Source organism: Urocitellus parryii, chromosome 8, assembly GCF_045843805.1.
Source record: "Urocitellus parryii isolate mUroPar1 chromosome 8, mUroPar1.hap1, whole genome shotgun sequence".
Classification (NCBI taxonomy): domain Eukaryota; kingdom Metazoa; phylum Chordata; class Mammalia; order Rodentia; family Sciuridae; genus Urocitellus; species Urocitellus parryii.
This window is the reverse complement of record NC_135538.1, coordinates 38,528,076-38,816,433: the sequence shown is the minus strand read 5'-3', so window position 1 is coordinate 38,816,433 and position 288,358 is coordinate 38,528,076. Positions and strand designations below refer to the sequence as shown.

The 288,358-nt window shown below is 35.8% G+C and overlaps 1 protein-coding gene and 1 pseudogene across 1 annotated transcript; both read left to right on the top strand.

Moving 5' to 3' along the window:
• Nucleotides 1-99,418: 99,418 nt before the first annotated feature.
• On the top strand, nt 99,419-262,385 carry Nkain2 (sodium/potassium transporting ATPase interacting 2). The gene is made up of 3 exons (XM_026381349.2): nt 99,419-99,586; nt 238,564-238,624; nt 262,300-262,385. The coding sequence occupies exons 1-3, from the start codon at nt 99,419-99,421 to the stop codon at nt 262,383-262,385; spliced, it is 315 nt and encodes a 104-aa protein (XP_026237134.2).
• Nucleotides 262,386-275,160: 12,775 nt separating this feature from the next.
• LOC113176576 (mitochondrial fission regulator 1-like) lies at nt 275,161-276,163 on the top strand (annotated as a pseudogene).
• The last annotated feature ends 12,195 nt before the right edge of the window (nt 276,164-288,358 follow it).

The following is a 288,358-nucleotide window of genomic DNA, read 5'->3' as shown; positions in this document are numbered from 1 at the left end:
GGGGGAAAGAATTAGTGGGGAAATGTAAAATGTTAATCCAAATGGACAAAATTTCAGTTAGACCAAAGGAATAAATTCTATTGAACTGAAAGGTGACCACAGTTTGTAATAATGTATATATAATTCAAAATGGCTAAAAGAATAGATTTTTAACATTCTCAACACACACACAAAATAATTTGGTGAGGTAATAAGTTTCAATTTGCTTGATAGACTCTTTGTATCACATATACAAAATATCACATTGTACATCCTAAATATGCACAATTATTATTTGTTAATTAAAATAAATTACCTCTTCAATGACCTGTCTTTAAGTTTGCCAATCTTTTCTTCTGCTCCACTTTGCTAATGCTTTCTTCTGCCTGACCTAGTTTTTGGTTGAACCCCTCGGTTCGATTTTTTAGTCCAATTGTTGGTCCCACTGCTCATTGATATTTTCTGTCTCTTTGCTGAAGTTCTCACTTTTCTCATGGGTCACACCTCTTACCTCAGGGAACACCTTTATGCCTATCTTTTTGAATCCTGGGTCAGATAAATTATCTTTTCCTTTTCATTAGGCTTGGTTTTTGGAGATTTATTATGTTTGCTTATTTTGAATGTATTTTTTCTGTTTTGTTTTTTTTTTTAATTTCCCTTGACTTTCTCTGTTTTTCCGTGCATTGGATGAAAGAACCCCCTCTTCCAGTTTGATTGATTTCCTGTATGAAATATTCCTCCTCAATTAGTCTGGCCACAGATGCTAGGAGCCACTGAATGCCATGCTTGTCTATTTGACCATCTTTGTTTATACTGCCCCCTGCAAAAGTAGACAGTATCAAGTCATGCTATCACCAAGAAAGAAGAAAGATAGAAGTCAGTCCCTTTGGGGTATACTTAGGGAGAGGTTGGTGTATTAGGGGTGTGTTCTAGCTTCTTTCCTTACAAAGAAACTGAAAGCCATAGTTATTACCCACATAGTCTCCTGTACTGGAAGGTAAAGGTCTGAAGAAGTTGCCTGCATTCTTGATCCAATCTGCACACTTTGAATCTGGGGACAGAGGTACTGAATGTTTGCAAGTTTAAAAGTTACCTTTCTATTCTTTGTGTTCTTAGAGGTTTACAAAAGTAAATCTCCATCCACTCCCACAACTTGGAGATTCAGGAGCCAGTTCCACGTGTGAAAACCTGCAAAACCTGTGACGCTGGCTATGTGCAAAAACAACTTCAAAGGAGAGACTGGACATCTGGAGTTATTAATTGCTGGGGCAAGCCAGGAACAAAGTTGAGGGGTGTATCCAGTTTCCTGCTGGGCAAGGGTCTAGCAGTTTTCTGCTAGAGAGACTGTGCTCTGGAGTTGTGGCTAAAGCAAGCCAGGGAGAAAAGCACAGGAGTGCCCACTTCCACTTCCAAGCATATTGCTTCCTTCCAATGAAGTCCTTTCCTAGGACTTCATGCCTAGGAAAGCTGTGGAAGAGGGTGCAGGGAATGTTGTCTCTTCTGACTTTGATGGCAGAGGCTTGGAACCTCTTTCCATGGACAGATTGCAATGCTGGGACTATGGCTGTAACAAGGTGGGAAGGAGCCACAGAAGTGCCCACTCTCCTGTTCAAGCCAGGAGAAGTCTTGGACCCTCTTTGCTGGGGGAGCCTTCTGGTCTGTAGTTCCACCTAGAACAAACCAGAGAAGGAGGTACAGGAGTGTCTGTTTTGCCCTTCAAGCACAGAGAGGGTGCTAGCCTCCCTCTAAAGAGGAATTGCAGAAATTTATCTCTGAAAAAAAGATGGGGGAGAGGTCTGAAGAGTCCCATTCCTCCCATTCTTGCTGACAAAGACTTCCAACCCCTTCTCTCAGAGAAAATATAGAGCTGGAATTGTGGCCCAAGCAAGCCAGAGAAAAAAGAAAGCAGGTGGAATGCTTCCCATGAGCTTCAGGGAGGTTATTCGTTATTTACTAAATAGGATCCCAGATACTCACTTGTTGGAGGTCAGAAGTCAAGGAGCTACTGGGAAAGCTAGTGGCCAAACTGCTTCCAGAGTGTTGGAAGGTAGGCTGGCCCCTGGCCTGCAGCTGCTGCAGTTGGGATTTCCTTTCTGATAATAAGCTGCTGTGCTCAGGGTGGGATTAGTGCATGAGCTTATCTCACTTCCCCTGTTTTTTGTTTGTTTGTTTGATTTTTTTTTTTTTTTTTTGTGTGTGTGTGTGTGTACTGGGGATTTAGTCCAGGAGCACTCATCCCCACCCCACCCCTTTTTTAAAATTTTTATTTAGAGACAAGGTCTTGCTAAATTGCTTAGTGCCTTGCTAAATTGCTGAGGCTGGCTTTGAACTGGCTCCTGCCTAGCCTCCAGACCCATTGAGATTACATTCTCCACCATGCCTGGATCTCTATCTGTTTTGGTATTGGTGTTTTCTCAGTTGCTGGATGAGTTGGTGTCTTTTTACTGAATTAAAGTTCTCTCTTGGAGAGAACTGATCCACGTGTTTACTCCAGGTGTCTGAGGGAGGAGGATGCTTGGGGGCCTCCTATCTCACCGTGTGGCTCATGTCACCCCAAAAAAATCAGCTTAAAAGCTCCTGCTAATTAATTGATATTCCTTCAGGGAGCTGAGAGGTGGCTAAGATTTATATCCTTTTCCATTTCTCAGTGTCTGTGTGATACCAATTGGCACCTCAGGATTTTTGTCTGTACGTGAAACTAATAAGAGTGCCTAACTCAGGGTGTAAAATACAGATAATGGATATGAAGTACTTAGCCCAGCATTCACATAGATGCCCAGTATTTATTTACGGATTGTCTTATCTGTTCAGGCTGCCCTAACAAACTGCAATAGACGGGGTGGTTCAAATCATCAACTCCTGTTATTCATGGTTCTGAAGGCTAAAAAGCCAGAGATCAGGGTACAGGCAGATTCAGTGCCAGGTGAAGGCCCTCTTCTGGTTCATAGTAAGCCATCTTCTGTGTCCTCACATGGAGGAAGGGATGAGGAAACTCTCTGGGTTATCTTTCAAAGATTTTAATCCCCCACTACCTAATTACCTCTCAAAGACTCCTCTTCCTAAGACTAGCATCACAAGGGCTAGGATTTCAACACATGCATTGGGGGAGGTGCAAACATTTCAGTCCTTTGCAGGAGTCATTATAATTACCCTTGCATAAATAACTGTCAGTGCTCCCGGGGTGCATGCATGGTTTTGATTTCTCTAGTACTTTGACAAGTTGAAATTAGTCCAATGCTTTGTGGGTATCAATATGGTTTACTAGGTGCCTGTGATGTCAAATGTTGATAGATGTGTCTGAGAATGACAGTTGGTTTCGATTTCAGGACACCTTAGTATTTTGTCCAAGGATGTAAACTTTGGAATACATAAGACACATTCTTGGAGATCATTGACATTATCACTTCAGCAGAGTCTCCTGCTTTCTCCCTTTGTCTCGTTCCTTCCAATTGCTCCTTTATGGTCACCTTCCTCATGGAACTTTCTCTTTTTGCCAAGCCCGGATAGATAGCTTTCAGGAAATGTTACCGTGACATTTGGCTTATTTTTTCTCTAAGACTTTACCTGTACTAATTATCTCTTTCCAAATAGATTTTAAGCTGTCTTAGGGCAAGGGATCACATCCAAACCATTCTTTATCTAGGACAGCAGTTAGCATACTGCTGGGTTTATAAGAGGCTCTGACAAAAGACTGGGTGGGTTGGTTCCCTAATGAAATCACATTGAAATTCTACATTTGTAGTTCAATTTACTTGTTTACTTGTAGTTCAGTACCCAAGTCAGTAGTTTTCTTTTTCAACTATACCACTGGCCTTTAAAACCTGACAATTATGTTTCAGAATGTCAGTTGCAGTGTGGAGTCTCTGAAACATTCCTTTAGTGGGATGAAAGACTAAACAAAGCCAATGACTTCCTTTAATTAGAAATCGTTTGAAATTACAGTACATGAATCACCAGGTTGCCCTTAAGAAATACTGGATTTTTTGCGGTTTAAATGCTCTAATACCAATACTTCATTAGCCTGACTGTCACTTCCATGTGTCTGTTTACACTGAAGAGTACAATGATAACACCAGTGACCTGAAATAATTGCCATGTAAGTTTGCTTCTGATGAAAGTTCAATTTTTGCTGGGAGCCGCCTGGAGCTCAACCCACTTCACTGACAGCAGCCTACAAGTTTCTCTTTTTCTGGCCTAGTAAAGAGGAATCGGGAGCAGTTCAGGCAGACAGCACTGTGAATTCCCTCCCTTCCTTCTGACTGCTTCCCTCAGGCATGAAGCAACGGTTCTGATTTAAGGAAAAAATAAATCATGATTTTACTTTCCTGGTAAGGCATAAGATGCTGATGAGAAACTGCTGATGGGCTGCGCTGGTCGCTGGTCATAGCTGGTCATGGCAGGTCAGGGAGCAGAACTGGGGAGAGATGCAGCAAGAGGGCAACACAGGACTTCACAAGCAGAAGAGAGCCACTGAACTAGAAATCGCTCAATAAAAAATTCAAACTCCCAAGTAATGACTATTGAACACAAGAAACACATGGGAAACAGGGAAACAAAAAAGAATTGCAAAAATATACATATGACATATTTTCTCTTGAGGGAGGCTTCTTCTTTCTGTTCTGAAATTCTTTGTAACTGAGTCTTTCTCATGTGTGGCTTATTTGTTTGCACCTTCAGCAGGCCAGCCCTGGGCAAAATTCCTAAAGTAGAAATCACAGCCTCCAGTGTCCTTCCCAGCTCCCTTATCCGGGTTCATGTTAGGCTTCCTCAGTGACCTCCTGCTGCTAGCTGGACACCCAAGTGCTGCTGTGTCAGGATGCTTCTAGATGTGCTAGGTGTCTTGTGCCTTTGCCCTTGGCTACCTCCTGACCCTTTCCAACCACGTCTGCCCCATTCACTTTTGTTCCTTTTGAGCCTATCTAAATTAGTTAGAACTCTCCCAATTGCTACTATCAGAAAAATACATGAACTAGCTAACCCAAAAGGAGAATTCGTCATAAGGATGCAAGGCTGTTTCATGCACTTAAAGGGCTTAATGCTGCTTGGCTTCAAACACAGGCTGGAATTGCATATGATCACATCTCTTGCAGCTTTCTTTGCTGCTTTTCAGGATATTTGGTTCCTGCTCCTCCTCCTCCTCCTCTTCTTCTTTCTCTGTTTCTATGAAATGTCTTCCTCTGTGGGGGTCCATGTGGCAAAGAAACAAACAGAAAAAACAAAAGCAACTAAGCATGACTCAAAGCAAAGTCCACATTACACAGACAGAAATCTGGGGTGATATTTGTTGACTTGAAACTTCAACTTTATGAGAGAAATTGTGGCTTGGACAAGCCACCTCTGCTTCAACAACTGTTAACAGAGCTGCTACCTTGTGACAAGGCGGAAGGACCAAGCAGTTCCTTCAGAGTGAGAAAAAAAAAAAAAAAAACAGCAAGGTTTCCACTTTTCAACCCTGTGCTATGCTCCCCATTCATGAACTGGCTGAGTGGACTGGGGCTTCCTTCCTGTCAATACATTATGTCTCAGAAGGTACTCAATGGTTTTGTCATTTTTTAGTGCAGAAAATACTTCATTGTGTACAGATGCCACATTTTTTTTTTATCCACTCATTTATTGAAGGGCATCTGGGTTGGTTCCACAGTCTAGCTATTGTGAATTGTGCTGCTATGAATATCGTTGTAGCAGTATCCCTATAATACGCTCTTTTTAGGTCTTTAGGGAATAGTCCAAGAAGGGGAATAGCTGGGTCAAATGGCGGTTCCATTCCCAGCTTTCCAAGGAATCTCCATACTGCTTTCCAAATTGGCCGCACCAATTTGCAGCCCCACCAGCAATGTACAAGTGTACCCTTTTCCCCCATCCTTGCCAGCACTTGTTGTTTGACTTCATAATGGCTGCCAATCTTACTGGAGTGAGATGGTATCTTAGGGTGGTTTTGATTTGCATTTCTCTGACTGCTAGAGATGGTGAGCACTTTTTCATGTTTTTGTTGATTGATTGTATGTCCTCCTCTGAGAAGTGTCTGTTCAGGTCCTTGGCCCTTTTGTTGATTGGGTTATTTGTTATCTTATTGTTTAATTTTTGAGTTCTTTGTATATTCTGGATATTAGGGCTCTATCTGACGAGTGAGGAGTAAAAATTTGTTCCCAGGATGTAAGTTCCCTATTTACCTCTCTTATTGTTTGTCTTGCTGAGAAAAAACTTTTTAGTTTAAGTAAGTCCCATTTGTTGATTCTTGTTGTTAACTTTTGTGCTATGGGTGTCCTATTAAGGAATTTGGAGCCCGACCCCACAATATGTAGATCGGAGCCAACTTTTTCTTCTATCAGACACAGAGTCTCTGATTTGATATCAAGCTCCTTGATCCATTTTGAGTTAACTTTTGTGCATGTCGAGAGAAGGGGATTCAGTTTCATTTTGTTGCATATGGATTTCCAGTTTTCCCAGCACCATTTGTTGAAAATGCTATCCTTCCTCCATTGCATGTTTTTAGCCCCTTTATCAAATATAAGATAGTTGATCATGGAATTTGCAGGGAAATGGATGGCATTAGAGCAGATTATGCTAAGTGAAGCCAGCCAATCCCTAAAAAACAAATGCCAAATGTCATCTTTGATATAAGGAGAGTAACTAAGAACAGAATAGGGAGGAAAAGCATGAGAAGAAGATCACCATTAAACAGGGACAAGAGGGGGGAGGGAAAGAGAGAGAGAAGGGAAATTTCATGGTAAAGAAAGGAGACCTTCATTGTTATACAAAATTACATATAAGAGGAAGTGAGGGGAAAGGGGAAAAAAACAAGAGAGAGAAATGAATTACAGTAGATGGGGTAGAGAGAGAAGATGGGAGTGGAGGGGAAGGGAGGGGAGGGGGGATAGTAGAGGATAGGAAGGGCAGCAGAATACAACATACACTAGTATGGCAATATGTAAAAAAGTGGATGTGTAACCAATGTGAATCTGCAATATGTATACGGGATAAAAATGGGAGTTCATAATCCGTTTGAATCAAATGTATGACATATGATATGTCAAGAGCTTTGTAATGTTTTGAACAACTAATTTAAAAAAAGAAAATCTTACAATACAAAAAAAAATAAAAAAAAGATAATCATATGGTTAAAAAAAAAAAAAAAAAAGGTACTCAATGGAGATCAGAGCTGGTGGAGGAGGAAACCCAGGTCATGGAAATCATAACAAGTACTAGAGAGTTTGTCTGATGACCTGGATTTAACTTGTTCTGCATATAATATGGATGATTTTAAGGAATTAATAGCCGCAAGCGCATCGTAGTCCTCCCCTTGGTCAAATCTGATTACTGGTGCCTCCAGTTATATAACCCCATAAGTGTTTCTTTTCTCCATGAACTGTGTTGCTATCTATTCATAATCTCTAATTTCAAATGTGAGGCCTTAGTGAATGTTTTCTTTATACTTGTAAAAATATATTTTTTTACTTGGCAGGGCACAGTGCACCTACAATATGTATATGTCTACCTCCCTAGGTATTAACCAAGTTTGTTATTCAAATCCATATGTTTTTCCTCTGTTGTGTGTGCTTAATTTATCAGTTTCTGACATTCTCACCATGAAATTAGCCAATTGGTTTGTCAAAACTGCTGGACTGTTCCCTCCTACTTTTTCTCTCCAACCCTCAGCCTCTCTCTTTCTCATCAATTTGTAAAGTTATATGCAAACTCTTTTATTATCATATGTACCTGGTGAATATTTCCTTTTATTTCTGTATGGTGTGTCTTTTTATCTCCATTGGTACTTTTTGCTGAAATTCTGTATTAGCTGAGAATAACATGGCTTCATCTGGTCATTATATATTGTTGTTACTCTTAAGTATTTCTCTGGTAAATCTTTTTAGTTACTTTTGGTATTTTCATATAACTATTTTTATATATGTATCTTCTAAACAGTATATGCAGAATAATATCTCTCTTATTTATCTATTCATAATCTCTGCTTTCAAATGTGAGCCTAATCTGATCTTAATTTTTGTCTTTATAGCTATAGATTCACCTACTTCAAAAACTTATCTACTGTCATCTGTTTCCCATCACTTTACAGACAATAATTAATTTAATTTAGCAAATTGAGCTTGTATGTTCATCTTTTTATTAATATTTTTGTTTTTAGAAAGCATCTGTAAGATAGTACTGCCTTTCTAAGGTTTCCTTTATTTTGACTTTGTCTTAAGCAGAGTTTATATGGGTTACAAACATGTATATTTACTTAAAGAATGCAGCTATTGCTGTTTTCTTCTAGCATCAGTTGTTGCATATGAAAAAAAAATTCTGTTCTCAGTCTAATTATGGTCTCTGCAAACACTTTGTCCTTTCTATGTTAGAACTTTTTTTTTTTTATTTAGTTAGTGATTTATTTATTTGTTTGTTTCAATCCAAAAGCCATTATACCATGTTTAGGTATAGCATCCACCTAATGCTTAAAAAACAACTGGCCATACCCATTTGGAAGATTTTAAATTCCAACTCTTCAGATATTATTTTCTCTGCTGTGGCCTTTGTTATCTTCATGGGGAACTCACTTTTTGTCTTTGAAAAAACTGTTTCCCTTAATTGCTTTTTAGTGCAATGTTAATGATAGTATCTTTAGGCACTGCCTTCTGAATTAGTTCTTCAGTATGAGGTTTTGATATATTAATTTTCTCACCAGCTCAGTTAAACTAGACTTAATCCAAAATTAGTTCCCTTTTATTCAGTGAGCATATTTTTCTCTTTCAAAAATATTTAATTGCATATTTTCATACTCAATTGTTCATATTTTATTTCTGCTTTTTTATAGTATTTCCATTTTTTAAGGGAAGTCATTTCTTGTTTTATGGCATCAAGCTTAATAAAAATACTTTTACATAATCTGTGTCAGGCTTTTCCAGGAAATTAATTTCCCCTGGAATGAATGGTAAGGCAAGGATCATATCTTATGTTTCTACATTTTTTATTACGTAGCACATGTTGGGCACTTAGTAGAGATTCAGAAAAAAAAAGTATAATAATTTAATATGTCATTGCTCAATTTTTGTCCAGTTAGAGATGTTAAATATTCATTCAGAGTTTAAAGATTATGATGTTCAGTACTACTCTTGTGCAATGATGGGAGTACTGAGACTCAGAAAAACTGGTATCACTTCTCCCAAGTTAAACAAGGACTCCATGACCAAGCTATCACTGGCTCTCAGATTACACAGTGTCTTCCTTGTTGCCTTTATTCTATTCTGCTTCAAAATACCCATTTTTTTTACATCCATTCATTTTATCCCTGAACATAAGTATCTCTCATTCATTTTTAGAATTTTTCTTTTACTTATGCTCAAATTAATCAAATTCATCATCTAGAATAAATTTATAACCTGAATTAAATCTAGATAATGTGTTTATTACCTTAAAATAAATATCTTGTTAAAATTCAGCAAGGATAATTTTAGTTATGTTTTAATTAATCCACTCTATTATTTTAATAAATGTTTAATAGTGATTAAAGAAAGAAAATAGCAAGATCTATCATAGATTTTCAAGCTGTATCCTAGTCAACCTTAAAGATGTTATTTAAACACCAAGGTTTTAAAATATTTATGCATTAAATATGCTCAGTGTCTTCTGTAACAGAAAGGATGTGGATTTTACATTTGATTTCTAAGCAAATTAATGATGCAGCCAGAAAGCATAGCAGGATATAGTAGGCTATAAAAAAACCAATTTAAGTAATTTGTGCAAATACTTAAAAGTTTTATGAATTAAATTTCAGACAAATTCCCCATGACAAGGCAACTTCCTCACAGAGCACAGCTCCAGTAATTTTGATGTACAGATAGGCAATTAAAAAAATCAAATTAAGAAATTAAGTCTCATGGGCCTAAATCAGCTGATTTTGTAATTTACTTTTTTCTATTTAAAACCAGTTTCCTGAATTAAATATGCCAGCAGTTATAAAGCTTTTTTGCTCCCTGTCCTCCACAGCACATCTGTAATGATCCATGTTCTTCTCCTTTTAAGGAAATACAGTTGACTAGGCTAGTTGAGAATGAAAGTACTGCAGACAAACATACCCAGGTTTTAATGCTAGAATAGCTCGTAAAAGCTATGCCAAAGTATGTGACACCACCCTTTAAGCCTTGGATTTCATATCTGTCAATCAGGCTAAGAATATATACTCGATAGTGTTATTATGAAGAGAAAAGGATATGATGTGTTGTAAAGCATTTATTTAGTACTCACCGAATGTTACTTAGCTCTTTCCAGCATTATTTCTTCTTTTAAACACACACACACACACACACACACACACACACGCACAGGTACACACACATACCTTTTATATTTCTAAAATATTTTTACTGTTAGTAATGATTATTTATAATCTTTCATCTTATTGGCTCCTTATAAACTTATCCATAGAAGAATAATGCAGTGTTTTGACCTGGCGGTTTATATATGATAGAGTTTATAGACTTGAGTGTTTCAGTTAGATACACAGGATGAGATATAGAATATCATGAGTAATTAACTTCTCTAAGCCCCAATTTGTTCATTCTTACATGGAAAAGGATAATGGAACCATATAAGTTGCTGAGTGAATGAAATGATATAAACAGTCATTCCAGTGTATGCAACATAGTCAATACTCACTTAATATGACCTTCTATAATTGTGACCATTATTATAAAACGTACTTTGGAAAAATGTATACAGAAAGATGCATTTGAGAAAAGTGTATGCTTTCCTTGGTGTTAGAGTTAATACTTTGGCAAACGTCTTTAATGCTGTGACATTCAACTGTGAAAACCAATTATTACACAATTAGAAACCTCCTCAATTAGAGAAAGACTGGGTCATGTTTTTAAAATACCCACCAATATTTTCTGCCAATCCCATCTGTGACACAAATTAAAGAGACCCCAGTTAGCAGTTGTTGAAGTTGTTTTCTTAACACTGGTATCCGTCTCCCTGGAGACAACCATCAGAGACTTGTGTTAACATCTTTCAAGTTGCATCTGGATATGACCAATATGTGATCATCCGTTTATTGGTATATTTCATTTCTAGTCACTATGGCATTTACATTCCATTCTATCTTTAAACCTGTTTGTAATATATAAATGCTTTTTGAGGTCTATGTCCATTTTTTAATGATATAACCACAAGGACAGAGTATGTTGGAAGGAAGTGAATAAAAAGAGGCTATTATATATTTGGCAATTTATATTCAGTAAATTATTTTTTGATTTAAAAATTGATCTAAAATTTAAATTTTAGGTATAAATAAAAGTGGCTATGGTTTTAAAAAAATAAATATATAACTACTGTGATGTAAATTTTAGGTCAAAGGAAAATGAGAAGACATAAAAGTTTTGTTATCTGTCTTTAAGGGACTGCTTTGCTTTCATACTTTAAAGATGAAGCAAGTTATAGCTACAGCATTCATTTTGAGTGAAATAAAACTGAGATTTAAAAAGACCAAATGCTCTAAGTTATCTTGTTATCTCTTAAAATATATTTATTAGAGTATTATAGTTACAAATAATAATGGGATTTATTTGGATGTATTCATAAATGCATCTGATATAACTTTCAATTTCAATCCCTAGTACTTGCCCTCTTCCTCTCCTCCTCCCTCCCCTGATCCCCTTGCTTGAATCCCCTTGTATTTATTTGCCATTTTATAGTTATACATAAAAGTGGGGTTCAAGGAAGATAGTATGGTGCTATGTGTTTGAGAGAAACAATACATAACCTTGGTATACAATGGAGTTTTCTCAAAAATCTCTTTATTTCTCTGAATATTTGCTTTTTAGCCTCACACAAAGAAACAGATATTCAGGTGTCAGCCAACTTGCAAATGTCAGAGTGGAAACACAAACTTGGGTCACTTGATTGTATGTACTATTTGAAGACCTTCACAGCTACCTAAATAAAATGGAAAACAACATAGAAACTTGGCTTAGATTAGTTAAAAGCGCTCTCTGTCTTACAATCCTCAGAGCAATAACAGAATTGCTTATGTATAGTGCTAAAAGCAGGAGACAATTTTGCATGACATTAAAATGGTCTTTACAGGGCTGAAGCTTGGTGGTGGAGCACTTGGCTATAGCATCTGAGTTCAGCCCCAGTACTATAAAACAGATCTTTACAAGCCTAAAATCCAATATGATGCCTTTGGCTTTAGAATTGTTCATCATGAATTCATGATCATTACTATAATATAATCAATATTAAAATTCTTATCATGAATAATCAATGAACTAAAGAAAAAGCTAATGGATGATATTCATAATATTTCAAACTTTTAAAAGAATAAAAAAGCTGGTTACAGTGGTGCAGGCCCATAATCCCAGTGGCTTGGGAGACTGAGGCAGGAGGATTGTAAGTTCTAAATCAACCTCAGCAACAGGGAGGTGCTAAGCAACTCAGTGAGATCCTGTCTCTAAATAGGGCTGAGGATGTGGCCCAGTGTCTGAGTGCACCTGAGTTCAATCCCTGGTAGTCCTCTACCAAAAAAAAAAAAAAAAAAAGAATAAAAAATTAACATAAAAACAAAGCTCAGTGTTCAGCAAACATTTTGCTGAATAGTATCCTGAATTTCTAAATACAATATTACTAGATTGGTCCCTTTAAACACTTTAAAACACTTGATAAACATTAAAATAGAGCTGTGCTCAGCATGGCTGCTTGGTGAATATTAAATAATAATAAAAACAATCAAAGCACCACTGTGAAGTCAAAGGAATATTTCTTTTTACTAGATATTTCCCTATGTTTACAAAGTTAATAGAATTTAAATGGTATATATACTTAATATGAACAATTTAAAAATTAAGTAATGTGATTGATGTTTTGTCATCTTAATCAAAGTTAGTGCTAAATTTTCATTGGGAAATTCTACAAGCTGTTACTACAACTAATCCTTTCACTACCTAGCCAAATAATTAATACCTTTACAAGCACATCATAAAATATAGATTAGTAAGTAACTCATTATACACTTAATTTAAATACTAATTACTCACAGGCTTAATAAGTTCTTCATTATAATAAGAAAACTAATGTTTACTTTATTAGATATAACTTCAAAATAAAACACATTCTATGAATCTATGAACCAATTTGATGTTTAATAAAAATTCTTAGGGGGAAAATGTTGCCATTGACCAGTGTTACATGATTTAAATTAATATTGTTGTAATGGGGTGTTAAATTAGAAATGTTGCCTCATGCATCGATACATAAATTCTAGAATGGTGGGAGATTATGTGCTGAATTTATAAAGAAACTATGAAAAGCCTCTCATCTGCCCAAAGTGGATAATAAGGACATAAAATGATGCAAGTTGAGAGAAGAGATTGAAGGTGATTTGGGTATCGACCTACTATCAGGAGTGAAGTCCTTGAGGGAGGGTGTGGCACTCCCAAAGACTAGAAGGACCTTCAACTGGGCTGCTTGGAGATTTTGAGCCCTGAACTCAGCAATGAGGGAGCACACTGAGCTCCAGCTGACTCCTAAATGAAATTGAAAGGCAGAGAGATAAGCAAGATGGTGCAGAGGAAAGAGTGAGGAGATTTGCCTGACACTAAAATCAGCTTGTTTCCCCAGTATGTGTGGAAGCAAAATCCCTAGGAGCAGCTGCAGGCAAGCCACCAGAGAAAGCCAACTGAGGAGAAGTTAGAACCTTATCACATAAGGCCTCCTAGTGGTTTGCAGTTCTTGATAGAAAATGAACTGCACATGGGTCATTAGATTCCTGCAATGGGATAGGATCCATTTACACTGATCAAGTAAAACTCATAGAGACTCCCACCAGAAAGCCAGGCATCTCCAAGTACCAGTCTGGCCCACAATTCAGGAAGCCAGCCAGATTATAGCCTCCCTGCTTCTCTCCCACCCCTCCACCACCTCCCAACCAGATGTCTGGCCATAGAGCAGCAGAACTCCCTGCAGGATGGCTGAGGACCTGTGAAACAAGGACTATCCCGCCCCATGCCTCCACCTAACCAACCCCAGGTTCTATCCTGCAGCAGGAACCACTGTTGCAAGTGGAAACTACAGCAATTCTGAATAAAATATGAGGATTTTGAAATTTATATGGAATTAGGCATTCTGATCATGGAATTGAGTTTGTGTTTTACCACTTAGAGTGAGCTTTTTAGTAATTAACAGAGAGCAGAAATGTCACAGAATAGCCTGTGCTCTAATGCAGGGGCAGGGAATGGTTTCCCATCTCGATAAATGTTAAGTCAAAGTTAAGAGGAAAAAATAAATAAATAAGTAGATGGTATCTAATTAAATACAGTATTTAATACTATTCAACATTTTAGGGGCAATTGTTATGTTTATATTTTTAAATAATAGATGCTGGTGATTTCAAGCTCCCTGAAACTCACTATTTCCTTTAAATTAAGGACAGTGAGGAAATAGAAACCGAACTTTAAAACTCTGTACCCTTCCAAAGTTCTTTTGTGTATCTCTAGATGGAGATAAAAATAATCTGATGACAAAGAGTTGCTTGAGTAGATCCCTTTACATTTGTAAATGGTAAATCAAGCAAAACCTAAAGGAGTCAATACTATTCCTTCTCCAGGCAGTGACTTAAAACACTTCTATTACGAAACTATAAGGTTTCACTTCATTTAAAGGGAGAAGGAAAGTATTCAAATTTTACATCAACTGAATTGCCTCCAGTGGTCTGGGACTGAACGCAATTCACTCAAAGCACATTCTGTGTAAGCAGAATTGCTCCAGTGCCTGCCCTGCAAACCACTTAAATTTGAAGCACTTGCTCTTTAAGTGAAAGCTGAAAGCGGACTTGAAAATAATCTTACTAATGAAGGAAATTTAGGTTCCATTCATAAGAAACAATGAAAAACTAGTTTCAGAATGTCATCCTTTTCTGCTAAAATATACAAGTCCTTTGCCCATAAGACAAGCGGTAGATTAAATTCAGACAAGAGCTAAGATCATTGGTAGGTTAGCAATAAATATATTTCACCAAGTTGGAGATTTATATTAATGAAATTTATGGTGAGGTTCTGTGGATAACTAAGACAATTCATAGCATGGTTTATTTTTGTTTTTTCTAAGTGTTTATTATTTGACCAATATGATGTTGTATCAACTCATATAACATACTTCTCTCAGTTTCTCAAATATAAAGTAAATCATGTAAAATGAGTGTATCTCTAGGATACACACACACACACACACACACACACATATATATACATATATACACACACAAATATAAAGATGTGTATTTATATAATGTATTATTGTTATATTCGATTCTCTACCTTCATGTGTATGCACCCATCAAATGCTAACTACTTTACTTGATGACACTGATATAGTTGTTTATGTGCAATGTACTAAATGATGGCAATATAATTGGTAAAATTGGCTTTCACTTACCCGCAATACAGCTACAAAATGAAATGACACAAACATTAGTCTCAGGAATTCTGCCATGAAATTTGATTATTTGATTCCATGTTAGTGACAGATACTGTATACTCTAATGACACATTAGAAGTAAATAGCAACATTTAGAGACTGCTCTCTATTCTTCAATTTTTTTAATGTTCTATTTTTTACAAGAACTCCCGGGGGTGGGGGGGGAGTAAGAGTACAGAAATCACCAATTTCTTGATTCCTGATTGCTTTTTAATCCTTATTTCTGGTTAAAGTTTTGATGTTGTGTAGAAAAAGAAAGAATGGCATAAAGAATAAAGTACCATCAAGGTGCAACTTATACCATTAGTCTAACATTCACATCAAATTTCTGATTTTTTGAGCCAGAGACTATAGAACTTAGTACAAGCAAGGTTAATAGAATGGGAGCAGAAGACCACGACACTGGTGTGGCTTTCTCAATTCCATTAGTTTGGTCCTTAAGTTCCCAAACATGGCAAGCAGTTACTGATGATATGTTCTATGCAGACAATATTCACCAAGAATTAAGAAAATTTCTGAATATTTACTTGATGAGTAACTACTGTTTACATCACAATAAGGCTATGTCTTGAAGTTCTGCTCAAAGGTCCTTAAAGAAGGATCCCAAGTTCTCCAGGATCTAGAAAAAAAGAGATATCTCCCTCCCCATTCACCTCAGAGAATCTTAGCATGAAACATGAACTAATAGCTACATCTTACATTACCTGATAAAATCTGGAGGAAGAGTGTGGCAGAGGGAAGCAGCTAGCACGATGATCAGGAAGGAGAGAGAGAGAGAGATACAAAATATATACCCCATAGCCACACTCTCAATGAACCACTTCTACCTGCCTCCAGTTCCCATCCAGTTAATCCCATCAGGAATCAATTCTCCGATTGGCTCAAGGCTATAATCCAATCATTTCTCCTCAAAACCTTCTTGTGTTGTCTTACACGTGAGTTTTGGAGGGACATCATATCTAAACCATAGCACCATGTAACATTTCTTCTTTCTTATGGAAGCAGGAGATGCTTTCTAAAGGGTTGGTTCCAGTACAGTCTATATTATATCTATCAATGATCACTTGGGTAATAAAATAAAAATGATCTCATCCTTAAAATACATCCTCAATTATATACAACTTTTTACAAATTTGTGCTTTTAGTAGGTTTGGATTCTAAATATATTAAGAAAGAATATATTTCTTTGAATTATAAATGCAGTGACAGGAAGAAATAATAGGATTTAGTGTGTGAAAGATCTATTGGATTTGGCAGATACTGTAATTAAGATTTCACAGTGGCTATGTACTCTAGAAAATACTGAGATAATCAGGTCAATCTTTCCTCTTCAACTAAAAGGCAACATGGTGCATATTAAAGAAATATAGTCACAAATATCACGTCCTCCTCTGTCCTTTTCCTATCCTCATTGTTGAAGAAAAGCAGAATCCTCCCAGCAATCAGATTGTCTCTGTCAGGTATAAAGAGGAAAGCTCAGAGCTGTCTATATAAACACCTGTATAGCTTTTAAAGTCCCAGGAATGGATATGGGAACAGTGGGAGCACGTACAGAGAGAACCAAAGACAAGACTTTTTGGAAACTCAAATTTTACTGAGGAGAATGCATCACAGGAGAAGAAGAAGGGGCACAGAGTAGATCACATACAAAACCAGGAATGTGTTTTGCAGGGAAACCGAGATAAGATAATGTTTCAAGGAGAAGGGAGCTACCAACTTTGCAAACTACTGAAAGATGGAGGTAGATTAGGATAAGGAAGGAACCATCAGCATTGCCAACTTGGAACTGATGGTGACAGTTTTAGGGAAAGAGTGTATCCACAGCCAGACCAAAGTGCTAAGGAAAATGTAAGGTGAGGAGCGAGAGGGAGAAGCCACAGACAATATTCTCAAGAAGCTTTGCTACATAATAGCTAGAAGTAGAAAGGAGTTCAAGTGTTTTTGTTTGTTTGTTTTGTTTTGTTTTGTTTTTTCACATTTTGAGGTAATCTTTGATGTGCAGAAGAATTACAAAAATAGCTCACAGATTTTCTGTATTTCTCCTCCCATATTCTCCCTATGCTAATACCTTATATAACCATAGAACATTTATCAAAAGAAAAAAAAATTGATTTGGGTACAAGACTACTAACTAACTTATTTAAACATAGTAATTAACTTATTTTGTAGTTTCCACTCATTTTTTTTTCTTTTTCTGTTCCAGGAATGAATTTAGGATCCCACATTTTATTTAGTTGTCATGAATCCTAATCTCCTCAAGTCTGTGACAGTTCTTCAGTCTTTCCTTGCCTTTCATAACTTTCACACTTTTGAAAATACAAAAAGAGTTATTTGGTGGAGTAGCTCTCAGGTTTGGTTTGTCTGATGATTTTTCTTAATTATACACAGGATATGTATTAACAAAAAGGGTACTGTAAAGATGATCTGCCCTTCTCGGTGCTTCCTGTCAGGGGTCCATGATTAATGATGCTGACCATGATTGCTGTCATGATTCTCCACTGTAAAATTATTATGGCTTCTATTGTAATTAATGTATGCTTTGAAGTCTATACTTTGAGACCATGTGAGGATAACTGTTTCTCCTTATATTTTTGGCCATAAATTTTAGCTTCCTTGGTAGACCTTGACTGGGAGAAAATATTCATCTAGTATTCTAATGCTCATTTTCATTTCCCTCATTCATTCCACTTTTATTATTGACAATTCTTCTGTAAAGAAAAAGTGTCACTTCTCCCTCATTTTTTTAGTTAAATTATTTTTTTCCTTTTTTCACTTATTTTTATCAGAATAAATTTTGGGTTTCTCTTGTATTCTTTTGTTTATAATCTATAGTATCATTGCTTATTCTCTTGCATAGTGTGTTTTAAGTTTGGCATTGGAAGCTCTTTCAGTTGCCTCCTCTGACCTTGCAATTTTTCATTTATTTTTTCTGTGCATGTATGTGGGTACATTTTCTTACTTTTCAGCACCGTACAGTTCTCAACATATAATTTTCCTAACTCAACCCTGGAATCAATCTATTCTCTAAGGGGTCCCCTTTCTTTTAGTTGAAAAACAGTATTTAGGAACTTATATCTGGCGTTAGCTATGCCCATTACTATTGTGGTATAGTTGCTTCTAGCCACAAGAGGGGATTTTCTGATGAAAAATAAGAATTCATGTATGTTAGTAGTAATGATTTAAAAGCAGGCAAAATTTTTATACATAAATAGTAATTTTTTTAAACAAAGTGCTAGAGAAAGAGGTGGTGGTGGACTCTAGAACACAAGTAGAAGTGTCAACCTTTGATAAAAACTGGAACACAACTCACTGTAAGAAAAAATAAAGATCCCAGTCCATATGAAAATAGACTTTGATTTTGGTAGAAAATTACAAAGTTCCTATTTGTTTTGTTTGTGTTATTAATGAAGCATGTTAGCTGAGATCACTAGTTAAGAGTGAAGGGAAGGAGAGTGATGGAAGTTTGAGGAGAGAGAAGGTTTTAGAGAGATGAAACTAATATATTAGAGAATGAATTGTATCATGAATTGTCATTTGGGGATTTTAAGTCATCAATATGAATTATGACAGTGTAGTTTTCTGGAACAGTCATGGAATAGGCAGATAAGTTTGACTAATCAAGAACTCAGATTTTAGCTGGTAAATACATTTGAGAAGGAAGATAAAGGTATTTCTAAGTCAATATTCCAAGATCATAATATTGTAATGGTTTTGATTCATGTAATTTAGCAGACTAACGGCAGAAATGTTGTTAATACTGTTTAGTGTCAAGAAAATAACTGGGTTTTGTTTATAGTAATGGATTCATTTCTATAATATAATTGAGTACAGTGAAACTAAGACTAGAAAATTGAGAAGAGTAGATCATTTGTAAGGGGTTCTTTCATTTTCCCTTAAATTGAGTCAATACCAGCAGTGTTGCCATATTCTCTGGTTTTCCATCTCTTGACTTTGTCAGTTGACCTCCTATCTCATGTAAGTGGTGACCTCTAACATTCACCTTTCTTTTCTACCAATCCCAATAGCCATTTTTCAAGTGGAAATACAATCATTTCCTCAGTCTTTGAAGCAAGCAAAAGATACAAAATTCCTGCTTTCTAAATCATAGACATCTCGTCTTGTCCAGGAAACAGTGATCTAAAAGCTTTCGAGATCATGGTGAACTTTCACAAGGTCACTAGAATAACAAATTTGAGACTCACTGATGGCATCATTGCCAATCTTTCAGCTGTAAATATTTCCTCTATCCCAGTAAAGGTCAGATAAATGGAGCCAGAAAAGTAAAAATAAAACCTATTCTGTAGAAGACTCCATTAATTTATTTGAAAACAAATTGATGACGGGATGTGGTTTAATTTTTCACTGGTCGGAGTCATTACTTTGTGAGACATGTTTGGTCACCTTTGATGTGTCAGCTAAATGGCTGTTTCTAAAATTACCATGACCATTATTCATGAGAGTGTTAGTAATTACTCAGTGGTTAATGAAGTTGGTTTCCAGTTGATGATCATTAGAAACTGAGCGTGACCCATTACACAACAGCATATTGAACAGAAGCCTCAGATTTATCTACCCTCTGTTCACTGGAAGTGGGTCTAACCTGAAAACACTATTATCAGCTCTGAAAAGAGAATGCTCCCTTCCAGAAACACTCCTTGACATGCAGAAACTCTAACTTTATTTACCTCCTGGTGAAAACCCTAATATGATTCTCAACTTCTTTCTGTGCTTTAACCAAATAATATACATACCTTAGGGTATTTATTAGTTTCATATCTGCCTCTCTCAACTATACAGCAAAGCCCACGAGGGTGAAGACTGCCTTGGATTCCTAGAGTTTGGCAAATGTTTGACACACATCACACATTTAAATCAGAGCAAGTAAGGCAAGCACTGCTCTGGTATTCAAAGTTTAGCCAAGTTGGAGCCATCTTCAATTCATGTCCTTTTTGATCTATGTTGGTTGCCAACTTAGACCACTTCTTTCAATACACAAGTCTATGGAGATTCATAAAATTTTAGATGTGGAAGAGACATTGAAGCCTTTGTAATCTGGCATTTTGTTTTCTATAAAGGAATAAAAAAATGATCCAAAAAGGCTAAATGAATTTGCCAATATCCACAGCTAGTGTAGCCAAGATAGTGAAGTTACTGAGTTAAATATGTAAGTGGAAAAAATTTCTTGATGCCTGTTGTCAAAGAGGAGAAAAGAAGCCCAGATAATCAGAGTATCAGGGTTGAGCCATAAGCTTATAGAAAAAGAAAGAAAATGCATCACTCATTTCCTAGTCTACAGAGCAGAGCCTATACATCGTGCTGGTTAAATGAAGGCATAAGAGTTAGCCCCCAAACATATTTATCTGACTAATAATCATATTAATTTAAAAGAAATGCTACTCTGATACCATTATCTGAATTCTTTTATTGTTTTGTTGTCATTACTCCAAGCTGCTCAAATAAAGACTGGACTTCAGAGGGTAAACAGGATTAAGACAAAAATAAAATTGTTTTTCTGCTCTCCATTGAAAGAAAAAATAAAAATGCCCTCTTTAATTTTTTAAGGAAACATAAATGTCTATTATATGCAGAACTTAGCCCCCCTACACACACACATTTTGTGCTCAATAATGTTTAATAATAAGTAGAGGAGAATTTTTGAAATTAAAAGCTCTTTGGAAAATGTTTTTAATTTCAGCAATAAATCGTTGGTGGGCAGAAACTCAAAAAATTTCATATATGTTGTTAGAATTTTGACCAAGACAGAATAGTATTTATTGATCATGTACTTCATGCCAAACACATAGCCATTTTATATATTTTTTTCTGGCTTGATCTTTGCAAAACCCAATGAGGTATATGATATTGGACCATTAACCCCATTTCATAGCTGTATTTACATCAGAGAAATAAATTGACCAATGTCATGTGCAGGACTTAATTCAATTCCTAATCTTTCCAACTGTAAAGCTTTGTATGCATATTACAGAAAGAATTTGTTTCTAAATATTGTTTGCTTGTGACAGGTGTGGGGAAATGAGTATATCTTGACAGACACTTCCTAAAACATTATTCCATTAAATCAAAATGAGTCCATCTTCTCTTTATCATACACTCATAACACTGAATGCTATAAGTCTAGTGTGATGTCTTACAACAGAAAAATGGGAAGAAAAGTGTTCTCCTTTACACCAGTGACAAAATTATGCTGCCATAAATCAAGTGCATCCCCCAGAGGTAGTTGGTCTTAGTGTATAGTTATAGACAGAAATAATACCTCAACTTTAATTAATGCAAAACTAAGATGATTATCTTTGCTAAACTGTCTTCCAAAAGTAATTGGTCCATTCCAAATAACTCTTATCAATTGAGCGGACTCAATCTCTTTCCCAGGGAGATAGATGTTTCACAGCTACCTGATCCTGGCAAGCACTCAGAGAATCAATGCTGCTCTAAATCTGACATTTGTAGAAACTCTCCTGCAGCATTTCTACTGCCAATGTGGGGGACTGTTCTCCCAGAGTGAAGTGTTTTTAAGCCAAAACCATTTCTACTGGGTTCTCTGCTGTAAATTTAGAGCTGCAATCAAATATGTATCTGAAAGCCTAAACTGAGCTGAACTTTCTCCTGGAGAAGGACCCTAAGCTGCCTGTAAATGACTTGGTTAAATGTCTCAGCTGAGAGGATGAAGAGGCCTGCCTGCCACTGGAATCCAGAGGCTGCTACTAGTCTTCTTTTGTTTTCTGACTCTAAATATTATTTATACAACCCAGACATTGTAAGAAAAATGCAAGTTTATTTTTATCCATAACTGATGCAAGCTTTCCTCCTGAGCCCCAGAACATAGTCCACCTGTTTCCACAGTAGGGTAAAATTCTTAATTTAAAATTGCCAATAAATGGTATCTTCTTTTGGTTAAAAGCAATTTAGATTCCGTCAAACTTTTGCCAATTCAAAGCTTGAGTTAGTGTCAGCCCTATTTCCCTTCGTCTTTTTTTTCCTGTCCTCAAGCAGGCTGTCCTCAAGCATCAGGGAGGCAAAATACAAGGGGGTCAGGTGTGCTGTTGGCAGCGGGGACTATGATTTCGTACTGGTCCTTGTGCTGGTCTCACTTACAAGGTGATGGTGAGGTCTTTCTCTGCATTCTACCAGCATCTGTTCAATCTTGGCCTGATAGAACTCAGAGCCTTTAAGGACATCAGCCATTGGCCATCACCTCTTGTTGCCTGCACTGCACGTGCCCCTGGGCCTGGCTTCCATGAGTGCCATATACAGACACAGTGAATCCTCCAGTGACACCACTCAGATTCTTTCTAGACCCATCTGGGGCTACATAGGAACTTCCATATCACTCAATCCCATTCACAGTCTTTTGGTGTAGAACTATGCCAGGTGGAATGGTAATGAATCCCTAGATGCCGAGCACAGAATATGACAAAAGTTCCCTGTCACTTAGTTTTCCTTTGGGTCTATGAAATACTTATCTCCTCTAGGACTTTGGACATGACTGACAGCCTCTCTCTGCTATGTCTTACAATCTCTAGTGCTGAATAAGTGGACTTTAATCCCTCTAAGTTTCTCTGTGACAAGACTTAATGATGTTCTTTCTACCTTTGCCATATAGTAAAACTCTATGATATATTTGACAAGAACTGGCTTTTAATATGGAGACAAACAACTAGAACAATTCGGAAAATCATGTCTTCTTTGTGTAAATCAAGTAGTTTAAAACGATGTATTTCTGTGATCCACAGGTTCCTCTTTCATATATACAAATCTTACAACTGACTTCTTGTTTCTCTTTGCATTTCTGCTTCAAGTTCCCTAATTTTCCAAAAGATAAATAAAAAATATTGACTACTTAGGAGGAAATAAAGTTCAAAACAACAACAACAAAAAAAACCTCAAATATATATGGAGGCATTACAAAATTATTACATTTACATTATCAAGACATCTAGTTTAATTTCCAAAGTATACAGACCAACGTGTTCTCACTAAAGAACAAAAATTACCCTCTATTTAGCTCCTGTCAAAATCAGGCAGAGAAAGGACTCTTTGTTAAGTCAAGCAAATGTCTGTGTCACCATAGCCTTGATGCTGTGTCTGATGTGTTAAGTCAAAAGCAAGTTGAATCACACTCAGTTTGACCTTTACTGAGTTTTTTAAATGGAATCCTTGGCTTTTATCAATAGAAAAGTCATCTAAAAACTACTTCCCGTTTTGCCTCAATTATTTTTTCTATTCTACTATTCAATTTGTTATGTAAAAATGTAGACTCTGCTAATAGGAAACATCTGTATGTTTCAAGAAATTGGCTTATGTTTAGCTTACTTCCATCTCACACTGTTATTATTCTATATGCTACTTAATTTTTCTTCCTAATACCATATGTATCCTGATTTGCAGAAAACTTAAAGACCAATGGGATTCCTAATCATTTACACCTTTCTTTGGAAAACCTATTAATGTTACTCCATGTATGTCTCTCAGCCACTGCAAACTCTTAAGGTATAAGTAGGGTATATTTAATGTAAAATTAAACTCCTTGAGTTTGCTATTATATATTTTACAGATTAAAAACTGAAATTCATGATATATTAGGGTCATATATCTGGTAATTGGCAAGGCTGGAGTAAGAATCTAGCTTTCAGGCTACATCAAGTGTTCCTTCAGCTCCACCAAAAATGATTTCATTTTAAAGTAAATTAAATCTCAATGTAATCAATCAAAAGTTAGCTGTCTAATTTTTAATTTAAAACTTTGGACAAAGAATTACAGATTAAGCATTTTATATGTTGTAAACCTGTAGAAGGCAATGCTTTAGTACTAATAAATACTTGAAAAAAAAATCTCATCTCTGCTGCTTCAGACATTAATACCACTCACATATCACTGTACATGAGGTGCAGAAGATTTCCATATAACATTAACAGTGGCAAATATCGATGACTTTTCTTGTACTATTAAGCATTGTTTCTAGTAACTAATGGTGAGAACATCTCATTGTGAGGAAATACCTCCACTCCTTGTTTAATCAAATAGCACATAGTAGAAATATAACTTAGTGTTGAAAATTTTTATATTCAGGGCTCAAAGAATTATAGATTTTTCTAAAGATGGCTTTTCTTTCCCTAGGAAAAAATTCTGAGTTATGGATTTCTTTGAACCCCAAGCTAAAAAGGCACACTTCTTCTCTTTCAAGTTAATCTAACTTTTCTGACTGTGTTTAAGGAAGAAGGCTCCCTTCTGGTTCAAGTGATTCTGCTGATTAAGAAAAACAAAACAAAGCCTCTAAGCGACTATAACTGAGTTTTTAACAAATTAGTACTCTTTCTTTAAACAATTCAGACTCTGATAGAAAAAGAAGGCAGAATTAAGCAGCATTATCAATGAGTTTTTTTTTCCCAATCTTGGAAAGTTTTGCAGTCGTCTGTGTAATCTGTTTCTACTGTTTACTTTGCTTCTCCTCTGAGATAATCCTGCTTTATTTTGGATCAGACATGAAGCATACTTATGATGCCTGACTGCTGCTTTAAGGAAACTAGAAGCTTCCTACATTATTCTTTTGTGTGTGATTCATCTAAAGAAGAGGCTTCCTTATTAGAAAGTCTTCCCCCTCCTTATTAACTTTGACTTAGTACTATTAGACTTCTAAAGTAACTCATTCTAATGAAAAATGAAGGTGCTATGATTTAATATTATCCTAAAAATGTGATTTTAAATATTAGTAATTATCCTAAATTTGCATGTAAGATAGTAACCCATGTTATAGAATGCATTGCTTTTTAGATCAAACAAAAGAGACAGTGTATTGTGCTTTTTGCCTCAAAATTCATTAACTCTTTTCTCCCAGGAGAACATAGTCTGAATCTGAACCTTTCTTTCTACAGTTTATGGTGGTGGTAGGGATTGTATGGTGGGGGCAGAGATGGGAGGGAATAACAGGTGATAAAGCTATTTAAAGAAGGCCAGATATAATGCTTTTGTTTCCTTGTATTAGGTTTAAATCATGATATATGTTTAGTGCCCATGGTTCCCATGCAGGTATTAAGGATATTACGGGCAGAAAATAAATAATCAAGACATAATGGGAGAACTTTGGTTGAATAGAATGATACATGCTGAGGCTTCCGGCAACATTTGTAGGTTCCAGATTAGTCATCCCACCTCCAACCTCATTTTTCTACTTCATGTTTTCTTTCATTGGTCTCCTCTTCCCTGTAAAAGGGCTACCTTTGACTTTCTAAGTCTTTATCCCTGTCCATCTAGAAAAGATTTACTTTGATTGCAATTCATGGTGATAAGTTAATTCTCCCAGATATTTGCATGCCTTTAAGATCTATTTGCAGAATGATAAATTTGATCTGTCTTTCAAGATGCCTTAAGAGTTTATAAACAGGGAGAAGGAACCTTCTCTTTGCCTCAGAAATTATTCTAGACTTAAGAATGACTGACCAAGAGGATGGGTCTGTTAATCTTTTAAGATACTAACAAGAAACTGGCTCAAAATATTCCCTAGCTTAGGGAGTATTTACTGGGTTAATAAGACTTTGTTGGACTTATTTGAATCTTGAAGTATCAGGATGAGGTGAAGGATGTTTGAATGTAGCAATGGCCAATAAAACTTCATTCTCTGCCACCACAGAGCAGAGAATGAAGCCTTTGAAGGAAATTATAACCACACATATAATGGATGAAATGAAAGAGGAAGCATGTGATTTGAGAATGTATATCAGAGCTGCTAACATAGTTTCAAGTGGTATTAAAAATTGTCCCAATGAAGTTGAAGATATGAGACTCAGATGTCTTAGATCAATATATACATCCTTTGGTACACAACAGTCATTTGCCATCTCTTAGTCAAATTTCTACCACTGTGAGACACATAATATTAATCAACTTAAAAAGAGAAAAGGTTTACTTGGACTCACAGTTTTAAAGGTTTTAGTCCATGGTTTCTTTACTCCATTGCTTTGGGCCTGTGGTATCACAGTATATCATGGTGAGAGTACATGGCAGAAGAAGCGTTTTTGCCTCATGGCAAGTAGGAAGCAGAGAGAGGGAGAGAGAAAGAGGGGCAGGGGGAAGGGAGGAAGAGGAAGAAAGAAAGAGAAAGAAAGGTTCCAGGGTCCAATATTCCTTTATAGGCGTATCCCCAATGACCTAACTCCTCTAACTCAGTTCTAATCCAAAAGGTTCTAACAACTCCCAACAGCATCACAGGCTAAGGGCCAATTCTTCAACACATGGACCTTTGGGGACACTTAATATCCAGACTGTTTCCACTACCATCTCCTCAACCTTGTGACTCAGCTGTGATAGTCCTTAGGACTATTAACCTAGATCCTAACTTTCTTTTCATTCTGGGCACAGAAGATAGAAATGCTATGCCCCCTCAAAGGTAGGTGGGATAATGTGATTGTCTTTGGCCATAAGAATGTGAAGGGAAATCACATATATCAGCTTAACACAGAAGCTTTTGTAATTGCCAAGTGTTTTATCAAATTCTTTCTTTCTTCAATCACGTTACATGGAGCAAGTGCCAAGACATAATCGATCCTGGGTTCTAATATCAGGACAATGGCAATTTGGAGCAAAGTCTCAGCTAGCCTTTGTTAGACATAGACCATGAGTGTAAAATCAAACTTTTTTATTTATTTTAAGCCATCGAGATAATTGAATTTTGCATAACCTATCCCATTCTGTTACCTCTGATCACATTTCAGTTTGTACTAATCTCACATCCTTCAGTACAACATTATCATCCATTCAAACTTTTAGTTGAAAAAAATGAGTGGTGGCTGTATGTGATATTACAAATATGAGCATATATTAATGTTATATTATTTATTGGCAAGGAAGTACAGCATTATAATTAAAAGCATGCATTCTGCCAACGTGAGTGTGAATCCTGGATCTTGTACTTGTTAGTGTGTGGCATTGGTAAACTTACTTAACTTGTATGTTTCTCAGTTTCTTGATCTTTAAAATAAATATAATTATGAGGCTATCCTGAGCATATAAAGGTTAAATGGTAGCAATATCTGGTACATAGTAAGCATGATATAAGAATTAACAATTATTGTCGTAATATTAAATTCTGTATGAAAGTGTTCCACTTTCTTAGTTTGGTAAAATGTAGTGATTTTTGTTACCAATTACTTTCTCAGATGTAAAATTGAAATAATTTATTTTGATTATTATCCTTTAAGTCAAAAACTGGAAAATGAAAGAGATCGAGTGTATAATGTAGGGCCACAATCACTTGACACTTTCACATCCTGATTGTGTCTTCTCTGCTTCTTGGAAGATGGTTTAGTAGTCAGCAGATGATTAAGGCATCAGATTTCTGGCCAAGTCCAGCAATCTTCTAGACCCAGAGGCAATAGGAAAGGAAGAATTTCTGAGCAGGTCACCTAGAAGAAAAGGCCAAGTTCTCAGCAGTGCCCTCATCTGCCCTGATGTGAGTCTTGGTCTTGCTTCAGGGCACACAGCAGCAGTGATGCAAACAGAATGATTATGGGGCAGAGGCAGGGGGTCAGGAGACCTGGCACAGGAGAAATGATGCCACCTCAGGAGACCTTAGGATCCCAGATGCCTTCATTACAAAAAGTCATTTTTGATCCAAATCTGTTAACTGAAATAATCAGTTTTAACAGATTTCCTTCAAGCAGTTTAGCCAACATATCTATACAGAGTATATAAATATCCCACAGCCATTCATCATCTCTTTCCCATGACATTTGCAATCTCACGTTTTACGCAGCCAGCTATTATGTTAAACCTGGCCAATTTTGCATTTAGGCTGCTTTGTGAAGTGTCATAGCATTTGATGGAATGGCAAGATTGTAAATTGCAATCTGGTCTATGGGAAAAAATATTTTAAAAACATTAAATTCGTTTTAGTTGTTCTCTCTCTCTCTCTCTCTCTCTCTCTCTCTCTCTCTCTCTCCCTCCCTCCCTCCCTCCCTCCCTCCCCCCTTCCTTTTTTTACATATTAAAACTTAATGAAGGAAAGATCATTTAGGTGTAATGTTTTCTATTTTTCTTTATCTTAAACAGTTGGGGCAGGTTAGGGCAGGTGGGAAGCAATTTTTTGTGTAATTCTACTGTGTCATTTTAATGGTAAATGTATCCTAAGAGGAGACAAGCTTTATACTATTTTCTGCTGAAATAGCCCATGTTTAAATAAAATGGGTAGCTCTTTTGCACTTGTGGGCTATTAAGAGCAGGGAGATCCATCCGGCTGTCAGCTCTCTGGATGGCAGTCAACAAATGCATGGCCATGAAATCTCCACATAAGTCAGAGCAGGGAGTCCTGTGCCTTACATTCAGTGAACTGACTTCAATCTGGGCAGATCTCATATTTTATATCTGTGCTGTTTTACCGTCTGTCATTGTGGAGAAATTTACCATTAAGATTTAAGACCCAGGGATCTGGAGCCTTGGGGCGTTTTCTGAAAGCTCAGTTCTTAGTCATGTAAATGTGTGGTGACTTTTCAAGTTACTTCTGAGTCACAATCAACATAAGTCCCTTCACATTTCAGCAGTTGGAATGTGGAATAGATGTTGGACATGCTAAGTCCTCAGAAAGAGAAATTTACCACTGTAGAAAGAATACAAAGACTTTCTTCCCACCGACACTAGTGACATTAAGACACCATCTCATTCAAATAAAATAAAGTATAAATTCCTTAATATTTTCTGACCCTCTTAGATCAACTGCTGGCCTGGAAGAGCTAAGGCACACACGTGAAACTGATTTTTCCCCCTATGGTTTAATTTATATTAGGTAGAAGAAAATAAATGGATAGTGTCAAATAATGAAATCCCTATTTGACTGGGTCAGAAGTTCTCATCCTCTTTGTTCTCAAAACCTCTTAACTTCTTAGAAATTACTGAAGACGTCAAAGAGCTTTGGTTTATGTGGGTTATGCCTATTGATTACCATATTAAAAATTAAAACTAAAAATGTTTATAATTTCTATTTATCACTTCACCTAAGAACAGAAACACACCCATTACAGGTTACTATAGGCAACATGTTTTTATGGAAAAATGACTATTTTTCTAAAACAAAAAACATTCATGAAAAGAAGAGCATTTGTATTACCTTTTTCGAATCTCTTTACTATCTGGTTTAATAGAAAATAGCTCATTTTATTATCTGCTTCTGCATTCACTCTATTGCAATATCATGCATCATAGAGTTTCTGGAAAATTCTTCTTTATACTCGGGAGGGAACAAAAAAGGCAAATGATATCTTAGTATTATTACGAAAATAGTTCTACGTAAAGAGACTTGGGCTTACACTTTGTGCCTTCTGCACTAGACTGTATAAATTTCTAAAATTTCTATTAAATTTGCTTCAATTGGTTAGCTGACACTTCTTTCTCTCCTTCTTCCTTACCCTTATTTATATATTAAGGTTTAATCAGAGAAAGATTATTATGATGTACTGTTTTGTTATTCCTCATCTCTAATTACTAAGAAATTACTCCACAAGCTGGGACAGGTGTGAGAGATAAATTTTGACATTATTATAAAAATAGTTTTGCATAAAAGACCTTGGCTCACACTCTGAGTCCATGAACAATTTGTGAACATTAGTAGTATTTTGATTAATTATCAAATCAGATCTAGAATAATAGTAGTGCTAACAAGTCCTCTGAAACATTTTACTTCAATTCATTTTTTTTAATCAATATAGATTTAAATGTTCTTTGCTACCCTTAGTTTACTTTTGTTTCTCTGAACTTTTCTCAGATTCTTTTTTCTCTAGTTCCTTTGGCCTTTTCCAGGATAACTCTGAGATTCCTTGGTGTTCATGAGATTTTTCCCAACTAAATGAAAGGAAGGTTGGTGTGTTTATAATTGACCAAAAATTGCAAAACAGTAAAACATGAATCTTTTTAGGCAACAGTTCTGCACTTTAAATATATGTAAAGAAAATAGGACTCAAATACTTTCATACAAATATTTCACTCACATATTTTCCTCCTCAATGTTCTCAGACTGAGTTTTATTGTTTAACAAACGACAGAAACTTCTCACACTTCACCAACCAAATCCCCTAGTCTATGTAAAAGCTCCTACATTTCCCACTGTTTAAGGGTTGAGGGTGAGCAGAGGGATGTCCCTGAACTCAAGCAGAGTCTCACAGGGCAATGCAGGTTACATAAGCAAGGTTCTGACCCTCAGCTTCACATGTTCATAAACTTTTTTTTTTTTTTTTGCAGGCTGAATGAACTAGAATAATTGAAATTTTTCATACTAACCACCCCAAAGAGATTGGACATAAACCTGAATGTCAATACGTCACATTTTATTGAGTAATATGACCTCCAAAGTGACTTTAATCATTGTTAACTGTGGAGGACATTTGCTCACCTCAATACAATTCATATGAGAATCCAAAATACAAATCAAAGGAAGTCACAAGATAGTCTAAATGAATTTTTTATCAGACTTTTATAACTTGATGTGTCTTTTGCCTTTCTAAAAACATATTATATGTCCAAATATCAACAAGACCAAACTTGACATAGATAGTACTAGAGCCTTCATGGCTTCCTGTTTCCATTCACTTCCACCTCTATTCTGTGTGAAACCACTAGAGTTCCCTGATTTTATAGTGCTGATTTATAATGCTCTTAAAGATGCCACTGCAGTTTTACAGTTTATTACACACTGAGACCCTGTGATTTGCCTAGTATAGGCTCTTGGAGGTAGACCAAGAAAGAAGTAAGAGGTGAGTGAGATAAGACACAGGGTTTCTATAGGAAAGTATCAGAAATTTGACTCCAAAGTGTAAACATTTCTGTTCCCATGGAGAAAAATTGGGGAAATGTCTTTAACATGTTTCAGCCAAACTTGAATAGATTAATTTCACTGAGAGCCTCTTTCTCATATTCCTCCTGATAAATAGGAATCACTAAATTCAGTAATAAATATATTTGCTATGCTAAGCAGTAGGGCTTATGACCTTGATAAAAACATAGGTAACAGAAAACTTAGGAGCTACCTCTGAATTGTACTCTTTTTAAGAAAATAACCATCTCTAAAATGAGGATGCTTACCAAGGCTTATTCATACAAAATTGAAACTTACACCCATCATCTATTAGTATCACCCTGTGTGTATCCAGGCATTTTTAAACTAAATTATAGATATGCAACCCAGTTGATGTGTTATCACCCCTGCAAAGTGTTTTCTTACATTTCATTTAGTCCCACCCTGTGCCAATCACCAAGTCTGATAGAGACTTAGTTCTCCTTGCTTGCAGAGAACTTTGCCTAGGCCCCTCCATGTAACTCTCCATTCTCTGTAGTAATTTTTTATTTTGTTTACTTCTGCCTCTGTCTCTTTAATAAGCCTGTGGATCCAAGCAATACTGTATTTTATCTTGTGTTCTATAGTGAAGGACATATAGCAAGGGGCTCAGAAAACGTTGAATACATGAACCAGTGAACAAATTGCTCCAAAGATCCTCTTTTTGACTCCATGAGAAACCTTTTCCTCCTGTTGACACAGTTTCCTCTGATACTTTAATACAATTGATTAGCTATCATAATTGTATACTAAAATATTTGCCTCTTTAGGATATTAGTTGGCATTAAACAATAAAAGATTTTGATAATCATACTGAGTTAAATTATGTTTTTGTCAGACTTTTTAGGCAGGACTTAAAAATTTTAATATGTTAATTTACATTGTAAAGTAGAAAGAACTCCTAGGGTGACAAAATTGAATATGAAGAAAGACATTATTTAGGGTGACAAAATTGAATATGAAGAAAGACATTATTTAGCCTTTCACCAACCCCCCAAAGTAAAGATCTTCCAAGAAATATATGTCCTCTAATGTTCAAAAAGGAAGGAGGTGGGGGGACGGAAACAGGGAATAGGAGAGAAAAGGAGTGAAGGATAGAGGGAGAGAGGGGAGAGTGTCCATGAATAAGTTTCTAAAACGTATATCCCACAAGTCATCAATTTCAAACGTGCTTTGACAAACTCATATTCTTTTGGCTTCATTGCAAGCCACACTTATTCATACTGTGTTCAAACTCTTTAGTATTTTTAAGTCACTGACGTTTTCACATATTCCCAACCCCTCTGTGCTTCACTTGGGACAAAGATTCCATTCTCATACCTGTAACTCTTGACAATATATTTAATTCCTGTACCTGCTGGTTCTGTTATCAGACCTTTGTTGTAAAACTCAGTCCTGGATGAAACCCATGATGCACTTCCATTCACCTACCCTCCCAGACCTTCCCATCCCCAGCTGACCACTATGGAGGAAGTAGGGCATGAAAGCAGGGGGGCTCTCTAAATTCACCATCACCAATGATTGGGCCTTCAATGCTGTCAAACAGTCCTACTGTACATTCTCATCATTTCCCTTTCCATTCACTTCAGCAAATGTTTAAAAAAAAAATCCCATTTTCAACCTCAAATCTCCCATGTCTCTGTTAACAGCATTTATCAAAATTTTAAATTTATATATTTGTATTTAGTAGCTCTTCATCTCCCCAACAGAAACATGAGCTCCATCAGGGTAGGGACCATATCTGTTTTCATACCGTATCCCTGGAACTTAGCTTTTGCCACAATAATGCAGCAAAACCATGAATTGTAGTGATGTACAACAACAGGCATTTACTCTTCTCATGACTTGAAGCTGACCCAAACAGCTCTGCTGATCTCAGGGGTCACTTACTGGTTTGTGGGTACTGGTGATTTAGACCAGGGCTTAGAGTACGTGTGAGGCTATGTAAGACATCTATGGTCTATATCACACCGTCTTCTTTTTATAAATGACCCTTTAAAAATGTGAAAGCCATTCTTAAATAGTGAGCCATACACAAACAATCCCTAGGCTGGATTTGATCTGTGGGCCATAGTTTACTATTCCCTGGTCTAGACTGTGTTGAACTGGCACCTCTGCCTCAAGCAGTGGGTCTAATTCAACTTGACTGCTGTGGGGCAGTGTGGGGTGGGGGGAGGTAGGGATCTCAGATCTGCCTTATGGAAATGTATCCTGGGGTCCAGGGCATCCTCATCTTATGACTATATTAAAAGCAGAAAAGAGCAGGTAAGAACATATGATGCTCTACAGGTCTAGGATTGGAATTGGATCACAGACACTTCAGCCCACATTGTTAGCCAAAGCAAATCAATTGAATCCAATGTCTGTATGGGGTGGTTCACTTTGTCTTTAGCAGAAAACACAGTAAAACAGAAAGCAAAAAGATGAATAAAGAACATGGAAATGAATTGGAATCAATCATTCATTCTACCACATCGTTGTATATTAAGTATTAGAAGAGTAATTCTCATATAATAGGTCCCTGAGTATTTAACAAATGAAGAAAGTAGTTCTACAATAACTACAAAATTAACAATGGGCATGATATAGAGAATGTGTACTCAGTTCCAGAAGCCAGGCTAAATATTTACATATATTATCTTTTTCTGATTCTTAACAGTAGCCACTTAGGATCGTTCATATTATTCCCACTTACAACTGAGAAAATTGAGTCTCATAGAGGTTAAGTAACTTGCCTTGGGTCAATTATTATTAAGTTGTACCTCTATCAATTTTCAAAATCTGTGTTCAGATTATTCTAGTCCCTGACATACTGAATTTTTCAGTGTCATTACATGTCAGTTTCATTATTTCTAGCTGGCCACTATGAAGTCAATCAATACAGCACATTACAAATGCAGTGTGGTCATCTAGTGGTGAAAGAAGAATTCTGTAGGCTATTCACTAAAGAAAAAGTCAACAAAAACAGAGAAAATTAGTCTTTGTTCAGTTTTTGTTTTCTATCATTCTTGCTAGAAAAGAAGGAGAAAGAAGGAGAAATACCTTGGGAAATCTTTATTAAAATAAACCCTTACATTTTTAAGCACTTTTAAATGGGCACATGAACAGTGAGCTCTTTTTTTTTTTTTTTTTTTTTTTTTTTTTTTTGGTACCAGGGATTGAACCCAGGGGCGCTTAACCACTTAGCCACATCTTGGGTATTTTGCTTAGAGACAGGGTCTCACTAAGTTGCATAGTGCCTCACTTTTTGCTGAGGCTGGCTTTTAAACTCAGAATCCTCCTGCCATAGTCTCCCAAGCCACTGGGATTACATTCATGCACCACTGCACCTGGCAGAGCACTCATTTCTGCTCACAAGATGATAATCTTTTCACATCTTCCATTTCCTACCATTTATACAATTTCCCATTTTGGCATTGCTCCCATCTCTACATGGTCTGGAATCCAGGCATGGCCCTGTCAACCCACCTTCACTTGCAGTCTAGATTCTCACATACATTTGATCACCCACCAGTTCTTACCATATTATCCAGAATAACAACAACGTTGAATAATATCAAGAAATCATATCTGTGAGCACAAATAATTCACAAAACACCCAATCCCATCCCCCAAAGTCCAAACTAGACTTTGACTTCATTGGTAATTTATTGATATAAATGCCTTCTGATGCCAGGTCTCATAGATTTTCTCCTATCTAACAACCAAAAGAAAGTTTCTATTTTCCTATTTGCCTTAATTTTAGCTTTTTAAAAAAATCTAATGTTCTTTCCTACCACAATTATAATGTGCTATAATCCCATCATCTATGCACTCTCCCTGCACATTTGTTTAATCTTTTCTCCTCTTCTCCAGAGCTTCCCATCAACTATCCATTCCTTACACCCAGTCTCTCACTTTTGGCTCATTTTGTCTAAAAATATACAAAGGTTTTCTTAACTTAGAAGAAAATCATTCTCAACCTCATAATTCCCACAAGGTACTGGCTCAGTATGACTTCTTGCCAATGCACTTTTCAAAGGGAGATAATTTGTTTCCTATTCCTCTTCCTATTTCTATTCCTCTCTTCTGCTCATTCTGCCTTTGCAATTTGGTCTTTCTTTTGTGTTGAAAGTGATCATTGATTCCCTCATCATCAGATCTAGTGACATCTTCTGATTCTTCCAGCTAATGATGTTTTCACATATGCCCTTTCTGCAGGTGGATGATCCCCTTCTACTTCACCACATTGTGACATCATATTGTTTGGAAACTCTGTCCACAAGAATTGTGAGAAAAAAATGAACATTTTTCATTTAAAGTACCCAGCCTCAAGCGTTTTGTTAAAGTAACGGGAATGCACTTAGACCCCTATCAAGTGTAATCCAATTACATTAAAAATTATTCATTTATGACTATATATGATTTACCCTAGGAACAAAAGAATAGGTGATCCATTTAAGAAAATTTATAAAATATAATTAGATAATTTCATCAATTAATTATGCAAAATATTTGATAACGTTTAGTACTAGGTCTTTGAAACATTCTATATTCTTTAACACTACTAGTAAAAGGCATATGTGTTTTAGTGGTACAGATTTGGAAAGGAATTGCTGCAAAGATGTGATGCAATATATTTGTGTATAGTTTCAAATGTATTTATATTATTTGGGATGCTCTGGATGTAGCATATACATTCCCTTCATTATTTCCTATGGTGTGGTGGAACCAAGAGCTGGAGACCAAGAATTCTTACTCAGTTTTATCTTCTGTATTCCATGCACCAAGATCTGCTTATTATCTTTCTCCTGACTTTCTCCTGGTCACTCCCCTCTTCTGCACCCTGGTTGAATGGTTGAAAGTAACACCTCATATTTTGTCTCTTTTTTGTGGGGGGGGGATTCTGAAGTGGTCTTCTGACCTCTAGTCTTATGTCCATCTAACTATGAAATCCTTGAAAATTCATCCTTGTAATATGCAAATTTGCTCATATTTGTCTTCCTGTTTTTAATAGTTTTATAGATATGTGTTTAGAAAAAAAAAACTTTAAGATGCATAGTAAGGTGAAATAACCTAATTCAACCCCCCGCCTTTCAGATTGGAAGCTGAAGCCTGGCATAAGTGCAGAGCACTCGGCATAATATATAGGATAACATATGTTACATATGTGGGTGATAATATAGGGAGCGTGCTGCACTAGTGCTAGATTCTCTCTCTGAGTAAAATGCTCCACTGAAATCCTTTTGACAGTGCAACTAATTTTATTCAGAGTCAGGCTGGGTAGAAAAGCCACTTGTGTAACCCAGTTTGGATAACAACGGAGAAGAGGCTTATATGCTAGGCTAATGCAGGCTTTGCCACTCGTGCGTAGTTAAAGCTACAAAAGATAGATATAACCAGAAGCAGTCCCTTCAGCCTGGGTATGATTTGGAAAAGCATCATGCATTGGCTCAAACAGTCTTAGACATCAGGGGCAATTTGAAAGAAAAGAAGCAAAACAAGAAAGTAGCAGATGTTGGGCTGGGGTAGCACATGGTGGAGGCAGCTGCAGGGCAGCTGTTTTCTATCTAAGGAGTCCTGTGGAAGTGCTTTTGTGGTTCTTCAAATAGTTGATTAGAATTTCATGGATGTTGCTGCTATATGAGGAATTTTAGCAACATTTTAGTGTTCTGCTTAAAGTTTTCTTGAAAAAAAAATTCACTAAAACAAACCAAAAAATGTTTTAAAATACTGGCGAAAATCGAGAATCTGTGGCCTTTAGAGTCACAGACAAACGGGTTTGATTCCAAGCTCCAATTGCAAGTACCATCTTGAGCTACTTAACTTCTCTAAGACTGAATTTCCTCATCTATGAAATTTAGAACTTATCTCATAGGATTATTGAAGTTAGTGAATTCTTTGAAATATAGTAGTGCCCCTGCTAATCTATGCTCTCACTTTTGTGGCTTTGTTTACCCACAATCAACTGCACCCTGAAAATATTAAATGGAAAAATTTCAGAAATAAATAATTTAAAAGTTTTAATGCATACACCATTCTGAGTTGTGTGATGAAATCTCACTAAGTCCTCCTACGGACATAGTTTTTGAGTGACATAAGTTACTGTGTTCTCTCAAGGACATAAAACACCCCTTTGTCCAGAGTATCCATGCTGTATACACTATCCACCTGCTAGTCAATTAGTAGAAATCTGAGTACCAGATCAACAGTCACAGTGTTTATGTTCAAGTAACACTTATAATGCTTAATAATAGCTCCAGAGTGTGAAAGTAATCATGCTGACAATTCAGATTTACCCATGAGAATCCAAAAAGCAGAACGTTAAGTGAAAAGGTGAAAGCTCTATACTTAGTTTGGAAATTAAAAAAAAAATATATTTAATGAGATTTCTAAGGGTTCAGTTCAGTACAACCTATAGTTTTTGGCATCCTCTAATGATCTTAGAAGATATCGCTCATGGATGGGATGGGGAACAACTGTACATAAAATGCCCAGTACATAATGAACAGTGATTGATGTCAGTCTGTCCACTACTCCCTAACTTGTCACAATTGAAAGTCATACAGAGTCACACATTTATTTAGAATATCTCTCAAGGGAAAAAGGACTAGAATATCTTCTGTGACCACATTAAATTAGAATGCTCTGATATCAATGGATACAAATCTGCCATAGGTTTATGTTTACAAGATTTAAATGCCAAAATATTTCTGCACTTAAATCACCTAGAGTTAAACTGAAAAGTTCCTTGATTCTGAAAAGAATGAAGGAAAACCACTTCCCACTATAATCTTTTTGTTTAAAATCAAACTCAAAAATCTTAGGGATCATAATTCCATTTAATTTGTCCTGGCCTCCCTATCCCTTCCATTACAGATTTTCTTAACAGTGTTAAAATTCTGTATTCTGTATGTTATTTCAAATGTATATAATAATCATACTCTGTATAAAATAATAAATTTATCCAAGCAGAGTATCTTTTTTTTCTTAGAGTAACATTTGCAGAATTGCTGCTCTGTTGCAACATTTAAAACCAGTAAGGATGGGAGCTGAATCATTGGGTCATTTCTAAGATCTTTACCTTCCTTTCTGAAAACTGCACTTATGGTTTAGATTATCAGTGTCCCCCCAAAAGCTTATCTGTTGAAGCATGAACTCAATGGAGCAAGGTTTGGAGGTGGAGCTTTTAGACAGTGATTAGGGCTCTGATCTCATTAGGGCTCTGATCTCATTGGTGGATTAACCAGTTTACTATATTAATCCAATGATAGCTGAATGAACTACTGGTAATTAAAGATAGGGTGTGGCTGAAGGAAGAAGGTCACTGGGAATATGGCCTTGACTATATCTGTCCCTTACCCTTCCCTTTACTGTTTTTCTCTGTCTCCTGGCTGCCATGGGCTGAGCATCTTTTCTCTGCCATGCCCTTCTGCCTCACCTTCTGCCATGATGTTGTGCCTCACCTCAAGCACAGAGCAATAGATTCTGCTGACCATGGGATGAGACCTCTGAAAATATGAGCCAAAACAGGTGTTTCTTCTTCCATGTTGTTCTTGTCATACATTTGCGTCATAGCAACAAAAAACTTACTAACACACTTGCCTACTTTCACTTTTCCCTTTAAGTCATGACTTCTAGCATTATGCTTTTCTGTTAAGTGTGTCACTCTGTCTAGTAACAACTCTGCCATCTCTTATGCACAAAGACATTTTCAGTTGGTGCCACCAGACCTGCCCCTGCTGGGGAATTGCTTGAACCAGTGAAACTTGACTTCTAAAAAAGCTTCTTGCTTTGGCTATATGTGATTCAGTGGACTCCTGAAATGAAGCTTCAGTTGATGTTTCTAAAGTTGATGTGGATTCTCTCATTTTTTTTCTCTCTTTTTCAATATCCTAAGCCTGTACTTCTCAAAGTGTGGTTCATGAGCACCAGCCATCTCTAAGGATCTTTGTGGAGGTCCATGAGACAAAAAATATATTCTCTTTAAAGCTAAAACATATTTGTCTTTTTCATGGTGTTGACATGTGTAGTGAAGGTGTGAAAGCAATGGAAAACTAAACTCACACCCTCGTGCAAATCAACACAGAGACACTAAACTATAGCAGCAGAGTCCCTATTCTTTACCATCATGCATTCACAGAAAAGAAAAATAAAGGCAGTTTCCCTAAGAATGTCCTTACTACACTGTAAAATGTATTAATTTCTTTAAATAGCAACCCTCTGATGATGCATTTTTTTAAAAAAGATAAACCATTGGGAAACACAAAGTACTTCTATTCCATACTTAATTGTAACAGTTGTCTGAATAGAAAAGCTGTTGTGTGACTGAATTGTGAACTAAGCTAGCTACTTTTTCCATAGAACATGATATTTATTTGAAAAAACAACTGACAAACTATGGTTGTGTGAACTTAGATATTTGACAGATATTTTTGTGTGAATGAACAAGAGCATGTGTCATGTCAAGGTGAAAAACTCAAGTTTAATGCCAATGATAACTTTGAAACTTTCAAGCTAAAAAATAGAATTTTGGAAAACTTATATCAACCACAGTGAGCTTGGCAGCCACTAAATATATAAAAATGCATTTTTCCAATTAAAATATGGTTTTTGATAATGTGTAATGCTATATATAACATTTGGAAAATCTGCTAGCTCAATGAACTAGTATTTTTCCAAATGAGCAATATATGATTTCAAAAAATCATGCATGGGTTAAAAGATCCATGCAAAGTACAACATAGATCAAAATATTTTAATGAGACAATGAGAAATTCATTAAAATTGAAAATACTTGCCTATCATAAATAATCTTTAACAAATTAGCACTTTTTGAATTTTGTGTAATTTCAAATAAGATGCATGTTTCAAACCATACATAAAAACAATCCAAAATGTCTTATAGACATAAATGTAAAATATAATGTCATCAAATTTCTAGAAGAAAACATAGGAGAAAATCTTCACAACCTTTAGATAAAGATTTCTTTAATAAGACATCCTTACAAAACATGATAAATTGAACTTTGTCAAAACTTAAATGTCTGCTGTTCTCCAAACATGGGTAAGTGAACAAATGAGAAATATTTTCAAATTAGCCAGACTATATCATGAATTCTCAAAACTCAAAAATAATAAAACAAATGCCAAGATAAAAAGTGAACAAAAGATTTTATCAGATGCTTCATCAAAGAAAATATACATGGAACAAATAAGCATATGAAAGGTATACAAAATTATTAATCATTAGGTAAATAAAAATTAAAACATGAGTTAAAACAGCACCCTTATTAAATGGTTAAAGTTTTTCTAAAAAAAGAAAAGTCAAGAATGCTAAGTACCAGCAAATATGAAAAGGAAATGAAACTCAAACATCAGAATGTAAATTAATATGTTCACTTTGAAACAATTTGGCAGTTTCTTATAAAGTTTAATATACTGTCACCATATGACCCAGCAATCCTATTTATAGGGTATTTACTTTAGTAAAACTAAAAGCTTATGGTCACACAAAAGTCTATATGTAAATGTTTATAAGAGCTTTTTTCGTAATCACCAAAAGCTGGAAACAACCCAAATTTACTTTGACTGATGACTGGATGAGCTGTAATACTTCCTTTCAATTGAATGTAACTCAGCAATAAAAAGGGACAAACTGCAACAATACAGTTGACTCTCAAATGTATTATGCTTAGTGAAAGAAGCCATACTAAACATTCTGTGGTTCCATTTTTATGATTTCACTTCTGAGAAATTCTGGAAAAGGCAAAACCACAGGGATGGAAAGCAGATCTATGATTTCCAGGAGGTAGAGGGGAAAGAAGAGTTGAAAGGGGAAGAGAGGAATTTTAGGGGTAAATGGTACTTGTCTTTTTACTAACTTGAGTACTTCATGCACTTGTCAAAACTTACAGAAGTATACAATAAAAAAGAAAAAAATTGGGGCTGGGGTTGTAGCTCAGTGGTAGAGTGATTGTCTTGCATGCATAAGGCACTAGGTTCAATACTCAGTGCCCCACAAAAATAGATTAGTAATAAAGGTATTGGGTCCATTTACAAACTGAAAATATTTTTAAAAAGAAAACAAAAAAATTGCTGCATGTAAATTATGCCTTAAGAATAATTTTGGAAAGAACAAAATATTTTGAAAGGAATGGATAAGACCCAAATTCTTCTTTTATTACTGGTAAACCAGGTACCAGAGAGTTAAGTGTCAATCTGTGAGCAAGTTATTAAAGTCACAGGTTGTGCCCAGCCAGAGCAGGCCTCATGCTCAGGGCCAGGTCTCCCTCGGTGCCTAAACTCCTAGCATAATTGAGACCAGTCAGAACACATGCCCTCTGCAGGTAGGCTACAAAGAGAAACTAGCTGCATGTTCTTGATCTTCTCCTATCCTCCAATAAGACAGCTTATTTCACCTCTATTAGAGGCATAGAGGTGAGGAAAGAGGATGGGTTGGTTTGGGGGATGGGGGAAACTCTCATGCAGAAAACAGAAATGGGAAGAAAACTCTGCTCCCATTGCCAATCAACTTTTCTTTTAGGAAAAAGAAAAGTTAAGCATATTGGAACCTGATAAGCATAGGTAGCAGGACCTTTAAAACAAAGTGCATTTTTGCAGCAAGTGACTAATCCTTATAATAACACCACCTTTAGAAAACTCCTTTTCCTTTAAGAAATCACTAATAGAGCATGCTCCACTGCCTATAAATGTTCCAAATAAATTATGTAGGTTCTATTGCAGTACCCACTTGACTACATGTCATTTAAATTCCTATAATTTCTCATAGGTACAAATTATATAGCAGCCAAGCTGGATCAAGTCTGTTTAATTATTGATGCATGCTGTTTAACATAGCATCATGGAAAGATAATCAGTTAAAAATTACCTCTGATTAAAATGATGATGTGTACATATAGCTATAAGTATGAATTTCCTGTAACTTAGTTTTCTTACCCATCACTTCTCTCTGCTCTCAAGAATTTGCCTTTTCAAAGATTTTCATAATTTAAGAAAAACTCTTATTTAAAAAAATATTCATGGACAATTAGAACCTGGAGATATTAATATACGAATGTAAAAATCTGAGGCTAATATTAATAATTTGTTTAGTGATTACATTGACTTATTTGCTGAACATATTTATGTTTTCTTTGAATTCACTATTTTTGAACTTGGGCCACCATTTTAAATGATATGTCAGGTTCTATAAATGATCCTGTAGGACAGGTCAGGTTGATAAATGAAATTCACTTTCAATTACATATACTAATAATTGGGTGAGCTATGGTAAGTTATTTGTGACTTTAGGCCCATATATTCTTCTCAAGAAAGTGAGCCCAGAGATACTCAGAGGTGCTACCAATTTGGGTTTGTAATGGAGCTCTTGATTCTATTACATGCATCACAGAGTTTCTGGTGTACCCCCAACTGAAAGCTCCTTTGAAATAAGCCTCAGGGACCATAGAGAGATTGATCATTTATCTGAAATAATGTTATTTCTGTGGTTTAGTCTGTTTGTGCAACCTCTGGAAAATATTTCCTGTCTTAACTTAGAATAAAAAAAATATTGTTCACAATTGGGAGAATCTACATCAGGGACCTATTTTGGATACTTTCCCATTATGACAAATAATGTATTATACTTTTTAATATACTCTTTATAATGATGTTATTCTTTATTCATCTGTAATACAGAATAAATACATGTCTCTAGTATATTATCATTTAAAGCCAAAGGGCAAAATATAAACTCATGAGCCAGAGAAATATATATTTATGTAGTTAAATATAGCATGCTAATCTTTTTAAAGTCAATTTGAAAGGAACAGAAACTGTTGGTGCAAAAGACATACATGCATTATTAACAGAATATAGGTCATTTTGCAGAGTGTTTCCTTTTCACTTGTTAAGGTTCAAACACAGAAGCACTAGGTTTTATTCAGAATCAAATTTCATTTTTCTGCTGCTGTTTGAGAATTCAATAAGTGAATTTTCCAGATAACTGAACTATAATTTCAACATTTTTCAAAGCCACTCGTTTGCCTCCTCCTCCCATAAGAAGTATTCTAATGTGTATTAAATATTGTATGATCTTCCTAAGTAAAAACTTTCAATACAATTTAGGCTTTTCTTGATTATCTGAGGTCATTGTTAATACCATATTTTCTCAATTATAAGATTTCATAGTAGGAGGCACCACTGTTCCAAAAACAATTCTTCCAGAAAAAACAAATATGGCAATTTTCAATATGCTAATTGATAAGATATGTACATCTCAACTGCAGAACTGTAAAGGTGGGTAGGGGGAATTATAGTGGAGAATGTAGAAACCATGTTGATAAGTTCCTCAGGTGCAGCAATATGCCTTTGGGCCCTCTCCTTACTGCTTTCAGATTTTCAGTTGTCACTTTCACCCACATTACCTACAGTGTAAACTTCTGTCTATTCCCTTCCATTTTGCTGCTGCCCTGAGCTGCTAGCTGTGAGATGGGAAACCCAAATTGCAAACTAGTCAATAATTATGTGCTAAATAATAGCAGTCAGATTCCTCCCTGAGGCTCTAAGGCCATACCTCTGTGCTGAAGTTTTTTGACAACTGCTTCTGTGCTTAGAGGTTTTGCTTTACATCTAGTGTCAGAACTGTGTTCCCACAAACTAGAATTGCTAGGAACTTGCATTTTGGGTGAATGCTGTGCTACCTGCATTAGGAATGTTGAAACGTATTTCATGTATAGACAACTACCTGAAATTTCTACAATTCTGCATTCTTATAGCAGGAAAGAAATACATGAAATATTGATACTTCTATGGCCTTGTTTCAGAATTGAGTCCATCAGGAAACACATTGGGATCTCAGGGACAAGAGCAGATAGGCAACAGGGCCTTAGGAGCAGGATGGATACTACCCTCATCTTGCCATCAAAGCCAGTGGTCTTGAGGCACCTGGCAATATGAGTGCCCCATGTCTGCAGCAAATGTTAATGGTGGTATTTCTGGAGGGATACGGAAGAGTGAGAAATTAAGTCAGAGGAAAAATTCATGTCTTGGGTGATTCTTAGTCATAAAGAGACCACTGGCGTGGAGTCAGGACTTCAGTCAGTGAAGAAAGAAAGACACAACACTTGGCAGTCCAAGGAAAGTCCATAACAACGATGACCAGGATCTTAATACTCCAGAAAAGAAACTGAGTTTCAGAAGTGCCTGAAGGGAAACTTCTGAAGGGCCCAGGATTTCTAGGTGGATCTACAGGATAGGAGTAGAGACTAAAGTCACTCAAGAGGTATACAGTGCTGAGTTTCTCCCTTGTATCTCCCAACAACCATGATCAATTCCAGCCTTCACCAACAGGTGGGGCTTAGAAACCCTGATTTACTTTTCTGAGGAACTTGATAGAGATGAGTCTGATGATGAAGGACATTGAAGGCCATCTTCCCTTGTGGGAATGTAGGAAATTCTAGAGAAGTCAAACAGAGACAAACACATCTTGTTTTCAAAGTCCATCATGTCCCCCATTGGACTGTACCATCATTATAAGGAAAACCATGGATATAGACAAAGGTCTGTTTTATAAGTCAATTTTTTTGTAGCAGTAGATTCTTCTGGCCTGGACTAAGGAACTCAGAGAGGAAGGAAGACAGAAATATATATGTGATAGGAAAAGAACCCATCTGACCAAGTGCAAGGAGTATAGAAAAAAAAATTCTGAAGCATATAAAATATAATGTGGAAAAGATAACAAGAAGATGAAAGAGGGAGAATCTCTGACAGCAGCCCATCTGCTCTTCAGGGTAGACACCAGGTCCACCAACCCCAGGCCTTTTCTCTCCCTGAGATTGATTTATCTGCTCCGTTTCCATCTCAGTGCTTGTCACTGACAGCTGCTCATTGCTCCTACAATTGTCACCTTCTTTCTGTTACCAAATCCATTTAAAAGAGATTTTTTGATTCTGTTGGTTTTGATGCAGTTGTTGAAGAAAGGAATGGAGGAAGGGAAGAAAAAAATAGAAAACCAGATAGGTGATATATATTTCCCTCTTTTTTCCTATTCTCTATTATCATTGTATATCCCATAGTTATTTCACATATTCTATAAGGCATTCTGCCAAGCTCAGAGGCAAAAAAAAAAAAGGAAAATGATTGCAGTGTTCTCATAGAATTTACAATGTAGGAGAGACATGCATAGAATCAGGATGAGCACACAATAGTTGTTACCATTGAAGTACATTCCTGGTATGAGAGAAATCTAAAGAAAAAGCATTGGTCAGAGTTGGGAAATCAGTCATATGTTCTTCACAAAAAAGGAAGATCTTGGGTGAAAACCAAACCTTCAGACCCCACCACCATCACCATAACTACCCCAGCAAGCAACAGCAGGAGTCGCAATGTATCTTAGGTCAAGTTCCTTGAGAGTAGAGTCTATGAGAAGGATAGAATTCTGGGATTTGGAAGAAGGAGGGTACTTCAAGAAATACCTGTCCTTGAGGGAACAAAGTAGAAGGATGAGACAAGTACTAAGCAAGGATGGGGTCTCTGGTAAGGTTCTAATCACTGAGAAATTGCAGCTTAGAATTTTAGTGAACTCCCTGAGGTTGCATTGTTAGTAAAGATTAAAACTAAGGTTAGGCCATGATGAATCAAAAATCCATACACTTTCCACCACACCAACCTTTATGCTACAGAAAATAGATGCAGGAAAAAAGACTGTCCTTCTCAACTTTGATGAGGATGGAAAAAGGCTACACTAATGAGAATGTCCTTGAATATAGAGTTAAACTAAACTTAGAGTCTGGTAGAGGTTATAGTCATTAGCCTCAAGGACAAAAGAAATAGCAGCAATAATATTTTAGGAGCTAGCCAATTTTCAGAATTTTAGGTAATTGTTTTTATATGATCATGTACTCATACACATAATATTTTCTTCACTAGTATCTTTTACAAGAAAGAAAATGTTTCAGTGAAGGTTTTCATTAAAACTTGACTTTGTGTCATTGGGAAAATGCAGGAATTGAGGAACTTTTAACCCTAGAAATATATAAGCTACTACTTAAACCATGGTAGAGTCAGTTTTGCATAATTATTTTGATTTCCTAACAATGAACCCTTGCAAGGGCATACACTAACTCTGAGGAAAACCAGAGTTTGTCAGAGCTGTAAAGCTTTGAGGACCTCTACTTTACAGAATTTAAAAGAGATCTTTCTGACTGTCTTTGTTCACTCAGAGCTGAGAACAACAGAGACAATGAAAATTCATCAATAATTGGACATAAATGATGCCACCCATATCCTCCCTTCACAATACGGTTCTCTTATGATGCAGTGGTTTTAAGTGTATACCTGGAACTTCCATATTACAGCTGTGTATATTGTGGTGTGTTGCTCTCCCTTGTAAAATGGGAGCATAATATTACAGGTAAAAGTGTTTGTCAAAGACACTTTAAGGTCATGAGAGTAGTGAGAACTCAGAAACTGCTGATGTCACTTGCTCTGAAGTTTTGGTGAGGTATTTCTCTACCAAAGACCAAAAGGCAAGTCCCTCTAAAGATCTTCAATTCTTAAAAGCCTATCAGCAAACCATTAGAATTTTCCTTCTGCTAACATCCTCCCACTGTTGTGCATTTTCCACATCTGTGGCCTGTTGGATGCCCAGTTAGGTATCAATACACAAGAGGCAGCAGCAAAATACTTTAACCTGGAGCTATGGATTGAAAGGTCTCCTGCAGTGAAAGTCATGAATTTAAGTTACAAAATCTATTTAAATGTAAATAGAGGTAAAATAATGTTAAGAACAAAACCCAGAGTAAATTGGCATTTAGAAAGGAGAAAGAGAAGGGTGGGGAGGATCTTAAGAATGGCAAATATAGGTAGACCAAAATTCAGATTGCAACCATAGACATAAAGAGGAAAGACCTGAAAAGGGGAGGGAATATCAGCATTGTAAAATGGTGCAGAAAGTTCAATTAGAATGGAGATATGGATTAGGTCATACAGAGAATGCCGGTTAATGTATCTAGAAATAGTTCCATGTCCTAATAGGGTTTCATACCTGATGTAGCTATTGGGATCTGTGGAAAAGAGAAAATGAGAGCTCACTTTTTCCAAAGTTTGGTTGGAAAAGGGATGAGAGAGAGAGGAGTATACCTAGAGGAAAATGTGGATTTGAGTTTGTTGTTATTACTAATAGTAATGATATTTTAATGAGTGGAGGAACTCAAGTAAGTATACTTACGCAGAGATGAGGAAAAAGAGGAGCAAGAAAGAGGAGATGGAGTGGGCATAGGGATAGAGGAGAGGAGAGAGGGGACTGAATCTGAGGACCTTTCAGAGGTGCTGCATGGTGGGCTTCAGAGAAAGAGGGAGGGGTTACATTAGGAAGGTGAGCAATTCCTCCCCAGGAGGGAGGGAAGGTGAACAGACAGGCACAAGGAATGATGTGAAGTTGTGGCTGGGAGAAAATTGAAGTCATTTCTCCTAAAGGGCTCACTGACTGGAGTCAGGATTATCTACTGAGTGCAGGGGAAAGGTGGTTGTGCAGTTCGTTTGAAGAATAATCTAATAGTTTCAAGTTAAAGCAGAATAAAAGAGCTGTGTAGGTTTGTGTAAGATTATTTGCCTTCCATAAGGACTCTAGTAGGATTAGAAATTTGTGGTGGCTTCTTTAACAAAGTTGGTTCATGTACACTATGAATCTTTCTACTGCAGATGCCCTGGGGTGATTATTCAGATACCCTTCCTAGATTCTGACCTGGGGCTTTGCCACTTTGCCTGGACCTTTGATTAATCCCAGAAACATAGGTCTGCCTGCTCTTTAATAGTGCTTCAATGGAACTCTAGACCCGTTCTCTGGCTATATACACAGAATCTGGACGTTCTGTCTTCATTAGGCTCATATCACAGGACCTGAGGTATAATGCACTTGACATTCTGATAACTGCTGAGTCCAGTCCAAAGTCAGGAGAACACTGATGTCCCAGATTGAAGATAGTCAGAGAGAGAGTCAACTTTCCTTCACATAGCCATTTGTCCTATCAGGCCTTCAACAGATTGGATGTGGCCTACCCTCATTGGGATAGGCAATGTACTTTTATTCAGTCTTCTGATCCAAATATCAATCTCATCTGGAAACAACCTCAAAGACACATCCAGAAATGTTTTATCTGGGTACCCTGTGACCTGGTCAAGTTGGCACATAAAATTAACCATCAAACCATCCCAAAATGAGAAGGTAAAAATGAAAATAATTTATCTTCCTAATTAAATATTTTTGTAGCTGGTGACGATTGAAGCCTCATTTAATCAGGCCAAGTGATTAAACTGCATGTTAAGGAAGCCCTGTGTTATTTGGGATATACCTACCATAAAATGCTATTTATTTTCTGAGATTCAAATATAAATGGGCATCTTCTATTTTGTTTCAAAAATCTTTTGTCCTCTGCTATACTAGAATAAGTTATAATTTGAGCTAGGAAATCAGACATATTGATTTCATTCTTTTGACAACTCATAGATGAAAAATATACTGTTTATTTGTTTCAAAGGAAATAAATTGGGAAAAACCACCAATAATGAATGTGTTAATGTATTAATATTTAAAAATGAGAGTATAAGATGATTTAATTCTCTACCTCTAAGCCGCCCCCAAAATTATAACGGATTTTGATAACCAGACTTATAGTTCAGAGTGAAATCACAGAACTCAAATTCCAGCTTCCTCTAACCCTGAACAAATGGTTCAAGCTCATAAAATCATAGGTTTTAGAGCTGTAAAGGATATTAGGGATCATCATTTGATTAAAACTCCTCTCTGCTTTTAAATGAAAAATTGCTGGTTTTAAAGAAGAGAAGTTATTTGGAGGATCTTTCAGTTCTGCTGCCTGACATTCAATAAAGCAGAACATCTAAGTCTTACTCTCAAACAGCCATAACCGTGCTGTCAAGTACGACTTTTTAAACCTGTCAAGCAGTCATTAGTTCTCCCTTCTTAAAACATCTAACTTTGAAGCTGTCTAACCTTTTCCTGAGAAAATTCAAAGCATGCATTCATTTCATGAAAAATTACCTAGATAGAGTGATTTCTTTTTAAACTGTACATCTGAGCAACCACAGTTGAAACCATTTTAATTATTACATTTCTAAGAAAAACTAGTTGTGAATCTGGCATATTAGAATGTCTGTTTATTAGTTAGAGTCCCCCAAATGAAGAATATTTAAAATTATAATCATCAGCTTTCTCTTTCATAAAGGATTAAGAACATAAAGGTTTTTGGTTTTATCCTGAAGCATCAAAGTATCAGCTCTACATCACTTTCTGAATTAGTAAATGACCAAAGTGCCTATAAGTTTAAAAGTCAAGAGGCTAATTAATAGGCTTGATTGACATCTCTCTTCTTCTTGATTAGTACCCCCTTTTTGGGATATGAGGTTCTTGATGCAGTGGGAAAGGAGTAATGGCTGAAGGATGCAATGGGTCCTAAAGCTTCTGCTTGCATAAAAAAAAAAAAGCACATATCACTTCCTTCACATTCCATTTCCCATAGCAATTCACAGGGAGGGCTTACATCATGGGATTGGAAACATACTTCTTCCATGGGGAGTGCACTGAAAAGGAGGCTACAGGGAGAAGTCCAATAGAGAAGTCCAGTTCACATTTTGGAGGGAAAAAAAATACACTATTTAACAAAGAAAACTAAAACCCTAAGCAATTAACATGTTAAACCTATGAACAACTTAACAAAACTGCTAACAAAGCCATGCTTAGCACACAGCCTCCTAACTATGCATTCACTGAATTTCTATTTCTTATGAGTGTCCTCTTATGGATATGCCCTATGTATATATGTTCCTAAACACCATAACTTCTCAAATCCCTTTTCTGAATTTCTTCCAACCTGGTTTATTAGTATAGGAGAAAATGAATCAAATATTTCTAGAACCACTTTAAGGGGACTAATATTCAAATTCATGGATCATTAAAGGAAATGAGTTGCATTAATCCATTTTTACATACAATCCAATATTCCACTCTAGTTTTTTAAGGACCTAAAAATCTCATCACAGGGAGTGCAAACAACTTCTTGTCAAGTGATCTTGGCTTGGAAAATCTAAGGATTGATTTATGTCTTTGGCTCCTCACCCAAACCCCTACAGTCATAGAAGTTTCATCTTTTTTTTTTTCTAATATCAGTGATGAAAAGAAAAAAAAATTGAGAGAAGGAAAGGAGATGATGAAGAATGAGAAAAACTAAGGGTAAATCAAGTAAAATAGGTTTGTATGTGAATGATCTCTGATTTTGAACCATGGAGATTATGAAAACAAAAATCCGTTTACAACTGAAGTGATTGTGGATTTTGCAGAACATTTTACATTGGAGCAAGACATCATCATTGCATTAGTCTCTTCCCTGAGCCTCACTATGAGAAGCCACAGAAATCCCCTGCTGAAAAAGAGCACTTGGTACTGCAACTCTAAATAGAAAGTAGTTTCAAACTCTGTGTGTAGAGGGGAGAGACACCGCCATGAACTTTGGACCTGTGGTACCTTTCAAGACTGAGCAACTATTAAGATGGTGGCTACTTCTTTGGGTGAGAGCTTAGAATAAGATAGAATATTTGAAGTGCCGTTTGTTATAAAAAGTGCTCCTTGCTCTTCTTTGAATATCATTGAATTGCTAAGAAATGGCCCCCAATGTGGCAAGGAACTTTCTTTTATAACCCAAAGGAAGCCTTGTTGTGAATGGCAGAGCACATCTACCTCCCCTGTTCTTTTAGTCCTGCAGAACCAAGAATGGTGATAAGTGACATCCTTAGGGTATGAGGAAATAGAACAAAAGGCTCTGGAACTCTGAGGTGTGCTCTGTTTGTTTCAGAAGCTCTTTTTTTTTTTTTTTTTTTTTTAAGAGAGAGAGAGGGAGAGAGAATTTTAATATTTATTTATTTTAGTTTTTGGCAAACACAACATCTTTTGTTAGAGTCTGTAAACAAGTCAGGATGGCGCCTGGCATTTTGCCAGAGGGAGTGGTTTGTGAAGTAACTCCAGGGAGCCACTGAGTGTGGAGATTCCTTATTGGTTGACTGCTGTATCTAGTTTATGTTAATTAAGAGAAGCTGTGTGGAATGTATATATACCCCTCCTGTCCTACAATAAATGGCTCCCACTCCTGCTGTATCAAAGTACACAAGTTGTTCATCACCCCCCAGGCTATTTTTGTTTATATGTTGTGCTGAGGATCAAAGCTGGGCCGCATGCATGCAAAGAGAGCACGCCACGGCTTGAGCCACATCCCCAGCCCCTCAGAAGCTCTTTCTAAATCAAAAGTTAGTCAGAGCATCACATAGCCTGTCAAAGGGTTTAGCAGCCCAGTTTCTCCAATCTCTGCTGGTTAAGGCTTGCAGGGTTCACAAATGTACTTCATTATCTTTGGGAACTTATGCAAAACTGGCCTGGATGACTGCATAAGAACCATGTTACAGAGAACAGAAAAGAGAGTTAACATTGACTTCAGAAAACCAATAGCTGGTACACCACCACTTTGATTATGGTTGTTGTAATAAGTGATTGCTTATGGACATTCATAAATATATTGAGCATTAAGAGATAAACATCCAACTATGGTTAGGGTTAGACCTATATGCAGCTTTTTCAAGTGGAAATAACTATTTCCAGGGCAGCTCATAAAACCATCTGATACCAACAGCATATCCATGTGCACTTGTAAGCAGTTGATTTGATTAAACCAAATTTTATTTTTGCAAAAAAATCTATTTTTTGATCAAAATTTATACCATATTAAACATTGTGTGACAGTAAGCTGTCCCAGAACCCTACTAAAAACATGAATAGTCAGGAATCTCTATTTATGATTTATTATTTATATTTTCATTTTTGTGTTTTCCTTTGAAAGAAGATCCTTTGCTTTGAAGGTATTTCAGTATTTAAGGAATCTATGAACAGCAACAGAGATAACTCAAAGGGTTAACTGTATCTGAAACATATTTGGATTTTTTAATTGCAGAACATTTTGATTAACTCTATTATTATTTATCACAGAAAAAAATGTCATGTAATCCTCCTGTAGATTATAAGTCAATTATACTTTTTTGGAAAGCAAATGTTTTCATGGTTAAAATTGCCTTAGGGTGGAAGAGTAGGAGGTATTATCTCTATTGTGACTGGAAATATTTAGTGTACAACAGCATAACGCACTTTAACAGGACTTTTGTATTTTTTTCTTAAATGAATCAATCAAGGAGAACCATCAGACAAAGTAATGATCTAAATAAAATATTCCAAATGCCATTACTACTGGTATATGAATCACACATTGAAAGCATTGACTTCCTACTGCAGATATTTTTGAAATCCCCACTGAGTTCCATTTTGAAGGACCAAGTCATTATCATATAGGTAGGAAGGATAATAGGTACTCAGTTTACATTAGAGGGAAGAGAAGAAATTTAAGTCGCTCTGATCAATTCAAGCTCTTTACAGAATACTCTGTCAATAGACACACCATGAGGCAGCTCTAGTTGCATGTTAATCCTTCCATTTTTAAAAGGTTACCTGGCATGTTAGCTTCATGACTTCCATTACAGCCCTTAGGAGTTGTACCATTACCATGCTTTGGAAAGAATGCCCTCTAATGCTATTGATTTTGATCTTTTGAACTCAAGCTCTGTTGCCCCTGTCCATGGACAACTACCCTGCCAAGTTCTTACAGGATTCTGTGTTACTGAAGTGCAGGATTAGTGTGTAAGCTTCTTTTTCAAATTAATCAGCTTGTCTGAGACAAATGTTTTATCTTAATACTGTTAGGAATGTCCCATGTCAAGCTTATTTCCCATAATTAGTGTACATAGTTCAGAAATGCCAACCATAGGTTTTGCTAAAGTAAATGGAAAGCCAAGCCCCCAAACAAAGGGGGCCATTGGGACATGGTCAAGTTTATTGCAGGAAGTGCAGTGTATCTGAACAGTGGTGACTTGACTAGGACATGGGAGTGGCAGGGCAAGTCAGGAAGCCAAGGGACCACAAAGAACGTTGCTGCACAGTCTAGGATATAGGCAACAGATATGTAGGAAAAATTAAGGAGTTCAACTGATGCCTAGTTTGTAGAAATGTCATAGAACAAGCCTATAAAGCAAATAAGGGGAAACTGTGTCATTAACTCTCATATGACGGGCATTGATGGGCTATATAGCAAACTGGAGAACCCACCTAATGAGAACAGCAGTGACTTGAGTCCAGATACATGTTCCTAAGCTGTGAGTCTTTCTAATTTTAAAAATGTACACTGGGGTATTTATATGAACTCTTCATTTTTAGGTACTAGTATCATTGTGTAGGCATGTGATATATCAGGACATATCAAGGCTAACTCTGTCCTTAAATGACCCTTTGGAGTCCTCTACCTTGGAAACTAGCACATGATTGTGGCTTGAATGAATGTATGTATGCTGGATGGATGAAGAGAATAAATGAGTGAATTAAGTAGAGAGGCTCTAAGGTGTTATGTGGCCTCAATTATTTATAATTGTAAGTTGAGCTAATATCAGTACATGCTTCATGATAACTACATTTGAGGAAAAAATTCCTATTTGATAGTATGAAGACTTGAATAGTCTTGAAGCTTTATTTACATAAAAAATCATGCTTTTTTTTAAAAAAAATTATTTCTGGTCCATTTACTCAATTTTCTATTTGCAACCTGTATAAATGACGATTATTTAGCAGCTAACACCAAGGTTCTCGTAGAAATATATTTTTTTAATTCACAAGTTATTTTAGAAGGACTTTGTGCATTGAAACAAAAGAATACTTAAATGAGTGCTCTGTATAAAAATAAACATGAATTAGGGATGGAAGGTCAAAAAAAAAAGAGAGAAAGGAAAACAAGATAGTACAAGGTAGAAGGAAAGAAAGGCTAACAAAGAGGCCAATTACTGTACCTGCAATAGAAAAGTTTTTGTTGTTTTGGTTTTTAGGTGTTTTTTATTTATTTTTTGTTTTTATTTTCTTCTTTAATTATTTGTTTTGCTTTTAATCTCCTGTTTTGGAAACTTCTTATTGATCCAGATTTCTTTTTCTAATACACCAGTTTAAGGTTAAAAATGTCCTTGTGTGCATTTCTTTATATACCTCACCCATGCATGTAGAACTTTTATTCTCTACAAGCTCCATGAAAACATACTTCCCCACTTTACATGGCCTCCTCATGTATAATTTTACTGCTTAATTGCCTGATCCAAAATCAGTAAAACTAAAAAGAATCTCCAACTGCCGTCATACTTCATTGAAGCATCTCATCTAGTGACAAAAAAACAACCTGAACAATTAATATAATAGATCATGGATGTCTGTCATATGATGGGCATCGATTGGCTATATAGCTCAGGCTTTGAAATTGAAATGCATAGATTATTTATAATAGTGCCACTTTATTTTACAGTCATAATTTAGTCAATACATTGAACTTGTTAAGAGATGTTTCCCCATACACCTCGGAAGAAAAGGAGAGTCACAAAATTAAATAAGGAATACAAAACCACATAGGTTTTGTTCCATAAGAATTAATAACCTCATGCATACTGGTATTTTTCCTCCTTCTTTATACTGAAAATCAGTCTATATGGTGACAAGTCATGTCTGTCTTTACAGCCAAATAAAACTCTTATCAAAATATGAATATGCTCATATTAATACTGTCATTTGAAACCATGTTGTTGATAGTCAACTTTAATATTAATATTCCTTAAATTTCTGTATCTCTATTTTCATCATATTAAATTAATAATTTTTAATTCTCTTCAGAAAAATAAATTGAGAATTACTTGCTTCAACTGTCAGGATCTCATGTATGTAAAATTAAGGAATTACCTCATTCCTTTAACTCATATTCTGTATCTATATAGCAGCTCAAAAATATTAAAGTTATAAAATGATAGAACATTGGAATAATTAAACTACATTGCACTTTACTCTTCTTCATTGAACTGTGCTACAAACTAGAATTTTCCATTTCTCTTCCTCTCTGTTATGTTTAAATAGAGTAACCATTTAATTTAGTGTCCAAACTGATGCACTTTGAGAATGTAAAGAACAAGAAAATGGGACTACAGAGCTCACCAGGTTGTCCTGGGAAAACTCAGATTTCAGTCAGATTAGACCACATGAGTGTGGTCCTTTCCTGTAACCTATGCTGAAAAGGATCAAGTTAGTTCTCAGTGATGCTGGTCTTGGGAGGTGAACTGTCACAAAACTGTAACATCACAGCTTAGTACTTTCTCAAAAATATCTCATCTATTTGGGTTTTGTTGCCATTGGAGAACAGCAATGTCACTATTATATCTCTGAGATACAGCAAGTATGAAAGGACACATTTTTTCTTTGAGCATCAAAATGAAAACATCTCTCTGAGGCTAGAACAGAGCAAAGAGTTAAGCAGTACTTCCCATCATTCTCTCTAGCCAAAAACTGTTGTCTGATTCCCCAAATCCACTCCATAACCACTGAATGCAAAACTCCATGATAAGTCCTATGAACATGAAGTTTCAACCAAATATATAAATGGTTCATGTACATACTATATTTTGAGAGTCAGTGATTTACATTAAGTATAAATACTAACGTAATGTAATTTTTAACTGCTACTTTCTTAGCCCTTTCCTTGGCTCATTTGCTATTTTAACAGGTGCAAAAACCCTCTACTAATTTGCATTTTATTTACAAGTTTAGGCTAAATTGAAGCACTTTCAAGGCTTTAAAAAGTATTTTCTTGGGCTGGGGTTGTGGCTCAGTCGTAGAGCACTTGCCCGCCATATGTGAGGCAACAGGTTCAATCCTCAGCACCACATAAAAATAAAGTATTGTGTCCATCTACAACTAAATACATTATATTTAAAAAATTATTTCTCTCTCAGCATCATTGGCTCTGTCTCTCCCTCCCTTCTGTTCTATCCCCCTTCTGTTTATTTTTCTTTCTCCTCTTAAGAAAAGATAAATTTACTAGCACTTTCCTTACATGCTTGATCATTTTTTCTCATTATCTCCACTAGAAAAATATAAAATGTGTTTTCAATAAATTGAACAGTGACAATACATACTCCTTTCACCAATTAAAACCTTTTCCTCCAAGCATTTTATCTGAATTGAACATGCAAAATCCACACTCCCTCACTTACTTTATTCTTTGCATGCTGTGCTGTAAGAAATCTGTCGGTTACAGATTTCAGGGCTTCAGGCTCAATGGCCTTACCACCTGGCTTTTTTTTTTTTTTTTTGCTTCAACTCTTTTTTTTTTTTATTGTTGGTTGTTCAAAACATTACATAGTTCTTGATATATCATATTTCACACTTTGATTCAAGTGGGTTATGAACTCCCATTTTTACCCCATAGTAACTAAGAACAGACTAGGGAAGAAGAACACGAGAAGAAGACTAACATTAAACAAGGATGAGAGGTGGGAGGGAAAGGGAGAGAGAAGGGAAATTGCATGGAAATGGAAGGAGACCCACAGGGTTATACAAAATTACCACCTGGCTTTGACAGAATTCCTTACAACAAAGCATCATAAGACTTGAGGGCAAGATCTCTGCTGATTCATCACTGTATTCCAAATAGCTCCTAGCAAAATGTCTCACATGGGGAAGACACCCATTAATATTTGTCAAATGAATGAACACAAAAAAAGAAAAACCTGAGCTTCTGATTGTCACACTGGCTCATCAGTGAATCAAACAGATGAAGAAACCCTTTCATGGCATAAATGAGAAAAACAGTTTTGCTCTGTATAGCAATATAACAATGTATTTAGGAACTAAGTTGGATTCTTGTAAGTGTTATGATTTTGAAAGTGAAAAAGAATGTTTTGTGGAAATCAATCATTTGAAATACTGCCAGGAAACTTTCTGAACTAGTTATTGTTACTTTTATTACCCAAATCCATGAGAAGTTAGGTGGTATACCTAGAGATATCTGAGGGACATGATTAGCAAGCATTTGTTGAAGTTTTACTGTTTACATGGTGCTATTTGAAAATGGCATAACAAATTTAAAAGATATAAAATGCATAAGCATTTCCTTCCCCTGTAGCATACTACCTTGATGGAAGGCAAGATTCAGAGCACAATTAGAGAACAATTTAAGACTCTGTACAACAAAGTGCTAAATTGAATGTAATTAAGCACATTTTCCATTAAAATTCCAAACAATGAGAAATCAGAGGGGAAAAGATTGATGTTGGCTGCCAGCAAAATGAAGCATGCCAAAATTAATTGAAGATGGAATACATAGGATTTCAAATTCTATTATGAGTGATATCATGGGGTATGTCCCCAGTAGATTTTCAGCTTGAATTTTCCCTTGTAAAATGGTCATAATATATGATTTTATATCAGAATTTTTTTTTGTAGGCCATTTTGAAGAACTCTTACTTTATAAATTTAAGACAGACAACCACAGTTACTTCAAAAAGGAAAACAAAACAAAACAAAAATAACAATTTCTATTGTGCAGCATGATTTCCTTGAAAAATATTTGTTTGCTGACAATGTTTACATAGTATAGAAATTCAGTTTACAGACATTGGTTAATGAGGGTTAATTTACAGCTATTAGAAAACAGGGACACAGTCTTTTTAAGGGAGTTGCTTCAGAAAGGAGCACAGGGCCACCCTTGACTCCAGTGGTTTTATTGCTGTGTTGTGTTTGTAATGTCAGTGTCTTTTCCTGAGAGGAACTCTTAGGAAATGAAGACTTTTGAAAGCTCAGGTTTTGTTCAAAGGTTAGGATCATACATTTTCTTTCATATGCTGAAGCTACAGAGGAAAAAAAAACAGGAGAAGAAAGGAAGAGAGATCTCATGAAAGTCTGAGGGAGATCAGTAGAGGAAAGTGAACAAAGGTGAGAGGTGGGAAGGGAGGAGGGGAGTGCTGGGGAGTGACATTAGCCAAATTACATTATTATATTGTGTGCACATACAAATATGTAACACAAATCCCATCAGTATCTACAGCTATCATGCACCAATAGAAAAATGTGGAGAAAAAAAGGAAAAAAAAAACAAAAAGATGAAACATGTTCTATATTTCTGAGGAAATAAATTCATGCTATCTTAAAGTTAAAAAACAAAATTAAAAAAAAAGATTAGTGTTTGGACTTTAGCAAAGAATTTTTTGAAGGAAGATCTCATGTTTAGGTAATTGCTACTTTTCATTTAGCTTATGTACATATTTAAATTTTCAATTTGGCCTCTATTTTAAATCCTCACAAAGTGATAATACCTCTTTGCACCTCCCAAAACTTTATATTCATAAATACTTCTTGGAAATACCTTGATCTCAGAGCAAAGGAAAGCTTTTCATGTCTGTCTTTTCCCAAAAGTCTTCAGTTTTGTTGGTTTGTTTGTTTGTTTTTGTTTTTTTAATGTGGATCACATTATCTGCCCAAAGGAGAGTTGAATTGTACAGGTGAAAAGAGCAGAAGTGAAAGTTTGAGTAAGTTGAGAATCACCCCTCTATTTGTGTTTGCCTTTAGTTACTAGAATGTCAGTGCCATAGTCCCTGGCACTGCATATTTTTTAAAATGCAACTTTTGCTAGAGTTTTTCATGAAGTATTAAACAGCTTCATAAAATTGATCAACATCCTCTTTTATTGTACATTCATTAGTGATATCCAGAGGGAAGAGAACTTTTCACTAAAGGAAACAAAGTCCACAATCTCTAACATTTAACCTAGGTGATAGTGCTTAATGATAATAACAGAAATCATATTGACTTTTTAAAAAATGCTTCTTTAAAAAGCAGACCTTAGAGACATGGAGAAGTAAAATGAAAAATAACTTGATAATTTCATCTTCACTGAGTAACATCCATGCTCACACAAAGATTTGGCAAATCAGTGAGCCTATCATGAAGCGCTCTGCTCACATCACCAGCCCCATTCTTGCTCTTTCCAAAGAAGGAGTTAGAATCCATGTTTATGATTTTGTACTACATTTCAAGGAAAGACCATAATCAATCAGTTAATGATTAAATATTTATGTAATTGTACCACACAAATAGGAAATTAATAATTTCTAATGGTATTTTGAGGTCATTCATAAATGTAAATTTGAACTCTCAGCAACAGAGAGAAGTGATGTCATGGAATGGAAAATTTAGGGTTTCTTGGAGTTAGAGTTGATACTAGAAAACAAATTAAGTGGTATATAGAAGGAGAAATTGGAATTCTATAAAAACCTGTCATCAAGATTATCATTTATATTGGTTTTGGAATAATTCAATTAGTCTATGTGAAGGCACCAGACTTAATGCTCATTTGAAATACTGATGCAGTGTGATTTAACTATATATTATTGAAAATTAGACAAATTTAACAGAGTTGATTTGAGCAAAGAAAAATTTATGAATCAAAAATAAGGGGGATATTTTTGAAAATAGGTTCAGAGAACTTTTATAGGCTAAAAACAAAATCAAGTAGCAAAATCACTTGATTGGCTACAACTAGCATCTGCCTTGATTTGGGAATAGTGTTGTATGATGATTTAGTTACCAGTGATTGGCTAAAACCCAGCTACTTGTGATTGGCTGAAATTTGTTAGAATCTTAAGTGTTTGTTCACATATAGTTAGGCTATAATTTCTCAAGTGGAAACTGAGAGCAAAGACACAGTCTCAGGCTAATGGATTCTTATTTAAAAATACTTATGATCTTTGGCTTAATACTACCCACTGTATTGAAGAAAAAAATCTTTCTAATACATACACATGCATATATACATGTACATGTGCATATGTGTGCACATATGAAATATGCCTGTCTGTTTATATGTTTCTATTGGTATATATAAAGATAGATCTATTAATAGATACAGATCTCTTGCTAACAAACATAAATTAAAAAGAGCTAGTTGTGATATTTCCTTTTCCATATCAGATGAATCAACTTTGGGCTTTCTTGGATCTCTTTCAATGCTGCAGATTTTCTTCTACAATTAGTCTTTAAGAGATTTTATGTTTTGGATATGAGATGTGCCCCTGAAGCTCAGGTGTGAGACAATGCAGGAATTTCAGAGGTGAAATAATTAGATTATGAGATCTGCAACCTAATCAGTAGATGAGATTAACCCATTTGATGGATTAATAATTATAAAGGATTACTGAACTGGGTGAAAACTGTAGGCAGATAGAGAATGGTTGGAGGAAGCAGATCACTGGGGGCATGCTCAGAGGCTCATATGCTGTCCCCTGGCTCCCCCTCCTCTCTCTCAGCTTCCCATCCTTAGTGAGTTGAGTCACTTGCTACATCCTTCCTCCATCATGTTCTGCCCCACCTCAGGCTCTGAAATATTAAACCAAAATAAATGTTTTCTCTTCTAGTTTGTCCTTGTCAGGTATTTTGGTCACAGTCATGAAAAGCTGTGCCTTGTTACACACATAAGGGTAAAGATTGCTATTTATTCCTGGTAACTTCTACCCCCAGCACTTAATATGTAATTGGCATAATCAGGGACTTCATAACTGGTTCATAAATTGAAAGATACTGTCTTCCACATCATTCTCTTTATGAAGATGGAGATGATGGGTGTTAATGTATGTGCAGAGGATGGAGTATGTATGGAGTAGAAAAAGCCCCTGAAGACAATAATTCAAATATCTGCTAAAACTAGACAAGCAGTGTGGTCATGAAGGGGGATAGTGGTGAAAGCAGGAGTGTGCCGTCCCACAAAGCACACAAATTATTACAACAATTTACTATGGAACATGGGCTCGCTCTTCTTAAATCTTCCATTTCCAAAGCAAGAAATACAAATATTTATGAGGAAACTTCCAATTTTTAAATACCGGCAAACAATTTGAAATATGTTTTAAAACACTGTACCTGACATTCACCCTACCACTCCCCCCCCCCCCAAAAAAAAAGTTTTCCTGTAAATCACATTCAGCCCAGGGCTGACAGATTTTTAGACCTCACTCAGAGAAATGGAAAAGCTGAGGAAGAGGGTCAAAATGTTAATTAGGCAGTACTGTTGGCCACAGGCAGGTTCCTATAGGGTTTAATTCTTCACCTCACTGTCACCTCGATTCTGAGTGGTAGTTTTAATGACATTTGAGTGAGAAAATATGTGTCCATGCAGTCTTGTCAATCTGTGGTAAATGATAACAATCTGCTGCATCTAATCTGTTGTGGTTCTTTGGTTAAAACAATGGGCTTGGGAGTATTTGTTAGTGGTTTAAGAGCTTGGAAACCTCAATGTAAGTGAACATAGGAATTGTTCAGGAAAGGGATATACGGGTGAGGCAGGAAACCAAAATGCCACCTCTGATTTCAGTTATTGTCTGGGATGCGAACTGTGCTCCTAGTTACCTGACCAATATTTCCTCTCAATTTAAATGATCTGATGAAAAAATAAATAAACACTGTTTCTAACAGCTCTAAACCAACACAAAAATCCTCTTATAGCCATATTTGGAGAGTAAAATGAAAAAGAAAAGGGAAAGGAAGTCAGCCAAGATGCTCATTACAAAGCTTGAGGCTAAAGTCAGTTTTACTTTATTTTTTCATCACTCACTCTTGAATAGTTTTATAGGATGGTTTGAAAGAATCTGGGAGGAAGAGAAACCAAAGCTTCTCCAGATGTTAGAAATTGTATAATAGAATATCTGTAAACTCATTCAGTTGTAGAATCCCTAGAAGTCATGATACGTGGGAAATTTTAAAAGGCGTCTGGAAGCTGTAGCATGGAGGAGTGGGTGGGATGCACGGAGATGATGAACATGTCCCCTGCTTGGTCCCCCACCTCTGCCCACCACCTCCTTTGTGCTTCTCACTAACATGCGCACAGTATTCAAGAGGCTCACATTCTTTCTTTGCTTTTCTTTTTGTTTTGTTTTTTTAATAAACATACCACTCATCGTTTGAACTCACAGATTTTACATCCATGTTTATGAGGTCATTTTCCACCTGGAGAGTCTTTTATTCATCTTTAAAAATTCTTCTTCAAAATGAACTTAAAAGAGCCAGATATGGGGGTGGCCTAGAGCTTAGACGCTGAGACCAAGCCTCCTGTGTATGTCTCTATTTCCCATCTCTCACTACATGCATGACTCTGGGTCTCATTTTCCTTATCTCGGATTAAGGTAGAAATCTACCTTAAAGTAAGTAATCTACTTTAAAGATAGATTTGAATTTTGAAATAATCAGTAGATACAGAGTGCATGGAAGGGTTCTAGTCATACAGTAACACAGTGTAATATTAACTGTTGTTATTATACCTCATGTTTTAACCGTTCCTCTGTGAATCTAGACATGAGCCCTAGAAAAATCCTAGCATTTTTTTTCATTTTAAAATATTTGTTCTAAACAGTTATACATGACAATAGTCTAAATTTTGACATATAATACATAATGGAGTATAATTTCTTGTTCTTCTGGTTGTGTATGATGTAGGATTTCACTGGCCGTGTAATCCTATATGCACATAGGATCATATCTGATTAATTCTATTATCCTTCTTCCCCCCACATTCCCACCCCTCCCTTCACTCCCCTCTGTCTAATCCAAAATACCTCTATTCTTCCCTAGCACCCCCAACATGAATTAGCATCCACATATCACAGAAAATTTGGGGCCTTAGTTTCTTTGGAATTGGTTTATTTCACTTAGCATATTTTCTAGTTCCATCCATTTACTGGAAAATGCCATAATCTGATTCTTCCTTAAGGTGGAGTAACATTATATTGTGTATTTATACCACATTTTCTTAATCATTCATCTGTTGAAGGGCATCTAGGTTGGTTCCACAGTTTAGCTATTGTGAATTGAGCTGCTAGATACATTGATGTGTACAGTTTAGGAGTATGTGATCTGGATCATAGCATCTTTAGGCACCTGTTCTTTAAAACAAATTTCTATATTTGACTTTTTACTCACAAATGCCTGATCACTGTATTATGATATATATTTACATATACTCATAAGCTCTAGGCTACTCAATGGTTCAAACAAGATCATACTCTTTTCTTGTATTTTCTAGAACTTACTCTAGTGCCATGCATTATGCTCAAAATATATCAATCTAATGGTTGAATGAACAAAAGTTCCATCTGCAGCACTGGAAAAATAAGAATAAAAAAATAAAGTAAAAATTTAAAAGTTAATAGGATTAAAACAAAGTGAGAGTTAAACAGTTAAACACTTACTTTAAATTGTAGACACATATAAGTAACATATAGATTTACCTGGGTCTTTATAACATATGTACTCATTTCCAGATTGCTTGAATATGACTGTCCATTGAGGTAGGCATACAGGTGAGACCACACCTGCCATTCTCTCCTAACTAGGAAACTAGACTCATAATGTGACTAAGACTAAAGATGTAGATAATTTTGAACACTTTGCTGTCAGTACTATTTAGAAGATGAATTATTTCTTTTATCAACTTTAAATTCTACAGTGTGTGTAGGCATCCACTGAATTTCAATCTCACTTGTAGCTGGAGAAACAAATAGTGAAATTTCCCCAGGGATTCCAATTTCCTTCACTTCTTAGAATTACCATTCATTCTTAAACTTCATATGAAGGTCATGTCATTTATATTTTTAAATATCCAACTGCTCCACATAGTGTGTATATATTTGGGTTTGATTATACAAATTGTGGTAAGTTTCACTTGAATTCCTGTATCTGCAGTAGAAGGGGGTCTTAGTTATATAATCAGAGTTTTCATGTCACAATTGCTAGAGAAAAAAATCTAGAATCAGATAACACAGATTACTTTGTAATAATTAAAAGAGAATTTCTCCCTTTTTAGTATTTGTGATACAGTGGTAATTTATTTTAGATAAATTAAATTCACATATAAGTCATACTGACTAGCATTCACTTATTTCTTTTTATATGCTTGCCTGATGGTAGAAGTAATAAAAACAGAAATATTCAAACAATGAAGTTACCAGCCTGAAAATTACAAAAGAATTCCATGTGAAGATTGAATTCTTGAAGTCTTGTACCCCTAAGGCAGCAGAGAATAGAGGAGGCTGAAAGTCAGTGGGCCCTGACTTTAGTTACCACTATGTATAAGTTACATATTGTATGGTTTAAAAATCTCTGGAGCAGCACTTTCTTCCCCTATGATATGAAGCTTTTGAGTCAGATGATCTTTAAGGTCACTTTTAAGCTTTATGAATATATGGATTCAAAATTTAAAATACAAAGCCCAGGAAAGATAAAATGACAATACCTAAAAGTAAGTAGAAATCTTAAAGAGAGTAGAGCTTCGAATCATTTCCAACCACGTTTCTCTAATGATGATTACTGATGTGATTATTATCTGTTATTTGCATGGGAGAGTCTGGATGAACATTTGACTTTTGGGCACTCCAACTATGAAAGTGAGGGTCATAAGATCACTGATGGGAATTACACTGTCAAACTGACATGTTCAAGAGCCAAGAACTGCAAAGACACCTAAAAAAAAAAAAAAAGCAGGTGGCTCTTATATCAGCAGGATGACAATGTACCTCTTTGAATGTTTCAACATATCCAAAGCATGAATGTGTTGAAAAGTAGTGGAATTCATCAATCTCAGAAGAATAGAAAAATGAGAGTTAGTTTCAGAATGGGGGCAGGACCCATGCAAGTATAGTCCAGTGGGAAGTGAGGCTGAGTGCTTTTGGTATTTCCATGTCAATAACAAGACCATTGTGAGATGAATACATCACAGTATCTTAACTGAGGCTATTAGACCTTTCATTCATCCAACTCCCCTTGTTCTGGCTTCCTGCTTACCAAGCTACCTTCTTATCATAATCTCGAATTTCATGCATGTCTGCCTACTGGGGGAAAGTGAACTTCAGCTATGCACTTTGAATATTTTCTGTCCTATCACACTGATTTCTTATAGAAAATTAAAATAGGTTTCTGATTATGAATTGGCTTCCCATAAGCCTGATCACAGGGAGATCATGCCAGTGTGACTATTCTAGTCCATAAAGGTATTATTTTTATTATAAATTAATAAATAAATAACCTGATCTCATAGCCATTTTGTTAACATAAAACCACACTCAGGACATGAAAAGTCAAGGATGCCAAGAAATGCCTGTTCTTCAAAGCAGAGGGTTGAGGTGGTTAAGGCACTACCTCGTGAGGTCTTACCTTGACCCATCCGGCTTGTCTTCAAATGACATTGTGTTCCTCAACCTCTTTCAAAATATGGAGAGAAATACGACCAAGTGAATCTTCTTTTGTAGGTTGGAGACAGTTAATTTGGGGGTAGACAAATATCCAAATATGAAAGTACCTTAAATATCTTTCCATTATGATCCAGCATGTATAAGGTCTTCAAGAAGAATTACTAAATAATGAATATTTAACTTCTGGTTCTTTTTCATTCCCCACAAATATGGAAGATTCAAAAAAAACAAAGACTTGATTTTGTTCATTATTCTTTGTCCAGTGCTTAGTACACTGCCTTAAAAAGAAGATGCCACTAAGTACATGTTAAATAAATGGGCTTATTCATACTTACTATCACCTCAATCATTCATCATTGTAATTTTAAGCAGGTAACCACAATTTGTATTCTATTAAAAAGATCAGGGGGGCTGGGGATGTGGCTCAAGCGGTGGCGCGCTCACCTGGCATGCGTGCGGCCCGGGTTCGATCCTCAGCACCACATACCAACAAGGATGTTGTGTCCGCCGAGAATTAAAAAATAAATATTAAAAATTCTCTCTCTCTCTCTCTCTCTCTCTCTCTCCTCTCTCACTCTCTCTTTAAAAAAAAAAAAAAAAAAAAAAGATCAGGGATATTTCAGCTTGAGAAAATTTCTTTTTTTTTTTTTTTTATTGGTCGTTCATAACATTACATAGTTCTTAATACATCATATTACATGGTTTGATTCAAGTGGATTATGAACTCCCGCTTTTACCCCGTATACAAATTGCTGTATCACATCAGTTACCCTTCCATTGATTGACATATTGCCTTTCTAGTGTCTGATGTATTCTGCTGTCTGTCCTATTGTCTACTATCCCCCCTCCCCTCCCCTCCCCTCCCCTCCCCTTTTCTCTCTCTACCCCTTCTACTGTAAATCATGTCTTCCATTTGTATTCTCTTGACTTACCCCTCCTTACCTCTTATATGACATTTTGTATAACCCTGAGGATCGCCTTCCATTTCCATGCGATTTCCCTTCTCACTCCCTTTCCCTCCCACCTCTCATCCCTGTTTACTGTAAATATTCTTCTCAAGCTCTTCGTCCCTACCCTGTCCTTGTTTACACCCCTTATATCAAAGGAGTCATTTGGTATTTGTTTTTTAAAGACTGACTAGCTTCACTTAGCATAATCTGCTCTAATGCCATCCATTTCCCTCCAAATTCTATAATTTTGTCATTTTTTAATGCAGAGTAATACTCCATAGTGTATAAATGCCACATTTTTTTTATCCATTCATCTATTGAAGGGCATCTAGGCTGGTTCCACAGTCTTGCTATCGTGAATTGAGCTGCTATGAACATCGATGTAGCAGTGTCCCTGTAGCATGCTCTTGTTAGGGCTTTAGGGAATAGACCGAGAAGGGGAATAGCTGGGTCAAATGGTGGTTCCATTCCCAGCTTTCCGAGAAATCTCCATACTGCTTTCCAAATTGGCTGCACCAATTTGCAGTCCCACCAGCAATGAACAAGAGTGCCCTTTTCCCCGCATCCTCTCCAGCACTTATTGTTGTTTGACTTCCTAATGGCTGCCAGTCTTACTGGAGTGAGATGGTATCTTAGGGTAGTTTTGATTTGCATTTCTCTGACTGCTAGCGATGGTGAGCATTTTTTCATGTACTTGTTGATTGATTGTATGTCCTCCTCTGAGAAGTGTCTGTTCAGGTCCTTGGCCCATTTATTGATTGGGTTATTTGTTATCTTATTGTCTAATTTTTTGAGTTCTTTGTATATTCTGGTTATTAGGGCTCTATCTGAAGTGTGTGGAGTAAAGATTTGTTCCCAGGATGTAGGCTCCCTATTTATCTCTCTTATTGTTTCTTTTGCTGAGAAAAAACTTTTTAGTTTGAGTAAGTCCCATTTGTTGATTCTATTTGTTAACTCTAGCGCTATGGGTGTCCTATTGAGGAATTTGGAGCCCGATCCCACAGCGTGTAGATCATAACCAACTTTTTCTTCTATCAGATGCCGTGTCTCTGATTTAATATCAAGCTCCTTGATCCATTTTGAGTTAACTTTTGTGCACGGCGAGAGATAGGGATTCAGATTCATTTTGGTGCAAATGGATTTCCAGTTTTCCCAGCACCATTTGTTGAAGATGCTATCCTTCCTCCATTGCATGCTTTTAGCCCCTTTATCAAAAATAAGATAGTTGTAGTTTTGTGGATTGGTTACTGTGTCCTCTATTCTGTACCATTGGTCCACCCGCCTGTTTTGGTACCAGTACCATGCTGTTTTTGTTACTATTGCTCTGTAGTATAGTTTGAAGTCTGGTATCGCTATACCGCCTGATTCACACTTCCTGCTTAGTATTGTTTTTGCTATTCTGGGTCTTTTATTATTCCATATGAATTTCATGATTCTTTTATCTATTTCTACAAGAAATGCTGTTGGGATTTTGATTGGCATTGCATTGAACTTATAGAGAACTTTTGGTAATATCGCCATTTTGATGATGTTAGTTCTGCCTATCCATGAGCAGGGTATGTTTTTCCATCTTCTAAGGTCTTCTTCTATGTCTTTCTTTAGGGTTCTGTAATTTTCATTGTATAAATCTTTCACCTCTTTTGTTAGGTTGATTCCCAAGTATTTTATTTTTTTGGGGGATATTGTGAATGGAGTAGTTGTCCTCATTTCCGTTTCAGAGGATTTGTCGCTGATATACAGGAATGCCTTTGATTTATGCGTGTTGATCTTATATCCTGCCACTTTGCTGAATTCATTTATTAGCTCTAATAGCTTCTTTGTAGACCCTTTTGGGTCTGCTAGGTATAGAATCATATCATCTGCAAATAGTGATAATTTAAGTTCTTCTTTTCCTATTTTTATGCCTTTAATTTCTTTTGACTGTCTAATTGCTCTGGCCAGTGTTTCGAGGACTATGTTGAACAGAAGTGGTGAGAGAGGGCATCCCTGTCTTGTACCAGATCTTAGAGGGAATGCCTTCAATTTTTCTCCATTCAGAATGATGCTGGCCTGTGGCTTATCATAGATTGCTTTTACAATGTTGAGGTATGATCCTGTTATCCCTAATTTTTCTAGCGTTTTGAACATAAAGGGATGCTGTACTTTGTCGAATGCTTTTTCTGCATCTATTGAGATGATCATATGGTTCTTATTTTTAAATCTATTGATGTGGTGAATAACGTTTATTGATTTCCGTATATTAAACCAGCCTTGCATCCCAGGAATGAATCCTACTTGATCATGATGTATAATTTTTTTGATATGTATTTGAATCCGATTCGCCAGAATTTTATTGAGGATTTTTGCGTCAAGGTTCATTAGAGATATTGGTCTGTAGTTTTCCTTCTTTGATGTGTCTTTGTCTGGTTTCGGAATCAGGGTGATGTTGGCCTCGTAGAATGAATTTGGAAGTTCTCCCTCTTTTTCTATTTCCTGAAATAGCTTGAAAAGTATTGGTGTTAGTTCCTCTTTAAAGGTTTTGTAAAACTCTGCTGTATACCCATCCGGTCCTGGGCTTTTCTTAGTTGGTAGTCTTTTGATGGTTTCTTCTATTTCCTCTATTGTTATTGGTCTGTTTAGGTTGTCTATATCCTCCTGGCTCAATCTGGGCAGATCATAGGACTCAAGGAATTTATCAATGCCTTCACTATCTTCTATTTTATTGGAGTATAAGGATTCAAAGTAATTTCTGATTATCTTCTGTATTTCTGAAGTGTCTGTTGTGATATTGCCTTTTTCATCCCGTATGCTAGTAATTTGGGTTCTCTCTCTTCTTCTCTTCGTTAGCATGGCTAAGGGTCTGTCAATTTTATTTATTTTTTCAAAGAACCAGCTTTTAGTTTTGTCAATTTTTTCAATTGTTTCTTTTGTTTCAATTTCATTAATTTCAGCTCTGATTTTAATTATTTCTTGCCTTCTACTTCTTTTGCTGTTGTTTTGCTCTTCTTTTTCTAGGATTTTGAGATGAAGTATGAGATCATTTATTTGTTGGTTTTTTCTTTTTTTGAGGAATGAACTCCAAGCAATGAATTTTCCTCTTAGAACTGCTTTCAATGTGTCCCATAGATTCTGATATGTTGTGTCTGTGTTTTCATTTAACTCTAGGAATTTTTTAATTTCCTCCTTGATGTCTTCTAAAACCCATTGATCACTCAGCAACCTATTGTTCATTCTCCAGGTGATGCTTGATTTTTCCTTTCTTCTTTTATCATTGATTTTCAGTTTCATTCCATTATGATCAGATAAGATGCATGGTATTATCTCTACCCCTTTGTATTGTCTAAGAGTTGCCCTGTGACATAGTATATGGTCTATTTTTGAGAAGGTTCCATGTGCTGCTGAGAAAAAAGTGTAGCTACTTGATGTTGGGTGGTATAGTCTATATATGTCAATTAAGTCTAGGTTGTTAATTGTGTTATTGAGTTCTATAGTTTCCTTATTTAACTTTTGTTTGGAAGATCTGTCCAGTGGTGAGAGAGGTGTGTTGAAGTCTCCCATGATTATTGTATGTTGGTCTATTAGACTCTTGAACTTGAGAAGAGTTTGCTTGATGAATACAGCTGCACCATTATTTGGGGCATATATATTTATGATTGTTATGTCTTGTTGGTGTATGGTTCCCTTGAGCAGTATGAAGTGTCCTTCTATATCCCTTTTGATTAGCTTTGGCTTGAAATCTATTTTATTAGATATGAGTATGGACACTCCTGCTTGTTTCCACGGTCCATATGAGTGATATGATTTTTCCCAACCTTTCACCTTCAGTCTATGTATATCTTTTCCTATCAAATGCGTCTCCTGTAGACAGCATATTGTTGGGTCTTGTTTTTTGATCCATTCTACTAGCCTGTGTCTCTTAATTGGTGAGTTTAAGCCATTAACATTTAGGGTTATTATTGAGATATGGTTTGTTCTTCTATCCATATTTGTTTATTGATGTTACTAAACCTGATTTGTTATCCTCTTTGACTACTTTCCCCCCTTTACTGTCCTACCTCCCATTGTTGGTTTTCAATGTTGTTTTCCATTTCCTCTTCCTGTAATGTTTTGCCAAGGATTTTTTGAAGAGATGGTTTTCTAGCTGCGAATTCTTTTAACTTTTGTTTATTGTGGAAGGTTTTAATTTCATCTTCTAACCTGAAGCTTAATTTCGCCGGATACACGATTCTTGGTTGGAGCCCATTGTCTTTCAGTGTTTGAAATATGTTATTCCAGGATCTTCTAGCTTTCAGAGTCTGTGTTGAGAGATCAGCTGTTATCCTGATTGGTTTACCCCTAAATGTAATCTGCTTTCTTTCTCTTGCAGCTTTTAAAAATCTCTCCTTATTCTGTATGTTGGACATCTTCATTATAATGTGTCTAGGTGTGGATCTCTTATGATTTTGCACATTCGGCGTCCTGTAGGCTTCTAGGATTTGGGATTCTGTCTCAATCTTCAATTCTGGGAAGTTTTCTCGTATTATTTCACTGAATAGACTGTTTATTCCTTTGGAATGGAGCTCTGTGCCTTCCTGTATCCCAATGACTCTTAAATTTGGTCTTTTGATATTGTCCCATAATTCTTGGATGTTCTGCTCATGGTTTCTTAGCAGACTTGCTGAGCTGTCTATGTTCTTTTCCAGTTGAAATACTTTGTCTTCATTGTCTGATGTTCTCTCTTCTAAGTGATCTACTCTGCTGGTAGTATTCTCAATTGAGTTTTTAAGTTGGTTTATTGTTTCCTGCATTTCTAGAATTTCAATTTGTTTGTTTTTTATTACCTCTATCTCCCTGTGAAATTGATCTTTTACTTCCTGGATTTGTTTGTCAATGTGATCTTTCATTGTCTGATTTTGCTGTCTCATGTCTTCCTTGAGACTCCAGATCATCTGAAGCATATATATCCTGAACTCTTTATCTGATATTCCATCTGTTGCAGCTATTACCTCTTCTAAAGTTGAGTTGACCTGCATTGCTTGTGGTCCTTTCTTTCCTTGTCTTTTCATACTGCTCGCGTTTCTTTCTGCTTGGTGCAACTGTTGTGTTTTGAAATTTACCCCCTATTTATTTATGTTGCTCTTGTATACTTGAAAAGTCTCCCTTGCAGGTGCGGGCGGCGGCTGTGCCCCTACTCCAATTGGGGTGACGTGTCTACCACGCTGGCGGCTCTCTGGGCCTGTTCCGGGAGTGGAAGGCGGCTCTGCTCTGTCCCTATTCCAATTGGGGTGTCGTGACTACAATGCTGGCAGGTCGCTGGGCCTGTTCCGGGCGTGGGCGGTGGGCTTGGCTGGCGGGATTCCACCTAATGGCAGTCCCTAACCTCCCTGCTTGCTAATTAATGGCTTCTCTGAGGCGCCACGCCTTCTGTAGCTGCGGGGCAGGCCGCGCGAATCAGTTGGCCTGGATCTCCGGGGTCCTGCTGCTGGCTGTTTTGATGTTGCAAGCTGTTGGAGAGTGGTGGTGTATTCTTCAGCTTTCCCGGATGGTGGCCGCTGACTGCCTGGATGGAGTGTCCGCTGTTTTGATGTTGCACTCTGAAGGAGAGTGGCGGTGTATCCTTCAGCTTTCCCGGATGGTGGCCGCTGACTGCCTCGGTGGAGTGTCCGCTGTGGGGGATGGGACTATACCGCTTCCTTCCCCTTCTGAGAACCCGTGCTCGGCCCAAGAGTCCGTGTGGGCTTGGCTGGTGGGATTCCACCTAATGGCCTTCCCTAACCTCCCTGCTTGCCAATTAATGGCTTCACTGAGGCGCCACGCCTTCTGTCGCCGCAGGGCAGGCCACGCGAATCCGTTGGCCTGGATCTCCGGGGCCCTGCTGCAGGCTGCTGGGATCCCTGGCACTCTATCACTTTGATTTTTTCTGCTTGCCCCTCCCCCAGCGCTGGCTAGCCAGGTTTCCTTTTGGCTGCTACTGGGAGGAGGGGTTGGAGGTCAGGTGACTCTGGTTTCCCCCTAGTCTGTATGGAGGCTCAGCTTGATACTCCCTCTCCCGGCAAGCCTAGGAGAGATTTTATGCGAATTCCCGCTGTCTGGGGGGTGAGCTGAATGACACCGACCTGTTTTGATGTCGCACTCTGAAGGAGAGTGGCGGTGTATCCTTCAGCTTTCCCGGATGGTGGCCGCTGACTGCCTCGGCGGAGTGTATTATTGGTTGTTCAAAACATTACAAAGCTCTTGACATATCATATTTCATACATTTGATTCAAGTGGGTTATGAACTCTCACTTTTACCCCTTATACAGATTGCAGAATCACATTGGTTACACATCCACGTTTTTACATATTGCCATACTAGTGACTGTTGTATTCTGCTACCTTTCCTATCCTCTACTATCCCCTTTCCCCTCCCCTCCCATCTTCTCTGTCTACCCCATTGACTATAATTCATTTCTCTTCCTTGTTTTTTTCCCCTTTCCCCTCACATCCTCTTATATGTAATTTTGTACAACAATGAGGATCTCCTTCCATTTCCATGCAATTTCCCTTCTCTCTCCCTTTCCCTCCCACCTCTCCTCCCTGTTTAATGTTAATCTTTTTCTCATGCTCTTCCTCCCTGCTCTGTTCTTGTTTGCTCTCCTTTTATCAAAGAAGACAAAAATAATGATCTAACCATTTGCTTTATCATAGCTTCAGGACATACTTCATTACTCAACTATTTAACTTAACACCTTAAATTTCTCCATCTCTGCGTCTTGTCTCCTCTGATTCATATGCTCAAGTATCTTCCAAATTCGCAATGCAATTCCTTGCATATGGATATTAGTCTTTCTCTCTCTTCCAAACAAACTTTAGTTTCTCAAACACAGCCACTCCCCAGACTGGACTGCTGACCTTATTCACATTACACTCTCCTTTTTACTTACTGTTTTGATAAAAGGCCTGAGTTCATCTTCGCCCCTTCATTTCCACTGAAGTCAGACCTACATTTCTATTAGCTTCCTGGAAATCAGATGATACCATGCAGACAACTCCTGTACAACTAACTTGTCTATAACAGGTAGTAGAACTTTTTTTTTTGTAATCTTCTGTTTGTTACATTTCCCACTTTAGTAAAGAATAACAACATTTAATCATTTGCTTGGTTTAGAAAACTTGAATATTCCTCCTCCCTAAAGCACCTTGAAGGCAAGCATAGCCACTGTTACATATACCATGGTATTAAAAAGCACTTCTTCAATCTGTCTTCAAAGGATTGAACTGAGCAGGTGAACTTTCTTTAGAATTCCATTTTAATTATCTATTGAATATTTACTTTTACCCCTTTACTAATTTTTTTAAAGTTTTCATTGTCTATATAAATGAATTTGGCAATTTACAGTGTAATACTTCACATAAAATCTTGGTATCTCACCACCATGTAGATCTATTACCTATACATCATGTTTTATGAAACGGTTATCATATATATTTTAATTACTTACATTATAAAGTCCAAGGCACAATGGTTACATTTTAACATTAAAGTCATAAACAAATTAAAGAAATTAGGAGGAAAATATAGTACTTTACATTTACCCAGGTATTCATCATTTGAATGTTCTTAATTCCTTGCTAAAGATCTGAATTTCCATTTTTCTGTACTTAATTTCATCTTTAAAATCTTCCTATGCTATTCCACATAGGACATGTCTTCACTTCCCCTCTATTCTAGAAGAATGTTTTCACTGAATACAGAATTCTGAATTATGGCTCTTTTCCTCTTAGTACTTTAAAAACATGATTCCAGTGCCTGCTGTCTCCACTGTTCTTGATACAGTATGCCAGAGAAATGTCTTTAGGTTCACATTTTAGTTGCTTGTCTGTAATGTCCTTTGGTTTGATTTTCCTCATATTTATCCTACTCAAATTTGTAAATTTATACCTTTCCTCGGATTTGGGGAAATTTTAGCCATTATTTCTGCAAATATTTTATCTGATCCAATCTCTCTTTTCTCTCATTTTATGAGTATAATTACATAGATATTAGACCTTTTGATATTGATTCCCAAGATTCTGGGCATTTTCTATTTTAATTCTTTCTATTTTAATTCTTTCTATTCTTCAGATTGAATAAGTTGTCCTCTCTTCATGTGTACTGATTCATCTCTCTGTCACCTTCAATCTGCTATTGAGAATATCCAGTGATAATTTTTAGTACTAGAATTCTGATTTTGTTCTTTTTTATAGTTTTTACCTCTTTGTAAAAATATGCTATCTTTTCACTCATTAAGAGAATGAGTGTGTTTGTGTTTGTGTGTGTGTGTGTTCATCCCCATGCTTTAATATGATATGAGATGCTTTAAAATCCTATTAGTTCGAAAATCTGTTAACACACGGTTGATTGTTTTTCACTTGAGAGTATTCAAGTTTTCTTGACTCTTAATATATGGATTTATTAAGAGCTGTACCTGAACATCATCATTTTTATGTTGTGACAACAGGATTCTGTTATCTTTCTCTGAAGAGTGTTTGCTTTTTATTTTTTTATCTGTTAGTTTTAGTAAGCATTGAATTTGGTTGAATTCAAACTACAAAACAAACTCTTAAAGGGTTGTTGAAATCATCATTTGATTCTTTAATTTTTGTTTGGAGTCTTTCATATGTGTGTGTGGTTCAGGGGACATCCAGAGATTTAGGAAGATTCATAAAGACAATTTGAGTTTCTTCCTCTCTATCTTCTTTGCTGCATTTGTGCTTACTTCCCAATACTTGTTGTTGCCCTGAACTTTGTGCTCTTGTTCTTCTGGCCAGGAGCCTATGGGGTTTAATTAGAACAATATACACTACAAACAGTATGCTACTTCCTCTAGTTGTTAACTCCTCTCCACTTCCTGCCTATGCTCCACTTCTTGCCTGTGCTCCTCTACCTTTGATTCTGCATTTCGCTTAGATATAAGGTAAGTCATTATGTGCAGGAACATTAGTCTGACACTAGCTTACTTGATCATATAAGAAACTGGAATGTAGGTCATTATGTGCAGGAACATTAGTCTGACACTAGCTTACTTGATCATATAAGAAACTGGAATGTGCTTTCATTAATTGAATGTATTAAATACAGATGTCCTATTTTTTGGAGTACATACTCATTACTTCAATAATCTAGTCTCTGCTGTCACTTTCTGGGTAAAACTCTTCTTTTTTATGTATTTATTTAGGCATCTTCCTTCTCCTCCTGAAAAGAACTGACCAGGATGTATTTAGTTGAGTATATTTGTTTACAGATCTGATTATGCTACTTCTTAAAGAGAATGGCTTTACATAGATATGCTTTTCCTCACTAGAGTTCAACAGCTCTCCCTTTCTCAAAGAACAAAGTTCCAGAGTGTGGTGTCATGAAAGGACATGATCTTGGGAGCCAGATAAATCTGAGTTTGAGCTCAAGATATGTCATGGACCACCTTTATAGCCTTAGTCAAGATGTTTATGGATACTAGGTTTGTCACTTATTAAATAGGGAGAATAATATTTGTCTCAAAGAATAATTGGGGGAATTGATAAGTTATAAATGAAGTAGCTCTCCAGTACCTGGTAATTAATTAGTTAATGCTCAATAACTGGTTGTTATTTTAAAATATAAAATCAAAATCTTTTCCTCCCTTATTCAAGATCTTCCTTGATCTGGTTTCAAATTAATTTCTCATCTATTCTCAGGTTTTTCCTATTCATCCACACTATTCAAGTCACTTGGTTTCATAAAAAAACATGTCTCATATTTGCCCAGTATGAAGGTGTTGTTTAAGCCATTCTCTCCTTCTCTCATTTCTGCTTGATGAATTTCTAAGTATCCCTCAAGGACGTCTTAAATATCATATCTGCACTGAATCTTTCCAAGACCTTCTCACCGTATAAGTCTCTTTAGCATAATTTGACCTAATCAAGTTCTAGTCCATATTACATTACTTCATAGGCTTATGTTAACTTACTTATTTGCTGAATTATCAACTTCTTCAGAAAAAGTAATCATTCATACCCAAGATATTTGCTACATTGAAAGAATAGGATATATACTATAAAAATCATAACTGGAATTATGAGTCTAAAACCTTAGTGTGGTCATACAGATAGTTACTGTGATAGCACTCTACAATTCAAGTATCATAAATTAGAAAATTGATTAGAAGTGGCATACTAATAAAAATGGATTTGACAAAAGATTAATTTTTGGCACATTTACAATTATCTGTGGATGATTTAAATAATAAGTTGAATCAGACATCCAACTTGTGGAATTCTGGAGATACTAAGGCACGCATAAGGAACAGTTAAAGACAACTTCACAGTGTAGGAGGCAGAGGGTGAAATATATTTCTCAGAGTTGCACAGTTGAATACAAAAGTGGTATTTTATTAAAATAATGAATGTAGTGAATAATAGAGCACAATTCTGTGCAAATTTATATCAGCAATAGCATCAATTTTAAAATTACTAATTTCTCCCTAATTTTTATTTAAAGGTTCTGGTACTAAGGTCATTAATATCTTATTTTAGATTGTTTAAGTAAAGAACATATTCTTTTTTAAAAATGTCCTATAAATTCCTCTCTCATAACCATATTTAAATACTTAGAGATTTATGCCTATTTATTTTGCTTTATTAGGTTGTTTTTCAATAAAAGAGACAAGGCATTAAATCCAAAATCCTTTTAGTAATGTATCTAAATCTAGAAAAAAAAAAAAAAATATATATATATATATATATATATATATATATATATATATATATATCCAAAAGACAAATATATTCATCAGGAAAAATGTGGTGGCTATAAAGAACAAATTCATAAATTATTTTAATGTCTTGATGGATAGGGAAAAGAAACCATTAATGGAAACCATGTTTTGAGACAGTGGCATGTAGATTCACTAAATATGGCAACAGAGATAAAAGTGGTTCATGTGTTACCTTCATAAACCACTTCTTCTCTATAGTGTGCCTTGATATAGTTGATATCTTAATCATGTTCTAGACCAGGTATTTCTATGAAAATGAGTTTTTGAAACAAGATACTGGTTTATTTTCAATGAATTTAATAGAAAGACAACCTATCTAAGTTCTTTTTACAAAATTTTTCTTTTAAAAAAGAAAAACTATTCTCCTAAAAGTTCCTGGAAAGGTTTTCACTTTAATCATCACATTTAAGAAAGAGAATTACATAACATAATTAGAACATGTCATGAAAACCAAATTATTTTTAATTTTGATTCATTATTGGAGAATCAAAGAGACATACTTGTGCACAGAGGAAAATACACACTTGAACAGTGCACACCCACATTGCCTGAGTTTTGCAAGGATCCTCAGCCTGAGCCATGTTAGCATTATAATTCCATTTCTGTTAAAAAGGAAGAGGGAGTTTTCTACCAATATTTTTTTTTTCTTCTTTAGATGTAGGTAAAGAAATGTTGATATTTAAAGACTGTGGGTAAAGAAATGGTTTTAACTACTTCTGAAAAATAATTGCTGCAAATGAGGTATCATATTCTTAAAGCTTCAAGTATCATTGTCATAAAACTGTGAAATAATTTTAGCAGATGTTTTCTAAATAAAATTTGATAGATATGAAAATCATTCAGTTCTTCCAAATAGTAATTGCACTTCAATTGCGGAGGGAAAAATCCAAAATTCTTAAAGTAAGTAATTGTATGCTGAAACTGGAATGCATCTATGTTTGGAAAATCCTGTCCTTTTTCTGAGGCCAGTTCTCGAAAAAGTGCTACTGCTTTGGTGATGAAAGCATCAGAGGTTCTAAGATGACAAACTAAAATCTGACAAATGGCCTGGCTAGGGAAACAGTCTGTACCAGCACTTTTTCTGCATTGAATTGTACCTTCCAAACTTACAGTGTGAAAAATAATTGGTATGGAAAATGTGTGATGATTGTCAGTGTTACATATTCTTTTTTACAAGAAAAAAAAAATTGTCTTTCTGCTAGAACTAGGAATCAGTGTGACGTCATTGAGAACACATAGCTATAGAGGTAGACTTTACTTAAAATTCTACTTGTGCCATTTATTTGTAACATAGTTTTACATTTCTTAAAAACACTGGGCCCAGGATCCTAACTGGCTTATTGTGAGGGTTAATAAGACAGTGCCTGCTTCCAATCAGGCACTCAAATAATGTTAAATTAGAAAATGTTATTTTAAGGCTGTGTGGTTCGTTATAGATGCCTACAAATATTGGAATTCTTTTCCTCTGATGTGACTTTGTGGAAAAGAATACATAATACTAGAGAACCAGATGATTCTCCAGGTTTCTTGTTTTTCTGTGATACATGAGAGACACCTTTTGGATAAGTGTTACTTTAGAGTTTGTTGAATTATCTTTCTTCTTCAGATCATTCATGCAAAACTCATGTATATATAATCCTTTTTTTAAAAAATCTAACGTTTCATCTTTATTTTTGGTTTATAAACCTCATCTAGGCTAAAATTATTTATTTATCCTCTAAGTTTTACAGCTGAAACATTACTATTCTCATTTATAAATGAGAAAAAAACTGAAACTTTCAATGATGAACTCATCTCTTAAGTGATAGAAATGCTTGATTTATGTCTCTAAATCCAGTGTTTCTTTTTCTACAACCTACTGACACCAAATTCCCAGTATTCTAGGAATTTTTATGGATCACTACTGTATGCTCATAGAGGCTGGGAAGCAGAAGTTGGAAACTAATAAATCCATAATTTGTACACAATTTCACATTGGCTATTGCTGTTAATGTAACACTAATTCCTTTCATAAACTAAGCTGGAGGTTTTGAAGATACCACTGCCTATAGCCTGCCTCATATGGAACACTAAGTCTTTTAGCAGTTGTGTATGATCAAGTTAAATTTATTAGTCCCTAATAAAATAACAAGCTCAAATGCTTGGAGGGGTTTTCACAGAATAAAAATAAATCAGCATAGCCTACTGAGCCTAGAAAGATATTCTCTTAACTCCTGCTAAAGAAAACTAGCAACAATTTGCCAGAGGGAACAAAAACAAGATTAGAAGCTGTCTCCACAGAGGTAGTGAACTTCAAAATCTTGACACAATAAATAGGCAATACTTAGGGTTGCTATTTAAAGTAAAAGCCATCTTTATTTTCTCTCTCTCTAGAAATTCTGTTTGTGAGCTAGCCGTAAAACAGTGGTTCTCACCTTTGGCTGCACATTGGAATAAACAAGGGGAGCTCTAAGAACATAGTAAATCCCAAGTCTTTCTTACTCCCAGAGACTGTGATTTAATTGGTATGGAGTGCCACTGGACAGAGGAAGGTTTCAAAAGCTATTGCTGTGCAGGTGATTATAATATGCAGCCAAGGTTGAAAACCCACTGATCTAAGGCAATTTCTTCAGCATACATTGATAGAATTTTAGCCTAACAGGATACTAATGTTTATAAAGTATACACTACGTTTCAGGAATTATGCTGTTGCTGTACACAGTATATCAGCAGTCGGTGGATTAAGTACCTTGGACAAAATGAAATTTATTGACTCTTACAAGTAAAAAAATTTGGGATATACAACACTGCTAAATTCAAAACTTTAAATCATGTAATTAATGTCTCACTTTTCTACTACTCTCAGCTTGAATTTTTCTGTTGGACTCTATCTAAGATATACATCAGACCTGGAGGTGAAGCTCAGTGGGAGAGCACTTACCTAGCATGTGAAAGACCTGGTTTGGCCACCCACTACTCAGCATTGCGAGCAAACAAAAAAAAAATAAATAAATAAATAAATAAATAATAAAAAGATGGTTCCTTTAGAGTCAGAAGATAAACTGTAAACTCTAGTCTAATGTTCTTCTCACATTCAAATCCATAAAAGGAGAGCAAGGGTTTCTCTTTTAAACTCAGATTAGAAATCTCTATTATGTCAAAGACGGTTCCACATCCCTGAGCTAGGGCTGAAGCTATAATTTGCACTCAAGTCTTTCTAATTACAGGTTTCTTGCACCTTTTACTATCTATCTCTGTCTCTAAGATCCCTAACTTTACTCAAATAAAATTTATGTCTCTCAATGAAGAATTTGAGAAATAAAGACTTTTAGATAAGACTTTGCTTGCCTTTTAAGACCTCTCCCAACTCAATTTGCCCTTCCCCCTTTCTTGCTACAGACTCAGATCTGTCCAAGGCATCCCAAGGGCTGTGTCCCAGGCTGGAGATCACAGCAATGGAAATAACAATTTGAACATTCCTTGATTCTGAATGTGAATAATTGATGTTCACATTTTTGTTTTATAATATCTGCATTAGTTTCACGTAGCTGCTGTAACAAATTACCATGAACTTTGTTGTTCCCAATAACATAAACTTGTTCTCTCACAGTTACAAAGGCCAGAGTTCAAAAACAAAATATGAGCAGGGACAAGCTCCCTCTTGGTGTTCTAGGGAAGAATCCTTCCTTGCTTCTTCCATCTATGGTGACTGGAGGCATCTCTTGTTTTTGCATAACCCCAACATTGGAAAATTCCAATTTCTGCTTTCATCTTTGTATGGATTATTCATTTGGCTCCTATAAGAACATTAAAGACTGGATATAGAGCCTCCTCAAATACTCCAGCATGATCTCATCTCTATATCCTTCATTAAATCTACAAAGCTTTTTTTTTTCAAAATTAAGTCATATTCACAGGTTCCTACAATTCAGTCAGTGGTATATTGGGGCAGCGTGGAGACTTTAAACCCATGAAAAATGCTCATTGTCTTTTAGCTTCTGGCCATTTTATCCTAAACATATTTTAAATGGTATTAATTACTTCTAGAACTGTTGTTGGCATGATTAGACTGTAAGGGAAGAACTACCAGAGACATTTCATCTATAATGAAAGGGAACACTCAGCTTTTAAGATAGGAAGCTCCTCAGCATTTATGACGTATCAGTAGAAGACTAAAATTAGCTCTTCAGAGCACAACACATATCATTGAACTTAAAAATATAAGTTGAAAATGAAACAAGAGAAAAGGCAGAGTACCTTAGATCTTCTGGTCACAGAGAAGGATGTACAGGTAATAAAACAAGTACAACTGGCTGTGGAAAATTTGAGGATCCAAGTTAAGGATAAATTTTATTGAACTTTTTAAATTCAAGTGATAGAAACACAACTTAATCAATGATAAGAACTCAGTGTGGTCCATATACTAGGCATCTAATGAGGGGCTGTTAAATTTAGGATCAGTAAAATTTGAAGATGTAAATAATATATTATTTACATATATATATATATATATATATATATATATATATATATATATATATCCATCTGGAATTTCTTTAGAACTTCTATCAGAAGGATTTTCCCAGACATGCTCCCTGGTGTGGTGGAAGAGCTGACACTACGCTTTTTCAGGTTTTTCTCAGTCTGTTACTATCAATCTCAAAAAGAGGAACCTTCTCTCTTCTGAGCCTCATTTTCATCTCTAGAAGTGGACTCTGATGGACACAGGGTCTTTCCCTTTTACAAGTATATGTTTAAGAGGTTGATATACTATGATTGGTCAATTTGATAATCATGTGAAAAGATAGATCCTAAAACAGAGATAATATTCTTGTTATGGTTGGGTGGGTGGGGGCAGGGTCAAAGGGCTAATAGTAAGCTGTGCCCAATTACAATCTCTGAAGAAGGGGAAACGTTCAGGACCCTATGTTAAGTAAAGAAAAGATTCTATGTGTTCCATAGAAGTAGTTAGTGAGCAGGTTCACAGTAGCAAATTCCACATGTAGAAGAAAGAAGAGAAAAGAGGCAGGACATTTTCCTTGGATAAGATTGTCTTCTGAGATCCACAGGATAATAATGCATAATTTGTTCACTCTAGAAGAATAAGAGCTAAAATGAAACATTGGAATTGAGATTTTGGAGACTGAGGGACTCCATATGGTTCTGCGACTTATGGCAGATATTCTAATTTCTGAGGTCTAAGGATTATATAAGTTGGAGAGATAAAAAGTCAGCTCACTTGTACTGCCGAAATACCAATTTCCTTATGCCATCATGAAGTGGTAGGACATGAAATGAAGTGGAATTAGCAGGAGATCTTTGCATAGATGTTTCATAGACACCTTTTACTTTATTTCATCAAAAATTTACAAACTGAATATGGTTTATTTTCTGCACCTTTCCAAAAGCAGGAAACAGAACTGTAACTTCTTAAGATAGGACTTTTCATTTTGGCAACAGGTTGTCCTCAAGGTCTTTGACTCTATTTGTGATATGTGTCTATTTGTCTTGATTCAGGGTATGTACCTATTAAAATTAGAGGTTTGATTCTGAAAATATCCTTTGAGCAAATGGTTATATGATGTAAATAAAAAATAATATGCATCACTGAATTTTCTCACAGTTTTTTTTTTTTAGATTCCAGAGGCTCATTTGTGTTGTTTCATTTCTTAAAATTTCCAATCTCAACTTCTATCTCAAATCTAGTTTATATAGGTTTCTTCTGTTTTACAGTAAGATAATTAAATCTCTGAGAAGCATCATTCATGGAACAAAAATACCAAGTAAGAAGGGAAACTCATCTCCTTGAGCATCCTCAATATCGATCTCTTTGCCCGTCCATCTGCCTGACACTTGTGTTGCTTTTGCTTCTCTTCAGCTCTAAGTACAATCATCAAAGAGTCTAAACATGAATCATGAATCGAGAGTCGACCATAATTTCTTTCTTTCCCTGGTACCTATTTTCTCTTGGAAATCTAATTTTTAAACCACACAGACAGCAACCGAGTGGGAGACTTCCCTATACATGTTTCTTAAACAAGGTTTTGCTCACTGACATTGCAGAGCAGTCAGGAGTCTTGGTAGATAATGCTCTTCACTCAACCTGTGACCTTACTAACCAAAGGAAGAAAATGCTGGCTCTTGTGATTTAGTAATGGCAGATGATAGTCCTTTGCTTCATTTTCATTTTGGGAGAAATGATTGCTTACAATGCTGGCGAGCAGGACATACCAGTTTCATTTGATAATACTAAATAGCTGGATAAAAACCCACAGTGCATTGAAACCATATTTCAAATTCTTGAATAGCTAATCTCACTTCACCCTTTATAATTTAAATTTATGTTGAAAGGGAGGGAGAAATGCTCTTCATGAGAACTGACTTGTGTTGCAGATGCTTTATATATTTTTGTCCCATAGAAAAATGTACAAGTATTATCCACATTTTAAACAGGAAGATAATAAGGTTAATTAACTCAGCTAAGGCCACACAGTGAGATATTATTAAATGCCAAATTCAAATAGGGTATCTCTTTCCAAAACCATTGCTCTTTCTCCTGTAACACATTGCAGTTTTTTTTTTAAAGTATACTTATAACCAAGTTGAATTTATTTGTGTTACTCTTTAAAATAGAAAAATGAGACTTTGTTTCTTGTGTCAATATCCAAAGAGGAAGTAATCGCCAGGGTCTGAACTATGGGAATACAGTAAATGAGATAAAAGCAGAGGTGAAAGGGCCAGATTCCAAAGGTTCCATTCAAAGGCCGCTCACCTAAGTTTGTAGGAGTGTTGAGATCAGCTTTGAATTAGTGAAATCCTGGAACTTCTGACAAAATATGGAGTAAATAAATCACAGAGACATAGAACAATCTTGTCAAGGGGAAGGTCCTATGATACCTGAGCTTTTATCACCAATTCAGATTCATGAACTGAAGAAGCAGCATTTACATACCCAAGTGTATAAATCCATCTATTTAATGCACATTTAAAGATGCATTAAACATCCAGGAAATCTATTCTGTGAAATGACTCATGCCTCATTAAATGCTTCCCATACGCAAGCAATAGTCTAAAAGGGAAAATTTTACAGACATCAAGATGGCTGATGGACCCTATTATTCTGTGAAATGCAGCATTTCCAAAACTGTGCTAGGTGATGTCAGGAGGTACATTGGCAGATTTTTGTTGTTGTTGTTTCAATTTGATAGCTATATTTAGGGTGACTACACACACATATGCAGGTTGTACTCTGCCTCAAAGCAGGATACTAAAGGATTAAATGGAGGCTGAAATACAGTTTAACTCACGAAATTCTTCTTCATTCAGAGCTAAGGCAAGCCAGAGCACTTCCAGAGGGGTAGAGGCCCCTTTTCTTCCATGTAATATGAGGATTTTTAATATGTATTAGAAAAACATAACCAGCATATTAAATAATGATGTGAACTTCCTCTCTTGAAATAAATTATTTTAATTATAACTGAGAGTTAATTACCAAAAAAAAAAGTTTAAAAAAGCTAGTACAAGTGGTGATAAAGCAAATCCAGAAAGAAAATATGCAAACAAATTAAATTTTAAAATTACTGGTGTTGCAGAAAGACCATACGCTTTGGAGTAAGACAGATGATTTTGATCTGATTCTTAGTTGTTCCTTAGCAAACCACTCACTTGGTCAGCCTCCTTTTTCTTTCATTCTACTTAAGAATGTTCTTTTCAAAGAACTATAATGAAGATGAAATGAGACAAAGTCTGTAAAAGTCAACAGATCTTAAGTTTTCATCCTTTACCATCTTTATGCAATCCAACTCTAAATTATGAGCCATCCAAAATGGTTCCCAAATTGTGTAAACTCACAGTCCTGAGGACTTGTCGGTATCATAGTCAATGATGCCACATCTATCCCAAGGCACTTCATAAACACAATTGTTTTGTTTTGTTACTCCATGATTCTCACCTTTCCAATAGCATACCCCACTCACAGCCTCACTGCCTTCACTGTATCCCAGCCTTTATATTGCATCAGGTATTATTGTAGAGATGATTTAAAGTATATGGGAGGATGTACTTAGGTATATGCAAACACTATGCCATTTTATATAAGAAACTTGAGCATCCTTTAATGTTGGTATCAACATTAAAAGGATCCTGGAACCAATCTCCCATAGATGCCCTGGAAAAAACTTATCAGCATGTCTTATTTATCATTCACCCTTCACATTAATTACTTTTATTATAGTAGAGAACTATAACCTTAACTAATTTCCGTGAACTAAACTTGCAAGTTTGAAGGAATATAGATGTATTTAGAATACCTTAAATAACTTGAGGATGGATACTTCAATATTATACAGTTTCTTTTATCTGAATTTACATTATTCTTGGGTAAAAGACAGCATCTAACAAAATTCATTGATTTCTCTAATGTAAGTTTTACATTCATAATTGAATTATCTGTTATTTGGAGGCCCAAATTTACCTTTCTTCACAAATAGACATGGCAGATCTTTTGACTATCACAAGCTCTGTGATACTTTCCATGAAATTCTTGTTTCTGTGCATTATGTTCAGTTCAATATTGCTCCGCTTCCAGGCATAAGTTCAGTTGAGCTGCATATTTTGTAAAGGATAGCAATAAAAATTATGAACATATGTTATAAACCATCCATATAAACATTAGTATAAAAAACATAAACCATGTTGTTCTGTCCCTCTCCCCTTGGTATGTGTGCATTGTACTGATTAGCTGGCTCTAAGGGCAAAGGCATGACCCTGCTGAACATGCACAGTCCCTTTTCCAAACTTGTCTATCAGAGAAGTCAATCATTCTGCTGGCAGTGGTGCTAAGTGGTAGAAAAGTGAGAAACAGGTATGTTTCTACCATCTTTTTTTCCCTGAGGAGGAAGGAAATTAAATTCTTTCTCATCTCTGAAAATCTGATGTATGGGAAATAAGTACTTTTTAAAAATTTTCTCCTCATCTATTGAGTTGAAGAATTGGGCCCCAGGGATATAAAAATCCCTCAGAAGGGAGAAGAGCAAACTTCAACCCCAATAGTCCTTCTTCCACTTTCAGGGGATTGTTGCCCCAAAACTAACTTTTGCAATTCTAGGTATTTTCTCCAGACCCTGATAAGCAAGTTGCTCTTGCCTCTTGAATCCTCAGAAATTATTTATATGAGATTCTACCAGCCCCCAAATTTATACTCAATTATATTTCTCATCCCTATTCCTTTTGGCCTCTGAGGAATAAGAATTTACTTGTGTGTACATTTATATTAAGGAAGAAAATAAGTTCCCTAGAGCTTAAGAGAAATAAAACTACACTTACTTATAGTCATTAATCGAATACAAGTCACTTATTCAATTCTGTTTGCACGTATGTTTGTAGTTTAAATATAATAGATTCCAAATCATTATCCAACATGAAGATATTGTTTAAAATAATAGATATACAGACTTCTCTTAGTATCCAAGGAGAATTGGTTCCACAATTCTCTGTGGATACCACAATCTGCTAATAGTCAACTCCCTCATAAAAATGGCACAGTATTTGCATGTATCCTGCGTACATACCCTGAAATATTTTAAACCACCTTATAATACCTAATACAATGTAAATGCTATGTAAATAATTATTATATTACTTAAGGAATAATGACAAGGGAAAATGTTTATGCATTTTCAGTACAGATGCAACTTTCATTCTTTTGTATATTTTTGATCCATTGATTGTTGTATCTGTGAATTGGGATCCCTGGATATTGAGGATATTGTAGTTAAAAAGAAATGTTAAACCAAATTATGAAGAGACAAAACTCATACGACAATATTTTCATAATATATACATGAAAACTTTGTCAATAAGTGTTAATTAAGAAACCATGCTAGACATTTGTCATATCCAGGAGATACTTAAGCCAGTATTTAGTTGTTGAGCATACGTAGACTCTGGGTTCTATATTAGTATGCATTGGACCATAGAAACTGGTTGAGTAGAGAAGGACTGGAGGGCTGAGGATCTAAAGACATAGCATGAAGAAAAGAAGTTGCAGGAACACAGCTAGCATAGGAAAGGGTACCAACTCCATGCATAGTATGAGGTGTTTCGTTGGAGTGGAAAGAAGGCTTAGAGTAGAGTAGATGAGCCACTATGGGCATTTAGAAACACAGGCAAATGCAGACTCTTTGCACTTGGGTGGAGATCAAGCTTGAGGGGTGAGAAGGAAACTCAGTGCAAAGTGACATGGTAAGATGGCCAGGAGAGAGAATCTGAGCAGTAATGCTAGTAAGAGTGTGCCAGTACTGTCCCTTGCTGTAGAGTTCTCAGCTGTGTGCTTATCCTTAGTCAAAGGGGAGATTCTTCAGATGAAAATGGTTAATTATTATAAATTGTAAGAAATCTCATTATTTTAAGGTCCTTCAGAGCTTCCCCTCAAAGACCAAATTTATCCTTATTAAAGGTAACAATTCCCATTTTACTTTTCTGGTACTCAATTACTGGAAAGAAGATGGTCATTATCCCCTCTATGTTACAGAATGAGAAAGCAGGATAGTGAATGATGCCCAGGGTCATGTGCTCAAGTCTTCTCACTCACAGTCCTTTACCTTTATCACCACCCTTTTCTTAATGCCAAACAGAGCAGAAAAATTATATAATTACCTGGATAATTTGGACAAGGTGGAAAAAGTAATTGCTAGGCATTACACAAGCTCTTTTAAAATTTCCCAAACATAAAATATTTTTATTCTTTTCTTATTCTCAGTGAACTCAGATGGACTCATACATCTCTCTTTATGGAGAATGATTAACAGACTCAACTAGAGAGAAATCAAATTATACAGTTAATAAAAACTAAAGCTTCAATCCATGCTAAGTGACAATGTAGCACCAGGGAAAATTAATTACCGCATTTTACAGTGAAAGGAGTAAGATATGTTAGGTTTGAATTTAGCCTTAGGATCTACAATAAATTCCAGTTCTTTTGTGACTGAATTTCTTAAAATGCAAAATTCCTCAAAATCATGTAGCCATGTTCTATAATAGTAAGTAACCTTTTTATTAAATTCTTAAACTGCTTGAATTGTTCGTAGGAATCTGGTGTCATTTGGATCTTGAATGTCCCCCAAAGGCCCACAGGTTAAAAGCTTGGTAACACTGTTGGTGGAACCTTTAAGAGGGGTGACATTTTGGGTGGACTCTAGGTAATTGGGAACATGCCCTATAGGGAGACTGTGACACCCTGGACTACCCTCTCTTTTTCACTTTGTTGGCCATGAAGCAAGCAGTCTCCTTCACCAAACATACCCTATCATTGCCATCAGCACCTTCAGTGGCCAAAAAAAAAAAAATGGGTCCACCTCTTCTTGGACTGGCACCTATAAAACCAAGACTAGCCCTTCCTTTTTATAAGGTAAATATCTCAGACATTTGGCCATAGTAATGGAAAGCTGATGACTGAATCTTTTCATTGTGCAAATTTGAATTTTTCCTTTGGTTATAGCTGTGAATAATCACTGATTGATGGAAAAATTATTAAAATTTCTCCTTTTTCACTAGAGTGTTTAAGTAAATGTAATATTCCTAAAGAGATTCTCAAAGGGCCAAAATTTATATGTAATCATTGTTAAATACAGCATCATGAAGTATTTAAGAACAAATAGTGAGTAGTTGCCAATGAAGGCATATCACTAACAACTAGGAATAAATACTCATTTTATAAGACTTGAAATTATAGAACATTTTTCTAAATTAATTTGTATAAACTAGATTGACTGATATCCCCAGTAGTTCATATTTCTCTGTTCAGTTAAGTGGAAAGAAATAAACCCAGACAACAGAAAATAATATACTGTAACACTGGATCATTAGTCCCTCTCTACTCTTATAATCACAGAACCCTCTTGCAGGAAGAGATTATACCTGTCTTTGAGCACAGTTTTCCATCTTATAGGACCAGCCAAACTTTGCCACAGGCATTAATTATTCAGCACACTACCCATTCCATCAGGAGCACATCGAATACCTGGGAGTGGCCTGCCTTCCCTTCTAGACATATTCATCAGCTTGACTCTTTGCTAACTTCCTGGAGTTAACTATTAAAAAGTGAGGTGTGGTCGTGCACACCTGTAATCTAGCTACTCAAAAGGACCATCACAAGTCTGAGTCATCCTGGTCAACCTAATAAGACCCTGTCTCAAAATAAAATTAAGGGTTGGGGATGTAGCTTAGAGAGGTGGAGCACTTGCCTAGCATGTGCAGGACTCTGGGATCAGTTCCCAGTATTACAAAAGAAAAACCCCAACAGTCTAATCAGAGAATTATATAATATATTAAATGTATGATACAGAATTCCTTATTTCTATTGCAGGAAAATAAGTGGTTACTTCATATTCCTTCATTGAGGTAACTTAAATGAATACATATGTAAATTTAAAATCATACCACTATATTTTTCTATATGTGATTTTCCATTTCATACTTTACATGCTAGCATGTAAATTTAAATGGCTGCCTTACTCACACCTGTGAACAATAATTTTGATAGGGAATTATCAGGCTCCAGTATTTTCTACAATTTCTCAAGTTACTTTTGGTAGTCAAAGCAAGAATTATCAAAACACAGGGGGGGAAAGTTGATAATCATACTTTTTGTGTGTGTTAGCTTTCTATCACCAAAAAACAAAAATAAAAAATAAAAATAAAGGAGAAAACATTTATGTTGGCTCTTGGTTTCAGGGCTTCAGTTCACGATCATTTGCATCCATTCTTTTGGTGCCTGTGATGAGGCAGACATCATGGTGCAAGGGTTTGGTAGAGGAAAGTTGCTCACCTCATGACAAGCTAAGCAACAGAGAATGAGAAGAAGAGGCCAGGTACAAAATATACTCTTCAGGTATAGACCCCTAAGTGAATCTTTCCCCTGAACTAGTCTCCACCTTCTGAAGTTTCATCACCTCCCAGTTCTATCACAAGCTAGCAACCGAGTCTTTAGACATTTTAGATCCAAACCATCACATTTTGCAAAAATGAAGAAAGAAAGAGTTGGAAGGAAGTGTATCTTTTAAATGTAAAATACCAATTGTAACTAATGCTGTTGAAATGTTAGCACTCTTACAAGAAAAAAACTATCATGTCCATCAGTCCCATTCCTATCCTCTTTCTACTATTGAAAAACAAAAAATGACTGAATTGTTTGTTTTATTACACAGATTTGTGCCACCAATTTCTATGTCTCTCCTCTTGGCAGAATACCCCTTCTCACTAAAGGAGGTTAAGAAATTAAGTGCTCCTTTAAATGGATGATGAGTAGTATTTTTTTTTTAAAAAAAAGATTTTTTAACATTTTCTTTTGGATAGTGACCTTTCCACCAGTAGCCTCTTGGCTTTATGTGGTACAAAAGCTGCAAAGAGCTCTTTGGAAGTAATCCAAATGAAATAAGTACATGTGCTTAAAGGTGTTTTATTTAGACTTAGAGGTTTATTTATATTTGTCTCCACGAATTCTAAGCAGTATTGATCTATGTACTTGCCAGGATAAAACAAGACAAGATACAAATCTTACCACTTAAAAAATTCTCTCATGAGAATAAAGTACAACTAAAATATCTTTAAAAGCTTCTTCATCCAAATGCATGACAAATATAACTCTACTCTAAATGGAGGGTGCAATAAATTGCAGATTAGAGTTGGCCAACTACCTAAGAGGACATTTCAAGGTTGCTTATAGTACTGGGGTGGGTTTCTGAAGAGCATTTAGAAAATTTTAAAATTATTTGTGTGTATATTTTCACCATTTTAAAAAATTTTGATGTATCCACTTAAAAAAGAAAAACCTGCAGGATAATGAAACTGGTTTGCTAATGACTAGTAGGGTGACCAAGAAAATTTCCTCGAGAGGTAAACAGGGTATAGTTGGGAGACATGAAGTGAGACAAAAAGTGGTTTGCAATTTAGTTCCATCCTTAAGAAAGAGAACTTGATGCAGGTTTATATGCACTCTCAGCCTCATTTACTTCTTCCGGTAAGTGAAGGCAGTAATCCTTACCTCTAAATGCTGTTGTAGAACAGGACAAGGTTATTAATGCATAAATTTTATTTCATTTCTTTTCTGTAGTATACATTGCCTGAAATTTAACAAGTTACATAATTTATAAAGAACCAGGAGATCACCTGTCATCTTCAAAATTAAAAGATTCATAGAGAATGTACGGAGATATTTTGTGTTAATGTTTCATTTCACCTGCAGTTATTTTTGTTCTTAATAACTGGAAAATGAACTATGAAGTTCATCATCAAAAACGTCAACACTTGGTTTATCTCTAGCTTCCTACCATTTATTGTTGATTTTTCCATGAATCGTTCTCTTCCAGAGAATGAAATCAACAAAGAAAATGACATAAAACTTTAGCAGCCTCTATGGTAACAAATTTAACAAGGGAACAACCTGAACTATGGAACAAAATGAGTTCAGACTCCTAATCCAAGTCTGCTGATGACTTAAAATCCTTGAAGTCAAGCACAGATGCTATGGAAATCAGAGTTTTAGGCTTTAGGCAAATGACAGAGACAACACTGGTTCCTTTGGGTGAGAAATAATTGGAGTCATGGTAGGGAGCTATTTTTTAAAAAAAAATGAATTGTAGATGTAAAAAATATCTTTCTTTTTATTTATGTCTTTTCTTATGTGGTGCTGAGGATGGAACCCAGAGCCTCACCTGTGCAAGGCAAGTGCTCTGCCACTGAGCTACAACCCCAGCCCAGTGAGGAGCTATTGAGAAGGAGATTTAGTATTCCTTAAATGTCTCTAAGTTTTTCAATATCGTCAGCACCTCTGTGCCTCCATGCTCGTTAAAAAATCCACATAAATGTGCTTTAAAAACTGACAAAAGGGTAGCCTTCAGGTGAGTACTTGGATGGCAGGAACATCTCTGGAATTAGCTCACCTGTTCTTTGCCTAACCAAGCCTCTAGAGTGAGGGAAGATCATGTTTCAAAGCTTCTGGATAGGGAAAGGAACACTCACAAAATGGGAAAAGATACTTGTGGGGAAGGAAAAAAACTGGAATGTGAGAAAACAGCGGAAAGCTACCTTAAAGGGGTTTATTTAGTACATTGAAAACCATAATGTCAAGGAGAAAGTGGATCTTTCATTCTTGTAACCAGCTGAGGAAATTCTGCCTCTAAGCCTCTGCTAGTTTTAAGTTTAGGAAAGAGGAAAGACTTATTTTGCCAAACGGGGATCCCATTCATAGCTGATGACTTATAACTTTAGAGGTTAAAAAACCACTGAGTCCTTTGAGCCTGGGGGTTCTTTTGAAATTAGCATGGAGTGGACACTTCCTGATTGAATTATTTTATTTTGCTCCATTTGTAATCCCCCTTGATTTCTCCTTTATCCCTGCCTTCTTTCCTTCTTTCCTTTCTTGCCTTGCTTCTCTAGATAAGAGTTAATTTGTATTTCTTGAGCAAGAACCGTGCCCATATTGGACTTACCATATTCCTTTACCCCTAAGAAAAAAATAAAAGACCAAGATACATCACTACTGACTTATATATAGAAATACCAGGTATAACCATGTGAGGTTGAAAAAAAAATAATAGAACTATCAGGTCATTTTGGAAGGGGTAAACTGAAGAATTAATTCAAGTGAAGAGAGACACACAGGATATTAATAAGAGGTAGTGAGAAGAATTTCATAAAAATGCAATTTTTACAGCAATGCTTAAGATACTGAAGATTTAGACCAGTTGTGGGATAGCATAAAACATGTGGGGGAAAAGGCACACTCATACATTGCTGGTGAGACTGCAAATTGGTGCAACCACTATGGAAAGAAGTATGGAGATTTCTCAGAAAACTTGTAATAGAACTACCATTTGACTGGCTTTCCCACTCCTCAGTTTATACTCAAAGGACTTACAATCAGCATACTACAGTGACTCAGCCACATCAATTTTTATAGCAGTTCAATTCACAATAACTAAACTATAACCTAGATACCTTTCAAAAGACGAATTTATAAAGAAAGTGTGGTGTATGTACATAATGGAATATTACTCAACCTTAAAGAAGAATGAAATTATGGCATTTGCTGGTAGATGGATGGAACTGGAGAATATCATGCTAAGTGAAATATACCAATCCCAAAAACCTAAGGCCAAAAATTTTAAGGAAAATTTTTAGGAATTTGCAGATGCTAATTCATGATAAGGGTGGAGTAGGGAAGAATTGAGGTGCTTTGGATTAAACATAGGGGAGTAAAGGGGGGGGGTGTTTGAGGTTATGAAGGATAGTAGAATGAATTAGACATTACCCTATGTGCCTATATGATTGCATGACCAGTGTCACTCTACATCAGTTACAACCAAAAGAATGAGAAGTTATACCCCATTTATGTATGATGTGTCAAATGCATCCTACTATCATGTATAACTAATTAGAACACAAATTTTAATTAATTTAAAAAAATTTTAGAGACTAAGAAAGAGTTGAGATATGATTTAAAAAAGAGAAGTAACTATCTTTGTTGGAACATGGATACAAGATCCCTGTTTTCTGGCAAAAAAAAAAAATCATGAAAACTTAACAGCATTGATCTTTAAATATTTTATATTAAATCTTTAGTGAATCTTTCCACACAGTGAAGAATCACATTTTGTTTGTTAAAACTCTAGGTTTTAGAAGTCCAAAGAACATTGGACTTTCCTCATGTGTTTTTAGAGCAATGTTTTTTAATGTTTTCACCACTCACAGACATGTTTTTTAAAATCACTTCTGGAATAAGTCATGAGAGGAAGTGGGAGCTGCAGTTAGCATTAGCTATGGTGTCATAATGAATTATGGTCCCTAATCAGTCAATCTTCAGGTTATGCATGGTTAAAGAGTCTAGAACCAAGTAAGAGAATAAATATATAAGTGATGTTTCCTTACCTTTTCTTCAGATCATCATATAGAAAAATGATTCCCATCTTTGGATTTGGGAGTTGGTAGGCATGCACGTCCTTGTACTCTGGATTGCATTCTTTCATAAGTAAAATTCATTCAATTTGTTAAAGAAAGTATACTTGTAATTTTATTTATCTTCTCAATCTTAATTTTTCAGTTTTTTTCTTCCTGGCATGTTTTGCAATGTGATTTGTTTTTACTGATTTTCCTGTTACCAAAATAACCTGCACATTGGGGTTTTTATATATAGAAGCAGGTTTGCATATATCTACACAAGTATTACCAGAAAAAAAAATCTATATTTAGAGTTAAAATAAATTCACCAGCAGGAAATGATCCATGAATAATAATAATTTTAAGGAAAATTTTTAGGACTTCCTAAAATTAGTATCCATATGTTGGTGTTGGCTATGAGATACAGTACACATCCTTCTGATGATGCTTTTAATATCTTATTTAAGAGTTTATGGGGGAAAAAGTGATTCTTGGTTTCAAATATAGCCTCTGTTTCTATTCCAATTTTTTCATTCTCAGCTAGTGAAAAATTGTATTCATCATAGGCTTTCCTGAACTACTTCTCACAATCCTAAAGATTAAATGTACATATTTTTATTAATAAAAACACTTTAACCTCCCAGGGTATTTCTTATTTGTTAAAATACGCTACAGTACATTAAATGCAAGTGCTTGGATTCCTTTAATATCATTACCAGAATGATGTTTTAAGGTGAGAATACAGACCTGTCCCACTTTCACCCTAGGAGTGCAAAAAGCCATTTAGTCCTGGTCCTTTCCAGGAGACTCTTTTGTTACCCAAGACAATGTTTCATGGCAGTGGAGGTCAAACACTCAGAATTCAAAGCATCCCTGTAATCACCTGCATCATGCTTTTCATTTGTGCGGGTCTCCCTGTGTCTTCTACAGGGTCCACCCCAGACTTCGTGATTTTTTTACTGTAATACCTGTGGTTTCATGTTTGATAGTGCCCATGGCCTGTCACTGATCAAAAATCTTTTAAAAACTCATGGCCTTTTGAACTCGCCTCTAAATCCTCCCCATTCTAAGCCCATCTCATCTTTCCAAAGCTATTTTACTCTTAGAAACTCCCCTCTCACAATTAAAAAAACACCTATTAGTACTTAAACATACAAGTTATTGTAGGTCTATAATTTTGAATCCTTGATCTCTGCTTAAAATTGCCCAGGAGCCTATCTAAGCCTTGCCATTCCTCCAGACCCCAAGTACAGTATCCTGGCACCATAGTCTGAATTCATAGTATGGATTGTCCACTTACCACTTATTAGGTACTTACCAAATGTTTTCTTATATTGTTACATTTTAGCTTATATCTAATCTCCCAAAAGAGACAATAAACCTCACAATGTGATGTTCTACAAGATAATACCATTTTGCATAACTTCACATCATTATGGCCTGGTAGAATGTTTTTTGCATATGGTTTATGAATCATTTCTATGTTTAATAACTATGATGATAACTATAAACCATTGCAATTTAGTACTAAAAGCAGTTCCAAGCCTTTCTAATAGTAATCAAATAGTCTAGAAATGGGAAAATATAAATTTTCAATACTATTCCAAAAGAAGGTAATAGAAAACTCCAGAAATCTAAGACAATTATTTCATGTTTTTAAATTATAAATCAAAACTTCTCTTCTCACTCTCTCCACTTTCTCATCTCAGCAATGTAGCCTTTGTTGCTTACTAGTGCAATAGTCATGTGTGCTCTTCTTCAAATGCCAGAAACTGGGAAAGTAAATGTTCCCTTTCTATTGAAATTCTGAAATGTCACTAGTATCATTTTCTCATTTACTTGTCAACTTTTTTTATCAAATGCTTATTATTTGTTGGACAATTAGGCTTCTTTCATTGACCTGAATACACACAAGCCCTGTCAGAAACAAATTTTTAGCGCTAATCATAGCTTTCATGTAACACATCAGACCCTGTTATTTTGAAAATGACATGACCAATAATGGGGTCCTTTAATCTGAACTTTTTAAAGACTACTTAGAGAGATAAATAAATATATTGATACAAAGATTTTTTTGTCACTATACGGATCTGAATATATAATTATTATACTGTTCTTTAAATTTAAAAGTTTTAGTATCTTACAATTCTGAGCTGATTTTCTTTTAAGTTTTTTTTTTGTGTGTGTGTGTGTGTGAATCCACCAAGAATATAAAAGATTAGTTGTGATTTTGATGTATTTTGTGCTCTCAGGTCATGTTCATTATATCAAAAGTTATGATTTTGAGCTCAAAATTTACAAAATATACAGGAATTAAATAACCTATTGATTATGCTTGGAGTAGATAAAGCTCAGGAATTCCTATTGCTTTTAAAATATATTTAAGTCAAGCCATAGACAGTTGAAAATATTTGTGAGAGTCTTAACTGATAAAGGACTATTATTCAAAATATACCGAGAGCCTATACAGCTCAATAATAAGTAGCAAACTACTGGATAGTAAGTGTCTCAAACACCTTAACAGACACCTCACCAATACATGCACATGGCATGTAAATATGGGAAAGGAGGCTCAATGTCAATATCACCGAGGAAATGTGAGTTAGACAACAATGAACTATCACCATGCACCTATTACAATGGCCAAAATCCAGAACATGACACCACCAAATTCTGTCAAGGATGCCAAGTCACAGGAATCCCTACTCACTACTGGTGGAAATGCAAAATGGCATAACCAATAGGGAGAGAGTTTGGGAGTTTCTTATAGAACTATACATACCCTTACATACAATCCAGACATTGTAATCCTCATTATACACCCAAATGAATTGAAAACTTATGTCCACACAAAACCTGCACATGGATATTTATAACAGCTTTTTTTGTCATTGCCCAAACTTGGACACAACCAAGTTGTCCTTGGGTAGGTGAATGGGTCAAAGACTGATTTAGCCAGACAAAGGAATACTATTTAGTGCTAAAAACAAGCTATTGAGAATGAAAAGACACTAAAGGAACTTAAAAGAAGTCAATCTAAAAAGCCTACACACTGTGTCATTCCAACTACATGGAATTCTGGGAAAGAAAAACTGTGATGACAGCCAGAGGAACATGGTAGCCAATGTTTTGGAGGTGAAAGGAATGAATACGTAGAGCACAGAAGGATTTTTAAGGCAGTGAAATGATTCTGAATGATATGATAATGTGGGCACATGTCATATATTTGCCAAAACCCACAGAATGTATATTACAAAGAGCAAACACTAATGTGAACTGTGGACTTCAGGTGATAATGATTCTCTATAGAGGCCTCTATAACCTCATCAACAGAAGTAAGGAAAATACCAACTTGGTATTTCAGATTACTGAAAGCAATGGTCATAGTCCTGCCTCCTTGAACTTACGCCACTCAGGAGAAGTACATGCTGAAGATCAAGCACTCTAAAGCGCTTCAGTGTCATGTCCAGTTTTTGGGTAGCAAAACATTAAATGGCTAAGATTGTAAGAAAAAAAGAGAAAGCATTGGTCTGTTCTCATAATTGCCCCTGCAAATCTACCTATGGACCTAGTTTTTCTGCCCCTGGAAAAAAATAAACAGCATACCTATTCCTGTGGTGACCCTCAAATAGTAAAAGCTATCTGTTGTCACTATTGTTCCCCAAATAGTTTCTGTTCAGAAAGGATTATGTCCTTCTGAATAAAAAGTCCAAATTTTTTTCAAAATTAAGCTTTTCCCTTTCTACATGGAAAAGTTGTAGGCTCAGTGTTTTACTTTAGTAATGGCCCCTGGGTTTTTTTCTGTTTTTTTTTTTTTTTTTTTTTTCCCAGAGACACTTGACTTCATTAATTTCTCCTGTATGTATGACTTAGTGGGTGTATCTTCTCTGTTCACTGTATTACAATTCTTCCCTCAGACCATGGGAATGTGTGTCAGTACTCTCAGCCATTATCCCCCACCAATAGTTCTTCTGGGAAAGCACTAATAAAAAGGACATTTAGCTCTCTATTTTGATGGCCTACTTCTGCTCTTAGAACCATCAAATGTAGCAATTCAGTTTGCTTCCAAACATTGCCTACTTTTTGTTTGGCCACTAAGCAGGTAGCTCCAACACCAGACTTTATTTTGAGACTTATTAAACCTGAATCAGATACTAGTTGCTGTTTCTCCCAGGTTCCAAGGGATGCTTAAAGCCTTTCTCAATGGTCTCAAAAAGAAGCAAAAATATCCCCTCTCTCCCCCAGTCACCACTGTAAAATTGGTGACACTTAGCACCTCAAACAGAGTCCTCCTTATAGTCTCCAAGTTCCTTGGCCATTCCAGCTCAACCTTTACATATTCTCAATGTCAGTAAGAGTCTCTAGGTCACTAATCATGATTTAAGACATTTTTCTATCTAGAGTCTACCTAGTCACACTAGCGCTTCACTCTCAGTTTTGAGTGAGAGTAGTTGGCTCCTATTATCATGTGACCTCAACTGTCATTGAGGCTAAAAGAGTTCAAGTTCCACCATTGGCTCACTCTTAGGATTTGTGAATAAAAATCATAACTTGCAGAGTAATAGAACATGTTTCCTTTTAACCATTATCTTCCCAGAATATGACATTTTTCCATATTCTATTGATAGTTTCTTGGTGTATGTGACTATAAGCTCTCTGAGTTCAGAAACTGTACCTTTTATTCTAGTTGTAGCTGTGAATCACCTACATAGTGAAATTCATCTAAAGAGTTATTGATGTATTATCTCCACCCTGCAAGAATTTGCTAATGATATTCCATGAAAAAAAAAAATACTATGACTGAATTCACAGAAGTTGATGAGATTGAAGAGACACTGATTTGCCAAAACACAGTCTGCCTCTATATCCACAGATTCTGCATCCAGACTCAACCAACTGACATTTTATATAAAGGAATTTGAGCATCCTTGTATTTTGGTATCTTCAGGGATTGAGGGTCCTGAAACCAATTCCCTATGAATACAGAGGGACAACTAGAATAAAAAGAAGGAAAATAAGCTATATTGTCTTTTACTACATAAAGATTTTATAAATATGAGCATTAGCTACAAGTGAAATGCTGCCACATTGAAATACAACTTTGAGATATAAAATGTATGATAAGTAAATATTCTGACAAGGAAAAAATATACAGCAGATTTATAATATAAGACTTTCACCTGATGATAGTTTAAATCATTCCCTTTTTAATATTCACGAGTCCCAAATGGTTAAGACATTTCAGTATTACAATTAATGCGCAAATAGAAAACAATTCAGTCCCAAATAAGCTGACATTTATGAAGTAATTCTCATCTTTATAAATTGCCTTCTTGCAGGAAACAGACCTTATCCTGACTTTTAATATTTCAATGCACCGATCTTGGTGGATGGAGAATGGACCAGGATGTATGGTGACGTCAGTGACACCCGCCCCAGACTGGGCCCCAGAAGACCATCGCTACATCACGGTCTCAGGGTGTTTTCTGGAGTACCAGTACATAGAAGTGGCTCATAGTTCCCTCCAGATTATCCTCGCAGTAAGTGTTGACAGCCAACCACTTCCTCTAGTGCTTCTGGAATTTGTTTTATTTCTGGGCAAACTCAGTGCACACAAAGGGAATGTGTGTGTGTGTGTGTGTGTGTGTGTGTGTGTGTTCCTCCTAATTCATGCCACTTTTATTAAGAATATGTTAAACCAAGCCATCCTCTGGACTATGCATGCTGATTTTCTTCATCAATCATTAAATGGCCTTCAACATCATCAGCATTTTTCATAGGAAATCTAACCAGTCAAGATTGAATTATCTGATTTGGTAGAATTTTCCAAAGATCTAGAGGAATATCAGAGAGTTTTCACAGCTAACATTCAACTTACCTAAACAAATGAGATTTCAATGCACCTTCTCCCTCAGTGTTTCTTCTGGAAGTGCCAGCACATGGATTTCTTTCTTCCTCTGCCCTATGCCGTACTTCCTTCTTCCTAGATTTCCCCTGGGCACTGTCCATCACCTATTATCCACACTCCTCCTTTCTGAACAAGTCATCCTTCCTTGAAATTCTATCTAGACTTTCATGCTGCCATGCTTCATAGGATTGTACCAAAAAAAGAGTCCTCCGATCAGGAGGAAGTAGGAGAATAAATAACAAATTCATATAATGTATGCTTATGTTATATAAAATAAGTTATGTTAGATTGCATTATTATGAAAAATATAAATAAAGACATCTCTTTCTCAAGAATAACTATCACTAAGGTTAATTGCATAATATTGTAGGACTTACATTGTTAAGGCAACTTTGTTTTATATGAATCCATTTAATCATTTCAGATTCTAGAGCCACACGTATTTTTTTAGATTCCATATAGATCTGCAGTTGAGGTTCATAGTCTTACAATTGTTAGCCAAAAATAATGCAAGTGCAATCTGATGTTTACCTCTTTCTGCAGTGAATTACTTTGAGGGTGATATGGACTCCCAATTGAATAACAGGGGATAATAAGTTCTGCATAGAAAGGCAATAATCATTTTATATAAAATTCTTTGAGTTAAAAGCATTTATATATATATATATATATATATATATATATATATATATATATATATATATATATCAATCATATGGATGTTATGATAGACTACATGTATGCTGTGCTACTAAAACATTTCCTAAGTCTTTGTGACTAAATATCATACAGGTTTATTCCCTGTGTCAGCAGGAGGCTCTACACTCATTGTCAATAAGGATACAAGCCTAGTGTAACAACCACAAACCCAATTATCATTGGGTTGCCATGCCCAAGATCACAGAAAGATATGCATGATCCATATTGGTACATGCATGGTCCTTCCAGGGAGAAGCAGCTCATTCTTCACAGTTTATTGTCCAGCACTATAGTCATACAGTCCCATCAATCACAAAATAGCCAAGAAGGAAGAACTCGAAATATTTCAAGATCAATATGAATAAATTCCAGAAATTTTGAATTATGTTCTTAGCTAAAGTACTAAGTGATCTTTCCCTAATATATCCAACCTGAGACAATTCTTCAAATAAACAAAATTTTCTGTATTCATGTTGAAATCTAAAATGGTTCATTTTTGCTTATCTTAAAGACAAGTTAGATTTGGTGAAATGAAAGTAGTTATTTAATTTTTTAAAATCCATTTAAATAGTATTAAATCTCACATGAGAAAAGTGAAACATTTCTGAGACTCTGAGACAAATTAAATGTCAATACAAATGTTTTAGAGTAGGGTTTTAAACAAAATTTTATTTGAATTATCCTTCCCATCCCTTTTTTACAATATCTTCATCATTTTGGCAAACTTTCACCTATATTTTAAGGATGATGTGAAGATGCAGTTTACTTGTAAGGACAGTTATATATGACTCTTTAAGAGGATTATTGGAATTTGTGTGTGTGTGTGTGTGTGTGTGTGTGTGTATAACTATATTCACATAAAATTTTGGCAAAGGGAATTTGCAAAGAAGTGCATTTGGATATGAAATCATATGTTGAGTCTGTCATACTGCCCAGAGAAAAACACTTTTACATAAGTAAAATTAATCTGTAAAGGCAAGATGACTAGAATGTGAAGGTGAATGAAAGTCCCTAAGAACAGATGGGGAAAATAATTCAGATGGCTTTCCCTTCTGTCTACACTGTCCCCCAGTGGAGTGAAAAATTTATTTTAACCAAGTATCAATAGCTGTGGCACCTTTATCTCTTTCTCTTCACCAGGTCTTCCTTTGGCAGGGAGGGGTTCTTTTGTGATGCTGATTCAGGAACACCAAAGATTAAGTTACCAACTCTCTTACCTAAGAAACTACCCATGGAAGTTTCAGCACTTTGGGACTTTAGGCTTGCTTGTCTAGCCACCTTGGGCTGAAAATGCCCGCTACACAAAATACTTAGTCAATCTGAGTTGATAATGCAAACCCACCTAAAAGGTCTTATCTTAAAATATTTGCTCTGCCTATTCATTGGAAACAGCCCAAAGACTTTTTTTAAAAAATAATATATATATTTCAAATGTATATCCTTTATTAAACCTCTTGTTTTCATTGCATAATTTTACTATTTTATTTTATTTTTTATTGGTTGTTCAAAACATTACAAAGCTCATGACATATCATCTTTCATACATTTGATTCAAGTGGGTTATGAACTCCCATTTTTACCCCAAATACAAAATGCAGGATCACATTGGTAGCAGAATACAACAGTCACTAATATGGCATTATGTAAAAATGTGAATGTGTAACCAATGTGAACCAAAGACTTTTTCCTGTACTCATCCTGATCTCTTCTGCTGTAATGATTGACTAATTAAATAGTGTCTGGATTCTCTGTTCCTCCCCTTTTATATTATCCGGATCATCCTTCTGACAATCAAATATTCAGTTCAATCCAATATAGGGAACACTCCTGAGTGCTTGTCCCCTGGGATATCTAGAAAAGCAAAGACAACAGTATCCCTGACATGAAGGATGTTATAGTTAAAAATGGAGCAGAGTTCCTGAGGGCACAAACCAGGTGCAAACGGACACATTTCAGGGACGTAAGAGACAGAGGATGCAGCAGTTCTTGCAGTTTGGGGCATAGTCTTGGCTTCTTAGTTTCATCCCACTTTTTGTAATGTCAGCTAAACTCTCACTTTTATTGTTTTTGCCATCCCATTTCCTTCTGGGATATCTGGCTTAGACTTGCTTTCATAAACTGCTGCTTTCCCAACTATTGCTCTTGATTAACTCCAAATCTCTCCAGCTCTTTTTTTCTCCACTCTCACTCAGCCTTTCTTTCACAGATTTCTGACCCCCAGAATGCCTGTCACAGCGTTGTTCAGTTTTCTGCCAATCAACTTTTGGCTGATTTTGAAATTAGCATTCATAGAGCCCACATTTGCATCTCACATACATAGATATCTCCCATTTACAGCCAAAGGAAGATGAGTATAATATCCTCATAATTGAGAAGAGGGGCTATTAATCACACAGCCTCCAGCCAAGCAAAAAAGTCTGCCAGAGCATCATAATGATGAGCCAGGAGTAAGGTTTCCAGATTTCTCCTCCTCCAGCAGTCTTTTTCTCCAGTTAGTATCAGATACCACACTCATAAGGCATACAGGTGTGCACAATTTTAATAAAACCATTTTTTAAAAAAACCCACACTTACCAAGAAATAAAATGTGTGTAGAGAAAGTACAGAGATCAACTAGGGAGATGGTGTTGTTTACATTACAAGATAATTGATTGGATTTCTTAATGCATGATTGGTTAGAAAATATGTTCACATGAATTTAATCTTATGACAGTGTAACCGTCTTATGAGTGCAGCATAACAGGTTAGAAACCTTTCCTAAGATGTTTAGCTAGTAAAGAGGGATTATGGATGTGCTCTTTCTTGTAACAAGGCTGAGAAATAGTCTTCAACCTGAATGCTGTAACAGCTAATGGATAATGGATTACTGAAGTCTAAATGTTCAGAGTTTCTCAGTGGCAAAGAATGCTGTGATTGATTGGCTACATCTGCCATGGGTGAGGAGAATGGATATGTATGTACCTCATATTTATTATGCACATATTAGACTTACTCCCTGTAACCAACACAATGAAAAATGAATATGTTTTGCAAACAAATATACATAAATGATATTTTAAGAGTGAACATGTATTACAATACCTGAAATAACTATATTTGTTAAAATACATGTTAAAATTCCCAATAATTCATTGTTAAATAAAGCCTTTATTCTCTCTTTTCTTTAGCCACATCCAGAGAATCAATATTTCTAAATTTTATATAAACCTCTCCAACCAAAATTGTTTGGTCTTGTGTTCCTTTATTTCCTTTATTATTTCATTTACTTCTGACATACTTCTAAATTCAGGGCAGGTTGACTATTAATTTTTTTTAGGAGACTAGCAGAAGATATTGATAAAAATGTAAATAAGCTTACCGGTTCCCAAAGCCATTAGATGTGACTTAGAAATTATATAAAAATTATCAAGGAAGTCATTGAAGAGTTTAGAAAACATTCCTTTTCTTTACTTTTTTTTTTTTTTTTTTTTTTTTTGGTACCAGGGATTGAACCCAGGGAGCCTTAACCACTGAGCCACATCCTCATCCATTTTTATTTATTTATTTTTTAATTTGAGACAAGTTCTTGCTAAATTTCTTAGGTCCTCCCTGAGTTGCTGAGGCTGGCTTTGAACTTGGGATCCTCCTGCCTCAGCTTCCCAAGCTGCTGGGATTACAACAGTACGTTACAACACCCAGCTAGAAAAAGTTCCAATACCCCTTGCACAGCTCATAGCTAAATCCAAGTATTCAAGTTCAACCTTCAGTTATATGTCGTCCCTATTTGGAAAACTTTGTATAGTGCATGAAATCATGATTTTCATGTCAACTTGGCATTGCTATCAGTAATATAAGCTTTATATCCAAGTTAAGAGCTTGTGTAGTTCTAAAACGAAAAGTGGAGAAATAGTATTTGCTGCTACTCAGCTACAGCTATATTCAGAAGTCATATAGTTGCCATGGGGATACCCTGTGTTCTATGTATTTAAATTGAAAAATTAAAACAGAATTTTAAGAAAAAAAGTAAGTTTGAACTGGTTGACTTTATGAACTAAATTAGCCAGGTCTGCAGCTACATAGCTTAAGTAAAAATATACTCAAAGCACATGATTTTTAATTAAGAAAAAACATTTTATCAAAAAACATATATTTGAAATTATATAATATTTCAATATTTCTAAAGTTTTTACATATATAAAATTAGGCTAGGTTCCTTTAAGAGATGGCTATAATTAATAGCTATTTATTATGTCTTGATAGTGTTTTTGGTATACTTCCCAGAAATTGTTGTTGCAAATTGAGCAATTTCCAATTCTTTGCTTTCATTAAAATTGAAAGAAAATCCTAATAAATTTGTAACTTGGTACATTATTTGAAATAATTTTTGTGATAGATAATTGTGGAAATTGTGCTATGCAACTTAGGATAAGTTGTAGAAATGGGTCATTATAAAAACTGCATCTACTATTTAGGAAAAAGATTTTTCAGTACTTAAACCTAAAAAAAAATTCTAGAAATTGAATCATGCTGAACTCTGTCCCATTCTAATATAAATAAAAAGAGATTTCAAGTACAAATTTATTTTCATACATAATAATTTTTATCAGTTTGTACAGATTACTTTGTTTTAAATCAAGTGTGTAAAATAATAATTATGAGAATAGTATTATTATTAATATTCAGAATGAGAATTTTTTAACACTTTCTGCCTCATGGACCTGAGAAAAATATGAAATCGAAATCTATACATATTCAATGAATATACACACTTATACATATACAACTAAATTTATTACAAAGTAGTGTGAGAGACTGAGCAATAATACAACTTTCAAGTAAATAAACATATTTAATTAGAACAAAATTCTGTGAAAGCAGTGTAGAAGCAGTGTGAATTCAAAGAAAATGAACTACATAAAATTTATAATCCTTAAGTATGTGTATGCGTGTTAGGGTGAATTTCAAATCACAGTGATATTCTAATTTAATTGGACATATTTAAATGGAGGACACTATAGATCTCTTTAAAATATACTAATATTTATAATATATCAAAATAAATACATCTTTTGCAGCTAAACTAGTTCATATTACTCAGAATGATGTATAGATTAAATAAAATCCTTATACAAATTTCAATGGCATTTTTTTTTTACAGAAACATAAAAGCAGTCCTAAACCTCATATGAAACCACAAAAATACTCTGAATAACCAAAGCAGTTTTAAAAGCCACAATGTTGGAAGTATCATTCTTCTCAATTTTAAAAGAATTACAAAGCCATGGTAATTAAAACAGCATGGTACTGACATAAAGACAAACATAGACCAGTGGAACAGAATGGAAGCCCCAAATAAATCCACACATATTTGGTCAACTGATATTTTACAAGGATGTCATTTAAACTAATAAAAAAATTATCAAGCTTACATTTCAAATATACATAATATTCAGGTAAAATTTTTAAAAATTCTCTCAGAATGTACAGCAACAGAAATGAGAACTCTAAAACAGTAAATTCAACTTGACTGAGAATAGAACTTTCTTTAGTTTTTTTTTAAAGGATTGCCATGCCATAACTCCTAAAAATTCTGTTTCCTTAGACCTCAGGTAGAGTCTTTGGTGAATGTGATTTTTAAAATTTTCACTGAAAATATTAGTGCCTTCCCTTTCTCTTCACTGTTGATCCTTCTTACTTCCTGAATTTCTTAGAACCAGGTGGAGTCTGGTCAGGGAAGGTAACCCTAATTCCAAAGGGCTTCAGGGCTCTGGCTGCCTCATCAAATTCTTCCTGGGTCTTGAAAATCATTTCCTTTTCTGGACATCAAGGTCAGGCCCTTCAAATAATGAGCTTCTTATAAAATAATGAATCTGTGCGTCTATACCATGAGTTCTGTATTTCCACCAAAAGAGTGAGTTGGTGTACTTCCAGAACTGTAAACTGAATCTTCTGATTACTAGTCCAGTGTTGAAGGTGATGCAATCATTTCCTTATTAAGACAAAACTGCTTGCTAACTACAGTACACAAGGGTTGGAGTGAAGACTAGGGCTCTTTCCCCACTCTCAAGTGGGCTTCACAGCTTGAGGCTTGGCTTGATTATTGGACTTGCTACTCCAGCTGTGGTGCAGGTTTTCAGAAGCACAGATCTCCCTGTCAAAAGTTAGTGGCCCAAGAAACAAAATGAAAGTGGCATGTCTTTCTGTAGCATCAGAACAGTTTATGAAAATTTCAAAATATGAGGAAAAGAACAAAGTATTAGTATAAATAGGGAGTTTTTCCAAGGATACTTTCTGAAATAGGAGAATGGCAAATTGAATCCAGACAGGATATTTTTTGATGCAATTGAATGTAACAAAACTTATAAATAAATAAGTTTTACAACTTATTTGAAAACTCCAACTGGATCTATCCCTGAAGAGTAAGAAATACTATTGTTATTGAATGAATACTATTCAATAGATAATAAAGTATGCAGTTTTCATGATTATTTTAACCAAAAGTTGGTTGATATATATAAGACATCAGGGCATTATCCTTTAAAAGGACATTGTTCAAAGGAATTTATTGAATAAGTGTATTTATTATTCCTCTGAACCATAATAAATTCCTTTGAACAATATCGATTTAAAGGGTAAAGCCCTGATGTCTTATCTACAGATGCCAATCAACTTTTGGGTATAGTAATCACAAAACAGTTAACAGCCTCTTGACTTTATTTTCCTTTATTACTGAAAAGTGCCCTTGTAAATTGTTATGTAGTTCTGTGAACACATGAAGAAGCAGAGTGCCAGAATTTAACCAGCCTCTGAGGTCAAATTAGATGCATATTTTTTTAATATTCTCTGGTATTCCCTACATGCAAATTTAGAATTATAAGGTAAAATATTCACAGTCTGAGTAACAATCCTTAAATCTTATACCCAGTTGTATAATAAACTATTTTGTAAATATGAACTAAATGAGATAACATTAAAGAAATTGCCTTGAAAAACAATAAAGGTAGAATTATTTATTTTCTCCTTAGCTCAGTTTCTTTCACTGCTCATTGAGAATACTTTAATCCTTTCAGAATAACTCATAATGACGTGCAAAAAATGAACTAAATCCTACTAAGTTTACTTACTCCCCAGATATTACCATGATTCTAAAAACCAATATAATACTATTTAGTGTACTGCACCACTAGCTTATGTGCACAGTCCCTTATCAATTATTGTAATCAGCATGCAATATCTATCTGTTCTGTATGTCATGTTTAAAGGACTTGCTTACCTCCTAAGCACTTCACTGTACCTGTGGGAATGTTAGGAAACACCACAGAATAAACACATTAGTACAGTCAAATGGCAGTGATGATTAAAGACACAACCAATCACTAATAATTTTATTTTCTTAATAATAGGAGATTTAAATTGAATAAAGTATTGTACATAAAATATGGTACAATGAACTGTGTACAATACTATTTTTATATTTAGTTGTATGATTATAAATTTTCTTCAGAATTAAATAAATTGTATTAAGTCACAAATGATTTTGTAAACAAGTAAAGTATATTAAAATACACTAAATATAGTATCTTGTGAAAAATATTACAAGTTATTGGCCTGAGAACAAAAGGTTGACATCTTCCTTTGAAATATACAATACCATTGTCTTTTGGGATGTTTTTCCAGTTGTGATCAATTACTGTGATACAAAATTCTTAAGAAATACATCTTTGGTAGCAATTTCCTTCTCACTGGAAATTAAACACAGTGATAGAACAATAGTAGCAAGATCTGCTAGCGTTTCTAAGTAGGAGCATGGCATTCTCAAAGGAGGGATATAAACATGATTTATACTGACAGCTATAATATGAGGGATAATTTATTGTTTAGCATGTTATACTTGAATGGAAAAGAATAAAAATATGGGCAAACACACTTAGGCTAAATGGTGTTTACACAGTGGAAGAAGAGCCATCTGTGATATTTTCTCTGTACCTTTTGCATTTACCAATCTTACACACAGGTTTTAAAATTCTTCTATTCTCAACCCACACACCCTTCCACATGGCAAGGTTTTCCATTCCTAGTCTGGATCCAGATTCTCTCCCTTTCCTTAGCATCATGGCTGCCTTCTCCCTGACTCCGCCATTTGTCCTCTCCGCCACCCATCATGCTAAATCCCTCTCAAGCAAGAACCTGAGAGTCAAGACCACAACTTTTCACACACATATGTTTATCACTTTTAGTCCTCCTAACGTAATTCATGATGATACATTTATTATACTTAATGAGGTAGTTGCCACATGATTATTTTTGTTAATGCTAATTGGAAACATGATTCCAGAGTCATGGAATTAAGTGGAGAATGCTATGGCTCCAAGTATATTATGAGTTTCTTTCTGTCTTCTTATATTCTGAAAAAATATGAGTTGCTCTGCTCTTTTATATTGATTCTGAATAGCTCCACCTCTAAAGCTTGGGCTGCTTATTATTAGCAACTTTATAAATACAAATTATCCCTTTTTGCTCTCACTATCAATGTATTCCAATCATTCATCTTCACTTTCTCTACTTCTCTATCTACAACTTGATTGATTTCTTCATCACAGAATTATGGGTAAGTTCTCTTTTTGTTTTTTCTAAATTTTACAGCTCACCCGTGCTGTAATTTCATGTTATCCTTTTAGTTGAATGCCATGTTTACATTGATTTAGTCCTAATATACTATGCATTTACTATGAAAACTAATTTTAAATGAAATTATACTGTGAAGTACAGAAAAAAAATCAAGTTAGTGATTCAAAGTTAGTAGGGTATTCATTTTCAGCAATCACTTATTTCACAAACTTAGAAAAGTTTATGTTGCTTATAATTAAAAGATTTAGACAAGTTGTCAAAGAAAGCTTGATATTAAAAATGTCATAAAGGAGAGGGCAAACCTTATGGAAAAATACATTGTCCTTATTGTCCTTTAATTATGAGCGTGTGATGTGAGTTGAAATTACATAGATGTATTGCCTACATTTTCTTTGGTTCACACTTATAGACTTAAAGTTCCAAAGTGCTGTAATAATTATCCTGGAACTGAGTTGGAAGACCCCCACTGAAGCAATGCTATAGATTTATGTCCTGGGTAATAATATATCTCAGCTATCCAATTCAGTCTGCATGACAATGTATCACCAGCATAAGATGTGGAATAATGGATCATAAACTGCTGTCTGCTAATGCACTCAGGAGCTTCATCAGTATCTAGATTGACTAGTAGTCCACAGCAAGACCAAACAGCTTTTCACCCCCTACTTTTATTCTTTTCCTGGTAGATAAAACTGAGCTCTGTGCAGAAGACACATTTTCTTCATTTATTAGCTGCACAGATTTCACTTATATGGAATTGATACAGAGACTCTTATTCATAGAGAAAGATGATTTTTTTCCAGATTCAATTTATCATGTATTGAGCTTTATATTTCAGGATAAAGAGCTTTCCCAGGCTTCTTGCTCCTGGAGAGAGGTCAAATTGAAATGCCACAAAGCTATGTTCGAGTTTCAATTAAAAGTTGCAATCAGTTAAGTATGAGACACTACAACTTTCAGTGGGTACAGATTTTCAGTTTTCAAATGGTGGTTTAAAGTTGTGTAGATTTAATCTAAATATTCAAATTAAAAAGTTGATTCCTCCATATTCTTCAACTGCTTGGAGCTTGAAACTGCTTTATATACATTCTGCCAGTTAACAAATATTTGCTGAGTGTATTGGTATTCTCATTGGAGATGCAAGGGTGAGTCAAAGCCTCTGCTCCCATGCAATGTATGTTCTTATGAGAAGAGGCATGCATATAGTGTGTGTATGTATATATATATATATATATATATATATATATATATATATATATATATATATATTCTATACATACATGTATAGAATATATATAGTATGTCCAATTCTATACATATATGTATAGAATATATATAGTATGTCCAATATGTAAATGCTCTGCTGATGAATAAAGCTGGGTAAGATAAAAGAGAGCCACTGGAGAATAGCCAGAGAAGGCCACTTAGATAGGTGATGTTTTACCTAAATTCTGACTGTATGTGAGGACTGAGCCATGTGGAGATGCAGCATTAAAGGTAGGACTATGGCCTCTACATGAGAGCACATGGGGAGTTGTGACCAGGTATGCAATCTGCAGTCAGCAAACACAGCTCACATACTCAAAAGTAAGTTCAGTTATTGAACTCTATTTCATATAATCTACTTTCTATTTAAATTCTGCTCTCTTTAAATGACTCGTGACTTTCCCTCAGAATCTGGTCATCCTTTCCACCCTCCATTTCTCATATTGGAGTTAGCCTCAGACTTACTTGTTCAACTTTTTCTCTTCGCCTTGCCTTATTCCATTTCTCTGTTTCTGTCTGCCTAATGAGCCTGACATTGAGTCACTATTTCCCATCTCAAGTCTTCACTTTCCTGTCCTTCTCTACATCACTCTCAGTGGAAACAACATCATTCCTATTTCTGAAGGTTAGAATCATGTCCTCATTTTTACTCTGCTGTGTTCTTTCCTCCTGTGTTAATAATCCAGATGCATTTACAAATCACTAAATTTTAGGAGAATATTAGTGACTTGTTCACCAGAAGCCAATTGTTTTCAAAATATCTCTAGAAAATGTTTATAGTTTTACATTTTACTTATTTAACCATTATAAAACCTATTTATCAGCATCCCATTGATGTTATGTAAAATTTCTGTAGAAAAGAGTGACTTGCCAAAGATTGGATAGGCATGACTCATTATTATTATTCTTTCTAATGCAGCAATAGTTCATATAAAACTTATAATATTGGGAAAGGTTTTTTTATTTGTTTATTTTTTGGTACCAATGATGGAATGCAATACCTTACATATACTACAAAAGTACTATATCACTTAACTGCACCCCCCAACCTGGGAGGTGTTTTTTCTAGGATTCATTCAATGAGAAAACGCTAAAATAATATTCGTTAGTAATATTAACTTTGTGTATCATTATATTAACCATAGTTTAAAAAATATTTTACATGTAAAATATTATACTGCACTCTACCAATGTGAACAGAAAAACTATTTGGTCATATAAATTATAAATTTAAAAAATCATTAAAATCTCTATTTGAATATATCTACATAAATATATAACTGAGATTAGTCTTTGCTTTTATTATTTTTTGTGATGTGTTATTGATTTTTTTCCTTTTACATCCCATATGCTTACAGATGTTAATCTCCTGAGTAGCACAATTATTCTCCCAACAAAGGCAGTTTTGGCTTGGCTTTGCTTCGCTGAAATCCAGTCTCTGATGACAGATAGTCTGCTTGTCAGCTTTGCTTCATGAATCCAGAGAAAATGGAACTTATCAGAAGCTGAACCTCAAGCACTACCTGTGCCTCTTATTTGGGCCTTTTCATGCTAGGTTTGGCAGAGGTCTTAGTCTTTCATCATGTGGTTCACTGACAGAAAGAGAAGGGAGCAGTTGCACATTTAGGTACCACTCTGCAGACGGCTATATTGAAAAATAAACAAACAATATATTTTTAGGGCACCACCTGCAGCAAGCAGCTGTACCAAACAGAGCAGAACTACGAAGGATGTGATTTGTCCCATTTAACATGAAGCCTTGAGGTTTGAGAAGAGAGGGAGGAGAAGGTTCTATGTATACAACCCACACGTTGCAATTTAAACTGAAGCTGATTTTCTTTCTTTTTTAGATTGGAATTGAGGTATCATTACATCTCTCCTCCTTTCCCACCCCACAATCGCTGGTTGGAAACAATTCTATTATTGGGGTATAACTGTTAACAGGAAAGATCATTTTTCCTTGCCAGTAAACTTCCTTTCTCATTCAAGGGCAATTTTCTCTCATAGCAACCTATAGTTAAATGCCAACATCTGCTATGTTTAAGCTGTATATAAGATGATGTCTGGCATTTACATGATGCCAATGACATGGTTAGAGAAAACTCATACAATTGGCTTACATTAAGATTTTCTTCTTATCTATAGCTTCATCTATTTCTGTTCTTCAGGATCTGTCTGCCTCTGTAAATGTGCCACACAAGTTTACAGTTCTCTGAAAACTAAACCTTCAGCTCTTATTCTAATTGACAATCTGTTCTTACCCTAACCCATACCTTTCCAGGCATAAAAGCTGTGTAGGGCATCGTGATAAAAATTCCACCATACCTGTACTGTCTGGGTACTAGAATTTTGAGGCTGATGCAATGGATATTTTAAGTACTTGCTTTTTTCCCTAGATTTAAAAATCTCCTCATTCTCCTAATAGCTATTGATTCTAGCCTCAGAAACCAAAGTCACCATTTCATTTTGAGCCCTTCTAGGTGAGCTAGGATACAGATAATTAAATTATAGATGACTCTGGAGGCAATCCAGGTAGTTACAAATTGAGGTCATTTAAGCACAGAGAGGGACAGTTAGCTTTAATATTAAATTGGCAACCAAAAACTATATAATAGTTTTTTCCCTTGACAATGAATACATTTTTTAAAGAGAGAGAAAATTGTTCTACATATTTATGAAGTGTACTAGAATGCCATTCTTAACTCCTGTACTACTGGCTAGATTCTTACTCTGAAGGGGAAAATTACATTGACCATGTTTTTGTGCCTCATTAACACCCTTTCATAGTACTTACAGATATTACTTTGAGATTCAGAGAAGTGAGATCAAAGAGTTACAAGTCTGCAATGATGCATGCCTCCAACTAATAGAGAAAATCAAATTCTGTGAGTCAGGGAGCTAAATTGCATTCATTATCTTTACCTTCATCATCAAGGTGATGATTTTTAGGAATATCAGGCATGAAATACATCCCTACCAAAGTTGTCTGTGTGAGTGTTTAATGTGGGAACTTCTATCCCTGTCACCTTTCTAATATATCAGCAGGGATTTTCTAGAATAAACTCTCAGATTGGATTTTGCTAAATTATGTCTGTTTCTAAATGTTTGTCAATCAATCAAGTTTTTACTTTTTTACTATAGACAATGTTTTTAACTCGATGTGGTTGAAACTTTGAATAAGGAAAGGAAATATATACAGTTTCAAGGAATAAAAGATGACCTTTAGTCAGACTATCTGTTTATTCAATAAAAGCAAGAGTCAGTGAGACTTATCTTTAATAGGCATTTACAACATACCTACCAAATATTCTTTGGGGTTCTCTGAAGTCTCTTAAGCTTTCATTCACTTTCTTAATCATTCTTTTTGTTCCTCTTACTTGCTAATTTCAAATGACTTATCTTTTAATTCTCTGATTTCTTCTGCATAATCAAGTTTCCTTTGAAAACTTCTAGTGAATTTTTCAATTCAGTTATTGTATTCTTTGCTCTAATTTTTGTTTCTTTTTCACACAATTTTTATTTCTTTTTAAATTTTCTCATTTTGTTGACATGTCATTTTTCTAAGATATTGAACATTGTTACTACAGTTATTTTGAAGTAAATGTCAGATATTTCATATGCTGCCATTTCTTTAGAGTCAATTTCTGGAGATTTATGGTATTCTTTGTATCACAGTGCCTTGTTTCTTTGTGTGCCTTCCAACTCTTCCTTGAGACTCACATTTGGAAAAAAAAAAAAAAAAAAGCAACCTTTCCCAAACATCACAAACTGGTTTTGTACCCAAAAAGATCTTCACCAATCATCTTGGATACAGATTCTGGGAGTTCTTCAAAACTTTTTTGTGGATGCATCCTCTAAATGTGAGCTTTTAAATTCCCAATCAGGAATTTGACAATTGCTTTTATCAGAAGCTATGTACCTTTGCTCACTTTGCACATGTCTGCATTAATGCACATTCTCTGGCAGTGCCACAAACTTTCCAGCTCTCTTTTATTTTCAATGCCCCACAGACTTCTAGGGTACGCCAAGTCCTACAAACACTAAAAGATGGGCAAAATAGAAGTCAATCTCTTGGGCAGAACTCCCCCAAATCCTGAATAATGGACACATACCTCAATTATTTCTCTCTCCTGGGGAATACTGAGACTTGGAACTTTTCTCCAACTTATTTTTTCTTGGGCTAGAGGGAGGGACTACTTTGAACTAATGTGTACTACTACAAAACACCACTATTGTTTTCAATGACTTTCAACCCAGTGTCCTTTACTATCCTCCTGAGATTCAGACCAGACAGAAATCAGTTCCTTCAGCAAGTCTCCCAAAAGTCTGAATGTTGGTCATGTTTGAGTCTTCTCTTTCCTTCCCAAGGAGAAGCCAGGAGCTGGGAGTTGTTTTCCCCAGTGACACCACATACACACAAAACTGAGCCAAGGAGGGAACTGTGATGAATGAGGTCTAGGAATTCTCCTACTGACTTCAGGGTAGCTAGATTTGTACTCACCTGCACTGTAGGAGTCTCTTAACTGGTTTCTGGATTCCTCACAAAGTAATTGTTCCATCTATTAATGTTGATTTTTGTCTCCAGGGGCAAAACAAGGATCTAGGACTTCCACCTTCTTGATGATGTCACTCCCTCTAATTCACTGGGTTTTTGTAAGAATTAAATAATGAAGATTTTAAAAAAATATTTCTTTAACATAACAAGTACTCAGATAATATTAGTTGTTATTGTTGTTATTGATATGTGGCAGGAAGAAGACAGAATTATTTGGGAAAAGCAAAAGAAAGTCCCTTTGGAATTTTCACAAGAGAGAAAATTCAAAGTGTCAGTTGAAAGACAAATTTGAAATTTAGCCACACTACTTAGACATAATTTAAAAGATAGTAGAAATCACTGCAAGCCCCTGAATACAGAAGGAAGCAAGAGATATTTTTTATTTGTTAATCATAGCTACCAAGTGTTTCTTATTATTCTCTCACTTTATCTTCTATTAGGTAATAATAAGTATTTGTTCCTTCTACTACACTGAAGTTTCCTCCACAAAAATCTGGTTATAATGTGACCAAAGTAAGAACCAAAACTTGATGGTTATATAAAGTTGGAAATTGAAAAGGATGTCAATGATAATGTTTATTTATAGAATGTGTTTCTACTTAAAGATTTATAGCTGACCTCCCAATGTGTTATTGTTTTCTCAACTTTGTAAAAAGAGAAGCAACAGATGCTATGCCAATTGAAGGCCACTTAACAAGAGTCAAAGAAAGAATTGAGATATATATATATATATATATATATATATATATATATATATATATATCAGAGAATGAAATTTCCATCTATTTTTAATGGCAAATAATTAATGTGTTCTCATTCACTCATTTAAAGCTGTTGAGAGCCTTTCAATACAGAGCACTCAACATTATAAAATGTTCACTTCAGAATGAATTTTTCACATTTGTCTTTAGAGTCCATATAATATACTGGCATAAATGTCAGTTACTACCAAAGTCTTAGATTTTACTTCTTGGTGGTAGTTGGCTAGAAAGTGGCTCTCCCTGAACAAATACAAATTTAAAATGTTTATTAGCTCAATTACTGAAAGCATGCATAAAGACAAGTAGAAAAGGAAATTAAAAAGCAGTTGAGGACTTAGAATATTTATTTTTCTTGTTTTTACTTAACAAGTGTTAAGATATATGAGTTTTAATAGAACAAATTGATTGACAAATGTAAATAATACTGTGTTAAGACAGAACTGTAAATAAATTTTAAAGTAATAGCCTCTTCCCTTAAAAGATCTCTAATTTTAATAATATTAATAAAATGAGAAAGAAAACTAATAAGCAGGTATATTTAGAAAATGCTTTCATTTTATACTTTCAGTATAATATAAATAGAGAATAAGCCAAAATATGTGCAGTTAGATAGCAGTGTGGGGTGATTGTTCTAGTTAATCTCTTCCTAAACTTGGCTTTCAAGAGTCAGGAATCTTGCAGAAGCCATTAGAGATCGTTTGCAGGATCTCTCTGTTTTGTAGATGAGAACACTGGGTACACAGCTAAGTCATTTCAGGGTCAGGATTAACAGCATGGTCTCCTGAGCACCTTGCCTCAGTCCTTACTTTGAATTTCCATATGTTACTAACTTATTCAACAACTTCTTTTATCCATCACATGGAAAGAAAAAGATATCTCTTAAAATTTTTTTAAGTCTTTTCTTTAAAAAAAGTAATGACAATAAAACTCATGTTAACTGTAGGAAAAGTTGGAAAGTACACAAAATTGGCTTTTAGAAGCTTCACATTTCCTCCTTCAGGTTTCTTTTTACCCCAACACCCCAGTGACCATTCTTCCTCTTGTTTCCTTCCAGATGAGATGATGGCAGAATATCTTTATAGCCCTCAAATCTAATCTACTGTTTAGAGCTTATTAGTATCGAATAATATTTGTTTTAACATAGAGAGTACAATTAGCCAGGTGTTACATTTAGAAGCATAAGCTAACGAATAGAGACGTTTGATTTATTACCCCTAACAGAGGTAAACAATTTTCAAATGAATATGGAATTCTGGAATATATAAACTTCTTTGGAACTCAGAAGAATTGATATTAACAGTAGAATTGAACTGTTGTGGCAGAAAGTGAGGATGTTGTTTCTGTCAAGGTGGAGAGTGTTCAAGGTGTTCTCCAATCCATTCTCTGTGACGAGCTATCTTTTGCCCACAATCAGAAATCTTACTCAACAAAAATAACACTGAAAATTTTTATCTCCACCTTTCATTGAAATTTCATGGAGCCAAAGTCTTTTCAAAGACCTTAACATTAAGTATATCCTCATTGATTAAAATGAGAATAACAGGGGCTGGGGGTGTGGCTCAGTGGTGGACCGCTTGCCTATCATGCGTGAGGCACTGTGTTCAATTCTCAGAACCACATAAAAATAAATAAAATAAAGGTCCATCAACAACTAAAAAATATTTTTTAAAAAATGAGAATAACAGCAGAATTTATATCATGAGATTATTGTGAGGCTTTGATGACTCAGAATGTGTAAAGGGTGTGAAACAGTTGTGGCTGGTAGAGAACATCCAGTGGATGTGAGCTGCTGGTGGTATCATGACACCTCCTTCCTCTTTATCTTTCTACCCAGTTGCTATTCTCCAAAAGAAGTGTCCTTTGTTCATTAGCTATAGCTGAGATGTGGTTTTGGCCTTCATTATTATAGAGTCTTGTGTCCATAAAGTCAGCAATTTAAGAATAATGGCTTTGTCCAAAAATAAACACAACTTTGGAAGTGTTTTCCAACTAACTGGCTTACAGTTTGCTACAGATTGCTGACCTTGGAAAGCCCTGTCTTCTCTCAGCTAAACAGCACTTGGATTACTTAACTGCAAATAGGTGGACACTTCACCTCACCAAAAGATAACTCTAGCTGAAAAGTTTGACACATTCAGTGTTTACTCTTCACTCACATATCCTTCACACCTTGGGCTAAAGTTGGGGAATCTCAAATTGGTCGAACAGTTTATTTCTATGCTGGGGAGACAACAGTGTTCACATGGTGGCTGAAGATTAGATGCAGTAAGACAGTCATAGACTTAAACCCCTGTCCAGCTTGTTTGTTCAGACTCCAGTCCAGCAAAAGGGAAGCCAGCCATTCTAACACTTGGTAGGTTCTTTCTAGGGTTCAATTGCAGACAATTGATGCAATTTGATTGTGAGGGCTACCAATAATGAATTTTCATTTTTATCTCATTGTACCTAATTTTTTAAACCAAGGAGTAAGTCTTAACAGTTCCCCCAACAGCATAAACCGTCTTGGTAAACAGATCACTTCTTCCTGGTAAATAACATTTGTTCTCCATTACCTCCAAGATCTCTGCTACTTTAGTTTCTATTAATTGCCTTGGCTTTAAAATCCTATGTATTTTTTTCACTTCTCTTGAAACTTCCTTTTCTTTTAAACTCATATATCATTTTTATTTTATTTTACTTGGGGGCTTTTCTATATATGTTCCTTTCACCATATTAACTAGAAACCTCTTATAAGTTACTATAATGATTTTGATGGGACTTGTTCTTAAACAGGTTATATATTTTTATGATTCATTAAAAAGAATGAGTAGAAAACGTTGTTGTTTTTTAAAGAATTGTTTTCAATCCAGATATAGAAAGGGTGATGTTTTTTGGAGAACATTAGGTCTAGCTTTGCCACTTGGCTCTTACCACTTGAGCAAATAATTGCACAGTTTCCAGTTTTTTCTATTTTTAAAATTATCATTATAATAGAAATATTCTAAATAATGTTTGTAAATTACTATGTATAATGTATATGTAAGATTTTTTAAATTGGTTTAAAAAGTGAAAGTATCACCTATTAATCAAGTAACATACTACATAATAAAACTTCAATAAATATTTCTGGTATGTAATAAAACCAGTTTGAAATTTATCAGTACTTTCAGGCCCTTTGAGAATGTGTTTGAATGTTCTTATTATTGTGGCCATAGACTTTCATGTTCTTATACATGCTATTTACATGTTTGTTCTTTTTTTGTGAGTTGATCATCAGTCATCAGTCACTGTTCATCATTTGAGCTATGCCTGACTCATTTGATCTAAATTATCTTTTTTTTCTTCTCCAGTTTCTATGTTTTCCATTTCTAGTCTTCTAGGACATAAAACCTGAGATTACTAGAATTATAATATAGCAACAATAATTCATTTTTGAATAAAAAATGGAGGACCTATCCTATAAAGTGCATTAATTGGTGAAATGTTTTAGATGCTTAGAGTATTCTCACACATTTCTTGGCTTGTGACCATATTATAATTAATGGCCTTGGTTAAGAAGCAATTCACAGGTAGGGGAAGCATTACTCTATGTATCTAAATAAAACCTTGAAAAATGCACATTTCCCTGTCATATCCCAAGAAAACCCACCTTTTGTAGGCTTATCAGTATGTGATGGCTGAAGCTGGGTTAGTATCCAATTCTGTATTACCATACTACATATTTTCTAGATCATTATACTGACTCTAGTATCCACACTATTTTTTTTTAACATTATAGGAAATGTAACTTAAAGCTCCATTTGTATGTTTGTTTATTTTCTGGGACAACTATAAAACAATACAAGTTTGTTTTAACATCCTTTTGTCCTTTTTATTCCACTAAGATATCATCTTCTTTGTGATAAGTCATGTCTTCTTGCCTTCCACTTCATTAGAGGTAAAATTTTATTTAAAAAGTCCTCTGATTAAGTATATATTATATGCTGTTTGAATCCTCTCAATTTATAGAATAACATTTTGATGAATCATGCTGGTGTTCTATTAATAATGCTATTTTCAGATAAGTGTTTTTGACTTATGCTTTCTGTAACATGTTTTCAGAAGGGATAATGTTTAATTATTGTTGTGCCATTCTAGTTATTTGCTTATTGCCTAAAATATGCATAGTATATGTGCTCTGCTGCTATGGATGAAATGAATGTTAGATATTGAGATATGAGATAGGGAAAATGGAATATTTGGGAAAAAATCTATAATTGGATATCATTTAGAATTCTACACATTTCTTTCCCATGTGAGAAGATCTTCTATGTTTCTGGTAATTCTATCCTAAGCACCCTCACTTATAAACAGGTAAGAAAATGGAAATAGAAATACAGGTTTCAGAGATCATTTAAATTCAGAATTGATACCTTAAGCCCCAGTGAAGCAGACAAACCTGCAGGAATAGAAACACAGTGAAAGAGCAGAGGGAGAAACACAGCATAAGAAAGGCAAGAGAAATGTCAGAAAAATGTAAAGAGAAAAACAAACAGTGGAAGAGAATACAATGTGCACATTTTTAAAAGAAGCTAGGATTTCAAGTTTCAAAGCACTTTTATACACATATTAATCCAAACTTTTCATTTAGGAATAAAAGTTATTGGTAACACACTCATGTGTAATGGTGAACAGATTTAGAGGACAAATTATCACAAAATGATGAATCATTAAAAGGCCAGAGAACTCTGATCAGAGAAATGCCAAATTTTAATGACTAGTATCCAGTGTGGGAAGAAGGACCTTGCAGTCATAAGTTAGAAATCTTCAAAAGCCTATTTGAAAGAGATGCTGACACTATATACTTGAAAGTGGTCACAGTATTAATCCATTAAAACATTTATGATCTATAAAAAGGGTCACAATGTTTGACTAGGGGCATAAACATTAAAAATATTTCATTAGCTGAAATTTTAACTTTTGGATTATGTGACATGCAGCTCTTACAAAAAAGGCCAATATCTTTGTAAAGCTCACCACCATAGGATATCATTATTTCAACTCAGTGTTAAGTCTGAAAAAGAACTGTGCGAACACCATAGTATTTAAAGTCACTGCAGTCTAGAGGGGAAAAATACTCCCAATATTTGTGATTAAAACACAAACAAAATTTGCTAGATTTGAATATTTTTCCCTTCATCTGCATTTCTGAACAGTATAAATCAATGTTCTTTAATATGAAGATTGATGTCTCCTGACTTAAAAGTCATGATCAAATTTTATCCAAGAATTATAAGCTCTGTAAAACAGTGCTTTTAAAAAAAACATTTCACAAGAGATTAATGAAATCTCTTCCACCACCCCATGAATGCAGAGCCCAGCTAAAAGGATTACTTTTTGCTTTTCTCAGGTCCTGCACTTGACATATCAAACCTCATCTGTTGAGGAAGCAGCTCCCACAGAGCTATCCTGTCGTGCTTCCAACATTGTGGGCGGTGATAAGTTTTGACTGTGCAGCCAGCATATGTCATGATAAATTTTCAACTCTCTAAGTAAAGGGAATACACACTGTTCTCCGATCAAGATTAGCTTGATTTCCCACCCACCCTCTTCTTCAAACACATTTTGGAACAAATATAAGTAAATACCTGACAAGTGAAATATTACCTGTGCTATTCACCAAAACAAAATGAACTTTTTAAGTGAAAAGTGTTAATTCACCATGGCAGTCACATCCCATTAGCAGAAAAGGGATCACGGATTCCTGCTCCTTTTTATATACCCATGGAGAACAGAAACTTCTGTCCCTGTGGGCGACAAGATAAACCTATGTGGGCCCACTGGGGACTTCATAATGAGACTTCTTTACACCCCCATGTGTTGTCAATTTTCTGTGTTTATCTAAATAATCTTTAAGGCCAGATTTGAATCCCTTTGCTATTCCTGTCCTTCCCATATGTCAGTGTTTCTTCCACTCAGAGAAGCTGCTCTCTGTGCTTGGAGTTTACTGAAGGAAGGAGGTTGACAGTACACCCACCCAGTTGATTCAGAGAGGACCTCATCTGGAGGGCACATTCTGAGGGGGCGGAGCAGCACATCACACCTTCTAACCATGAGCTTGACCAGGTGCCAGCACCAGATTTCACACGTGCTCATACATTCACATGTACACATGCACACGCTACCGTCCTGCATTAGTACAAGAAGAGCCAATAGCAGCCTGGAACTGATCACTCAAGCATATGCACTGGCTTCAAAAGCAGAACAAAAGCGGGTAGTTCTGATTCACAGCAAGTGGGGAAACAGTTACTGGCAGAGATAATTGGGGCTTGGCTGCAACTGATGGAACCCACGTGGTTGTGGCTAGTCTATGTGGGATTTGGAGAATAGTGTAGAAAGTTGGGGCTTCCTGCAATCCAGTAAAACTGGCTGCATTTTTCACATATTTTTCATGGGTGCATTATACTTGTACATAATGGTGGGATTTGTTGTTACGTGTTCATACATGCATATAATATAACGCTATAATTTGACAAATATCATTCCCTAGTATTTTCCCTTTTCCTCTTTGTCCTGTCCCTGGTCCCTTTATTTACTCTATGGATCTCCCTTTGATTTTCATGAAAAACTCACTGCATTTTTTAAGGAAAACCAATTTATTACAGATAAGTCCCCACATCAGAAAATAACATGTTTCAAAACAGTTCCCATAAACCAGTAAATTTGGGATGAGCATTTACATCATAAAATAATAGTTTTCTTTTGAGGATTCAACTAATGATTTGTTTCCTTAGTGAAATAAAATGGAATTTAACATATGAATAAAGTTTCAACCATTTATATTTGTGTCCATTCCACAAAATTGGTTACACCTGCAATCTGATCTCTTCAAAGGCAATAAGAAAAAATAACCACATGTCTGCTTGAAATTTTATGTTTGCATGAATATCTTGAAAATATTTTACATTTTTTAAAAAGAGAGCAGAACATTTAGGAGCCTAATGATTTGTAATAGATATTTCTGAACACTGCTTTGTCACAGGTAGTTAGTCCTTGGACCAGGAGCATCAGAAAAACCTAGGATGTCATTAACAGTTCAGATTCTCAGGCCCCACACCAGATTCCTGCCTGTAAACTTCTGATGATGCCCAGAAATTGTTTTAAACAAGTCCTTTGATACAAATGAAAACCAGACAGCCATTCTCTTAGCAAAAGCAAAATATGAGTAAATATTTCTAGTATATTTTATTGTGGAACATTGTAGGCATCGTTAGTGAATAAAGAGAAACTTCACAAAAAATATAAGCAACCCATCATAGAATTGCAATGAAAATTCAAGAAGCTTAATTATTCCAATGGATTTCCTCTAACCAAGAAGATGAAAATATGTTTCAAGTTTATTTCAACACATAACCTCTTCACAATGTATTTCCCATATATGCCTTGTGCTTCATTCATTGATATTAGTGAATGTCTGCTCCATTTGACAGCAAACAAGTAAATAGAGATGGACAAATAATTCTCTGCAATCACCACAAGCCCCAGGGTACCTAATATACAGCTCCACACATCCCATTTCTTGCTCTTTGGAAAATCTCCAATTAAAACATCATTTTTTCTTATTCTAAAACACTACACTGGTCCACAGTTCCCTCGTTTTTCCATCAGAAAGTCTCATCCATACTTTTAAGATTCAGCTCAAATGGATCAAGTCCTACCTGACTTCCCATGTTAAGGGTGGACACTTCTTATTCTGTGTCCTCATAGAAATACATTCATCCTACTTTGCACTTATCACATGTAGTAGAAGCCATCTGTTTACACATTTAAAGTCCATTACATTGGGAAGATCAGAGACTAGAAAATTAAGCATGTAGGTAGGTATTTGAGATATTATATGTCACAGAAGTCACTTTAAGTGAGCATGTGGAAGGCTATTCTTTGGCCTATTTAGTCCCTGTAGAAAAATGAACAATTTCACCTTAAACTAAAAGTGGTACATACAATTAGCAATAAAAGATACTTTAAATTGCTGAGTTCAGTGACTTCGGATCCATTTATCATTGTTCAAACCCAACCACAGAAAAATTGGCAACCATATTATGTACATTATTTGGAAGAAGATAGAATAAGCAAATAAACCTAAATGTGACACAAACTTAAAACACTGAACTCTGCATGACATTTTAGGATTTTTTTCTGATCAACTCAGGAAATTGAGGTGCTCCAGAGTGAGATGACTCCAACAAAGGCTGCCTTTTCCTCCTCCCCTAAAAATATCTAAATTAAGGTGAACAAACTGTAAATATACATGATATTAAGAGTTATTAGATTCTTTACCAGCAAAAGTAAAGACTGGTACATGATTATTAAATTTTAGTCCTTACAAAGGAGTTCAATATTCACATTGATTGCATGTCAACCTCATAGACCTTATTTGGACCAGGAAAGACCAACTTCTATATCAAACTATCCTCTAGTCATCATATCTTTCCATGGAGGGGATCTTTTAGAAGCATGAGCTTTGTAACCCAGCAGAATTAGAAGAAAGTTAAAACTTCCACATTCACCATTTCTGTAGCATTCTTCTAAACTTGTCATTCTCATTGTTTTTTAAAATGGGCATAATAAGAAAGAATTTTGAAATATAAAAGTAAAACTGTATGAAAGAGTGATTGTTTGTACCTGGAACAAGATATAAAGACCCAATGAAAAAAATCTGCATTGACTACATATGAAAATTTATCCTGAGGACCATTTATTTAGATCAAATTAGGGCAAAAATACAAAAAGACATGAGATATACTCTAGTCCAACTTCCTGATTTTATGGATCAATCAAACCAAGACTCAGAAAGGCAATGGTTTTGGGACTACTGAAAAGCAATTCTGTTTTCACTGTGATAGAAACAACTTCATATTACCTCAGTATCTATAATAGTTATCTCTTCCTGCTATACCATTTCACAGAAATCTAGCAACTTAAAACAACAAACATTATTATCACACTTTCTATAAGAAAGAATTTGAGGCCCAACATAGTAGGATACTCAGCTGCAGATTTTATTCACAAGGTGACAATCAAAACTTGGGGCAAGGCTGTAAAGATTTGTGTCTTGGCTGGTAAAGATTCACTTTCAAGCTCCTTCAGGTTTTTGGCAGAACTCAGTTCTGTGTGGATGTAGGACTGAGGGCTTCATTTCTTTGGCTGTCCGGCAGAGACCTCTCTCAGTTCCTGTGTTTGCTATCCTGTGGCCTCCATAACACAAGTAGCCCATAGCATATGAGCTTGCTTCTCAAAGTCTGCCAGCAAGGAAGAGACTCCCGCAAGACAGGCCTTACCATCCTATGCAGGGAATGTGTACTTGAAATCACAAACATCCCATCTCTTGATGCAGTCAGTTGTTAGAAGCAAGTAATGTGGCCTACCACTATCCCTCCACAGATTTTGGGTTTTTATCTTCTACATGTATCTTTAGATATACTTAAAATCTAAATGTGTCTTTTATAGCCATGCTTTCTGCTGATTCTCTCAAGCTGTTTCCTCCCTAATTACTTAAATTTATGGAGCAGTATGTTCTCATCAAAACTGAGAACAAAGTATGGGTTTCCATGTACACTTGCCCCCACACTGTGTAGCCTTATCTTATCAACATCCATCACAAGGTTGGTAAATATGTCTCAGTGGAACTTATATCAACCCATATTATCACTCTAAGTCTATAGTTTACATTAGGACTCACTCTTAGCGTTGTATATTCTATGGGTTTTGCCAAAGTAGCAATGACATGTATCCACATTATAGTATCATACATATAGTATCTTCACTACCTTAAAAATTCTCTGTGCTCCTATTCATCCTTCCTACTTACTATCCCCTAGTAATGCTTGATCATTTTATTGTTTCCATAGCTTTATATTTTTCAGACTGTTATGTAGTTGGAATCATAAGCATGTAATTTTTTCGAAACTTCTTCCTTCACATAGAAATATGTATTTGAGTTTCCTCTATGTTTTTTCTTGGCTTCCTTTGTTTCTGGCACTAAAGAGTATTCCATTTTCTGGATGCACCACATTATTTATCCACTTACCTATAAAGGACCACATAATTAAGAAAAATTCTGCTATGAATCCTTGTGCAGGTTTTGAATGGCATAAGTTTTCAATTTAATTGGGTAAATACAAAAGAGCACAGTTGCTGGATTGTATGTTAAGAGTATGTTTAGTTTTGTAAGAGACTGCTGAGGTGTCCTTCATAGTGGTTATACCATTTTGCATTTCCACCATCAATGAATGACATGTGTAGTAATATCTCATTGTTGTTTTAAAATGTATACCTCATAAGATATATGATATTGAGCATCTTATACTCATCATGGTGAGGAATTGCTAAGGTCTTTGACACAAGTTTTATCAGAATTTTTGTTTTATTATCATTGAGATTTAAGAGTTCTTTTTATATTTTGCATAAAATGTATTTTATCAGATATTTTCTCCCATACTGAGGTTTATTTTCATTCTGTGACTTGGTATTTACAGGACTAAAATTTTCAATTTTAAAAGTACGTTTTGAAATTCTTTTTTAAAATGGCTTATTGCTTTATTTGTCATATCTACAAAGTCATCACCAAATCCAAGTTCATCTAAGCTTTCTATGTCATATTGTAGGAATTTTGCATTTTCAAATTTTATGTTAACTTGCTTAATTTTTGTAAAGGGTACAAGTCTGTGTCTAGGTTTTATTTTATACTTTTGTTGTGTATTTTTTGTAAGTGGATGCCCAGGCATTCCAACTCCATTTGTCAAAAAGGCTCTCCTCTACATTTTATCTTCTCACTCTTTTCCCCAAAATCAGTTGACTGTATATATGTAGGTGTACTTTTGAACTCTCTGTTCCATTGACTTATTTATCTATTCTTTCATAATGCCACAGTTTTTTTAATATATGTCATAATAAATCTTGAATTTAGGTAGAGTATGTCCTTTAACTTTCTTCCTTTCTTCAATATTATGCTGTCTGTTCTGAGTCTTTTAACTCTCTACATAAAGATTAGAATCAGTTTCTCAATATGCACAAAATAATCTATTAGAACTTTGGGATTCAATTGACTCTATAGATCATATTGGGAAGAACTCACATCTTGAAAATATTAACTCTTCTCATCCATGAACATGATATATCTCTCCATTTATTAATTGATTTGTTTAAAAGAGATTTGTATGTTCCTTATATAGATCTTGTACATATTTTAGCTTATTCCTACTTATTTTATTTATTGTGGTACTATTGTGAATAACATTGTGTTTTAATGTCAAAATTCACTTCTTAATTGCTGATACATAATAACCTTGTATTCTGAAAACTTGATATAATTTCTATGTGTTTCAGGAATGTTTTTGTTGATTCAGATTCTCTATGTAGAAAATTATGTCATGTGCAAACAAAGTTTTATTTGTCCCTCATGAACCACTATTCTTTTTTTTCCCTTCCCTTTTTTTGTCTCATCACATTAGCTAGGACTTCCAGTAAAATGTTGAAAAAGAGTGGTGAGAAGGGAAATCCTAACTTTGAGCTTAGTGGGAAAACTTTTAGTTTTTCAACATTAAATATGATATTAGCTACAGGTTTTATATGATCAAGTTGAAGAAATTCCCTTCTAGCCAGGTGCAGGGGCACATGCCTGCAATTGCAGCAACTCATGAGGCTTAGGCAGGAAGATGGTGAATCTGAGGCCTGTCTCAGTGACTTAGCAAGGCTCTAAGCAACTTACTGAGACACTGTCTCAAAATAAAAAATAAAAGGGCTACAGATATATCTTAGTAGTAATAATGCACCCTTGGGTTCAGCGAGGAAGGAGAAGGAGAAAAAGGAGGAGGAGGAGAAGGAGAAGGAGGAGGAAGAGGAGGAAGAGGAGGAAGAGGAGGAGGAATAATTCCCTACTCTTCCTAATTTACTGTCACAAGTTTTTAAAACCTTAACAAAATTTTTTGTTGTGTTTTATTTTTTACAGTTGGGTTCTTCCTACCTATTCTTTCTCTATGGTGCATCTTGGATCAACTCTTCCTCCCTATTGACCCATTGCTCTCTCATCACATCTCACTTGAGTGGTATAACTACTTCCTCCTTAATTATACTGAACCATTTCCTCCCTCTTCTATTCTGTTGAGATATATATATATATATCAACAGAATGTGATTATATATATATAATCACATTTTATCCCCAGAGCACTGTGTTCATATTGTCACATGGCTTTCCTTTGCCCATCATATAAGAATCATATTTTTTTTATTGGTTGTTCAAAACCTTACAAAGCTCTTGACACATCATATTTCAAACATTAGTTTCAAGTGAGTTATGAACTCCCATTTTTACCCCAAATACAGATTGCAGAATCACATCTGTTACACATTCACATTTTTACATAATGCCATACTAGTTACTGTTGTATTCTGCTACCTTTCCTATCCCCTACTATCCCCCTCCCCACCATTTTCTCTTTCTATCCCATCTACTGTAAATCATTTCTCTCCTTATTTTTCTTCCAATTCCCCTCACAACCTCTTTTATGTAGTTTTTTATAACAATGAGAGTCTCTTTCCATTTCCATGCAATTCCCCTTTTCTCTCTCTTTCCCTCCCATCTCGTGCCTCTGTTTAATGTCAAACTTTTCTTCCTGCTCTTCCTCCCTTCTCTATTCTTAGTTGCTCTCATTATATCAAAGAAGACATTTGGTATTTGTTTTTTAGGGATTGGCTAGCTTCACTAAGCATAATCTGCTCTAGTGCCATCCATTTCCCTGCAAATTCCATGATTTTGTCATTTTTTAGTGCTGCGCCGTAATACTCCATAGTGTATAAATGCCACATTTTTTTAATCCATTCATCCATTGAAGGGCATCTGGGTTGGTTCCACAGTCTAGCTATTGTGAATTGTGCTGCTATGAACATCGATGTGGCAGTATCCCTGTAGTACGCTCTTTTAAGGTCTTCCGGGAATAGACCAAGAAGGGCAATAACTGGGTCAAATGGTGGTTCCATTCCTAGCTTTCCCAGGAATCTCCATACCGCTTTCCAAATTGGCCGAACCAATTTGCAGTCCCAGTTATAAGAATCATATTAAAAGCATATTCATTAATTCTCAACTAATCTCCCAATTTTTCACTGTGCCTGGATTGGGTGCTCAAGAGGGAAGGAGGGAAAGAAAGGGAACAAAATGTGCAAAAAAGGCAGTAAGTTTGGCTGTTACTTTTCATGCTTCTGCTTAAATCCTCCCATGCTTTACAAATTGTGCTATAGAAAATACTACTTTCATTATAAGTATGGCATTAAACATGTCTTTACCTCTGAATTTTCTTATTCTATATTCAGATTGTTAAAAAAATTCTTGATCACTTCTACCAAGAAGTCTTTTAAAATTACTCCTTCATCCTTATTGACCAGACGGTGATCTCGGCTCTAATCAGTACACTCCTGGACCACTTCAACTTAATTTCCATTTAACCTCACTGCTCTTGGTCTATCTCATTTCCAATCAGCACAAAGTACTGCTGCCAAAACCAGCTATATTGCCTGCCAGTACTCAAGCCCTGTGTTTGCTCCCTGTCACTACTATATAAAATTCAAATTCTTTAGAATTGATTTTATGGCTCTTCACATGAGTGTAATTGCTGGAAGTTCAGGCAAATTAAGGTCTGTGAACCTTTATGTTGTCTCCACCTCTGTACCCTATTGTCAGGTCTTATAGCCACTGGTACCCACAGCAATTCACAAATTTATGTTTCCCTATTTTATTCTGAATTATCTGAGTTTACTTTTATTTATGCCTCTCTAGGAAGTCTACTCTGACCAAACAAGGCTGGGGAAAAGTCATACATACAATGTTTTCTTTAGAAAAGTTTGACCTATTTGATTTTTCCACTCCGAGATTATCATCTCACTGGTAACAGATGAGGCCCCTAATCATATCATTTCTTCCTACAACACCTAACAAGCACAGTCAGAAAATAAACCGTGAAAAAAACCACATAGAAATAAATTCAAATAGATGTACATTATAGTATAGTTTATTTATATAGATCTTAATGGAATTACTTCTTTCCAGCTTCTTCCCTCTATCTCATATACTGTGATTGCTCCATAGTTATCAAAAGGTCCAAGTGCAATTAGTTATATTTTGTTACTTAAAGGTACAGGGTTACACACTTTGTATAAAACTACTTGTCTATCTTTTTATTAAAAGCATCTAAAACATCTTTATTATAAAGTTTATTCTATATTTATTAATACATTTTCCTTTGACACACTACTTTAACTTCTATTATAATTAGGAAGTTATAATTCACCAGCACATCAGAGAAGTAATATTCCATTACTAACATTTAAAAACTATTTTCATGAATGATGGAAGTAGGGTAGAAGTAATAAACAAAAATATTTCGCTATTTTTCTTAGATCTTTATATAAGTAACTTTAGGGTTTGTAGATCATACAATGGTTAGCCACTGAGTTGAAGTATTCCCATAAAAGAACTATATTCTTCCCTCATCCATATCATAATTTAAAAGTAGTTAAGTTATGTGAATAAGTGGGCATACAATACAGTTGATCCTTATCATTTAGTAGCTAAAAGGTTTTATGATTATGATGTAGACTTCTGTGACTACATATATAATCATTATTATTAAAAAGTCAGGTATATGTTGTAGACTCCAGTATTAGCACAATACACTGTGGGGGGTAATTTTTTTTATTTTAATTTGTAATTTATAACAGAATGTATTACAATTCATATTACACAGATAGAGCACAATTTTTTATTTCTCTGGTTGTACACAAAGTAGAGTCACATCCTTCGTGTCTTCATAAATGTACTTAGGGTCATGATGACCATCACATTCCACCATCTTTTCAATCCCTATACCCCCACCATTTCCCCCCTCCCTGTGCCATATCTAGACTTCATTTTATCTTCCCATTCCTGACCCCTGCAGCATATTTTGAATAAGCATCCTTAAATCAGAGAATTCATTCAGCATTTGGTTTATTGGGATTGGCTAATTTTACTTAGCATTATATTCTTCAGCTCCATCCAATTACCTGCAAATGCCATGATTTTATTCTCTTTTAATGCTGAATATTATTCCATTGCATATATGTACCACATTTTCTTTATCCATTCATCTACAGAAGGGCATCTAGGTTGGTTCTACAGTTTAGCTATGGTAAATTGTGCTGCTATAAACATTTGTGGCTGTGTCCCTGTAGTATGCTCTTTTAAATTCCTTTGGGTATAGACTGAGGAATGGAATGGCTGGGTCAAATGGTGGTTCCATTTCCAGTTTTCCAGTGATTCTCCATACTGCTTTCCATATTGGCAGCACCGATTTGCAGTCCCACCACAATGTATGAGTGTGCCTTTTCCCCCACATCCTCACCAACACTTATTGTTGTTTGTATTCTTAATAGCTGCCATTCTGACTGGAGTGAGATGAAATCTTAGAGTAGTTTTGATTTGCATCTCGCTAATTGCTAGAGATGTTGAACATTTTTTCATATATTTGTTGATTGATCATATATCTTCTTCTGAGAAATGTCTCTTCAGTTCCTTGGCCCATTTATTGATTGGGTCATTTGGTTTTTTGGTGTTAGGATTTTTGAGTTCTTGGGGCTGGGGTTGTGGCTTAGTGGTAGAGTGCTTGCCTAGCATGCATGAGGCACTGGGTTCGATTCTCAGCACCCCATGAAAATAAAGATTATTGTGTCCACTTACAACTAAAACATAATTTTTTTTAAAAAAAAAGATTTTTGAGTCCTTTATATATTCTAGAAAGTAGTGCTCTATCTGATGTGTGAGTGGTAAGAATTTGTTCCCAATTAGTAGACTCTCTATTCACATCACTGATTGTTTCTTTTGCTGAGAAGAAGCTTTTTTAGTTTGAATCCATCCCATTTATTGATTGATATTAATTCTGTGCTATAGGAGTATTATTAAGGAAGTTGGGGTCTAATTCCACATGATAGAGATTTGGGACTACTTTTTCTTCTAATAGACACAGTGTCTTTGGATTAATTCTGAGGTCCTTGATCCACTTTGAGTTGAGTTTTATACATGGTGAGATATAGAGGTTCAATTTTATTTTTTTGCATATGTATTTCCAATTTTCCCAGCACCATTTGTTGAAAAGGCTATCTTTCTCCAAGGCACATTTTTGGTACCTTTTTCAAATATAAGTGTAATTATGTGGATTACTGTGTCCTCTCTTCTTTACCATTGGTCTATAAGTCTATTTTGGTGCCAATACCATGCTGTCTTTTGTTACCATTGCTCTGTAGTATAGTGTAAAGTCTGATATAGTGATTCCACTCTTTTTGCTAAGGATTGCTTTAGCTATTCTGGGTCTCTTATTTTTCCAGATAAATTTTATGACTGCTTTTTCTATTTATATGAAGGATGTCATTGTGATTTTTTATTGGAATTGCATTAAACCTGTATAGTGCTTTTGGTAGTATGGTAATTTTGACAATATTAATTCTGCCTATCCAAGAACAAGGGATATCTTTCCATCTTCTAAGGTTGTCTTTAATTTCTTTCTTTAGAATTCTGTAGTTTTCATCAAAGAAGTCATTCAGGGTTACTTTTGAGACATGCTTTGTATTCACAGTCATTTTTGTTTATTTTTGCTATTTAATGTGATGTGGTTTCTCCTTTGATTAGATTTTCCTTTAGTGTAATACCTCTTTCTGCTGATTTTCATCATTGTTTTTAATTTCCTCTTCTTGGAATATTTTGCTAAGGATGTTCTGTAGTGCAGACTTTCTAGTTGTAAACTCTTTTAACTTTTGTTTATCATAGGAGATTTTTATTTCATCATCACATCTAAAGCTTAGTTTTGCTGGATATAAGATTCTTGGTTGGCATCCATTTTCTTTCAGAGCTTGGTATATGTTGTTCCACCATCTCCTGGCTTTGAGGGTCTGGGTTGAAAAATTTGCTGAGATATGAATTGGTCTCCCCCTATATGTGATCTGATTCCTCTCTCTTGCAGCTTTTAAGATTCTATCCTTATTCTGTATGCTAGGCATTTTCATTATAATGTGCCTTGGTGTAGATCTGTTGTAATTTTGTACATTTGGTGTCCTATAAGCCTCTTGTATTTTGTTTTCTAATTCATGCTTCATGCTTGGGAAATTTTCTGTTATTATCTCATTGAAGAGATTGTGCATTCCTTTGGTTTGAAACTCTGTGCCTTCCCCTATCCCAAAACCTCCTAGATTTGGCCTTTTGATGCTATGCCATAATTCTTGGATGTTCTGTTCATGATTTCTTACTATTTTCACTGTGTGATCAACTTTATTTTCAAGATTGTATACTTTGTCTTCATTATCTGACATTCTTTCTTCCAAAGGATGGTTATGCTTTCTATTGAGTTTTTCATTGGTTTATGTATTGGTTTATTGTATCATTTCAAGGATTTCTGACTTTTTTTTCAGAGTCTCTATCTCTTTTTGAAGTAATATTTTGCTACCTTTATTTGCTCTCTTATCTCTGTTGGAGTGATCAATTTTTGCCTGTATTTGCTCATTTAGGTCATTCTTTAATTCACAGATCATTTTAATTATGAACTTTCTGAACTCCTTCTCTGACATTTCATCAACTTCAGTGCATGGGTTCTTTTATTATAGTATTCTGGTTTGTTTGGGGCACTTTCCTCTCTTGTTTTTTCATGGTGACTATGTGTCTTCCTTTCTTGCAGTGTGGATCTGAGATATTATAGTATCTTCCCTATATTCTTGTAGTAGCCATGCAGATTATCTGTACTTCACCTTCATGTTGGGCTTCCATACCCTGCTGGTGTTCCTCAATGTATGCTACTGCAACTAAGGGTGGTGCTGGCAATAGCTAAGGCAACTCAAGATAATGGTGGAAGTGTCCCAAGATGCATTCAACATCTTACCGAGATGGGGCCAAAAGGGTGGGCCTTACACTGTCTTTGGAATGCCTGCTCTGAGATGCAGACGCTTCTAGGCCCTATCTGTTGTCAAAAGGTAAGGGCTACTGCAGGGGGAAGGCTATGGTTATATCTATAGTGTCCCAAGATGGAAATGGATTAGACTAGGGCTTCCAGGTTGGGGGGTTTGGCAAACTCAGACCTACCCTGGGCCTAGGTCCCGCATATGTTGGTGTAGGCGGATCTGGGCTGGGCCCAGTGGTCTGCTGGTCAGAAGAGATGGTCTCAGGCTCCAGCAGGTATCTGCTGGTGGTGGGATGGACCTAGGCCTACTCTGAGCCTGGGTCCCACACAGGTTGGTGTAGGAGGATCTGGGCCAGCACCGTTTGTGTTTAGTATGGCAAACATTTTTACAGTTCTGTATATCCAACCTGTCTGTTGGAGCATTTAGTATAATTTGAACTCACCATGATGAGTATCCCACATGGTAATGCAAGTATTAAGAAACCCAGATCTATAGTCTTCACACAGGGCTTTAATCTCAGATCATGTTCTTATAAAAGTAACACTTGAAAGGTACTAAGTACAGGGTATTTTTATACACAAATGCCGTGACCTCCGGAGTACATTCATGGTTGTAAAGAGGAGAGTAAACCAAGTATCACAAGGTGGCAAAATAGGTAATATTATAGGAAAAAAAAAAACAGTTATTGAAGAACTTAGACAAGGAACACTTAGCCCACCTTGGGGAGTTCAGGGAAGGGAGAGCTGCAAATGAGGTAATCCTGGTTGAGTCCAGAATTATTAAAATGAATTAACCAGGATAGTAGGTAAAAAGAAAAAGGAAAGTCTAGGTATTTCTGGCAGCAAAAGGATTGCATTTATGTGACTGGGGCATGAGGCCTATGAAACTGGGAAAAGCCAGTGAGGCCCAGGATGTTGGATATGTAGTGCTATCGCAACATTTCTTACATCCCCAGTTAATTATATACTTTCTGCCTAAGAGCCATGAAATATAACCAGAAAACCTAAGGAGTCCTGGAATGAGAAGTCTCCTAAATTGCATTTATTCTAATTGTATGTACTTGCTTATAAAATGTAAGAAAAACAAATGTCCACTTCTAGAACACATTTAAAACAATATACCATTACCATAAAAATTAGTAACCCAACGCCATTACCATAAGTCTACATCTCATATACACCATTTTGCCACTTGGCACAGTTCTGCCAAATGTTTTACGCATTTGTTTAAAAGTATGTATGTCTGCCCACATGATTATTTAATATATGACATGTAATTAAAAATCCACATCTATATCTACATATCTGTACTGAACATTATCTTTAACAAAAATAATGGAATGTTCTGAACCCTGGCATCCATGACTCTCTGTCTTGGCACATAGGGCAAGTAGGAATAGTGGTTTAGGCTCACTCATGCAATCATTGTGATGAAACCATCACAATCAGGCACTCTGCAAACCAGAGTTCTATTCTTCTGTCCATTAAATATACCCCCCTTCCCTTTCAACTCTGCATAAATTGCATAGGCAGTGTTATTTACCAATTGGAACTGGCAGCCGTAAATTAGCACCAGCTGATTACAAGACTTTCCCCTAGTGAACTTTATGTTCTCCCATTGAATCCCTTTATTGTTGCTGTTCCTGCTTTGGAGCATGACTTCCCTAGAAAGCCTTTCTTCATTCAGTCTCTGCGCTGCAAACAGACAACAGCTTGAAGCCAGCAGCTGCTCTTGAACAAAGCAGGTAGAGAGGCAAGAAAGGCTGCTGAATCCATAACAATAAGCACGTCATGACATAATTACAGTAAGTCTCCAGAGTGACCTACACACATTCAGTGCCATATGGTTATTTTTGGTGCTGGAAACGTGTAGCCTGGAGCCATGGTTTAATCTAGCCGCTTTCCACTGTATTCCTGCTAGCATGAAATTGATTTTTTATCCAGAAAATTAACATAAATATTTATTGACAGAAGTGAAGGCTATATTTGTACAGTCAACAAAGTGTCCCAGTGTATTTAGCAAAAATGTTTGAATTTTGTTTTACCTAAAAATATACAAATAGGTGAATAGAAGATTTTGTTATGGGAATGTTAGAGCTCTTTGTGTTTTAGTTCGCTTTTATTTTAATGCTAGTAGTTCTTTTATAATACATAATATATAACTCTAAACCTAATCCATGCCCCCGCCCCCTTATTTTCAATTGAACAGTGTCCCCCAACCCCAATGTGCTTAGAAGGGCTATTCTGTGTTTCTTTTAAGTCTTCATTTGACTTTGACCAGGCTAATGGGATTTACTGCTACTTTAGCTTTCTCAGGAAAAATAAATAAATAAATGAAGCAGATTTTCAACATGGACAGTACTTTGTGGTTAATCAGGGATTAATAAACTTCCTTCTCTGCCTTTGCTTAGAGAAATTATTGAGACTACAGAAGATTTAAATATATGTCAGAGAGTTGGATCATCCCAGAATCCCAGCTTTCTAAATTCACTAAGGGTTTCTTGAGGCAGGTCTAACATTACTAGGACAATAGAATAAATTTCAGGTGAATATAAAAAAAATACACCACATTTTTGAAAATATTTTTTATGAAATCCACTTATTGACTTGGTTTCTAGAACGCTAAGATGGTTGAGTCTTGTTCTATGTGCTCACAGAATGCAGTAGTCTCATTTTGACAGCAGGGGAAAAAAAAAAAAAACTCTGGACTAAGTCTAATTTAAGCCAAGAGTCCTTGAGGATGCTAGGAAAGCTGCCTTGGACTTCAGAGGACTTTTATTTCTAGAAGACTATGTTGCAATAAAAAAGAAATAATTTTAGTGTCACCTCAAATGAAGAAGAATGGAAAGCAAGCTGCCAAAATGGTAGAAATCAAATACCAAGATTCATATAGGAACAGGAGGTGGGGACATGTACATAGTGGGTTTGCAAAGTTTCTCCCTGCCACAAGCCACCTGAAGTACCCTAAGGCCTATGGGATTGAAAATGTGCTTCCAGCCTTCCTTCCAGGTAGAACACTTCTGATGTTATTCATCAGGCTTTTCATCATCACTTGATAGGTGGATAGATAGGTAGGTGGGTAGGTAGAAAGACAGATAGATTCCCCCAGAATAGAAGTACTTAACTCTCTCACTTGACAAGCTAAATTTCTAAAACCTTAACTATGTTTAAGTCCCTTCTTGAGAATGGCAGGCAATTGACACATTGTTTCATGTGCTTGATTATATATATGAACCAAAAGTTAAAATGATCTATTTTATATAGGAAAATAACTAGCAGAAGCAGTATAGGTCAAAAAGATTGAGATCAAACAGTTTAGAGCATTTTTCAGTAAGGACCAAGACTTATTTAAGACACTGTTATTTGTTGTCCCTTTTTTGAACGTGGGTTCCAAATAAGCTCTCCTGAGATTTAGTAAGTGCCTCAATAAAACTTAAAAATGGAATCACTCTATTGACTCACTGCATGACCTTCACTGAATTATTTTCATATCACCTCTGTCACTTCCATTATAAACCAGAAATAATATTATCAATTGTTTTTTCCCAAGGTTTTCTTTACAACTTGAAAAACGTTTTAAAATTAAAATGCAGTATAATTGCTGAAGATCTAAGAGAACACATAACCTGAGCCTCTGCAGAATCCAAAGGTCTTAAAGTAGCCAAGACAAATAAACTGGACTTTTAGAATGTAAAGGTAATAAATATGACAAAAAGAGTGTCAGAAATCTGGGAATCAGAAGAAAAATAAGAAAATAAATGTCTTACCTCAAAAAATACAATTAAATTAATTAGATGATAGTGTTCCTAGTTGAATCTTTGGTTAGTTACTAAATAGATTTTTAATCTACTGCCTTATTACCCATCTAATACTTAAAGTATTTCCCAAATTTACAATTCATAATTTATTTCATCACCTAAAATATCTATTACTTTTTCATGTTGCAGTTTTAAGTACCCTTTCTATGTGCCCTTATCATATCAGAATCTCCTAAGTGATAACTGTTATGACAATTCAATACATACTATACATAATCAATGCTTTTATGAACATAAAAGCATGCAGAATTTCAGGCCCACAAAATAAATGTTGGTTGATAGGCATTTGTTCTTTATTTATAAACTAACTTTTCAAACCTATATTGTTTCTTCCCCAAATTGCTAAATTTTATTACTCTCTAAAGCAAACAGCAATATTTCTACTGTGTACGTACAGAGATCAGTAAAAAACGTGTTTCCTAAAACACTTCTAGGAAGGACCCAGGCTTCCATTTACTCCTGCCCTTAAAGCCCTTTCTGTATGTCACACACCAACTGAGTGAACATAACTCCCCCCCCCCCAACCCCCATGCAGCTGGTCTAGCTAAATAAGCCAGTGATGAAATGCATGTGTCCTCCACTCAAGAGTCTGTTTGGTGGGATTGTGCTCTCATTGACTTGGTTAAAAGTACACCCGTGACTGAGCAGGTGACCAGACGTGGAGTCAGTATACAGAGACAGATGGATTAGGACTGTCATAACTGTAGTTTGACTCAATTATAATTTTCATGGGCTCCAGGTGATTGCTATTTTTTTTTAATCACTCATCTCTGAAAGTCCCAGTGGACCTTGAAACACAAGAGAAAGATGCAGCCTGCTTTTTGTCTACGCCAGTTTGCAGTGTGGGCACTTCGGGGAGTTGTGCGATGAAAAAGCAATTAGCTTCTTGAGTCTGGGGTGCCATTTAGAATATCTAAGCTACTGTGCTTCATCATAAAATTGACCTTTTTAATTTTTTATGTCGGAAATTTCCACTAAAAGTGTTCACATAAAAAAAGTACGGCTCCTGGGAAAATATGAAAGGCTTGAGAAGGAGCCATGAATGACTGTAGTGCCCTGAAGGAAAGCTGAAATCAGCTCCACTCGAATGTAATAAATACCGTGTCATAAAATAGCCTGTGCTTAATTTTTAAATAATTGGTATCATTAAATAACATAACAATGACATAGCAACATCAGTTCTGTGGAAGAAATAGGCAGGCAGTGAATCTTAAATTTACAACCAACTTACATTCTTGCAGGATAATTGCTTTGCTCTCTAGAAAAGAGGTCCTTTTCTCATTACCTTTGACTGTCATTCCTATGCTGTAATCATCTTAATGTGATCGTAATTTATGTACTGTATTTTTCAACGCTGTATCAGATTTGCCATTTTAATTTCCCTGTCCAACTCAAATGTTCCAGTAGGGGAAAAAAATGTCATTGTCAATAGGAAAAAGGAGGGGAAGTTATTTAGGAACAGGAGAGTTGCTACAGAAGGTCATCATACTCATTTATGCAGTCTGTAGTGCTGTCACTGCCAGGATAAGGCAGAATGTTTTCTAGAAGGGCAGAGGGGATAGTGTAGGGTAAAGGTTGGAAATTGAATTATCTATTTTCCAATACTGACAACTGTATTTTTAACAGTGGGACCTTGGACAAAATATTTAATCATCCCTAGCTGTAAAATGAGAATGCAATCTAGTTGTTTCATGGTTGTGTGTCCATCCCAAAGTTCAGTGGCTTAAAGCGATAATCTATAATTATCCCTCTTGGTTTTTGTGTTTCCACAAGGCTCATTTATGTGGTTTTGGGAAGGGAAACTTGGTCAGTTGATGGCTGAGCCTGCAGCTCATTCCTATGGCAGGGTTGGGGACAGGATAACCCTAACTGCTGCTGAGGGTTCAACTGGGCTGTGAACCAGAGAGCTTATATGTGGACTGTATTCCTTGGGTTTCTCATAGCATGGTATCTCAATTTGGAGAAGGAAGCATCCCAGAAAAGTGTTTTACTAGTGATGTAAGAGCAAGCTCCCCAGCTTTGGAAGTTTCATATTCATGGGTTAAAGAATTAGATTTTATATTCTGATGGAGGAGCGGCAAGATCACACTGTAGAAGAGCATGTTAGAGGAACGAGGTCATTAGAACCCTACCTGGAAAATAAAATCTGCCATAGTCTTAACAGTTAAAGCATCTACTTCACAGGGTTTGGGGAAGGATTATTAAAGCTAGCAATACTAGACAAATATTGAAAATACACCTTGAACATTCAACTGAGTAGCTATTAATACTGTCCTCCAGAGTTTAGAATATTCTGTATCCTTATCTCTTTATCCTCTCTTCTATCCATTATTTTTAACACTTTAAATTAGCATTTTCACACTATAGATGGAGAAAAAGAAAAATTTACTGAGTTTTCAGGTTTGAGTGAATATTTAGTTATTTGCTCTGTTGATATTATTCCATTTATAGATTGTAGAAAATTATCATCTTAAAAAGTAACTTTAGTGTATCCTGATACACTCCCTGTATCCTTTTATCAGTGCTCCACTGCCCCTACCTGGATGACTGCTTATGATGTATGGAATCTTCCTGTAGTGGCTTGAGTTCAACCATGTATAAAATCTTACTTAAGTGATGAAAAGATTTTTAAAAGTCAAAACATCACTCAGGCTAAAACATAGGATTTTTATCTTGAAATTCATATTCCTCAAAAAATATATTTAATATGCAAAATTTTATTCTTTTTTTAAAATATTGTTTTAGTTGTTGATGGACCTTTATTTATTTGTATATGATGCTGAGAATCAAACCCAGTACTTCAGACATGCCAGGCAAGTGCGCAACCACTGAGCCACAGCCCCTGGAAAATTTTATGCTTATAGCCAAATTTTTTACCAAAAAAAATTGGCATAACAAAGTTGATGAAATCCAATTTTATTGGCATTATAACTATCAACAAATAAAGAGAAGAATATGTCTTTTTTCCTTTTCCTCTATTGTGCTATTTTAGCAGTATTTAGAATCTAATAGAATTCTTTGCTCATAAAAAAATAGTGTACATTTGTAAAGATGTTTCGTTGATATATTTTTAATTTCACATTTTGATGACTTCCAACATACCTCATTACTAATTCAAAATAACCTAGCTCTACTCTTGAAGTGAATCTAATCATTGTTCCACAGATGAACATTATAAGAATTAGATGAAAAATCAGCCAAAATCATGGAAGTTACAAGAGAAAATAACCCATGCATTGAATATTTTAATGTGATCTCACCAAAATGTGGGAAAGAACATTTAAAAATATACTTCTCTCCGAATTGATTAGTATTACATCTCTTCACTTAGAATCTCATTAATAAACCCCCAAGGTGTTGAATTACATCAACAACTTTTTGCCAAAAGCAAGAGGTTCATCACCACTGAGAAGTTAATTATAGTCAAGGGGTGAAGAGCTTTTCTATCCAAAACATAGTTCAGCCAAAACACAGTTTGTAAATGTCAGGTACTTGGGCCTCAGTTTACAAATGGAAGACCTAATTTTATTTTTACTAGTCTTCATCAAAGATGCACTAATAATCAACATAAGTGAGAAAAGATATCTTTTTTGACCGAAGATTAAAGATGTGCCCCCCAAAACAACTTGAAACCAACTTAATGACTTTTACATAGAGGCTGGCTTAAACACATTTAAAGAAGGCAAAGCATAAAATCTCTATCAGAAATTAAACTAAGAGAGAAAACTACCAAAAAAAACTGGATTCCCTAACGTAGAAGCTCATTTTCCAACCTCAATGGAGTATGGTGCTTTCATTAAACTTCAAATAAAGGAACCCATTAGATGAGTCTCTTCCTGCAGAAATGGTCTCTTACCTGATGCAGAAATACTGAAACTAGAAAGTTTTTTAAATAATGTTTTTGAATTTTGAAACTCTGGAAACTAAGCCATATATAGCTTTTAGAACTAAGCTTATTATATAATATTTTATTTATTCAGGATACTATCGTTTAAAAACTTTTAGCATAGAATAAAGACCTTCACTGATAAAATTAAGGATATATAAATATACAAACTGGGCCATATAGAGTTTTAAAAATGGGTCATTGCTGGAAGTAATAGCTCAGTAGTAGAACCTTGCCTGGTGTGTGTGAGGCCCTGAGCTTAGTCCCCAGCACACTCACGTGAAAACACACACACACACACACACACACACACACACACACAAAGCTAAAGTTCAGAATTTCATTTCTCTTTTGCATTGTTTTCTCTTTGCATTGTTTGATAATCTCTGTTGTAATTCTGTAAGAAAGGACGTTCAACTCTGGGATCTTATAAAGCCTTTCAAGGACAACTCAATGACAGTGACTTTCTGTGTTTAATCTACTCAACTCAAGCATCTGCTTGTTTGAGTTTTTACACATTGTTGAAAAATATTGAAAATGTTATTTATGAAGGTATTTTTCATGATTTGTTTTCTGTCAACTAAAGATTCAGTATAGCTTTATAAAAATGAAATATCACTACATAGCCCAAGAAAAAATAAACTAAGGAACAGCTAAAGGACTTGAGAAGTAAGTGGATGTAATTATTTAACTGAATTCTATTACTCATTTCCTATTGATTTAATAATCAATAGGAAATAATCAGAGGAAATAGACACATAATGGTAGATATAAACAAAATTTTCTTTATCTAACCAAGATGATCATAAATACCTTTATCTATACTGCTTTTCTTTGTGTCATTACCAAAATTTTTGTCTTGTTTCTTTTTTCCTTTAAGAATTTAGGTAATTTTAAATATTTCTTTTGCCCATCACCAGTTCTGCCATGAGAACCAATCACTTGGTTCTTATATTTATGGTATTATTGCATAGCCAATGGAATATGTCTTAATAAGGATGCCATACATTTTTAGGATATTTGTGGAATAGGATTAGCTTTGTCCTGCCATCCCAGGTTGGGCTGGGTGTTTGTGCTGGGCTCCAGAACTACAGGAAGCCCACATAGGACAGAGATGGATATACCGAGACCTTGCACATGGCTACAATTTAAACATTGTTATTTTCAAAACGTTCCTCCTTAGAGAATGAGATCTAAATTGGGTAACATTTAACTGACAGGTATGAATAAATTCAAGTACTGCTATATGCACATATTTGCCTATACATCAAATATAAATGATCAGAATGACAAAATATCAAAATCAGACATAGGAAGCATTCTAAAATGCATTTGAATCCTTTTTGAATATTTAATATGCATTTTCTGTAAGAAAAATATAGTTTGAATTTCATGAAAATACCAACCTTATAAATCATAGATATGAAGGTTGAACTTTTGGGAGTGTGATGTATTTGCACTTAAGATGTATAAGGGCAAGGACAAAAAGACATTGGTGTTGATTTGAATGTTTAGAGAGCATTGTGAACTGCCTTCATGAATCCCATACCTGGCTAAAGTTAACAGCCAGCAAGTTCTTGCCAACACCATTTTCAGTTTCTTTCACAATGGGGCTTCTTCAGGTACAATATGGGCTGTAAGTATAGCATCAGAAAAAGGCAATTTGTAGCCAAGAAAATGTGGAGGAAGGAGAGAAAATGATGTCTGTTCCAACTTCTGATTCCTCATATTCCCCATGTCCCTGCCTGATGCTAGTATTGTCCTTTTCCCATTAAATCAGCAATGCTTATTAACTTTCTGGAAGTTGCAGAATGTAAGATTTCAGAAACTAAGCTGACAGCACAAATGCCTTTACATTGGTCATCATTTCTCTGTGCCCTAAAGACAGAGTCTCTTTAGTCACTAAAAATGCAAACATGGCATCTAGAAGACACGGAAATTATTTCAAAGCTATGTGGGTAATTTTCCAAATCGAATATAGTCCTTAAATGTATGGCTTCATAAAGTTAAACTTGGCTCAGTGCTTTACTTACATGACAACATTTTTATTTGAAAACGAATTAAAATAAGCTCTGTGGGCTTAGGAGTCATCTTGAGCTCATATTCTGGGTAGAGTAAATGTTGCATGTGTGAAAGAATATTGCCCCTTGTTTCCATCATCCTACTGGGTGTTTTTAAATTCGGATTCAGCCGGTAGTGTTTGTTAGGAAATACATAAACCTTTCATAAATGTACTGTCACCAAAAGACAAAAACTGCAACCTAGAACAAACCAATGATCCTTCAAGACCACTTCTGAATGGCTTAACTATGGGAATCTTCAGAAGTACATACAACGCACCCTTTAAAGTGAGAATAACATATATATATATATATATATATATATATATATATATATATATATATATATATATCATCATGGGAAAATTTTATTCAGACCCAAGACTCTGCATAATCATTGAGCCGTGAATGCTGATTACTCCTTCCCCTCTTTCTTTACTTGGGCTACTTGAAAATTGTATGCCTATGATGACTTTGTATAACAGAAATTTCTGCTATTTTACTGAATTATCTAATCCAAATACTTCTTGGTTTTCATATGAAGCTTTAATAACCACATAAATCTATGTACCCAACTATACTTTAATTTGTGGTAGCCGAGACAGGAGGGAAAAATTTCTAGAAGATTATGCCACCTACACACTAGCAGCTCTGACAAATGTGAGGAAAACAGTTATTAGTCCCAGGAGCACAAGACTAGTTAGGAGGGCTTAATGCCTTTAGCTGAGGAGTAAGGAAGTGACTCTGCATTGGGCTGACATATCTGTTAGGAGATAAGGTATCTTCCCAGAATACAAATGTGGGACATAATTGGGAACCTGCTAAGAAATGACAAAATTCACCAATAGCTAGATGCTTGCACTATTTTGAGGGTGAACCTGAAATATAGCAGAAGATCTGGAATGTGTATTTAGTAAATGCAATATCAAAAGACACAGAAAGACTTTTTTTTTTTCCTTTTTCCTGTAACACCTGAAATCTGTTTCTCTGGATAAAATAAATAAATAAATAAACGAGGAGAGATCAAAACCTCACTATCTATGTGGTGCTGGAGAGCAGTATTTGTTTTCTGGGATGCCAGAACTACAGATACCAAAATGGCTGTTCTAGAAAAGTATTGATGTAGATCTGTGAGAATGGCTCAAAGCACATGTCACAATGACACAACAAGTGTGAGAAAACACTCACTAAAGCATTGAAGAGAATTTGACTTGAGAGAGAAAAATGAATCCCCTCTTTTATTGTTTGGTGAAGAGGTGCCCCCCTAAATTTCCTGTTAATACAGGAATGTTCAGAGGTGAAATGATTGTGTTCTGAGATCTGTGACCTAATCAGTCCATCCTACTTTGAATGGACCTGGTGGTAATGGTAGGCAAGGGAGGTGTGACTGAAGAAGGTACGTCACTGGGGATGGGTCCAGTAGGGGTCCTTCCCTACTCCCTCTCTGTCCTTCTTGGCTGCCATGAAAGGAGCAGCTTCCCTCCATCATGCCCTCTGCCATTATATGCTGCCTACTTCAGGCCCAGAGTAATAGATTGGCTGTCTGTGGACTGAGACCTCTGAAACTGTGAGCCCACAGTAAACGTTTCCTCCTCTCAGTCTTTTGATGTGTGTGTGTGTGTGTGTGTGTGTGTGTGTGTGTGTGGCGGGGTGGGGAGAAGGGGGTGAGTAAATTGGTCACAATGACAAAATGTTTACTAAAACGCTCTCCCTGAAGTAAAACCAATTAGAAATTTGTCAGAGATTGAAGAACAAAAATTACTATAACCATTAAACATTTATTGAAACAATACTATATTGCAGACCTTATTAGGAACTTTCTAGGAAAATAGAAAAAAAAATCAGAGAATACCATAGAAAGGAAATAAGGAGAACTGATCATAAATGGTGTGACTATAATATCTATATTTCAATTTTTAGGAATGTAATAAAAATAAAAATTGAAATGTAAATACAAGGCTACAAGTATAACCCCATAGGTGTATCCAAAACTGACTAGAATGGCTTATGTTTAATGTAGAAAGCCAACTTGTTCCCAAAAGTCCAGATGGAGAAGTTAAGATTGTTAAATCATAAACATCTCTATAAGGACAAAAACATAATCTCACTGTGGGAGAATAATGGACAGTGTTGATTGAGAACAAAATGGTGTATGTTTGTGGTAGGAGTGACCCCATGATGGAAGTAAGCTGCAGTTCTCCTGATTGGCATTAGATTCTCCCTAATGCTAATTAAGGAAAGATATTGCTAAGAGACTTACATTAAATTCGACAGCAGTATGATTCGTATCTGGTAAAAACAGCACATCTGATAAATTCTCTACTCATCCTCCTAATGATTTTACCTGTCTTCAGTTACCATCCAAGAATCAGTAACAGTAGAAAAATAGAAACATTGGAACTTTCTATGATAATATTACATTAATGCTTATAATAGCTATGGAAAAGAGATTCTCACTTAGTTACAAATATATCTGCTACTCTTTGAAAAGTTCCCACTAAAAGACTGATAGGATCCAGTGGCTGAAAGCTCTTCAGAGGAAGAAGGTTAGAAAGAAGCTATATGCTTCCCTGGAACAAAATCATGATCACACATAGAGAAATTTGATAAATAATACCAGAAAGAGTAGAGTAAGTAGATAAATGAACTGTATGCACAGAGTTTTCTGTGAACACTCCTTGAAAAGTAACACATATTAAAGATTGGAAATCCTTCAGTTCTATTAACTAGAGCAACTTAAGCCCTGTGACTTTTAGGATAATAAATATATAATAAAAATAATAATGATGCTTTTGTATGTTCAGAACAAGCCACAGATAAGAGAGGAATAATCTGCTGTTGAAATAGTTGACAAAATGGTATCAGATGACTCAGAAAAATGCAGAAAACCCCAGCTGCTTTGTTGTTATCTTCTTTGTCATGGACTGATGTGGGAAGAGAGGACAAAGATAATAAAGAATTAAACCCTCAGTGGAGAAGCGTATCTAGCAACTCTATGTAAATTAAACTCTCTTGCTTCATAAAAGTTGCATCTGGGGTTATTGAAAAAGTTTGTGAGTAAGATGGCTGAGATACTCTCAGTAACATTTGGGAGACTATGAAAATGCAGGCATGGGGAGATTAGAAACAGGAAAATTGTGTCCTGATTTTAAAAGACTATAAAAGGAAGACGTCTGAAGGGAAAGAAGACAAATATGCTTTTTATAGCATCACAGTAAAATCATAAGACATACTATTAAGCCCAGAATTTTAAATACCTAATGGATATGGCAATCATTAAGGCTCAAAATAGTAAGGGCTAAAAAAGTTTTGATGGAAGTAAACATATACTATGTATAAAACAGAGAAAAAAGTCCAAGAAACAGTATTAAAAGCCATGAGGCAGCAGAGGCAAACATAGAATGCAGACACTAAACTGAGAGACCAACCCACAGGTCCCCCCTTTCATACTCTTGGCAGCATGGTGCCTTTAGAGAGATTGATGATGGCAATGACAGAGGAGGCAGTGAGGACTGTGGCAGCCATGAGGAGGAGGAGGAGGAAGATGGTGGTGGTGACAGTGGGGTCACTGACCCGTGAGCTCCAGAAAGCAAGAATCATGTTTTGTTTGTTTTGTCTACTGGTGTGGTTCATTACTCCCATCCCTAAGGGGATACCAATATGCTTTCATTGAATTGAATTACAGCTAATATTAACTCTGCCCAAGAATTGTCTAAACTTCTTAAAATGCTTTATTTCACTTCATCACCATTGCAAGCCTATAACATCTAGGTAACATTTGTACCCTTACTTTACAGATGAAGACATGAGGCTTGGGCAGGTCCTTAGTCAAGGTCACCCCTAGTAATCGGGAAAGTTCTATTTCAAATCCAAGGCTGTCTGAGTCCAAGGCTTATACTCTAACCACTGTTGTTATAACTTGAATGACAATAAGCAAAATTCCATTCTGGCTGGAAACTGAGTCAATGGTAGCCAAGATAATTTCCTTTCTCCATTGGATTTTCTAAGACAAAACAGTGAATTGCAAAGAATCTAGGTAAAGTTATCAGAAAATCTGGAAAATCTACAGAATAATGTAGAACTTGTCAGAATAAACTGACAAGTTTGGAAGAATCCAGACTCAGATAGCTAGAAACAAGAAAGACTGGGGAAAACATCTCCCTACAAATAAATGGTCAGAGAGTGGCAAAGGGCTTGGAATATGGGTATAATCATGTGGCACCAGGTCTTCATTTAACCCTGTTTACCAGGTACATAATGAGTGCCCAGCTAAAAAATAATAATAATAAAGTAGACGTATAATAGACTTTAAAGGCCTTTTTTTTATTTTTCTCACCTGATTTTAAGAATTTCTACACTTTAAGCAGAATAACATTGCAGTACCTATAAGGGAAATATCAGATTTCATAATACACAGAGAAAAAAAATGTTTAGAGCATACATTATAGTGGTTTTTGGAGATCTGAGTTATAGTTGACATATTCATCTTTACCTTATATAAAGAAATAGAAATAGATGGAGAAAAAAAAACAATGTGTTGAATGAAAGAATGAACATTTAAAATACTAACAGTATAAATTTTTTGAGTGCTTCCTAGGTATCAAGCACTATGAAAAAACAATTTATAGAACTCATTCTTCACAGCAATCTTACGATATGGGTGTTATTATGATCCTTGTCATGCAGATGAGAAAATTGAGACTCAGCAAGATTTAATTCCTTGTATCTTGTCATAGATATCAAAAAGAAGTGCAACTATTCAAATCCAGGAAATGCTTTCTTTTAGCCACCATAATAAACAGGCAGTGTACTTGTTTCCTTCCTAAGAAAGCCTGTAAGAATAGTTCCAAAGATAATACCGATTAATAGAGATCACAAGAAAAAGACTCAACTATTTTTAGTTGACAGAAATCCTATCATGAGTCTACAAGAAACTGAAGCTTTCAAATAAAGAGAAACATTGCATTCAAAGATTTAATACTTCCAAACAACAGAGGAAGTTGCAGCTCCTTCTTTCATGTTTTGGAGAATTGTGATGATTTCCAATGGTGAAGCAATAGGAAATGGAAACACATCCCACAAATGGGGAGAGGAAAGAGCTGTGGACCTCTTGAGCATGCAAGTCGGTGCTTTTAATCCCAAAGAACCAAAGCCAAATGTTTTCTCTGATATGTGGATACTAATTAACAATAAGGCTGGGTTCAGGGTCTAGGGAAGAATAGAGTTACTTTGTATTAGGCAGAGGGTAGTGAAGGCAGGGGAGGGGGTATGGAGGTAGGAATGATAGTGGAATGAACTGGACATTATTACCCTATGTGCTTATGAGATTACACGATGTGTGTAAGTCTATATCATGTACAATCAGAAGACGTTATACTCCCTTTATGTATGATACATCAAAATGCATGCTACTGTTATGTATAACTAATTAGAACAAATTTTAAAAATAAATAATAAAACAAACGTCAGAGCTTTGAGTACAGTAAGCTCAGGAGGCCAGGAGGACTGTTTTCAAATATTAGAAATGCTATCCCAGGAAGAGGTGAAAGGTTTGCTCTGTGGAGTTCCAGGAGGAGGAGGATAAAAGACATAGGCAAAATTTTACTCTGAATAATTTCAGTAAGCACAAGCAATTCAAAATATACCAGGCAAGCACTCTATCAATATAAGAATTCAAGGAGATAATGTCTTTTTAGTCATTGATGAGATCCTGTAAGGGAAATAGTTAAGCAACCTTGAGTGGTTTTTATCTCCAACAGCTTATTTGCTCACCCAGCAACTTTCAAATTGGCTTGGACAAGGTCTAGCTGTTCCTGAGACCCAGCTGCATTGTCTAGAAGACATTTTCCTGAGCGTGTCCTTTCTGTCAATGTAATTTCTCTCCCTGTGGAATGTATATCTGACCCTAACATGTTGTTCCCAGCCCTGTAAACTTCTTCTTTGGGAAGCCCTCCTCTTCTCTCACTTCAAGAGGGGAAGATACAATCTATTCAAATACTAAAACTGAGGGGTCTGAATTAGGCAAAAACCTCTTGGGTTCCTCTTCAAACAGACAAGTTTTTGGAATAGAGCCATAAGCACAGCCATGAGTTGTTCAACCAAAGGAAGCTATTTGATTGATAAATCAATTTGCAGGAATATATTCAATGATTAATGAATCTGTCATATCAACTAGGACACTTGCTAATTGTTTTCAAGGTTCCAATAAATGTAATGGCAATTAATCGCACCTGCTATAATCCACGTCGTGCTTGGAGCTGACATGGAAGTTTAGCTTTCATTTTTCACTGGTGAAAAGCCTTTTGTCTGTTCTTGGGCTTTCTCCACACCTGCCTGATATAGGAAAACAATATTTGTGTTAGGCAGAATCCTGCTTATTAATGGCTATAAATTTAAAGCCCTTTCAGCTCTCCCAATAAACGAAGGTGAGAGAAGTTTTGCAAGCTGCCTAGAGAAGAAAGTGGTGTACTTACAAATCTAATTTTCATCTGAGTGTAGTAGATCGTGGTTCCCTGAGGCAGCCCTCGATATCACAAAAGCAATTTTGGGCAGATTGGAAGGGTTATTCCCTTCTGGGTTTCCAGCATCTGACAGGAGATCAGTATGGAGGTCCTGCTCTCAGGGGACTGGCAGCTTCATGAAGCAGATGGGACCTGACAGGCTATTTCCAAGAATCAGAGGCTCTGAAGCAGGACACAGGTATGCCTGACTGAGTAATGGGAGGCTCCTCATTTAAATTGGGGGACCCAGAGCCCAGTGATGGCAGGCACATTCGTTCATGCCAAGGGACTATTGCCAGCTGTCCCAGGAATCAGGAGAAGATGGAATTATTCAGAGAGTGCTGAGTATCAGGCAACCAAAGTCATTAGAATTTGACCCTGTAAGTGCTATCTACTCCCTGAACCCGATAAAAAAAAAAAAAGGAGAATTTCATTCCATTAACCCTTTGGCACTTCATCCCCAGAGCCCTCTAGAAGACAGACTTTCCATTTTCTCTTCTAGCCATATTTCACTTACTACTTCCCTAATTTGCATCTGTAGAATCTCTCTCCACACTCCAGAACAAAATGGGGCATGACATGGGGTGGGGTGTATCATGGCCTGCCAACCCAAACTTGATATTTGACCATGGAGTGGAAGATGAAGTTGAAAGGGCTACTCAAGTACCGAGCTGTCCGCTCTCACTCTGTCTGCTATCTCCATCTCTCCTTCTTCTTGTTTTCCTTGGGCTGCCAAGGTAGGAAGGTCAATGTCTAGCTCTGATCACCTTCTATTGCAATGAGCACAGCACCCCACCCCACCCCATCACTTTGTAGGTAGATCTAGAAAATTCCAAGAAGAGGCTGGCCTGATTCTGCCCCTTGTGAAGAAACCAAGCTATTGACACAATAAGCCAGTCCCATTCAGAACAGCCAGCAACCTCCCCAAGTAAGAGCTGTTGAGGTGCATGGGTTGAGTAGGGGGCTGTGATATGCATCCCCAGTGACTGCTACAGACCACAGCCCACCTATCAGTTCCTTCACCTCCGCTGCTTCTGCCAAACTTCACAAGCTACCACCCAGTTTCCCCCACCTTTTTTTTATTTTGCTTTTATTTCTCTGCTTTTCCCCCACAACATATACAAACCAAAGGAGTAATACAGCATCTAGATTCTGACTCAAACTGATATTCTGGTACCACGTATTGAAATGTTGGAGGAGGTGTGCCCTGAAACCATTGCACTGCACGTTTCTCCCCCAGAATAAGGCAAAGTTTAAAAGTCTTTCCTTTTCTTCTTTTTTAAACCTATTCCTTGATACTTTCCTATCAGTTTGATTGAGGTGCTTTTTGTTCCTTCTTTTCCTAGCAATTGACTCTAAAACCAGGGATTCAAGGTCTACTGACAACAAATGGTACTTGTTAAAATAAAGAGATTATATAAATGCTAAAAGAATCTGGAGACCTATATAATTAAGAAGATTGCATCTTGCTTTGTGACCAGAGTTCCAGGGTCAGGACATAAGTTTTAGTTGAGGGATATTTCTCTGAGTTCCACCCATGCTCTGCTGTACCCAGAGATAGGAATTACAGGGTAGTTCCTCCTTGGGCTCTTTAGGTACCTGTACAATCTTTAATATATGTTCTACAGCAGCACTCAGAGAATCTGAGACATTTATAAGAAACGTGGGAGAGATCTGTGTCCAAGATATAACATGAGGGAGCACAAAGAGTGGCTGGAGTCTGAGAATATCAGTTGAGATCACAGAGGAGATAATTAGGAAAGATGTCCTTGTTCTGTGTCAGCTAAACTCAGTGCCACAGTGATTCTTTGTTTATTTGTTTTTGTCTCTGTTTTTTGTACTAGGGATTGATTCCCAGGTGTTTTGAGACAGAGTCTCATTAAGTTACTCAGGCTGGCCTTGACACGGGAGCCATCATAGACCTTAAAGGAGAGAAGTGATTCACAACTATCTTTTAAAAGCATCACTGTGCCGGGGCTCAGTGACACAGGCCTGTAATCCCAGGGACTCAGAAGCCTGAATCACTTCTCTCCTTTAAGGTCTATGATGGCTCCCCGTGTCACGGAGTTAAGACACATTCAGTGTGCTGTCTGAATCCCTGTCATCTTCTAGCCCTTCTTCCCTCTTTTTACTTCTAGAACAGGCCAAGGATGCTCCTGTCTTCCAGCTCAGCATCTGCTCCTACTTCTGCCTAGAAACCCCCTGATCCCACTTGAAATATCCCACACGGCTTTCTCTCTCCTCTTGTTTTGTTTTTCTTCCTAGCCCTCAACACTATATGACAGTGACACATTTCACTAATTTGCATCTTTGGTGCTTGTCTTGCTTGTGGGGAAACAACTTCCTGAGGGCAGGGACTGTTGTGTTATTGGTCTCTACTGAATCCCCAATATCTAAAACAGTGTCTGGCATATAATGGTCCTTCAAAAAGTATTTGTGGAATGAATGAATGAATGATGAGTCTCATCATATAAAAGTAGTATTTCTCAGCAAGCGTTGTATTGAGTATTGGATCAGACTCTATCCCAAGTAGAAACAAAAGGTCTGGACCTATTGTGCACACCTCCAGCTTTGAGCCCCATTCTACCACTTTCTCATTATTTTTACAAGTGAGCCTCATGTTCATTTAAAATAGGACTAAAAATATATATAAAGTTCTCATTTTTTGAGGTAACTTTTGGAGAGTTCTTTTATAAATTGTAATGCTGGAAAATGTTACTTACTCTTCCCTTCATTGGTACCACTTTTTATACTAATACATTTTCCCAGGGACTAAGACAATAAGAATAGGTAAAATATCAAATGCATTGCACAGCTTTTACTCAAAAATGATTTGAAATTTGTCTTTGGGAGAACCCAGATAGATATCAATCTTTGAACTCCATTGGCATAACTCAATGTGATTATCGGTCATGTTCATTTGCTTTGAGTGCATATAACTTTTAGCATAACTCAGAAATACTATTCAGGCTCAAAGAACTTTACCACTATTCAAGAGAAAGGATTAAAACTTTTAAAAATAATTCCAGGATGACAATAACAATAGTTGTGATAATAATAATAATTGTAAGCACTTAAATAAATAGACCTATTTTTGGAGTATGTATAAACCCTTCCTTGGTAACTACTTTCAAAGGAAGAACCCTAGTTCAGCCACATTATATTACACAGCAAATCTCTCTCACTACTATGAGAAGAATTCCACCAATAAAGGACTAGTTAATGAACTTGCCTGTTGAAGGGAATCATAAGCTTGAGGGTTTCATGCACTCCTGATCTATTCACTAGTGGGACATTCTGCCTGTTCTCCTGGATACAAATGAGAATCAAGAGAGAAAAGGCAATTGAGCAGAGATGCTCCTTTTTGAGAATTCTGGAAGAGACGTGATTCCCAGGCATATTCACAAATGATCTCTGAATTACATGATTTTGTATCTGAGGGCTTATTTACTTAATATAGTAAAAGTAAGAAAAAAACAGAATCACTGTGGCATTTAATAATGGCTGACCCATTTCACATTGTCTTCTAAAAATATCTAGTTAAGAAATAATTCACATAGTATAAAATCTATCCATTTAAAAGGATACAATTCATTACTTGTAATATGATCACATTTGTTCAACCTTCAAAACAAACTGAGTTTAGAATATTTTACCACCCCTGAAAGAAGCCTCATACCTATCACAGTCACTCCTAATCACTCCTTCCCCTCAATCTCTAAAAACTGCAAATCTACTTTCTATCTCTACAGATTTTCTTATTCTGGACATCTCATACAAGTGTATTATATAATACATGGTCTTTTGTGACTATCTTATTTTCTTAGCATAATACTTTCGAGATTCCTTCATTTATAGCATTCATTAGTATGATATCCCCCCTTCTTCTCTTTATTGCAGTATAAGTTCCATTGCATAAGCCACACTTTGTTTAGCCCTTCACCAGTTGATGGACAAATGGGTGATTCCCACTTTGGGGCTATTACAAATATTGCATCTATGAACATCTAGGTGCAACATTTTGCTCATTGTCTTTTAGTATTTCTAAGAATACTATTCCCCATAGAATTTCTTACAAGGAAATTCCACAAACTTTGCAACCACACGGTCTAACACGAAAACCTAGCATCACCATACTTGCTGTGAGATTTTTTACATGTTTAATTTCTCTGGGATCTGTTTTCTAATTTGCAAAATATTCAGGCAAACCTAAGTGTTCAAAGATGATGTTTATGCAGGAAACTCAAAAAAACTTCAGCTCTTCTCCCCTGTGTCTGTCTTCACAACACTTTAGGGATGGCTGAAAGTAGAACTTCTCTGAGCCAGTCTCAATAAACTAAACAATACAGGTAAAATTTGAGTAATTAAAAGTAATAAACTTCAATCCATAATATTTGTTAAGAGTAAAAATTCAATTTAACATGCCATTTTTGACAAATGAAAGCTACTGATAAATAAAGAAGATTTAAATAATACTTATGAGTTCAAATGTAATTTTTATTGAATTTTTGTGTATGGTAACTTATCTATCTAGAAAAAATGAAGGAAAAATGGGTGTGTTTTATCATCTATCATTAGTCAAATAGGCTAGTTTTTTTCAATGACATTCTTAGAAAAATTGCTGATCTCCATTTTGTGTAAAAATCAATTTTTGTGTAACAGTCTTGTTTTCAAACTATTCCATAAAATTGACACTCAAGTGTTGATAATGGTTCAGACTTTAATAGGCGAATGTATGGGAAATGTTTCTCTCTCTTTCTGTCTCTCCCTTTTTTCCCGACTATGGTACATTAAGTCTCCAGAGGGGGCAAATGTTTAGCAACATATTACTTATCACTCTGTGACTGTGTAAGAATCTAACTCAGAATGTCTTTTGCAATCAGCAATGGCTTCTTCCTGAATTGCTCCTACCAGGCAGTCATTAGCAAATTCGGTACCTTTAGAAACAGTCTGTAGATAGACAGTTTTCTCTATTTATGGAATTCATTGGCAGCATAGAATGAGTCTCAGAGGAGTTTTATTTCTTTCCCAAAGACATCATCACTTTCTTTTTCTCTTCTGTTTCTTAAAAAGCTTTCTTTTCCTAGAAAGTAAACATGCTGGTTGACCTATAAACCAGATATTTCTATTCATTAAACCAATCCTGTTAATCAAGGGAAACAGGGAAGTACTATGCATGGGCATAGTACTGACGGTGCGACTTATTTCTGCTTGTTCGTTTTGTAATGAAATTTTTCCCCTAAGGTTCATTCATCACTTTAAAAAATTAAGCCAATTTAGAAATATAATTTGAATGTATAATTGAATTTGTCAGTTGATCTTAGCTTTTACATGTTAATCAAATAGCAGAGACTTAAGGAAGTTTCCCTACACATGCTCCCATTTGTGGGCAGCCAATCATCCCCTAAAGAGAATGTCAGATTCTAGCAAGATTTTTTCTTGATTAGATCCTCATTCTTTCTTTAGAGGACTGAATCATTTTTTCCCCTAGCAATCAAGATTCATGCTATCAGTCAAACTGAAGGGAAGAAAATGGCATAATTTTAGCTAATATATTAGAAATGACAAATAAGTGAAATATGTTAACTGGAGTGGAAAAGAAATGTGTAATTAAGCAGCACAAGGACCATATGTCAGATTATTCTCTAGTAATAAATGGGAGGAGAGTTTAGACTTTTTTTTCAGAGACCAACATAGCTGTCAGGAAATTTCAGTCCTCTTTTTGATTCACTGGACTCATTGGGGAGGTCTCACCTCAACTGACAATTGACAGGCTAGACGATGGTTGTTTTCTTAGCCTGTAAGTATGGGGATTAGATCAATTAATTTTAAGCTATGGAAAATTAAGTGGAGTAAATTGCAATGGGAAAAAAAATACTTGCCTAGTTTAAATGATTTGAATACATGCCAAAATAAGCTTACTTAGAATCTTGAAATATCTGAATTGCTACCTTTCAAATATTACTCAGCTCTGTGTCAAGCATGTTCTGAAATCTTTAGTGGAAATGTGTGCCACCTTAAAATAGCATCTATCTTTCAAAGTTCCAATAGTGCTCTAGGCACAGAGCCCTCTTAGATTTTCTCTATCTAAAATAGTCCAGACATTCAGATTAAAAAATGAATGTTTTTCTCCTACATTGAGGGGTGGAGATGGACCTGAGCACTGTATGATCTCACCTTTGCAAAGCTCCAAGAAGCCCCAGGGGCTAGATTGTTTCATTTGAAGAAAAGAATGGCAGGATCTGTAAGTTTCCATAAGAAAATCTTTCTAAGCTCTGAAAGAGATATAACTAAATCTAGGTCCCACTATTGGAATTTATATTCTTTATTCCCAGCAGCATAGAGGGATTGCCACAATTATTATGTTTTGAAATACTAGTTGCCATTTCAGTAATAGAATCAATGTCCTTTCCTCATTTGTTAAATAGGAGTCTGCAGTAAAAGAACAAGGAGGTGAGCCTCCTTCTATATTTGGCATTTCTATAAATTCTAAGAAAGCATTCAGTATTCCAATCCTTGCATGGATCTCATCAGATAAGTAAGAAGGACATCGGACCCTGATAACCTACCCACCATTATTGGTTGTCTTAGAAATACCGTCATCTAGTGTCCCTCAGACATTTCATTTCATCTTCTTTCTGATGTAAAGTGTACATTGAAGGATCAAGGATATTAAAAGTCTACTGTATACCATATTTAAATTGTAAATCGTAACTATATTTTACATATTTTATATTATATTTAAATGCCTCATGTTATCATCAATCATTTCTTTCCATGGAGTTCTTGCCTTCAGTTCAAGTGTTCTAAAAGAACACGATTTTCATCTTTGTTCTTCAAGTTGCTGCCCTCCACTGCCTTTTCTTCTCAGTCAACATCTTTGAGAGAACATGACCTTGGATGTCCTGTATGTCATCAATGGCATTGGAAATAGAAGCTGTTTTTTTTTTAATGTTTTTAGTTATATGTGACATTAGAATCCATTTTGTTATACAATCATGGAATATATCTTATTCTGGTTAGGATCCCATTCTTACGGATGCACATGATGCTAGGATTCACTGTGATGCTTTTATATATGTACATAGGAAAATTATGTCAGAATTAGAGTCATCTCACTATCTTTCCTTTCCTACCCACCCCTCTCATTCTTCATTGTTCAATCTACTGAACTTCTATTCTTCCTGTCACTGCCTCCCTTATCGTGGTTTAGCTTCCACATATCAGGGAGAACAGTTGACCTTTGGATTTGGGGGATTGGCTTATTTCACTTAACATCAGAGTCTACAGATCCATCCATTTGCTGTCAAATGTCATAAAGTCATTCTTTTTTTATAGCTGAGTAACACTCCATTGTGTATATATACCACATTTTCTTTATTTATTCATCTTTTGAGGGCTCTTAGGTTGGTTCTATAGATTAGTGATTGTAAATTGAGCTGCTATTAATATGATGTGGCTATGTCTCTGCAATATGCTGATTTTAAATCCTTTGGATGTATACTGAGGAGTGAGGTAGCTGGGTCATAATAGTGGTTTCATTCCTAGTTTTTAGAGGCATCTCCATATTGCTTTCCAGAGTTATTGCACCAATTTGAAGTCCTACCAGAAATGTATAAGTATACCTTTGTCCACACATCCTCAACAACATTTATTATTATCAGTTATTCTTGATAATTGCCATTTGGACAGGGTGAAATGGAATCTCAGTGCAGTTTTAATTTGCATTTCTTTAATTACTAGAGATGACGATTTTTTTTTCATATACTTGTTGGCCATTTGTATTTCTCCTGTGAAGTGCCTATTCAATTCCTTTGCCCCTTTATTGATTGGGTTACTTGGGGTTTGTTTGTTTTTTATTATATTCTTTTCTCTCTCTCTCTCTCTGTCTCTCTCTCTCTCTCTCTCTCTCTCTCTCTCTCTGTCTCTCTCTCTCTCTCTCTCTTGGTGTTAAGTTTTTTCTTTTTTTATTCTTCAGTTATTTATATATCCTGTAGATTTACGCTCTATCTAAGGTGCAGGTGGCAAAGATTTTCTCCCATTCTGCAGTCTCTCTCTTCATGCTCTTGATTGTTTCCTTTACTATGAAGAAGCTTTTTAGTTGATATCACCCCCATTTATTGATTCTTGATTTTACTTCTTATGCTTTAGAAGTCTTGTTGAAGAAGTCAGTTCCTAGGCCAACATGATGAAGAGTTGGACCTACATTTTCTTCTAATAGACAGAGGGTCTCTACTCTAATGCCCAGGTCCACGATCCACTTTGAGTTGAGTTTTGTGTAAAGTGAGGAGAGGGTTCAATTTCATTCTGTTACATATGGATTTCCAGTTTTCCCAGCACCATTTTTTAAAAGGATATATTTTCTCAACTGTATGTTTTGGTGCTTTTGTCTAGTATGAGAAAACTATATTTTGCGGGAGGGTTTTCTGTGTCTTCTATTCTGTTGAATTGGTCTTCTTGTCTGTTTTGGAACTTATACCATTATATTTTTCTTACTATAGCTTGGTAATATAATTTAAATCTGGTATTTGATGCCTCTAGCTTTCTTTTATTTCTAAGGATTATTTTGGCTATCCTGGGTTTCTTATTTTTCCAAATGAATTTCATGACTGCTTTTTCTGTTTCCTTGAAGAACATCATTGGAATTTTAATGGGAATTGCATTGAATCTGTATAGCACTTTGGGTAGTATAGCAATTTTGACAATATTAATTCTGCCCATCCAAGAACCTGAGAGGTCTTTTCATTTTCTAAGGACTTCCTCAATTTCTTTCTTTAGTATTCTGTAGTTTTTCACTGAAAAGGTCTTTCATCTCTTTAGTTAGATTTATTCCCACCTTTTTTTTAGGATATTATTAATTGGAATGGTGTTCCTAATTTCTCTTTCAGCTGACTGGTCATTAAAGGAATGCAGTTGATTTATGTGTGTTAATTTTGTATCATGCTATTTTGTCTAATTCATTATGAGTTCTAGAAGTTATCTGGTGGAGTTTTTTGGGTCATCTAAATATAGAATCCTGTTGTTTAAAAACACAGATAGCTTCAGCTCTTCTTTTCCTACTCATATCCCTTTAATTTCTTTTCTTTTCTTTTTTTTTTGCCTAATTGCTTTGGCTAAAGATTCAAGGACTATGTTGAATAGAAGTGGTAAAAGTTCACATCCCTATCTAGTTTTTTTCTTTGTTTGTTTTTTTGCTTGTTTGTAGCAAAATACATATAACACCACCTTAACTATTTCTAAGAGTACAGTTCAATGTCCTTTAGTATGTTCACATTGTTATGAAACCACTCTCAGAACTATTTTTACTGGTAAAAACACATCTCTGTATCTATTAAACTACAAATCTCCATTCCCCCACCTCCATGCAATCCTGGAAACCCCCACTCCGCTTGTATGAATCTGAGCTACTCTAGGTGCCTCATATAAACGCAGTAATTGCCTTTTTGTGAATGGCTTATTTCCTTAATATAATGTTCCCAAGTTTCAGCCAAGCTATTTTTAAGGCTAAATAATATTCCTGTTTTAGTCAGCTTTTTCACTGCTGTGACTAAAGAACCTGACTAGAATAATTGTAGAGGAGAAAAAGTTCCTTTAAGGGCTAACAGTTTCAGAGGTCTCAGTCTATATATAGCCAACTCCATCATGGCAGAAGAGTGTGGCAGAGGGAAGCAGTTCATATGATGATCAGGAATCAGAGAGAGAAACTCTACTCCCCACATCATGCAATATATACAACCCCAATAAACCACTTCCTCCAGCCACACTCTACCTGCCTCCAGTTATATTCAGTTAATCCCATCAATGATTAATTAACTGATTGAGGTAAGGCTATAACCCAATCATTTCTCCTTCAAACCTCCTTGCATTGTTTCATATGTGAGCTTTTGGGGGACACCACATCTAAACCATAAAAATTCCACTGTATGCAAAGGCCACACACTTTCTTTATCCATTCATCTGTTGATGGACATTAAAGTTGCTTCCACTTTTTTCTGTGTGATTAATGCTGATACAAACATGGTTTTACAAATATACTTTGAGATCCTTCTTTCAATTCTTCTGGGCATATGATCAAAACTGGAATTGCTGGATGACATCTAATTTCTATTTTTTTTATTTTTAAAGGAATAACCATACTGTTTCCCATAGTTGTTCTGTTTGACTTTCTCACCAATATTGCACAAAGGTACCCATTTTCCTACATCTTTGCCAACACTTGTTATTTTTTGTTTCCTTTTTATATATAGTAGTCATTATGATAAGAGTGAAGTAGCAGCTCATTTTAGACCTACTTTTTAGACAGTTCTTGAAACTATGATTTCCAAATACAGTGCATTTGAATCCCTTCATAACCACATTGTAAACATCCAGATACCTGAGTCAAAAATCCCTGTGAATTGGACCCAAACAATACTTAACAATTTTCTCAGATGATTCTTTTAATGATGTATGATATGCATATTGGAGATGTAATGCAAAAGTACCTCAAAATGAGAAAGAAAATACCAGCCAATAGCACAGATAACCTACAGAATAGAATGTCTGCTGTAAAACTTGCACTTTTTACCTCAATATATAAATTTGGACTGCACAGAAACACCTAACAATTTGTCACCTCTAGATGTGTATAATTTGACAAATATAACTGAAGTCCTCAAGCCCCACAGTGACAGTTCCCATCATGGTGCTGAATGTTACTGTTGTCATCACAGAATTGATAGCAAACCATAAACATGCTCATTATGCTCATTGGGGGAGTGGATATTACATATATAATATTTGACTCACTGCTAGACTGCAAAGATTTTTGTTTTTATCTTTTTCCATTCTTTTGAGCAGTAGAAGTCAGGGTTGACATTTTAGTTCTTTTATGATTATTTTAGTCTTTTGCCCTTGGTTCTGAGCTAGGCACTGTTTGTTTTCTACAGAGTAGACCTTAGCTATTTGTGAAGGAACTTGCTTATTGTAAGAGAAGACCTTAGGGACCAAAATGAAATTGTGTCAAAATGACAGAGAGTAGGGATATTGGCTGAACAGGACTAAAGTCAGTCTTCACTATAAGTGAGAAATAAGTTAACAGGCGCTTAATGTCAAGATTTGAATTAAAAAGCTTTAGTTCATACCGAAGAGTTTTTTTTTTTTAATTTAAATTCCTCTTGCTGATTTTTTGCATCAGCAAAATGACTTTTATAAAATCATGTATAGGAAGATCCTTTTCTTCCAAAATAGTGAGCATCTCTCCAATCCTAGTCTGCTTGTATTTTATATTTCTATAGCTCTGTGCTAGTATTTTTGTACTGATGAGACCCTGTCTGCTTTCAGCAATTAATAAAAATGTTATGGGTTTCTATTTGCATCACTGCAGCATATGAACTAAATTACTTTTCATCCGCAGGTTTAAAGCAGAATAAAACTCTTTGTGATAAAGTTTCATACTGTTCAAATATGAGTCACTGAACCGTGGAATCCAATGAGCCAACACCAAGGCAGCCAGGAAGAGTGGCTGTCTTTTGTTCCAGTTTATATCATTCCAGATGAACAGTCTGCCGTTCTATGAGGTTTTAAATACCAAAGCCCTTATGTGGCTTTCAGAGACAGATGAATAATTTTTCTGACCAACAGCAAGCAGTGAGCTAAACCAGAGCACAGCACGGGTTGGCCCCCCAACTTATCCATCGTGGCTTAACAACTGAAGTTGCCAATTCAGTTCAGAGAAGTTTGCTTTCAAAGGTATTTTAAAATAGCTATTATAGATTATCATCATCTCCTCCTCGCTGCATTATATTTAACATACACCATGCAGTGTCTTCACCCACAGGTGACAGCAAAGAGATTTCTCCAACTGCAGATTGCCCTGTGCGTCTCTGCTTTTCTTCCTCACTTCTTTCTTCACGTTGTTCTAGTTCAGCCCACTGCAGTGCAACTCACAAAGATAAGGTTCTCCTCTACTTTCCACTACAGTTTAAAGGACTGTGTGTACACCAAAATGTCTCCTAGAATAAATTTTGTGAGTTTTGCTTACAGAATGACTATAAAACACAAAGATAAGAAGTTGTTTGTTAATAATATAAGAATTAAGAGTGGGAATAATGTTTTCCTTATAAAATGTTCAAACTTGCTCATTGTTAGGCACAATTTACTACATATAAAAAGACCTGAGCTCTAAATGCACGAATGAGTGAGGCACACTTTATAGATTATTTTTGTCTAGGTTGAAATATTCCCCTTTGGTCCATGAACATTTCACCAACCTTGGCTTTAGCTTTTCTATTCTTCCAGAAAATCTAGCCTAAGTTCCTCCAGTCTCATGAGTTGCTCCCTATGAATCACCCTTTAATTTTCTCAGGGTCAGGAGTCTTTTGTAAAACTTCAGTGATGCTTTTTGTTCATTTCTTACACTAAATTAATTCATTTTGCTGGGGTTGATTAGGGAATTTTGTTCCTTATTTTTTTCTTTAGCTTTAACTTACACCAATTTGTCAATGTAAATTTTTTTCTTTATTTTTCTTTTTTTAATATTTATTTTTTAGTTATACGTGGACACAATATCTTTTATTTTTATTTTTATGTGGTGCTGAGGATCAAACGTGGTGACTCACGCATAGTAGGTGAGCGCTCTAGCTCTGAGTCACAACCCCAGCCTCCCTCCCTTTTATTTTTCAAATAAAATTCATGTCAAGTAACTTTCTTGAACTCGTCATTGTCTCCTAAACCCTCTACCACACAACCCCACTCTTAGGTTATAGTTTGGGTATTGGAAAGTGGCTTTAGACTTTGGCCTTATGCTGTTCTTGAGGGCTTTAATTTGGTAGCTTCTTATTGTTCTGGAACAGTTCTAGGTCCTATTCTATTTCTAGTTTTCTTTTAAGAAATAATTTTTATTTTTCCTACCTTCTCCTGAATTTCATATCACAAGTCTTTTTTTTTCCTTTCTTACCCAAACCAGTCTATTACATTTCCTTTAAAGCAAGAATTTTCCAAATTTCACAATAAGATTATACTCCAAAAATTGCAATCAGTTGTTTAATCTCCACAACACCATTCCTAATAAAAACTAAGATGGAAACTTCATTAACATTAATAGAGACTCCTTTTACTTATTTTATTATAGCTGTTACAAATCATCTGCTTATTTTTCTCCAAAGAAGCAATCTCGAATCAATCATTTTACTCTTTATATAACAATAAATATCAACGAACAGTGTCTGTATAACTGCATTGTCTCACAACAGTATCTACATAGTTCTGGTTCAATTTTGATATAACAATGAGTACACGGTGAGTACTAAATTAACATTTGTTGTTAAAATAAATGATTCTTTGGGGCTGGGGTTGTGGCTCAGCAGTAGAGCGCTCGCCTAGCATGCGTGAGGCCCTCGATCCTCAACACCACATAAAACTAAATAAACAAAATAAAGGTATTGTTTCTAACCAAAAAATAAATATTTAAAAAAAATAAATGATTCTCTGGAAAAACCACCATCTACTTTATTTAGCCCACATGTGAATTTATTGTCACTAAGATAGCATGGTATCATGTGATATAACTTCCATATAAAAGCATTTCTTCTGAAATTCTATAGAATTTCAAAATTAGAAATGAGAGGAAAGCATCTTTCCCTGCTACAACTTCAGCAGAATGAGGACCCATCTCTCCTGCCTTCTGTTTACCAGTCCTAGTTTATTTCTAGGGATTCCAGATAAGAAGGAACCATTGGGGCATATTAGTTACCATAGAAGATATGTGAGCTTTTGAGGGCAGATGAGGAATTGGACAGAGTTTGATGAAATGAGAAGTTAGGGGTAAGACTTGGAGGCAAATAATAAGAATTGAGTCTCAGTGATGTATGGAACACTCAGTGATGTATATCATCACTGTGTGCTAAGGAACTATGGTTAGCATGCTACATGATTTCTCATTTAACCTTTATGAGAGCCTAGCAAGATTTGCATCATTATTTTCCATTCTATAGATAAGATGCATTCACAAATTTAATTTTTCAATAGTGAGCCACTTTAAAAAGAATGACACAAATAAGTACAAATAAAACTGGTGAATGCCTTTGCATGTATTGAAATCAATATCCTCATTGTGGTATTTTACTATTTTTTGCAATGTCACCTTCAGAGGAAACTCTGTAAAGGACACACCCTAAATTTTGAAGAATACATTTCTTTTCTAAATATTAGCTCCTTGTCTGTTGTATGTGTTATTAATATTTCCATTCAGTTTTTCTATTGTCTTTCTCTTTGTTTATGGTGTTTTTGGTTATGGTGAAAATTAAATTTCACTTAGAAAACGTTATTAATCATTTTTTATAATTATATCTGGAACTTTGAAACACAGGAAGCCTTTCCTTCCAACTGGGTTAAAAAATAAGCTATTCATGTTTTCTTCTAGTACCTGTATAGTTACATTTTTACATGAGATACCAAAATCCATTCTTGGGTTATAGGGCAAGTTTGATGTCTCAGAAAAAGTGTGGAATGAATTCAAGATGACATTTTTTACTCATTAATCATGAAAGGTTTTCTTGCATATTGATCTCTCACATTTTTTTCCCTGCATGGTAAGTACCAGATAACTAGTGGCATATGATTCTTGCTCCTGCAGTCCTACAGAAAGAATGCACTCAGGAACAAACTTTCAATGAGCAGTGAAAGTGTAATGAGTTCTGTAGACTTGGAAGATATTATTAAAACTATCCACATTGGAATGTGGCTTTAAATTCTCATGAATTTCTAATGCAGACTAAGAGTTTATCATCGAGGTCCATTTTGTTTTTTAACACTTGAGGAATTTCTATATTTTTGAAAGCAAGGGTTATAGTAGTTGCTGGCTGTTTATAGGGCTTGGTGTGGGAATAGGAAGGAGACAAAAGTCATGGTGAAGCAGACCACAATGTCAAAAGTCTTGTGATTGGACTCCCAGTAATTGTGTAGCTCCCCTTGAATGAGAAGTCAGCTTTTGGTCCACTAGTTCTCACACAAATTTCTGATTCTCACTCACTATATATTATTGCACTATGTATGGCATTTATGTTTTAAGTTATTTGACTTCTGCATGCTGAAAAACAAAACTTAGTGGTTAGAGCAAATAGTAACAAACTGCCATTATTGAAATTATGCCTCCCCAGAAAGATCAGCCATATAATAGAATAACATAGAATAAGTTAAAATCATTGTAATCTTACTATGTCATCTTGGAATCTAGTTGTCTTTTTCAAATGACTAGAGCTAAATACAAAGAAATAATATTCATAACATTTTTCTGTTGTATTTGGATTTTATACTCAATGACAATAAAATTTTTGCATCAGAAATCATTTTATTCTCATAGAAACATATCATATACATAAAATACTCAATAAAATATTAAATTTTTCCATCCTAAATGGTAAGAATATAGTCATGATGATACTGAATTAATGTCAAATTACTTCCATCATCAAATGGGACTGAGAGTGTATTAAATAATTACATCCATCATAAACAGAGAAAACCCTTAAAAGTCATGAATACGTTTGCACAATAGGAATTTAATTTATTTAGCATCTAGTTCAGTTTCCGTTTTTTAGTAGTGTATTTATATATGAAATACTTTCTAACCAGCCTTTACATCTTGAACACTGTAATATCTTGGAAGTCTAATCCAAAGTAGTTACTGTGACCTCACACCTCAGTCACCACCCCATATCATTCTGTTTGTTGATATGTAGAAATAACTATTTTAATTTTGCTTGAACTTAAAATTACATAGATGCCAAATTAGAAAGTTAAAGATAAAATTAGTAATTTAAATTGGAACAATCATATGAACTAATTATAAGGGATTAAAAACTCAAATAAAAATTGTACTCCTTCCCATATTGTTTTGGAAATTTAATGGTAAATTTGCCATGGAAAAACAAATCATAAAATGCATTTAAAAGCCAAGTACAATTTGTATTTTCTTACACTACTGGTCCCATAAATAAGTATGTTTAATCATATTTTAGATAAAATTTAAAGTGATATCAATTTAAGTATATTGATGCTGATTTTCAACTTGGAAAATAACCATACATCTGAATAACTGGGATAGAAAGATTTATGTATACGTTTTCTGTTTTGAGTTAGCATAGCTATTATTTTTAAAGTTAATTCTATAAACTTCAGAATAGATTTTTTTAAAGAATAAAATAATATCAATGCTAACATGGGTATGAAGAAACAAGAACACTTACTTATTGCTTGTAGGAATGCAAACCAGTACAACAACCACTCTGGAAGACCAATGGAAGCTTCTTAACAATGCTGTACAGAGTTTTGCCACATTTCAGCAGTCTTTCTACTATTTACCTAACTGATTTGAAACCTTATAGCTACAGTAAAACCTGCACACTAAGGCTTATAAATGCTTTATTCATAATTGCTAAAAATTGAAAGTGCAAAGATGTCCTGAAATAGGTGAGTGGATAAACTATGATGCATCCATACAATAAGATATTACTCAGAAGTATAAGGAAATGAACCACAAAAAAAAAACATGGAGAGATCTCAAATGCATACTCCAAATAAAAGGTGCCAGTCAGACAAGTTTATATATTATATGATTCCCAGTATACGACATTCTAGAAAAGGCAAAACTATAGCAACAATAACGTTATCCATGGTTATCAAGAGGCAGGACTGGGAGGATTGAGTAGGTGAAGTATAGGGAAGGTTTTAAGATAGCTAACTGTTCTAAATGATCCTGTAATGGTGGAAACATAAAATTACACATCTTCTAAAACCCATAGAATATTAAAGAACAATGAGTTAGCCTTACCATGTGGAGATATTTCAGCAAATCAGTTGGGAGAATAGAAGAGTTCCATTAAAAAAAATTAGGCTGTGACAAGACAATCTAATTGAATTATAAAAGTATGAAAGAACTTCACAGATGTAGGTAAACAGAAAAGGTTCTGACCTAAATAACTTTGGAAATGAGTAATCTGTAGGGTAAAAACATAAATTGCACATAAGTACTGTGCGTTAGTTGATAAGGATTTTCCCCATGAGGTCACAGGTTAACAATTCTAATACTTCTCCCTGCACATATACTGGAATCAAACAATTAAGGAAGTGTGGGTAGCTGGGTTTCTCATTGTAATAGTAGTAGGATACAGGTGAGCAAGTCTAGAGAGATCCATGTGGTGATGGATTAGAGTTGGAGAATTGATATGAACTCATGTTTATCTCAAGGTATATACAGAATTACAGATAGAAATATATATTTACATGTAGAAATGTATACATATATGCATATGTATCACATTTAAATATATAAATATATATAGGTGTGTATATAGCACATATATATGTAGGTTTAATATATGCACATATATTCACATGCTTTGTTAGCAGAGAGAGCTTAAAGCAATGACACCTGAGTAGCAATGAGAACAAAAAACACTCAGATCTTGATTTCTAATATTATCCACCAATAAAAGGAAACAGGGATTCATGGGGAAAAGACTGATTCTAAGGCTGAAGTAGAAAGAATATAAGATGAACATGAAATATACTATACTCCTAGAACTTGAGGAAACATTAAAAATTCATATTCACATGCAATGATGGGGGATGTCAAAAAGTACAGGAATAAATAGACCTCCCAGAGGCTGAAGTGGAAACAATTTGTGGAATAAATAAATAAAGCAGAAAGATTTTAAACTCTTATTTTCCACATCCAATGCATATGTCAATTTTGCTTAAAATATCTCTTAGATCTTGAGGCTATTTGTTATTATCACTGTTGGGCTTTTAATTATTTCCCCTAATTATTACAGCCTCAGAACGGGGTCTTCTTTTTCAAGCTTAACTATAGTTCACTCTATTCTGCAACGTGACCCACACATACCTATTTAAATATAGTTCTCACTGTGTTTGTCCTTTACTTAAAATTCTGAAATGTTCCTTTGCCTAGACAAACAATAGACACTGTCTAGTTTAAGGCTTAAAGTACACGGATAACATTCAATAAATGCTCATTGAACAGAACTGAACTTGGTCCCACAAGGCAGATAACAGGTAAAAGGCCATTAACTGTTCATGGCACCATATAGAGAAAAAGAAGAGGAATAATGTATTTTTACATATGCCCCATGTTTAAAACACTTTTCTCTGAAGTTTTCTTCTAGAATTTTGAAATGCTCCACATTATGTAATAGGAATCTCTGCAGAGTGTCTGCCCTTCTTATTCCTCAGACCTTGTCTACTCCTCTAGAAAGGCCGATTGGCATGAGCATTGACTTGTAGACTCTGGTGGCCTTTTCTCATAGTTGGTTTTGGTCAGCACACTGTTTAATAGTTCAGGCAACATTTAAAAAGTGGAGAACTCACAATAAAATGTGAACATCTGGCTCCTCTTGAAAAGTGATAAGACCAGTAAATTTAGTGCTTTCATCTCTTACCATATTCAGTGAGAACAGAGTGTCACTTCTAGCTGACCAAAACCACTCAGCTACTTCCCACTCCTGCTTCTCTGGCATTTGATTACTTCTTTTGAGTCTTGGCTCTTCCAAATACTGGGTAGACCTGTGCATGCTATATCAATTTTCTGTACTTACCCTGGTATCCTCAGCTATAAAATGACAATTATTATAATCACTTCACTCTAGGTTTATTAGGACTAGTGAATTAATTTGTGCAAAGTTTTTTCAGTACATGGTATTCATTTTAGAAATATTACCTATGTAAAACCAATGCTTTTATTAACATTAATAATGTAAAAATTAAAGAAAAAATGTTACACTGGGAGAAATAAATAGTTTTTCTAGGGAGTGGTTATTCTGTTAATAGCAGATGTACCTTCGGTATAAATGATTAAAAGCCTAAACTTTCCTCTTCCTTATTATTTCATTCATTATAATCCACTTCTCTGTTTTTCCTAATACCTGTCTACCTCCTTCCTTGATGGTTCCACTTCTTATGCTTGTACCCTAAAAATGGATAACTCCCAAGAGTGGTGTGCCGGAATCAGTTCTTACAAGCTCACAAGAACCAAGTACTAAATTTTTATGAATCTTCCCAGATAGACATCATGTGGTCACTAGTTTAAAATTGGCTGTAGGGGAAGAATTTATACTGTGGAAATTGGAAAATGCTTCAAATCAGGGCTTTTTTAATTTTTTTATTGAAGAGCTCTGTTAAGCACTTGTCAGGACAGCGCTGACCAAATTTTAACTCTTTTTTTTTATTTTCTGTGCTTTCCTCCCTCTAGGAACTCTTCTTCCTGATTTCAAATTTCACTTAAACTCCTATTTATTTCATATCTCAAACTTAGCTTTAAAACTACCTCCTGACTTCATTATTGTTTCTAATTGCCTGGTCAATATCCATTATTGTCTCTAATTGCCTATTATGGTCTTAGGCTCAGTATCATGGTTATTGTATCTTAGGGATGCCATAACTAAGTACCACAAACTGTGATGACTTAAAAGAAAACAACATACAAAAGAATGATTCCTTTAGAGTTTTGCATATTAGAATCCTGAAATCAAAATTTCGGCAAGGCTAGGCTCCCCTTCTGGTACTCCTAGGGAAGAATCCTTCCTGGCCACTTCCCAGCTTCTCCTGGTAGCCACCAATTCCTATATGACTTGGCTTGCAGCTACATGTTTCCGTCTCTGCATCCAAGTTCCCTTCTTTTTAGGATATACTAGTTTCAGACCCACCTAATGATCTCATCTTAACTTCAATGTATATACAAAGACCCTATTTCCAATTCAGGTCCTATCCAGAGTTACTTCAGTGCAAGGACTTTAATATATCTTCTAGGGGGAGACAGTCCAACCCATCAAAAATTATTGAAACCAAATTTTCATTCAAATTATTTCCTTTTTCAGACTCAGTTCTTTCATTCAGAATTTTTGGTGGCATTTCTAAAATATTCATGTTCCTGGTTCTCCACTGCCCTCATCCATTTATAAGGCTCTATCATTTTTTCTTTATAATATGCACTTTATATTCATGTTTAACTATTGTAACAATTTCCTAAAGGTCTTACCACTTACTGAATTCCATTTTTCTTTCCAAAGAAAACTTTACCTTGTGTTTTTACCACCATGTTTGAAAAGCCTTAATGCCTTCCCATTGCCTGGAGAATAAAACTTCAATTCCACAGGCTGTTTTTAAAATACTCTCCAAACAAAGATTATGGTTTATGTTTACATCCTAAAAGTTTCCCAGATTCACTAAAAACCTCCTATCCTTATCAGTAGAAAGAACTGAACTTCTTCCACTGAGCTTTACCAATAGCTGCAAACCTCTTTTCTCTAAATATAGGTAGCACTTCTTTCCCCAGTTCATTCACTTGGCCCATGTGACAGAACAATTTGATTACTTGTTTTTCATTGCAATCCCTTTCCTTACACAAAACTGTAAGAGTGTTAAGGAAAGGACTTTGTTCTTCTACTCTCACATATTTCCTTATTCTTTATTAGTATGACATAGCTGATTATTGATTTTGGTATTAAGAATGCGATACAATGAGGAAGTTAGTAGGAGACTGAACTGGTGTTATTAAGATTAAAATTTAAATGACAATATGGATTATTGTAATGAGTTTAAAATGACAAGGTTGAGTATTGCTAAAATGCTATAAGGTAATGATTTTTAAAGATAAATTTAAGTAGTTGATCACAGCTAGTCATTAGTTATTTAGTCACAAAAAATTATTTTTCTTACTCTGTGTCTACTATGTTAAATAATAGGAATGATATATATATATATATATATATATATATATGTGTGTGTGTGTGTGTGTGTGTGTGTGTGTGTATGTGTGTGTGTTCCTATATGCATATATATATTTATGTGTGCATATGTATGTGTAGGTTTGTATATAAAGAAAGAGGGATAAAAGAGATTTTGTTATTATTTTTTAAAGGAAGGAAGAACAGATATACTTCTTTTCCATACATAATCAATGCAGTTGCTACATTGTACTCTTTGAAATATATGCAAATAAAATTTTACAGAGTCAAATCTGATAAAAGCTGAACTGTTCTATGGTATTGCAATTTATAAGAGAAAAGACTCATGAGATTCATATTCTATTTTCCCCCATATAGGAAGAATATACAAACATTTTATTGTGCTTTACAGAAAAATATCCCATTCAAGTTGAAAATGGTCCAAATTCACAAGCAAAATGATACTAAAGCATGAGATTCCTTTGTAACGGGCCAAGAAAAACCCTTAAAGCACAATAGGAGCATATTTTTGAAGGCATAATTCAGAATAGAACTGCAGAGAGGTTATTAAAAGTGAACAAAAAGATTATAAAAGTGCAAATGTGCTGTACAGGGAGTAGTCACAAAGCATAAAATATACATTGCTATAGAAACTTAACAACTGTGTAAATGTGGGGGTTATGTAGGACATTATATTAAAGAAAGATCATAGAACAGCAAAGTCAAAACAGAAAAGAGATCTGTAACACACGTTTTCACCATTGGCTCCATCCATAAATTCAATGAGAGAGCTCATGAATACCTGTGAGGAACACTATGCTAGGAGCCAAGTTCATATTCTTATCACCAACCAACATACATTGACCTCACAAGGACAATTTTCTGAAACCCCTGTAGTGAAATTCTTATTTTTTTATAATGTTCACATTTTGAAAGAGACTAGATTAATAGATTACTATTTTCTTTTCTTTCTCAGAAAGAGAGGAAAAAATTTTATACATATGAAGAAACTGGCAGGTCTAATTTAATTGTATTATAATAAAAACAGGGAAACTGAGGCATAGGAAATTCAGGCTTAAAATCACAGGTGCATTAGTGCCATAGCTGGAGTGACATGATGGCTGATTGCACTCTGCAATTACAGATGGAGGGAAGGAAGGAAATAAGGTTTAGGTATCTTAGTTTGCATGTAGGTATATATATGCATACATACCTATATATAGGGAGAGAAATAGAGAGCAAACATGTCAGCAAATATATGTACATACCCCAAAATGGAGTTAATATACAATTATACACTTATATAATGTAGTGACTTATGCATTTTATTTATTAAAAAGATAGGATGAGTATGTACATTGTTCTGTCTAAATTTTTTAGAATCATCCTAGTTCTTTCTTTTTGTCTTGCTTGTTCTATAATTTATCTGTGTATATACTCTCGTGCACTAAAATAATTGCTTTTTTAAAACTAGCATCTTATTTTAATTGCCAAATATTTTCTGTCCTTCCTTCTGTAATTGCTCACAGTTGGAAGCTCTGTTGGTTCTTCCCCAACCATATCTCAATAATTCGCTTTATCCCCTCCCATTGATTAATGTCAAGCCTTCAGCAGATGCTTGTCCATGCAGAGTGTACTCTGCAAAATGCCTGGCATCTTTTTAGTCTGGAGAGGATTCTTGGATTGTTTGCATCTGCTTTTTCTGTTCTTTCATCTGCATTCAGTCTTGTTCTAGTCTTCAAAAGAAACCAGTTACCTAATTTGCAGAGCCTAGTGCCAAATGCAAATACAGAGCTCCTTGTTAAAAAATTCTTAAGATTTTCAAAAGAACAACAGTGTCACGTTAAGCCAAGTGTGGGTCCTTATGAGCATGAGGTCCTGCACAATTGCATATTGTATAGCCATGATGCCAGCACTGCCTGCAAGGGTGAATGGAAGGATTTGAGTGTTATTATGGCTTTTGGCAAGAGTAGAACAGTTTCCAAGCTAAGTACAGCCAACTGTGCAAGAAGTCATTGACTGAACGATGCTTCTTGTCTTGCTATTTCACAGCCCCCCTGTCTGCCCTGCCATCTGGGGTGTTATTCTTTAACTGTTTCCTGATCTTTTCCTCACAAGCTTCCCTGGGTCCAGAACTGAGATTGCCTGAGTAATTCCATGTGGTTTTTAACTTTATTATCTTTCTTGTGAGTTTTGTTGATCTTAAGATAAGGTCTGTGAAAGTATCAACCACAGTTGTCAGCATAGAAGAAATACTTCATGCAATATTTTTATTAAAATATTACCAGAACTATAGGTAAAATTTAAGAGGGTCTAAACCAACCTCCTGATTTTATAGAGGAAAAAATAGAGTTGAATACACACATAAAGTTGCTTAAGATCACAGAGTTGCTCATACAGGTTCCCCAAATTACCTTTCCTTTAGCCAAATTCCAGCATTTCAAAAATTCTGTCCCTCCTTGTTGTTATTCTGGCAGGTTTCTTATCCATTATTTAAGCTCATTGTATTTAGAAGAATAAGATCCTTATTTTATTTTATATTGTTACTCGACTATCTTAGACACAAAGAGAAGCAAACACTGTAATTTAATTTGCACAACAGGTGGTAACTGAAAACCTACTAAACATTACACTCAGGGATGACATTGGTACATGAAAAATAGAAGGACTCATGATCTCAAGAAGCATAATCCAGATATGAAACAGCTAAGTAACCCTGAAAGGTCAGATATAATTGCATGCCAAATGCTTGTAAGACAAAATCACAGGGGTCCATTGATGGGGGCAGAATGAGGTGAGAATGACTAGAGAGGACCTGGACTCCCAAGCACATCAAGCATATGATGGATTTGGCCATTAGTTGACTAAGAGCCAGGAGACCAGAATTATCGTGATTTTTCCAGTGACTGTGAAGCTATACAATACCCTATTAGGCTTAAAACTACTTTACAAGCTAGTATAATAAAATATTGAAATAAATCAAAATCCTTTGAAGAAAGTAGAACTTTAAAACATTAAAAGATAAAAGGATTCTATAACATGAACTTCTAATTTCTGAGTTGTCTAAGAAATCGATACCTTCCAGTCTTGGTGGAAGTTAGCCAAACACATCATTAAACTTGGTAAGAATCATTTGAAATGGTATCAAAACACTTTCACAACTACTTTCTTCAAAAATTCTAAAATTGTTAGAACTGTGGAAAATGTACAAGGAAGATCAGGTAAGAGGAGCCCTCTTAAGGAAAAAATTCTTATTTTCCCACAGTTGTAACAGCAGCAAACCAATTGTTTGAGCCTCCAAGTTTGGTCCATTCTCCATTGCAGCTATTCACGCCCATCAACCAATGAGAGCTTCACTATTAGATAGTATCTTTCAACCTAGGTTAGCTAGAAAGTGATTATTATGGCCATTGTGTCATGGTTAAAAACAAACCCTTGCAACTTAGAACTTCACAGTCTGTGTCAGACCTATTTAATTGAGTTAAAGAAACCATTCCACAGATCAAACCTCAATGACATTATGATAACATAATAAGCAACAATGTACCTGAACATAAAGGAAGTGCTGAGTAATGGATATGTATGAGGTAATAAATACTTCAATGGAAATAGGAACAATATAATAAAATGAGATTTAAGGTTTAGATGGTCTACGAGGGATGATGAATATTAAACAAAAGTGGTGTAACTGTGAATGTAGATCCTGTAGAAAATGATCCTGGTTCCATACATGTGTCCACCCATATTCTATTACATACCTGCATTAAATCAGCATCAAACCTTGAATATTTAAAAGTAATAATAATATCAACTATATTGAACAGCCAGCCCAATTTTTAAGATATTTTTTGCTATGTTTGTCAAAGTTTCTGCAATTTAAAAAATTTTTTTTTCATAAGCAATTTAATTAAATAGACCAAGATAATATGAACATAGTTTGCTCTTTTGGAGAATAAAATACAACACAAAGAATGCAGATAACTTTTAAAATAAAATAATCTTTAATATTCTAGAAGTGGCTCAATAATTCATAATTTATAAAAATACATTCTTTTTTTTATTCCACAAAGCAAAATTATAACTTTGCCTTGTAAATGTGATTTTTCTCTCTCTTTAAAGGAAGAAAAACAATGGAAATTATTGCTATATCATTTAGCAAATTTTTATATTGTTCTTAATTATGAGGCTTGAATTTTTAACTATCCATTCGACTTCTCTTCACCTAAATGGTCTGTCTATGAAGAGCAGTTACCAGGAGACCTCAGTTGGGGTCCTGGTTCTGAGAGTTATTTTGGGAGATTCACTTAATCTCTTTTGATCTTACTTTTTCCAACATAAAATGAAAGTCACAATCTATGTTACATATTTTTCCAAGAACTAAAATGATATGTTACATGAGAAAATGATTTGCAGCCTGCAATGTATTGCATACATTAGCAATTATCGCATTTCTCTGTTATCATGGAGTATTTTCCCCCATGATTCCCATGTATTTTAACTCAAAGCTATACTCTTAAACTCTGATTCATTTTAAGTTTATTTAATAAATTCTCTTAAATTTCTATTCTTATATACTTCAGATGACTACCAAAAATAATTATGAAACAATTTATAAAGAACTATCATCAATCTTATCAGATTTTGATGTTTGAAGCATTGGCAGTCAAAGTCAACATAAAGAAAATTGAATCATAAACACTTTAAAGACTTGGATTTAGTCCCTCTATGTTTGTCTATGGGCATCTTCCACATCTAATTAGGAAGGGACATACCGGGATGGCTTATGGCACCTACAACTGAGTCTGAAAATATTAGCTTGTGACCAGCAGCCCTTCCACACTGTAATCATCGAAAGACTTTACTGGTAAACATGGGAGCCAGTTCAGGACTACCCAGGCTGGTATCACTATGCTAGCATGCCTATGGGGTGTGGAGGCATGTGGATGAGTACCTGGTTTGAGAACTTGAAAGGGAAGAAGAGGCACCATATACATCTTGAAGGTGGAATGAGCTGACAGTATCTTTTGCTGGTAAAGATACTCATAAGTGGTATCAAAGTATGATCACTATAAACACCTCTTACTTGGCTAGCAGAAATACAAAACAGTTCAGCCTTCAAAAATAGTCTGTGTGGGGCTGGGGATGTGGCTCAAGCGGTAGCGCGCTCGCCTGGCATGCGTGCGGCCCAGGTTGGATCCTCAGCACCACATACCAACAAAGATGTTGTGTCCGCCGAGAACTAAGAAAAAATATTAAAAATTCTCTCTCTCTCTCTCTCTCTCTCTCTCTCTCTCTCTCTCTCTCTCTCTCCTCTCTCTCACTCTCTCTTTAAAAAAAAAATAGTCTGTGTATTCCTGCTGCCTTTATATCAAATGGTTGGGTCACCTAAAGAGTCACAATTATGTTCAGTGTGTTCTGGCAGAGGGAAGGTGGATAAGGGATAGACAGGGCAGATGGTGACCAAAGCAAAAGATATAAAGGTCCTGTAGTCTTGGGAACACTCTTCAACTTTGCTTAATCTGAGACAAAAAAGACTTGGAAAGAGTTAATGGCTGGTGCTTCAACTTGCGCAGAAGACAGTTGTTTTTGTTCCAGTCTTCACACAAGCCTTTTCATCCAAAATAACCAAAGGCCAGTTGTCCCTTACTTTTCCTAGGAAAAGAAGAGTAATGGTGAAAAGCCAGTAGAGAGGATAGGTTAATTTATTGCCCACAAAATCTACATCCAGAGAATTATAAATATATGTTTATACTTCAATAAATACTTCCTGAATACCAAATATTGAGTGCCAATGATTGCTTAAAGTTTACACATTTCCACATTTTCTAATTGTTTACACATCAGAAAACAAGACAAACAAAGATGACACCCTCATGGGCGTTCACATTCTAATGAAAGAGACAGAAATGAGCATATGTATGATATAATGTTAGATAGTGATAGCTGCAATGAAGGAAAATAGGGTAAAGTGCAGAGACAGAAGAAACACAGTGGGAGGGGTTAATTAGATCTGGCAAAGCAGGGATGACATCTCTAATGAGATGATATTTGTGCAGGGACCTAAGTGACATGATATCTGCTGACACTGATGGACAGAAAACTCCAAGCAAAGAGAAGAGCAAGAGCAAAGTCCTGAGATGACAATGAGTCTGCCATTCTCAGAAAGTACAGGATAGCCAGTGTCTGTGAATAACACTGAATGAGAAAGAGAAGAACCAAGGATAAATTCAGTCCAGAAGCCAAATCAAGTAACAATGGGGATTGGAATTGATACAATTATACAATAAGAAGGGTTTTTTTAAAAAAGAATTTTGAACCAGAAATTTGCAAAGAATTAATTGTAGGAAATCAGGAGTGGAATTCCATGGAGACCAGTTTGGAAGCTGCTATGATAACTTAGCTAAGAAAAAGAAAAAAAATAATATGCTAAACCAAGATACAGAACACAGGAAGGGGTGAAAAAAGTTCATATTCTGTATACACTTTGGGATCTGCTCAAAATTGTACATAAGGAGAGGAAATCAAAGATAACTCCTAAATAGACAATATTTGAATAGTCATGCTATTTACTAAGATAGGACAATGTGAAGGAGTAGAGTTGCAAGATATTAATAATTCTGTGTTGAGCATATTAAGATGGATTTCTACTATACAGCCAAGTAGAGATGCTGAGCCGGGCTGGTGGATATATAAATCTGAGCTTGGGGAGTTCAGCACTGGAGATGGAAATTGGAGATTCATTGGTGTTTAGATATTACTAAGAATGATGACATTGAACAGCAATATTGAATGAAAATGATTCATTTTTTTTCAATTAATATTCATTTGAAATGAATGTAGAAACCTAGTAAAAACTGTTCCTTAATTTTACAGGATTTATATGTATTGGAGATGAATTCTTAAAATAATACCAATGTGAGTCACAAATACGGGATCTGGCTAATCCACTATCAAAATACGAGGCCCCTCAGATATAAACACAGTGTGTGTTTATCTCTGACTAGAAACATGAAGTCAGGTGAGAATAGAAAATGAGGCGCTGAACTTCCCCTGAACCTCAGGCAAAAACAGCTGAAGGCAGCTAATATTCTTTATTATGATGATTCTGTGTTGTACCCACATATTGCAATTTGTGAAGGTAAACCATTTTATAATTGATTTTACTAATCCATCATCGCCTACTCTCTTTATTTGCTTCTTGGTCTTTTTTATTGTCTTAATTCATGTGTATTTTAACATGTAAGCCACTTTGATCCTCTTCAGAATACAAATCGTAAATACGAACACTTTGTAATAAAGCAACATGAGTGCATTTATAGGAAAATGATACTGGTTGAACTTTTATTAGTGAGGAGTAGAGACCCAGGGAGATTCTTTCTTTTTTGTAATCCAGAAAGCCAATAACAAAAGAATGAATTGTCCATATTCTAAATGGATCACTGTTAAGACTGGGATGTTGTCTTTATCCATCCTCAGCTCTCATGCCCCGAGTCATAGTAACCACATACAATGCAGCAAACAATACCTTCTCTGGATCACTAGGGTCCCTCTCTGATTTTGTCATGTAATTCTGGGTACTGTAATGGTTTATTTTATGTTTCAGTTTGATCAGATTAAGGAATGCCCAGATAGCTTATAAAAACATCATTTGGGGGTATGTCTGTAGGGGTGGTTCTGGAGGTAAGCATTAGAATAAGTACACTAGGTAATGAAGATTAACCCTTATTGGCAAGGGCCAGCGTTAGTTAATCCTTTAGAGATCAAAAGAGAACAAAAAGGCAAAGAAAGGGAAAATTCTTTCTTGTGGAGCTGGGACATCCATCTTCTTCTCTTCCTTGTGCATCAGAGCTTCTACTTTTCAGGCATCCAAACCCTGGGACTCAAACCAGCAGCCCTGTTGCCTCTCACCTCAAACATTCAGGCCTCAGGCTCAGAATGAATGATATTACTTCCTTTCCTAGTTCTCCAACTTGCAAAGGGCACATGATAGGACTTCGTGACCGCAATAACTGTGTGAGCCAATTCCCATAATCAATATTGGTTATTTTTTTTTTTCTGAAGCATCTGACTAATAGAGATATGTTGCCTTGACCCTGGTCCCTGTTATAAACTTCCATGTCTTCAGGAAATATCCACTCCCTAGCAAGTGACACTGCAGATTCCTGATGAGCCCCTTTTCACTTCCTGTCCTCACATCCTCACCTCAGACACCATCCCAGCCCTGGGACTAGGTGGGCTCTGGAGTTCTACTTCCTGAAAGGTGGTCAGATTTTAGAAGTATATATTTTTTCCTTTAGATTAAAAACAATGTTTGACGTCCCTAGCAGTCAGGGAAATTCAAATCAAAACTACAATGAGATGTCATCTCCCTTCAATCAGAATAGCAATTATCAAGAATATAAATAATAATAAATGCTGGTGAGGATGTGAAGGGAAAGATAAACTCATATATTGTTGGTAGGACTATAAATTAGTGCAACCACTCTGAAAATCAGTATGGAAACCCATTAAAAAAATAGGAATGAAACTACTATCCCATTCCTCTGTATTTACTCAAAACAACGAAAATTAGCATACTATAGCGAAATAAGAACATCAATGTTACAGCAGTGAAACACATAATAGCCAAGTTATGGAACCAGTCCAGGGGCACAGTAATAGATGAATGAATAAAGAAAATGTGGTATATATACACCATGACGTCTTAATCAGAAATAAAGAAAAATAAAATTGGGGCATTTGCTGATGAATGGATGGCACTGGAGAGCATCATGCTAAGTGAAATAAGCCAGACTCAGAAAACCAAGAGTCTAATTTCTTCTCTCATATGCAGAAACTAGACCAAAACAAGGGTGAAAAGGACAAGGGTAATCCCATGAAAATAGGAGGGAGATTAGTGGAGTAGAGGAAGGGATAGAGGAGAAAGGAAGAGGGACAAGAAAAGGAAACAAAGATGAAATGGAATTGACCAAACTATGCTGTGTACATATATGAATATACCAAAGTGAATTTCACCATTATGTATATCAATAAAATACTCATTAAAAAATAAATAAACAGAAGGAGGACCAGTAGAGAAATGGGAAGAGGGAGAGGGAAGAGAAGAGGGAAACAGGAAATACAAGGGATTAGAAATAGAGCAAATTATATTCCATGCTACTACGATTATATCAAAATGAATCATTAATGTACATATTAGACATGTTTAAGGATAAAAAGTAAAATACTCTTTTCATCCAAATAAAATTATTTTATTGTAAAAAATGATGGAGATTTTAATCTTGGGGCACTTCCATTGCTATCTCAAGTTACCTCCGCTATTGCTGCCACCACCTTTAGTTGCAGTAGCATCCATCATGGGACACCAGCAGGACATGGAATTCCAACAGCAGGGTGAGGTAAAGATAATCTGCATGGATACTACAAGATTATGGGGTAAAAACTGTAATACCTCAGATCTACAATGCAAGAAAGGAAGACATAGACAACATGAAAAAAACAAGGGAGGAAAGTGCCCCCAAACAAAACAGGATACTACAATAGCAAAGCCCATGGATAGTGCCATTGATGAAATGTCAAAGAAGGAGTCCAGAATGTTCATAATTTTAAAAATGATGAAGATTTTATAGTATAACAGGACCAAAACTTTAAAATTATTATTCACTCAAAGAAAAGTCCTTCAGAATTCAGAAATATTGACCCGAGACCCATAAGGACAGTGATCTTGTTGGTCTTGTTTGTGGCTTTCTGCTCAACATCTGACTGTATACATGGTGCATTATAGGCAACCAATAAATGCACACTATGGCATCAGGGGACATAATGGTTGAAAGTAAAGACTCTGGTGTGAGATCCCCAGGGACAACACCATTCTGCCCCTCACTAGCTGTGTGACCTCAGCAAGTTACCTAATGGCTCTATAAATCAATGTTGATGATGTCTGCCTCAGAAGATCTTGTGAGAGTCAATAAGCCACCACACAAAATAAAAGTGAGAATGTAGTAATTTCTCAATGTGCTTTGGATATTTAATGATGAATTATTGAAGAATTTGGAATAAGACATGTGTGATACATGAGAATCCCAGACTCCTCTTCTATTTTATCATTAATTTGGTTCATATGCAAAGGTTCAGGCAGCTGTTTCTACTTTCTTTTCTTGTTCTCTCCTTTTATGAATTCCATGACCTGTAGAGGCATTGTTGAAATTAGCAAAGTTAAAATAGAGGTGTTGCTAAATCCATTCCTCTCAACTCCCAATGAAGGAAATACTGGCCATATTTACAGTATACCCTTTCCTGTACAGGTTTGCAGGTTCTCAGGTATTTCAGTTTGCCAGAGGAAATCAGGGACAGGAGATTCACTAAATTCATTGGTATGGACCAAAGTCAGACAACCTTGCTATAGAATAAATGGTAATTTATTCATTTACAAAAGTGTTAATAATAACCAACTTATTCATTTCTAATGAATCAAATAAAAATCTATGAGAAGACAAAATAATTGTGATCATTGGGTTTTCAATGTTAGAACAATCTACATTAAAAAGCAAGGTATAGTAAGAAGAGTTGTGTTCATTATTTTTCCTGGGTTTTGTTTGTTTGTTTGTTTGGTTTGGTTTGGTTTGGTTTTTGGTGGGAAGGGATAGGTTTGGAAACCAGCTTAATATTTACTTTGATTAATAGTTGATAACATTAAGACCAAGTAGCCTGATATGTCCGTTGCTAACCTAGGGATAGACCAGAATAATATTTTTTATTTCACAGCATACATATCACCCTGGAGAATCACAGACAAATTCTTATCTATGATCTTTGATTTGTATTTGCGGGAGGTGGGAGGGCAATGGTGCTTGTTTTACAATAAGATCATCTGACTCACTTGTGACTGATTATGTATAACTTTTCCGGTTACTTGCATTTCGGCAATTGCTCCTTCATATTTCATCCAAATGACTTTGATTGAACTTGTGACTTTTCAAATATCCTCTGCTATTTCGTTTAAAATAAAAATCAGTATGTTTGCATCTATTTATTTTTTTCCATTTTCTCTCAAACATTGGGGGTCAGGAGAGATCTTACTCTTATCCCCAAAGTAGTGACCATCAGACATTTCCAGGAAGCTTATAATTTAAAAATTAATTCCCAATCCCTTTGAAAGCAAGCAACATAACATCTATTCTATTTAGTGCATTTGAGGTCATGTGCAGACCCCATCCATTGATTAAATAAATGATGATGCATATTCCTCCTACTAAGTTATCGAAGGTCATGAATGTGGAATACGCAGATTTTAGCAGCTACATTTACCAACACATCTTTCTATCAGCACTTTTCTATCAGCATTGAAGAGATGCATGCTGTACATTTAGAAGCATGAAACTAAAGTGTTTTCCAAGAAATGTCCTTAGGATGGTAAAGTTCAGACAGGCAAGATGTCATCTTTGGCTTCATGGTAACTGCATTTTCCAGTAAAGGGCAAATGTCTCACACAATTAACAAAGATTCCATCAGCCCATAAAATGCCTGGGTTGAATGCCAGCCACTTTCAAATTGCCGGGAGATCTTCAGATCCTCTTCTGATTTTTTTTTCCATTTAATTTTCTTCAGACACCCTAATACTATATTGGAGAAGATAAATCAGTCTAATGCAGGATACTGTAAAAATGTTCAATTACTGAAAAAAGATATGGTCAGTTCCCAAAGGAAGGAATTTAATCGAAACTAGATCAAAAAGAGGAAGTGAATGACAGAATATGTAAATATTCTCACATATTTAAAATTAAAGAAAGTTAAAGATGACTTTACAAAAAGGCTTAAAAATGAATATATCAGAGTAGATGTACAAACACTTAGAGGCATTTAATTTGTTCATCACCTGGTGAGATTTTAATGTTCATATTTTACCATCTAACATGACAGGATATTTGCAAGTTAAATTTCACTTGAGGATGAATCTACTATTTAGAATACTTACCATTAGTGGAAATACTGTAGATATCACAATTTTTCTAAACATTCTTCTATTTTGAAATATGACTCTGTGATTGTTTTTTTAAATGTCTTTATTTTCTAAACAAAAAGAATAATGAAATAAAAATAGAAAATATTATAAATGTCCAAGTTATTTTACAGTCCTTTATTTAAATATTATTTTTAAAATCATTCACTGAGCTTTGTATCTAAATATCAATTTTACATAGAGAAAAGGAAATAAGGAAAACACTCATATGTCCAAAAGTATATCAATGGTACTCCTATTTCTCATTTGTGCTTCTGTATATTCTTTAGCTTGACATGTTGTGTTCACAAGACCAGACAAACCCTTGATACACAAGGATATTCACTATTCATGTGAATATTCTCTTTGTAAATGAATGCCTAATTATCAAAACTAACAGTAATAATAATAAACATGTTATTAAGTTTTTCGTTAATCTTAACATACCCTGTGGCTTAAATAGAAAAAAAAGGCTAAAATTAATAAGTGAATACCAGTAGTATGACTGAGCAGTGGGGGATGTTCCCAGTACAAGGAATCAAAGAGAATCAAAATGAAAAGTAAAAGATATAGGATACTGATTTAGAGTCACCTCTTGTCAGAATAGTTTACTGGACAAACTGTAAAACATACAGCTGTCTAGCAATTTGTCTAGTAACAAATTTAAAGATCTCAGCTTTATAGAAAACCTGTATGACAAAATAAGAAAGAGCCAGATTTGGGGATGACTGGCCTGCTTTTAAATAAGGTGTATCTCTTACAGTTGTATAATGTTGGATTTAACCCATAATAAAGCTCATGTTGATTCTCTGTTAATGAAAGTGGAAGAAGAGAGAATTAGTGTACTTAATATGTAAGGAACATTTATAAATCACTAAGAAAGAATAATATGATCAAAAATAGGAAAAAATGGGTAAGAGAAAGGAACAGACTAGTTTATAAAGAAATGCAAAGACCTGTCTTCACTTTCACCATTGACCAAAGATATTTAGGCTTTCTGAACCAACTCAACACCAGATATTATTTGTTTTTTTAAAACCTAGCCTAGATGAGTTTGACATATTAATCTTGAATTAAAAAGGGTACCAAACTATTCATGAAATAAGATGCCAGTTTCATTGGAAAAAACTTATCTGTATCCATATTAGGATCTGTATCCATCCTAGTAAGATATCATCAAGAATGCTGATCTGAATTATAGAATTATGTTTGATTCTAATTTTTTTATAACTTTAGTGTGTCCTCAATTTTATACCATGATTATTTATTACTTTTATAGTCACACAAAGAACATAATCAAGGCCAAGAAATGTAAAACTTCAGACTTAGTTGCACACTGAATAAGCTAAGTAACCTAGAGGAAGTCAATCTCCTAGAGTCTCAGCTTTTATATCCATAAAAAAAATGAGAAAATTAAGCCAGATTACCTTCCAGGGTCATTTTCACTTGTCTAATTCTTTGAATCTATAATGTATTCCTAGCAGTATGCTATCCAAAGAATAAATGCTGAAGTATTAATGGTGAGAAAAGTTATCACATTTCTGTTAGGGCTAATAGGCATTTTTAACCAAATGTAACTTACTAGCAATTTCCTTTTATAAATACCTTATATTTATTTATGGTATTAACTGTTCAGATCCATTTAAAAGGTAACATCATTTAATAAAATAATAATAATAATAATAATTAGTAGTAGTAGTAGTAGTAGTAGTAGTAGTAGTAGGTGCCAGGGATAAACCCAGGAGTGCTTAACCACTGAGCCACATCCCCAGACCCTTTTTTTTTTATTTTTTGAGAAGGGAAATATTGCTAACTTTCTCAGGGCCTCACTGAGTTGCTGAGGCTAGCCTTGAAATTGAGGTCCTCCTGCCTCAGACTCCCAAGCTGCTGGGATTACAGGTCCATAACCATGTCCAAACAATATTCAACATTTCTGTAGTCGTAGCCCTGCAAGGACATAGGTTACCAAGGGGAGGGAAGCTATATGAGGCCAGCGCTCAGAGCACAGTCCTTTCCTGGTCCCTGGTCTCCTGCAGGCCTTTTCTCACTCTGTGATGCTCTCTTGGGGCATCCTTCCTTCTCCCTTCTTAGAATCCCATCAGATGTGTGTTACATTTCCATTGTGCCATTTTCAGAACCAATTAATCAGAAAACACTGTTTTTCCGTGATTTGGAGGATTCTTCCAGTCATGACTTTGCAGTCATAATTGAGAAATATGTTAAGCCTTCTGTCAATTAACTTAACTGATGTGAGAACCTGACTGGTCCAGAGAGCGATGGATTTCCCCAGCTGCACCTTATCAGCGAACAGCTTACTGTGAGGGAGAGAAGTTATGAAGAAGCCAGAGCTGTAAAAGTGCCAGGGAAATTAGTACAAGCTCCAGGAAAACATGCTTAGCCAGTGTGAGATTGTTGCTTATACAGGAATTATTTTAAAATCTTTAATTGATGAGATGAATAGTCACATACTTTTTTTTGCCATATGAAAGTTTTTCTAAGGAATGGGGCCAGTCAAAAAAAGGGAGAAGGGGGCTTGCATAGACAGAGGAGGAAATTTTGCTTTTGCAAAAACAAATTCCTTATATTTTCCATAATATGGCTTCATTAAAACATAAAAATTCTGGACAAAGCCAAAGTTGAAACAGGAAACCCCTGACTTCCCTTCCTTTCTTCTATTTCCACCCCATCTAGTCTTGATGCCTCTTTTAAATAGTAAACTAGTGTTTCAAACTGCATGCATTTTTCTTTATTTCCCAATAGATCACAATCGGTGTTTTTGTAAAACATAGTAAAAACAAATTAGTATTTAAAAAAAGTAAAAACAAAAGGTTAGGTCCACTTTTAAAATGATATTCAACAAAAAAAATGACAGTCAATTTTATATAATAGTTCCTTATCATTTAACTCTGCACATATACTTTTGCAGACCAATAATGCACAACTCACAAATAAGCACTTTGGAAGAGCAGGGTACCAACAATTACCCTGTGAAAACTTATCTCAGCATTTTCCACAGTGCAACTGTTTCTGTACCTCCATGAGACTGGGAGTTCTGTAAGGGGATAGCCCACATTTAACACTTGGAGGTACTCAATAAGTATTTATTGAATGAATGGGTGACTAAATGGGGCACACGGGAACTTAAGCTTTTCTGCTAACACCTACAAGCTTTCCTCTTATACCTAGAGTAGCTCAGGGTAATCTCCTGATTCCTTTTGTCAAAGTCCAAGGAGGCAGCCACTTTCTCACCTTGGAAACTGCTGCCAAATACTTGGCCCAATGGATCAACCTATAGAACAGAATGTAGCTGCCTCAGGTTCCCACAAAGATAAGCACAAAGCGTGTCAGTGCCAATCACTTTTTGAAAACAGACAAGATAACACACGATAAGCAGACACAGGGGGAATTATTACAAAATTTCAGAAACATACACTCAAACTTTCATTCCCTACTGTTTGGAGATCATGAAAACAATGGAGTCCTGTACCTATATTCCTGGTTTTCTCTATTTTTCCTACTTGATTTATTGGGTTTCTGTGAAAATATTTATTAATTTTTTTAATCATTTGTTGCCTTCCTCAGTTCTGGTATTAACTTATATTTTAAAAAAAAGAAATTAAATATATAAATGTATTAGTTTTATATTATTGCTGTAACAAATTATCATAAACAATGGTTTAAAACAATAAAAAAAAATTGGTTATCTCACAACTTCTGTAAGTCAGAAGTCTAACACAGTCTTCCTGAGGTGAAACCATGTATTGCGTTTTTTCTGAGCTCAAGAGAAAAATTGTTTCTTTAATCATTCAGGTTGTTGGAAGAATTCAGTTCTTTGAGGTTTTGTCATCAGGTCTCAGAGGGCTGTGTCCATCTTTTGCTGGCCATCAGATCCTTTGACTTATGGGCTCTGTCTTCCATCTTAAAAGCCACCAATGGCTGGCAACATGCTCATTTTATATCTCTCTGACCCTAGCTGGGAAAGAGTCTCAGCTTTTAAAGATCCCTGTAGTTGAGTAGGGCCCACCTGCATCATAGAAGCTAATTTCCCCATCTCAAGATCACATCTGCAAATTGCCTTCAGATATACCATGTGACATGATCACAGGTTCTGGGGAAGAGGAGGTGGACAAAATACACAAATCTATTGACTGTGACAAAGATGTTTGAAGGATGTGTATTAACTTTCATATTCAGATAATCTTTTAATCATATATGAAAACTCTGAGTAAAGTCGTCAGGGCCTTTATAGTGAGACATGCTGTGTTCATCTTTATGTGCCTGGATTATTGGATTGTCCCCCACAGGTTCTTGAATGCAACCTCCAGATAGCTACCAGAGTTGACTCAGGCTCTACTCTCTGCTTTAAGCAGAGGTTTAACCTCTGAAAAGGTTGATCCAAATTTCACACTATAAAAATCCATCCTGTTTTGTCTGGTAAATCTAATTCTTCCTAATTTGGTCTCACCCTATTCTGCAGTTCAATTTTCAACTATTTCTCACTTATTGCCTACAACATACTAAATCGCTCCTAAAATTTGGTGCCATTTTGTGCTTATATTTGCACGTGGTCTTCTGTCCATTTGGATGGAACTTCCTCTATCCCTTCTCTTTAGGAATATTTGGTATAATAAAAGTAGCATGAACTTTAAAACCACTTTCATTTTAATTTAAACGTCACCCGTAACTTGCAAGGTCTGACTATCAAAGCCCCCTCACCTAAAGAGCAAAATGGGATTATTAAAAACTACTTTGCAGGAATGTTTTGAAGCTTTAAAATAACATATAGAGGTGTATAACAGTGTCTGATATTTAACAGATATTAACTATATGTTAGTGATTCCTTTGCTCTAGTGAACCTCAATTTTCCTTCAGACTTCAAGTCACCACCTGTTCTGTAAGCTGTTCCTAACCTCTCAGTTATAATGAGACTGGCCTTAGCTCTCTTACAACTCTGTGTATTTAGCACTATCACACTTTAGTGGTCAATGTCTGTACCTCTCTGTGTCCTCTAGTACATTATGAACCTGAGATGAAGAATATCCTATTAATAATTGTTTCCATAGCACCTAGTAAAAGATACAAGTTAGTCATTTATATACGTGTGCATGGTTAGAATGGATGGATTGATGGATGGATGGATGGATGGATGGATGGATGGATGGATGGATGGATGCAAGAATGATCATAGAGCCTAGAATAGTAACTAACCCATAGAACATTATTAAATATATAGTTACTCTAAATCAAACAAATCTACCTTATAAATATACTATTCTGACTTTGATACATTTTGCTTTTTTACCTCTTTAGCTGCTTTCCTTACTCAATGGCAATGTCTTGTGTTGACACTTTTATCCCTGTCAACATGTTAAGCTCCTGAAAGGTCTTATCTTTCATTTCTTTGTTGCCTTCACTCCAGGGAGGCTTAGGCTCTTCGCTCCATGCATAATGAGTGTTGCAGAAGTTTGACACAATAATCAAAAAAACGGATACTACAATTTTTTTTTTTTTTGGGGGGGGATGCTTTGGGTTTCTGAAGAGAGCTGATCCCTAGGAAGCTAACTGCTTACACAGGGAAGTTTAAACAGCTGACCTAAACAAATAAGAAACATCTGGAGATTTCGTGTCACAGCAATCTGTGTTTGTTAATTGGCCTTTCCCAAAGGAAAAACAAACTAGGTATCTTCAAGACAAGAAGTTATATCACAACCTGGAGCAGGGCAAGAAGCCTCCAAGGAAGTGAAGTGCCTGTTGGTCCACAGAAATTGGGAGATTGGGGCAATGTTAAACATTTCAAAGGATAACTTCCAGGTGCTTGAGAAAGATGACCTGGGATGTAAAACTGGCAAGAAGACTTTAAGAAGATTTACATCTCAAAGAAGTAAAGAAACAATGTACATATAAAAGTTTTCTAAAGTAAATGTTCCAAGAAAAGGGAGGTCTGGAGCCTAGAGTCAGGAAGACAGCAGACAGGATTATGGAGACCATCTCCGTCACTAGGAACCTAAATCTGTATTTCTGGATCAGGAGGGCTGAGTTAGAGATGTTTGATGCTTGAAAAAGTTGGATAGGCATGGAAGAGTAAGTTCCTTAATGGGATCTATTTATCACCTAGCAGCTCAGCTTGTCTATTGACACGCAAATTGACCCGAGCCATCCCTTGGCTGAGGTAGAGTGGATATATGCCAAATCCTTATGTGTAAAAGAAACAGGTTTAAAAAATAACCCTATGAAAATCTGGCTTCATGTAGACATATGAATAGAAGTATTCATATTTAAGAAAATGATATTGTTTTAGAAAATGCTGCATAGCTTCACTTTTCAATTTACAGTTTTCCAACAATTTGAAGGCAATGGAGGTTACAACCCCACAAACCGGTCCGTGTCCTCACTTCCTTAGTATTCTAGTTGCAAAAGCACTGATATAGAAGAGAAGGCTGAGATATTTTTCATGGGAGATCATTGTGATTAACCTCAGGCATCCTCCAGAATAATTCTCAAATCCTGTTTCATGTTGTTGTTGTTGTTGTTTCCCCATTTATTCTTCATTTTTATCCAAAGTTCTTGATTCTGTATTTTCCTAAAACATATTATAGGCATTACATAAAAAGCAGGAATTTATGACAATAAAATCATTGCTTTTCTTCTACCCAGTTTCCCTTTTATTTTCTTTGTGTTTTCTTTTGTTTTTCTCTTCATTCTTGTTCCCAGCCTTCTTTGTGATTTCCTACCTTCTTAATATGACCAAACTTGTAGTATATTGGTGTGTGTGGGCATGCACATATGCTGGTGGGTGGGGAGGGGGTACATGGGGTTTATCATAATAAGCCAATTTTATAGGACCACAACCCACAATTACCTAGCTACTACTTAACAACTGCATGGCAGTACTTGGCAAGAGCTCTGATTCTACCAGCAGAGCTCACATACATATATCTATACTCAAGATAGTTAAAAAAAAAATGCATACCTAAGCATGCAACCTCTATGGGTAGAAGTATATTCTGCTTTTGAAATAAATTAACTCTATTTATAAAATGTAATTTATTTATAAAATTGTACTTGGAAAATTAATTTTGATACATATGCTGAAAATATTCCAAGTGCCTCACTGTTGATGTGTACATCAACAAAATGAACTAGAAAATCCAAATTTTGGATTGTTCTTCCCTCTCTTTCTTGTCCCCTTGGCTCTTAATACCCACATAAAAAGTATAATTTCTCAATACTTTTTTTTTAAGCCAGTTTTCTCTGAAGAGGTCAGGTGAGGTTAGGGCCTTTACAGTAAGTCACACTTTATCAGTGTGAAATTCTCTGGTACTCGTCATTTCTCAGTTAATTAAGCTGGCTATCTCCCTAGAGATCTTTCTTATATGAAATTGGAAACTGGCTTCATGTTCATGATTGTACCAAAATGGGCTTTAAAATGTAAAAGTCTCTAATCCGCTTTTAGAAGGGCAAGTGTTTCATGTCACCTTGTCTGTAGAACAAAATCTCTTTCTGAATGAAAGATGCAGCTTTGCTAAACTGCACACTCTGATTATAAATCAAGGAGTACAATAACAGCACCACAGACAAAACCCCCAAAGATAATCTCTTTAGCACAAAATTGTATTCAGCAAGATGAAAATCCTAACAAGAATGTGATTTTTGTCGGTTTAGCTTTTCATGCATGCCATTTACACTGATTTTTTTTTCATACTCCTATTACCAGTTCAACCTGGAGGAAAAAAAAATGGCTTCTGATATGATCAGGATTTATATGCATGGACCACAATGGGCATAAAGCATAGGAGGATTTGTATCAGGAATCAAACATTCTTACAGATTGAAGAATGTTCAAAAAAAATGATTAGAAGGCCCATGAGCAGCTCATGGACACAGAATAAGGGAACTCAGGTGCACAGCTGAGCTATATATATCATGCCAGAAAGGAATGAATGATCTCTGAAGAGTGTAACTTCAGAGGAGAAGTTGGTATTCTTTAATGTTGGCCCAAGGGAGGTGTAATTGGGGTTAATGGCATGAAATTGGCAAAGACAATTCAGGATGTATATCAAGAAACACTTCCTAATAATGAGGTCTGTTATAATATTGTCCCAATGGAAGTATTAGACGCCCTTTTGTTTGAGCCATTCAAACTTCAAGCAGAAAATTTATGGAAAAAGTAAGCTGTAAAAGACAATCACAATCCAGTCCTCAAGGGATGAACTATATAGCATAATCAGATCTTTCTTAGCTCTAATTTCCATGACTCTATTTCAGTAAGTTCCTCAAAGGCTCAATTTTCAAAGTGCTTGTTCAACTGCTTTTGTGATACACCTGCATGAGTAGCAGGTTCCAATGAACTGAGTTTGCAATTGTGTACTGAAGCCATTGAGACCATTGCCTGAGAAACTTGGAAATCTGAAGTCATTTGCGATAATCCTGATCTGGATCTATGCTTGTAAATGCAGTTCATATAAAACTCAATATAATAAACAAAGTTCTAAAGAATACCACCAGCAAACTGAACTAATTGGTACACTAAATTCCTTGTCTCATCTGATTTCTCATCACATACTTTAAGTCATTAAATTTGAATTTACTGAGAATCCTTTATTTGTTCTGGTCACTGAATAGAGCTGGGAATAAAAAAAATAATGATAAAATGTTAAATGAAGCACAAGATTCCATCCCCTTTGCAATGCACTCTGGGTAAAGGTTGTGTCTTTTCTTCCATTTCATGGCCCGATACCTAAACCACTGTCTGGCACATACGAATTGACTCAGTTAAAGGATGAATGTCCACCCTCAAATCTACCAATGTGGCAGGTTACCTTGGTTTCCATAAACCCTCATCTTGTGCCTTTATTTCCATGTACTCATTGCAAAGTATGTGTTTTGAAATAAACAGAAGGAGAGAAGGACAGAAGGAACGGACGAAGGGAGGGGAGGAAGGAGAAAGAAAGAGATGGATTAGGTGTGTTGCCCACAATCTTCCATCCTGTTTTATTTTGAAATTTCTGGATAAAAAATCCAGAATTCCAGGGTCTGCAGCCTTAAGCTCTTCCCTCATTCTTAAGCGTGAGGGTCAAATGAAGTTTGAGGAGAGCTTTGTTTTCAACAATGGGTTTTTAACAGACATTGGAGTAAACATGTCTGCATTTTCTTAGGAAGGAGATTATTTTATTATTTTATAAAGATTGAGTTCTTTATAAAATATTCCCTGTTTTTGCACTGTCACCAACCTCTGCAAATGCCCCCAAAACACCACTGCTACTGCTCCATATCCGTGGAGACTGAAAGAATAGTTAAATGGGGAAAGACAATATGGGGTAAGGAAAACCAAGAAGAATGAGAGAATTCATGGCATAGTAGAGAGACTACATTGACTTGAACCATGAACTCTGATGATTTTCAAACTGTTGAGAGTCCTTCCTTCCTGTTATACAGTATAGATGTTATTTATTCATTTATTTATTTAATACAAGGGATTGAACCCAGGAGGTGTTTACCACTGAGCCATACCCTCTCTTCTATTTATTTATTTGTTTAATAAGTATATTCATTTATCTATTTATTTTAATTTTAAGACAGTGTCTCAGTAAGTTGCTTAGAGTCTCCTTAAATTGCTGAGGCTGGCCTCAGACTTGTAGTGCTCTTGCCTCAACCTCCCAAGTCACTGGGATTACAACTATGCACCACTATGCCCAGCTGTACCCTATTTATTTTTTAATCTACAAAACATGTTTAAATGTATTAAAATAGTTATTTTTATTTTAGTATTTAATATCTATGGCATTCAGATAGTTTACAATCTATTTCCACAGATGTTCCAAAATGAAGTATTTGCTTTGTTTTTGTTTTTTCAACTTTGCATCTATGTTTTGTTTAAAACCTGTAGGAAGAAATTTTTGTGACATGTTTAGAACTTTATATGTTTATTTGTAGATTATTTCTCTGTTCCTTCCACTCTCCTCTTATTTGCTAACAAGGAACCACTCTTGAAATTATGATAGAGGTTATTTTATCACTGATATGTATTTGAAATGATTTACTTCTCTGGAATCTTCTCTGGAATCTGATGCCATCTTCCTTTTGTTTTTTCACATTTGTTTTTCCTGCATTTTCATTTGGCAAACAGATATGTTTGGTCATTGAGAAACTTCAGTTTCATTGCAGTTATTTTATTCTGCATGTGTCAACATTCCTGACACTATCGTGTATTTATTTATTATTATTATTATTTGCTAGATCCCTGTTGACATTTTTTCCCTAAATTCCCAAGATGCATGTACTTTGTAAAAGTTTCCTATGATACCATTTATATTTTATTCAGCAAACATGATCAGAAGTCATGTTTGGTAGTGTGCCTTGTCTTATGTCCCTTATGTCCCTTCACTTACAAAATCTTAGGTCATCTGTGACAAGTGCAAGGATGACAGTGATAAGATGCTTCATCTAAGTTTAGGGCAACCTATAGATTGATGCATGTCTGCAGAATTAAAACTGGCTTCTCTCAGATACATGTTACATTTTTGAAAGCAGTAAAGCATGACAGGCTCTAGTCATTAAAAGGCAATTGTTCCTGTGGATATGGAGCATCCTGGGGCATACACACTCATGTGGCACTGTCTAGAAATGAGCTCATCTAATGAGGAGTGACTTGTTATCTTCAAAATATAAAATATGCCAGCACACTAAATTAAATAGACATGCATAGTCTCAAACAACATGGGCCTAAATGTAAATGTTATAGGAAAGTCAGTGTTATTGAGAGTAAGAATAAAATAACCCACACTTGAATGACTGTCAGTATCATATTTATTGACTGTTTAACAAACAAGGTATTCTTGCTCTGTGAAATTCTTTTCATTAAGGGAAGATGAAAAAATATAAAAGAGGACTGTGAATAAAGTTTGTCTCTGAATTCCTTATTATCCCAGGCAGTCCAGGTCAGTAAATTATAAACTGGCAAAAGATCATTAGGCTAATATCCTGAGATTTCATGTGTTGTGTTACCAGTATGTTATTGTAAGCCTCGATTATTTTTTAATGTTTTGAAGGAAAATTCAGCTTTAGACTCAACTTTTACCTACCAATTATCCAAAATGCTCTCAGCAGCCCCACCACAGGCCCCTCCCTCCACTCTGGAGGTGCCTGCCTCTGACTTGCTGTTACCAGCAGCTACAGCTACGGACTGTTGCTTGTGCCCTCTGAGAACCCACATATTGAAATGCTAACTCCAGTGTGATGGCATTAGGAAGTCGGGTCCTCGGTAAGGGAGCAGTCCATGATGTTTTTTAATACCATCCTGGATGGACCAAGAAACCAGTGACTGTATCTAGAAGCCATCCTTCTGGTGGGCTGCAGTCCTGCTTCACTGCCACATCAGGAATCATGTGGATTAATCTCTGTCTCCTGTACCATCCATCCTGCCAGGCAATTTTGCTTAAAGTTACAGCCATGCTTGGAGTATTTCTCTCTCTTTTTCAAAACATTCAATGGCTCTTCCTTGTCTTTGAATTAATTACAAACACCTCAACCCAGAATTTAAACAGTAAATAATATAGCTCCAACGTATCTCTCTGGCATCATGACTGCCCACCTACCCTCTGACCCCAACCCTATAGTCCAGAAAAAAAATTGAAATCTCATATTTCCTCACATTGTATGTTACCTTCTCACCTCTAGAGAATTTTTTTCCCTTTTTCCTTTGTCAGGAGCCTATCCCCCAATATGATTTTAAATATTATCTCCTGTTAAAAATAATGTTTCCAGTTTTTAATTGTGTATTATATTCCATTTCTTAAACCCTTTTCCACTTTTGCCTCTGGTACTGTGTCTTATCTTATGTCCCTGGCATTTGCCCTTTTGCCTGGAGAGCAGGCACAGCATCAGAATCCTGAGCTACCAGACAGCCCTGGCACATGGTGGTGGATCACCTCTGCCTGTATCCCACAAAGACTGATCAAGTCATCAGTGTATGGAAAGCACAAATGCTACTGGCTTTACAAAGGAATTTCACAAGTAAAGTCAAAAACTTCTTCAATCTCATTCTAACTTGCTTTGGACATAACATACCGCTAAAATGGTCTGAATATAGCTCTCAAAATTCATGAGTTGGAAACTTAATTCCCAACACAACAGTGTTGGCAGATAGGGCCTAATTAAAAGCATTCAAAGTCCTAACAAATGGATTAATGCCACTACTGAAAGTGTTTGTGGAAATAACTTCAGTTTTTTGCTCCTCTGTCATGGGAGGAAACAGCAAGAAGGTCCTCATCCAATGCTGGTGTCTTGTCCTTGGACTTCCCAGTTTCCAGAACTCTAAGCAATAATTTCTGTTCTTCTGTTCTTTACCCAGTCTCCGACATTTTTAGAGCAGCACTAAACAGATACAGTCTAAATACTTTATTTATCTTTTTATTTCTAGAATAGAAATTCCATGCAAGAGATGTCATGTGAACACCATGTATATATTGCATACAAACAGTGCATCACAGTAAAAGTAAAGCAATAGTTATTGGAGAAAAGGCAAGCGGAAAATGCCTATAGTACACTCATGATCCCATATGCCTCATCAGCCCAGAGACCAGCATGTTTAGACAAAGTTGGAATGGAAGCACTGGATTAAACAGTACACTGTGTTTTTGCCATTTTATGTACTCCAAGAAGTGGCAGTGGGAACAGGGAACATCTAGATGGCTCTGTAACAATGAGAGTTTCCTGGCCAGAGAACAGCCTTGCTAGAAATGAGCAGCTTCCTTCCTGCTGATCTATTGAAAAGGAGTAGTCTCCTGTACAACCCAAATCCAAATTTTCCCAGTTCACCCTGGATCTATAGGTGTCATTGGATATGCCTGTTAATTATTTGTGACTAAAACTTCTGTTCTTTAGGAATTGGGCATTAATAAGTGTCCCCTATATCTGAGTTAGGTAAATAATGACAAAATCTTGTATTATAATTAGTTCATATGAAGAGCCATTGCTTGGGGCTAGCTTTCAAAGCCGTTTGAGGCTGTCTGTCCACATCCACAATAGAAATGGGTAATGCTAAGTGAAGTTAGCCACCCCCCCCAAAAAAAAAAAAAACACAAATGCCGAATGTTTTTTCTGATATAAGGAGACTGATTCATATTGGGGTATGGAGGGGGAGCATGGGAGGATTAGATAACTTCTAGATAAGGCAAAAGGATAGGAGGGGATATTGGGTTAGAAATGATGGTGGAATATGGTGGACATTATGAATATGGTGGAATATGGAGCACATGTATGAAGACACGAATTGGTGTGAATATACTTTGTATACAACCAGAGGTATGAAAAATTGTGCTCTATATGTGTACTAAGAATTGTAATGCATTCTGTTGTCATATATAAGTAAAATAATAGTAAAAAAGAAAGAAAGAAATGTGTTATTCAAACTGCTCCCTTCACATGGAGATCTTCATCTGCTTCTTGAGTTTGTACAAGTTTGCATCAATCAAATGAGGACTAATACCATGCCAGGGGAAGAGAGAAGGATTTTTATTTTCTTTCTTTGCTATTGTGCTCAGGTCCTTAGAATGGTGCCTGGCACAGAGTAGCATTCAATAAATTATGAACAAATTAATGAAAAACTGACAATTGACAGTGTCCTGTGCCTGGTTGTTTCTCTCATGTCTATATCATCAGTAAAGATAGAAAAGTTATATAGTTCAATACAAGAGTTTATCACATGATAGAAAGCTTGCCTAGAAGATACGAGGCACTGGGTTCCATCCTCAGCTCTGCACAAAGAAGTGTTTATTGAAAATTCAACCAGTTATGTAATTCTAGCCATGAGAATGATTTGATAATAATAGCAAAATGCCTTATAATAACCAACTTTCAAAACTCCTTTTTATGGATCATAATATGAATCAGGTTACCATGCGAACGCTCCATTACTTTCCTGCTGCAGATTCAGAGTGGGTAGCTACTGCACATGCTGGGCTAGCTAGATGCTGGTCTTCATATTGTTGGGCTCTACCTGACCTTGTGTAACCCCATTTATAATCATATGAGTCCATTACTTCATCTGGAGCTTGTCCTTCACTTCTTGTTATCTCAAAAGCACTCTGCCACTATGAGAAAGATGCCACTCATCTGTCCTCTGATGACCTCTTTCTGACCCTCATCAACAGGCTTTCACCCAACAGGTCTTTCAGATGTTTCCTTTTTCCTCTTATTGCATAACATTACATTTTTCTACACCATGTCTCTCTTACCTTGCCAAATACAAAATACCAAATGGCCCCTCAATGTTCCTCAAGATTACCTTCTCAGAATGTTTTTCAGACATTGTATTATTTCCTTGCTTTGTTTTCTTTGACATTCCCTTAACACAATTTTCTCTTTTCATTATAGTATTATTATTTATAAATGTAATACATTTTATTAAACTGGTCAGTTGCAATGTTCATCATTGTCCTGACAACCATGCAAGGTCTATTAGAAATCTTTTTTTTCTTGTTTAATGAATTTACTTTTTAAATTTGTTCTGATTAGTTATACATAACAGTAGAATGAGTTTTACACATCATACATAAATGGAGTATAATTTCTCATTCATCTGTTTGTACATGATGTATAATCACACTGGTCAGTAGTTATGTAGTGTACGTAGGGTGATAATGTCAGATTCATTCTACTTTCCCCCTACCCCCTGCCCTCCATTCACTCCCCTCTACCTAATCCAAAGTAACTCTATTCTTCCCTAGCTGCCCCACCACAGCTGCCTTATTGTGAATTAGCAACCACATATCACAGAAAACATTTGGCCTTTGTTTTTTGGAGGGGGGGATTGGCTTATTTCACTTAGCATGATATTCTCCAATTCGAGCCATTTACTAATGGCTGATTTCATTCTTCTTTAAGGCTGAGTAATATTTCATTTTGTATATATACCACATTTTCTTTATCTATTCATCTGTTGAAGGACACCTATGGGAAAACTACAGTTAAAATCTTATACAGATAACTGATTCTGCGACATTTCTCATTATAAATACCTTTGACTAAGGCATCTTGAATTCTGGAGACACAGAAATAGGAAGGCAAAATGTGTATCCAAATGTGCAGATACATATCTCCCAATTTCAATTTCCAGGTCTTTCAACTTCTCATTTTCCTCTCTTTCTCTCCCCATCCCATTCCTCTTTTCTTACCTCCCTTTTCCCCCTTCTATCCCACTCCTTCCTATCTCTGTTTTCATGTGAAGAATCATCATGCATTCTGTATATAATAGTTCATAACTTACGTTAGTAACTTATTAATTTACTAGCTGATATAGCAAAATAACATAGAATGGCTGATTTGAACAAAAGATGTCTATTTTCTCATAGTTCTGGAGGCCAGTAGTCCAAGATCAAGATATTGGCAGATTCTGTTTCTTCTGAGATCGATTGTTGATTTGTGAATGGCTATCTCCTGGGTGTAGTCATATTGCTGTCTCTTTGTCCAAATTTCTTCCTCTTATCGGGGACCTGTCAGATTGGACAAGCCCACTGGGTGGACCTCTGTTCAACTTAACCACGTCCTTAAAGGCCCTGACCATAAAGCCAGTCACATTTTAAGGCATTGGGGCTTCAGGTTTCAACATATGAATTTGAGGAGCAGGGACACAATCATTTTATAACATTTTCTTTCATAGGAAAGAAAAATATAGTCATAAAAGTACGTAATTTAAAGTAAGTCATGACAAAATTCTAAAGATTAATCTATCATAAATATGGTGAATTTTTGCTTTAGTTGCTTAGATATTTGATTGTTATTAGTGTATGAAAGAAATATGATGTGAGCTAGACCACAGGAGGGTAAAATTTAAGGACTTGTGCAATAAATTGGGATAAAAAGGTGAAGGGAATAAATTGCCTACATCCCTAATGGAATGAAAATAAAGGACTGAACACCAGAGAATTGAGTTGACTGGAAATTTAACTACTGGAGAATGGTGTTTTGCAAGAGCAGGAGCACTTGTGCCCCTTGAGTGAGAAGCACAGAGGGATTTGAGACTAGAAAAGCTGACTAGGCCTCCATTATAAGATTGAGGAGTTTGAACTTTACTCTGTCAGTTACAAGAAAGGATGAAAGTCAAAGTGTGCTTGATGGTTCTATTCTTTACACATACTGTTCTTTTTTTTTTTTTTTTGAAACATGGATAAAGCTGGAGGACATTATGTTAAGTGAAATAAGCTAGACACAGATCTGGTTTATATGTGGAATCTAAAAAAGTTAAACCTATAGATGCAGAGAGTAAAACAGTGGTTACCAGGCTGGGGCTGAGGGAAGCAAAACTCAGGTCACATTTTCAGTTAGGCAGGAGAAAAATGCTCATGGGATCTACTGTGTAGCATGATGACTATAGTTAACAACAAAGTATTGTATGTTGATAATTGCTAAGAGAAGATTTTTAAATGTTCTCACCACACACAAAATAAGCATGTGAGGCAAAGGGTATGTTAGCATTTCTCAAAGCATTTCAAAACATCAAGTTGCACACCATTAACACATGCAACTTTATTTTTCAGTTAAAAATAATGACAATAAAGAAGACTGTGTTAATAGCAGTCTGAATTATAAAGCATTTGGCATCTCTCAAATGTTTGAACATTTCCTATTTCAAACTCAGTTACACTCTTTATATACTAATCCTGATGTGCCCAAACCAAAGAGTTCCTTTGATCTCACTGTCACCCTTCACAAACTCTAACACCCCTGGATCCTTTATGTCTGTCTTTCTGAAAGAATAGTCTGTTTCTCTAGATGTCCTTGGATTTATTCTCAGGAGTTTAAAAAATAGTTTTCTTTAACTTATAAGTTCTTTTGTATGTTTAATTAACTTATTAGTATTTATTTTTTCTTAATTAACTCTTTGAATTTTCATTAATTTTTAATTAACAAACAATAATGATCTACATTAGTGGGGTACAGTGTTCATTATACATAGATTAAATCAAAGTAATTAATACATCCATCACCTCACCAACTTGTTTTTTGTGGTGAGCATATTATATGTAATACGTTTTATTAATTGCAGTTACCATGCAGTACATAGTTGCACACCTGAAACACTCCTCTAGTCTAAGAAAAACTTTGCACACTTTGATAAAAATCTGCCCTTTCCCTATCCCTCTCTCTCCCTTCTCAGCCTCTGATAACCTCTCTTCTCACCTTTGCTTCCATGAGTTTGATGTTTTTAGTTTCCACATATAAGTGATATTATATAGCATTCGTCTTTCTAGGGCTAGTTTACTTCACGTAACTGTCAAAAGTGAGAGAACTTCATCATTCCTGAAGGCTGCAGAGCCCTCCGTGTATGCATATCACGTCTCTTTTATTCATTCATCCCTTGATGAACACTTATCTTGGCTGGTGTAAATGATGCTGAAATAAGCATGAAAGTACAAATATCTCAACATATTGATTTCAATTCCTTTGGATATATACCAGAAGTGAAATTACTGGGTCATGTGGTAATTCTATTTTTAGTATTATGAGGAAACACCAAGCTATTTTTCATAATGGCTATACTAATTCACATTCCCACCAACAATGCCCAAAGGCTCTCTTTCCTCTACATCCACGATACTTGTTCCTGATAATAGCCTTTCTAACGGATATGAAGTGATCTCCTTGTGGTTTAAATTTGTATTTCCCCGATCCTTGGAGTTGTTGAGCACTCCTATACCTCTGTTGGCTCTTTGTGGCTTTTCTTTTAAGAATTGTGTGTTCAGAAGATTTGCATATATTTTAATGGGGTTATTAGTTTTCTTGTGATTGTGTTGTTTAAGTGCCTTACATATATTGGATGCTAGTCTTTATCAAATGTACAGTTGGCAAATGTTTTCCCTCAGCTTCTGGGTTGTCTCTTCCTTTGCTGAGCAGAAGCTCTTTATTTTGATGCAGTTCTAAATTTTTGCTTTTGTTATCTGTGCTTTCAAAATTCTATCAAGAAATTATTGCCCAGACCAATGTTGTAGAGATTTTTCCATTTTCTTTTAGTAACTTTACAGTTCCCAGGCCTTACATTGAAGTCTCTAATCCACTTCAAATGTGGCATGAGATTATTTAAGTTTCATTTTTCTGCATATGGATATTCAGTTTTCCTTGCACTGTTTATTGAAGAGACTGTTTGTTCCCTGTAGTGTGTTCTTGGTACCTTTGTCAGAAATCAATTGACCATAAATACTGGGGTTTATTTTTGGAATTTGCATCCTGTTCTGGTCAATGTGTCTGTTTATATGCCAGTAACATGGTGTTTTAATTATAATAGCTTTATAATGCCTCTTGAAACCTGGTAATGTGATGCTCTTGGCTTTGTTCTTTTTGCTTAAGATCACTTTTCCTAATGGGAGCCTTTTCTGGTTTCAGATGAATTTTAGGATTATTTTGTCTATTTTTGCAAAACAAAAAATGCCATTAGAATTTTGATAGAAATCTCAGTGAATTTGTTGATTGCTTTGGGATGGTAATGGACATTTTAACAATGTTAATGTTTCCAATCCATGAATATGCAATATCTTTCCATTTATTTGTGACTTCTTCATTTTTTTTTCATCAACATGTTATGGTTTTCAATGTGTAGCTTTTTGCACATTCTTGGATAAATTTACTCCTGAATATTTTTATTTTTTATTGATGTTATTATAAATGGGATTATTTCTTAATTTATTTTCAGATAAGTTGTTAGTGTATAGAAATACTACTTAATTTTTTATGTTGATTTTTGTATCCTACAACTATACTAAACTTGTTTATCAGCTCTAATGGGCTTTTTGTGGTATCTTTACAATTTCCTATATATTAGGTTGAGTTATCAACAAACATAAATATTATAGTTTGATATGAAATATCCCCCTAAAGTTAATTCATGTATTGAATGCTTGGTCCTCAATTCAACAAAATACACAGGTGGGGCTTCAGGAATGTGATAAGATCATGAGTACTCTGATCTCATCAATGTGTTAATTCATGGATGGATTTGTGGCTGATTGAACTTTTGGAAGGTGCTGAAAAATGTAGGAGGTTGGGACCTAGTTGAAAGGAGTGGTCCCATAAGGGTAGGCCCTTGGGGACTATATCTTGTTCCCACCCCTCCCTGCACCCTGCTTCCTGGCTTCCATGTGGTTCTTGGCAGCCTGGCTCCAACACCACAAGCCTATAGCAATGAAGCCAAGCAACTATGAACTGAAACCTCTGTATCCATGAGTCAAAACAAATCGTTCTTCCCTTAAGTTGATTTTCTCAGGTATTTTGACAGAGCAACAAAAAGCAGAGATACACAGAGATAATTTTACTTCTACCTTTCCTATATAGATTTACTCTCTTTTACTTGCCTATTTGTTCTGGCTAAGACTTTTAGTATTATTTTGAATAGAGGTGTCAAGGGTGGGCATTGTCATCTTGCCCCTAATTTTAGAGAAAAAGCTTTTAATCTTTCACCATTCAGTAGGATGTTAGCTGTGAGCTTGTTATATATGGCCTTTATTATGTGAAGGTACATTCCTTCTATACTTGTTTTGTGGTGGTGGTTGTTGTTGTTTAGTTTTTTAACATAAACAGATGCTGAATTATGTCCAATGCTTCTTCTGATCATGCAGATTTTGTCCTCTATTTTGTTAAAATTGTCTTTTCAGCCATGAATCCATGTTAAAATTGTGTATCACAATTATTAATTTACATATATTGGACCATCCTTGCTTGTGTGGGATTCCTACTTGCTCATGGTGAATGAGCTTTTAATATGATCTTAAATTCAGTTTGTCAGTGTTTTGTTCACAATTTTTTTTTTATCTGTGTTCATCAGGAAATTTGCCTATAGTTTTCTTGTAGTGTCCTTGTCTGGCTTTGGTATCAGGTTGATGCTGGCCTTCTAAAAAAATTGTAAGTATTACCTTCAATTATTCCTTCAATTTTTTGAAAGAGTGTGAGAAGGATTAGTAAAATTAGCTTGTTTTTAAAAGTTTGGTAGAAGTTAGTACTGAAATCCTTACATCCTGGGCTTCTCTTGAACTTTGAGACTTTTTAGTACTGATTCAATTTCCTTACTAATTATTGGTCTGCTCAGATTTCCTACTTCTTTCTCAATCAGTCCTGATTGGGTGCTTATTTCTAGGAAGTCATCCTTTATTTGTTCTAGGTTATCCAATTTGTTAAACACAAATTTGCAAACACAATGGGGTTTCACTATTCTTTGTATTTCTGTGCTACCAATTTTTGTGCTTCCACTTTTATTTCTGATTTTATTTGACTCCTCTCTCTCAGACATTTGTTATTTTATATTTGTCTTTTCCATGAATGGAATTTTAGTTTTAGCAATTTTTCCTTTTCTTTTCTATTCTATGTTTTATTTCTTCTCTAATCTTTGTTCCTTCTACTAAAATATGACATTTTTGCCTAAAATGAATATTGGCCAAAAAAATAAGCGAAATTTTTATGTAGGACATTACAATTATTGTGAAAAATTGAATGTTTATTATTCTCATCCCTAATTCAAAATTACAGGAGCTGTAAAACCTGGTGCTAAATTTTATCATTTATTGTATTAATAAAATTTATCTCTACTAATATACTATAATTTTTCAGTGTTTTGATTACTGTAATTCTGTATAATTATTTGAGTTTAGTTTTATGTATTTAAAAAAAAATGTTATTCTAAGAAGCAGTCCATAAGCTACAAGATAAAGGGAAAAAGAGTCTATGGGACAAAAATGGTTAAGAATCTATGTTTTAGAAGGTATCTCTGTATTACTGTAGTCGTGGAGGGGGCAGGGGAGACTCCTTATATTATCTCTCTTCCTTGCTGTAAGAAACCTGTTTTTAGGTTTTTACTTTGACTACTAAACCATCTATTTCTGTATTTATCATAGCTCTTTGAGTCAATACCTCTGAGCCTTCCTAGATAGCTTCTTTATCACTTGAAAGTTGGCTGAAAATGGATTCTTTTATTTAGGTTGCCCTGGAGTCAGAGCAAGCAGGAGGAAATCAGGTTGAGAGAAGTAAAGCATATGAAGGAAAATTCTATCAATTAAATGTTAATGCATAAGCTTATTTATTCTCTTGATTTGTATTACTTTAAGGTGAAATTCAGTATATTGAATGGATTTATCACCCGGATGCCTAAATGCTTGCAACTTTTTAGCACATCCTTTAACTAAGTTCCACGAGGGATAAAATTTAAATGTAGTTCTCTCTTAACCAACTTCCAGATCATATTTTTAAAGGTAATGAAATAATGTCTGGGGCCTTCAGATAGAAACTTCCATGTTAAGTACAAACTAAGATCATTATTATTTTCATAAACATTTGAATATCTGGATCTCATGGAAACATATAGCATTCTTTTCAAAGGACCTGTGCATAGGAAAATGCAATCAAAGCATGTTGCAGAGGAAAGACTTGCTCTTCTTTCTTTCAGAGAGAATAGAGTCCCCATGAATAGAAGGCTGACATTCCAATGGCTTTATCACATGAGACCTGGACCCATTTTTCCAACAATATTTAAAGCCTCCCTTAGTGACTTCACTGCATTCACAGGCAGACCTCAACAATCCAGAAGGAAATGTGTGTTTTGCTCTTTCTTGGCTCAGTTCAGCGCCTGGTTTTATCAAGCTGCTGCACAGCACTTCTGTCCTGAAAGACGCCTGTGTGACTTGGATACCATTTCACAGAGTCGCACTGGATCCTCTTATGTCTCGCCAATTAAATTATCTTCTCCCGCCTTTATTCCTGCCAAAGAGGTTCAGACGGAGATAAAGTCACACTCCTCTTAAGTTGTTTTTGAAATAGTGTGGAAGACCTCATGGAGAATATGAGCATACAGCAGCACTAATGCCTGTCTTCCCCACCTCCCTGGGAGACTTACGAATTTCTTTGTACAAGTCTCTCCAATTGTGTTCCACCTTCCTGAACCTCTGAAAACTGAAGATTCCTCTTTAATGTCATTACATTACATTATAGCACCACCTGAACCATGTATTGAATGTGGGATTCTGTTGTCACTATGCCCATTGTACAACATATCTTGACAGTATAGGAGCTAAGGGGATTTCTTAAATTGGTCCTGTTAGGATACTTTGGGGACCAATAATTGACTCTATCCTATAGTTTTATAAAATTGTCTTTATCTTGCTATACATCAAAAACAAAATTTAATTTTTGTAAGTTATTTAGACATTTACTGTTTTCATGTTTTTTATCTTAAAGGCTTTGCCTCAGCTTCTTCTTTCCCTCTCAGAATGTTTCATTTGACACAAATAAGATAATAGCATTTATTTTAAAGAAAACACAAAATTAATTTCATATTGGCACTAATGTTCTAGGTTTTGATAAAAGTCCAGTAAACCTAAACTCTAATTTTATGGGAAACTATAGAGTATTCTTAAAACACTGGTTTAAAGTGTCTCTTAGAATGGTGGAGATTGTCAGGATGAGTTGCATTTTGGCGGCTCCCAATCAGAGGAAGAGGACTCATGGTTCACTTGTAAGAGCAGGTACAAGAACAAAGAGCTCTGGGGGCATGGCACTCAGTCCCACTCGCAATCCCTTCTGAAACCTAATCATTCTAAGCCACTTGTTCCTCCCACACATTCTCCCCACTGCCCTCTAACAAAATTGTTGCTCTGTGTTGTATGAGAGCCTGCATCATCATGACTTCCAGTATCTGCTGCAAGAGGCTTTCTAACCCCCTAATACTCCAGGTCCCCTGCAATTGATTTCACACTCAGAGAACACATTGTCCAGATGGGAGAGACTGCAAAAGCACATGTGGACCTGAACAGGCCGCTGCTTACTTCCATGTTTGCTGACACAATTTCTGGCATGGTAAGATATTAACATGAGGATAAGATAGGGTCTGGATGATGCGCTTTTCCAAAACCTGCTCTCTTCATGAAAACTTCTCCATCCAAGGAATCATTTAACAGATTTCACAGAAAGAGGGTTTAAAATTTAAAATTTCGAAGCAAAGGATATGAAATCAGAGATGATGGAGAAATCTTGTTCATCTTTGGTATCTTTCTTTGAGCTGTCTCTTTAAGAAATAGAACACACTTTCAATTCCACATGTCCCAAGCTGTCCCTCATGCCACCTTCCTATGGAACTTAAGGTATTAAGGAGGGAGAGGGAATGCAACACTGATTGTTTTCCTGTTTTTGAACAATGCTGTTCCAAAACACTTCTCAGAGTAAAAAAAAATATATTTTGCTTTACAATTTCATAAGGTCTTTTCCACCAATCGCATTCGTAGCAAGAAGGCAGATGAATGCACAGTTGCTTTCCTGGGTAAGGAGCTTTCTACATTCACGTTTCACATGAATATTCTGTTTTGTTTTACTTTTGAATATTTTAGGAGGGATATCTAGGATGTTTCCTGTTCCCCTTTGCCCACTTGCCTGTCCTACCCCACACACACACACACTCACACCACTTGTGTAAGTGCTTCAGTACCTCCCATCCCACCCACTCCTGCCCAGACCCCATCTCTGTTCTTTACCCTCCTTTCTTTGCCTCTTCCATCTTTTCTGTAATTCTAACTAACTAAACAACCTTACAAAATACCTCTTCATATCGTATCAAAGGGAGTAAATTACTAGTTTATTTCATTATAATACATAAAAATAAATTAGGTGAAAATTTATATGTGTTCAGATATGTAAAAATTATATTGTCAATCATTGCAACAACTGATTATTAATGTCCTTATCTAGAATTAAATTAACATTTTAAGTTCATATTATTCTATAAGTCTTGAGATATATACAGATGTATGGATATATAAAAAAATTTTTTTTTCTAAATTCCCCACTGGTCCGTGTCTTTAATCCTTACCTCCCATCATCCTACACTGGCTTAAGAAATGCTAACTCCAAGCCAGGCTCCCTGGCACATACCTATAATCCTTGCTGCTAGGGAGGCTGAGGCAGGAAGATTGTGAGTTTAAAGCCAGACTCAGCAAAAGTAAGGTGCTAAGTAACTCAGTGAGATCCTGTCTCTAAATAAAATACAAAATAGGACTGGGGATGTGGCTCAGTAGTTGAGTGCAATTCCTGGTAACAAAGAAACAAAAACAAAACAAAAAAAGAAACAAAGAAATGCTAACTCCACTGATTTTTTCTCTCTGATGTCCAAGTAATGTCAGACTTTTCCCTAACTTAGGGACTTTGCACTTACTGGGCGCTGGACCTAGAAACCTCTGTCACCATATTTCACATTTGCATGTTCCTTGTCACCAGTTAGGTCTTGGTTCAAATGCTGCTTCTTCTGGAACATCTTTAATGACACTCCATCCGAATCTAATTTTTCCCATCAGTCAATCTTTATCAGACCACCTTTTATATTTTTCACAATATTTATTACTATATTCTATTTACTTTTTAAATTGAAGTATCATTTTGGTAAAATAAAATGGGCATATCTGGGGCACCCTCTAGTCAATACTAGCTGCCTTGCCACCACCAGAAGCAACCACTGTTTTTCCTCCTATCAACAAAACTGAGCTTTCTGATGATAATATTTTTGGAATCACACAACATATACTTTAATGTCTGCTTCTTCCACTCAGCACAATGTTATATTGGCTTTGCTAACTGTGTTTTTAAAGGAATTTGTTCCTTCTAAATTGTCAAATTTATTAGCATAATATTGCCTTATTAACCAGTCAAAATGTGCTTACCTAATGATGTTTCTTCTATCATTTGTGATATTGGCAGAATTTTTAAAAGTTTGCCTTGTGGAGGCTTTTCCTAAGGACACATCAAATCTATAAATAAACACATTGGATTAAGCTTTCTAGCCAACACTTGACTTTCTCAAGTTTCTCTATTTAAAATATTTTCATCTTCATTGAATATTGGTATTATCGTATTATCGATATTACTTTCTTTGAGATTCATTTGTTCTTCTTTTTGAAAAATTTTAGTGAAAACCTAGATAACTGATTTTAAATCTCTTTTCTTCTACTACCACAAGCTTTCCTTCAATCACAACCTTACTTGCATTCCATAAATTTAATATTTTGTGACTTCATAAACATCCAGTTTGCAATATTTTCTAGTGTACCTTGTGGTTTCTTCTCTAGCCCATGGGCTATTTGGAAGTATAGTGCTTAATTTTTAAAGACTGTGTGATTCTCTGAATTTTTTTATTACTAATTCTTAATACAAATATATTGTTGTCAGAGAACATGTTTAATATGATTCTAGTACTAAAGAATTTAACACATATTTTGCTTTTCCAGTTTATGTCTAATATAGCCTTTTTAGATATACCATTTTGTATTATTTAGGAGTTATTTTAAATGTTACAATAAACATCCTCTTCTTACCAAAACTTACCATTAATTAATATTTTAACAATTCACATATAAGAATCTTTAAATATAAATAACCCCTTTAAATCATTCCTGTTATGTGTATGCTACTGGCATATATTTTTCTTCTATATGTTATTAATTATATAGTACATATTATTTAAATTTTTTTAATTGTAGATAAATACAATATCCTTATTTTTATGTGGTGTTGAGAGTTGAACCCAGTGCTTCACATGTGCTAGGCAAGCGCTCTACCAATGAACTACAACCCCAGCCCTCCACAGTATATTTTTATCATATTTAAAATAAATTGCCAGGTATGGTGGTGCATGCCAGTAATCTCAGCCACTCAGGAGACTGAGGCAAGAGGATCATGAGTTCAAACCAGCCTCAGCAAAAGTGAAGTATTAAGCAACTCAATAGTGAGATCCTATCTTTAAATAAAATACAAAATAGGGCAGGGGATGTGGCTCAGTGGTCAAGTGGCCCTGGGTTCAATCCCTGGTATTCTCCTCACCACCCCCCCCAAAATTTACCATACATTTTTTTAAAGGATGAAAGAAAAAAGAAAAATAGCATTTTATATCTATTTATGTTTAACATTTCAAATGTCCTTCCTTCTTTACTGCATATAACATTTGAATATCAGTCTTTCTTTAATGCCTATTTAAACTTCCAGTTAGTATTATTTTCTTCAACTAAAATAATGTCAATTAACATTATTAATAACGCTGATTTTCTAGCAACAATTTTATCTAGCTTCAATTTATCACTTTTTTTTTTAGGGAAAAAGGTAGACATTTTCTCTGAATATAAAATTCTGGGTTGACAGCTTATTTTGTTTTATTTTGTTTTCTTCAGTAGTTTAAAAATTGTTATTGTCTTCTAACCTCTATTATTTCTGAGAAAAGTCAGTAGATTCACTTATCATTTATCCCCAGCCTGCTTTTAAATCTTTTATTTTCAAAAGTTGGACTACAGTATGATTGTGTTTCATTTTGCATTTCTTTGCATTTGTTTAGTATTCATTGCATCCATTTGATTTGTGAGTTCCTATTGTAAAAATAAAATTTCAAAATATAGAAACAATATTTCTTCAAATTTCATCCTGAAGCATCTTCTATTTCCCATCTTTCTAAAACTCCAAAAATATCTAGGTAAGACAGCTTGGTATAGTCCCAAATATCACTGTGTCTCTCTCAATTCTTTTTCTTTTTTTTTTTTCTCCAGTCTATGCTTCAATTTTCATAATATATAAATTGACTTATCTACAAATATAATGATCTTTCTTCTGTTGTTGCATACAAATATTTGGTTTCAAATATTGTACTTTTTGGTTCCAAGGTTTCTATTGGTTCCAGTCACAGATATCCTATAAAATCTCCCATCTCTTCATCTATTGTAGTAATTTTTCTATGGATTCTTTAACACATTACTTTTATGTTTTTTTAATTAAATTTAAATTTTACAAATTATACAACTGGATCATTTTTTAATTATTTCTATTTTTCTCTTTCTCACCTTTTTTGTTTCTTCCTATGCTTAGTAATTCCTGATCTATACTAGACATTGTGAACAAGATGTTGTGGAATCTTGGGATTTTGTTAATTTCCGCTGAAAATTGTTAAGTTCTTTTCTACCAGGGCTTTAACAACTATCAGATAACCTGGTATTTGTAGAGGTTTGGTTTTATGCTGTGTAGTTGGGGGAGAGAGCAATTTCAGTTTGTCTCCTAGTCCGGAGGAAATCACTTAGTCCAGGACACTGACTTTGCTCCTCAGATGTGGAAAGTCTGAATATTTACTAAGCCCTTTTGATTTGATAGGCCTTGAACTCCAAATATTCTTGACAACTCTACTCAACTCTTTTATGACCCCAGTTTTTTGTTTTTTCTCTGGACACTTTGGAGCCTCATATCCACATATATAATTCAGGGTTCCGCCAAGACTTGTGAGTGTGAGAATTTTTTGGCATAATTTGGTATCCTTAATATTGTTCTTTTCTTCTGACACTCTAATGGTCCTGACCCTGTCCTCTGAGCCCTGAGACCAATAAGGCCATTATTTTCTGCTTCATTTAGCTAATTGACACTGTGCTTGCCCATTCATTTATTATCCATTTGCACCTAACTTGTATTATTTTCTGGCTTCTCTCACCAAAGTATAATCTCTAGAAGAGCATAATCTTACCTAACACTGCTGTATTTCCGCACATGATGCCTTGCACAGCACTTAGTAGTTTCTAAACAGATAATTACCTGATTATTAATATTTTGCATAAGATCATGTGACAATGGCCTTATTTTAATTAAAAATTATAATTTCCTTAGTCCTTGAAACAACAGTAAAAAAAGTGGAATAAACAGAATATTTGTGTCCCCATTATATGGATAGAAAATTACACAAGACTTTTTAAACAAAATGCTAATCATTTAGATCCAACAGGTATTTTTTTTAAATGAAGTACATAAAAATATTATTTTTAGATGTTCTATTTGTACAATGTCTGAAAATATTTAAAAAACACAGATCAGGATGGAGTTAATTAACACTTCATTAGTTTTCTGGATCCAACCTATCACAAAGAAAAGCAGTACGAGCTCAACATTTGTATCAGTGTGGAAATACAATGAATTTCTCCTCTGAGAGTGCTCAACAGCCATTTCAGCTAAGTTCTTTCCTCTAAAGCAAGACATCAATCTAATCTGTCATCTAAGCAGCATTCACTGGCCATCCTGTGAAACATCTTCCTGCTGTTTGAGAGCCCAGATTCCTAGCTCTCATTATCAGGAAAATAACAAATTGCACCATCCTGATCCTACAGTGCTTCTTAAGCTAAAAAAGCTATATTATAACCTTCATGCACAACCCTTTTGATGTAGCTTAAATAGATGTCAATCATCAAATGCATCTTCTCAAGCATTTCCTAGATGTAGGAATTTTCTAATTACTCATGCTTCAACATTTTCCCACCTAGAAAAAGCCTTCTGTTTGATCTTTTCTGCCTACCTGTGCTATTTTAATAATTGGCATGGTAGATGAAATAAAATGTGTACTTGGTCTGTTCCTAGGTTGTGCTTTCTCCTAAGGACAGAAATATTGATGCAAAATTACATTTAAATACCAATTTTATAGTGTCACATTTACAAAGTTGTTTTGGATCACCACAATTGTTGATAAGCCTCACCCTTCAGAAAATATTTCTTTCTGGTCATAACATCACATTTTTTTTCTCTCATGCAAAAACGAACAATCCATAGTCATATGTTGTTTCTTTCTTTAAGCCACAGTTTCTAAATTGAAAGTCTAGCATTTATAATCAACTGCTTCATTTAATTCAGGTCGATTTTAAATGCTAGGCATTCATTTGGTGGGCTGTGAGCAGTCTGTGGTTTTGTTAGATCTACAGCATAAAGAAACAATTTTTCTTATCCTGATCCTATAGCTGTCTGGGAAAGGTGACACAGGGAGAGACATAATGATAAGAAAGGCTACAGCTGCCCTAGGCAGTGGGATACCAAAGCCAGATGATTAAACCATTCTGTAGCATTCCCCAAAGACAAAGCAGGAAAAAAAATGTTTTGAATGCTTAGTGCTAAAAAAAAAAAAAAAAAAAAAAAAAAAAAAAAAAAAAACCTCTCCAGGACAGAACTCACATGCACTGTTTGTGCGTGTTTTGTCTCTCTAGCCCTCACTCTGTGCTTCTGTTGTTCCTCCTAATAATGAAGAATTCTGAAAGGGAAAGATGATACTTTTAAAAATGTTTACTGGGAATTCTTTTCTTCATCTGCTGGGTGGGAATATTAACTAGATTAACTTTGAAAGATTATAAAATGACTCAGAATTTTCCATGTCTTCCTATCATGAGGATATGTTTCCCCTGTTTCAAACAATGCATCTAGAAGTCAAATTCATTTTACTGATTGTTCTCAATAAATTGTTCTAATTGAGACATATTAATCAGTAAAGAGATTGAAATGTGTTCAGAACAGTTGAGCCGACTAGATTAATTACCAGTGATTGATGGGTTTGCCTGGCAATTGTAAGACCTATTTGCTTTTCAAAATCAAACCCTTAATCCTAAACCTAACATGAAGATGTGTGACTTGGGAAGACCCTGCGCAGATCCCTGTAGCAGGTTCCACATTGACATTCTTGTTTTAACTAGAGGAGTGGGGGAAAAGGAAGAACAGTATGGACAGTCCTAAACTTCACCTTCTGGAAATTCAGGAGTTAACTCCTCTCCCTTTATTATCTTCAGCTGGGTTGAAGGCAGGTAGTAGCAGCCTTCCCTAGAGACAGCTCCTGTCAGCCCTTCAATAGCTCCCTCAAATGAGAGCAGTCACATTCAATAGAAGTTGAAGAAAATAGAGTACATATTTGCTTTAATAGTAGAAGAGGAAACCATTAACAAACTAAACATGTGCTTTTAAAATATGAAGGCATTGAGTCTTAAATTTAAAAATGACTGTTACATCTCGCAGTATAATATTTATGCTGCCTGTATATAGGTACAACTCCTGCCCTTCCTCCAGACTTTGCTTCCCTGGGGCCACACAGTCTTTCCCTTGGGAATTTTCAGTTTCCTGTCTTTTGGTCTCCATTCACAGCCTCAAATTCATTTTAGTCTTTTTGAGAAAGGAGATGTTAAAACTTCACTCATCTCTTAGCAAAATTCTTGCTGTGTGTCTGGGAACAATGTGCTGATAAACCTCTTTAAAACTCATCCCTATTTCCCTACAGAATTTGACCTCCTAGAGAGAGATACTACAGGAGTTGACTTCTATTCTTCAAGAAGACAATATCTTCTTTAACTGGCTCTGGATGCCCTATTTCAGGACTTCATTGCATAATTTATGCATTTTAATTTCCTCTCTTTAAAAAAAAAATTCCCCTTTTCTGTTTACTGCCTAAAGCCTGCCTTCTCTTATTAACCATTCTCTGATTCATTATTTTAGCTCTATGATCTGACTGTTCTAAATCCACCAAAGGGTACTTAAAAGACTGTTAAACCTGCAGAGGACTGATTGGCACTTGCCCATTAGCCCAGAGAGTCTCTCTGGCTTCCAAATTGATGCCATAATTAGGGTTTTCTTTCCCAGCATGCACTAAGGCATCCCTATTACTAAAATAATACAAAATACAAATAAGTGAATTGTGGAGAAAAGAGAACAAGAGGAAATCTAGGAAAGGCGATGCTCAGCATTAGTTAACTGCTACTATCAATGCCAAATATGAGTTTCTATTTTTAAAATTTCTTGGATGCTCCCAGACTCCCCTGAAGAGTCTCATCTCATGAGCATCTTGGTCATTCCAAAGGCCTTCGCTCCTAATTTCAACAAGAATGAACATAAAAATACTTATTGTTGAAGGCAGTTTCTTCAGTATAGAAAATATAGAGAATCTGTAGCTTTAAAAATTTCCAGAAGTGTTATGATGTTTCATTTAATTTAGGCAGTGTTTAAAATATGACTTGCTATTTTTATAGAAAATAAAATGAAATTTTGCAATTGTGTAAAATTCATTAAAGTATCTATGAGTCAGAAATCCCATTCTGTATAATATATCCCAACAAATTATTTGATGGCTGAAATAATGTGTATATTTAATAGGATAATCTTTAAGAGGAGAACTTTTGAAGATGCCTAAAACTAGCAGGGAATTGAATGAATGATGCTGCCTCTGTGTGATTGAATGTGCATGTCCATTACAAAATATAATAATCACCTAGAGTTCTGTTTACTGTCAATGAAAGACAATAGTGTTTTGCTGAAGAGAAAGAGACGATTTATACAGCATTTAATACGATAGCATTTAACACTTTAGTAAAACTGTCTTTATATGTAGAATGTGTCCACATTTTACCAACGGATTAAACAGGGAAGGTGAGAATTATGAATTTGTCTATCTTTCTACTTTTTCTAGAGTGAGCATAAGTTAATTTTGAAATAATGACCCTTAAATCCAAATTTTAAAAATAAGCCTTATCTCTTAGAGTGAGGAAAGCCCAATGAAGACAAAGCAGGGGACTTCTCAGAAACAGGAAGAGCTCAGATGAGTGTCACAGAGCCCTCTCAGGCAACAGTACAGGGAAGGGCTATAGATGGCAGAGGAGTTGTTAGAGAGAATGGCACTCATGATCAGCCAGAAGCATAGTACCGCTACTATGTGCCATGCCATAGAAATCAAGTTGGTGTGACAGGCAGGAGGCAAATTTTGAAATACCACATATGCCAGGTAAAAGAGTTCGACTTTTAGCCTGAAGGAATATGGAGAATTTTTTTTTTTTTTCAAAAAAGAACTGGTGTGATAGGATTGCATTTTGAGAAAGATCACCCTGGCAGAGCTGTGGGAAATGAAATGACAGCCTATTACACTACTCTCTTTAAGAAATGCTGAGGTCCCAGACTATGACAATGGCAATAGGTTGAAAGAAAAAAAAAGAGAGAACTGAGTTTATATATAGATCATCAGAATGTAGAAATTAAGGGCTTGGCAGCATAGAGGTACCGGTACAGGTGTTGTCAACAACTGGGATTCTGACTAATGTGATAGAATATATATTGGTGCTACTCTCGGAGACAGGAGCAAGAGAAATGGCCAAGGTTGAGAGCAAGGAAGACTCAGTAGTTAATAGGATGAGTTCAAGGTGCTCCCATATCACCCACGTAATGATGCCCAGTGGACAACTGCACATTAGAGTCTGGCACATTGGAGGGAGATCCTAGCTGCAGATGTGAATTTGAAAATCATCTTTCCAGTTGCAATTGGATTTGTGAAGTACTATTCTGCACTGGCTCTTTGTGTACCTTTCATTCCACAACTCAGAGCAATCAGGGCTCCGCCTCATGTGTATTGAAACTTCTCACTATAATGCTATCATTGGTCTTCAGGATGCTAAATCTGTATACAGGGAAAGTTGCAGAGTGAATACAGAAATATGTGAAGTGAGAACTGGAATCACAATTAGTTAATTTTCTATTAAAAGAAGAAAAACCCAAACAGAGACCAAAATTTGTAATTAGGAGGGAAAAAAAAGAACCAAAAAGACTATTGTTGCTAAAACTCATGTGTTTGAACATTTCAAGATGCTGAGATTTTTTTTCAATGCTATTGAAACTAAACCAGCCAAGTGATGTAAGGTCTGAGTCCTTTTTGTGGACTTAGCATCTTGAAAGTCATTGGTTATCATCCTAGGAAGAACGGTTTTAATATAGAGGGGGAAGTGGAAGCCTGATTGCTCTAGATTGTGGAATAAAAGAAACGTGAAGATCAAGTACAGAATAATCCTTAAAAGAACCTTCCTGAGAGAGGAAGACAGACAGAGGGAGAGAGAGGGAGAAAGCTTTTTTTTTTTTTTAAGATTTGAATTTTTTTCTCTAAGGGGAAAAGAACCATAAAAATATGACAATTGAAATAATTGATAAAGGAACAGAGGAAATCAGCTCTGGCCTGAGGGTGAAGACTCCACTTGAAAAGGGATCACAGGCCTTTAGGCAGGATAGGGATGGAGGTAATTCATATGAAATTTAGAGGAAATTTCTCTAAGTAGAATACCAAGACCAAATTTCAATATGTATTCAGTTTCCCCAAGAGGAACCAGACCCAGCAATTTCTGTTCAGATTATCAGTGCCAAAATAATTCACATCACCTACACAATTAAGCTTAGAAACAGAATAAAAAGGCCTGGTTCATGCATCTGATTAAATTACTATTGAAAAATAATGGAGCAGGGATGGAGGTATTTGAAACAAAAGTGCAATTTAAAAGTAGGTTGATCGAGGTAAGCCTTACTGAGAAGGAGACATTTGAAAACAGATTGAAATCCAGCACCTAAAAACTGTGTCTACAAGGAATATCAAGGAATTTCACAGCTAGAAAAGATTGAGCAAGGGGAACTAGAAGATAAGATCAGGTCAGAGAGGTAATAGCAGGACAGATTATGTCACATTTGGAAGCCATTGTAATGACGTCACCCTTTACTCTGACTAGACTGGAGAGCCAAGCAAGATTCTGAGCAAAGAACATAATCATACATTTTCAAATGGACAGCCTGGCTATGTGTTGCAAGTAGACTCAGAGGGAGGCAAATGGATTGCAGCATCCAGGTGTGATAAATGGCACCTTGAATCTGGGAGACAGCAGGAGGGATGGTTAAGACTGGTCAGGTTCTGCATATACTCTGAAAGCAAAACCTAAGGTATTTCCCCACGGATTGGTTCTATGGTGTGAGAAAAAGAAGAGTCAAGAATGAGTGTGCAGGCTTGGGATTTTAAATCTGGAAGGATGACATTATTATCATCTAAAGAAGAAAACTTGTGGGTACAGTTGGGACAGTCAGTTAGTATGGAGAAGAGCACGAGTTTAGTTGGGAAACTGAGTTTGAGATGTCAGGTACCATATGGACAGATGGACACACCATTATGGAGCTCCAACAATCCTATCCAGGAATTTTCTGATTTTTCTTTTAAATAAACTCTCTAGGGCTGGGGTGGTGGCTCAGTGGTAGAGTGCTTGCCTAACACATGTGAGGCACTGAGTAAAATTCTCAGCACCACATATAAATAAATGAATTAAAAAAAGTTCCATCATCAACTAAAAAAAATATGTTAAATAAATAAATAAATAAACTTTCTAATTCTAAAGATAACAGAAGAGAAAGGTTTTTATTTCTTCACTCCTCAACACTTTGTGCTCCTATAACATCTGGGCATAGTAATGTATAAGGGGCAGAGTCAATATTCAATAATCAAATAATTCCAGAATATTCTCTACTTCCATGAAGGGAAAATACTCCAACTCTAGAAAAGACAGGCTCTTGGAACATTGAGTAGTCAACAGATTTGAGAATAAAGCAAAAGTAGACATTTGATCAATTTTTTTGCAATAGGCAGAAATGGAACTCAGAAGTGAATTCTGCATCTGCCACTTTCCCAGGAGGCTGATGTGGCCAAGCTATTCTGAGTCTTCTTTTGCAGCTGCCTTGAGTGAAGACAGCCTTTACTCTCCTCAGAGGAACTTCTATTTTCACTCATTGGATTAATGGTTTTACCTAAGAAGTTGATATGGGGCCACTTTAAAAAAACAAAAACAGAATCCGACATTACATGTTAAGATGTCCAAATAATATATTCAAATTCTGAGTCATTTAGGAAATTTTCATACCTCCCCCTCCCCAGAACACACCATTATTTTTGCTTGCTTAATTCCTTATCATTTTCCCCTCCCAACTCTTTGAATGGGGTGTCGTTGCACACAGGTAAGACTTTGCAATTATCATGAAAAAATTATTATTAGCTCATGTAAGTGAAAGGAAACATTATCTGTTAAATGGGAAAATGTCCATCAAGTTTGCATTCACTTTGAGCAGTGACCCTACCATCTTAGCTATGATAACCCTTGGAGGAACCAATGTATCAGTCAGGGTTATTGCACTGGGCAACCTCAAAACCCTTTCGACATTGGTTTAATTGAAATAAAAATGTTTTTCTTTTACTATCTCAGACATTTCTGTTCTTTTAGAGAGATCAAGCTTCTGTAAGTAATACTGATATTATCCAAAGAATCAGGACAAAACAGATCAAGAAAAGAAGCTTAAAGTGGTCTAGCATAGGAAGATTCAGGAATGCGAAAATATCCCTCTTCTGTGCCAGCATTAACACTCTGCTCCTTTTAAGTGAGGCTGGCTTCTTTAGCAGAAAAAGAAAGCCCAACTTTATCCCCCCGAGTCCACTAGCATTTTGGGTTTGGGGGATCTTATGTTCTGAAACAGTAGGCAGAAACCTCTATTTGTTCTCAGTGAGAAATGATTAAACCTAATACATCTTAGTAGCTTGTCAGACCTCCATATGTATTTTTTTCTAACTATGGACATCATATTTCTTTTTTTTAAATTTTTTATTTGTTCTTTTTAGTTATACATGACAGTAGAATTATTTTGACATATCATACATACATGAAGTATAGTGTCCCATTTTGGTGATTGTACAGATGTGGGGTTACACTGGTCATGTTTTCATATAAGAACATAGGAAAGTTATGTCTAATTCATTTCATAGTCTTTCCTATCCCTCCCCCCTTCTGTTCATTGCCCTTTGTTTAATCCACTGAACTTCTGTTGTTCCCTTCCCTCTGTTATTGTGGGTTAGCATCTGCATGTCATAGAGAACATTCAGTCTTTGGGGTTAGGGATTGGCTTATTTCACTTAGCATAATAGTCTCCAATTCCATCCATTTACCAGCAAATGCTATATTTTTGCTCTTCCTTATGGATGAGTAATATTTCATTGTGTATAAATGCCACAACTTCCTTATCCATTCATCTGTTGAAGGGCGCCTACCTTGAATTGAGCAGCTATAAACATTGATGTGCAGGCATCACTTTAGTATACTTACCTTAAATCCTTTGGCTATATACTGAAGAGTGGAATGGCTGGGTCAAATGGTATATCCATTCCAAGTGTTCTGAGGAATTGCCATACCACTTTCCAAAGCGGTTGCACAAATTTGCAGTCCCACCAGTAATATATAAGTGCACCTTTCCCCCACCCCACATCTTTGCCAACATTTATTGTTACTTGTGTTCTTGATAATTGCCATTCTGACTAGAGTGAGATGGAATCTCAGTATAGTTTTAATTTTGCATTTATCAATCAGCAGAATTTCTCTAATTAATAAAGATGATGAACCTTTTTTCATATATTTGTTGCCCATTCATATTTCTTCAGAGAAGTTTCTGTTCAGTTCCTTAGCCTATTTATTGATTGGGTTATTTGTGGGGGTTTTGGTGTTAAGTTTTTTTAGTTCTTTATATATCCTGGAAATTAGTGCTATATTTGAGGTGCAGGTGGCAAAGATTTTCTCCCATACTCCAGGCTCTCTCTCTTTACATTTTTGATTGTTTCCTTTCCTTTGCTGTGAAGAAGCTTTTTAACACACCTCTAAGGAGGATATAATAACAATGCCCTCTCATAAGGTAACTGTGAGGCCTTGGATGAACAGAATGAGTATTACATAAATGTTAATTATTCACCAATACTCTCAGATTGGAAACAGTCATCAGAGCAGCAAAGTGTTCCTGCTTTTTGTGAAACTGCTAAGGCTAAACATGGCCTAGACAGGGGAAAGTGATGTCATAAGTAGCCGGGAATCGTAGCAGCTCTCTGAAGGAAATGATCTAGAAGGAATCACACTTAGTCACAAATTCTAAATGTGGACTTTTGGAGTGAAGGGGAAAAGTGAGGTATAAAAAAAATATCTCTTAAACTGTCTGATTTTAGAAAATTGATCTGCAGAAGCAGACAGGGACTAATTTTAGAAGATCTCAGCCATCCTTCATAAAAATCATGAAAATCAGCAGAATTTCATTTTCCCCAGTATTTTTTGCTTTATTAAAACACACACACACACACACACACACACACACACAGAGAGAGAGAGAGAGAGAGAGAGAGAGAGAGAGAGCAATGACATTCAGTAATGAGGTTTCAACAATTCTGAAGTCATTAAGGTAAAGTGAGGAGCTAGATTGTCATCAAGACTCACTTTTCTGGAAGAACAACTAATAATGACAGCATCTTCAAAAGCAAGAAAAAATGCAGACAGCTCTCTGTCCCTGAGCATTCTGATCCTGTGGTTATAAAGAGCTTGTTCCTTTGTATCGTTTCAAATGTAATTAGAAACATAATGGAACGGAAAACATGCTTTCCTGGAATTCGTAGAGGAAAACCATAAGTCAGAGTAGATACTAATAAGCTACATTAAAAAAATGAAAACATGATCTTACGGCATCTTGACTGTCATTTTTAAATATTGTTTTTTAAATCCCTGCACAGGGATCATTCTCAGCAGTGTCAGTGTCTCTGTCTCTCATATCTCTACAAATTATCAGGTCCTTTTCTTTCTGGTTTGCTCTCCTCTTTTCTTTCTTTAATGGAATTGGTCAATATGTACTCTCCCTGATATTTTTGACTAGTATATCATGAGAAAACTTTAGTGATATTATAAATAAGAGGAGGAAAAATAGAAATGATCATCAAGATGGAATTAGTCTGAAATAAACATAGGAAAAAATAGGGCTTGAACATATGAACACTACATTCTAGTAAAGAATAGGTAAATATTTTTAAAGGACTTTTAAAATTGGAGGAGGTAAGAGAAACAATTCCAATGCTTTCATTTAAACTTCTCTTTTAGAAAGTGTTTTTATTTTAAAAAACGCTAAATGAACTAGCATTTCTCAACTTCTGTATAGTTAATGGAAAACAGCAACAGAAACCGTCTGAACCAATCAATACACACTGGGGATAAAAATCTATCTACCTTTCTTCTTGAGGGGAGAGCTGAACAGAGTAAGAATGTGACAAACACTTAGAGGTGAGGCGAAGGAGTACCTGGTGATTTTTCCTAGGAGCTTAAAGTGCCTATATAGTTTTGATTGCATTTATCTTCACTCTAGGACTACATGAGACTTATCTTTCCATCACAATTTAATCATGAAATCCTAAAGCATAATGATTTAAATTAGAGAGTCCAGGATACATTATTGGAACTAACTGGACTTAGGAACTAATTCATCCTTGAAAGCCTAACCCATAAATTCCACTAGTAGGTATTCAAGAGCGTGAAAAATATAATTTCACAAAAATATCCATAAAATAATGTTTAGAGCTACTTTATTCATTGTAGCTCAAACATATCTTAATGTCTTTCAACAAAGAATAGTGAGATAAATAAATAAATAAACAAACTATGGCATCATGGGAGATTTTTGCTAAAAGAGTCCCCAATTGATTTTGACATTGGGATGATAGCAAACATAATTCAGAGACTTGAAAAGTGCAGCCTATACTATTGCTGTTCCTTGAACCTGCCACATCAAGGTGAGCAAACGCAGATTGTGCTGATGGAGGATTAATGTCTGAGATGACAAAGTTGTGGTTCACTTAGCCTCATAACCTTACCTAACGATCCACCAACCCCTAGAAAAAGTGCTGCCTAACTGATTCATTGTCAACCAACAAAGGCTATCAAAAGAACGACTGAACTCAGCCCACAGGACAATGAGAAAAAAAAAAGAATGACTATTGTTTCAAATCACTAGGTTTTAGTGTGGTGTGGTATGTAGAAAAAGTTCATTGATACATTTATATTCATAATATGGAATGCCAGTTGAAATAAAGCAATGCATTACTGATATAGGCACTCTTGTGGATTAATTTCAAAAATATATGCCAGGTGAAAGATGCCAGACACAGAGAAATAATATTTATTTGTATATACTTCAAGAGCCAATGAAGTTATTCCATGGTTATCAAAGTGGAAGTGGATGCCTGGTGACTGGTGTGGGAATTGGGGGAATGGTGGCAAGAGGGCGTCAACAGGGAATTTTCTGAGATAAAAGAAATATTTGTGAGTAGGTACTCAAGCATGCTTATGGCCCAATTAAAGAATTAATATATAAGAATTTCAATAAAATGAATTAAGTTGTATGAGAATGGGGTACTACTTGAGCACAGAGTGGGTAGTACAAATCTATATACCTTTTGGCATTTAGGAGGTGCCTCCTTGATAAGTTGCTTGAAAATAGCCCATATTTCATGGAGGGACTCACTGAGTGACAGAAAAACACCATATTAAAACTTGGGTAAGAAAACACCATATTAAAAAGTATGGCATGTTAATTGAGAAAACTGCTAAAGATTCAATATGGAATAGCAAAGGGGACCCACCAGTGTTGGGACTGAAAGGGTAGTATTGAGCCCAATTATGTGTGTCCTTGAGTACTTTGTTATCAGTTCTTTATATTACTAGCAAAGACAGCAATCTATAAGATTTTCAGGCTCTTCAAACACCGCCATATGACTTCCGACCTGATGGGAGGCTCACTTTGCTCACCAGCAGTAAGCTGGATGTAATTTGTGGCTCACCAATATATTTCTAGCATAAGAAGCCCACTCTGGTGCACAGAAGCATGTGTAAAAATTCAGAGGAGGGCTATAAAATCATAATGAGTCAGAACCACGGAAAGAGTTCTGAAATGGTAATTAAACAAGTGGGAGGATCACTCTAGTCCTCCTGTATTCCCAGTTTCCCACAAGTGGCATTAAACGCCTCTGTGGTTTGTCTGGTCATGGACCAAGTTGTTTCTTACGGGTTTCTTTTGTAATTTTTATTATTATTATTTACAAACACTGGGTGTAAAGATTAATGGGATTCACTGTGATATTTCCATTTCTATTTACCCTTCTTCTACCTTCTTCCTCTTTCCCCTCTCTCCCACCTCTCTCAGACCCCTTTCTCAATCACTAATATCCTAACAGTCCCTCTTCTACTTTCAGATCATCTTTTTTTCTTTTTTCTTCTTGGTTTCCACATATCAAAGAAAGCATGCAATATTGTTTCCAGGTCCGGTATATTTTGCTTAATATGATGTCCTTCAGTTTTATCCATAATTCCTACAAATAACAGGGATTACATTCCTCTTTATGACTGAACAATACTCTATTGTGTATATGTACCATATTTTCTTTATCCATTGTCTGTTGATGGGCATATAGTCTGATTTCGTATCTTAGCTATGGGAACAATGCTGCAATAAACATCTGTATTCAGGTTTCTCTTTTGTATGCTGACTTCATTTCCTTCAGATATATATATACAGCAGTGGCATTGCTGGATCATATGGTAGTTTTCTACATTCTCATAAGCATTTGTTATTTTTTGGTTTTTTTGAAATAGCCATTCTAACTGGGGTGAGATGGAATCTCCTTGCTGTTTTCATTTACATTTCCCTGATGGCTAACTAAAGTAAACATTTTTTCATATGCTTACTGGCCACTTGTATTTCTTCTTTTGAAAAGTGTCTATTCAGATCATTTGCTCTTTTCTGCTGGATTGCTTTTTGTTAATTTCTTGAGCTATTTATATATTCTGCATATTTATTCTGTTAGAAGAATAACTGGCAGATATTTTCTTCCATTCTGTAGATTGTATCTTAACCCTGCTGTATTCTTGCTGTGTGGAAGCTTTTTAATTCTTTCAATCCATGTTGAGCCTATTTTAATATCAAGTGAGAGACAGGTGTCCAGTTTTTTACCTTCTACATGTGGATATCCAGTTTTCCCAGATTCATTTGTTGAAGAGGCGATCCTTTCTCCAATGTATATTTGTGGCACATTTTTTGAGAATCAGTTGATTGAGAATGCACGAGCTTATTTTGGATCTTCTATTCTGTTCCTTTAGTCATTTACATATTTTTAATGCCAATACTCTGCTGTTTTTGATACTATGGGTCTGTAGTATGTTTTGAAATCAGAATCATGGTGTTTCCAGTATTGTTCTTTTTGTTCGGGTTGTTTTGGGTATTCAGGTATTTTGTTCTTCCATATGAACTTTAAGATTGTTCTATTTCTGTAAAGAATGTCATAGGTACTTTGGTGAGGACTGCATTGAATCTATAGTTTGTTTTGGAAAATACAACCATTTTAACCATGAACACAGACACTCTTCCCATCTTTTAGTTTTCTGCAATTTCTTTTCAGTGCTTTGTAATTTTCATTGACAGGACTTTCCCATACTTGGTTGGGTTTATTCTTTGAGAGTTTATTCTTTTAACGGCTACTATGAATGGGATTGCATTCCTGATTTTGCTCAGTCATTATTAGTGGATAGAAAAATTGTTGGGTTTGTATCCTACTACAAATTTTTCTGGTTTTTCTAAACTCTGCTAATCCAAAGATCAACACTTATTTCAATATTCAAGTTTCCAAGATGGAAAACTAGGAAAATGTGTTTTTAAAGACTCTAATGTTTTTAAAGACTCTAATGTGAATTCACTTTGATTTTTAAAGACTCTAATGTGAATTCACTTTGATTTTTATAATCTTATGTACCCTTTTTAAAGACTCTAATGTGAATTCACTTTGATTTTTATAATCTTATGTACCCTTTCCTTGAGCATACCATCAGTTTCACCTGTTGGATAAGTTAACAATACTGTGCAAGAGTGAAAAACACAGTGTTTTGGATCTGTAGACATGGGTTCAAGTCTTCTTATTATCTTGAGACAGTACATCATTTTTCTGTGCCTCATATTTATTATTCATAAATCATGAATAATGACAGGTGCTCTCTTTTTAGTTTTAGAATGAATTCATGAGCCAGTAGCTGTAAAGATATTATTAGTACATCCCAGAATACATTGAGCATTTCAATAATGGCAGCTTTTTTTAGTTTTATTGATTTTATTTTTTTAAATGCATGACAGTGGAATGCATTACAATTATTATTACACAGATAGAGTACAATTTTTCATATCTTTGTATATAGAGTATGTTCACACCAATCCATGCCTTTATACATGTACTTTGGTTTTTGCATTACAATTCTTATTACAGATATATACCATAATTATCTCTGTTTGTATATAAATTATGTTGACACTCAATTCGAGTTCTTCATACATGCACTTTGTATAATGATGTCCATCAATAGTAATCATTTTCCTATTGCTTTCTACCTTCCATCTGTAACCAGGATATGAATGATTGACTACATGATTGGCTGGTTTTGAAATTTAAGGATAAAACACATGATGGTAGAACACTTTCCAAGCATGCTTAATATCCTGGTTCAATCACCAGCACCACTAACTAGATGAATAAATAAGTGTAAAACACACAAATAATTTGCAGCTTTTTGTAGTTTATACTTCCCTAAATTATATTAGTCATGTCTTATGTCACCAGCAATTATTGAAATCCTTTTATAATGAGGTATTTTGCCCAATTTCTTTCACCCTCATATTGGCAATAGTTTATGAAGAAGATGTATATGACGGGGGAGGAAACTCAGATGAGAAAGAGACAGTGAAGAAAACCAATCGTAGCCAAGCTCCAACTCCAAAATTATTCAGTCCAACTAGATTATACTGCTACACATGGGCGATGTTGACAGGGTTTGTAAGTGGCCCTCTGATTCAGTATTGTGCCTCTTAAAATTTCTTTGGGAAAATAAAACTGGTCTTGAAATATATGTCTTCCCAAATTCACATCTTATTCCCTCTGGGAGTTCTTACTTCTGTTACCACCTTCACTCCCGTTCATCTTCCATGGCCACAAATTGCAGCAAGTGGTTTGCTTCCGAAGCAAGTTTCATTGAGTGCCACATAAAATACCTCTTCATAGCTCAAAAAGCTTATTCCCACAGATGTCATGGCAAAGGGACCAATTGCTCTAAGATTGCTACTTAACTATATTTCCAAAACCCTAATAATATTGTAACATTTTAAAGCAACTTTTCTCTCTAGCTGATTTCTCTGGTATTTCCTTTTTACTTCGTGTTTTGTTCAGTGAGAGCATTATTCATATTGGCACCATTTTCATGTAATTAATAATGTACATTTTTTAACTGACAAATTATTTTTTATAAACCATAAACAATAGATACTGTCCTATAGAATTCCTGGACAAAATCAGTACATAACTCCTTTGAGTTATGATGTGCTGTCTCAAGATAATAAGAAGACTCGAACCCATGTCTACAGATCCAAAGAACTGTTTTTCACTCTTACACAGTATTGTTAACTTATCCAACAGGTGAAATTGATGGTACACTCAAGGGAAGGGTACAAAAGATTATAAAAATCAAATTCATATATCATTTAACACCTCTTATGACACTCATTATATTGCCAAAAGAAGAAATACCTTATGAAGATTCACTCAGGTGGGATAACAATGTTTTCTTACATTCCACCATAAATCCAATCAGCCTAGGGCAAGAATACTGGGCTATGAGAGATTGGAATGAGCTTCCAAGCCAGAGGAACATCCTAGCTGACCATGCCCAAGCAACAACAGAGTCAGCAAGAATGTCTGAGGTCAGATGTATAGTTTGCCTTATAAAATTTCTAATTTGCAAGCTCATTTCTTGACTTAGCTCCTGTTTTGTTTTGTGTTTTGAACAAACACTTAAATGGAAGTCAACTTCTAGTCTGGAAGATAACAACAGAACAACAGGACTCTTCCAAGGACAGGTTTCTAGGGGTTTGTAGCCTCCTTGGTGTCCTTGGATCAAATTGGAAGGAACAACTTGTGCTTACACACAGCCTTATAGCCACATATATGCATCTGTCTTATTCTAGGAATACCAGATGGTTCCCAGAGGTGTTGGGTCTCAGAGACAAAGTCAATGTCCTATTTATCATCACCCAAATATAAAATAAGCTACTGTATTTTATCACAGTTACTTTAACATGGACAAATGGAAGTATATTTAATTATCATGGAGGGATGTCACTTTTTCCTTTTAAAAACATTAGTTTAACATTTTATTTGCATAGAAAATATCTGAACAGACTTGTGATTTCCAAATTTTTATTACTCAACAATGATAATTTACTCTTATTATTAAAATCTCTACGAGGAAGTGCACAGAGCAGTAATGTGGTTTTTAATCTTGTTCCCAAGAAGCAGTCAACCAAAAACTGGCACTGGAAAATTCACTACCCAGTGTTTGTTAAGAACACTCTGTGAGCCAGAAACTACACTCATAACAGCACGTTCCCCTAGCTCCTTTCACAGTGTGGTCACAATTCTGTTTAGTGTCTCTTCAGTTGCAGTACCAGGATTGAGCACATTTCTGCCAGCTAAGACTGGCAAGTCTGGAAGACAGTGAGGCAATTCACCTCCCATCTTCTAAATAAAGTAATTATTTTTTTCAGGACTACATTGCTTGTTTAGAATCCTTCATACTATTACAAAATTTTATCATCAGATCATTGTAGTTCTTCAGGAATTTTTAAATGTCATAAAGGACAGGACGTAAGGTGAGATACCTAAGCATTCCTGTGGAAACCGCCTTCCCCTTTCTGCATTAGTGCTCTTTTCAGAGCCTCTGTATTTAATCAGGTAGAGATCCAGTATATAGTCTCTGCACTATATTCTCATGAAGTCATCTCGTTTAGCTTCTTGAAATATACCTGTGTAATACATGTTGAAGTCCCAAGTGCATTATGTATTCTACATTTTCCTTATGTCCAACTCTCGCATCTCTAAAAAAATGTAAATTTTTTTAAAAGTTGATTTATTTTAGTATCTTTCGCCTATCCAAAGAACATACTTAATGCATTATTTCTGTAATTTGAATTATAATACAAATAATCTACTCTCCTGATCCCTCCTGATTCCTTAGGAGGAATTTGGCCTAATACCCCAATTGTCATCACTAGAACAGCACACTCATGCCAATGAAATATTCTGATCATTTTTAGCCTTATCTATTAATGTTAGCATAGCAACTTGTGCTAATGTATTTTTGTAAATGTCTTACCTTTCATCCAACTAATTTTGCTATAGTTTTGTTGTTAACTGTGAGAAAAAATATAATGTTTCTTGTACCATTTGCTTCTAAAGGAGTTATGTACTGATTTTGTCCAGGAATTCTACTGATTGTTTTACATTTCATAGAAGATTTTGAAATTGTGCTTTCTGTTTCAAATGATTCATCATAAGTAAATCAGGATTCCCCTTGCATATTACTGAAATAAAATAAAAACTTAGCTTTACTATTAAAATAAATAGGTATTGTGACTAGTTGATTTTTATGTTTCCCAATTATTTTCAATTAAAAGTTTTGATCAAGACTCCCTTTTGTTCCCTACCACTAAAACTGAAGGCATATTGTGGCAGAGTCATTTCTTTGACCACCTACCAATGGGCGCATGTATAGAATATTTTAACTACTACTTGATAGTTTTTTAAATTAATCTGATATTTCATATCTGAAAGAAGTGATAGCCATGATGACATTTGAATTTTATTAGCCATCATTCACCTTTCCTGAATATTTTCTGCTCTGCCAACTATACTAATATGTTAGATTCATTTGAAATTGAGTAACTTTTTGGTGAGTTTGAAGAAATGAAGAATCTACCAGTCTCCAGAGATCAAGTTATAATGGGAGTGGTTGGTTAAGCCAGTGTTAGCATTTGGTTCAGTCCATTTCCCAATCTTAAGTAGATAGTACAAGTTTGCATGTACGTCTAGTTGTATTTAATCTTTCAAAAGGTGTTGAATACAGTCATGCTTGGTGATGCAACACAATACCTAAAGGCTGGTATTAAGATATGTTTCTTATCCTCTGAAAAGCTTTTCTGACCCAGTAGGCTGAGAACATTCACAATAGCCCTAAAGGCAATCTGCCATGAGTTATTGTAAGTTGATAGCTGCACCTGGATTATTTGTAGCAAAGAAAATTTGCAACATGCTCCACAGTAGTCCAGCCTGTGGAATAGAATGGGATAAGAATCATTTGATGGACAACCAAGATGATATACAAGTCTCATAATAAAATATTTCATAAAAAAAGAATTTCATTAATAACACTGATATGATCACAATAAAATCCCCTTGCTGAAGCAATCTCAAATTATGTAAATGGAATAAGATGAAAAAGAGCAAGTAAAAATTATCTGCAACTTAAAAGTGTACTTTGTGAGTGCATAATATCCTTCTGTTCAAATTCCTTCTACAAAAAGCATGGGCTCAGAGCAGATGAATTATGAATTTAGAACAAAAATGGATTATTTAATTTAAATGAAACATAGAACTAATTTATTTAGAATATGAGATAAGTGTAGAAAAAGAAGTAGTGTTTGCCAGGTCCTCTCTCCAGCCTCACTCAAAAAAGAAAGTTGAATAATGATTCCATACTGTATCAACATCAAAATTATTATAGACCTCAACACTGGTTTGAAGGTTCAAACTTAAAATAAGTCTTTGTACTTAAAAAAAAGCAAGTATATCTACTCTATTTAAATATATTTATAATTTAGAAATTATGTTACTGAAAATTTTAACAAAAATAATCATACCCTAAAATATAGTATTTTCTATTACGTCTTTTTTTATGTGAGATAATTGTATATCATATGCAACTATATGAAATAATACAAGGTATCTTGTGTACCCTTTACCTGGTTTCCCCAAATAGTAACAAACTGCAAAACAAAATACTATCACTATTGGGATATTGATATTGATATGATTCAGTTAAGATACAGAACAGTTCTATCAGTGCAAGGATCCTGCATCTTGCTCTTTTATGGCCACATCTACTCCCTTCTAACTCTTATCTCTCCATAGTCCCTAGCAACCATTAATCATGTTCTCCATATCTATAATTTTATAATATCAAATAATTGAAATTAAATGATATACAAAACTTTAGGACTGGCTTTTTCCAATTACTACAACTCTATGAAAAGTCGTTCAAGTTGTTACCTATATCAGCAGTCCCTTCCATATTATTGCTAAGTAGTTTTTTATGGTACAGATGTACCACAGTTTTTTAAATTACTTACACATGGGTTGTGTTCAGTTCTGTCTATTGTTAATAAAGCTGTTATAAACATTAGTGTACAAATTTTATGTGCACGTCTTCATTTCTCTCAGATGAATGCCCAGGACTGCAATTATTGGATCATGTGGTAGTTATGTTTAGTTTCTTAAGAAAATTTCTGTTTTGCAGAATGGCTATACAAAAATGTTTCCATTTCTGCTTTCAAGAGTTTTATCCTTGGTTTTCCAAAGTTTGACTATAATGTATCTTGGTGTAAATTTCTTTAGGTTTTTCCTGTTTGGAATCACTCAGTGTCTTGAATTCATGAGCTTATGTCTTTTTCAAATAAGGAAGTGTTTAGACACTATTTCGTAGAGCACCTTTTTTAGGCATCAGAATCTGTTTTTTATTTTTTATTCTAATTTGTTATATATGACAGCAAAATGCATTACAATTCTTATTACACATATAGAGCACAATTTTTCATATCTCTGGTTGTATGCAAAGTATATTCACACGATTCATGTCTTCATACATGTACTTAGGGTAATGATGTCCATCTCATTCCACCATCTTTTCTACCCTCATGGCCCCTCCCTTTCATTCCAACCCCTTTGCCCTATCTAGAATTTGTCTAATCCTCCCATGCTCCCCCTCAGAACCCCACTATGAATCAGCCTACTTATATCAGAGAAAATATTTGGCATTTGGTTTTCTGGATTTGCCTATCTTCACTTAGCATTATATTCTCCAACTCCATCCATTTACCTGCAAATGCCATCATTTTATTCTTCATAGAGCACTCTTTCAGAGCTATTCTCTTATTTCCTTTTGGAACTCAAGTTACAAATGGTAGATCTTCCATTATTATCTGCTGTCTCCTAAGTTCCCTATATGTTTTCTCTGTTGCCCAGGTTAGGTCATTTCTATTGTTTTATCTTCAGATTTGCAGATTCTTTCCTCTATCTCTCCCATTTATTAGTGGAATTTTTAAATTTTAACCATTATTTTTTATTTTTTTTTAGAGAGACAGAGAGAGAGACAGAGAGAGAGAGAGAATTTTTAAATATTTATTGTTTAGTTTTCAGCAGACACAGCATCTTTATTTTATTTGTATGTGGTGCTGAGGATCAAACCCAGGGCCGTGCACATGCCAGGTGAATGCACAACCGCTTGAGCCACATCCCCAGCCCCCATTATAATTTTTTGTTCTTCCTTATACATTCTATTTATTTGCTGAGACAGTTTTTTCATTCATTTCAAGTGTCTTTATAATTACTTGTTGAAGCATTTTTATGATAGCCAATTTAAAATATTTGTCTTATAATTCTAATATCTCTGTCACCACTGTGTTAGTTTCTATTGATTATATTTTCATTCAATTTGAGATTCTTCTTATTCTCATATTGGTGGGTAATTTTTCTTTGAGACATGGAAATTTGGGGCAGAATGTTATGAGACTTTTGATCTTAATTAAACCTCCTGCTTTAGATGATTTCTCTGCTACTGCTTTGGCAGGAGAAGGAGAGATATTGACTCCTTCTTGACAAGTAGGGAGAGAAGTTGAGGCTCCTCAATTAGCCTCCATTGAGTCTCAAGGTGGGAAATTCTTTTCATTAAGGCTGAGAAACAATGATGTTCCTCCTTTACACAAACCCCTCACTGATATCAACATGGCTGGATGGGATAAGAGTACCTTGTTATTGCTTCCAGGTGGCTTTCACTGATGCTACAGGGAAAGAAGATTGGTCTCACTACAGCATTGGTCTCATTATGGAATTGGTGAAAGTTGTAACTCTTTACCAAGCTCCACTGACACCACCTGGGTAGGGACAAGAAGGATGCCTCATCACTCCTGGGTGAAGCTAGAAGTCTAGATCCCCTATGGGTTTTTGCTGACCCTGGGGTGTGGAGATGAGGAGGTGACTAAATTTGGAGTATCTATTCCTACTCAGTACTGTTCATAAATAACCAAGCAGTTCTGGGTGCAAGCAGGAAATTTGATTCACTGGACGATAAGTGGAGATGGGAAGTTCATGCTGTAAATACACCTTCTCTCTGAGCAGGTCTAGGATCTGTGTTTGTACTAGAACTGGGTTATAAAGGGATGGAAAGTACATACAAGCTGTCCTCAGAGCTTTTCACAGGAAGGAAAAGAGATTTCCAGTGACCAGGTGCTGCCTCTTCCCTGATTTGGGCATGGCTGGATATGTCACAGCACTGGTGGGCATGTTTTATTTGCCATGATAATGAGGTAAAGGTCATTTGGTAATATGGCATCTGAACCAGATGGAGCCAGTCTGGACTCCCTCACCCTTCAGATATTGGGAATATATAATAAATGGATTCGAGAGCTGGGAGCATGAGGTTGTCCACACACAGCCTCTAACCTATTACAGCAAGCAGTGCAGCTAGCAGAACAACAGACTATTGGTAATTTGGGGATTCAGGCTGGTGAAAAGGGGATCTTCCTGCTCCCTAACTGGAATGAAAGTCCAAGATTCCTGTGTGAGTTCACAGAAACCACAAAAACCTGACCAAGAAGGATGTTTGAGTGCCCTACTCTTCATTGCAGCTGAGCAAAGGGACCATAATTTTGCTTGGTTTTCCAGTGGTACTGGCTAAAGAAGAGGTAAAGTTTTTTTTGTTTGTTTTTTTGTTTTGTTTTGTTTTTAATTTTCTGTCTTTCTAGGCTGCCTCTTTCCTGATATTTTGGATAGACAGAACAGGCTTTGGTTGAAACTTAAAAAAGCTCTGCCAAGGAATAATACAAGTGGAATATTTTGTTTTTCATTTATTGAATAATTATTTGTTTGCGTAGTATTATGCCACGTGTACCTTCCATAATTTTTCTAGTTATGTTTTAAAATAAAAGCAAAATTAAAACCATTTCACTTTAATTGTAGGAGTTCAGACCCCCAATGACCATACTATTACATTCTCTCAATAGTTACTATTCTCTGCCTTGTACCCATTACTTTCTTAAATGGCCTTACCTAAACAAATCTATATCTTCCAGCTCTTTCTGGAGCTCTTCTTAGACAATATCCTGTCCACCTCCCCTTTGCCCTCTCTGTTCCATCTCAAAGGCTTACTGTCTCTTGGGATCCATCTCAAAAGTACCAACTTACAATCTCCTCTGTGAAAGGATTGCTGGTTCTTGGAGAGAACAACACTCAAATTCATTAATTCATTAAAGATTGACTTAGTATTACTCAAGGTACTAGACTGAGAGGGGCCAGGAAGGCAGAAGTGCAGGGGACTAGTGTCCTTTGTTGGCAGCAAGAGGAAATGAGTGAAGAAACAGGGGAGAGAAACCACCTTGTATTTGTCAACAAACTACCAACAACTCATTACTGGCACCAGTTCTGACTAGGAGTGGTGGGAAATGGGGAATGAAAAGAAGCTGAGCATCACTTCAGGAAGAATTTGTATTCTGTGAAAACTACGCTTTGTCAGGGAGTGCTCATTGAAAATATTATGGAGGAAAATGGCATACTTAGATTTGCAATTCAATACACACTCAGAGCTCACTGATGGTGGGCCTAATCTGCTTTCATAGGTTCAATTTCCAGTTGTCTAACACAAAGTCCACAAACTTTCATTAGAAAGTTTCATCAGAAACTTTCATTCTTTCCTGAACATGGCCCACAACTTTCCTGCTTGATGATCTTGCTCTGGAAAAGCAAGTTCCAGTTTACCTCCTCTGAAAAAACACACATAACATTCTTCCAAGGGCCGTGATGGGATTAATGAACTGACTCCTGAACCCATCCAGTTTATCTTTTGTCACTTGGTAGACATACAATCTTTTCCTTCCCTCCTGATAATTTACCTAATTATGTGTGGCCCTGAATTATGTGTGGCCCTGATGCAAGATGGCAAACTCCTTAAGACTAGGACTGAATCTAAAGCAGTGCTCTAGTGGGACGGGGGGCATTTTTGTCCATTAAGGGACATATGGTGATATGTGGAGATATTTTTTATCATCTCTGTCTTGATCCTATGGTGTTACTGGCTATACATACTAAAACACAGCAGCCTCTTCCAAGAACTGCCCAACCCAAAGTGCCAATGGTGCCAAGGTTTAGAAATCTTCGTTTATTTCGTCTTTGTCACTCAGCTAGCCATTAGCATTGCACATGACAGAAAGCATTCAAATTTGTTAGAAATGAAATACCTTTGTATTGGTAGAATGTATAAGTTACTGTTGGAAAGTTGAAACTAAATTAGAAGTGCACATGGTGTGCAGGAAAAAACATAAGATAGAAGAGTTTATGAATCTTGATTAATTTGGGGAACACAAATTTCCACTTCTATTTAGAGGTGACCAATTTAAAAGCTAAAGTTCTCTTAATCAGCAAGCTTTTGTAATGAAATGCAGCGGGACTTACTTTTATATCAAAGGAGCTCCCCTGGTAGTTAAAGAATGCAACTGAATACAATTAAAAGATCACTGATAAGCAGAGTGCAGTTCCTTAGCTGTATTCAGGGAGAGAACACTTAATAATCTAGAGACTAGCGACACTTTAATGAGGAGTTTAAACTTATTGGCCCTGCATCTCAGAATTTATCAATACTTATTACCTAGATTTTCATTTCAAAGTAATGAGTAAGAATCAAAAGAAAAGTTTGTGATTAGGGAAAAATTACAAATAATCCAACAAGTACTTAAAACTGAAAAGAAGCAAGAACCTATTGATTAACTGGTAACACTAAGCCACATATAGTAAGAATTTAATGTGGAGAAAGGAGCAGAGTTACAGGTAGTACTCAAGGGATTCAACCAAATCCATAGCCTGTTTACTAAACCACAGCCAGATCCAAGAACCAATGACAAAGTACCCATGAGACTGTTCCACTGAATGTATTGGGCAGTGGTAGATAAAAGATTAAGAAATATTCCTGTAGTCTCTATGAAAATGCTCAAAAATCACTGGGCAGTTTTGATTAGCGCAACTAAAATCTTTACTAAAGCAAAATAGAAGACCCTACTTTCAACTAGTATCCTGTATTCTAAAAATAAATACCATAAAAATGAAGATTCTGATTATTCTATTATATAAAGGAGTAGTTCTTGCCTTTACCATGTTATTGCCAATAGCAACACATAATTTACAAAGCAACATGCTGATGTGATAAACTTTCTAATGTATTTTTCAAAAAGAAAGCTAATTCTGTTCATATAGCATCATTGGTTCTCTTCTTTAGATCACTATTTTGTGTGCTAGTTCTGACATCCCATGAGGGGTATCAGGACAGGAAGCATACATCATGTCCTCCTTCCAAAATCCAAAAAAAAAAAAAAAAAAAGGAAAGACATGTTGTAGGCCTTTTTCTCCAGCTATTTCTCCCAAGCCCAGTCAAAGCTGCTTCCTCTTCTCTCCCAGGATGACCACCTCTATTTTATCCCACACCAGTTCCCTTCGGTAGACAGCTATAATCTTCCAAAACATGCTTTCTCTCTCAAATCCAAATTGAAGATTTTTCTAACATACTTTTAATGACCCTCTTTGGCTCCAAATATTTCTAAACACTTGCTTCAAATGTTCTTCTCACATCCTGCAGATCATCTCTGTCAGCTAATGTGAAACATCTTCATTAAGCTTATCATGACAGCTACTTTTCCCCCTGTGCTTGAACTCCCTGATTGAAGACTGCAGCCTTTCTTAATGTCCTATTCTCCAACTAAATATGATCATGTGGGGTCAGTACTCAGCAGATAATACCTAGCTAAAATGTCATCATAAGTAATCATCACCTCTGAAGATATTTCTTTAAGAATTTGCCCTTGGGCTGGGGATGTGGCTCAAGCGGTAGCGAGCTCGCCTTGCATGCGTGCTGCCGGGTTTCGATCCTCAGCACCACATACAAACAAAGATGTTGTGTCCGCCAAAAGCAAAAAAATAAATATTAAAATTCTCTCTCTCTCTCTCACTCTCACTCTCTCTTTAAAAAAAATTGCCCAAACTGAATCACTTTTCTTTAAAACTGTTTACTTCCTTTCTTTCTTTTTACTTATTAGAAAATTATATCCATTAGTTTATCTCTATTGGAGCTCAGAATTAGATTAAAGATATTCCTCATATGATAGAATATGTGTTTTACTCAGCTTTCTCACTGCGGCAACTAAAGGTCCTGACCAGAACTATTTTAGGGAAGAAAACTTTATTTGGGGGCTCATGGTTTCAGAGGTCTTAGTCCATAGAAGGCTAGCTCCATTCCTCAGGGCTCAGGTTGAGGCAGAACAACATGATGGAAGAGTGTGGCAGAGGGAGTGGCTCACATGATGGTTAGGAAGCAGAGACAGAGGTCTTCACTTGCCAGACATACCTGATAGCCATGCCCCTAATGAAGCACTTCTTCCAGCCACACCCCACCTGCCTCCAGTCACCATCCAGTTAATCCCATCAAGGATTGATTTGCTGACTGGGTTAAGGCTACAACTCAATCATTTCTCCTTCAAACCTTGAATTGTCTCACATTTAAGCTTTCAGGGGCACCTCACATCCAAACCATAATATATCTGTCCCTTACCCCCAAAACCTCACACTCATCTGACAATGAAAAATATATTTAGCCCATTCCCAAGAGTCCTCATAGTATCAAAAGTTCTGAGAGTGCTTAAAGTTTAAGTACAAAGTCCTCTCTGAGGCTCAAGGCAATCTCATATTGTAAGCTCTTATAAAATTAAAAGTAGTTCACAAGTGTCCAATATATAATGGTAAAGAGTAAACATTTCCATTGACAAAATTAGAGGCATAGAAAAAAAAGGGATAGGACCAAAGCAAGACCAAAATCCAACTTGGTAAACAAGTCCTGTAGCTCCATATCCAGCATCTGAGGCACATGGCATCCTAATGTTCCCTCCAAAGGACTTGTGGAGCTCCTCCCCTGTGGGCTTGTTTGTTACAGCCCAAGTGGCCTTTCTGTTGGTGTCTCTCTGCTTGACTTCTACAGCTTTCCTAAGACCATGTCCCAAATAACTGGCATTTCTTACTCTTCAGGGTCTCCACTGCTACTTCAGCTTCCTCCTCACATCTTCACACCTTGACTTCCCAGAGGGTGCCTACACAAACTCTGACCCTGCTGCACTTTGCCTGGCCTCTCAGGCCTTCCTTTGAAATCTTGGTGGAAGCTTCCATGGGCCCCTAAATCCAGCATCCTGCATTTCTGCAGAACTAGCACCATGTGGTTGATGCCAAGGTCTGCTGCCATCTTGAGCAGTAGCCAAACCTCCAGGAGCCCTGGATGTATCAGCCTCTGAGTATCTGGGTGGCTGAGCATGTTGAAAAAACTTTGTAGGCCCCCTTGTGCAAGAAGCATGTCCCACTGGTCTCAAGAGAATTTTCACCTTTACTCCCTTGAGCTTGAGATAGATGTAGCCTTGCCCTCAAGCCACCTTTCTTATTATCTTCAGGAAAAATCTTCAGGATTTCTTTAGTGGCAGTAATGTCTTTAACAATGGCAACTTCCCTAGGCCCAGTTTTACTCCTGGCTTTCAAGTCCAAGTTTTTCAAATCTTTCTGCTCTGCTCTGTGCTTCTGAATATCACAATAAACTTTGCCAAAAGCTTCCAGCAATACCCATGGCACTTCCTGAATGTTATGCTTCCTATACATTTCTTCTACCAGATTAAAATCAGCTCCACAGAAAGTCTCAGGACAAGAGCAAAATTCAGACAACATCTCAATCAGAATACAACATAAATGGCCTCTAGTCCAAATTCCAATAGAGTCCTCCTTTTCTGAACCCTCTCTAGTCCTGTCTTCACTGTCCACAGTCCCGTTGGCTTTCTGGTCTTCTGAGCTCCCGCCAGAATTGGCCATTGAGCTCTCCTTACAACAATCTAAAGCATTTCTAGCTTGTAATGCAAAGCATCTCAAAATTCCTCCCACCAATTCCAAAATGCTCCAAAAGTTTCTGAACCACATGTTCAAGTCAGTCAGAGCAACAACCCTACTCCTTGTACCAATTTCTGTTTTAGTTAGCTTTTCTCGCTGCTATGACTAAAGAACCTGACTAGAACAATTTAGGGAAGAAAAGTTTATGTAGGGGCTCATGGTTTCAGAGATCTTTGTCCATAGAAGGCTGTCTCCATTCCTTAGGGCTCTGGTGAGACAGAACATCATGGCTGAAAAGTGTGGCAGAGGGATATAGCTCGATTTATGGTCAGGTAGCAGAGGGAGAGGTCTTCATTTGCCAGATACAAATATACATACCCCATAGCCATGCAACCCATGAACTACTTCCTCCTGCCACACCCCACCAGACTCCAGTTACCAGTTAATTCTATCAGAGATTAATTCGATGATTAGGTTAAGGATATAACTCAATCCTTTCTCCCCTAAACCTTCCTATATTGTCTCACATGTGAGCTTTTTTTTTTGGGGGGGGGGGACGACACCAATTCAAACCATAATAATATGAAACAACTCTATTTGATGGGATAGATACCAAATGACATTGCTGCACTCCCTTAAGGCACCAATATCAGTAAGCAAGGGCTTTTCTGACCACTGGGGTCTTTTTACAACATATTTTGAAAGGGATTATAACATACATGCAATCCCAAATTCAGTGCACTGATATGATACTCATTCCTTACAGGTGTCCATCTCATCCCTTTAACATATCATCTTCATATGTTCAATATGCCCTGGTTCCTGTTACAGGTCTAAATAAGAGTTTTTCTTGCTTACAAAAAGTATATGCAACATACCATGGAATCTCCTTAATATTTTTCTCTTAAGTATTTTTCTGGTGGTCAGGAGGAAAGATCAGTTTCAGAATCTTGGGCCCTGAACTAAAGAAATGTAAAGCAGAAACTGACTGGAACAAATGTACATGTTAAATCGATTAATGAATGGACATATTTTTTTTTACTTGAAGCTTTAGATTGCCTGGAAATCAACAAATCTTACACATAAACACCAGTGGAAAAATAGAGCAATATATTTATTTGTAAGGCAGATAGACATCCCTGGAATCAAGAATTCACACTGGAGTCAAGATTCAGTCTGATGAACCATTTTGGAATCCTGAATGTGGTTGTTAATTGCTGGTCTTTGAACCATTCCCCCGAGTGCTGTGGTTCTGTCTGATGCTTTTGCCTGATGTCTAAAGCATGTCTGTTTTGTTTCAGCTGGCAGGGTTCATCTACGCCTGCTATGTTGTGAAATGTATAACTGAAGAGGAGGACAGCTGTAAGTACTAAAGCTCTATTCTGTTTCTTTCAAGTTCAAAGCTTCTTTACTGCTTCTGACCTAACCTTCCCGGTCTTGTGATAATACCCCTCAACACACCATTAGAAAAGGGAATGAGCTTTTGGTGCCTATCAGGCTAAAAGATTTTTATAAAGAAATCAGCATATTGAACAAATGGAGAATTTCTCGTTTTGCAAACATAAGTTTTTCTTTTCATTGAAAGGTATTTTAAAAATCTATTCTTGGGCTGGGGTTGTGACTCAGTGGTAGAGAACTTGCCTAGCATGTATGAGGCACTGGGTTTGATTCTCAGCGCAACAGATAGATAGATAGATGATAGATAGATAAAATAAAGTCCATCAACAACTACAAAATAATTTTTTAAAATCTATTCTTATAACAATTCTAGAGAGAGTATAGAAGGGAGAGTGGGAATGAAAGTGAATTTTAATTCGGTTAATTTGACTGTCTTCTGTTTCATAAACCACTTATTAGATATTAATAACTTGTTAGTTTCACCCAGGACTACAATTCTCAACAATCAACAATTTTCAATAGTTACTAAGATTCTTAGAAGAATTGACTTCAGATTAATTTAGAGAATTGTCTCTGGCAATTCTAATGTTCAAATATCCTTTTCATTTCTACAATTTGATACAAATGACTAGAACTTTATGTCAGAATCTCATCATTGAATCTGATTGCTTAATCCAGAGTTAAGGTAGTAGTCTGCTCACACAAACCTCATAGTGGCTCCACTGTTCTCTCCTCTTCCAAACATGGTAAGTGGTAAGTAACCCTAAGGATTTGAATTAGAAGGACCTGAGAAAGGTATATCTAGGCTCTCTGGGTCCTATCATGGGTAATTGCTAATGCTGCCATATGCATTCTGAGGAAAAATCAGAGTTGGGAGTAGGAAAGGTAGGGGGGTGGGAAGATGAGAATCCACTTCTTTCTTAAATGATGATTTGAGGGGAAACATCCAAAGAGAATTTACTTCTTCTTCACTTTCCAATCATACTGAAAGGAAGAGGGAGTATGAGATGATGAACTTACGGGAGGCAATTTTTAATCATTCTCAGGTAGGATTCTTATACTGTACATAGTTTATAATATTTTGTGTGTAAAAGGAAATGATGGTCCTTTCATTAAATAAGCACTTGTAAAATTATCCTTGATGTAAGAAGTGTTACCTAAAATCTTAGGAGATTTTAAGATGGGTAACAAACTCTTACCTCTAAGAACTTGTCATTTAGTGGGAAAAGCAAACCTGTGAACAAAATAAATGAGGAACACTCTTGAACTTCATCTTGAAAGAGAGTCATATGTTGGTATATTTCCTGGGCAACTAAGGTTGCCCAGGAAAATGGTAGAAAAACACTTAGTACATCACAGAGAAAATAATGTGAACAAATTGTATCCTGTGCTAGATGTGGACACCAGAGAAAATTAGAAAGCAAACATGGATGGGATAATAGAAAAGCAATTATGAAAGATTAAGGAATTTGAACTTTGCTTCATATAGTACAATGGCAAATCTATCAGCATGGATAAGAGACTGGGAGGGAGAAATGTTAAGAAAAGGAAAACTTCTTAAGACATAATTAAATTGATTGATATGTGAGATGATAATGATCTGAACTAAAACAAATATTGAAGATGGAGAGAAACTACATCATGATACAAATGACACAAGCTAAGATGATGTGATTGGTAGAATATGGTAGGGGACTATGGTACGGGAAAAGAAGGAGAGTGGTAGATTCTTAGATGGGTGTCTGGTGTGAATGAATGGGTAGATGGAAATGTCACTTGCAGGAAGTTGAGTGGGGATAAGACAATTAGTTCAACGTGGGCAGGTTGTATTTGCAGTGCCTAAGAGAAGCCATCTAGCTTGCTTAAAGATTAGAAAGAGTAAAAGATACATGGATTTTAAAATATATGGGCTTCACAAACTATGTTAAGTTCATTCAGATTTTATTCTTCAGTGTCTATACACCAAATCCTAAGAGAAGGAAAAGTCTGCAGGTCAGTGTTCAGCTGGAAATTGAGCTTTCCCTGGACTATAATGTTTAACTACATTTCACAATGATGTGGTTCATTTCTTTGGAAAACAATTACTGACTCACCATGTTCCCCCCATACAGATAATCAGCATCTCTCCAGAATTCCTGAACAGCACCTCTCAAAGGGGATCCCAGAAATTCCAGTTGCACAAGATATATTCCCCCACCAAAAAAAAAAAAAAAAAAAAAAAAAATCCAAAGCCAAGTAAGATCGAAGCTAAAAATTTAGAAGGTTCTTTTATTTCATTTATTTATATACATTTGTGAGAGTAGTGCATTAAAGATATCTTCCAGGGGCTGGGGTTAAGGCTCAGCGGTAAAATGCTCACCTAGCATGTGTGAGGCACTGGGTTCAATCCTCAGCACCACATAAAAATAAATAAATAAAATAAAGGTATTGTGTCCAACTACAACATATATATATATTTAAAAAAAGAGAGAGAGAGAAAGAGAAGAAGTCTTCCAGCTGGGCCTGGTAGAACATACCTGTAATCCCAGAGACTCTGGAGGCTGAAGCAGGAGGACCATAAGTTCAAAGCTAGCCTCAGCAATTTAGCAAGGTCAGTCCTAAGTAACTTGTGAGACCTTGTCTCAAAATAAAAAAATAAAAAGGGTTGGAATGTTGCTCATTGGTTAAGCAACCCTGGGTTCAATCCCTAATACTAAAAAAAAAAAAAAAAAAAAAAAGTTAAACTATTTTCTAATTCAGTTTTGTTTTAACTGTTCGTTATTACTTTAGGTGAGGCAGAGGAGTAAGGATAGACACAGATAAAAGAGAGAAACCAGAAAACCAGAAGGAGTTTCATAGTTTTATTATACCTACAGTTACCTGGAGAGAACACAGATAGGGCCACCCAGGGGAAGCAGCAAGGTCAGCCCCGACTCAGAGAGTGAGAGTAGAACTTTTATCTTGGTTCCTGCACGAAGGGATGGGCACAGCATGGTAGGCAGATGAAGGATCCACCAACTGTTTTTGAAAGTGGTGGCCCTGTGAAATTCATGTTCCCTGTGACTATTAAAGCATAGAGTTTAGAGCTGTCTAAAGTCTCCAGATGATTTAGAGCAAGCCAGGGATACTTGGAAATAGTTATCTTTTGGTAGATGTTACAGCTTCAATTTACAGAAATTAAAAGCTTGGTGAATACAAGTCTCCCCAGTATTTAAACATAGAGCTCTTTCATTAAAAATCTTAATATTCCACAAAATTAGAATTCCTGGGAATGCATCTTAGAGGATTTCTCCCTAGGTCAAATTTTAGCCAAAACCATGTAAATCCAGGGAGATAAGACACCATCAATATACTTTGTAATATCAATTTTATTGCTCAAGTATCTAAGAAACTTTGCAAAAATTTCCAAAAAATAATGTGTATGTCTTTTTACATATTTTGGTGACAATTGCTTATCTCTCTTTACTAATCAAAAACAACAACAACAAAAAAAACTTCACATAGCAAGTTTCCCAATGTTAGTCTTACTGATTTGCAGGCAAGATATGAAGTCATTTTGTTGTTTATTTGTTTGTTTTTTTTTTAATTTTTATATCCAAGTAGACTAACACACATTTTCAATGTTCATGGGACTAATGAACAACCTGGAAGAGATGCTCAATTAGGGCTGTTTTATGTCCTCTAACTTTCGATGACTAATAGTATGTTAATTTACTTGTAGTCATTCATAAAGGGACAGACAATCAGGAGTATTTGTTGAGTACCCTGCTTTAGGTTATATTTACCATATATTGTTCTGGTCAAGTTCTCTATTCTGTGTTCACCTCCAGACATTGCCTAGACATCTGACTTCTGATGCTCTAAAAAAATTTGAAATTTCTTTCTAACTTTTGGTAGTTACACTACCTTGACCCATAAAATTCTTAGTGAAAGTAAAAATAAAATAGTGCTCTCAGAAAGCAGCTCCTGCAGCATAAGAGATGTTTCATATATGTGTAAATGCTCAGGGACCTTATTCTCTGTGTCTACTCTTATCTGCTGTGCTTTTACAATGAGGCATCATGATAGGAGTGTACTGGCAAGAGTAGGTGCCAGCTACCTGCTCTCTAAAGGAGTTAAGTTTCCCTTCCTAAGCACCTCATGAGGAGCAGAGGGTAGCTTGGGTTCTGTGCCTTGTGCTGAGAGTGGGCTGCAGAGATAAGGGCCAGTTATGACAGCTGTATAAATAATAGCCTTGAAGCCAGTCTGAGGCTAACCTGCTTTGTCCTTAGTTCTGATATCCAGGCTCACAGCAGCAAATGCACCCAGGAAGCCTCAGAGAAAGAGAAAACTTCAAGGAGCCATGGAGCAAAGATTCAAGTTTAGACTTGAAATAGCAATAAATCACTGTTGAAATAGGAGAGAGAGTTAGACCACAGACACACAGATGCCTGAGAATACTTTCTTCTCCTTTTAAACAGTGTCTCATTTAATTTCCTAGATCCCAGTTTAATTTCTGTTTATGTAGATACCATATTAGTCCACATCGGCTACTATAATAAAACACCGTGAACAGGATGGCTAATAAACAAAAGAAACTTTTTGCTCACAGTTCTGGAGACTGAAGTCCAAGATCAAGGTGCCTGCACATTTGGTGGGGTCTGGTGAGGTCTTGTTTTCTGGATCACAGATCATACTTCCTTGCCGTGTCCTCACATTTTGGAAGGGGAGATCTCTGGGGCCTCTTTTCTGAGGACACGAAACCTATTCATGAACCCTTATGACCTAATCACCTCCCAAAGCACCATCATGTTGCTGATTAGGTTTCAATATACGAATCTTAGGGAAATGCAAACATTTAGTAGACACTTTAAGGTAATTTCTTTTTCCCATGAAAAGGACTGGACCTTGACATTTTCATCTTTGACCCTTTAGTTATCTAAACTAGAGCTGTAGCCTGGCAAGCTAGTTGAGTGTGCAAAATCACGGAACACCACTGCCATCTGCTGTGCCTGCCAGAATACCACACCCACCCTCAAAGCACAGATTCCAAATAGAAAGATAGGGATATCACCTCCACCACTGCCTGGTTAGTGATCAGTAGAGCTGCCATAACTGCACACTCCAGTCTGAGGAATTTGAACAACAGCAACTCTGTTTTCTTTCAGCTCTGGAAGCTGAAATTTCAAGATCAAGGTCTTGGCAGGTTTGCTTTTCCTGAGTCTCTTTCCTGGGCTTGTAGACTGCATCCTTTCACTGCCTGTGTCCTCACATGGTCTTTTTCTGTGTGTCTCTTCCTTGTCTTATAAGGACTTCAATCCTATTGGAATGGAGTCCTAGCCTTGTGAACTTATGTAATTTTAATCGCCTCTCCAAAATTGTTTCCATCTTTAAATATAGTCATACCAGAAACTAAGGTCTCCAATTTATGAATTGAGGCAGGGGATACATAGTGCAGTTCATAAAACCACATCCAAGCACATAGCCCACCCCCACACGCATACCATGTGCTTCCTGGGCATTTGAAAATATCTGTAGAGCTAGCCTCCCCTTGCTGATGTATCAAATGCCAATGGATCAGGGCTTCAGAGCTGTATTGCTGTCTCAGTGCCTGCATGCCCACTGCCCACTGAGAATACTTACTTACAGGAGCCCCCAGCTAACACCTCCTGCTATGGGGTGCTCTGCCTTCAGATGAGTAGAGACCCCTGCTCTGGCAGGGGTGCTGTAACCAGTGAACCTTATTTGAGCAGGGCAACCCTGCAACACACTTTTATAAATTTGTTCATGACAAGACAGCAATCGATCTTGGGAGGAAAAGCTTACTCCAGGACACCAGGCAGCCATGCTCTGCTGTGTTTGTGGCAGAGCTCTTCACTGCACCAATCTGTCACTAGGCGTGATGAGTTTTCCTTGCAGCTCCCAGTCTTTTCTATTCCCCTCTACTTATTCTCTTTTACAGTATTTGAAAAAAATAAATTTTCAGAGATTCCTGGTCTGGTATGTTTTTTAATCATATATGTAATTCTTCTGTCTCACTTCATTCCCAGCTCTTCTGTGCACCAGTGGGATCTCCACTTCAGTGACAGAATTGAGAATTTGTCTTTATGCTTTGTTAGCATTGTTAACAATTAAAAGAAATCCATACAGCCATGGAAAATGTCCCTAATTCATGAAAGGAAAAAAATTCATTGTCATATTATTTCTCGACTTTGGTTATGTTTCCTTAGCAAATTTTTTTCTTAATAGTTAAACTCAACATTGGTCCTCTTGCAAATGAATTCAGTTTTCTAAGTACAGTCTGTCTTCCATATCCATGGTTGCAACCAACCAGAGATCAGAAATATTTGGCAAAAATTTTCCATCTATGCTTCATTCCCCAAATAACACAGAATAAAAAGCATTTATGTAGTATTTACATTTTATTAGATATTATAAGTAATCTAGAGATGACAAAGTATACGGGAGGTGATTGTAGGTTATATACAAATACTGTCACATTTTATCTAAGGGACTTGAGCATTCATGGGTTTTGGCATCCACAGGAGGGTCCTGGAGCCAATGTTCCAGAGCTACTGAGAGGGGACTGTAATCACTATCTTTTCTAAAAAGATTCAACATATTTGCAAATGTTACTAACTTTTGAAATCATCTAGGAAAAGACATGAAATTTCATTTAAAAATATATACTCGGGGAATAATTTTCAAAGCAATATTTTTTAAAAAAATGAATTCCGGATGTTTAGACTTAGAATTAGACAGGTACATGTAACCACACACCAAGCACAAATAAATGAAAACCTGTCCGGGGTTATCTGAAATCAAGTGGCCTAGGGATCAAAGTCAAAGGCAATTTATAGAATCTCTCATTTGGGAAAAGAAAAAAAAAAACACAGAAAATTATTCACTTCTCTTGGGATAAGAATTTTATGTTACTTTTGTCTATTTTTCTTGTGAAACCTGCTGGCCAACACATCTACTTATTGAACTATGTTCTGTATATTTTGATCATTTCTCCAGTTTCAGAATCACTAAATTTGAATGCTGTTCTTTGAACAGTCACTCACCACTGCCTATGGAAAGGGTGAACAGGAGATCAAGGAGATCTGTACCTCCCTGTAAAAATAATCTTTCTTCCTGGTTACAGAGTAATGTAGGTTTAATGCAGAAAGTACGGAAAATAAAGATGAAACAAGGGGGAGAAAAGAAAATGAAGATGATCCAGTTGAGTCCTGATTCTCAGTTAACACATTAGCGTATGTCTCCTGGTTTTGATTAGCTGCCTTCCTTGTTGCCTCCCTATTTATCACCTGTCATACCTCCTATCAGGTTATTAGGACTATTGCATTCTGTTTGGTAACCTGAGCTTGCTTTCTGATTATTTATAAATCACTCTTCATTCTCATGGCCCTGTCAACAGGTGGATTGTAAGAATAATGTGTTCATTTCACTTATTGAGTCTCATACTAGTCTTATACTCAAACAACCAAATGAAAGAGTAACATGTATTGTTTTATGTTATTGTTTTATATCTCTTTAAAACAACTATTTTAGGAATTTCAAGGTGACTGAGTGAAACAGTTTCATCTATATCCACTAGTTTCCCATCAAACTCAAACTTGCCGTTTCTTTCCTCATCTCTGAACAAGATCACATATTGGTCCAGACTTTGAATGCCACTAACCTCTAGCTACTCTCTGTAGAAACCTAGTGGGATCACAATGCAAGGAGATGTCACCTTTTCCACTCCCCTATCACAAGGATTGAAGTTCTGCATTTAATTTTATATCCTTTGATTCTGCATAACATTTCTTTTGAACTACGAATTCTTCAGGGTTTAAAATGATAGAAAACTATGGCCTTCTACTCTTGTTTCAAAGCCTTAATTTTATAGACCCATAAAGATTAAGTCACTTTCCCAAAGTCACTGAGCTTATTTGTGAACTTCTGACATCCCATAGTACATCTGACTCCTCAGAATAAATAAGTATTAGAGGTGCCATTAGGATCCACACCTGTCATTCTCTGCTGTATCTTCAGTAACGGGCACATCTCAACCTGGAGGAAGACACAGTAAGATTCTGGGCCACATGTGAATTAATCAGTTGGCTCTCCACAAACATTTCTTGGACTGTATGGAAACTGACAAGAAAATGTGACTTCTCCTTAGATCTCAGCTTATTCTAAACTAAATGAACAACCTATTAGAGCAAAGCACCTTTTTTTTTTTCATTTTCTGAATAAATGGAAGAAAAGAGGGAGAAATATGTGCTGTAGATGGCTACATATGCATATGCCTGCTGCCAATCACATGCAAGTTCCTATCAGTGATAATGGTGTTCTCTAAAGCGAAACATCATTTTTATATTGTCTCCAAAATTAGCTAGCACTGGTCTCTTTTTCAGCCTTCTATCAAATTGCTCCCTCTTGTGGTCCCTTAAAACACATGAGTTCTATGTCTAAATTTGTCCATTTGATTTGAGGATGGTTCTTCAACAATCATTTCTTTTTTCTCTTTTCTCATAATATCTCCTCCATGATACCATATTGCTTTCACTCACACAAACACACACATAAACATACGCATGCATACCATGTTCATCTTTAAATAAATCTAATCTTTCCAAGTCAAAAATATTTATTCTCTGTTGATTTAGAATAATCAGGGCTTGGCTTCTAAAGCACTGGTACCGAGGTGACACTATTCAGATAAGCAAAGGGGGACTCTTAACTGTGCTGTATAAAAGAGGTATTTTATGCAGAAAATACCTGTCAGGGTGAACTGAAATTATCCTATCGATGCGAAATATTCACCATGTTTTGATCAGCCTCAATAGAAAAGAAAGCCAGAGTCTGTGATGGAAAGAGAAGCGGTGCCATTTACAGGAATGATTGATAGAAAAATCTTTCATTTTGATCATTTCACTTCTTCCAATTGTGCAGACACCACCCACCCGTGGTGGCTGTTCTGTGCTTGTCACCTCACCAACTCCCTCTACACTCACAGAGATAACGACACAAGGAAGAAAGTAGCCAAGTTACAGAAAAAAAGGATTTTTTTTTAGCACCATAATGTTGATAAACATGCTCACAAAATAAAGTCACTGAGATATCCTCTTCAAAGAAAAAAGAAATGCAAACAAGACAAAGGTAGCCCAGGAAACAGAATGCTCTCTAAAAGCCCTCCAGATAAGAAACAGACTGAGAAGATGACCTCAGTCTTTTGATGAATGATGTTGGTGGGTGGCCACTTCATTACACCAGGTGTGTTTAGTTTGGGATTTGGCATCTAAGAGAAAAGAAAGCTGGGCTTGGCTATCTCCTTCTTAATATCTGGAGGACAGAGAAACACAATCTCCAAATACTGCCCTCAGGTAGGCAGAATGAAAATACCTTAGCCTTACATGCAGACGCTGAAAGGGAGATTTGTCAACAGCAAGCCAGCACAAACCCTCAATCCTGTGTGACATTTAAGTGAGGTCACTCCAGCAGAGGATACACAGAAAGGCCTCTGCGATGATTGGTTGGCATCGTGTGGCAGGGAATGAAAGAGAAACAAACTTAAAACTCACAGGAGGTGTGATTTGTTTAAATAATAGAAAGTAATTAGGCTGAAGACAAAAATCAGTGATGGCATTTTATAATTACGATTAATTTAAAGGTTAATTTCCTTTGGTGCGAAAATCTTATTTAAAACATTTACCAGGAAAGGAAATTAGGATGTTACTATCAAGAGGCATACAGCACTTCTGGGAATCCATGCCTATTATCACATGAAAATTAGGTTAGGTCCAGAGTAGGAATCTCAGTTCATTTTTATGTATAATAGGTGGTAGCCAGACCTCAGAGCCAGCAGGGTTGGCTAGGGCCAGGCAGTGTAAAATTTGCATTTGTTTGTTTGTTTGTTTATAGGATTAATTGCAAATGTTCCCAACAAAGGAGCCTAGTTTATACATGAACAATCCTGACACAAGAAGAAAATTGGATATGGATTGCTGCCTTTGTAACTAATGAAGTTGATGTCAAAGGAATCCCCAAGAGTGGGGCTGCAAAGGGAAGCACCCAGGCCCACATTCATACTCCATCATCACTGAGTTAAATTGGATGGGGGACAGTACTTCTGAGGGCTCCAACCCTGTCAAATCCTACTCTCCCTTCTCAGTCTGACATTTTTTTTTCAATTACTCTTTTCCCACTGGGAATTGTCATGCCTCAGGTTCCAAATGTCATATGCACTCATTCATGTGTATCCATGCAGGATTGTTTTCAGGACACCCCTGGCCCCAGGGCTACCAAAGTCTATGGATGTTCAAGTCCCTTACATAAAATGGCATAGCATTTGCCTATAACCTACACAATCCTCTAGTATATTTTAAATAATCTTTAGAATACTTATAATACCTAATAAAATGTAAATGCTATGTAAATAGTTGCTGTATTATATTACTTAGCAAATAATGACAAAAAAAAAAAACAAATCTTGGGGGCTGGAGTTGGGGCTCAGTGCTAGAGCACTCACCTAGCATGCATGAGGCACTGGGTTCGATCCTCAGCACCACATAAAAACAAAATAATGTGTCCACCTAAAACTAAAGATACATAAATAAATATTTTGAAAAATCTCTACATGTTCAGTATAAACACAACTTTTTCTCCCCAAGTTTTCAGTCCATGATTGGTAATATCCATGAATGTAGAACTCTTGGATCTGGAGGACTGACTGTATACATATCTTCTATTCAGCAGCTCAACTCCCAGAAAATTTGCATAGTAAAATCAATGCATGATAGTAACAGCCAGATGGAAATAACTCCTTTGCACGATTTTTCCCCATTCACTATGTTTTTACAGATATGCTCATTTTAAACAGTTTATTGCTACCATTGATATGTAAACCAATCCTAGAAATATAGAATTTGCAGAATCATAGATCTATGAACACTCTTAGCAATCTCTTACTTTTTTTGTTGATGATCAGGAAACTTGAGTTGTCTTGCAGAAAGTCAAACAACGATTAGAGGCAGAAGTGGCCTGAATTATTATAAGCCTCCCAATTATTAGTATATTTTCCTATGTACTTTGCTTGAATATCCAGATAGATTCTTCCAACAAATATTTATTGAGCAGCTACTCTGTGGCAGTCATCAGGGATGAAGCAGAGAACCAAATAGATACACTCTTTGCCTTAATAATGACTGTGGTGTAGCACACAATTCCAATAGAAAGAGGAATGAAAAAAAAAAAAAAAAACACAGAAATGCAGACAAAGAAAGTAGGGTACCATAAGAATGCACCACAAGAGAATCTCATGTAGTTTAGAAGAAAAGGACATTCCTTCCTGAGGAAGTGACACTTCAGATAAAACTGAAGGACAAGCCAGAAAGATATATAGGTTTTTAATAAACTATGCACATCTTTTTAAGAGAAAACTACGTTTTTACTGTTTGTGCCCATGTTGACTAGATGTACACCATATTTCACACAAGTACAATTTTAAATGTTTTTAATGAGCTCAAAATAACAAATCTAGTTTCAATCTGCTCATGTATCAATAAAATGCTAAGAGTAATCACAGGACATTCTCATTCCTGAAACTGCTACTCTTGTTCTACTAAGATGATTATGATTAATTTAGGCTCAGGCGTTTTGTGATTTTTTTACTCTGGAGTAAAATGATAAAAAGATAATGTCAGCAAAAATTACAAGGTGAGGAATATTTCTCCAATGAGTGATTATAGCCTGAATGTTTATTTTTTTATTTCCCTAAATATACATATGTTAATGCGTCCATGATCTTAACTAAAACTGCTACATTTAAATGGTCTGTGCGTTCTAAATATATCCTGGATGTCAGCTGAGAAGACATGCCAAGTCCTGTCTAACTAGCTCACCTATAACTGTAATAACTGCTGTTCCCTCCAATTTTGTCTGAAAGGCATGTCATATATAATTGGAAGCAATTCTACCAGCGTAGAGCAATACAGAGAATCCAATCCATCCCAGTGGTGTGACACAAAGTGAGCCCAGACATATTGAAGGTGAAGTTGACTTAGTTACTTCATCCTGTTCTGCATGCTTCTCCACATTTATGGAAAGTATCAAAGATATCTGGATATGCAATCTTCCAACTCTTGCTTTACAATTTCTTCAGCTTCTCAGCTCTACCCCACCTCATACCACTCACTTCATCCACCCGCTTCATTTTCTTCATCATGGAAGGATATACTGGGATCACCTTCAGTATGGTGGTAGAAGGTTTGTCTAAGACCACCTGTTCTTGAAATTCTCCAACCAGCTGTAGACTCCTATCTTTTCCTTTCATTCTTCTGCCTCCTTCCTGAAAGAGGTGTCTTCACCGCTATTTGGGAGCTTCCTTGCACTAGAACCCTGGGCTTTCTCATGCTTCCCATCTTCCTACCCTTCATCTGTCCCCAGGGTTGGCAAAAGTGGTGGTACTCCCAAAACCCTACCTCCATGCTTGGCTTTTCAACATCCGTGCCTGAGGAGGCTCAGATTCCATGTCTCCACTTCTCATCCTGGGTAGTTTCCCAATGCTGGAAAGTCACTATGCCCCACTGCCTATGTGTACTTGCTTCACCCAGCTGGACGCTGGTCCTGCTTAACAGTGCTTTCTACTCTTCGGCCCACAGTGTGCCACACTCTCCATGGGACTTGTTCCTAACCTTTCCAGCCTCCTTAAACCAAATACTCAAATCTGAGAAAGTCAGTGCTATCAAACAAAAACTCCTTCAATTTCCCCTCCAGAACTCAATACTTCTCTACACTGATGATTATTCTTTTGCCTCTTTAAAACTATGCCCAAATCTGAGAAGAACAGGTAAGATTTTCCCCTGCAAAGTAATTCATCCACTGAACTTGACCTTCTGCCTGCCTAATCCAGGATGCAGGTCTTTCCGTGTCCTTATTCTCAACTACTCCTTTGGACAGCTTCTTTTGCTGATATATTTGTTAGGCTTCAAGGACCTAAACACCAGATTGGTCCTGCCTCTCTCAGTCCTTTCTGATAATGTGCAAGGTGATTTCCAAAAATATTTGATATATGGAAACTCAGTTCTATGTATTTGGGTTTTAGTATAAAATATCTTTCTGTTTTTTTGTTTGTTTTTGTTTTTACATTAGGCCACATGGGGTATTTTATTGCTTTTCAGACTATATAGTTAACCAACTAACTAGTGTCTAAAGGGTCTCCATAGACCTGCTCAGTTCTCCTCAGCTTCTGTTGATGGCTTCCTCTCTTACGTTCCTAGTAGTACAGAGTTCTTTCATTTAATTTTTTCTTCTCCATCTAGTCTCCTGGACTACATAATTCTAATCACATTAGTAAATAGCCTAAATATACATTTTAAAGCATAATTCCAACCAACCCTCTTGTATAAATCCTTTTTCCAAAAAAGATGGGACCCTGAATCTAAACATAATGGTTTTTTTTAATATTTTTTAGTTGTTACTAGACCTTTATTTTATTTATACATGGTGCTGAGAATTGAACTCAGTGCCTCACCCATGCCAGGCAAGTGCGCTACCACTGAGCCACAGCTTCAGCCCCCATAATATGTTTTTATTATTTCTTTTTATATACATATGACAATAGAGTGTAATTTGATTTATTATACATATATGGAGCATAACTTATTCTAATTAGGATTCCATTCTTCCAGTTGTACATGATGGGGAATTTCCCTGGTTGTGTATTCATATATGAGCATTGAACATAGTTATGTCTGATTCACTCTACTGTCTTTCCTATTCCCATCCCTCCTCCCTTCCCTTCATTCCCCTTTGTCTAATTCAATGAACTTCTATTCTTCCCTCCCAACTCCTTATTGTGTGTTAGCATCCATATATCAGAGAGAACATTCGGCCTTTGGCTTTTGGGGATTGGCTTATTTCACTTATCATGATAGTCTTCAGATCCATCCATTTACCAGCAAATGCCATAATTTTATTTTTCTTTATAGATGAGTGATATTTCTTTGTGCATATATACCACATTTTCTCTATTCATTTAGTGGCTCCATAGCTTAGCTATTGTGAGTTGAGCTGCTACAAATACTGATGGCTGTATCACTGTAATATGCTGATTTTAAGTCCTTTAGGTTTAAACCAAAGAGTGGGATAGCTGAGTCAAATGGTGCTTCCATTCCAAGTTTTCTGAGGAATCTCCATACTGCTTTCCATAATGGTTTCACCAATTTGCAGTCCCACCAATAATGTATGAGTGAAGTTTTTCCCCACGTTCTCGCCAACATTTATTGTTACATATATTCTTGATAACTGACTCCAATTTTTTGCTACCTCATAGCTTCCCTGTGATATATCCAATGATAGCATTCTATTATTAGAAGACAATCTAATATCAAGAATCTGTCCTCAGCAAAAAAACTCTCATGTATTTCTTACAATCCCTAGGTATTGCTTTTCCTGAGAATTGGCAGAGACAAGAACAACCTGACAAAATCTTTTTTTTTTTCTGGTGGAAATTATATTTCCTTTTTTACTAGGTCTTTGGAACTAAAAGCTTAAAGTGTCTGACAAGACGGTTAGGAAGTGAAGCTTCTGCTGGATTTAGCTAATCAGACTCATTTCATTCAACGTGTACTTTATCTGCTAGAAACCCTTAGTAGCCTCACACTTTAGTGATCTTTCAGACAACTACAAGATTAAGTGCTCCTACAAAGGACTGTGTTTTCCTAATGGTGGGGGTAGGGAGAACTCACTCTCCAGTGGGAGATTTTAGTCCAGACTGAAAACCCCAAGCTCACACAGTCAGCTTGAACTGCTGCCACCACGTCTGTGTGGGAAGAAGGCTATTCTTTTCCATTTGGCCTATGGTTAGTTGTATTTTAAATTCCTTTTGTGCAAGTTGAGTAAGTACCATTAAAATTCATACCTGCAGAGGTAATGGATAGACACTCTATTTTCATAGGCCCACACAAATTCTTTAACGTCCTTCAATGAGTTCTTCTAAATATTTAGGCTTAGTTTTCTGTGAACTGCCTTTTAAATTTTTCCCTCGTGGTTTTTTTCAGCCCTTTCTCTAAAAGAGTGTTGACTAGTGGCTTTGTCATTAATAACCAAGGGACAATTTTATATTACAATACCTCGCTGCCAACATGTATTTAAAAAGGCAGCTTTAGGTTTGCTGAATTCTGTGTTCATGATTTAAAGGTTTAAATAAAACAGAGATTCACCACAGGGAATATATTTTATTAAAGAATATTTATTCATGAAACATTTTTCTCTTATTCTATTATTTCTAAATTCTACTATTACTAACATGATTAATTTGTAGCAATTTAACTGATATGGCATTTTACTAATTTAAAATAATTGGATTTCCCTGTGCCTCCGTAGGTCAGTAGATAAGAACATACCCAGATTACAGATAGGAAAACTAAGGCTAAGAGAAAACCCTGTAGCCACACTTGCACAGAAAATGATAACATTCCTGAGTTGTCTTTTGTAGATGATTTGATATGTCTGATACCTTGATTGTGGTGATGGTTTCATAGGTATGCAAATACCAAACTCCTCAAACTGTATATATAAAGTATGTGTGGATTTTGTATACCAACTACACCTCAAAAAAAGCTATTTTTTAAAAATCCTGAGTTGTCTTTGAAGGGTTAAAAATAAACTCCTCCAATGAGGCAATGATTGAACAAATGCAAGCTCTATTATTTTGTCACTCTCTGCCTAGTTGTGAGTCTCTGCTTAGGATGCCACAAACTATCCAGAAAGAGAATCGTGTATTTCCTACCAATGATTAACATTTGTGATGCTGTATGGCATTCATTAATGAATGACCCTCTCAACCTAGCCATGTTAATGCTAAAGTACATCCTAGCCTCTTTTCTTCCACCGTCCTTGACCAGAAAAGTTGCAGAGGTGGCTTCTTACCATTGATATCCAAAAAGATTCTTTTGTTTATCTCAAAGCACCTAACTGACAACTAACACTCCAAATCTTCTATGAAATATTTTCGCTTTTCTTACATCATTCAAGACCTTGTGGAAGAAAGGATAAAAACACTCAATCCAATTTCATCTGGAAATTTTGCTAGCATCTTCCATGCACTGATCAAGTGCCTTATTTTCCTTTGCAGCATAAAGGGTCTATGGAGTTCATTCAGTAAATATGAATTGAGTGTCATCCATGAGCCAAATATTGTTCTGAGTTCCCAGGCTATTGTCATAAACAATAAACAACAAAGAACAGTAAATCACGTGCAGCTTACATCATAGTGGCAGAGGCAATCGACAAACAAATAGATTTATAATATGTCAGGTAGAGATAGGTTGCAATGAAGCAAATAAAGCTGAGTGAGAAAACAGAAATTCATCTCTAAAATCTCAGCAAGTCCCCAATTCACCTTGCACCAATTACATTTATTTTTTCCCTTTTCCTGGACTTTGCCAATTGGGTGCCACTTATAACTTAAAAACTGCATTTCCAAAAGGAAGCCAGACTCCAGCTTCTTCCTGACATTCTTTTTTGTTCTGTTGAAAGAGGCAACATTACCCTAACCAAAAAACCTTCTGAGAATCAACCTTGATTCTTTCCTTCCCCTCCCCTTCTTCATGTTCAAACACTATATGTTTCATGTGTTCTACCTCGTTGTCTATTTATTTTGCATTCATTGATATCTTTCCTTTCTCATCCTCCTAATTCTAACTCAGGACTTCAGCAACTCCCCTTTCACATTTTCTATTGAGCATTGAAGTGTAACACAGACAATATGACACATTGAAATAAAGAAACATCCCTTATTACTTTGCAAAAACCTCACTGAGCTTGATATCAAATCAGAGACTCTGCACCTGATAGAAGAAAAAGTTGGCTCCGATCTACATATTGTGGGGTCGGGCTCCAAATTCCTTAATAGGACTCCCATAGCCCAAGAGTTAATAACAAGAATGAACAAATGGGACTTACTTAAACTAAAAAGTTTTTTCTCAGCAAGAGAAACAATAAAAGAGGTAAATAGAGAGCCTACATCCTGGGAACAAATTTTTACTCCTCACACTTCAGATAGAGCCCTAATATCCAGAATATACAAAGAACTCAAAAAATTAAACAATAAGATAACAAACAACCCTATCAACAAATGGGCCAAGGACCTGAACAGACACTTCTCAGAGGAGGACATACAATCAATCAACAAGTACATGAAAAAATGCTCACCATCTCTAGCAGTCAGAGAAATGCAAATCAAAACCACCCTAAGATACCATCTCACTCCAGTAAGATTGGCAGCCATTATGAAGTCAAGCAACAATAAGTGCTGGCGAGGATGTGGGGAAAAGGGTACACTTGTACATTGCTGGTGGGACTGCAAATTGGTGAGGCCAATATGGAAAGCAGTATGGAGATTCCTAGGAAAGCTGGGAATGGAACCACCATTTGACCCAGCTATCACCCTTCTTGGTCTATTCCCTGAGGACCTTAAAAGAGCATACTATAGGGATACTGCCACATCAATGATCATAGCAGCACAATTCACAATAGCTAGACTTTGGAATCAACCTAGATGCCCTTCAATAGATGAATGGATTAAAAAACTGTGGCATTTATACACCATGGAGTATTACGAAGCACTAAAAAACGACAAAATCATGGATTTTGCAGGGAAATGGATGGCATTAGAGCAGATTATGCTTAGTGAAGCTAGCCAATCCTTAAAAAACAAATGCCAAATGTCTTCTTTGATATAAAGAGAGCAACTAAGATCAGAACAGGGAAGAAGAGCATGAAGAAAAGATTAACATTAAACAGAGACGAGTGGGGGGAGAGAAAGGGAGAGAGAAGGGAAACTGTATGGAAATGGAAGGAGACCCTCATTGTCACACAAAATTACATATAAGAGTTTGTGAGGGGAAAGGGGAAAAAAACAAGGGAGAGAATTAAACAACAGCAGATGGGGTAGAGAGGGAAGATGAGAGGGAAGGGGAGGAGGGATAGTAGGGGATAGGAAAGGTAGCAGAATACAACAGTTACTAATATGGCATTATGTAAAAATGTGGATGTGTAACCGATGTGATTCTGCAACTTGTATTTGGGGTATAAAATGGGAGTTCATAACCCACTTGAATCAAATGTATGGAAGATGATATGTCATGAGCTTTGTAATGTTTTGAACAACCAATTAAAAAAAACCCTCACTGTAATAAGAGTGATGCAAGATGGTGCTGATAATAAACAATTTTCAGAAGGAAGGACTACTTGAGTGCTTATGTGGTGGCTTGCATCATTTGTTAGACAAAAGCCAATGAACTAAGCCTTTAGTTGCACCTGCCTCATCGCCTTTCGAGACATATTGCAGAACTCACAACACGTCATTGGTAACTGTCACTGGTGGATACACCCCAGTGGCAACTGGGCCAGTCACTGTTCACATCACAATATTTCTAGATTATTAGATTGGAGATAAGGAGGAGACAAAAAGAGCAAAAATTTCCAGGAACACAAATAATGATGCTGGAGAATAAATAATAAAAGACGACTCTATAATCTGTAGAGAACACAAAAGAAATACTCAAAACTTTTGGCAAATAATGTGGAAAGAAAATAAAATTCTAACATTTTAGATTTAATCCAACGCGTGACTTGAAACCTTTGATCACCTTTGAAAACGTTCCAGGAATTTACTAGAATGGCAAGAGTGAAAGCAGAATATACTTGGAAGGAAAGAAAATACCTGATTTCTAGTCCTGTCCTCTGCTGTTTACTACCTCCAGCAATAAACCTGTATTCATTTGTAAAATGAAGATAATTATTCCTACCCACCTGACAGTAATATTGTAAAGATAAATGATATCTCTTGAAAGAGCTTTAGGCACTATTAAACACTTCACGATTATTGGGAATGTATTTTATTTTTATTTTCAGAAATTAAAGAGATCTTTATTGATAAAAGATACTCTTTTTCAAAATAATGCAGAGGTGGGCTATGACCCCACATGTAACTCTTATCATAATTACCTGGAGAAGGATCTATCAGCTGTTTCATAATCCCTATTGCTCGGAAAAATTTTACAGTAAGCAGTAGCTCCTATAAAGCCTGAAGAAACATTTAAAAGAAATTGAGAACAGATCAAAGTGGTATTAAAGATATCTTTAAAACGTAAGCCAACCCCAGTATTTCAATTTTTTGAGAGTAATAAGGCCATTCATCCACCTCTGCTCACCACCCATGTGGCATCCTAAAGCATTCCATAAGGCACTGAAAGACTCTTTGTAAAAGGGTTCAGAGACCAGGTTTACCTAGCTGATTCACTTTGGTCTTAATGGTGGTCAACTGGTTACAGCTGATTTCTATTCCTCCCTAAAGTCACTTAGAAAGACATCCAAACAATTACTGAGAACCAAATGCACATGGAAATTGGTCATGCACAATTTCCTAGGCTATGAGCTCTGGCATGTATTTCATGTAAACTATAGAAAATATGCCCTGTGCCACTGGCTTAAATTTGAATGTCCCCTCCTGAGTTAAATAGTGAAAATCACCCTGGTTATATTCAGAGCCTCTTCTTTTTCTCATCTTCATCGTGGATCTCTGACTGTTGGAACATTTTCCATGATCCAGTCCAACTGAACACTCAGAAGAATCTGGAAAATTGGGCTCCTTCCTTTGGAGTTTGTGTTCTCCTCCCCAAGTGGGTAGCTATGAGCCAGTTCTACCCACATTCCCAACATACACATCATGGCAAATAAAGAGCAAGCCCCAGAGGATTCAAACTACATTAAAGTTTAGGCACTATTAGTGTTCAGGATATTCATGTTCAGGACACACCCTAAGTCCTTCCTGGCCTCCCCCTGTGTCTTAGGGAGGTCTGCACTGTGTCTTACTCAACTTTAGTCCCCACTTTTGGTCCTACTTCCATCTTTTGAACTTGAAGATTTATCTTATTTCCTCAGGTACTCCATTCCTAGGTGTACTCCAAAATCTTTGGTTCATAATCACCGTCTGGCTTATCTGCAGTCTCTGGAAACAAGCTAATGAAATATCTCAAAACAACAACAATAACAATAACACAATAAATCTGGATCTCAATTTCATTGAGACCTTATTGCTTATTTCTTTCCTCCATCTACTGTGGCCCACTCTATTTTCTAGCACCAAAGTCATGAAGCTTTAACCCTGTGAATAATTCTCAGGGAACTTGTTCATAATTAACTCCGTTGTTGGCAAGAGCTCACCCTAAAAATGGGAATTCAGGCACTAAAGCACTAGTCTTAAAAAAAAAATTCTCAAAGTACAAACTATCAATAGTGTTGCCATTTAATTATTGTACAGCTCTTCTGATATTGTGTATATAAGCTAAAATACAAATGCGAACAATGTAGAAAACAATAGAAATTCACTTTTAAAATTTTTCTTCTATAAAATTAAATACATGGTAAAGTTCCAAAGCTGTCACCAATTTAGAATTTGTAACCTGCCTAAGATAACACAACCATCAGGTAGACCAAATAGTACTTAAACTCATGTCCTCCTAATATCAGGATCTCTCCACTTCTGATAAGGAAAAAGAGGCTATCTACCTCACAAAAAGTGTTTTTCATCACTTCCTCGCCAACACTTATTGTTGCTTGTATTCTTAATAGCTTCCACTCTGACTGGAGTGGTAGGACTGCAAATTGGTGCAGATAATCTGGAAAGCAGTATGGAGATTCCTTGGAAAACTGGGAATGGAACCTCCATTTGACCCAGCTATCCCACTCCTCGGTTTATACCCAAAGGACTTAAAAACAGCATACTACAGGGACACAGCCACATCAATATTTATAGCAGCATAATTCACCATAGCTAAATTATGGAACCAACCCAGATGCCCTTCAGTAGATGAATGGATAGGGAAACTTTGGTATATATACACAATGGAACATTACTCAGCACTAAAGGAGAGTAAAATCATGCATTTGCAGGTAAATGGATGAATTTGGAGAATATAATGCTAAGTGAAGCAAGCCAATCCCAGAAAAACAAAGGCCAAATGTTTTCTTTGATATGCAGACGCATAATGGCAATGGGGGGGGGGTCATGGGATGAATGGAGGAACTTCAGATAGAACAAAGGGAAGAGGGAAAGGAGGGGACAAGGGGGTAGGAATGATGGTGGAATGAGTTAGATATCATTGCCTTAAGTACATGTATAAGACAATAATGGTGTGAAAATACTTTGTATACAATCAGTGTCTTGAAAAATTGGGCTCTATATGTGTAATATGAAATTAATTACATTCTGCCATTGTGTATAACAAATCAGAATAAATTTTTTTAAAAAGTATTTCTCATGATTAAAAGAAACCAACTACATGTCACTAAAAGACATGAAGTAGCCAGGTACAGTGGCTCATGTCTGTAATCCCAACAACTCAGGAGGCTGAGGCAAGAGAATTCCAAGTTTGAGGTCAGTCTCAGCAACTTAGTGAGGCCCTCAGCAACTTTGAGAGACTCTGTCTCAAAAGTTAAAAAAAAAAAAAAAAAAAGGCTAGGGATATGGCTCAGTGGTAAAAAAAAAAACCACCTCTGGGTTCAATCACCAGTACCAAAAAATATAGAAATAAATAAAAAACTTAGAGGAAACTTAAATGTATATTACCACGTGAGATATATATATATATGATTTCAACTCTATGACACTTGTGATAGATAAAATTGTGGAGACAGTGAAAAATAGTGATTACCAAAGGATGATGGGGAGGGAGACATGGTTAGATAGAACACAGAGTATTTTTTTTTCTTTTTTTTTCTTTTTAAAGAGAGAGAGAGAGAGAGAGAGAGAGAGAGAGAGAGAGAGAGAGAGAGAGTTTTTAATTTTTTTAGTTCTCAGCAGACACAACATTTTTGTTTGTATGTGGTGCTGAGGATCAAACCCGGGGCCGCACGCATGCCAGGCAAGTGCGATACTGCTTGAGCCACATCCCCAGCCCCAACACAGAGTATTTTTAAGGCAGGAAGTCTATTTTGATAGTATAATAGTGGATACATGCCACACACTTGCCAAAACCAACAGAATTTGCAACACCAAGAGTGAAGACCAATGTCAACGATGGGCTTGGGGTGATAATCATGTGTCAACATAGATTCATCACTTGTAACTCCATCTCTGATAGAGATGTTGATAGTGACAGAGGCCATGCATATATAAGGCAGGGCCTTGAGGAATCTCTGTATTTTTGCTAAATTTTGCAAAAGCACAAATTAAATTAACCTAAAATGCTCTAAAAAATATGATCTTTTTTTTTTTAATGGGAAAAGGCTTCCTCAAAGCACAGATATCATAGACTTTATGTTACATTGCCCCTTGCTTTAGTTTCCATATGGAGCACCTTAGGATATTGACAAGAGAACACAAACTAGACAAAGTAAGCCAATAGGATACAATACTAGAAAAAGTCGAGGTGTCTTAGTGCATCCTAATTCAACCTCTATTTCCCTGTGCCTTTCTTTCCTGTAATCTAGCTCATCAGCCTCCTGTTGTTTTGTATCCAGAAATAAAAATGAAAAAATTATAAACTTTTTCATGTCACTATTACTATGTACTGTCTCCATTACCATTTCTGTCAAAACTTTGAGGTATAAGACAATCATTTACTATGCTCATAGATTCTGTATGTTAATAACTCAGGCCCAGAGGAATGGATTATGTCTCTTCGCTGATGTCAGGAACCTGAGCTGGGAAGACTTCAAAACAGAACTGACTCAACATTTGGGGTCTGGAATCACTTAGAGGCATTTTCTCTCATATGTCCGGATGTTGATGCAGGCTATGGGTGGGAACCTCACTAGCCTGTGGGCTTCAGCACCTATCAATGGTTCTCCATTGCTCTGTCCATGTGGGCTAGTTTGCCTTTCCTCATGCAATGGTGGCTGTGGTGCCCAAAAGAGCGAGAGGAGTGTATGACACCTTTATGATCTGCCACAGGAAGCCACATAGTATCATTTCTACTATTTTCAAATGACCACAAAGGTGTGCCCATGTTCAAGAGGAAAGGACCACAAGCTCCAACCACTGGATGGGACCGGTTTAAAGATCAGGCTGTGAAAACATGTGGGATAGGAGATACTGCTGCAGCCATTTTGTAAAACATCATGTCCCACAGTAACTCTGGTTATATCACATTGTATCTTAAATATCTGGGTCTGTATGGCCTTTGAATACTTCACTCTCATTGTTTCAGATTGTAAAACACATGATGGCAGGGAAATCCATGTTGAGTTAACTTCCATGGACTCCACCACAGCACCTTGCGCTCAACAATCAGAGTACATATTATTGCTCGTGTGCAACGAATGATAGATACATGCCCTTGGGCAATCATTATTTTTATGACATAACATTTATAACATAATACATAAAATCTCCATATTAGCCAAAAAGGCATATGGCATTTTAAAATTGGTAGAAAAAAAAAAAGTTCATAATTTCTTCTCCCAAGTGAATACAGTCTTGTAAGACAGTAATTGCATTTCACCATTGGAGGAGTGGAAATGACTACCTTGAAGAATTTTTTTTTTTTTTTTTTTACTTTTTGTCCACAATTATTTTTAGTTTAACAGATTATTAAAAGTCTTATGTTGTAATCTGTGTGAACCTTAACCAGGAGTGGGTTCTTCTGTGAAATTAACTAATGAAGGAAATTGTTCCTTTTCAGTTGATTTCATAGGTGGCTTTGACTCTTATGGCTACCAAGGGCCCCAGAAGACGTCTCACTTACAGCTTCAGCCTATGTACATGTAAGTACCTTGCTTTGGAGGTATTTTTCTGGGATACCAAAAACTGGTCAAGAAAATGTATCATGGCACAAAACAGATGGCATGAAGCTCTTCTTCAGTTATATATTTTCACTATTAATATTGTTTTGAATGGAATAATTCTGATATTTTATTTATAATTTTTTTTTAAATTTACCTTAACAGAAATGCCATCTCTGCCATTAGTCCTACATAAATATCACCTACAAGACTCAAAATCCTGTATATTATATTCCAAGAATTGAATAACCACAAAGCTATATATTCTGAAAATGATATAACATTGTACACTATTGTATAAAAACTATATATAAACCATATTTTCTGCTTTTCCCAGGTTAGTCCCAGTTTACGTTGGTTGTCCTGGTATAACTATCAGCTTTCCATATTACTCTCAAAAGAGTTCTCATTTAAATGCTTAATTATAATTCACCATGGTTATACATAGTATTCAAAAGGAAATTTTAAAAACAGAGCAATGCTCCTTCTCTATCATTTTTCTAATGTGAAAGTGCAAATGAAACTAGGACAATAACACTGAAACTTATCAAACCCTGAACTCTAGCACTCAAGAGAGCAGACATATAATCAGAGCCTGATTTTTATATCTGTGTTTAGGCAAATTCCCTTGGATAACAACTGATAACAAATTCTATATATCAGCATCAAGTGATATGCTGAATTGCAAGCGAAGATCAAAATAGAAAGTAAGATTCCAATTCATTTTAAAATGTGAACTTCTCTCTTTGAAGATATGTGTTTGTTGTCCTTGTCCTCCACCATTAAATCATTTACCTTTTAATATCTTTAGTGTATAGGATAATCAATGGATTTGGGGGGTATTTCTCCTCCAAAGAGATTAATCTGTAGACAATCCTTTTAAGCTTCTCTTTAAAAAGAGAATGATCCATGCATTGTGCCTGCCTTTTTTATTTGTGTCCTGGTAGCTCTCTGCAAGCATTTGCTATCATCACTTATAGAAGAGACTTTATTGATTCAGAAGTTAGAGGATACTATATGTCATTCAAAGCATTGCGTCTCTAAGCCTTTCTTTACATGCCCACCACCACTGCCCTAACTCCAGCTTCTTCCTTATTTCAGAACCTCCATCCCATCCTCCGCATGGCTGCCAAATTAATCTTCCCAAAGTACTATTCTGAGAATTTCACCTCTCTGCCCAAAGGCCATCAGTTACTCCCTGTTACCTACTGAACAGAATCCAAACTTCTTGCCATAGCCTGCAAGTCTAACCTGACCTGGCCTCAATATTTCATTTAAATATCTTCTCTTCAAGTGCTAATAATGGCTGAGTCCCAACCACCTGCAGATGATGCTGGGAGTTGGTAGGGTAAATGTAATGGTGAATGAAAACTGGCCTAGCCTCCTTATGCTTTGAATCCAGTGAATTCATAAATAGACTGGTATCTTCCTTCAAGTCATTTTTTTCCCAACCAAATTCAACTCTTGCCTTCTCCAAAAAAAAGGACACAGTTATTTCCAATTGTCCTGCTGTTCTTTTGACACCAGATATTATATTTTTCCCAAATTTTGCTCTTTGAAACCTCGCTGTCTTTAAATTTTATTTTAAAATATACTTCCTATATAAAATATTTCTTAACATTATTTTCCTCTAATACTCTCTTTTTTATTTTTTTGCAATATACTCTTTATACTGTATCTACCCAAACCTCTCAGAAAAATCTGATAGCTACAACAAAAAATAAAATTAGGCCAGGTGAGGTTGTGTATACCTGTGATCCCAGAAACTTGAAAGGCTGAAACAAGAGTATTGTAAATTCAAGGCCAGCCTTGAAATCTTAGAGAGACCCTGTCTCAAAATAAAAAATAAAATGGACTAGGGATGTTGCCCCATGGTAAAGTACCCCTCCATGAAATTCCAAGAACAAAAATACAAAATTATACATCTTTTGAATTTTTTGCCATTCTTCTCAATATTTTAGAGTAAACATCTGTAAGGTGTGCTATTTTAAAAGGGCAAAGCAATCAGGAGTAGTATACTGCCTGAGATTAAATTCATTATAACCTTGATCGTATAACTTTGTTTGAAAAACTTTAATCTCACCAAGCCTAAGTTTCCTCACCTGAAAAATAGAAATGACAACACATGTACTTCATTTAATTGTTCGGAAATTATATGAAAAAATCCAGGTAAAACATAGAAGACATAGGATATGTCTCATAGTAAGTGCTTAATAAACAGTATTTATTAACAGTGAAAATAATTCTTATGTCAACCAACATCATCATGAAAAGCCTTGTCAAGTCAGATATCTCATTTCCCAAAGGATATCCTCTGTATATGACATATGACATATAATATTAGCTCATGTAACAAATAACAATATATTTGAACTTAAAAGAGTAGATCAAATATCTACAAGGCATGCATTGCTTGATATTGACTATATTATATAACATTGCATTGTGTTGGTCAATATAAATGATCAGTAAAGATCACCAAGCCATAATAAATTAGATGTAACCACTCATCTAACTTTAAGCTATCTATAATAATAACATGAGAAGGCTAATTATACATAATGCTAATTATACATAATCAGCATATTGTTTCAAACCAGGCATTTATAATTCTAATGTTGATATTTAAACAGGGACTTTATAAAAATGAATATCTTTGTCAATGATTAAATTCCTTGAAGACAAAACTTCTCATGATTTTGTTAAATAAAATAGTTTAAAAGCCAAGTGGAAGTAATAAAAATACTGCCCATGAATAGTAAAATTATATGAGACCCTTCAAATTTTGTTGCTTAGGAACTAATTTACATGTTTAATGGAATTCAAATCTAAGAAGTCAGGAATACTTAAGGTACATAAAATATTAAAGTCAAAATCCTACTATCACCTCTTCCACAAAGCAACCCATAGGAAACCTTGGATCCTAGAATACAAAGATTTTATTTTACAGATGAGGAAACTGAATCAAGAGAAAGGAAAACAACCGTCACACAACTTGTTGGTGGTACAGCCAGGATTATCAACCTCTTTTCCTATCCCCTTAATTCAGTTCTCAACAAATTTTAAGGTGGGCTGTGAGTTCGACTTCATGTTACATTCCCTGATTTTATTTTCTTGTTGGTGTAGCTTACACTGACTTAATGGCCCTATTTCCATAAAAGTCTGCACCTTCCCCTTTCTGTACATTCCCTCTATTCCCTTTTGATTTTACACTATGCTATGTTGAATGAAGGGCCTTTTAAACTTTGTAACCCTCAAAACCATTCATCTGAGAGCAACTGCCTATTCAAATCCTGTGAAAAATCAAAACTGATTCACCTACAAACCTTGTTCCCTGCTGAGAGGCAGAGACCTGAGCATCTCCTCTGTCTTTGTCATTTGGAGTGTGCCTTCTCCTGTCAACTTGCCATAAATATGTCTTGTAAAGTAAGAGTAATTTAACATCATGGGCCAGTTCGTGCACCCTAACAATATTATAGAGCAACTGGAAATAAAAGCTGTCCTTTTGAAAGAAAGCAAATGCTAAAAAGTAATGTGAAGTTTTAGCTGTGGGATTTTCATTCTACCCCACAAACCTTCTGTGGCCAGGACCCTGGACAAAGCTGTAAAGTCACTGCCAATACTGCCTGCCGGTCACAGCCCTGTTTCAGTGCCCATAGCCAATGAATGCACAGTCCTTGTTATTTTTAGTTAGGTTTTGTGAATGTTCTTGCTTTGCAAATTTTCAGATTATCTATAATCCATCTAAAAGGAAAGGTTTTTTATGTTTTCCCTTACACTTTGATAAACCTCTTTGAAACCAACTGGTAACTATGAAATTGCAGCAAAAAGAATTTCCATGTCCACAGATCAATTTTCTAGCAATGTAACTGCATGGACTGCCACAGTAGCAAGCATAGATCTGATCCTGCTCCCACCCAGTGAGATGATCCTGTGGAGTATTAGGCAGCATGTGAAAACAGTGCATTATATTGGGCAGCCCAATTGTACAGTAATACATCTTCATCTCATTCGTCCCCAGAAATAGATTTTTGAATGACCACAAGTGGGTCTCTCTATCCAGGCCGTTGCATTAAGGAAAAAGAAAAGGAGAAGAAATTTATCTAGCTAAAACCCAATTGGGGCTTCTTCTCTTTTCTTTCTTTCTGTTTTGTTTGCACTTGTGCTTGGAGAGGTGAGAAAAGGTGGTAAGGGACAGGCACCTAGCACTCTCCCCTTTGATTAAAAACATCTTTTCTCTCTCTTAGGTCAAAATAATACAGATGACTTCAGTTTGTCAGCCCATGGACCTCTCAAAGAACTTGTTTCGAAATGCCCTCCTGCATTTGATGAAGAGCAAGAAGCAGATGAATTTAAATATATATACATATTAACAGGACACACACACACACACACACACACACACACACACACACACAACCACGCACAAACCAATTCCACTTGACCTCCTTTCTAAATGAAAAAGACAAATATGCAGGACACGCCCATCCTGGATTTCCTGAAAGCAGGCTCCTTTCTCCCAGGCCTTTAAAGTTCAAAAGGAGACGCGTTGGTGCCCCCTGCTGGCCATTACTAACTCCTCGGCAGCCCAGCCAGTCAACCTCTGTGAGCTGCGAAGTCATGGGGCACATTAGTTTGAGAGCCCCGTTTTCTGCACTCCATACATCTTGATAGCACCACAGCTACTTAGGCAATGTAATTGCAAAAAAGACAAACAAAAACATGCCACGATGACCTTGTAACCGAAGTTTGAAATGGCAGGTCGTTTGCCCTAAAGGCTGTACCGTACATACTTGCCTTAACCCACCTGCGTTGTGTGCCCGAGAATCTCAGTGCAGACATCCCTGAGTCAATTCCTTTAGGCTAACACACTGCTATTCATTCCGAATGAGTTCGAGTCTGTGTGTTTCGTGTCGAGAAACAAGACTGAATAACTCAGCAGCTCCAGTGTGTCTGTGTAAGAAAACTGCCAGCTGTCAGCAAAGTGCATTATGTAACGTTGAGCCTCCCTGATGGCCAAAAAGAGACAAGTACCAATAACAACAACAATAATAGTCATCTTTATAATTATTAGGTATGGTCTTCTGATGGGGTTGGGGTGGGACAAAGTAAAATTTATTAATCTACTAACTCATTAATCTATTGGGAGCAGAAAGCAAAAATGGCTTAACTCACTGATTTTATTTATTGCACTCTAGGTGCTTTTATAAGTATCTACAAATGTCTTTTACTAACACAGAAAACAGCTGTGGATTTCTATCAACCGAGGCCAACTGACTATGTATTAGCTATGTTTACTCTTTTATATCTAATTCAAACGGAAGACCCGATGTAGGTGAACTTTCTTTTCTAACTTCTGCATACAAGATTATTTTTTGGGTGGGTGGGGGGGAACAATAGTTACCTTGGTGAAATATTTGAGATCTCTTTGTGGTATTTGGGGGATCTGTTGTGTGTTAGAGTGTATTTCAATCCTCCTGTATTATCGTGGCAGAAAAACTGTGCTGTTACGTAGTTGGCAAACAAGATGCCTTTGGAAACTTAATAGTAGGTCAATGTGTCTATGGAATATTCTGAACTCCTAGGAAATTTTGTTTTATATTATCAAGCATTATTTGGTTTTCATTAGTGGAAAACATAATTAGCTCAGGCTTATCAGTAACTCAGATGAGTCATGATTTTCAGATCCGCTTGAGACACTAAAATCAAATTTTGTTGAACTAACACCATCTTTAATTACGGTGAAATCCAGACTGGGAAATTTATAAATTGTCATGGAGCAACTTTTCTCTTTGATTTTTATGAAGTTTCAGTTATTGGGTGAACCTCCTTTGGACCTTAGCTCATTCAGATAAAAATGGTCCCATAACTGTGTTGCATGAATATTTGTAATGTACACAGGCATATACATTTGAAAATAATAAAGGAACAAAAGTTTACCATTGGAACATAAACCACAAACATACATTCCAGCACATGTGCTTGGATTTTTCTCAGTGGCTTGCATATGTTTGTCCATACGTACATGTATAAAATATACAATTGCAAACATGTCAGTGAAACCTCATATGATGCTTTTATAGTGACATGCATGTTTAATGTACAAGAAAAATATTTACCAATGTACTGTCTTTTGACTCCTAAAATATACATACTATACATGCCAGAAACTATTCTAATGTGACTATTGATGTAACTATTAAAATGAGGTTTCACTGTACATTCATGCTGTGAAGATTCAACCTTATAGTACATGTATATGGATACAGACAATGAGCCCTCATATTCCCGTTTTAAGTTACAGCCAGCTTACCACCAAATCACTACTATCACCACCACCAAAATTTTCAAAAACAGTTGTTGACTACTAAAAAGTAATCAGTGGACAGGCCTTTTTTAGGAGCAGTAAGCACAGTGGTGTGATTCTATCTGGGAAAACATCTAAGTTGTACAGCTGTATCCTCCTCAAAAATCCGGTGAAGAATGCTATTTTTCTAGGCTGAGCTTTTGTTATAAACCTAATATTCTGAAGGCAAGAGTTACAATCCTGATGTGTCTTTTTTTTTCATTTGTTAATTCTGAATGTATTTTTAACAGAGTGATTTTTTTGACTTACTAGTGTAATTTGCATTTTAAAAATAAATGGAAAAACAATTAAGTTTCTGAGCCATCCCTGGAAACCCCTGTTACTTCTCACAGTGTATTTGATTATGTCATTGACAGGGAAACCCTATCAAATTTACATGAAGGCACTGTCATCTCTGCAGTGCACGGATGTGTCAGCAATGAAAAGAAACTGCCTGGTTGGGGCACCATCCAGCCCAGTCACAGGTGACACGTACTTGCATTACCTCCTGACACTGAGGCCTTGACTCGGTCTGCAATGGACCTACTGTCTTTTGGAAACCTTCCAGATTTAGAGTTGGTATCAAACTAATAATTGATGAAGGTGTTAAGACCCTGTGTTAAAAAAAAATTTGATTAAATTATAGGTAGAGTTTTTTGGGGTTTTTTATTAAATATATTTTATTTTCAATAAAATAATTTCAACTACTTATTTATTGCCCCTTCAATGACATAATCAACTGTGTTATTAGAAAATTGATATTCCCCTCAACAGAAGACAAATGTAAATGCCATGTTATGGGGTAGGAGAGACAAATAGAAAGGATGAAGCCCTGGCAACTGATTTTGTAGCCCTTCATCTCAGCCAAGGTTCACAGTAGGCACTAAAAGGAGAGAGAGCCACTGGCTCACCTGCTTCAGGCTTAGGGGCCACTGAGGCTGCATGCAGACACATTGCAGCCCCTAAAAGTCAAAGTACTCAAGTGGGTTCAAAACAAGGACAGCTTTGAGGCAGTATATCAAGGAGCTGAAGATCAACTCTCAATCCTTGATTTGTCCGTTGCATGGGGAGAGCCTTGTAAATGATCAAGCCTGATCTTACTTTTGTTCCCTGTGTGAAAAGTCTGCTGTGACGGTGTTCACTGAAGTTGACGTGGATGACTGCCATGCCGTCAAAGGCACACAACATCTCAGTTGCCTAGAAAAAGACGAAATCAATAGGTCAATCATAAATCTACATATGTGTTTACCTTAAAGAAAAGATTCCTTCTTCTGCAGGTCTCAGTTAAATAAATCATGAGCTTGGTACATAACAGGCAGAACTAAGGTATGCATTTGCTAAGTACTGAAAAAAAAAAAAAAAAAGAAAGAAAGACCCTCTGATACAGTGAAGCCAATCCACTTCGTTTCACTGTGATATCATGAATGAATGGCTCCTTTTCTTTCAGAAATATAAACCCATTTTTAAAATAGGTCATGTTTAGAACAAACCTTTGAGATCCAAAATCTATTCATTATACAGACAGTAAGATAAGGCCTGGAGACATTAAGAAATTACACAAGGTGAGCATGTATTCTAAAAATGCAAATTAACTCACATTCCACAGCAAATTCTTGTGTGCAATCTGATCAGAAAAGAATAAATCAAATCCCAGACATTATCAATTGACCCTGGACTTTGTAAATTGAAACAAACCATGAAAAGGAAGACCTTAAGACATTTTTAAATCATAAAATGCTTTTGAATTATTATGTGTTATGTTCAATATAGTTTCAATATTAAAATATATTTTATTATATGTTCTTTTGAAAACCATCAATCCCTACACACATGTAAACATGTGGATACATGATTTTATGTATTTATCAATTCTATTTAGTTACAGAGAAGATTTTCTGTTAATTTCTTTTACAGTACATTTACAAATAACTAATATTAGGATTATTTAAACAGTTTCATCTTGGATGCTTTCTCTGTTTGTCAAGAAAATTCTTCCTTCAGACATTTTATCTATCTTTACTAAAATTTCAACACTCAAGACATATCCTCAAGAAGCCTTGGCATTAAGATTCTTACATTGCAAAATATAAACCCCAAAATTATTTTCATCTCATGTAAATCTTTGCTTAGGATTTTTGTCCAATTCTCTTTTCATTTTATTACATCTATCTTTCACCCACAACCAAAAAAAAAAAAAGAACAAAATCCATAATCGACCTTATATGTAATTTACAACAAATTAGAATATTGAAACAATTGTTCTTTTGATAGCGACGGGAGAAAAATATCAGAAACATGAATTCTACACCTTTTTATTCAGCAAAAATTTAAACCAGATTAATACTTTCAAGGATTATATTTGCAACTGAAATCTGCGTTAAGTTTTATGAGTTATGGTTGCCAGTGACAACACAGAAAATAAAGGTGAGTCTGTATTAAAATGGATGAAAGCAGGTATTTTTATATTCTCTAGAATGAGAACAAAGATCATTTAAAAAAAATCTTTAAACATTATGGAATTTAGAAGCAATGAGAAAATTTTGGTGGGGGATAATGAAAAGTGATATTGGTAAGTTAAATTCATAGAGGAAAGAAATCCCTTTACAAGCCACAGGTTGATGATCTTGCACAGGCTAAATTGTTACTAAAATTAATGTCAAGCTTTTCTTTGAGAGTGCCTTAATAATGTGGCACCTTAATAATGAAACAGTTATATTTTTAACTACTTCTTCTACCCTCATATGAATTTAAGCTATAACAACAAAGGAATTAAACAACTCCCAGAAAAAGATGGCAAACTGATGCTGTCACCCCAAGAATGATGGATTGATTCAATTAATCAGTAAGTCATTCCTAAGAGTCCTTCAGGGAGTTATTTACCAGAGGCATACCCCGTTTATTCCCTTCTAGGCGCCTGTCATTTTTCTTCATTACTCTTCTAGCTTTACTCATTATATCTTTGGGGGATATGCTGATCTCCATGTGCAGAAGGTTTTGCACGCAGCTGTCCAGACATAAATCTTCCAAACTTCAAAATAGAGGCCACCGAAACACCTGAGTCTATTGTCATTGTTATTTCAAGCTGACCAAGACCATCTCAGGTTGGAGTCAGACAAATGGACACTGACTTACAAGTAGTCATCGATGGGGAAGTATCAAATTGACTAAAGGCTGAAAAAAAAAAATCTTTCATTCATAAAGATGTCACTACCTTGTGTTCCATTCTGTGGAACCAGCCTCACTATGGATGACCTCCCATCTCCAAAACCAGACAGGTACAGATGGACCACTCTGAGAAGCTGGGACCTATGCTCATAGCTCATGGTAAAACAGGACACATTCAGGGATCCTGTAGTTTTAGATATCAACAAAAATTTTTCAACATGAAATGTTTCTGCTTGTAATGGGCCAAATCATCTGTCAGTTTAGTTCATAGACACAAAGGATTCTACCACACACCTGCTAGAATGACTATTATCAAAAAAAAAAAAAAAAAAAAAAAAAAACGAAAGAAAGAAAGAAAAAGAAAACAAGATTGGTGAGGTATGTGCCAAAAAATGGAAACCTTGCACACTGGTGGTGGGAATGTAGATGATGAGTACAACCATTATGGGAACATTTTTAAATCAAAAATAGAACTAATATGTGTCCAGTGATCCCACTTGTGGGTACATATGCAAAGGAAAAGAAATCAGTGTGTTAAACTGTACTCCCATTTGTAATATAGACTAGATGTGGAATCAAAGTGTCCATCAAACAGAAAGAAGTATGAAGAAAATGTGATAGGTAGATAAATATAGATATATGAATAATATTGAGCTTTAAAAGAAAAGGAAATCCTGTCATTTGTGATAACATGGACAAACCTGAAGGACATTATGTTAAATGAAATAAGCCAAGCAAAGCAAAGATAAATACTGCAAAATCTCACTTACATGTAGAACCTAAAAAAGAAGTTATAAAAATCAGAGAGTGGAATGGAGGTTATCAGGGTCTGGGAGGTAGGGAGAATTTACAGATATTGGTTAAAGTATACAAAATTCCAGTTAGGAAAAATACGTTCAGGAGATCTGTGATACAACATGGTGACTGCTTTCACCTAATAATTATAATATCAATGACTATAATAACAACGTGCTCTATACTTAAAAATTGGTAAGAAAATAAATTTTAAATGTTCTTACTGCATAAATATAATAAGTATGTGTGGTAATGGATATATTTATTAATTGTTTTGAATTAGCCATTGAATAATACATACCTACAGCTAAAAAATTATATTGCTGTATACCATAAATATACACAATTCTTGTCAATTAAAAGACCTCACCCTGCACAAAAATCAACTCAAAGTGGATCAAGGACTTAGGCACTAGAACAGAGACCTTGCACTTACTAGAAGAAAAAGTAGGCCTAAATCCTCACTATGCCGGCTTAGGAACTGACTTCCTTAACAAACTCCTAAAGCACAAAATGTGAATTCAAGGATCAATAAATAGGATGGAATCAAACTGAAAAGCTTTTTCACAGCAATAACATGAAACAATCAATAACATGAAGAGAGAGCTTACATAATGGAAGAAAATCATAGATAGAGCATTAATCTCCAAGATGTATAAAGAACTCAAAGAACTTAACACACACAAAAGAAACCCAAATAACCCAATCAATAAATGGGCTAAGGAACTGAAGAGACACTTCAGAGAAGAAAAAATGTGATTGATTAACAAATATATGAAAAAATGTTCAATATATCTAGCAATTAGATAAATGCAAATCAAAATTACACTGATATTCCATCTCACTCTAGTAAGAATGACAATTATCACAAATACAAGAATGAAATTATAGCTCTGCTGGTAAATGGAGGGATCTGGAGAATATCATGTTAAGTAAATTAAGCCAATCCCAAAGAACCAAAGGCCAGATGTTTTCTATGACATGCAAATGCCAATTCACAATAAGGGCTGGGGTTTGGGGGGATAAATAGAGGTACTATGGATTAGACAGAGTGGAGTGAAGGGAGGGGAGGGGTTATGGGGGTAGGAATGATAATAGAATGAATTAGACATAATTACCCTATGTGCATATATGATTACATGACCTGTGTAACTCTACATCCTGTACAACTGGAAGAATGAGAAGTTATTCTCCATTTATGTATGATGCATTCTACTTTCATGTATAACTATTTAGAACAAATAAAAAATTAAAATCAATTAATTTTAAATAATAATATCCAAGAAGAAAAAAACTGGAGAGGAAATTCATGCTAAATCTTGCTATCAAGGATGGTTACAGAGTTTACATGACCCAGGGAAAATTAAAAATGTGAGTTTCCCTCATTCAAAAATTAAGAAAAAAGTACTGATAAAGGTGGTCAAATACAACACATTTCTCTTTAACAATATTTTATTACTTATAAAGTATAATTATGGTATAATCCTAATACATGAATCACAACATAGAATTATAAATTATAAAAAGAATGTTTAACTGTAATAATTTTATTGATAGTATTAATTTAATAGTATTAATTTAATTAATACTTTATTAATAGAATATCTTGATTGATCATAAGAATTTTTCTGATTTATTTTTCTAAAACTTTATTAATAAGTCATCAAAATGTATACTTTTAGCAAGTTAATTTTCAATCAGTGTAACAGAAATTGATTTAAATCACTCCTGGCAAATGCACCTCAATTAATTTTTTTTATTATTTTGAATTTTGAGAAGTATCTTTCTGTGGATGTAACTATTACTGGAGTTGTTAAAATGTTTTATAGACTTTGACAATATTGGGACATATTTCTAGTAAATTATTTTGAAAATAATTACGCAGATAATTTTGAATATAAATTTTAGTCATCTATACCTGAAGATTCATGGTACAATTCTCCTAAAAGGATTTAATTTTTCATAAATATTAGTCATTAAAATTCAGATTTAAAAATTGCTTTTTAATTATCACTACTTTGTGTTTGTATTAAGTCACTTAAAATTAAAGTTAAAATTTTAATTTTCAATATTTAAATTATTTTTAAGTTTTTAATCATCTGTATTTTAATGAAATTTCATTAGAATTCTGATTTTGAATTTAAATTTAATTTCAAATAAAAACCTTTTCTGTGGTATATTAGTGTTTTTCCTGAGATTTCTCATAATTTGTTGACTTGCTGAAAGTGGCTTCATGATTTTTTTTATAATTCAAAATACCTGTTTATATATTCTATCAATGATTCTTCAATTACAAGAAAAATAATTTGAATCTGAAAACCTGAGTAGCTGGAGAATATGCTGGCTGCTGAGGAATAGGGGTGGGGGAGGCAGTCAGCGTGCTCTAATGGACCATGTGCTGCTATGTATGCCTGAAGTACCTGAAATGCAAATTTGGGATGACTTTGCCCTCTAAATGCTTGGCTGGATTACGCATCTGATGAGAATGGTTTTCAACAAGTTGGAGTAAGCATGCAATCAGTGCTTTGGTCTGAAAAACCATATGAGTTCATCTGGAAGTATCATAAGGAAAATTGTTACTAACTTATCTCTAATTCAGTGTCTTGGAGTTCAATTTCAACTTACAGCCATGCAACAGAATGGAGTCCCAACCATCCAGGAAAGAAGGCAATGTTGTCTTTTGCTGATATTGGATGGGTAGCCACAGAAGAAGGAGAGTAGAGTACTCAGTAAGACTAAGGACAGAGGTAAAATCAAAGCCACCCCTTCAAAATGACCTTCCTTTCTTTGAGAAGCCCCCAAGTAGGCATATTTCCTTACCAAACTTGTGTCCAGAAGAGCCTCCACCGAAGACTGCAACCCTGACCAATGAGGAAGCCCTGCAGAGAAGATCCATGCACTTGAAAATGAACTTGCTATATTCAGACCTCGGATTAGCAAAAAGTGACCCTGCAAGAGCAACAGAGTCTCACTGCAGTAGGTGACTTGGATTCTACCACATCTATTATCATAGCCCCAGCACCACCACCACCTCCCATCCACCACTCCACTAGAGCTCCAGCAAAGTAAATCTGATGTTGATCTGATTAAAGAGTGAAGAGAGCAAAAAGCCAATGCTGGAAAGATTTTGGCTAAGAATAATCCAAAGAAATCAGATGTGCCAAATATGCTAGAGATCCTTAAAAAGATGGATAGTGTAAAACTTCAGTCAGTCAAGAGTCAGAGGAAGATGTAAAGCCCAAGCCAGTCGGTGCTACTGGCCCTGCTGCCCACATAGCAGAAGCTCTGAAAGAGAAGTGTGCTTATGGATATTGAAGCAAGGTGAATTTGAAAATGGAGCTACAAAGTCTGAATCAGAGGCCACCTCAGAGACAGCAGTGTTGGGACCACACATGTTGAAGGCTAAAGGAAAAGTAAAGGTTTTAGTTGAAATGTTTCAAACTCCTACTAGACAATGAACTCAGAAAGACTCCTGTTTCAACTGGTGGGTGAGGGCTGAATTTGGCTAGTAGAAATCAACACTCTTTAGTAAATACCTGACTTTAGTATTCTGTGGTCTCCCTTTTAACCTTGGGGATTAAGCAATAATAGAAGCACCATAACTTTGTTTTTGCTTTTATGAGATGGTCAGTTCTGGGTCTTTCCATAACCTACTGAATTCTCACATGTTTTTCACATCTAGCCAAGATGTGGAGGTTTCCAATCTCAAAAACATTTGTAAGATTTCAAAACATAGAAAGGACATTTTTGAATTTTACTATGCCTTTTTAAATTTCTTAACACTAATTTATCTGTATAAATGTTTTATATACATATATTTGGATCTAAAACAGTTCAAAAATTGTTACTGAAAGACAAAAAAGAAAAAATAATTTAATAATAATAATTTGTCTTCCTCATTAATGACTTATTTACTTATACATTATTTAATAATAATAATATTTTGTCTTCCTCACTAATAAGTTGTTTATCTGAAGTTTCATATGATGATGAAATTTTTTCTATCACTGCAACTACATTGTGTAAGTTTAATTTCTATTTGTAAGGCTGTAGATATTTGTATTGCAGTGTTGCAGTAGTTTTTAAAACTAGAGACTCTGAACTCTTTCACCAATTCTAGTAACTCTCTGACATGCTTTATTGCCACATGCATGAGTTTGCTTTTACTTTGTAATAATTTACTGACATAGTCTATTGCCTGAGCACCAGAGAATAATTGGGCAGGAGCTGCAGGACTTACTCTCCTGGGAAACTGACAGTCTTCTCATGTTTCCAAACAGTTTGGGTCCCTTTTCTTCCCTGGATTCAGCTGCTGCTTGTGTTGTTGTTGTTTCTGTCCCCACTGCCAGTCTGGTCTCCAATTCCTCCCCAGTCACCTGCTCAGCCCACTGGCTCCCTGGACTGCCCAGAGGCCCATGTGTTCATGCCTGGTGCCAAGGCCAATTGGTCTGCACACTGTATATACCCAGGACCCTGAGCAATGTCACTGGGATCACAAACATTTGCCTGTGTATCCTCTCTGCTCATTTCATGCTCAAAATAATATTGCATGAACAGGTCTATAAAGTACCAAATCTTCTGAGAATAGGGACCACGTGCAACTGCACATCACAGGTCCATGAAGCCAGTCCTGCTTGCTGGAGAGGCCAAGAGCAAATCTTTCCACACCTACTGCCACTTCATCGTTGGCCCCAATTTTTTACTAACATATTACACTTGTTAGTGAAAATAGTCCTGGGATGCTTTCCTAAGAATGATGAATGATTATGTTTCCAAAACGTCCAATGTACTGGGTGCAGTGGCACATGCCTGTAATCCTACTTACTCCAGAGGCTGAGGCATGAGGATTGCAAGTTCAAGATCATCCTGGGAAATTTAATAAAACTCTGTCTCAATACATATATACACATACAATACACACACACATACACACACACACACACACACACACACACATTATGTGTTCAATCTCCAGTGCTGCCATCCCCATCTCAGAAGGAAAAAAAAAAAAAAAATATATATATATATATATATATATATATATATATATATATATATATATATATAAAATACCTTGTATACTAAGGCTCAAAACTTTCAACTCTGGTTACATGTGTTTTTATTACACTTCTATTAAAGAGATTTTATTTGGATACCTGAAATTCATTATATTGCATAGATATTAACATTTCATACTTACAATATTTTTTGGAGGGGAAGTACTGAGGATTGAATTCAGAGACATTCAACCACTGAGCCACATCCCTGGTCCTATTGTATTTTATTTAGAGACAGAGTCTCACTGAGCTGCTTAGCCCCTTGCTTTTGCTGAGGCTGGCTTTGAACTTGCCATCCTCCTTCCTCAGGCTTCCAAGCCACTGAGATTAGAGGTGTGCACCACCATGTGGCCTTGTTTAAAATTTAACAAAGCAATTCTGGCTATGTAAATCTATGTAAATTGAAGAAAGAATTTAAAACAAACAAGGGTTATTTCTTAATAAAATTATACAATAAGACGTGTTAAGTTAATCATAGTATGTGCCCAATGCATTTGAAATAAGATGGATTTGTTGTTTAAAAGCATGAAGAAAAAAGTACAACTAATTATAAGGACTTGAATTGAGATGTCATATGACTAAATTGATATTTGTGTAACTGAAGATTACACTTCTTTCTTCATATTTTCTTTGTGAATATACTTTGGAAACATTAATGTGCAAAAGCCCCCTTATATTTTTTCTCTTTTTAAATTTCCTGCAACGTAAGATAATACTATTAAGTATAGAATAAGTCCCATACAATATTCTGCATGGTTGCTACATCTAAATGGAAGACTCAAATTCTAAACCTAGTTATTCTGTCACCAACTCCTCAGTTCCAATCTCTGATGAAATGTCCAGAAAGTAGTTCATCATGCACATATAAGTAGCTACATTTTTCTTTAGAATGTGAGACCCTATCTCTTTGAATAATGTCAATCTCACTCACTCAGAATTGATAATTCTACCACTCTCTCCTCCCACAGAAATACTCAATTTGAACAAGAAATGGAATTTCTTGATAACAAGGGCCATTGTGCAGAGAGTAATACAAAAAGAGACTAGAATGATCCCTCCTCTGGCTTCACTGTGGTCCTACCATGACCACAAAACTCCCTCACAAACACAATTTCCCTGTCTGTTCAGAGAGAAATAAAAGCACAGTCAATCCTGGGGAAAACATGGCACTTATAATATACCATGTTTATAAATTATCTTCTCCATCAGTTCTACTTGTGCTTGACATTTAAACTTGAAACTATCAGAGAAGTGCTGAGCTGTAACAGAAAGACACCCTGGAGAAGAGCAAGCCAGTTCTTGTAAAGTATTTGTTTCCAGTGTCATTTATTCTTTTTTTAACATATTTTTTTTAGTTGTTGATGGACACAATACCTTTATTTTATTTTTTTTATTTTTATGTGGTGCTGAGGATCGAACCCAGAACCTCACACATGATAAGTGAGCACTCTATGCTGAGCCACAAACCAGCCCCCACTTCTTTCTTTTGACACAGGACAGTGTTGAGTTTAGGCTGAAGATAAGTAGAAGTGCCACCGTGAGGCCCTCAGGCCACTGTTATTTCCACTGCATCATACGGTTGCTGATGATGTCATATCCAGTCCATTTCCAGTAATTTACCCCTGAAGACTGGATGTGACGAAAAGAAGAAAGTCTCTAAAATTGATCAGCTTCTATCTATCTACTTCTAAAATGTTTATGAGAGTTTGCTGTAATATTTGCATAATCCATCCATTGGGATTCACATCAGTTTAGAAAAATATAGATTTTTTATATCACTGAATATTTGTCAGAGAATCATAACCTAATTGACTTTTAAAGAGTTCACTATAATACAAACACATGTTTAAAATGTAAGTACTACAGAAATGTATAAAATGATAAACAGGTCTTTCCCCTGCACTCATGCCTCCTTTCATGTACATTTTCCATGTACTTAGTTCTTTGTGTGGTACTTAAAAGTGACAGAAATGAAACCTGGCACATGCTATTCTTTGCTTTTGTTCACTTACTAATTTACCTATACCCTTCTCCCTCACTTTTAAAAAAACAGATGCAGAGTATATTCCATTGCAAGGAGCACCATAATTTATCTAATTATTCTTCTATTGATAAACCTTAGGTAGATTCAAGGAGGTGGGTATCTAATTATTCTTCTATTGAAAAACCTTAGGTAGATTCAAGGAGGGGAGTGTTTTGTTTTGTTAGTAACAGAAGTTTTTTGAAACATTTTTATCATAATTACTAACACATATTAATTATACAAATTGACACTATGACATTTCTGTTCATGCATAAATCCTGCATGTAACATATCTATCCAACCTCCTCTGTTTTTTTTTTTTTTTTTGAACCAGGGATTTAACCCAAAGGTGATTAACCACTAACCCACATCCCCACCCCTTTTTATTATTTTTTATTTTGAGACAGGGTCTTGTTAAGTTGCTTAAGGTCTCACTAAGTTGCTGAGGCTGGCTTTGAACTTGTGGTCCTCCTGACTCAGCCTCCTGTGTTGCTGGGATTACAGGTGTGAACCCCAGCATCTGGGTCCTCTTTACTCTTAACCTCACCTTCCCCCCAGCACACTGTCCAATCCCTGTAAGTTCTTCTTAATTATATTCTGTCCCCCATCCTTTTTCCCATCTTTAGTGACCACTATTCTGTTCTGTACTTCTTCAAGGTTGACTTATTGGTTGCCTTAAATAAAGGAGAACATGGTATTAGTCTTTCAATGTCTGGCTTGTTTCACTCAACATAATGTTTCACAGTTACATCTATGCTTCTGGAAATAGGAGGATTTTATTCTTCTATGACTGATTAGTATTCCATTATGTCAATATACCACATTTTCTTTATTCTTCATCTGAGAAAAAACATCTGGGTTGATTCCACATTTTGGCTATCATGAATAGTCCTGCAATAAACATGGAAGTACAAATATCCTTTTGGCACAAAGATTTTAACTCCTTTGGGTATATACCCAATAGTGAAATTGCTGAGTCATATAGTAGTTCTATTTTTAATTTTTTGATGAATTGCCATTTTATTTTTTACAATGGCCATACTAACGTACCTTCCTACTAGCAGTGAATAAAATTTCCTTTAACATCCTCACCACCATTTGTGTTTTGTTTTGTCTTGTCTTGTTTTTTATGATGGCCATTCTAACTGGGGTAAGATGGTATCTCATTGTGGTTTTGATTTGCAGTTCTCTGATCGCTATTGACATTGAGACATTTCTCAAAAGAAGGTATATAAAGGGCAAAAAAATACATGGAAAATGCTCAGTAACACAGAACTTTTTAAATTTGTCACATTTATGAATATTGACTGTTTTAGTCAGCTTTTTGATGCTATGACTAAAGAACCCAACCAGAACAATTGTAGGGGATGAAGAAAAAGTTTATTTGAGGGCTCACAGTTTCAGAGGTCTTAGTCCACAGAAGGCCAGCTCCATTCCTTGGGGCTCATGGTGAGGCTGAACATGATGGCAGGAAAGTGTGGCATAGGGAGGGAGCTCACACCATGATCAGGAAGCAGAGATAGTCTCTACTCTCCAGATATAAAATATATTACCCAACGCCATGCCCCAATTCCCACCTTCTCCAGCCACACCCTACCACTTCAATTACCACTTAGTATGTCCCTATTGAAGGACTAAATCACTGATTGGGTTAAGACTATTATAACCCAACCATTTCCCCTCTGAACCTTCTTGCCTTGTCTCACATGTGAGCTTTTGGGAGACACATCCAAACTGTAACATTCACATTAAATAATATATGCACTCAGTTCAAAATCAAAAATGTCCTTTACCCCTGGGCCTTAACACCTGGTTTCTCTTCTTCAGGTAAATTATAGTTATACATTGCATGGGTATCTTTCTTCAGAATGTCTATGAATTTATAGGTACTTATTTCATAACCGTACTAGGCCATTGTTCTGCACCTGGCTTTTCTTCACTTCACAAAATACAATGAAGATCTTTTGGTGGCAATGTTCACAGTCTTCAATGAGATCTATTTCATATCCTTTGATTATCACCAGCTCTCATTTTTAATGAGAATTTCTGGTTTTGCTTCTTATTTCTAAAATGAGAATTATATATTTGTCCATGATAATTTGAGTCATAAGTAAGATGACCAAAATTTATTAATAAGAAAAATCTATTCTGCAAACCACATTTGTCACCCATTCGGAGACTTTAACATATCCTCATTCATGCCTGCTTGAAGTGCACTTTATAGCAATTTGAGCTTATTGACATTTATTTTATATTCAGTGAAGACTTAAATGGCTGTGTATTGCCCCCTATAAAATGGTAATAAACATTTCTTATTTTTAAAAATCTCCACCACATAGGATTTCATTTGTTTCTTGATGTTTCACAACAACTCTAATGTTTGATATAATATATCAGAATGGGAAGCATTTACATCTGAACAAAAAGCAAAGAGAACCACAAATAGTTCTATTCTAGGATGGAGCACACAGAAGAGAAAACGAATTACTGACATGTGCAGTAAACTGCAGGCAAGAAAAGAGGCAGGAGTCACTGTCTCCATCAATAAGAAGAAATTGATGACTAAGGGTCTGTGCAGAGTTTTTATGTTCAGTTACAATAGAATTTGTACATAAAAATCATGTTTAACACTCAAATGAATCTGTGATATATATTTTCCTCTAACTTTGAAAATGCAAAGTTAGAAGACAAGCTTTGAAATATATCATCATTTCTGTAAACGTCTCATTGCTTAAATAAATGCCCAATTCTCAAAAATAGGTATTTTTTTGCTGAAATATTATCACATTATCCACCAGATATTTCTGTTGTAAATGTCCATTATGCCATTCGTGTGCAATGGATCTCAAATTTTCCAATTGAGATTATCAATGAATTTGAACATATCCTATCTTTCATAGCTATATAAATCAACTCTTACACATTAAGGACCTACAAGTACTATAAACTCTGATGAAATATGAAGGAATTTTAAGATTGAGATTTCTGCCTCACTAAACATAAGAAAAAATTAATATATGGTAAGTATGCACTAAGCACTGTAGATATCAATGTCAATTGAAACTGTTTATAGCTAACAACAAACAGTCTAAGTTTCAATGATTTATTTCTTGTGCATGTTACTGAGATTCTACTAAGCAAATAAGAATGAATGTTCTTAGTGATTCAAAAAACAAAATACATCTAACGACAGGCACTTACATTATGAAAAACTTACAAAATTCATAATCTGGTATTGTTGAGTGGTAGGAAGAATGAAGTAGTCCACTGCATAAAATGTAAAGTCCGTTTTGTCCTCATTCTTCTTTCCATCCTGTCTTGTCTCTATAAGCCAACTGCAGAGAGAGAGAAAGAGAGAGGGACTTTCATTATGCAACAGTTTTCCATCTTTTCTATTGTATTGTCTCAATTTTGAAATAGTTGAAGAATCATAAACCCCTATTCTAGTCCTATTTGAATGAAGCCAGAGGTTTTTCCCCCAAGTGTGTGTTTATTCACACACACCAAAGGATCAAAATTTTAAATTAAATGAAATGTTCCTCATTTTAAGTAATGAGAAAAAAACACATTAGTTTTCATGTTGGATACACTTGAAAGTTAAAGCTCTGAGAGACTAAGTGGAATGTTTGGTTCATGTAGTAAAAGCAGTAACTTCAATTTTGTGTCACTGCCATTAGACCTGAGTGGGAGGCAGTAGATCGACGATGAAGGCTGGATTTTCAATAAATCGTGCTTCTCAGCGCTAAGTGCAGTTTACACTCATCTGAATTAATGCAGGCATGTCACCTCTCAGGGTTGTTACTGAGATTCTCTTCGGAAGTCTTCACACACAAAGGCTGCCTGTCACCCATACCTCATGTTTTGGGGGCATTCTGGCTGATGTAGAATTCTTTCTCGCCAATTTCACCTCCATACCTTCCCTTCCTTTATCCTTCTTATTTCAAAACCCCAAATAGTCTGAAGTGTTCATTAATCAGACCTTACCACCTTCCACCCATCCTTGTTGCTATGATCTGCGGTACCCATCCTTGTTGCTATGATCTTCTTTTCTTAGTGAGGATGCCAGCATCTCTCTTAATCCCATCTCTATCCTGATTCTTTTTTATTTATTGTTTGTTAATTATCTGACTTAATTTATATATATATATATATATATATATATATATATATATATATAACAGAGGAATGCATTACAATTTTTATTTCACATATACAGCACAATTTTTCATATCTCTGGTTGTATACATAGTATATTTACATCCATTCATCTCTTCATACCTGTACTCTGGATATTAATCATCATCACATTCCACCATAATTGATAAATTCAGTATCCATGTACATGATCCATCTGTCACCATGATTCCTTCCTTCAGTGACTTCAAGACCCTTAGTTCCCCTGTTCTGCACTACTGAGGTCATTTCCCACTTGTTTCTTTGGAACCCAGTGGCTCTTCATCTCTAATGTCCAGTCAAACTCACAGGCTCTGTCATTCGGCAGAGACTAGCTCTCAGACTCTGTAGCCTGGGCCATTTTTACTACAGCTCAGCCTTCATTTCCGGTGTTCCTTCTGGCTCCCTTCTAGAACTGCTTCCCCAAATCAATCTTCTTTTGCTTCCATCCAGGTACTTGATGCTTATGTTGTCTCCCTTCCATTCTTTGCTAAGGTGTAACTACGACACGTTTCAGAGTGCAGGATGACTGTGAGGATATCCTAGAATGTACACTGGACACACAAGATAAATTTATTAATATGCTATGTGAAAATAGGAAGTCTCTACTCTTTGCATCAGTTTTCATATTTATAAAAAAAAAGAGGGGGAAAATTTTCTTCAATATTGTTTCAAGTTCCAACCATAAGTCACCTGGCACTTATACAAAAATATAAAAGGAGAATGAAGCTTCAAGCCCACAACCTACAATTCAAAGAAGAAGGCACATCAGCAATCATTTGTAAAGAATTTTAAATCATATTAAATGAAATTAAAGTTTTTACTGAAAGTGTTTAGACAAGTAAAGAGGCAAGAGGGCAAAGAAACAGTCAGCATTAAGTGATGTCATCAGTACTACTGTCTTAGAAAGGAAGAAAAGGTAATAAATGAATTGTATTTACCTTTTCTGAAGGTATTATTGTATTACCTTTTCTTCAGAAAGAACTGGTAGGCTTGGGGAAAATAGAATTCTTTTCTTCAGAAAAGGCAACACATGGATTGGTAGAAGTACATTAGGAACAAGGCCTTTAGATTAACCAGTTCACTTCTCTAAACTTCATGACACCATAAAATTGACCCAGAAGACTCAGACCAATTGTCCCTGGAAGATTAAAGTCAACTCTAAAAACTATACACACACACACACACACACACACACACACACACATACATACACATATATGTGTATACAAATACGCACACACACACATATATAGTATATGCCAAAATTGCATTAAAATCAACAAAAATTACCATATTTTTGTGCCTCTGTTGCATATTATCCCTGGGGTTTACCTTTATAAAAAGCACCAGAGAAATTTTTAAAATTCTTTGAGCATAAAAGTAAAATTTTCTGCCATCCAGCAGTGTGCTGTCTGAAGGACGATAAAAATGGAATTACAAGAAACAGTTTTAAAACATCTCAGGAGTGTATATAATTAAATGCCAAACTGAACCTATATAAAAATTTCAAGTGTTGTTTAAAAAAAAAAACATCAAGTTAACAGTCTTTTGGAAGAATTCACCTCTTGAAAGATTAAGAGGAATTTGATTTGGAGACTAGTGAATTTGTTTCCTTAGGAGAGAGACTTTTCACACCCAATGACACTCTTTCTCCTCCTCCAGTCTTAAGGAAGTCCTGACAGCACTCAGAGCCCTTTCAACGGATCCAAATGCTGACTGAGGATCCCCTCCCAGAGTAGGGCTCTCACGTCCATTCCCACTCCAGCTGCTCTCAGGAGACCTCCTAGATGTTGTCAAGACTAGCATCTGTCCATTAAAGAAATGTGAAATTCCAGTTGTCCACTCTGATCATACTCTTGTCGTTAGCGCCCTCTCATGATCCAAGACTGCCTCCCAGTGTGTGATTTCAGAGAGAGATCCTGATCCTTCCATGTTCCCCCAGCGTACAAATTCTTTCCCTAATTTCTCAAATATCATAGGCTCCCAGAATATTCCCACACTTTGAATTATTTAGCGCCCTTGGTTCCAGTTACTCTCATACAGCAAATCCTTTCCTCTACCTTGTGTGTGTGTGTGTGTGTGTGTCTGTGTGTGTGTAGCTCTGTGAATTCAACCTAAAAGTGCTCTACCACCGAACTACATACCAGCCCTCTTTCTTTCTTTCTTTCTTTCTTTCTTTCTTTCTTTCTTTCTTTGAGATAGGTTCTTCTAAAATTGTCACACCTGGCATCAAACTTGAGATCCTCATGCCTCAGCCTTCCAAGCTCCTGGGATAATAGGAATGTGCCACCAAACTCGGGTTTTCATTTATTTATATTAAATCATGCTACAGGTTTAAAAAATAAAAAAAAAATCTAAGATCTTGCTGATTTATACCACTGAAAGCACATTCTTCAATTTCAGATGGCCTGCAATATTTTCCATCAATTGTTAAAATTGAATGCTTTTCTCATTCTTGCATTCTTTTGGCTATGGGAGCATGAGTGTTGAAGTGCAGCGGGGTAGAGAAGTAAGTCATCCAAAAATCTAAGCTGCCAGGTTTTTTGATGGTTCATTCACATGGAGTTTACAACCTGAGGACTTGGTGCAGGAAGATCATGGCCCAAAGGCCAGCAATTAGCAAGATGATCAGTGATGAGGAAGAGTCTGAATGAGCCTCGCAGCTTCGCATAAATCTAGAGCTGAGCAACCTAAAATGATCTACAGATTTAATATACTCCCTGGCAAAATAGCAATGGCATTCCTCACATAACTAGAAAAAAACAATCCAGAAGTTCATATGGATCCACAAGGGGAAAAAAAATCAAATAGCCAAAGCTGTTAGAGCAAAAACAACAAAGCAGGAAGGATTATATTACCTAATTTCAAAAACACACTACAAAGATATGGTGATTTAAAAACCATAGTATTGGGATGAAAATGGACACACAGAACAGTGAGACCAAATTGAGAGCTGTTTTTTTTTTCTTCTGTGCCCAAAAGTCCTAACAAGAACAATTAGTGAAGGAAAAGTTTATTTGGGGGCTCACAGCTTCAGAGATCCAGTCCAGAAATGACCAACTCCATTGCTCTGGGCCTGAGTGAGGCAGAACATCATAGCAGAAGGGTGTGGTAGAGAACAATCAGCTTGGAACACAGCACCTGGAAGCAGAGGAAGTGAGCTCCACTCACCAAGAACAATATATAAACTCCAAATGCCACTATCCCAATGACCCACCTCCTCCAGCCATACCCTACCTGCCAACAGTTACCACCCAGCTAATCCCTACTAGAGGATCAAGGCACTGATTAGGTTAAGGTTCTCATAATCTGATCATTTCACCTCTAAACTTTCCTACATTGTCTCACACGAGCTTTTGAGGGACACTCATGTCTAAACCATAACAAGAGCTTAAAGGTAAACCCATATATCTACTGCCGGTGGATCTTCGACAAAGGTGATAAGAAAGTTCACTGGTGAAAGAGAAGTTTTTTAATAAATGGTTCAGGGAAAATTGGATATCCACATGCAGGAGACTGAAAAAAGACCCCTACCTCTCACCAAATACAAAAATCAACTCAGAATATGTTCAAGAACTAAATGATTAGACACCAATTACTCTCAGACCAAAGGATTTTCTCTACCCGAAACTATGATACTACTTGGAAAAAACATGAACATCAATCACTTCAGGACATGCATGGACTGGGCAAGGATCTTCTATATGACACCTCAAAAGTACAAAAAGCAAAAGTAAACGTAGACAAATGAAGCTTCAACAACTAAAGCCTTATGCATAGTGAAGGATATATATCATCAATAGAGTGAAGAACAATCTACATGGAAGAAAATATTTACAAAAATACCTGACTGGTGTTTATATCCTAAATATATAAAGAATTCCCAAAACCTAATAACTATAAAAAATAAATAAGCCAACTAAAAATGAGCAATAGTCCTAAGTAGATATTTCTCCAAAACATACAAATGGCCACGGGGTCTATGAAAAGCTGCTTAGTGTCATTAATTATCAAGGAAAAGCAAATCAACACCATAGTGATACATTACCTTGCCCCAGTAAGAAAGGCTAGTATCAAAGAAACTAAAGATAGTAAGTACTGGTGAGTGTAGGAAAGAGGAATCCTTATATAATGTTGTTAAGAATTAGATTAGTATAACCATGGGAAGCAGTTTAGAGATTCCTCAAAAAATTAAATATAGAACTACTATACAATCCAACAACCCCACTTCTGGGTTTAGAGACAAAGGAAATAAAATCAGCTGCATCCCCTTGTTCAATGCAGCACTTTTTATGGGAACTGAGAAAGGGAAACAAATTATGTTTGATGATGAGTGGAGAAAGAAAAATGCGATGGGTATACACAGTTGAATACTTTGCAGCTACAAAAAAAAAAAG

Excerpts from the sequence above, each read along its gene's own strand:
- Nkain2 (XM_026381349.2), top strand. The coding sequence starts at position 99,419 with ATGCACCGATCTTGGTGGATGGAGAATGGACCAGGATGTATGGTGACG. Across the intron at positions 99,587-238,563 it reads CCCTCCAGATTATCCTCGCA|CTGGCAGGGTTCATCTACGC; the intron begins GTAAGTGTTGAC and ends GTTTTGTTTCAG. Across the intron at positions 238,625-262,299 it reads AACTGAAGAGGAGGACAGCT|TTGATTTCATAGGTGGCTTT; the intron begins GTAAGTACTAAA and ends GTTCCTTTTCAG.